Source organism: Antennarius striatus, chromosome 1, assembly GCF_040054535.1.
Source record: "Antennarius striatus isolate MH-2024 chromosome 1, ASM4005453v1, whole genome shotgun sequence".
Classification (NCBI taxonomy): Eukaryota; Metazoa; Chordata; class Actinopteri; order Lophiiformes; family Antennariidae; genus Antennarius; species Antennarius striatus.
The window spans coordinates 19,229,052-19,474,849 of NC_090776.1; the positions used below are offsets into that span (position 1 = coordinate 19,229,052).

At 44.0% G+C, this 245,798-nt stretch overlaps 4 protein-coding genes and 1 long non-coding RNA gene across 24 annotated transcripts; 1 reads left to right on the forward strand and 4 right to left on the reverse strand.

The window, feature by feature from the left end:
* Positions 1-33,490: 33,490 nt before the first annotated feature.
* LOC137594586 (uncharacterized) lies at positions 33,491-37,792 on the reverse strand. Its single transcript, XR_011035276.1, has 3 exons — positions 37,671-37,792; positions 35,253-35,385; positions 33,491-33,563 (listed from the first exon to the last, which is right to left on the reverse strand). It is a non-coding gene; the product is annotated as an uncharacterized lncRNA (long non-coding RNA).
* A 2,280-nt stretch (positions 37,793-40,072) lies between these two features.
* On the reverse strand, positions 40,073-157,780 carry sox6 (SRY-box transcription factor 6). 5 transcript variants are annotated; one of them, XM_068314272.1, is made up of 17 exons: positions 157,552-157,780; positions 141,114-141,175; positions 134,049-134,099; positions 117,828-118,068; positions 115,187-115,397; positions 100,083-100,172; positions 90,467-90,639; positions 88,764-88,832; positions 77,067-77,187; positions 73,229-73,308; positions 64,973-65,122; positions 62,347-62,527; positions 61,935-62,122; positions 52,681-52,786; positions 46,158-46,331; positions 45,576-45,792; positions 40,073-45,193 (listed from the first exon to the last, which is right to left on the reverse strand). In XM_068314272.1, exons 3-17 carry the CDS (start codon positions 134,081-134,083, stop codon positions 44,890-44,892), a joined length of 2,340 nt encoding a protein of 779 aa, XP_068170373.1. In that variant the 5' UTR covers positions 134,084-134,099; positions 141,114-141,175; positions 157,552-157,780; the 3' UTR covers positions 40,073-44,889. The 5 variants fall into 5 exon arrangements, with proteins under 5 accessions (XP_068170373.1, XP_068170370.1, XP_068170372.1 ...); XM_068314269.1 differs by having other exon boundaries at positions 46,158-46,391; XM_068314271.1 differs by having other exon boundaries at positions 77,067-77,190.
* A 12,296-nt stretch (positions 157,781-170,076) lies between these two features.
* plekha7b (pleckstrin homology domain containing, family A member 7b) lies at positions 170,077-212,099 on the reverse strand. Of its 14 annotated transcripts, none has more exons than XM_068322529.1 (28): positions 211,803-212,079; positions 211,622-211,698; positions 211,440-211,497; positions 193,882-193,965; positions 190,221-190,317; positions 189,527-189,631; positions 189,186-189,258; positions 188,947-189,047; positions 186,846-187,024; positions 185,303-185,704; positions 185,063-185,206; positions 184,669-184,885; positions 183,043-183,126; positions 181,467-181,619; positions 179,661-179,732; positions 177,636-177,716; positions 177,396-177,545; positions 177,218-177,319; positions 177,006-177,102; positions 176,751-176,887; positions 176,479-176,670; positions 176,284-176,398; positions 176,115-176,206; positions 175,776-176,036; positions 174,477-174,704; positions 173,109-173,242; positions 172,882-173,018; positions 170,077-170,577 (listed from the first exon to the last, which is right to left on the reverse strand). In XM_068322529.1, exons 1-28 carry the CDS (start codon positions 211,883-211,885, stop codon positions 170,555-170,557), a joined length of 3,678 nt encoding a protein of 1,225 aa, XP_068178630.1. In that variant the 5' UTR covers positions 211,886-212,079; the 3' UTR covers positions 170,077-170,554. The 14 variants fall into 14 exon arrangements, with proteins under 14 accessions (XP_068178630.1, XP_068178607.1, XP_068178689.1 ...); XM_068322506.1 differs by adding an exon at positions 192,356-192,378 and having other exon boundaries at positions 184,669-185,206; positions 211,803-211,866; XM_068322588.1 differs by having other exon boundaries at positions 181,467-181,520; positions 184,669-185,206; positions 186,846-186,964; positions 211,803-212,080.
* Positions 212,100-215,312: 3,213 nt separating this feature from the next.
* On the forward strand, positions 215,313-220,974 carry nucb2a (nucleobindin 2a). Its single transcript, XM_068342771.1, has 13 exons — positions 215,313-215,373; positions 215,684-215,824; positions 216,622-216,729; positions 216,814-216,946; positions 217,367-217,470; positions 217,707-217,892; positions 218,050-218,140; positions 218,226-218,284; positions 218,359-218,451; positions 218,538-218,627; positions 218,732-218,902; positions 218,986-219,046; positions 219,120-220,974. Exons 1-13 carry the CDS (start codon positions 215,350-215,352, stop codon positions 219,329-219,331), a joined length of 1,473 nt encoding a protein of 490 aa, XP_068198872.1. The 5' UTR covers positions 215,313-215,349; the 3' UTR covers positions 219,332-220,974.
* A 548-nt stretch (positions 220,975-221,522) lies between these two features.
* On the reverse strand, positions 221,523-227,610 carry caprin1a (cell cycle associated protein 1a). 3 transcript variants are annotated; one of them, XM_068342563.1, is made up of 17 exons: positions 227,461-227,610; positions 226,257-226,391; positions 225,902-225,964; positions 225,696-225,782; positions 224,850-225,091; positions 224,656-224,738; positions 224,394-224,552; positions 224,260-224,309; positions 224,084-224,167; positions 223,841-224,002; positions 223,499-223,607; positions 223,314-223,375; positions 223,034-223,165; positions 222,672-222,828; positions 222,402-222,590; positions 222,212-222,318; positions 221,523-222,104 (listed from the first exon to the last, which is right to left on the reverse strand). In XM_068342563.1, exons 2-17 carry the CDS (start codon positions 226,389-226,391, stop codon positions 222,000-222,002), a joined length of 1,926 nt encoding a protein of 641 aa, XP_068198664.1. In that variant the 5' UTR covers positions 227,461-227,610; the 3' UTR covers positions 221,523-221,999. The 3 variants fall into 3 exon arrangements, with proteins under 3 accessions (XP_068198664.1, XP_068198578.1, XP_068198746.1); XM_068342477.1 differs by having other exon boundaries at positions 224,260-224,312; XM_068342645.1 differs by having other exon boundaries at positions 221,523-222,108; positions 224,260-224,312.
* Between the last annotated feature and the right edge of the window lie 18,188 nt (positions 227,611-245,798).

Here is a 245,798-nt window from a genome sequence, read left to right on the forward strand (position 1 = left end):
AATGCAGCAGCACAGGAAGTGTGAGCGGAATGGTCCAGCTACAATATGCTTGAAAGATGAGGAACTCACCCTTTTCCCAGCCATTTACTGCAAACCTCTTCTACAAAGTGCTCCAAACAGAGCCATTACACGACTGAGGTGAAAATATTTGCTTTTATCACCCATCTATTTGAACACTGGCCACATCCTCCAGCCGGCAAAAATGCTGTGTGGGAGCAATCACAGTGGAACATTGCTCCACCATCATTTCCAAATAATTTACCAGCTGCAATTAGCTGACTCCAGTTGTCATCACAGCGCTTTGTGAACTCCTTAGGAGAGGAGTTGATGTATTAAGAGACAAAAAATACGTCTTCATTAAAGGGAAAAATGTACACGGAAGTACAGTGAATATACGCATCGCTGATGATTGCTCACACCAATTGGAAATAAAAATGACCCGGGCCTGACAAATTAGAAATAAACCTGTTTGACAGGCCTCGTTTGGTTAGAACAAATGTGAGACATGAAAAATTGTTTGACACACTTTCATGAAAGCAAGTGGCGACAACCCATCCTTTAGCATGTGGTAATGGCCTCTCGTTGTTAGATTCAATGGAAAAAGCCATTCATACTGTTATGTGATTGAAAAGAAAATTGAATCCTTTTGATGTTATAAATGTGTCTATTACCGCATTTGCACACAAAATTTCTATGGAAATTATAGAGAAAGGAGTGATTCTCTGGAGGAAATGTTTGGGGATGACATATTGAATTCTATTCCTGCCTGAATATCAATGTAGTGCATGGCTTCTAGAACAACTTCAAAACTATATGATTTTTCACTGGGCTGAAAGGCTAAAATTACTACACTATATACATGAAAAAGGTTAATGGCGACATATTTCTTATGGTCTAATGAACAGCCTCTTCAGTTTGCTGCTGAAGTTTGAGAAACTTTGTCTCTCTCTTACATGACGAGGTTTATACCTGCAAAAAAACAGGTTTGATGGGTCAACCTGACATTTGGTACCTGACAGCAGGAGAGTTTGTTCTTTCGTCTCATTGGTTAAATCAACAACCCAGAGTTTTTGATTTTTTTTGACAATATCAGACATGGAAAATGTGAAATGTAATGGTTTACATTAGCGTTTTATTTTCTTACAGGGAATGATTTACTAATTCGTATAGACATCTTAGCTTTTTTGTGAAATATTGACATGATCCTCCTTACAAAGCCAGTTTCTCTGCTTCTCACTTTTTATGTTTTCATTTTAAATTCTACACGTTTTGTTTTATATGCTAGTAGAATCCTCAGGTCCCATTAAGGGACACATGTTCTGTATGTTTTGTTTGCGAATAAAACATTGACACACATGGACTGTAATCGAAGACAATGATGCTTCTTTATGCGATTGAACGACAATCAATAAAGCTTTGAAGTATGTTTGCCGTCAGATGAAAGCAGTGCGGCTGGAGGAAGTTGTGTGGTTAATAGCAATAATTAATGATAAAGTCAATTATTAATTATTAAATCAATGCGGTTATTCATTAATAATAACGAGGGACCACCTAGAGGCCGGTAATTGTTCGCTCGCTGTATGTTTAGAGGCCGTCGTCTGACCTTATGGTGGAGGTCGTGAAAGCGGTCGCCAAAGTTGAAGCTTTAAATTCTCTTGATAGACGTTAGGAAAATATTGAGTCGGTGTTTAATTTGACATCAGACATTAGGGAACTATTTTTAAGGTCATTGATTTTTGTCTCAAGTGTGAATTTGGGGCCGTCAATAACTGGCAAACTTCGACCTCATTTCCTTTTGCGAGCGTTTTTAATCGTACGTGTGAAGTACTATATGTCACATTCTACTGACAAAGCACACGAGGAACTAAAAAGGCATCTGTATTCAGGGCAGCACCTGATAATTTAACCCGTCGTTGAACACAAGCTGCTTTCTGATCGCTACACCACAACATTATTCAATTGCCTTAATGAGTGCATTTAAAGACTTTTCAGCTATGCTCATATTTGATGTTTTCAGGCCTGTTGTAAAACATTTTGAAGTCCCAGCAAATGGTTGTAATAGCTTCCTTTCAAAACGGTGATAATGATTATGGATGTATTCAAATCAAATTAAATCTCAAAGACTGGGATGCAAGCCACTGTGACTAACTCAGGCGCATCAATCATGTTGCTGAAACTTACAGGAACACTGTCAATTCACTCAGAGGTACTTTTGATGTCAGACACAAAGGAATAATAATTGCTTTAATTCAAAGGTACACTTTATACTGACGATTTCAATCACATTTCAATCAAGGATCAAAAGGATATGTTTGCATTATGCTCTGAAGCAATCCAATCCTTGAGTTGAGGACAGATTTATTAAATAGAAAAGCAGATGGCAGTTTGTTTGTTTTTTCTGCATTCATTACATTAAAAAGATGCACAAAGTTTCCACCCCACAGGATATAAAACCAAATCATCCTGATTAAAAAAAGGAGAATGTTCTAAGAGAGGTAGGGAATATAGGCTCTGATTAATAAATTCAGATTGAAATTATGCACTAATTTGGGTCATTTACTAAAAGCATGATCAGAATTGATGCTAAAGGAAAAATCTTTCAAGGCTGGACAGAAGTAGTCTTTGCATCATCACCCCCCCCCTCCCCCCAGGGATTGTTGAAGTAGTGGAGCAGGGTGGTGGAGTTAGTTGTTAAGGTGATGGATGTGACCCGAGGACAACGGGATATTAATTTACATGTGATTAGCAAGACTGTGATTGAGTGGATACAGAAGTGGCGTGCGTTGGTGTGTTGTTGCCGTGTCATGAGGTTGTCATCCGGCGTGTGTGTGTGTGTGGATGTGCATATGTGTGTGTTTGAGTGTAAAACAAGCTCAGTGGCTGCAGGTGTGAAAGTAGCCCGGGCTGTGAACTCCACACACTCCCCTCATCCTCTCTCACTTCCGCTGCCACTCGTTTCTTTTTCTCTTTCTCTGATTTGGTTTTAACGCTGCTGCACTCGACTCATTTGCATCTGCTCCTGACACCCTTGTGACACACACACACACACACACACACACACACACACACACACACACACACACACACACACACACACACAAACTCTGAAACTATCGTCTTTTACAAATAGTCCCAACCTGCGATGCACAGAAGCCACGCGGTCACATCTAATTCAGGCCAAATTGTTTTTTATTCTCATTGTAATTTATCATTATTTAAATTGCGGTCTGAACCTTCATCATCATCCAGATAGGCGTATAACAACTTGTGAGCTTCCTTTGTGTCTAATCTAGTCCGCTGTGTGATTTTCATATGTTAGCTGGGGGGGTTAGGGAGTCCCAAACATATGTTTGTATTTATACCAATATGTTAACGGCGAGGATTCAAGCCTGGGTGCACAAAAGGAACTGATGATCAAATCTTTAATCCAATGAATTTATCCAAGCAGCAGAATGAGCCGAATCTATCAGGCAGCTCTGGTCATGGAGCAGTGATTCTGAGAGTGCTGCAATGAAGTTCAATTAAGACACAATATAATAATTAGAAAACAACTCCAGAGACGAGTCGGGGTTTAGTTCTCCCAGCATCATTCTTCTGAGAACTGTTAGTTATGCAGTAACCGTTGTTCTCTGAGTGAAGAGCTCCCATTGCCAAAGACAAACCCCCACCAAAGGTGGAGGATCCAATCTGTGCCCTCTGTCCAATCGAGAGACCCTCGAACGCATCACGACCGGACGCAAGACCAGCCTCCCTGAGGACCAATCAGGGACAAGAAGGTCATGATGACCACCATGCGTGGTGTTGCCTACAAGAAGAGCATCATCTGCATATTGGCGCCTATAAACAAGCTGTGATCTTAAAGTTCTTCATGCACTTAGAGCATTAATTAAACATTTTATATACGAGTCCCGAAATTCACAATTTAAGAAAAAAGTACAGAACATTTTTAAGCATTTAAAAGTCACAGGTCGCGCTAATTATGTCTTCTACTTAAAAATAAGCCTGACCCCGTACGGCTGGTACAATCACGCATTGATTTTCTAAAGAGAATGTGTTTAATAGATTTAGCTACAGTAGCAGGACCAGGTGGTCAATCATTGTCCCGTTCTCAAAGCCCCTGATGAGCTGCCGAGAAAGATGGCAGAAATAATATATTGTTCGTCATTGTTCTGCCTAATTACAGCGTGCCACAGACAAGAGGACATTTGCATTTTAAACAAGCACTTGTTCTGATTGAGGAACAATTGTTCCGTATTTTATTAAATGTGAGCCATTCATTACAGCGAGAGGAGACGTAACCTACAAAGCATCCAGCTCGGTTCAGACGCGTTCCACCGGCGCTTCAAAACACGCTTTAATATAAGGCTGTTTGTTTTCATTTCTTTTACACTTATGCATGCTTTAGTAATATTTCCCAATGATTAATTTAATCGTGCAGCCTTCTTTAAAGTCTCCTTTGCTATCCCCCCCATGCCCTGTTCAAGTAGGAATGAGAGAGCGTCTGATGAGGAGGGGAAGAGGAAGAACTAAAACAAGACGCTGGAATCAAATAAGCTTTAACGGTTTTTGACTGCTCTTGCTTTATTTTCTTGGAGTGGATTTGAAGCAGGGCTGGGCTTCTTCCTGAATATCTTACAGCCTCCTCGGTGTCTTTATCTACAGTTCCACTTATTTACAGATCACTGGAGGAACATCTGCTCCAACATTTGCCCCAAATCTAAGAAATGATGTTTTGCAATATACCATTTAATTTTTAATGCTGAAATTCAGTTTTCCTTCAAAACAGAAGAACTTTCATAGATAAGCTCCTTTTGATGACATCCAAAGAGCATCCAATAGCCTGGAAATATACAGAATTCAAGGGGTAAACAAAACTGTGCCAAACAAACAACTACAATAAGAGTAAACACTGCAAAAGTTGACAATATCACAGCAGCATAAAAGTATTTTATCTCCATTATAAACAAGTCAAAACGCAGTGAGTTGCAGTAAGTCATCTTCAGATGAGATGTTTCAGTTGTACACAAATAAACAAGTATATATCTCCAACGGTCCAATGCTGTCAGAAACAAGAAAAAAAGGACCATAAATTAAATATACATAAATTTCAACACATAGAAGTTAAACTCTGGCTTTGGGAATAAAGGGAGTAGTCTGGTTCAGATGAGTCGGAAGTAGATTCCCGCCATTGTTATCGATCGCTTTTGTTGCATCTGCATCTGTTCATCGCTACGGCGATGCCGCCTGGCCTAGCGCCAACACTCCCTACTTCGTCTACTGCCAAATAATGCTACACATATTTAATTTTCAATACGGAATAATAAGCCATCAACTTCATTATCACCATGGCGTTATCTTCCCAAACCTTCGCCGTTGAATTGAAGAATGGCTCGTGATGCCAACGTTAGCATACGACTCAATAGCAGACACGCGTTTTAAGCTTTTAGCTTTGTTAGCTCAAGCTAGAAGAAGCAAAAATGAAGCTGGGACTCTTTAGTCTTATTCATATTCTGTTTTGATATTTATATTAGAGATCTATTTCCTGGATTTGTTGTATAAAAGCCAATCAAAAAACTAACACAACAGAATGTTCCATAAATGTGTTGTAAATGAAGAATCATTTCAAACCAAACGTTTAACTGGACAAAAACAGACACTGAACTATAATTCACATGAAGTTAAACTAAAAACCAGTAAAATAAGCAGCAAACAAAACAAAACAACAAAATGAGCTAATTTTTGTTTTGTGAGTAAATAGCAGTAGTTTGTCATTTTTAATCCGCTTTCCGTGTCACAAATATAGGATTAATATCTTTTATTAATAGGCTAATTATATAAATACATGTTAAACAAAGATTAAGAATAAACATTCTCTTTTTTCTTTTAATTTGTCATAGTAAGTTTCCCATTAGCTGCTATGTACCCACGCGTTTAAACACTCAGGTGTTAGAACAAGCCTGTTTCTCAGACAGCTCAGCAGTCAGATCTCATGTTATTGTAGGTTTGAGTCCCACCCTGACCAAACAGTCAGACAGTGAATGGCGTCCTTAGAGGTGGTGGTGGTGGTGGGGGGGCGGCATGTATGGGACGGTTTGTTTTGGATGCAGGTCATGGAAATGATTGGTTAACAACACGCCGTCTGTGTGTTGTACCGTTTATTGTTGCTCCTGTTAAAGTAGCTGCACTCAGTTTGAACATAAAATAAAAAAGTTTGTCCATCCTACACTGGACTACACTTAATCCCGCTATCTTACATCTTTTATTGTTGTTGTTGTGGAACCTTGAAACTAATCTCTGCTGCTGATGAAAATGCTTTTGCTTGTAAATATATTTATACGTTGTTTTTTTTTATTCCAGCATTTCCACTGATAAATGTACAATTTGGAATGTCAGCAGACAGTGTGGTGATCTCTTGAGAAGCCAGAGAGCTACCGTCTGTGTCTGCTTTGTGAGACCCCAGCACTCCACCCCCCCCAGACCTCACCCCCCTACTGTACCTGCCCCTCTGGGCCCGTTAGCTTGTTTTATTTGGCAGCGCTGGTCCAGCGTATCCATCATAGCTAATGTCGCTCTCTGACTTCAGTTATGTAAATGGAAACTTCTTAAAATAAAGTCTAAAGCAAATAGGACTGTTTAATCAGAGGCTGGGTTAATTAAATTAATACAGTAAGGGCACCTTATCAAAACCTAAACACATAAAACATGTTTAATGAACGCTACTATTCCGCTCCCAGCTATCGACTCAGGTTTTATTTCTTTGGATTCCCATTGCGTGAGAAGTACCTGGTACCTCGCTCTGTTTTTTTTGGTTCCACCTCTGTTGCTGAGCATGCACTAAAGAGGTCAGACCTCTGATTGGTCAGAGGGAATCATCAATGTCCGGAATGGCAAAAATCAATGGCCGCCAGTGTCATTTTGACCCGATAATATCAAACTGACAACACAAGAACTAAAATGGGTGATGGGCAGCACCGGTCACCGATTTCACACCAAAAACAACCCGACTGTTAGTTCTTCCTTGTTTTTCCTTTCTGTTCGGCTCCATTTGAACATCCAAGAATCAGCTGCTGGCCTTTTAATGTCAACAGAGCAACGAGAGTCCAACAAAAAAAACCCAAGAATTCAGAGTTTCTCCAGAAAGTAGGATCAATACATTGTGAAGAAGTTGCTCCCACTAAGAGAAGAATATGTAAACTTTGTTTTACACCCGCTGTCTTTGGGAAAAACTTCAAATAGAGGATACATCAAACAGGAGCAGAACACTTTGATCTCACTTTGAATGCAAAGAAGTTATGTTGCATTAAAATTTAAGAACTGGACTTGAAAATAGAATACTGTAGAAAAACCTGTATAGTGAGGAGAACAGAGTATTGAGAGGGATATCATACAATACCTTTGGAAAAGCGAGCATCAATAAAGCTGTGCCCTGTGGTCCTGAGAGGTGAGAATCCAAAGTGTGATAAAGATTTACTTCACCATCAATACCGTTTGTACTTTGAAATGTGATAACAATGTCACCAGAATATTGATATCATATAAAAATGCATGGATCTCAATAGAAAGATGATTAATGAACAGAACAGGGTGACAACACATCCCCATATGGAATAGTCTGCGTTATCCAAAGAAATGCTGGCGTTGACTTTTGTGTTGCTGTCGTCACTGCCGACATGCTTTTATTTTGACGGGAATGTAAAGTCTGATTGTTACTGTGCTTAAACAACAGTTGAATTCATTGCTTAAAGTTAATTTCTTACCCAGATGAGGAATTTTTCATCGATTGATTTATTGCTCTGGGGTGGTACTGGTTCAGTTCACCCCTTTTCAAGTATAGAACACTGTTATGTTAACGGTTTAACTGGCATACAAGAGTAAGTTGAAGTTTTTAAAAACAAAAAACAAAACATTAATTCATAGTGTAGAAAGACAAACACTAAAATAAAATCGAACAAACAGCGGCGGACCCCTCAGATGAAAACGTGAACAGAGGCTCCATGTTGTTCTTTCTTACCTCTGCTGTTGGTGGCAGACGTCAGCTCGCATTGATTAACGGCCCTGGCAGGTGAGCGGGTTTAATTCATCACTGATTAAACAGCCGGGCCTGAACAGAACTGGGGTTCATGCAGTCAACACAAATGATCTTTATGCAAGTATATTTTATTACCTAACAAGGGTGACATGCCCCATCTGCAAACAAGTAAATCCAGTTCCTCGGTCTGTCAGAGTGATGTATACTGTATATATACTGCATGATCAGAATCATAATAAGGAAATTGGCAGCAAAGAGAAAAGTCTATATAATATAAGACCGGATTGTTTTATTTATGAAGCAACTGAGAAACAACACAAGACATTGTTTTAAGAAAGTCAAACAAAATGGTCTAAACCTGACTTTGTAAAATAAATACCTTACTTTTGACATTTTCCACGAAGCTTTTCTTCAGCGTAAAGTTCAAGTGAGTCAAACTGTAACAGCGTTTTATTCAGGAATTTTTAAAAAACTATTTAATTGGTATTAAATCATTTTTTTAAGGATATTTCTGAACAGGTGCAGCGTCAGACAAATTAGTCTTCTATCTTATGTGTCTGAGTTGAAAGGCGGGACAGGCAGGCTGAGCGAACCAAGTTTACATTTACAGCTGTTAACATATCTGAAAATTAAGTTTGGAGGTGGGTCTATATTTGGGGTGGGGATCTTTTCCATTAGGGGATGATTAAATAATGATAGGCTTGTGAATATTTACTGTGATTTTACAGTGAATCTAGCGTGTGACCCACTTTAGGCTTTCACTTCTGAAAAGGATGAACCCTTTGATAATTCTTTGACTGCAGACACTATTTGTCAGTTTTTGGGGAAATAAAATATGCCTCTCCCATGCTGTTTTCCCTCCTCCAAGCTTCATTCTGTTGAAGATGGGCTTATGTTGTGGCCGGAGACGGACAGACTGGGGGTGAAAGTGACTGAGTGACATGTCATATAATCTCTTGGACACATCCAGAGGACGTTATTCCAGGAGAGGATATGGGGGTGGGGGTTGCTTCATGAAACATTTATACGGGAAGAGTAGCCGGGACGGAGATGACAGGATGGAATGAAGGAAAAATAAGGATGGTGATTGTATGTACATCTGTCCATATTTCTGCTATCCCCTTTCCCCGGTTGGGGTAGAGACTCTACAGAAAACATTTTGCCACCACAAACCCAATTTGCATTGAAAATGTCAATGCTATAATCAGTGGATGAGTATAGACATCAACAGATGACACCAACATGACACAATATACTCACACAAAGCTTCTAACGCCCTTTGAGAGCTTAGAGCAGCTTTGAGCGCGATGAATCCGAACAAAACCCCCGAGGCTGAGCTCCAGGATAAAGCTCATAATCTGGTTGAGTGTTCCAGCAGTGGAACTCACCGAGCAGCGAATGCACCTCTGGACATACTGTGTTCTGCAGTTCCAGATCTTTAACTGTGTTATAATGTAGCTCCATTATCAAACACTGATTCTGTTTGTTTTATAGACACGCATGATGAATGGAAGTGGGTTAATTACCTTTTTGTAGTCAGCAAGTCTTCATTTCATGGTGATAATTGTTGGTACTTTTCCAGGATTTGCTCATAAATGACCGTTGGCATCAGAACAATATGGAGGTCTTTATATATCCATTGATAGTCTGACGCCTTCAAACTATGATGCTCTACTTACCTCTGAGATTTCATGTCTGGAGCCCCCCCTTGTGAACAAGTGTTGTATAGTGTGTGGGTGAAGAGGTCATCAGATCGGTCAAACATGCTAGAGACAACAGAATTTTGTTAATCAAGTGTTGCGTATGTACTGCTTCTATATTGATGGAAAAGGCCTTCATGGGTCCAGACGTTCTGCCCAAACCCAAAAAGCTAAGATCATAGACCATGACGAACCGAGACACCTGCATCTGGACAGGACACTCAGCCAGTTTCCAAATATCTTACAGCTGTTTGCCATTAAAAACTTCCAATTTGTCAAAATCGTAGTCTAAATCTTTTCCTTGTGCAAAGTTTGGCCTCTTCGCTGCTCCTGGCTATGATGGATTTAATTCATTCTTGCCGAGTACGTTAGTTTAGAGTTCCTCTATTGTTCTGAAGGATTGCTGCTACTCCATTGTAATAGTTGCTAACCTTAACATTGCTAATAAGCTTTTTTTCGTGAGTCTGACCTGTCCTATCCGACCCTTAACCTCCTGAACTTCTCTGGAAAGACTGATCAGCTTTGAATGACATCCCAGAGTTGTTTGGTCATTTAGTTTTATGTGACATCACAGCGTGTTGGTGTGACGTAATACCAACCAGAAAGACCGTGATATCCCTTCCAACATCCTGTCTTGAAGTCTTTTGAATTCGTATCACTTCTGAGATTTATCGCCAGACTGACGACCTTGTAAAAAACCTCGATGACAAAAGTTGAAAACCGGGTAATACATCTTTATTTCTGTTTTGTCAAAAGGCTTTTGCGCTCCAAATATAAGCCTCTCCTGGTCCGGATTTGGGTACGTGGGCCATAAATTGTTAACCCCTAGCCTAGTGGGAGCCTGGTGGAGTGGCCTCTCTCAGGAGAAGGAAAGCTGCTCCCGCCCAGACAAGGTCATGCTGGCCTCTTGTCATTATCCTCTGAACAGACGGGGGAAAAAGCATTCCTATCTAGCAGCCATTAGTGCCAGGCAGAGACCAATTACCAGCAGGCAAAGGGCAAGCAGACAGCCGACGTGAATGAAGTCAGACGGGTCAGAGTGGTCGTACGTAGCAAAGGTCAGTGTTGATATAATTTCAGACAAGTTAAAGTTGTAAAAACCTTGAGATAAATCCGCGAGTAAGAAGGGTTAAATTAGGTATACATTTCATGAATGTAATGAATGCGATCCATTAGAGCTCTGTACTCTCTAAGACCATTATTGTCATTACCTGCACTGTCTTTCTCTAATCTCTTTACCAAAATCATTTGAATTCTCGATTCATCACAGAGAAATTAGTCTTAGGTCAAAAGGGACTTTCTTTAGGATGATATTCTTCTGCAGAGCTAATCTGAAGTAAGCGTTTTAAATGTCTTAAGAATATCATTTACCTCGCACAAGTGATACCTCCACTGCAAACACATCTATATTAGGCCTTCCCCTGAGACCTGTGCAGAGCCTCAGTGCTGTATGCACTCTCTGTATGTAAGTCTCAGCCCTCTGAAGGCTTCCTGTGCCATGCAGAAGTGTACTTGTAGGTTTCTTTGAAAGATTAAATAAAAACATGTACTTCTTGACAAGCAGCACTTAAGGTCACTGAAGCAGCAAATGTAAGTTTCAAGGGTTTTCATACACAAGGATCATGTGTTTCCAGGCTATAGGCAGCTGCAGAAAAATGATCGCACTTATAGATACACCTCCTTTTCTTGCTGCAGCTATCCTGAAGTGTGGAAAGAAAGATGTAACCCATTCATATCCCACGGAAAATGTTTCACAACTCAGATCCTGTCGGCAGCAACAGTTGTGACGGATGGAGGCTTTAGTTTACTGGATGTCTCCTCAGTGCATCTTTTAAACAGTCATGTTTTGCCGGTGGTGTTTTTATAAGACAATGATAAGGGTCCAGATACAGAAAACATTCCTTGCCTAAAAAAAAACTTGTGCAAAGTTTTGTTTAATCTCAATCATTTTGAAAGTGCACATGTCCGACTCCCACGCTTCACCCAATGGATGAAGTTGTGCTCTTCATCATCCAGAACATCAACTCTGCCTGGACCAGCAACCATGTCAAGGAATAACAAATGTGCATCTCATAATTGGTTCGTTCTTTTGGATTACTTTTGCATTTTTCTCACGTTTAATCTCAGGTGCCATTCACGTCATGTTCAGATCCACACACTAACATTGTGTAAATGTGGAGTGATATACTGACAATAATAACACTTGTATTTCTGAAATACAGTAAGAAATGGTAAATTTACAGTGGCATGTTTGACATGTGGTTATTTTTAGCCTTTATTTTTGGTACACACAATACAGTATATAATGGTGATATTTCAATCGCCAGTCATCGCACCCTTCAAATCCCAGAGACTCATCAATGCTGTTTAACTTTATAGCTCATATAAAACAGTTTACAAAGTGTTTCACAGTAATGTGTGAACAATAAATCTGAGTTATTTAGTTTTCACACGGCAAGAACAGCAGTAAAATTGAAAAGTACAGTTGGTGTTGATGCCTGTTATTGTTTTTATTTGATCAGTAACGGCGACTCATTGATAAGGGCTTCATGTGTTATAAGAGCTATAAGAGATTTAATCTACCTAATTTATGATAAATAGCTCAAATAAATAAATGAATACTTAAATGGCACAAGAACAGTCGTTAAAATCACGATGAGTAAATGCCTTTAAATTTGCGTTACGTTTCCTTTTTCAAAAAAGGCAAATTTAACGAATCTTCTGAAAGGTGCTTCTGCATATTTAGTATTTTATACATCTGGCCGACCCGGTTTGATGTCAGAGCTTTAAAGATCCGGCTCTGAAAGTCAGATGGAAGGAGGAGAAGAAGGAGGTGAATTCCTTGAATATCGTCCTCACGCATTTGATAAAAATTTCAACCCCTCCTTAGTGTGAGATATGTAACGGGAAATTTTCACACACCTCCCACTCTCTGCACTTTTATGCCACACAGGGGTGATCAGCTGGAGGAAATCAAGCCCCTCTCTAAATTTCCTCTCAACTGATTAAGATAAACTGCTTTTCAGCCATGGTTACCCCCCAACCAATCAATTAAAGTAATCAATTAAAGGCCTGCCGGCTGAGCCTTTGGTAATTGAGGGTTGAATAAACACAGACTGCGGATACAGATGATAAAGCCGTAACAAAACCACGGGCATGAAAAGGGCTTGAAAAATGCAATGTGTGGGATTTTAGTGAGTCTCAATTGTAAGATATCCAAGGAAATCCATGTTATTTATTTCTTTTCGTACCCGCTGCAGTCCTGGCTGTTGATCTGGCGCTGCCAGAGATTCTGCCCTAGGACATTAAATATTGAATAAAATCATCAGCTAGGCCTTTCCAATTGGCCGTGGCTGCTATTTGAATAAAGTGCCAGTAGAATTCAAACATGGCTCTGCGTTCCAGCGCGTTCTCCAGTGAAGACACATCCTCAGAGGAGGGTGAAAGAGACTCTTTGGGCAGCCTTGGCCTTTCCACTGCTGGCTCCAGGTCCAGGAGGTGAGGCGGCCGTCGGCGCTCAGGGATCCCACAATCCGGCCGCCGAGGCCTCGCTGAGCCGCAGTCACTCTCTTATGCATCTTTTTCTGTCTTCTACTTTTAATTACACTTTGACACACAAACTTGGCATGGCTAAATAAAGAAATAATTTGGTGTGGAGCATTAATATCAATGAAAAAAGTGAAGGGAACTCTTTGAAACTTGATTAATTCTTCATTATATTTTTTTTGTCTGGAAGGAGCCGTTTGGTTTTTAATGTGTCTGCTTCTGATGTCATAGTGAAAATCTAAAATGTGTTTGTGAAGTTAGCTTTTAGTGACAACACGATTTAAAACCATAGATCTGGAAACGGGAGATTCTTCATCCTTATCCATGTTTTTTATCAAGTAATATAATTTCAAAAGAACTGAGACATTTTCTCTTTAAATTCAGTTTAAATTCCTGTATTTTAGGGAATCTTCTTGCAGTGTGATGGGATAGGGTCTATCCAGTCCTCATCAAAATATGCTGGATATAATGAAATTAATTTTCACACCTGCTCTTCAGGAGCCCTAAAAGTGTGCATCTCATTTATTTATTTTTCTGGGCACATTTGAGCTGATTTCTGTGTTGATCCGCATCAGTTTTCCAGCAGTGGAAGCATCTTTGTCTGTGGAAATTTCTAAGATAGTTTTGCGTTCCAAAGAAGACGATGATGGAGTTTAGCCCCCCCACCCCAAGCCCCCACTTCATTTGTCTGTTTCCATGGATCCAATCAAACTTGTTCCAAATAAAAAAAAGAACAAAATACAAAAACTGCCCAAACAGACAGAAGATTGTTCGATCCTCTTTCTTACAGTAATACTCTATGTATGGACTGTACTTGGAACGTGGGGGGGGGGGTGTGCTTGCTCAGGCTCATTATCTAACAGCCACATAACGTAATTTAACATTTCCTTTGTGTTCAGGGACACCGCAGCAATTAGCAAACAAGTGATGGCCCTGGGAGAGAGATAAGCCTCCAGGGCAACACTCAACAATTCTGTGGAATAGAAAGGCTATGAGAGTCTATTAGTAAACAGTTAGGAGAAGTCACGTCTCCACGGGTAATTATATTATGGCTTATTTACAGCAAATGCACTCCGTTTTAGTCTTCCTTTACGGTTTTCCACATTGCTCTTTGCGTATTTGCAGATTGACGTGTATCTACCGTCAGGAGCAGCTAAATAAAAGTTAGTTGATGCTGACGGTGAATAAACCCCCCCGAGCTCACACACATCTGAAAGGCTGGGGCCTTTTGAATGCCATGAATAATGAACTTCTGCATTCCAGAGAGCGTAATTGTACAATTGTGCGGTGGGGAGGGATGGCAACCGCTCTATTGAGGAGCCCACCTTCGAAGCCCGGAAGGCCGACGGACGCTTCCTGCTATCGACGTTCACCTTTCCATTCTCTTAACCCCACCTACCCACCTACAGCTGGATCCACACAAAGAATAGGCAGCACTGTCAGGCCTGCATCTCAACAGGGATTATACGGTATTGAAACCCCTTTGAAATAGTTTACTTCAGAATAAATACTTAATGCGGCGTTCTTTTTCCTGATGAAATAATTCATTGAACACACTAACATTTGTAATAGCTAACCAGCCCCTCACAACGGTGTTAGAGTAAGACTCAAGGTTGATCAATAGAGGCCTTAGGGGTTTTATTTTCTGTTCCTTGATCAAGGCTGTCAGATTAGTATAGGTACAGAGTAAATAGGACTGCTCCTTGAGCACAGGCGGCGGCTCGGCGGCGCAGGTTGGAGCATCGCTGCCTCATTAATATGATTAGGAAAACAGCCTTCGGGCAGTGAGGATGCAGAGCAGCCCACACCAAGGCGCCGTGGATACCGGTGCAGCAGCACAATGGCAACGTCAGTGTTATTCACGGCCCGTCTCCTTCAATCCAAACACTCCCACCTAATTCATAAATATTGCACTCCGAGAGACATTCCTGTCACCGTAACCCGACGGGATTCAATTCTTCAGTGGGCGTAATTGATGGATGTCTTCTGGTGTTTGTGGGAATTTAACAACTGCAAGAAGTTCAGGGTTTTTTAAGCTTTGAAAAACCAGCAAATTCGTAATTTAAAAAAAAAAAAATTGTCTTTCGTAGCTCACTCACCAACAGCCAGCCTGCTTCACAGGATCCATTAAAACCACACATGTTGTGAAGCCCGTGTCATAGCAGTTTGAGGGTGTGAGATGTGGAATTACACATCAGACAACGTTTTCTGAGACCGAGACTGTTTTCGGTTTGCTTCGTTAAGTCGTGGAAAATTAGCAGAATTTGTGTATCTTATTTTTAAGCCAAATGGGGTGAAATACGAGCGATGATATAATTGATTAGTGGGAGTAATGCTTCGTTTCATTCGGTTTTTGGAAATCACCCGACAAGGTTTTTGTTTTTTTTTACACTTCCTGTCATCTCTTGAGTAATTATCATTGGTCGGCGAGTCACAAACCGGCAGGGATAGTGACACTTCTATTCATCTTTCAGCTCCAATGACATCTCCCTCTCTCTCTGTCTCTCTCTCCCTCTCTGTCTCTCTCTCCCTCTCTCAGTCCAAGAAACAGGTTGTCACCTCTTCAATCTAACAGACAGAAAACACGCGTGTTATTGGTATGTGTTCCATATTCAGCAAAACAGGTAAAAGTGAAAATGGGCTTCGCTTCTCCACGTCATAAAGTCACATGTTGATGGCAGGAAATATGGACAGTCGTGTTATAATCAACATTTTAATAGTATTTGGTGAATAACTTTTGAATCACTGGCATTGAGTGAAGCATTAAGGTATTAATTTGCTTGTAGTACAGCAGGATCTGTTAGTGGTTGATACATTTTCTATTATTGTTTTGTATTTTAAAAAAATGAATTTGGAGAAAATTTTAAAATAATTGTAATCATATTTTAACACTTTTTTTTGTATAAGACAGGATTCGCAGTTTTAAATATCAGAATTCAACAGTTTTTTGTGTTTCAAGCACAGTTTGTGCTATAAATTATACATTTCAACTGATTAGCATGTGTGTGGATCAATCTGACACTAGAGATAAAGATAAAATCATCCTTTTTGTATAATAATGTCTCTTTTGTTTTACGTTTCTTTTGATTCCTAAATTTAAAGACATGTTTTTGTTTGATTCCGCCGGACTTCAAATTAAGATCTATTGTTTTTTGGAGCTGATTTTGTGTTATGTTTTGTCTAAGTGGTTCCTGTCTGATGGCCTCGAGGAGCAGATGAGATCTGGTTGCGTGGAAGTGTTTGAAATGGGGCCGTGGGTTTTTGTCTGCAGTACCGCATACGGCCAGTAGATGGTACTCTACAGCGGGACTAAGCAGGAAAGTGGTCGTGTGCACTGTAGGTGTGAAAAGGAATAGTGTCCTCTGAATTGAATGAACTATCCCAATGTCAGGAGATAAAGTGTGTTTCCTGTGGTGCGTGTGTGTGATTGTTAAAGAGTATACACAGATTATGGCCATGAGAAAGTTTTGCAAACATAAACACACATTTAATTTGAGAGTCTGTTTATGTGGAGGTAATTATTGATGTATCCAGCGTTGCGTGCAGCAGACGTGCGACACGTGGCCGCATCCCCTTCGCGGCCCGCAGCGGCGAGCGCGTTCGGTGGAGGTTACTTTGTCGGCTGATGGAAAAAGCAGATTATTCTTCTCAAAAAGAGGGCAACAATGCAGCCCGGTGCTTTGTATCCCCGCTTTCAAAGGCATTTGTTCTTTGATAAGATGCCGGAAACATTTAACGACAAGCTGGTGGGAACCTGCGGAAAAGAATACAAGTTCTATCAATTGTGTTTTCCTTATCCCCTGGTGGCGTTTGCAGGGTGTGGGAATAGGCAGCATTCTGGGCACTGCTGCTCCGAGATAGCATTCACAAATTGGAGCGCAAGAACAGGCGGCATTCAGCCGGGGGTTACCGGGGGCCTGTGCTGCAGGACCGTACACAGTGACGGACAATGTACAATATCTTTGGTGCGGACACAAAGAACCAGGAAAGATTTTATTTTGTGCATTGGCAGGTTTGTTTGCAGATTCTCTCTCGCTTTATCTTTTCTCGCTGCTCTTTTTATACCTGCCCTTCCCCTCCATTTGCAGAAATTTTATTTTGTGGGTATTATTTTAGGTTTTCTGACTAGTTAACTAATGACAGACTGGTAGTCTCGGCAACTGGCGCTGTCTCTTTCTCACCTCGTACAAACTTTTTGACTTCTTTCAGCTTCTGTCCCTGCGTTCAGTCGCTCTTTTCCAGAGCTTCCAATGAATTCACAAAAAAAGAAAAGTCTTTGCGATGTTTTGGTGCGACACGTCACCATAAACTGTTCTATTTAACTCAGATAGTAGAAGTAAAACCTGGCGGACGGTGTCGTAATTGTTTCCGGTTAGTCGCCGCCCTTTCTCCGAGCGGAGCGTCTCGGCTGATTTGCGATCCGATCGGTGGCGTAGCCTCATCACAGAAGCGTTTTTAATGGAAGACGGACCCACTGCTGCCTCCCACGGAGTCGCCACATTGCTTTGGATAAATTATTATTAGGATTTTAAGGGATAAATTGCCGTCCCACCTAATTAATCCGCCACATCACAGGGGGACGTGACGCCATGAACCCCACAGATCAAGGGCCACAGATCAAAGACGCCACCACTGTTAGAATCCAACACAGGCGAGGACACGCTTGTTTTTATATACAGATGGCCCCAAAGCTAATGACTAAAGAATGCAGTAATACATGCAATTATTTATTTATTTTTTATTGCTTATTGGCCAATTGATGCGACATTGTTGGTACACCAATAAGCATGTTTAATGGGCAGCGACCGTCTGTTTTAAGTCTCGCTCGGAAAAACATTTTGTCATTAGCGGATTTTAGGGTTTAAAGAGTCTGGCTGGAATCAAACTCCCATTTGTAGTTGAATGCTTCAGATTGGCTGTTGGTTGATTGTTTGGTCGTATGTGGAAGAGGATGATCACCTGTTATATCTACAGGAGACGGCCACATTATACCGCCATGTAAAGCAGGTTTAAACTAAGGTTTACCTAAACCTGGTTTAACTGAACCTGCTTTAGTTAACTAGTTAACTAAACCTGGTTCAGTTAAACCATGGATTAGTTAACTAAACCTGTTATAGTTAAACTAAACTTGGTTTAACTAAACTAGGTTCAACTAAACCAGGTTTAGTTAAAACAAGGTTTAAGTAAACCAGGTTTAAACTAAAGAGATTTTTTTCCAGATTTTTTCGCTTTCAGCAGCAGGATTGGACGATGTCCACTAGCTGCTACTTAATCCTGTACCGGCAGGTGAATAAAACAAGTCACAACCGACCTTCGGAGCAACACAACCGACCTTGTGAACTCGTTTTGACGCCTCGTTGTGGTTGATAATAATCTTTGTCCTGCCTCTTTGCTCAACATTAGAGGTGCGACTTTAAAGCCCATTTAACACGTCGGCTGTGTTTTAAAATCGCCTTCCAAGCTCGCCACACATCCTCTGTTTACTGATGGCTGATACACATGTGGTTTTTGCATATGCTCTCCTCTCCCACTTAAATCATCTGCGGTCCCCCGGCTTTTCTTTTGACATGTGCAGCGTTGACACTGCCGCTGCAGCTTAAATTTTTCAAGCAAAGAAAAGGCATTTGTATGAAATAATAATGACCGCTTCAGACATTTATATTTTCCGCATCTGACTGTCATCTGGCCTTTTCTTCTCTCTCTATTTCCACCGCCGCGTCCCAAAGCTCCTACACATGACTCCGTCATCGCTTTATTTTGCGGTTTGTTTGTCGCAGTGGCCGTTGTCGTTTCCAGGGTAAACATTTGGTGACTTGTTTTTTCTTTGACTTAATCCTGATCACCTCAGTTCTCATCACTCTCCCCTGATTCATAATCTCATTAACTGATCAAGCTTCCAGAGGCAAAGAGGTTTTGAGACTGACTTGAGATGATGGCCTTGTCCTCAATAATTTAAGACTAGTAATAAGTGCTTCATTGATATGCTATAACTTGTTGTTGTTTTAAAAAGAACAACTATCTCTGAAATAAATGCAGGGTTTAGTTTCATTCTTTCTACATGTGAAAACAATCCTCTCTGAGAACTGATTTTTCTCTGTCGTCACAACACGGCGCTTTCCTTCTGTTAACTCTCAACGCGCTACTCAAAACATTCTCCATAATTTATTGGCGGTGGCATTGTAGAATATTCCCTCTCATGACAGGCGGCATCAGCGTAAATGATGTACACATGTCTGGTGGCATGAAATCCTTTTCAGAGAGGCACTATTTGTTTTGTCACCGTTGCTTTGTGTTGGCAGGCCTCCAGTCTCAGCAGAGTGTGGATGTCACAAAGCATTAGGAAGTATGAGATTCAGGATGTTTCATTTAATCTCCTTGACTTCCCCAGTTAGCGGAGCAGCCGAGCTGCAGCTGAGGGAGTCCCGGCATCCTGTAGAACAAAGCTGTTTGCCTGAGGGGTCTCCCGAGCGAGTCTGGGAGGGTGTAGAACAATGAGGAACCAGTCAGCTGACAGACTACTGAGCTGCAGTCGCTTTGAACGACAATAGCGCCGGGCTGGGATTCTGTACAAACAGCATCAGGCGTCAGTGCCGCTCAGATCGCGCTGCAGTAGACTTATCACGTCGCGCGGTGACAATATTTTGTCACAATATGGCCAATCGCTGTCTGCGTTGTGATGGTGAAGCATTCCCCCACTCAACAAGTGAATCACAGACATCGGTCCGATCTTTCCTCGGCTCTGGAGCCCCCATTTACCTCCATGAAGCAATGATTCGCGTCACGTTTGATCCCCAGTCACCTTGTCTTCTATGGCAGCGGTGCCCAACCTGTTTAGTGCCACGGAGCAGTATATCATCAGTCAATATTTTTACGGACCAGCCGAATAAATGCAGCTTTCTTTTTCTTAGAAATCTTAGGTTTGTCGTCTGTCATTGGTTCTTTTACCCTGCACAAAGACACTTTCCAAAGACTTGTTTTTGGTTGGTTCTGCTAGCTTTGGAGTTTCAATTTAGGTGTTATGTATTCAGTGTTAGCGACCAGAGCGGCCCCTTTAAGAAGGTAGTCATGTGACCGAGGCAAGCATCTTCAAAAGCGTCAGGAGTGACTCGTAGACGGATGTGGAGGAAAGAACCTGGAAATTTGCCAAAGCAAAACATCGTTCACAATAATAAATAAAATGGAAATAATGTGATTTATGTTTTCTTTCTGCATGGCCCGGTACCTTTTGACCTACGGACTGGTACCAGTCCATTGTCCGGGGGTTTGGGAACGCTGCTCTATGGAGTTTATTTTGATTGACCTGATTCGGGCCTGATCCCAGTTCCTCTTTCTCACCCCTCGTTTTCTAGCTCATGTTTCGACTCGTTACCACACGTACTGGTTGAAATCTTGATCCAGGAAACAGGAAGCCACTCATCAAGTCATCAGTACATCAGCTCCATTCTGGTTCGTATAATTATGACAGACAGTTCTACAACAGTCTAGTCTGGGAGAGGATTTTGTTTCTGCTTGGAATCAGATCAGATTTCTGGTCAGACATCAGACCGCTACCCTAAAGAAACGGGACACAGAACCCGAAACAGGAGCATCTGTTTACCTAGAGTTTGGTCTCATGGCTACAAAGAATGGATTGGGATTGACTCAGATTCCAAAGGCAACCGTGTCACACCAGAATTGAGACCAACATGTCAGAATGAGCCAATGAACAGGGCCAGGCTTCATCGGGTCCCCAAATAAATCCACAGATATACGAAGAAAACAGCTATTAAACAGTTCAAGAAAGCCAAGTAGACTCACAGCGTCCCGGGGGTGATCCGGAGGCAGCGCCACCGCTCCTCATTCAGGTAAGGAGGTCCACTCCAGAGGGTCATATGACGCAGCCTTTGGCTTCTCTACCCGTCCTCCTGTGCATCTCTAGGGTGCATGAGACTCCTCGGCATCCACCTCTCTCATTAGCACATGCCAGGCTGCTAGTTGCTGCAGCTGAATCCAGGGCATGTCAGGAGTCATGTCTAGGAGCCACTTGAAATGACAAGATGAGAATGAGGGCCAGGGGCTGGCATATGGTGCTGATTAGCAGTCGAGTTTACAGGGGTTCTCCATCCTAGGAACATAATAAGACCTACTCCGAGCATCCTGCCCACTGAACATCATCTCACCCGCACCGATTCCCCCCAGTGCATACCCCCGATGACTCTGAAAAATAATTTATATTCCATTATTTTGAACTTCTGCAAACACGTAAGTTGCATCTTTTAAACTACGTCTCGCCGGGCTGATATAAACACGCGTCAGACGACTTTCCTGGTGAACGGGTCTTTTTGGAAATGATGAAAATGGAAAGCAAGTTCTCTGGCTAACCACCAGGGACCTTGTCAAATGTTGATGGATTTTGTGTGTGCATTGACAAGTGAAAACTAATATCTGGAAAATAAGAAATCACAAAACTATTCTACATATTAATGAGTGATTTCAAACAGTCCACGTCCGCGTTGGGTGCACCTCCCTGCCCGCCAGCCATGGAGCACAACTACCCTCTAACAAAACTTTCAGCGCCACAGTGGAAGCAGCAACATCTGGCCCCTCATGTAGGCGCTTATTAGGATCAAATTAAGTAGAAATGAATGGGATGATACATGACAGGGTGCAGATGTTCAAAGCCGTGGTGTGAAAATCCGAGGGCAGAAAACAGCTTAATGAATTCCGCGTCTTACAGCAGGGGTGAGGTTTTGGGTTCGCAGGTTTAAAAAAAAAAAAAAAAGGCTAATTAATTCTAAAGCACAGGCTGAAGGAATAAAAATGTGTTGCTTGTTGGGAATGAGCCTTGGAAAATAGACGGACAATGTTGGGTTTCACACTTCCTGGAGGAGTTTAAGTGTTACTAACGATCAGATGAGCATCAGAATCGAACGGGTTCACCTGCTTGCTCTACCTGAGCATTTTAGCATGTGGAAATATTAACGACAAGCATAGTGGGGTTACTTTAAATCAGTATTCAATACTAGATGGAAGCAAAAAAAGAGAATTAAACATGGAGAAATTAATTTCTCTCTTTTTACATTCGTGATGATGTTAAATCTTAATTTGAGAAGACAATAGAAGAAAAAAAATAACATCCAAAGTTCTGAATTACTGGTTTGAGAATTCTCGTTTTTAAAAGCAGGACTGTTTCATGTCACTTTCAAGTATTATTCCCTCAGTCCACAAAATCATAAACAGTATAATAACTTTGCGCCTCCTCTGCCAGGTAGACGGGCGCAGTCCCGCTTAGTGGCGCGTTTCTTTGCAGCCATATGTCTTGAACCGATCATAAATGATGTCATCGTACATTTAAATGTGAGTTTTTGACCTGCTGTTGTGGCCAAGCTACTCGATAGTTACCTCATTGTTGAATCACAATTCTCTTAATTATATCCTTGAGATCTATTTATTTTCCTTACGCGGCGGCGGGGGCTGCTTCTCCTCTAAATCACCGGGTCCCCCCTCCCTCGTTAATGTGTCCTCAGCTTTCTAACGGAGCTGCAGAGCTGCACAGGGCCAAGTCTAATTTACACATTTTCACAGGCGTAATGTTAAAGGATGCCCCCCCCCCGACACACACACACACACACACACACACACACACACACACACACACACACACACACACACACACACTGAATGCATCACTTTTTGATTTTGTGCATGTGTGGAGGAGGTTCAGTGCCTTTGGAGGAGGATAGTGATTTTTTTTACTGAATAACTTGGTGTTTATTTATTTATTTATTTATTTTTAACATTTCGCAGCAAATCAATGGAAAATTAATTAACTTGACAACTTAAAGAATTTTCATTGCGTTTTTTGTGCATTTTTCCCCCCAGAAAAAGTAAAGGAAATATAGAATGTGAAGCAGCTGTTTGGTTGAATCTAAATCACATTTAAAAAATGTTTTTTGGCATTCTTTGGAAAAAACAAACAGAATTGCAAGAAACAAACCGCTGTTCCTCTTCTGTAGATGATTTTATAATTCATCGCAATGCTCGTGCTATCACAACAAACCTGCATGTCTTCAACGAACGCTCTGCATATTGACCTTAGAATAAAAAAACTATCCGAGGCCTTTCTACCAGTGGCATCCAGAGGGAGCAGTTGAGTGTAAACTCCATTCAGAGGGCAGGTGAGTTATTTCTCTGGCCGTTTGGCAGCAGAGAACACCCTATAAAAAGCGCCGCCCCACTTCCCTCCACAGGAGACGAATCAAACGTTGTTCTGGAGCATAAACACACATATTTTGGTCATTTAAAGGTGAGAAAAAACAAATTGTCTCTTTATTTTTTTTAAATGTTCACCACTTTCCTGCGAGAGCTTGCATCGGGGAATGCAAAGATGCTTTGCACACACTAGCATACTGTATACTGCGCAGATAGATACACACTTTTCTGAGTTTGCACACTCAACCTTTCTGGGCTGGCACTTCCAACAGGAAACTGAGTGTCTGACTGACTGTATTATGTGACACCATGGAATGTTTCTCGGGAGCAGCAGCCTAGCAGCGCTGACCTACTCCCAAAAACAATACTTCTTTTTGTCCCACTTTTCTCTCAAAAACCTCAGAGCCGCTCTCAAACGCAGGTGTGGTGCACTGCAACATGCATGCAACAGGCATAATTAAAAGAAGTGAAGTCAGTGTTCCTGTGCACAAATCAGAGCACTCAAGGGAATTACACAATTCTCCTTGTGCAGGGATTTACAAGAACAGCATGCTGCAGTACGCGCCAGCTCTAGAGTTAATTGATTGAAAATAGAATTTGATTGGTAAACCAATAAAACTGGGGGGAGAAGAATACTGGAAAGGTTTAGGTATTTGTTTTTAGAGTGTGGGCAAGTGTGATAGAATTTTTGTTCCTATGAGAGTATTAAGTTTGTCTCCGTAACGCCGCCAACAGCTGGATTTGACCGCTCTAGGGACAGTGTAAAATGTTCATTATGAAGCGAACAATGTTTAACTTTGCTAACAGCATACTTTAGGGGATAAATATATTTAACCTAATTGTAGTTCTTCCTAATACAATATATTTCATTATACAAATGTCATTACTTACAAATCTGCCTCCTGTGAAGAGTGAATTCCTCGCGTTGTAGAGTATAAATCTATTGGATTCTAATGTCTCTGTGTGTGATCTTTTTCCAGCCCTAAAGTTGTTTTACTCTACTTCCCCCGGACTTTTAGTAAAGAGCTTTATATCAGAGGTCATTAAACGTGACACTCTGCCAAGTTGCTTGTGGGGTTTGAAGACCAATCTTGGTTTTTTTGGAAGCTTTGAATTGCATCAGTCGGTTCCAAAAGCTTGATTGTCAAGAGGACAGATGGAATAGTTGTTGGGAATCAGAAGCAAATAAAGGACATGTTCTTTTTAAAGTGAGCATCTTCTGTTCGTACTCAGAGAACTCATATCTGCATCAGTCGCTGCTTACAAATCCAAAGGAATGAAGTTTTAGCATCACATGCAAACAATATCGTCCTTCATCAATTCGGTGGAGTCGTTATGTCTTTAGGATTTGAATGAGCTTTTCTCCCTGCTGGTCGTGATGTGAGGGATTTGAGGCTTGTCGTGGCTTCGCCGGGGTTTCAGCCACGCAGCAGGAAGAAGATAAAAAGGGGAGCTTTGGAGGGAAAGAACTCACAGCGCATTAAAAACAAATCTACCGGGGGATCCAGCAGAAGCTTAAGTGAGCCAAGACGATTAAAGGGTCAGCGGTCGGAGACTGCAGGTTGAACGTACCTGGTGCAGCTAACCTTGATCCACTGGAGGGGTAGCCAAAACATATCTGTCAAAAACATCAGAAACATTCAGAGGAGAGGCAGTGAAGGTCAGTGTGAAGTTTCACAGCGATGACGGCTCGCTCAGCACATCCGACGGACGGGTTGGTCGGTCTTACTCTGCAGGTTTGTCCTGACTTCAAGGCATCTCTTAGTTTCACTGGTGTTGGAATGGTTCATTTGGCTTTTTAATCTGATTTAAAATGACCTGGAGTGCAAGTTTATGTAGGGTGTGTCCAACTTCCTGTTTGCTGGAACGTAAAGGGTTGGCGTTTTGGTCACGGAATCTCCTTCGTGGTGCAAATCAACGGCCGCTGCACCCAAACAGCCGAGCTGCTTTAACAGGTGTGACTTCTGTTTCATTGCAGCTGCTATATTGAGGAGATGCAGATGTTTGTGTATTAAACAGCTGATGACAGGATCATGAGGTGGCCTACCTTGAGGTGAGGTACTATCCTGCAAAGGAAATTGACCAGCGAGTCAAGCAGAGGCAGAACTAGGCACTGGAAATGTGGCCTTTGACTGCAGTAACCCTCGCCGTGGATAGAATAATAAATCAAAATAAATACATTACCTCTAGCGGTAACCCAGTTTTGTTTCCTGTCCCGCTCCTGCTGAGGTGGGATCGCCACCACCGACACGTCTCAGCTCCAAGTAGGTGGTTCCCTCCGGAGTGTTCGCCGACTCGCCAGCGCCGCAAATAAAGTTGTGGAGCAGGGTGTAACTTCTAAGAGTTCCAGACAAGAATTCTGACGTTAAAATGAACAGTTGACATTGTCTTAATCCCCTTTTTCTGTTCCAAACTGCTAAAGAACTTTTTATTTCCGTGAAGCACAAAGGGCCGGCGGGCTTGACTCAAGGTTTCGCCGAATTAACGAGGGCCTCTTTCTTTCCTCTGTCTGGCGTCATTGCTGCTGATGCTCGGTGGTTCCCCGGCCAAAAACCTCCTTTATCAAGCAGCCAGTTTAACAAGATAGCTCCTTTCATGCTTTGACTTCTCCTGTGGTAATGGATTTCCTCAATGAGTGCGTCTCTTTCTCCAGGTTTCACACTTTTCTCCCTGCACTGCTGGGCCTGGCTCCAGATCAGATCTCTCGGCGGTGATTTTTATTTGTTAAGGTAAGTGATCCATCGCTCAGGCCTGACCAGCATTACCCGAAATCTCTCACTTTGGCTGCCAGTACTGATATCGGACACTCTAATGCAAAGCGGAGGAGCTCGTCTTAATAGCCTGTCACTCCACGCTTGGCTTCCCAGACCCACGGAGGTAAGCCCACCTCTGAGCGTCGCCGTTTTTCCTGCTGCTGGTGGAGGATTATTAACAATACAGGAGAAAACCGATGACATTTAGCTCACATAAATAAAGACAGAAAGCTGAGAGAAGGAAGGACTTAGGCAGCATCTTGTATGCGTCATGTCTTCCAGGCTTTAAAAAAAACAAAACCTTGAAGGAACTTTTGAATAATAATAGAAAACTTTCCAAAAATAAAAAAGTTTGCAGCTTTTTCTTGTTGAAATCCATTTGCACTTTCCATCCAGTCGCTCTTTCAGTAAACTGAAGACTCTCTCTACTATTGTTGTTCATTTTCGGCCTTCACAAAAGTCAAACTGTGTGGTTTCTGAGTAATCCTTTCTCCTGTTAGGAAACTCAAACCTGAATTTGCGAAATCTGTGTGTATATTGTTGTTCAATTGGCCAGCGGCGTTGCTAATCCTGGGCTAAAGTGTGCATGCTGCTTGGGGGGGGGGTGTTTCTCCACAGGAATGAGTAAACTTAAATCATATTAAACACAGATGATCTGGTTCTTCCAGGCAGAGAGGCCTGCTTTATGATCTCAGAATAAACCGTATCCCTGCCGACCGCCCCGCGAGCCAGAGACCGTTTTTAAAAAGCGAACAAAGTGTGAAACAAAGGGGATTTGCATCCCCGCTGGAACACAGCTTCTATCTCCAGACGATGCTTTGAAAGTAAAACTGATTCTTTTTTAAAAAGCAAATTTCATCAGAATTTGATGATATTTCAGTCATCTTGTCTTTTTGGTTCTTTGTGACAAGTTGTGGAAACTAGACAAAGATAAAATTAACTACATTTCCAAATAGAACCCAACAAAAACACATCTATTATAACCCCTACAGCCATCTTTTAAAGTCTGACTCCTGCTTGTATCCACCTCCGTCCCTCATCTCTGTGGGTCTGGTGGAACAAAAGCTGGTGGTCTTTGCTGCTTCTTCTTTTCCTAAACACAGACTTTATGAGGTGCTAAATCTCCACCCTGATACCCAGAAAGCCAACATATGCTTCTGTGCAAAATAAACACACTTTTGTGTTGCGTTTCTTTAATTAACCGTCTGATTTTGCACCACAAGGAAGAATCCCGTCCTAAAACATCTTAATCGGAATCACTTTTTGATCTTTTAGTCACAGCAATTATCATACTACCCTTCTAAAAGTCAGTTCTTTTCCTTGCGGAGGAGAGGGCTAACAGCTACCATGTGCTCTCAAAATCTACATGTGAGGCCCTGGATGGGAGGGGAGGGAGTTGCAAGAAAACAGGCAATTCTTCCAGGGAACCATAGTAATATTTAAGACCACAACATTACATCCATAAGTGAAGGAGTCACTTCAAGTACCCGGGTTCTGGAAAAGTTGCATTACAGTTTAGCGGACTAGTTGAAAGCTTCTAAAACCAGAGCCTTAATATGAAACAGAAGGCAGGGTTTGATTTCGCTGCAGCGATTCCAGAACTGAACATGTGTCTCAACAAGGTGCCAAATTTCTGACAACTCAGATATTACAGACTTCAACACAGTTTTTCCCCTGAATTAACAACATAAATGGACTGCAATAACTCATTCAGCTCTTTTATTCCACAGCAGAGTAAGCAGTCAGATGACTTGTTTCAGACAGGGGGGGGGGGGCTTCAATATCTTTAGAACACAAAACCACAGTGGAAACAACTGCCAAATCCCCAAATTAAATATCAGACTTAAGTGCAGCTTAACCAATAAAGTGATAAATGAATGCCTTTCGATATAATCTCAATTCCCTTTATCTAATTTCATATGTCAAGAACAGTATGTTTGGGGACGCCAATAGCATAAATAAATGTGAAACTAGTCCTGTGTTCATTAAGAAATTGTCCAGGCTCCATTCAGTTGGCACCGTGTCTTCCTCAATCGTTTTTCCTCTTCTTCATCATCTCTTTCATCTTTTTTAACCTGTAGCTCAGTGTGTGTATATAATCTAAAGTTAGTGCTCTTTATTTTAGGAATAAACTCATGCTATTTGATGCTGTCTGTTTCAGACCTGCTGTATTTCAATTCTTTGCGATCACCGATGGGTCATTAAGGCCAAGTATTCTGGACGAGCCTCTGATCTTCCCTGGTGTTTAGGACTCGCTGACCGGCGCTGCTACATAATGAGACGCATTAGTGTCACAGTAGATATTTAAAAGGCAGGGCGAATCAAAAGGTTTCACCACCTCTGGGTGGGGGCTAATTGAGCTAGCCTGCGCTAGTGGGTAGCTCTGTGGGACTGGTCGACAAAGCCTCACTAATCACAGGACTGTAATTGATGCTAAGACTCCTTTCACTTCCATCGGTCGTGCCACGGGCATCGCTGAAATGCTAACAATGAAATTATTCACCAACTCCTCTCGTGTTGTAAAATTACACTGGTTCAAAGTATGTTGGATATGCCATCTAATTAGAATATTAAAGATAATTGATTCAGTTCTGAGACCTAAACTCTAATCAGCTGTTTGGGGAGCCAGCGGGGGATCCTCCATTGGCCTTGTTGTGCAGTAATGAAGATTATTCTCTTCTTCGCTGGATGAAATATATAAACGTCACAAAGAGTTTATTCACTTACTAAAATGATATTTTTTCTCCAGCGTAAAATAAAAAATTAATTCACTATAAAATTTAATGCAAATCTATAAAAACATGTCTTGGCAAGGAAGCTGGAATTGTTCCAGCTTTGTCAATCAGCCTGAGATGCTAACGTTAGCATATGCGGCTAACACCGTGGGGATGATAATAATAATAATTCTAAGGGTGACCTGAGGCTCTGGCAGAAGTTGGTGATTGTTCAGTGTCGGCTACATACGCTGCATCAGATATGAATTATTTAAGGACACTGAGCAAACAGGCGTGTTCGAGGCCGTGTGTGGCCACCCCCCAACCCCACGCCCCCCCATCGTGGACAACATATTGTGTGGAAGTCGATACGAATGTAAGGATGTGAAAGAATAAACATGAATGCAGACAGAGGGAATATTTAAGTGTGTATCTTAACTATGTCCGTCTTCCTGATCCGTACCAACTGTGTAGAGAGGAATCAGTTTTGCTGTTTAATAAATGCAAATATATACTGTATGTATGCATTAAAATGTGATGACTGTTGTAATACATGAAGAGAAACAAGTTGGGCGGTAAACGTCTGTGAGTGATCACATCTCCGATCAGAGCTGCTGCTGGACTCATTGATCCATGCAACTGTTTTATATTGTTCCAGTGAATTTAACGCGATATGTGATATGATTTGATGCGATTGTTGATATGTGCTTTTATTTATGAGGATGGATCTGAAGCTACTGGACTTGTGTTTCTGTTCCGAAGGCGGTTCACCTCTCGTCCAAGAGGCTCATTTATTTTATATCATTTATTCATCGTCCGTCAACGTTAATAACTCCAGCAATTATGACAACATAAAGCTTCTGATCTACTTTTGCCAAATAAAGCTGGCTTGATCGTAACTGAGAGAGACAAACGGTAACCGTAGGATACGCTACAGCCGTCAGGATGTACAGCATACGATGGGGTTGAAATGCTGGAGGAATTTCAAGAAGGACAAAAATGGATAGTGTGGATATTTCTCCACATCAATGCACATCATTTTAACATTCTTTACGTCCTACGTACCTGTTACTGTAGACATTTGGATTCCCTGTAATCTGAAGTCATCTGGATTAGTTTATATTTGGTGTCTGATCCACATAAAGAAGAACAAGGGTGTTCTTTGCTTTGAGTGTGCGTAAATGACATATCATGAATTTCTATTTAAATAAAATCAGTGTCAAGTCATTATCGACAGAGCGTTTGTAAATCACGCAGATTAATCGCTTTATTCTTAATGGTCAGTTTCTGCTCACGTGCAGCTGATTTTCAGTCTGACATCAGACTGGAAATCAGCTGGAAAACTGGAAATGCTGGGTTTGGAGGTTGGATGCCCTTAATATGAAAAATGTAGTACGTATTAGGTTTTGTGGAAGAGTTGATGGTGAACGGAATGGATGCCTTTAATTTGTCCGAAGTGGAGCTGAATTACAACGGATCATTTTAAAAGTGGGAAGATCTTAAAGGCTGGAATATATTCTCAAGTTTGGTATTGACGGATGGATACAACATCAGTGAGACCGGATCTCGTTCTTTACCACGTGTTGGCGGATGGATACAACATCAGTGAGACCGGATTTCGTTCTTTACCACGTGTTGGTGGATGGATACAACATCAGTGAGACCGGATCTCGTTCTTTACCACGTGTTGGCGGATGGATACAACATCAGTGAGACCGGATTTCGTAAGGTAATGGTAATGGTAATGGTAAGTCTTAAAGTTGTATCTCGAGTTACTATCGTATCTTATTTTGGAGGGACTAATCAGGACAGAGGAATCATGTGCGATGCGTCACTGGAGACCCAAACAATGGAAGGAGGTAAGGCCTACAAGCTTCACACATTAAGCAAAGGTCAAAGGAGGAGGGAGCTGGGATCCAGATCCAGGATGGATTCCAAATCCTTGAAGAAGAAGGGAGAGGAGCTAAATTGATAGCACTGAGGCTTCAAGGCTCCTGAACAAGGAGGGAGCTCCATCAAGGACCATCACATGGCTCCTGCCAGCATGAGGGGTGAGGGGTGAAGGAGAACACCCTGTGAGATCAACGTGGAGGACAAAGAATCAAAGCACACGTCTTGTCAGGATGAAAAACAGCTTTTACCTCAAGGGAGAAAACACAACAGTCATCACATGACGTTTAGCCAAAAATAAACCATTGGCTTGTGAGAGGAGGACAGCAGCAGGTGAGAAGAACCAAAAGTCCTGTTGGGTCAATACAGAGGAGCAAGATGAGGGTTGACCTGGATGGAGAACCCTTCATGGATTCAACCAGAGGACATGTTGGTGGCTTGAAGCAAAGAAGTAGTCTCGTGTCCAGCTGGTTTAGACTTTCCCTGAAAAACAGAGATGTCTTTCTATACCTTTCTGGACAATTACCACATTTTAAAAGTAAAAGTACTTTAAGACAGAACAAAGAGTTGCTGGTTGTCGAAATAATTCAGGGCCTCCTCTTGAGAATTACGGAAGTTTACACAGATGGCAGATAGATGTTGGATCGGGGTTTTGTGGGCTGCGTACAAAACATGATCAAGCCAACTTTAGTGCACTAATGAATGGATGTATGCTCGTGTAACAGTCATCAGTGTGAACATCTCCTTTGATGCCTCATCGAGAAAGCTCTTAAACAAAATGTTTGAAGTGTCTGCCTGTGTAATAATGATTTATAATTCTCTTGAACTAATGCAAAATTTGCTGGCGAAATTTTTTTTGAAATAAAAATAAATTGTGCCCGGAGGGTCGAGCCAACATTCAAAAGGAGATCACCCAAGAGCAGCAAATGATTTAATAAGCCACCAGCTCCACTTGTGCATGGAGACGAGCAGAATGGAGGATTTCAAAGTATTTCTAATTAACATCAGTTTATTACTGTGTCAATCTTTTCAGTTGGAGCATGAATGAGCATTAAGAACTGCTTTGCTTAAATATATAACATTACATTAAACTCTCTGGGTTTGATAGTAATGTCTTAACCCAACTTCCAGGTGGAGTAAAAAAAAATCTCTTTACACGTTTCTATCATCACCAGACAAAATCTGAATCTCATCGCGGTGAACCTTTTTAAGCTTTGTCGAAAAAAAAAATCATTAAAAATAGAAAACAAGTTCCAAGATCTTCCCATCGCCATTGCTCCTCCAGGAGCGTCTAAATGAATATTTAATATCGCTTGCATCTATATGATTGCATAGTAATTATCAGAAACCCAAATGCTTGACAAGCTTGGTGTAATATAATTTGTAATATTTTAAATTTGCAGGGGAGACAATGATGAATTCCTCAGATGCCCCGTTTTAATCTTGCGTTGGTTTTTCATCACCACCGCTGCGTCTGCAGAGACCAGAAATGCCCCCAAAAGAGGGGCAGCGGATCCTAAAGAATCACAAGGAAAAGCAGCAGCAATTAAAACGCTGTATTTTAACCTGACGACAAAAACCAGGCCGCTTTCTTCTGCACTATTTTATTCATTCCCTTCTGTTCTCTGAAGATTAAACATGTCAGCAAACTCCTGCAGAACGTTTGTGCTTCACACACCTCTACAACACACAAATACACTGGCAGACACACACAGGTGCACTGACACACACACAATTCCATTATAAAATAACCCAATGTGAGTTTTCTGATGCTGAACGCAGGTTATTAATCCATCAACATCACGAGGCTCCCGCGTCGGTCCCTGGTGTTCGGCTTCTTTCGTTCCAAAACGGTCATAAAAGTTTAAATTCCGCGTTCTCATTTCTCAGAGGACTTTTGGATTGTCTCGACAATCACACACCAGACAACAACAGCTGTGTGCAACACCCGGTCGATCTATCCGCCGATCCGAACCCTGATCATTAGCATATTGATCACTATTAATTGGTGATTATACCCTGTGAATTACAAACAGTCTTGCCTTAAAAACTGACAGTTTTATGTGAACAAACCAGATGAAAGATTTAACGCTTCACACATTTGTTTGTTTCTTTAGCGCCCCCCACCCCGCTTTCCATTTACTTCTTGAACGTCCCTTGGCGCACTTTCCTCTGAGTACAGTCATGTTTACAACAAAGAGACTTCCCCCTCTACACATTTACATAAATATATATCTGTACCAATCAGGAGGCAGGAACAAAGCGGCCTCTTCCGTAAGGTAGCAGCTTTTAATCCACGACTCCTTCTGCCTCTATGCATTCATGTTAAATTCATGCAATATACTGGATCAGCACTCTGTCTCTCTGAATGGGGAGGAAAGTGTCCTGATTGTGGTAATTATTTAACAATAGGGCACATTTTAAAGCCACACATGCAGTAAAGCCCCCCAATATGACCATACAGCACAAACCATTATCAGACTCAAGGCTCGGGGGCCAAATGTGGCCCTCCACGTGATTTTTTGTGCGAGAGCATAAAAGGTCAGAGTGTCTAAAAATAAATAGGTCAAAAGTGTGCTTTGAACAAAACTACATTTCCCACAATGCAGTAATTCAGCCCATTTAACTCCGACAAAAACGTTGTGAACAAAGTTAATGTCCTAACTTGTGTTTGATGATATTTTTCTTTATTGATTGATAGTTTGATCCTTGATTGATGGAGTTCTGTGGGTTTAGTAACCTGACAAATTAAAAGGATTTGTTAGAACAGACGAACAAACAAACATGTTTTTTTCTGTGTAACTGTTACTTATTTTACATTTATTTTATATTACAGTATTTTCCGCACTATAAGGCGCACCGGACTATAAGGCACACCCTCAATAATTTGCTTGTTTTATAATTTATTTCATATACATGGCGCACCGGATTATAAGGCGCACACAATAAAAAATAAATAAAACTTTGATAAACTGCAGCGGCTGTAGTTGCGCAATCCGTCCACTAGATAGAGCCGTGCTGCTCATGCAGTCATGATTGCATTCATGACTTCCTGTCTACCTTTGAATGGCCCCTATTGTTATGTCAATAAGCCATTCTGAGCCTCATCAAGGAAACCTGATCACTTGATCACTTTGCCATCTTAGAAAGAAGTCAACACGCATATTAAAAACCTGACATTAAAAACTGGTGAAATTCATTACGAGTGCAGTCAGTGCGAACAGAGCGGATTATTTCCTGATCTGAAGTTCGAATCAGATATTTAAGCTCCGACGTTCGTCTTCGTTTATTAATTAAATATTGTTTCGATAGATCGGTAGTCCAGTCGGAGGTGAGGTGCAGCTATTTGCTGCTGTGTTTCCTAAACAAATATTTAACTAGTTTTTAATGTCAGGCAGCTAATTTACTGGCAAATCTGTTGTGTTTTACTCCTAGAGCTGACTTTAACGTCGGTGTCTCACCGCCGTGAATCTCACAGCACGTCGCTGCAGACAGAAAACACAAGCCTGAATGCGCCCCTCCGCCTCCCCCCCAGAGCTATCAACTACATTTGTAAATCAGTTGCAGCACACCCGTTGGCACCTTTGTCTAGCAGTGACTCCACTCTTGAAATTCCAGAAAAGGCTGGAAGTTCAGCTTTGAGGGTCTTTCATTCACCTTTATGCCAGTTTCTCCGTGTGTTTCCACAGACTAACAGAATGGACCGTCACTAGATTCCAGATGACAGCACAATGATATTTTTTAGACCAATTAAGTTTAAAGTGGGTTATTTCCGACGCCAAATAGTTAGTAAATACTGAGATCAGTCAGTCAGTCAAACTTTATTAATAGAATTGTTGAAAGTTCCTTATGTTTTGCTACATAATCACCGGTGCTCCTACAGTCTGCTCTACCGTCTGAGAGCAGCTCAGTCAGAGCCGGGACTTCGGTGACGCCCCTTGACTACCGTTGTTAGGGGGCGTGGGCCCGAGTGCCCTGTGAGGGGGCTCCTCTGGTGGCGGAGTGCGGCATGACTGGCGGCCAGACTGCCGGCTTTTTTTCAGCGATCATGTTTTTAACTATGGGATTATGAGAAAATTTTAGGCTTTTAGGTGCGCCTTATAATGCGGAAAACACGGTACTTGTAGTTAGATTTAGTTACATTTATAAGTTACATCTGGCCCTTTGAGGACAGTCATTATGTTGAAAATAAGTTTGACACCCATTCTATACACGGTTGTGGTTTATTGAAGTTAATATCAAAGCTGAACAAGTTGCACACAGTTTTGTCGACAGAGACACAATAAATGCTGCATAATTTTCTGAAAAGTTTTATTTGACTTCAGGGAACAGAACCCTGATTGTCACGTAGATATTATTTCTATTCACAGTCAGGATACTGCAGGAAGTTTAAACCTACAATCTAAATCATTTCTTCGTTCCTTCTCACCTGCGCTACTCCGACATTCTGGCATTCAAAATTCAAATAAGAAATAAATGTTGAATCTTTTTCGCACAAAGGGAAGATTGAAGCGTCAGCCAGCGCCGCACTAGAAGTTCTTTTCATTCTCATTCACGACTGCCTTTAAAGAAAAAGAAAATGACAGTTAGTACATCAAATAGGACACACATGGAAAAATAATTTTGAGACTCACTTTTTAATATTTCAAGCAGAATATAATGTAAGCAAACATCCACACGGAGGAATATGCCCATTAACTTTATAAGTGTACTTGCAGATTCCAAGTAGGAATCCATAGATCATATTATGAGACAGCTGCAATACACAAATCATATTCATTGAATTACACAAATTACAGATGTAGCTCAAAACCTCTGAAACGTGATGATGAATCCCTTTTTTAACTTCCGGCTGATAGTTCGTCAGGCTGCACTGCGCCGCAAAAGTGTTGCGCTTGTGAAAAATGCATGAATTACTAATTAATGAGGCATTCTTGCAACATTTACATATTTATAAAGGTATGTAATTCACATATGCATGAGAGCACTGAGTAATAGCTTTGAGAGAATGCCGCGTATTCCGAGAAAGAAATCTTTTATGTTTGTTAAATTCTTTAAAAAAAAAAAAAAAAAAGCTAAGGGAGCAGAGGATTTTTATAAAAAAAAAAAAACGAAAAGAAAAATAAAACATGACACATTTATTCTTTCCTTTCCGTCCCCCGTCCCCCCCCCCTGTCAGAAATGCATTTGAATGCTTTGGAGGACAAATGCACTAAGGAGGTGCGGTGATGTGAAACATTATGCAAAATGACTTTTTCTGAAATACTGTCCCGTGTGGATTTTCAAAAGTTCATTTAGCAACCCAGTGTTGGAAACAACTGCTCAGTAAATCCAGTTGATTTGCATGGACAGAAATACATTTTAGCAAGGAGACGCAGCCCCCCCTCCCCTTCTCCTGTTCTCCTGTAAAACAATCCCTGTGATGTATCTCCCTCTCGGATTCGTTTTTCAAAATAAACCCGACGCTTAGAGGTCACATATTGTCTCCTCAGTTTTAAATTGTAATCTAAAATCTTTTGCTTTGTCAGTTTCCACATCCGTTATTTGCTTTTGTCGCTTTTTGCTTTTGCTTTTGGAGTCGAGCCATTTCGGCGAAGCAGATCCAAACCGCTTTGGCTAGAATTCCGGCCTGTCCCTCTTGTGAATGCGCCCCCTCTATTGTTTCAACCCCATCACAAAGGCTTTGTGAAAGCTGTCCCAAATATGGGTCAAAACAGCACAAATAACATTCGGATGGTTCCTAGGCTCTCCTAAAGAATGACAAGTCCAACAAAGCCACGTCGAGCTCCTCATCCTGTGCCATTGTCTTCCCGTACGAACTCTAAGCGGGGCCTTTCCAACCATTCCAGATTTTTTGTCAGGGCCGCTCGGACATTGCCCAGCTTTAGCAGCAGGCTTGGCCTCATCAGAATACCACGCAGAGTCTGATCCTTTATTCCACTACAAAAATTGGCCTCTGATTGCTTTGTACAAAATGTCTAACGAGAAAGAACATCGAGTCACAAGGAAGAATAGTCTCTCTGGCCAGAGGGGCCTCGTGAATTTCAAAATAAAACTTCTTGTCCAGCAGTGAATTGTTAAATCCACACAGCAACAAAGTCGTATTTTCCAAGGCCACAAATTCCAAGGTGAAAAACAATCTAGACGATTAACTTAAGGAGTAAAGAACAATGATTTTAGATATTGAAACCTTTAAAATCTAAATTCAGAAAGACCTCAAACAAGTCGTCATAAATAGAGGCTCACAAAAGATTAACGACAAACGAACCTTTTCAAAGCGCGCAACCGGAGAAAAGTAGGTTTGTGCAAGATGTGGGAAAGCCGACAACAAGGATGCTCAAGTTTGTGTTTAACCTTGCAGGACTTTTGGAAGGCACTCCTGAGCATCAGGCGCAGGGTTTTGGCAACCGCACAGGGAGCCTGGTGGGTCAGCGCTTCTCCGGGAGCTGCTACTCCACACTAATCTATTTTAAACCATCTGTGAAATTAGCAAGATTTCCTAAGTCCTTCACCTCGAAGGATTAAAGCATCGCAAAGGGGTCTGGGCTGTTCTTCCACGCTGTTCTTCTGTGCATGTTTGATGACTCCGGAGATCAATCCCAAATTCCTTCCTTTGACCTGAGCGATAGATCGGAATGAGGTGGAAAACGGCAAATAAGTTAAAGAAGAATGCATCTATTTATAACAAATTTAAAATAATTACCGCGGTGGAAAATCAGGAAATGACCGGACAGGTTTTTCCTGCATCTGCTAACCAGGGAGAGCCGAACCTAAGCTCGGAAGAACCTCTGCAGAGAAGCCATGAGTCAACTGTAATGAGAGAATCAGATAAATAACAGCTGCTCACGGTGAAGCGGTGCCGTCTGACGGATTTGTCCGGTCCGACGGGCTGCAGCATCTGACATTTCCAAATGAGTAAAATATTGTTCTGGGCTCTCCTCGCTGCTCCGCGTCCTGCCGGTGTTTAGTCATCGGAGTAGTGAAATAGCAGCCCCGCCGCTCGGCGACAGCATCGCTGTATTAATTATTATCCAATCTTCAAACATACACATCTTTGCACAACAGTGACAGTTAATCCAAACAGGCCACTCACAGACGGCGGCAGCGCTCCAAATAGTCCCCCCACCTCCCCTCTTTTCCTGGTCTTTTACCCCGACCTCTCATTGGGTTTGTAGTGCTAAAGCAGAACCCATCGCTAACAGCAGTTCAGCAGTGTTACAGCTTCATTCAGACAATACGTAGACGGATGCGCGGAGATTCTCCGTGCCATTAATTGTCTTGCAGGCTCGGAAAATCACTATCAGATTTACTGTGCAGAGGTGTGTGTCGGGTTTTCCATCCTCTGCTGGAGAATGCTTACACAGACATCCATGACGGGGCCTGCAGTTAAACCGGAGCTTTCATATGCTCCTGGGAAGGCAGCCTGCAGCCGGCGGTAAAACACCCCGAGATTGATGAGGGCGACCAATCGGCTTCCCCAAATGTTTAAAAAGATTTTACTTCTCACTGTCTATTGATTTTTTTCCTCTTTCTAGAGGTGTAAATACTGTAAATCAGTGAAGTGTGTGAAGATAACACTGTCAATGTTTTGTTGTTGTTGTTGTTTAAATGAAGCGAGTGTTGAACTCCAAATAATTATGAAGATAATGAGCAATAGATGGCAGACGTCCAGAGCAGGATGATGGACGTGGTCTGGGTGTACAGTTCTCAAGATGACCTCCGGCTTTGGCACGAAACAAACACACACACACACACACACACACGAAACCTTCCTGTCTGAATGTTTGCTCACAGGAGGTCAAGGAACCTCAACCCCAACACGTGCATTTTTCTTGTACTAAACCACAGAGATAGCCGACGAATAAAAACACAGTTTGGTTTAAATCTGATAAACTGGATGTTTATAAGAAGCCAGCATCAATTTTTTTTACTCTTACTTTTTTATTTTTGTGTGCCAGGGTATCAGTATTGTTACGTTTTTGTAAAGTGTTGACTGAATAAAAGATGTAATGAGGACGATAATAGGTTTAAATATTCTCTGTTCCTCTATGAGTATTGTTTCCTGTAAGGACCGGCTTGTCAAACAAATACTGTTGGCTAGTCATTTTGCACTTTTTGAATATTAATCGACAATAACCTCCACCAACCAACATGGTGGTTATAGCAGCTAACATTACCGCTAGGTGCGGCTGCGCTAAACAATAAAAACATGCAAAACATGCAAAGTAAGACAAAAAAAATAAAGGGACGGTCCCAAAAATGACCCTGGTGCCAGTTAAAGGTCGTTTACATTAAAACCACGTTGAGTCATTCAGAAGTAATAGTTATCATTAAGGAGTTAACTATCTTTTTGATTTAAACATCACTGCTGTGAATAAATCTGTAATTAATGTTTCCTGCAGGAAGTTTAAATCTGTTCTACATTCAGTCATCTCCAACATGGACTTGAATCTGACCACGAAGGCTTCGGCGGTGATGAGTCATCATCCTCACCTGCCGTAGCTATCGCGGCCTCCGCCATCTGCAAATTGAACTGTTCAAAACAAAACAGCGAGCACTTTGAACTCGGCTGACGACGACAGGTATAGTACTCGGTTTTTATCTGGTGACGAACGCCGCGATGCGTTCGGGTCCCGGTTTTTAGAAAAGAAAAGATTCATCTGCCAACTTCAAAGCTGCATTTCAAAGCAACAAGCGGCGGGAAACTTTACAGGAATGTAGCGGTGGTTTTTGACAAGTGTGTAAATGTCAGAAATACGATATTTGTCTTTAAAATTGTGGAAACTTCTCAACGGAAAAAGTTATGTTTCCAAAAAAATACAATAAATGGAGTTGCCACTACCCAGCATATCCCATCACGAGCAGGTTTAGAGCCTTATCACTCAGCGTTTTTTAACGAGTTATATCCCATTACTGGTACTTAAAACCCACTTGATGCAAGCCGAGACGTTAATGCTGCCGTTATTGCTAGCTAACGATAAAAATAGGTGCATTCAATGTCTGCTTAAATTTTCCAGCTTCACTTACCTGTAAATGCGAAGAACCTCCTGTAGAGTTCGTTCTAATTTTTTTTGTAATTGTACACAAAGGATAATGAAAATTTGATGGTGTAATATTTTTACGCAGTATTTTCATTGTGTGTTGTAATGGATACGCATCTTTAAATGAACTAAAACAAGCCGACACTGTTTGGAAAAAGCAGGAAATCATGGGACAAATGCTTCCACAATAAAAGTAATCGCTCAGATCTTAAAACAAAACGTCTTTTTAATTTGTGTCAACAGCAGTACAAAAGATGGAGTGATGGGAGAAGTTTTCTGTAACACAATATTTTGTCTCTCACAGAAAAGGAGGAAATTCTTGAGGTAAATGAGCTTAGACAGGCAGTTATTCATCCCACTGTTGTATCGTGACGATGGACTGAGACATACAGAAAATGGTGCTAAATTAAAAAGTTGGACTGAATTGATCCTGTGGGGGTAATTTACTCGCGTATGCACATTCCTACAGTGCTGGGGCGCACCTGAACGTGTCGCTGAGCGGTTTGTTTTTACTTGATATAGTGTATTAATACTACCAAAGCCGCGGAGATGGCTCTCCACACACACCACGGTAAAATTATTCACCTTAAGTTTACCTCACGTCAATACTGCACATGGAAACCAAAGACTTGCTGGTGTACACTTTGAAGCCGAGCAAAAACAAAACAGACATAAAAAATAAAAATAAAAATTTAGTAACATTTTTTTTTTCTTTTTAACAATAATAGCCCTAGCAAATAATTGATCTATTGTACTGTGTAAAGAAGAATGTGAACACAAATGTGATGGCAACATTTTTTTTTTAAGTTGAATTAAAAACTTTACATTGGACTGTACAAGATATTATGATAAACTATTTACATATTCAGACATAAACTTTTTTTAAGCAGCAACAGACACTATGTATTTCATTTTCTCTAATAACACCCAAACAAAACTTGCCGTGGGCCTAGGTACCTGCCAGGGGGGGGGGGCGAGGGGAAATATTTCTACGCAGAAAATTGTATCAGGCTGCCAGCAATTTCAAAATAATGGCTCCAGTGATAGAAGAGCCACACACAGTGTTGCTTGAGAGACGACTCTAAAAAGCAAAAAAGTACCAAAGACAACTTTAAATGTTGCCCCGAACGACAACTTTTACACTTCTGAACAGCAGCTAGCATGTCAGTCCAGCATGTCAGTGAATTGTGCTGATTAAATTAACACAGAGAACATTCCCACCATATACATCACAAAATTCAGACAAAAAAAAAAGAAAATAAAAGAAGAAGAAATTACAGTAAGTAATGTCGAGACAGCTTTGAAGGCTTTTGTCTATTTCATTGAAACCGTTTCCATGACAGAGAAAACATTTTGAGGGGAGGGGAAGGGGACTGGATAGTTGTGAACATTAAAAAATCGGCTACGCGCAAAAACATGAGAGAATTAACAAAGAAGAAGAAGAAGACGACGAACGCACAATGTTTGTGCATTTTTCCACATTTAAATAAATATTTTGCACGCTCCCACCCATCAGAAAAACAATCGTTCATGAAGACGTGAGCGTGCATGCAGGATTTCAGGACGTTGTCAGCTCCTCATGAGGAAGTTTTGCCAAATACTATGAGGGCTGTAGTAAAACACAAAACACAGATATAGAGCATACCATTTAGATTGTGTCATGATTGGCAAGATGATTCATTAACTATTATACATCAAGTGCTTGTTTGAACGAGTACCTTTATGGACAACTTCTCTACGCCGACAAGTCTGAGTAGAGCTTTTATTTGATTGGTTCTCTGAGTATGGGATGGAGAAGGGGAGGAGGGGTGGGATTATCCAAACATAAGCAAACAAGTTGCTTCTCTTTGTGTCGGATTAAATACTGCTCTCTTCCAATAAGCAGAAAAACTCTGCATCTACATGAGGTACAGTGACTTGTCAGGTTTTAAAAATATGAAACCACATACAAAAATAAAACAAGAAAAAAAAATCAAATAAAATAGACCAGCCAAATACATAACTTATACTTCACTAATGGACAAAAATATATTTCCTATGTTATATTTACAATAAAACCTAATGAGATGGTGAATTCATGGGAAAAAAAAGTTGTTGTTTTTTATCTCAAATTTGCGATTTTTTTCCCCCCATTTCTGATTGTTTGTTGCTGAGATTTTAGAGCCAGCAGTGGCTAATAAATACAATATGCTGATAGTCGACAGTTTCAAATACAATATACACCGAAGTCAGGTTTTTTTGAAGGCCAAACCAGCCTGCTGTTAAATGTTCTGCTCACATTTCTTGTGCTGAGTCTCTCCCCTAGGCAGCCCTCACGTTTAAAGAAAATATTCATTCATCTTACGTGTCCTTGCATAAATAAACAAAAAATAAGTAGACAAACAAAATGTCTAAAAATCTGGCAACTGTGAGAGCAAACCCACTTGAGTCCGACGGGGGAATTTTGTTCATTCGGGGTGTTTTTCCTCAAACAGCTTCACATTAATCAGAATTGATAAAAATACAATTTATATCCAGTGCTTGTAACACTTATGAAATATTGTCTCCTTGTGAGTTCTTGTCGTTTTTTCCGTTATTTTTTTCCATTTTTTTTTCTTTTGCTCTTTAAGCACAGTCAAGTTTCAGTTCGGTGAAGAGACCTTGTTGTTGTTGGGTTTTTTTTTAAACTACCAGCCCACCAGAGCAGTGTGGCGTGGTCAAGAAAATATTTACAGTCACATACAAATCAATCTGACCACCGGCAAACAGGAGCGAACAGCTTAAAAAGACCAAACGGGTTGACTTGAATGGAAATCCACTTGTTTTTTGTTGATGTCGTTGTTCATCCTTAAAATATCTTGTGCCTCAAAATTATACAAAAAGATGTGATGGGGAAAAAAAGAGCAATTATTGATGGGGTGATTAAAAAGTAGAAACAATAGAAGCCAGCGCTGAGAATAAGACCGTAAGTGTACAGTAGATATGAGTGCTTAAGATATAAAGAACCATCTGTACCAATAAGAGCTGGGAGGGAAATGCAGTGACCAGCAGTGGGTGGAATCTTAGCCACTTCAATCCAGAAACCAGCCATTCAGGCCTTTTCAACACAACTCTCTACTTTCTGAAACGGACAGGTTCAAGGGCATGGGAGGGGAAGTAGCTGGACTCATGCATTAATAATGCCTTGTTTCAGATGATACCCAATCGTCAGTCATTTTAATAATCCCCCACAGCTTGATGTACTTGTTCCATCTGCTCGCCAGCGCCCGGTGATTGGGACGGGGTGGGAGCACCGCGGAGGCCTCACCGCCGCTACTTTGATGGAGAGCACAATGACTCCCGCTCCCCATTTTTATTGTTTCCCTTTCCTTGCAAGTGTTTCCTCCTCATCCGAGCCAGATGGCGCCCCCTGGGTGCTGAGGTTGCCACAGGCAGGGGTCAGAGCAGGGCAGGGCAGGGCAGGGCAAGGAGGGGAGCCACTTAGACCTTCTGCCTTGTAAAGAGGATCTGAGTCCCAACATCAAGGCCTAGGGTGGAGGCTTTGTGCCCCTTGTGTCTGTTCTCACATGTTGCCCCAAGTGCATTCCAAAGCCGATGAGATTATTAAAACATAAGGCTCAAGGGTGACAGGATAAGATTTTGAGCAACAAAAATCCATTTTTAAGTTCCGCCTGTTGTGTTTCTATGACAAGGTAATTTAAAGATATTTTAGCCTCTCAATCCGGTTCATAATATCCTCACAAACCTCTTAAGACTACAGCAGTAATCACTCTTCCGTGCTCCGATTTAAGACTTCTTAGTGTCAATTTAAGATTTACAATGTCGAAAAAGAATTAGGATTGAAAAAAAAGGAGTTCTAAGACCTAAGACTTTAAACTTGCAGTCTGAATGAGGCCAAAGTGTTCAGCGGAGCATACTGCCACCACACATTGAACAACATCAATTTGAGATTGTAATGCCCCCAAAGCTGCCTTTTTGCCTGTGCTTCCAATCCCACAGATTGGAGGCCCTTGTCCCGTTAGCATTCTGGCGTTATTACAAGCACTGATTAAGAACTTGGTGAGTCAGACTGGGATGCTGGAAAAAGAGTTGAGGATACCACGGTGTGCAAGGAGAAGGGACGGTAAAGACTGACCGGTTTCACCGATGATCACTGCATTGGACTCCCTGGAGAATAGCTAGCATCTCAAGCTACCACCCAAAAATGTTCCACACTGTAACCTCCTGCAGAGCCCGCTGCGTCTGTGTTCCTGAGTTTCATGTGTGGATTCTGTCAGGGCGAATTAAAAAAGAATGGAATCATGAAGCCGTAGTACGAGATCAAGAGATTGTCCAAGACTCACAAAGTCTCTCCCAAAAGACTTAGATTTTTAAAATGACTTGAAATGTTTGGCACTTCTGCACTAAATGCATTCTGAATAATATTGATAACAAAAAAAACTCTAATAATAATACAAATAATAATAATATAATGTTATTTTCTTTTTGAGTAACTTGGAATTACTCCACTCTGTATGAATTTTAAGATATTTTGTACTGGTAATCATTGAATTTTAATTAAAAACATTCACAAGCTGTTGGCTGGCACACTATACCTGAGTGAGAATATTATTCCCATCTTGAACAGTTATGCAATATATCAAAATCACCTAATTGAAGATGAAAAACATGGCAAATGTCTAAGAATTATAGGTTAATATCAAATATTAAATTTCAAGTTCCATCTTCAGTTCTTGGCAATTACATATTTGTGTCAATGTCCATGATCAAATGAAAACAATAAACAATGTGATAAAAAAAAAATGAAATTACCACAACCAAACTGCTTCACACACGTTAAGAAACACTTAAGACCAAATAGCTTTTGATTCAGACGAAGCCACGTCGGCATGCTGGCTCCTATGTGATAAACTATTGTTAATCTGAACATTTTGAAAACCTTTGTGGTGTCGTTTTATTTTGCTCTTTCGCTCCCTTGGGTCAGCCCTCTGGCCACCGTCCTGCTTTGTCGTGGCGTCCACGTTGGCCTGTTGGACGGCGGAGGTCTCAGTTGGCGTTGACTGGCTCTTGCGTGTCATTTTCACTACTATAGTCTGATTTGGGCTCGTCCTCGAAATCCTCATACATGTCCATCTCGTCCTCGCCGTTGACCGGCTCACTGTTTCCCATGGCGTTGGGCTCTAGCTTCATGTTATAGGTGCTCTGAATGACAGGGATAGACGGCTCCGGACTCGCCGAGGCGCTCGAGCACTCCGACGTCATCTGAGGCGAGGGCGTGGTGGTCGCCATGGTGATGGCTCCGGGGTAGACCATACTGGCGCTGGTAGTTATAGGAAGCTGCGGCGGCTGTCTGGATGTAAGAAGCAAAAGAGGAAATAGAATTTGATGCAAACATTCCTTTAAAAGAGGAAAGAGAACAAGGTTGGAGTGTGTGTGCAGTTTCTTATCAAATTCTTGCAGTTTTTGAGATCTGGGAAAATAATTTGGGAAAAGACAAGTTCTCCTGACAGTCTGCGTTTAAAAGTGTTGAGAAACACTACCCAGTTTATTGGCGACATAAAACAAAAGTACACTTGAATGCTGCTGTCCTGGATAGTAGGTTCTAGAGTCACTGAAACTTATGGCTGACCTGGGAACACCTGGAAGAAGTTTCATCGACTGTAAACTTCTACTGCTACCCCCTACTTCAGGTGTGCATGTCAGGCTGGTTCGTTTATTGACTGGAAGCCTACCCAACAGTGAAGAACTGCCTCATCTCTTGTCTCCTTGAGCGCATCATCTGCTTGTACTCTCCAATGCGGAGCTTCTTCCCGTCGATTATGCAGGTCCTCTTGGGCCGGGGCTTGTACTTGTAGTTGGGATACTTCTCTAGGTGGAGTTTACTCAAGCGGGCCTGCTCCTCGTAGTACGGCTGCTTGTCCTGGTTGGACATGGACTTCCACCGGGAGCCTGCGGGAACATTCAGATTTAGTTTTAGCGCTGCAGCTCTGTGTCCTACAAGCTGCTGGGTGACAGCACTTTTAACAGCGTTGATGTATGGACTCCAACGCTGAACGGACAAGACCCATTTAGCCTCTGTCATTTTTCATGTCAAACGCTTGTGGGAGTGATGGGCTATAAATCCATCTGTGGGTGGGGGTGACCCAGAGCACAGTGGCTTATGAGGTAATCGACACTCCTCCTTTAGATAGTTGGGACCAGATCAGCTCTGCTTATTGGAGAGCAAATCAAACATTTACCTTTACAGACTAAAGTTAAACCATCTGAGAAGGACATTATTCAAATGAGTAGTATTTTAATTTGAAAGGGCTTACCCAAAATCTTGCTTATGTTGGAGTTGTGCATGTCAGGGAAAGCCTGGAGGATCTTACGTCGCTCGTCCTTCGCCCACACCATGAACGCGTTCATCGGCCGTTTAATGTGAGGCTCGTTGTTGTTCCTTCCCCGGGCTTCCCTGAAGACTCGTGCCTCCGTAGATCCAGCGCCTCCTGTTGGCCAACAATAATAGGGTTGGGGTTTATCTGCAGAGCCATTTATTTCCTTGAACCCTACAACAACCAGAGCAGCAACAGGAAGAGAGAGAGAGACAGCAAGGCAAGACATCGGTTAAATGACGAGCCACGTTCGGGACTCTCCTTCATCGACCGCCATCAGCGAAGTCTTCATCGTAAACCTCCTTTCAGGTGAGGTCCACAGATCTTTCTGAAAGGAGGGAACCTCACGGATGAGTGGACAACCAGACTTGACATATCTTATCGTTTATGTGCTGTAAAAGTAAATACATTGTCAGCTGGGGGGGGGGTGCTCTTAAACTTAAGTCCTGTTCTATCCAATGGAGAAGAAGACCTTGGATTTCAATGGCAGTTAAATATTTTTCCTGCAGGCGTTCACACGTTGCTGCTTGGCCACAAACATTTCAATCTGACATTCATGGTGTCCATAAAAAGAGCAAGAATGCCAACATAAATTACAAAAATGGGACTTGAGGCAGTCTCTTAAAATTATTCCTCTGCTTTACTCTTTTTCCTCTTCCTCTGTCTTACTTCCTCTACCACACACACACACACACACACACACACACACACTTTTGCAATTTCTGCAAAGTGCCGTTTCTCAATCAGGGCATTCACAATCAGCATAAGAGAGTTTCTCTCAGTATTAAACTGTACATCAGACTGATAATGATTTCTGTTTGCGTGCGCATTTGCTTCCTTTTATATGTGAGATGTGAAAGAATTAAATAAAAGCTGTATGAATATTTAAACAAACAAAAACATGTTGATAAACAAGGCTTGAAAAATAAGACAAAAAAAGCCTTCCATATGCTACGATACATCTTTAATGATCTCAAATCTGGAAAAGAAAGCTCGGGATGACTCATGCATATTTCATCATCCACATGTGAAGCCTTCTCATTAGACCGTTCCTCTAGCAGCCTTGGCACGCGTTACCTGGGGTTTGATTTCTTTTATTATTTCGGCTGATAAACAAAATCTAACTCTTAATGAGTGATGGGGAAAAAAAGTCCGCAAAATCTCACTCCGCTCCGATCGCCCAAAACGCTGCTGCATCGTTTGTGAAAAGTGACGAAGAGGTCGGCCCCTCGGAGCCCACATCCGATCACACACGTCGGGTGGAATCCAGACGGAGGTGTGCTGGAAGGTTGGGTTTTTTTTATATGTTGGTTGAGAATGTTTGAGGTCCAGCTGCCCTCCAGGAAACCCGTTTCTCCCGGCACAAAAGCCCCGCAAATCGATTTTCCCCGGCTCATGTTTAACGGTTAAACAGCCGTGTTTATTATCCTCGGAGGCTTTTCCTTCACGTGGGAGGCGATGGTGAGAAATGCGTGTGTGTGTGTGTGTGAATGCAAGTTAGAGTAGATTTGTCGGTTTCTTCTCCAACAAAAAAATTTCTAACTCACCTAGAAGTGTCCTCAATTTCCAGATATTTCCTTTTTAACATAGAATTAAATTACAGATTGTTTCTGTACCCGTTGGTACAGTTTAGAAGTGTTTCTAGTCATCCTCTCTCTTCCTGGAATGCTTCTCCCCCTCAAAGCCCTCCCCAAAGCCTTCACGGATTCAGAAATAATACACTACCTCCGCCGCTGCCGAGCCCCGTTCATTTCATTTAGCATGCACTCACTGTACAGGATGAATTGATTTCACTTTGTTGGTTTTGACAACCATGTTTATTGTGCAATGAAATGTGGTGTGGCGGAGGGTTGACAGTATCCATCAACGTGGGGCAATCTGCTGACTGCCGAGGCCAGATGAAGGTATTCATTAGCTCAGGAGCGCGGCGCTCATTCAGACACGACAGCCAGTGTCTGCGCCCCGGGATCGCCGGCGGTAATTTACGACGCCTCCCGTGCCATTACTCTATCACTGACACTGATTCAGCAATTTATATACTGGTGTGCATGCATACGGGCAGAGGTGAGCTTCTTACAGGGGGTGTGTGTGTGTGTAAAGTAGGGGGTGGAGGAGGGCAAAACAACTGCCTGCCATCAGCTAGTGCCACATCCATAGTTAGCCAGGAAAGCAGACACGTGACCCGGTTCACTGGAGGGAAACCAGGCGGCGTGTGCTGTTGTTTTTTTTTACTTGAAAAGTGTGTATTCCGGTGAAAGTGTTGCATCATCTACACCCATACGGGGGCGCCGTCCTGGATTTGTAAAAAAAAACAAAACACGCAAAGCGATGAAGTCATCGCTGACCCAGACGTCAAAGCGACGCTAGTCTTCGCCGTCCCGCAGCTGATGCGTGTAAAACCATGGAGGCTAAATTTGGCCTAACTGAGCCTCCGTAACGCGTTTGCCTTACCCAGTGTCTCGTGCGTTAGCAGCAGCGACGGCCTTGACCCCCCCCCCCCCTACAACCTGCGTGTTGCAGTCGTTTAATTGAAAATCACGCCGCCACTGTTCTGACATCGCAAATGAGCGCCGACGATTCCTTCTGCAGGAGGTGCAGGACATTTAGGTTTCAGTTAGTTAGGTGTGTGATTGTGTAAATAAACACAGATGTTTACCCATGACGGGGGGCAGGTCTCCGGGGGGGTGGGGGGTAGGAGCGAAACGGAGGGAGCGGCACTTAATAGAATTTATTGTGATTCATGAGGCCCGCGGCTCAAGTGTGACAGAGCGATATGAGAATCCCCTTTTAATTTGTCTCTCCTGGAAACACTGCAGATGAGCGGCATGAATTACGGTGAGAAAGAGGGATTGTGTGAGCGTAATGGGGGGAGGAAGGGAGCAAGGGGGGGGTGTGCAAAAAAAAAAAAGGGAAAGGGAGAGGATGAGGGAGAAGAATGCAGCGAGGCCTGAAAGCCGATCACACCTGTGAGCGGCAGGCTCAGACTCGATGCTGCACCGAGCCAGAGGGGTTACCCCTGTACCCCCCCCCCCCACCCTGTACCACCCCGCCCTCCTCCTTCATCATTGTTTTTCATGAAGACACCATAATGTCACCAAAGAATCCTCTGGAGAGGATGAGCTTCACTTAGCAGGCAACAATCACGTAAACCCGTCGAGCCCTCCCTGTTGGATCAAACCTAACACCTCTGACTGAAGGCATTTACTGCCGACAATGGAGCCCCTCCCTCAGTGCAGGATCAGGCTGGATGGATGTGCACAGACCGAACTAGCCCCAGCTCCTAGCACGCTAATTAAACCATTACAAATTACAAGATGTATCGGGCGTGTTCTGTGCTTTATTTACGCTTTAGCTGCCTCCTAGTGTGTGTGTGTGTGTGTGTGCATGTGTGTGCGTGTGTGTGTGGGGGGGGGGTGTACATGGGAACTCCAGAACAAATAACCAACCTGTCCCAACATGCATGTGCCTCTTTTGTGTCCTCCATCCTTTTCCGTGCATTCACATTTACAGCCTTTAAGTGGAGTCTGAAGTTTCCAGACAAAAGGAGATGCATGCACAAACGGAGGGTGGGTGGGGGGGACACTTCAGTCCACCCATTTACACATGGTGGGGGGGGGTCTAGATACTTCAAAACAGATCTGTCTGATTGATCGCGGTGACCTTTTCAGCCATTGTTGTGGTGACTTGACGAATCGTTACGTCTGAGCCTCCTCGTCTTCAGTAATACGAAAATCAAAAAAAAGAAGACGATGCTCGATTCCCACGCCCCCACCCCCCCGGCGGAGAAAATAACAACGAAATCCTCTGCAAACAATCAAATCCATAAGATTTAAGAAGCCGCTCATCCTAATCCATGAGGAGTTTGTTGCTGCGCTACTAAAGCGTCTTCCCCCTTTAATCCCCTCACATCACCACCATGAGTCTTTAGATTACAGGTAGTCCTCAGCATAAGAACGTTCAGAGATATGAACAAACACGGGCCGCTATTTCTGACTATTATCCTGCAGTTCCGCCTTCTGCCACATCCCCCGCTGAGGCAGTGTATAACAGTATTCATGGGAGACTTCCTTGAAGTGCTTTATTCTTCTTCTCCTCACAGACTTAACTCTAAATAACTTTAACCTGTATTTTACTTTATTATGTGTTGTTTCATCCTCATCATCAAGAAAAAAAAACAACATGCAAATGAGTTAGTGGTGGGATCCGTGCCGGTGGTTTGTGGTGTTGTAAAATGAAGGAAATACTATCTGTTTCCATTCCTTTCCTGCTTTTCCCCCCAGAGCTGTTAGGACTTTGGTTTCCTTACGCTCCACAAATATTAGCTCAAGCGAGCCAAAGCTTTCTGAGCGGCACGGCGACGACAGAAGCCCGCTGTAGACGCGACGCTCAGTGTGGCACCAAGGTGCTTTCATGCCTCGTCTGAGGGTCGGGGGCTTCACCTGGTGATTTTCCTTTTCACTGATCAACCAAAAAGAAAACATGCGTGTGTTTTTTGACGTTATAAACTTCTGTATTGTTTTCATTGATTTGGCAAATCACAAAATGTCAGGCAGTTTTGTTAAAAGCACATTTTTTCTTTATTTAAAAGACAAAATGTGGCAGATTTTAATTTAAGACATATGGCTTATGGGTCTAAAAATGTAGATTACTTTTAAACAACTGTAATATTTCATATTTTCATTCAAATCTGCAGTTTTAAATACTCCAGTACTTACTAGAGTTTCTGCAGTTATACCAGAGCAATAATCCTGCTCATGCTAATTTTTAAATTATATTTTTCATCAAATACTGGCTTAATTTTTTTTTTTTTTTCCAAGAGAGTAATTGCATCTCAAATTTTTTCTTCTACCAGATTTATCCTGTTTCTGTGACATTTGCAGCGCCATGGCTGCTAGCTAGCTAGCCTGCCTCTATAGCATGAGGTGTGCTGGGGAGGCGCCGCTTCGATTGGCTCGGGGGAGGATTTAAAAAGCAAGCATGTCCTCAGAAGAGTAAACACTTTGTGGTTCACATCATAAAACCCCGCTTCAGTCAATCCTACGTGTTTTCCTGTCGGTGAGGTCGAGGGAGATAGATATATTTTGGGCGAAAGGGAAGAAATGGTAGCTGTTGTGTTTTGAGTTATGTTTGCTGCCCCCGCTCCCAGAGTTTCCCCCCTGGGAAGAGGACCTCTCCTCTCTTCTAACCTCTCCTTGCTCCTAATCCACATCCCGCTGGGAGCGCCGTCTGGCGCGAGCCTTTCCCTCGGCCCCTCCGCGAGACTTAAAAGGACACAACTGCCCTGGTGCGCGCTTTGTTTCAATCCCCGGCTCCACAGTAGCCACAGAAGGAAGGTTCCCACCGGGAGGGTTAGCGCTGGAAAGCGCGTCTGTCCGAGGAGTCAGACGGATTGGGATGGGGTCTGCTGTCGTGGATCGCATGGGAAACATGTCACCAATGGGATGGGATGTGAAACGAGGCCTCCTTTAGGGTCGGTAAAGGCAGTTTCAAATGAAATCTGTAGCCTTTTCTTTCTAATCTGATGGGAAATGTGTCTAAGATACTATTTAAGGAATCCGGTGGGTTGCATTGTCCTGAGAAATATCTATCCTTCGGCCCCCGAAACTCGTCGGGGGCATCAAAGATGAGTCAGAACCATTTTCACCTTTGCTCTGGCTCTGAAGTGCCATGGAAACTGACTCAAATATTTATGTTGGACAAACATGGGCAGGCGGAGGTGCTCCTCGCTCCTGTGTTGGAACCAGCGCCACAAAGGCAGATGATGCGTTGTCACTCTGGTGCAACCCGAGTTTACACCCCCGTGCCCGGCCTCAAATGGGCACAACAGCTGCAAAAAAAAAACGGCTGGAGAAAAGCCAGCTTTGTCCTCAGGAACCCTCGCCCTCTGCTCACCTACCTGTGAAAACTTCAGCGCTCATTTCAAACGGCATTCATCCAGACATCCATACCTCCCTCACACACACACACACACACACACACACACACACACACACACACACACACACACACACACACACACACACACACACACACACGGACACACGCTTCTGCACATGTCCCGTCTAAACCGCCTCCCTAAAACACCCACAATACTTGAAGAGGGCTTCATAATGTAGAGACAATTTTTTTGCAGCACTGGATTCACAAGGTGCTCATGCATTCACGCATCAACTTGCATGGCTTCACCTCATTCCGGATTTTTAGTAGGCAGTCATGTGATACCGTACGCGCATTCTATTGGCTGACGGCAGCCGGAAGTGCGCTTCGTTCCGTGAGTCTCGGACTTCCGTGAGACACAAAAGTGCTTTAAACAGTCTATCAGAGTGTGGGGAAAAGGTAATACAGATAGAAGGTGGTTTAATATCAGTATGGGGAGGGTTCATAAACGGTTAAATTCCCATAGCTAAGATAAACAGATATAAATTGGAACGAGGGATCACTGTAAAGACAAACACATCTTTACCGTCTAGATCTTCCGGTCGGGTGAGGTCGATGACTCTGTGGCCGATCTTCCCTTCCTCGCCCAGCTTGCTGAGGTGATGTCCGATGCTTTCGAAGTGCGCCCTTTCCTAAAAGGGAAACACAAACGTTAACACTGTTTGAAAAAAAAAGAAAAAAAAAAAAGAAAACAGAATCTGAAATTTCAAAAAAAAAAGAAAAAAAAAGCTTCTGATAAATAGAGGTTTCTTTGGAGGGAGATGCTCTTTTGACACAAACTGGATGCAGCTTTTCTCTCATCTCTCTTTTCAGCCGCTGCTATAATGGATGACAGGAGGCTGGGAGACAGTGAGGGCCAGGGGTGCCGTAAATAGATTTACTGAAGGATACTTTGTGATCCTGAGCGCACAATGGGGCCGCGGCCCTCTTTACAGCGCTCAGATTTTCCTCTGTAATCTTCTCCTCACATCCTCCCTTCCATTCTGCAGCGCCCAGAGCTCACCGGCCATCATTTATTCAGGGTTCATGCTTTGGAGATCACACAGAGTTTTCCCGTTTGTCATGTCGCTTTGTGCCGGGATTAAACTCGGCATCGTGTTGTACTTGACGCACAATAAAACCCTGTCATTCAGCGCTACGTGACAATATTAAATGTCATGTCCATGTGCATTTACAGAATAAAATAACAGCTTTCGGGGGGCGCTGAATAGTGGCACATTACACTTAATGTATTATGCAAGGGGGAGAGTGCCGACTGCTGCTGGCTCCATTGTCGACTGACCTACTTCCTCAGTGAATACACAGGGCATTAGCAAAAGGCTGCCTCCTTCTCTTAAGACTCAACTAGGAGACGGACACTTTACCTCTGTGTGCATCATCTCCAGGTTTGTATGACACACACACACATGCACGCACGCACGCACACACACACATTTGTTTCACTTCAGGATGAGCATTCACGAAGCTCAGCCTCCGACCTCTGACCCCGTCCCTTTCTGAACTTGTCCATCACGCCACTCCCGACAGATCCTCAGGTAGAGTTCCCACACAATGCTCACAGCCACCCCCCCCCCCCCCCCCGCCACGCAAAAACAACACTAGCACACGCATTAATCTTTCAGCCCCTCCTTTGTGATGCATCGCACCGTTTTACCGCCTGTTTTCTCCGCAGGGAAGTTTTATTTTCCCGCTAACGGGACATGGTGCTAAAAAATTTAGCGGTGGTAACCGTTGTGAATGTTCTATTCATTCTGTCGTTACCTGACAGATGAAATCGCTCTGGCAGCTTTCAGCAATTATACATTTAGAATAAAAGTTATTAAAAAAAAAAAAAGAAATCTGTCATCGTTCTGTCTTCTTGAGGGTTTTAAAAAACATGACGGACGGAGACAGTTCAAGTCCATTTGGGGGAGGCCTTCTCAGTGTTTTGATTCACCCCCATCTTTATTTATTCAAGAAGTGTTTCTCAAAAGAAAAGACTGCAGGAGAGACGGGAAGAACGTCGCAATTTCACATCGTACTTGAAGGAGCGGTCATTATTTATGACCAGCTGAGTGATTCTGATATACAATTAAGCACTACCTGCTTATGGCCTGTGATTAGAGCCTGTCTGTCTGACGGCCCTTTGGTTACTTAAGTGTTTTCTAATTATGACATATGCGGCGGTCCCTGCTGGGCAAGATGATGCTTTGTGAAAAGAAGATGGAGTGCGGCGCCTTTCCCCGTGTCACATTATGTGTTAAGCAAGACGTGCGTGAGCGTGCACGCACCATATTCATCACCCGGCCGCATTATTGCTCTTAATGAAAGAAGCTAGCAGCCCGATGACAACGTGACTGATGTGCGATTAGCTGGATGAGCGCCGGCTCTGCTTCAGATGCTTCCTGGACAGTCCTCCAGGAAGACGCCGGCGCGCGGCGGTAATAAAGTAGTCGTCTCGTTCCTCCTCCGCGCTTCTTTGGTCCCCTCCTTATCAATCAAGTCCTTTTATAAACTCATGATCGTTAAGCATCATGTTGGGCTGACAAGGAGGAAGAACAGGAGCCATCCATCAATGAACTTCATTAATAACCTGCTCCGTGTTGAGCTTCTTCTCTTTTTTTTTTCTCCACTGCACAAAGTCGCACGATTTGTAAAAACCAGCGAGAAACGACAGCGAATGAAGCCGTCGGAGCGCAACGTAACTCCTCAGAGCGTTTTTGAGATAAATAAGAAGAATGCACGTTCAATACTTCCATGACAACATTATTAAATTGGAGGAGTTGCAGAAAGAACTACCCTAGTGTACGCTAGCCATGCTAATTAGCATCAAACTATCTGTGCAATGAGACGATTCAAATTTTCATAAATTGTTAAACATATTGAGCTTAATATACTTATTGGTTATAAGTTTGCAGATTTATGTGCGTGAATTAGAATTACAGTTGAAATTAAGGCAATAAATTATCTGCACAGCATCACTGGTTTTGTTTTAAAGCTGCGAGATATGCAGTGAACTAATGCGTCTTTACTGCCTACGCATCAAGTGCTGTGATAAATTAATGGCACTTTTATTATTTTATAGTGTCATTAAATTTTTACTGATCACTCTGACGTGAGGAAGTAGCAAAGGACACAGTAGAATTCCACTGGACGTCCTGCCAGGAAAAGAGGGGAGTATACAACCGATATAAAAAAAGAAGGTGTTTATAACGTTGGAGAGAACGATGGAGAAGAAACAGAGAAGGTCATGCAGCTGTGAGGAGGTAAAGATGAAGAGACAGGAAACAAAAGATGTAACAGTACATTATTCCACTCCTTCCCTGACCATGACCGCTGGCAAGCAACTGATCTCTCCCTCAAATGACTTCAGCATGCAGCTCTCCACCCCGCAACTAAAATTATAGCAACGCACTCCGAGCTGGAGTGGAAAACTGCCACCCACAATAATCTTATCTGCCCTGCCTGAGCAGCCTTTTGTCTTCAAAGTTCGGCGCAGATGTGTTACGTTCAGTTTGCACATGGCTGCCCAATAATGCGGTGAGTTACTGCGAGAGGAGGAAGAGGAGGAGGAGGAGGATAGCGCAACTTCTTGGGCGAGGTAACCCAAAAGAGACCTTGTCAGTGCTGTAAAGAGAGCTTTAATCGGGCCGGCCGCAGAACATGTGCCGGAGGCCTGCTGCTCTGGCCACAGGGTGTATTCTGGGTAGAGGCGGGTGGCGGACGGCCCTGTGCATTGTGCCTGCTCCTGCTCTATATTTAGGCGACGCACTGCCAATCCTAACACTTCTTCACTCCTTCCTTTGTAAATAACTTCAGGCTATAGCGAAAGCAGAGAGCGTTCAAATAGAGATAGAATGGAAAAAAAAGGTTCCTCTCTAAAGGTGCACCTGATTCTCTGGAGTTTGCATCAGCGAGGGTTTTCTCCGGATTCTTCCCACTACCGAAACCATGATGGAGTGGTGAACTGGTGTGACTTGATGGTAGGTGTGAACGTTGAACCCCGACTCAAGGTCAGCTGGTTTCTTGTTGTGTTTGATTTCAAACACAAAATGATCGTGTCAAAAGACGAATGAGGTCAACCAAATGACGCAAGCTTGTGTGTTCGCCAAATAGTCTTGACATCAGGATCGTGATTTTTTTAATCTTAATGTAATTTTGTAGGTGTAACTCATTACTCCTTCCAAAACAAAATAAACCAGACAGACTTAAAGCCAAACGAACATCTGACGACACGCTCGACTAGAACCGCTTTCACTTCCAAGATCTCTTCACTATCTGTCGAATCTCTGCCACGTTTTCCCCTCATGGTGGAAAGTATATGATTACATATGCTTAAAACTTTCTTTCATTGGAAAACTTTAACAGCTGCAGGACCCTAAAGAGCCACTTTACTTTCGATAATGTGCTGAAGCGGCTCTGGTTATATCACACACCTGGTATGTGCCAAGTCAAAGGCAGTGGCTGTCCGACCACAATGCGAGGCTTTGTGTATCGAGTGTCAGTCATCGCTGTGGTCTGCGGCCCTCGCAGTCTCCTCCCCGAGGGTCTCAGACTAAAACCCCCCCAACAATCTGCACCAGCCCCAACGGAGACAAAGGCTGCACTTTAACATGGCTGCAGCTCGCCGTCACATCTGTTTTGTATTTTTATTGTAACCCGCTTCGGTGTTATTTATAAGTCTGCAGCCTTCCAGTAGTTTTTGCTAGTTTTGAACCGTTTAAATGTTAAGTACATCCAGCCATGCGGTGAAGCCACAGTTCCTTTCATGCAGGCTGTTGCTGTCTTTTTAGCCGGAGCTCTCCCTTTACTGAGGCTAATACAGGCAGCAGCAGAATCAACAGTAGCAGCCACAAAAGGCTGGCATCTGTTGTATAGTAATCGTCCTCCGTGTCACACGGAGCCGAGATGGCCAGCTATTCCAGCTCGTGCTGCCAGGGCAGCGGCTCATTGGTTAAAAGCAGGAGGGAGAAAAGGCCTCCAATTAAATTATGGGGCTTAAACTATGAAGAGAAACGGTGAGGTAACTCCGCTCCGGGCCGTGTGCCAGTTTAATGGTTATTGTTTGTTTTTAATAAAATGAAGACATCATTCAAGATGTCTTATTTTGTTGTTGCTGCGGTTGTTGAGACAGGAAGTCACAAAACTTCCAACAGTTTGAAAACTGTCAGGTTGTATTGACATTAAACACCTCGATCATACAAGACTATTTCAAGGCGATCGAGATTCGTAACCATCTCAGCGCTCTTCTCTCCTACGTTGACTTTGTGAACTCTTGCAGGATCTTCTGGGGAATGTTGAGTCCAACTGAAATCCAGCATCTTATCCAAGTCACCAGGATGCAAACGGCAGAATGAGAAAGTCCAGCAACGCTAACCTCAACCTCATTCGGACAAAAAACCTTAAGGCCTGCAGGACGCCGCTGCCATTATGTGTCCACTGCAACAATAACAGCAGCTATAAATGGTCCTTTTGTGGAATATTCTTTCCACCCGTCCTTTGTTGTCTGCACCTTCTGGTTACTGTGGTACCACAGGTCTCCGCTACCGGGGCCAGTAGTATTCCTGCGCTGGGCCAGGAATCCCCCACGCTAAACAACAACCGGAGGAAATAATGGAGCCACCACACGCCAAACGACCCTCCCAAGATGCAGCGTTGATGTCTTTCTGGGAAGAGGCGAGACGGAGCAAAAAAAAAAAGACCTGACCTGGGAAAGGAGCCTGCGCTCAGACACATCCACAGGAACACATTATCCAGTCCGACTTTATTTTTTATTCTTTTGGCAAACACGAACAACTGGACAAAGCATTAATGTAAGCAATCTTCACAATAGCACTTGCTGGCTACAGTCAGTGTCTGGGAGCTGAGTATAATCTAATTTGGATGGGCAAACCCTTGTATGCCAAGGATTTACATTGCAGCCAAAACGCCTTGGTTTGCAATTTCCAAGACAGCAGTCGAAAAGGAGCAGAAAATTGCTTCCAGGGCTGCAGACCAGACAAGATTATATTCAAAGCCTTTGTGAGGGCTCTGCCTGAATAGAACCCTGGCATTACATACACACACATACACACACGCATGCGCATGTATGCATGCAGACACACACCCACAGGAGGGAGCGGTGTAACCACTATAACCAATAGGTTATGAGTCTGGATTTTGAGGAGCACCAGCGTAAGCTCCATTTGAATATTTACAGGATGAGCTTTGGGACACGGGAAATGGACAATTGTAGTCATCAATACTGAGGAAGAGAGGCAGCGAAGGGCAGTTCAATAGGTTAATACACTGGCCTTTCACCTTTTGATTCCAGTTACGGACATGTCAGCACAGGAATATATTTTATCTCGCACAACCTCCAGGAGGAATTGATGCATTAGTGCAAAAATCTGTTTTACTAACGAGAAGGAGCTCAAAGTCGAGATTGTGGTCAGGTGACGTCGGGCCGTCGCCCAAAAAGTGACAAGACTTGTGTATTTTACTCCTGCACCCATGATGTGTTTTTTCTGCTAATATGTGGATCCAAACTAGATGAAGGGAAATTTATACTACATTTTCAGTTCATGAAGCTAAATATACTCAACCTTTTATTTAATTTTTGAAAATCATTTGAGCTTTTTTATTTATGCTATGGCTTGTTAGGATTCTGCACAATTTTTACAAATACACTGATGATGATGTAGTTTTTTTCCAAAGTCAACATGCGTGCGATGTTTGTACTGTAAAAATATGGAATCTGAATGCCGATATTTATTTTCCTGTGACCCTGAAGAGAAGCTCTTCCAGATATAGCCGGAGTGCCCGACAGAGGGAAGGAATTCAAACAGTTAGAAATGGGATGCGGCGTATTTGACTGCAGGCACATCGGAGGTAAGAGCTTCCACTGGATGAAGAGGAGATGGTAAATAATGGAACAAAGTAATTGCCCTCTGCAGACAATAATACCTTTGGATAAATATTTCACAAAGGTAAATTGCAAGAGTGTTGTAAAAGGTTTTATTGTACTGATGGGTTATAGTGAAACAGACAAATAAAAAGACAGGAACGTCCACCCTGTAAACTATGAATATTTCACATGTCCTCGGGTGAGAGGCGTGCAGACTGTACAGGGAGCGTGGGACACGCTGTGTTCTCCCGGGTCACGGGCCACGGAGAGTCACCGAGATAAAGATTGGGGTGGGAGGCATTGTGCTGCTCAGACACACTTTGTATGAAAAGATGAATTGATCCATTTGTAAGCAGCACTTAGACCCACTCCTCTGCCCGGTCATCACGGTGGGATAAATCAATATTTAATATCCCCCTCTTACAGCCACACTGGATGATCTTAACCTCTCCTTAATCCCATTTATGTTACCTTTCTAGAGTCTTATTCATGTAAGCTCTCACTATGATAAACTTCCAAACAAGAGACTGGGAGGGGAGCTATTAAAGCGCCCGCCGTATTTATGTCAGGTGAGGCGCTTTGCTGAAATATTAATATTCTAAAACTGACCAAAGTGAAAGCTTTTATCCGGGGCATTCAAACCTTTCTAGTTCGTTAGCTTGTATCAGCAAAAGCCTCTCTCTCTCTCTCTCTCTCTCTCCCTCTCTCTCTCTCCCTCTCATTTCGCCGCTGAATTACAGCCCACTGTTCTTTATGACCGCCGAAGGATGAAGATGATGGGGCGATTCTTTTAGCTGACTTGATAAAGTGCGCCTCTCATTTCGCACCATCCTAATAGGGCGGGTGTCACCGTAACTAAGAGGCGACGATATCTCAGCGTGATTTGCGGGCGCCAGAGAGTCAAGCGCGAGCGCCGCTAAGGTGTCATTCAACAAGGCCATAAATGTAACGGCGAAAACAGGAGGATATTACCTGAGGTGATTCTTCCAATCGTCTACATTAATGGATCTTCGTAAGAAACTCACACAGGTGTGTGTTTGTTGCTCAACGACCGTTGAACTCTGGCTCCGGTTTTTATACTCCGTTTTAATCTATCCTGTTTTTTGTAATGTAATGATCCTATTAGAGTTTAAATTTACTCAATAGATTGTCAATTATATTAAATTTATTATTGGCTTGTGTACGGTAGGGTGTATGGAGGGGTAGTGGTCATCCAGCCCTCTAGAGGGCCGTCTAAACAAAGTGTTGACTCCAAGTGGATGGGTAACAGAACAATCCCAGAATTCTTTGCAAACACACAGAGTAAATGAAAAATGTCTGCAGTGCATTTAAAAAGAGGAGTGAATGTTGTATATCTTTGGATCTGGTTACACCTTGTAAAGCTACTATATTTTCAGCACTGTAAGGTGCACCGGATTATAAGACGCAGTTTTGTTTTTTTCAGTTTTTGAGAAAATTAAAGGGTTTTAGGTGCGTCTTATAGTGCGGAAAATACTGTATTTGGAATTGGGCCTGATTCTTTACATTCTCCTACCTCCTCCATCTCTCCTTCTGTTTCTGAGCCACACTCTTTCTGCTCAGGTACACACAAAAGGCAGATTAAAGCCGACGAGTGACGGAGTATTTCTAGAAGAAGATCCCTCTGGGAAAAAAAAAATAAAGAAAAAGACTAAAAGAAGAGCATTCTTCTTTGCTGAGATAACTGCTTTTGCATACTTCCACCAAAAATTCAGAGGAAACGAAACCGTATCCGAACAAAGGCCGTGTAGGGAGTCAGAAAAGGCGTTAAGCTCTGCTTGCTAAGGACAATGCCATTGTGTTGCTACCTGTTGAAAATAACTCTTCACAACCATTGTCAGATTACCACTCTCATGTCCTGACATATCAGGCCGCTCTTTGACCTGCCTGTGACTGGAAAAAAAAGGTGCTTCACATAACTCAGACATAAAAACCAGAAAACTGGAAATAAAAGTTTAAGAATTGACTGATTGTTGGGAATCTTTTTTGTTGGTCTTCGTCAGGCCTAACGAGAAGGGAGGCTGCACCACTGCTCCGTGGGCTGCACCACTTTATCTGCTCCTCCAGCAAGAGCATCGCTGATTGCCACTTCATAGACAGTGATCTCTTCCAAACACCAAATTAGAGGGAAATCAAAATAGATATTCAATGACTTTTTTACATATACATTGACCTAGTTGAGGCTGTTGGTTGAAAGTGTCAGGTGCTGAAATATTAATGAGCATCGCTCCCAGTTCCTGCCTTCTCCTCACAGCCAACTGGCAGCGTGGCATCAAGCTTGAAGAGAGGAGGACAGCTTTTTTCTCTCCTTGATTGACTCATCGATTGAAGATATTTTTAAAGGGATTCCCTGGGAGTGTGTGTGTGTGTGTGTGTGTGTGTGTGTGTGTGTGTGTGTGTGTGTGTGTGTGTGTGTGTGTGTGTGTGTGTGTGTGTGTGTTTGTGTGTGTGTGTGTGTGTTTGTGTGTGTGTGTGTGTGTGTGTGTGTGTGTGTGTGTGTGTGTGTGTGTGTGTGTGTGTGTGTGTGTGTGTGTGTGTGTGTGCTTGCACTCCTGGTACAAAGCGACCCCGTCCCACGTCGGGGGACGGAGAAGGGTTGCTTTAATTGGGCAGAGACTTCAGAGTGTTCTTAACCACACCGGCCGGTCGTGGCCCTCACACCACCATCAACGAGGCCATGCCCTCTCCAAACACACACACACGCAAACATATTCATGCTAATTAATAAACACATATGTGCTCTCTGATGGATGCCAGCTCTTATCAATATGACCACCCTGGATGTGTTTTAAAGAAAAACTAGTTTTTGGAATCAACGCTGCATCAAACGCATCTACTTTTCTGCAGGTAGCGCCAAAACACTTTTTTGGAACCGTCGGTAGGATGCAGATCCTCACCTTGTCAGCTCTGCAGTTGTTGAGGCCCGCCGACGTGAGTGCGGACAGCTTGGCCTCCATGCCCTGCTGGTGATGCTGCAGCTGCTCCCTCTGGATCTGCTCCCTCATCTTCCGCGCCTCCTGGATGGCTTTCATCACCGTGTCCTGGTCCCCAAACAACGCGGTCGAGTTTAGGCTGGACAGGATATCTGCAGGCAAGCATATAAGTGGAGTTCGGGCGGCGAGAATTAGTCGCTGCCAAAAAGGCGAAACCCTAAACCACTTAACACAACAACCCGACAGCAGCGTTTATTTTTGAGATATTGAGGACGAAGCCCTGCGTTGTGGTCTCCCCGGATGTGAGCGCTCGCTGTAAATGTGTGTTTTGAACAAACTAAATCTGTGTGGGATGTTTTTTTGCCGAGTGTCTTACCGAGAGACGAGCCACGGCCAAGGCCTCCTCCCAGCGGACTGGGGATCCCTCCCTTGCTGGGGAGACTGTTAGGGATGCTTCTGCTGCCAAGGAACAGGTTTTGTGTCGGGGATGTGGGGGATTTGACCAATTCTGTCGTCTTTGGCCGTGCCGACAGGTTGAGCGGCTGCGTTCCCTCTTCCTATGGCAGCAGAGGGAGGAGTGTGAGAGAAGACAGATGTGAATAGACGCCGCATCCCCCTCCCCACCCACCACCACCTTTCCCTCCACTGCTGCTATTAGGGGGAGGGGGGGAGCTCAGGATTCCAAGACAGCTCTCCCCTGTTCCCAGTTAATTATAGGATCCCTGCCTTGACCCACACCTCCTCCTTGGTTGCTCTCGCTCTTTGCTCTTTCTCCTCTCCATCCCTCCATCCCTCCTTCTCTAGGAGGTTCGCTACTGTGATCTTCTTCACAGTTGCCCGGTGCCTTTGTTCATACTAATTAAAGCAGATTCTGTCTCTCTGTACGTCTTCATCTGTTCTCCCTCTCCTCCTCCTCCTCCTGCTTCTCGCTCAGAGTCTACACTGCGGTTGAAAGAATAAATAATGACCAGATAACGGTGCTGCCAGTGATCAAAGACAGCTGTTCCATTCATCAGATGTTGATGCTCTATTATCTACTTCATTAATTTGTTTTCTAATTTCAATCCTCATTTGTGCATACTTGGTTTTTTATCACAGACTTTGATATCAGCAAGTCATTCCAAACTGAAATAAAGAATGAGTGAGATTTGAGGAATCACTGAATGTAGTTTTGACATGAGAAGAGAAAGCATGAATCTTACTGTTTTTGTTAAGCGTCGTTTGAGTCTTTTCAACAGACGTTTTTTAAGCATGTTTTAAATTTGAACGCAAACCTAAAAGTAAATGCATACAAATTAGTAAAAGTTGCATGATGCTAATCAATGAAAAGTCCAGGATGATTGTCCTAAAATCATGTTAAAAATTTAAAAAAAACTAAAAAAAACAGGTAAATAAAAGAATACAAAAGAATATGAAAGAATACTGTATATTGGATATTCATTCACTTTAACCCTTTAAAGCCAAATATTCACTATTCTTGACCTTTTAGGATTTTGAGACTTAATAATAGGTTTGATCATGTTTTCCTCGAAAAACCAGATGTATACAATCAGACGCATGCATCTGCATTTTGCATGAAAATTATTGCATGCAAATTCCAGATTAAGCAAAAATTATACAGATTAAAGTTCATATATATACAAATTTATGAAGGGTTTTTTGACAATTTTGCCAGAAATTTCCATCAAGACCTTATTTTCCATAAAATTAGATTTTTCTGGCAATTATTTAATAGTTCAGGTTTTAAGCGCTAAATACGAGCAAACATTCTCACCCCAGAATAGAATTGTAATTTAGAATAAACACCGCCGTTCATACAGCGGTCCTTTAAACCAGATTAGGGCATGCTGCCATTAACAGTGTTTTTCAAAGCAGAAGCCTCTCCTTGTCTAAACATATGGTCAGACCTACTGCCCCCAGGCCTTGTTACTGCTGTGCCAATAACAGTTTGTCATGCTGAAAGCAGATAAACAAAACTAAAGGCAATCTGATCCATTAGACTATTGACACAGATGGAAAGATGCCAGTCTGTGTCTGCTCTCCGTTAAAGCACCAAATGAAAAATGTCTACAGTTTCTTTAAAAAGAGGCGTAAATGTATGTTTTTGGATCTATTTACACCTTGCAAAGTTACTGTATTTTCCGCACTATAAGCTACACCGATTTATAAGATGCACCTTCAATAAATGGCGTATTCTAAAACCCTTTTTCACATATAAGGCGCACTGGATTATAAGGTGCTCTGTTGGTTTTTGAGAAAATTAAAGGCTTTTAGGTGCGCCTTTTAGTGTGGAAAATACGGTACTTTCTTTCATTGTCGGAGGTTCGTTTCAGTATTTAAAACCTTTTGACTGCAATTAGTGTTGCTTTAATAGCTGGCATCCGTCTATTTTTAAATCAGAGAGACCAAATTGTTGAGGCTGCTGAATGGCGATATCCCCGTAAATCCCAGGAGGCTGGAGAAACCTGAGGCGCTACATGAGACAGAGAGAGCCGGAGTGGCTTCCTACCATGTCCAGGCTTGATTTATGGTCCATCTCCATTGTGATATTATTAAGCTAAACTGCTCCAAACGGGCATATGTTTCTGATTTTGACGTGAGGGAGCAGGGATGATGTACTGTATGTGGCCTTTTGTCTGCATGGAGGTCTGGTGGAGTTGTGCCACACAACGCTCACATCCAGCTCTTGGTTTGTTAACAGGAAAATAAGTCGATTTTGCTTTTTACTTTGCTTTTTGTCATTGTTTGTGGAGCACTGTAGGAATGGATTTCATCTAGTTGAGTTATAGAAACGAAGAAAAGCACTTTTTATTGTAAAGGAAATCTGGCTTTGAGCCTCCATGGCCCTGTCCACAGAGTTCTGGTTCATAAAGACCCAAAGATTGATGACCTGTTAGAGGTGTGGCTGCCATTTGATTCAAACAACGCCGATCGGTTCGAGTCCAGCACCACTCACGGCCTGGGCTGGTGGGTGGGCAGGGTGCGGAAGGTAAAGGTTGTACCTTGACTTGAGTGACGGGGCTGGATGAACTCTTGTCGTTCTTCAGGGAGGAGGGGGAGATGGGCCCGCTGGTATTGATTGCCGGGGGAAGTAGAGGCAACTTGGCTCCGGGAGAAACCTGCATGCTGGCGAGCTGGGCGGCATACAGTTGCTGTAGGGAGGTGGAGAAACCCACAAGGCGTTAACGTTCAAATCCAGCAAACATTCAGAGTCTTATATTCTGTCTTTTCCTCCCCCCCCCTTCTTCTTCTTCTCTGTCTGCCTTCATCTCCCCTCACTCACTTTTACGTCTTTCCTCTCTTTCCACGGGGCTGGCAGAGAACCTTCATCAAAGGTCTTAACTGTATTTCAAAGGCTGAACCCAGAGAGAGACAGCAGTCTTAAAAACCACACAGAGATGGCTTTCATTCAAGATACTTGGAGCCCCTGTTTTCCACTCATCACAGAGAAAAGTTTGCCGCCTGGATGCGGGAGTGTTAGCAGAGGTCTCTCATTTCTCCAGATCTACAGAGCCTCTTATTGAAGTTGTCCCATTCCACAATGTCAGAAACTGGAGCTCTACTGGCCTGCCACCGCAGAATATGTTAAACACAAGCGTTATTAAGGCTTAGAAAGCTGCACAAAGAGCGCTGATGTAATCACCTTTATTTTCCTTGGCGTTAACTCAGTGAGATGTCCAACTGTTGGTGACATTACCACACAAGAGGGCGGTTCAAGTGACTGGCAAAGAACTCAACAACTGTTGAGAACTCAATTTAGATTTGTGCCACTGGGCTTTGGACGTGGAATATGCTAGAAGGCGTGATTAAAGACGTTGATTTCAGGGTCTGGAAATATTTTTCTACCCATGTCCATCTGTTGGTTGATTGGTTTGGATTGTGCAAAAAAAAACAAAAGTTGGATGGATTTCTATGAAACTAAGTGGGAAGACGGGTTATATTTTTGTGTAAATGAGACTAAAGTGAAACATCCTGCATCTTTTCTTATCAGTTTCTTCAATTTGAGTTCTGTCTTTTTAGCTTTTCTTTTATTTATGATGGCGTGAATCATAAAAACCACAGATTCACCAGTTGATGGCGATTCACTTATCTGACATTCAAAAGCTGCTATTATTCCACCTGGATGTGATACAGAGATCCATCCTTTGCGAGCTTTATTCTGAAGTTACAATTAAATGTCTTGACATTAAGATTTGTGCCTTTTTTCTACACTAAACCCCCAAACACAAACCTCCAGACTGACTTGATTAGATGATTGTTTTGTGCTTGTTTTCCTGAACCCGGCGCTTCACCGCTGTGACTTCTTTTTGCCTCGGGTCTCTATTGATTGGCCACCGGGTAAGTGATGAAATTGGCTTTTGTCTCCTGCTGCAAATGGCGGGGGTTTGTCAAATAGAGCTACTGTCTGAGAATTAGTGTTACTTCGTGTAGCTTTGCACCAGCCCGGTAGCGCCCCATGACTCCCCCCGCTGGCCTGTTCACCTCTTCGAATTGAGGCGATCCTTACCATTTGCTGTCGGGAAGAATCTAATTTCTCTTTCTCCGGGCCAATCAGCAAACCCCGTCTCATTTCCTGATTCCACTGGCCGCATACAGACATGCATTTGTGCAGAAAGGGGGAAAAAGCAACCCTGCCCCACCGGCCTCACCTTTGGCAGTGTAAATGCAGACCAAAGCCAAACAAAGCACTTTATGTCCACTGACGTATCTCCAGATATAAACACATACATGCTTCTGTAAGAAACTTTATCGCTGTCGCATAAGCGTCAACACAAAAGCTCCATTCTTTCGGGGGACCTGAGGATAACAACGGCACATGGGCAGCGGAAATGACAGACTGATTATGTTCCCACAATGATAGCACTGCCCCCACCTCCCTCACAAACAGCCTTTTGTCCCAACAGGAACGGACCCAACTCTATTTTCTTCTCATCTTAGCTAGACTTTGTTAATGTCAGGAGTAAAGGCTCTCTGTGTGTCTCGTGGGTGAGGGAGGGGGGGATTGAAGGAAAGGGGAGAAGAGGTTGGTGTAGGGGGGGTGTCTCCATTCATTGGCTGTCACTCTGGGCTAACACACAGGTCTTAGCGGAGGAACGGAAGCTAAGTCTGCCGTACTTATCAACAGGCGTGTTCTTGATCTGACAATTTTATCATCCTGGAAAAAACCCCCAGCACAATTAGACTCTGATTTGACTCGGGTGCCGTTGGGGTGCCCCTTTCTTTTCAGCACTGATTACGAGGTTAGTGCCATCAGGTAAGTGTACGTCTTTGGCTGAACAGATCGACACCCAACACGCAAAAACAACTTCATGAAACATCAACGGTTGTGATGATGCCAGTCTCCTGAACCAGAAGACATCTGTCTGCTTTCCACTAATGACCCTCCCACCTTCTTCATATCTGCTTTTGTCTCGGGAGGGGGTAAAAGATTACGTGACATACTCAAAGTTACTGGTCGCGCCTTGAAATACTGCAGGAAAGAATAACAGCTTTCTGTTTCTCTTCCTCTTCGCTCTCCTCTGTCTTAACAGTATTTGTTATAATTAGTTTAATTAGTCTGTTCCCATCCTCGCGCCTCCTTGTTCGCATCCGTAGGGCTTTTAAAAGGTTTTGCCTTCTTTGTAATAAACAGGAAAACATCTAAAGACAGAAGCAACACAAAACCTCAGGTCTTCCTCTTGACCCCCATCATTCCCCCCCGTTTCCCAGCGGATCCCAACAAGCATGGGTTCAAAGTGAGCGTGGCACGCTCAAGGTCAGCCTGTTAGCCTCTGGTAATTAAAAACAAGCCCTCTGGAGGCAGCAGAGGTTAAATGGGGAGGTTCACTTTTCCGCCTGCGACATTTAACTCAGATTACACACTCTGCTGATGATGTTAGGCGTCTCCCAAGTATGAAGATGGACAGCGCTCTGTTTATTTAGCGAAACAAAAAACCCGGAGACTGAGATGAGCTCCACGTGCGACGCGAACAATTTGGAGTAAATGCACATGACCTCAACTCGTGCATTTAAGTGCTGGAGGTTTTTTATTTTCCAAAGAGGCTGGTTTTATTACTACATCTGCAGATATTTTTCAGAATTCTTGCGATGCGCCGTCACGACCGTGGAAACAAAGATGAACAAATTACCCTAAAAACCACAATGGCGATTAAAATGCTCTCGGTTTCCGGTGATTGGGCTGGTATCTGATGCCTGTCATGCTCTTTTAAACCTCTCTCTTTGTGTTGGAGGGTATCTGTTTGTCTTTCTGTGTCATGATCTCCCCCGGCCCGGCCCGGCTGCTGAGCGCAGGGCTGGAGATGAGGGCATTAACCATGCTTCAGTGCACCAGACCATTTAAAAGGCAGCGCAGCGCCAGCCCTGTTTGCCACAAGGCTTGTACAGGCTCATTGCCCAGGGCGACCAGGCAGGCTGACCCAGCCGAGGCCCAGATGTCGGGAGCAGAGGAAAGCGTCCTGGTGCAGTGTGCCGATGCTTTTCAGTCTGGCCCAACATCTGTCTCATCTGCTGGCACCCGGGCTGCTCCGCTGCCGCCCAGCTCCTCACCGCTCTCTAACTTAACACTGTAGATATTAAAGTTCCCGATATGTGTTTTTTTTCTCTGGCACATGCAAACTCATGTGTGTTTGGGTGGAGGGGGCTCTCCAGACCCAGCCCCCCCCCCCCCCCCCCCCCCGAGCCAACCCTCCCATTCAGTGCAGCTCACTGCATTATCCACTCTATCTGTCCATCTGTCCCTCTGTTCACCGCTGCCTCCATCCAGCTGCTCACCTAGCCGTCCTATTAGCTGGCCTTCCGCACGCAGCAGCTAGCCTCGCCCGCTCTGCTCTGGGTTACCTTCAAAGACGAAGCTGCTCGTCTCATAAACACAGAAACAGATGCTCTCTGCAGAGTGTCTGTTCTCCCTTTACCCTCCTCCCTCCTTCTTTTCAAAGTCAAAAAGTGCTTTACTTGCTAACGACGAAGCCGTTTCTTCGTATTTGCGCCACACAGGCGTTCACATCCAAACAAAAAGATAACACGCAGGGTTTTTTTTTCTGCTGGAGATGTGCAACACTTTGTCTTATCACGCCAGGTCGTCTGAGCCTCTGAGTACTCCTTCAGATGTGGAGATCGGTTTCGGATTTGTCGCCGAGCATGCGGGTTTCTTTTCATCTCAACAATAAGAGCGTGAGCCGGAGCCTGGCCCGGGTTATTGTGGGCCTGAAGAGACGCTGTGGCAAATGTGGCGTACCGTGTGATCTTTGCATCAAGTGGTGAATAAAGCAGCTTGAAAATGTGAGGATAAGATTAGTCTGGAGAGATAAGAGCGAGAGTAACAACATATCTAATAATCGCAAGGAGAATAGGAGGCATTTAATAAAAATACACAAATTAAGAAACCAGTAGATGATTTATTTTTGTGTGTGGGAAAATGGAAACAAGAAAGAGTCTCAACCCTAACATTTGCTTCCACTGATAGAAAGCAGGACTTTCTCAGAGGTCCTCCTCCAGTCTAGTGGTACTATAACAAGGCTGGGTGATATATATTAAGTTCATATTGGCCTTAAGTAAAATGGTTTTTCACCTGGCCACTGATGCAAGCCGCGGCATGCCAACAACACATTAAGCGCCATCCGAAACAGAAAAAAAGAAAAATCTTTTGTGGAATTAAGAGATGTATTCCCCTCTTGTCTCTTCACTGGATGGAATATCGTGGGTGTCGGGACAGATTGCAGCGCACCCCGAGAACAATTTCCTCTGTTGGGTGAGAGGTGTCAGTTGTAATCAGGGAAGGACAAGCAGGATCGAGCCATTGTTTCCTGCCGGTGCCGGGCTCATCCCGGCCCTGTGTGGGCGCTAATGAAGAGGGGCATGTCGCGCCGGGATAGGTTTACCCGCTTTCCCTCCTGTGACTTGAGGATGAGAGCCAATCTGTCAGGGAAACATTGAGTGAAATTGCCCCATGGTACAGCAGCGCCTGGTGACAGCCCCTCGCATACTGGCAGCCTCCAGAGCGATGCTACCAGCCTGTATTGACAAGCAAATTACAGTCTCCAACACTGAAACGCATCCGCGAAGATTCATTTACATCCATCAGCTCTAAGCCTTTGTTACCGCCTCGGGTCTCTGTCGCTCGGATAGAAAGAGTGAGGACTGTGGGGGTGTTTTGAGGGGGGGGCAGACTGTTATGACAGAGGAGATGTGAGGAGGCTGCGTGGTCAGCATTAAGACTGACAGAAGGGCTTGCCTCTCTGACTGGATGGCTGATCGCATTACCCCTGCAGCATTGTGGGAATTAATTCTTCCAATAAGATCATTTTTTAAGGTTCATATCATGCAAAATCTAAACGGAGTAAATGGGTGAAAATTATACCTTGCCATGCGGCTGACAGGAATTGAGGTTCTAATTGGGGGGGCAGCTTATTCAGCCATACGTGTGAGAGGAGAAGGTGAAACTGAACAGAAAGTTTAAAGGCTTGTGGACTAAATGAATAAACTGAAAAAAGCTCAGGAATGAAGGGTTAAATGAGTTTATATGTAGACCTCGGATCCAAGAGACGCGATGTAAGTCGAAAAAAGACGTAAGTCCAATTAACTTGTGTCCAATCTAAACTGTAGATAACCATTCCCAGTTCTGTACTGAACTCTATTTATTAATGCATTTTAAGTAATATATGGTTAATACAAAACATGTAATTTAATTTTTTAAGATAGTACAAAGAAAACGTCGCCGTCTCGTCATCAACAGCTTCTGTTGCATTGTGGGTCACTGGGGTTGCTACAGGCTAATAATATGATATACTGTGATCCCTCGTTACTCGCGGTTAATGCGTTCCAGGACCTACACGCGAATAACGAATTCCGTGATACAGCAAAAAACTATTTATCTTATTTTTTACAGTATTTTAAACGTTTATGAACCCTCCCCATACTGATATTAAACCACCTTCTGTCTGTATTACCTTTGATAGACTGATAGACTGTTTGAAGCACCTTTGTGTCTCACAGAAGTGCGCTGGTTTCCGAGACTCACGGAATGTAGCGCACTTCCGGGTGCCGTCAGCCAATTAAATGTGTGTACGGAATCATGTGACTGCCTACTAAAAATTCACAATGAAGTGAGGTCGCACATGTTGATGCGCAAATGGGCGAGGGATGACTATGTTTGTTGTTTTTTTATTATACAGTAACATAATAATATGTATTTCTAAGGTATACCAGTGATTTTACAGAATTTGTGGCGGACAGATGTAAAATGTAGTAAAACGGCATCAACTTGATTTTTTTATTGTGTATTTTTGTTGGAAAGCAACGTAGACACAAAGCGACGCGAGAGGATGTTTACCTGCATATGTTTGTCTTTTTTTAACCCAAACCTTAAAAAAAGAGGTTTTTAAAGTTGCACCACAATAATACTGGACATAAGAATAAATATTTAGTTCAACTAATAACCACACAGGTTATTGGTTACCAGCTTGTTTGTTTGTGAGTCACTTCATTTGCTTCATTTGTACTTATGACCTCTTCCCCATTACACACACACACGCACACACACACACACACACACACACACACACACACACACACACACACTGAATCAATCCACTTTCCAATAGTTTCATTTTCGGTACAATTATTGCTCAAAGAGGCGAGGACACTTCCACCAACTTAATTCCACGTCTGGCCCGATGCTATGTTTTTAATCACAGCCGACTTGGCGGTGCTTTGTAGAGGAAGTGGTGGCAGTCACATGGTTTGTTGATCCCAGCTATGGAGAAAAGGGCATGTTTGACTTGCCTTGCTGTTTTAAGGGGAGTCTCTATGCAGGGTAAATAGCAGCCAGCAGGCAGAATATGTGACAGCCTGACAGACTTCAATTAATGGAAAATGCTCGTCTTTTTTGTTTACTGTGTTCAGTAAAGGTCAGCAGAGTCATGGTCTAGGAGGCTCTGTTTTGCCCCTTCCCAGGGTTACACACATAATCAGAATTAATCACCCCCACCACCACCACTTCATCTGACCTCCCACTAAAAACACCCACGTCTCTCATGGACACACATCTTAAAACACGAGTGGACTCTTTCCACGCCTTGCGTGTTCTTCCCAAGCATTGCTCCAACTTGCTGGGGCTTGTCGGCGCTGGGGGTGTGGGGGGGGGTTAAGACCAGCGCTGCATGTACAGTAACAGTCGCTCATGCTCCAGCTCCCCTTGTTTGATCTTGTCGTTGTGTTTTTCACTCTTTGGCATCACACGTTTGCAGCTTTCAGCGAGTCTCTGCTGTTGTTGCGAAGCCACCACAACCGCTTAACCACATGTTAGGAAAGATTCCTTTTAATCCTTTGTTTCCCCTCTTTTGTTTCCAAAGATCGGCACTGATTCCCGTCTCAAATAGACCCTGTAATTACCCCGGAACTGTAACTGATATTTAAAAAAGCAACTGATGCAACAGCAGGAGCGCAGACACACTTGTTGTTCGACTTCTGTTTGTGTGTTTCTATTATTTAAAGCAGGTTAAGAGTCAGCCAGGGATTCATTACGACCAATTTGGAGACAAAGATCGCACACGGGGAGGCCCGAGAGGCACGGCGATATAACAGTAGTGAGGACGGAACACAGATAATTATCTGTATTACACATTATCGCCTCGGGTTAATCCCTGACCTGAGTTCAGCTATGTGAGAAAAGTCCTGGAGGAGCCTGTAGGGCTTGGAGCCCATCCCAGCGTTTTCTGAGGCTCAGCCTGGCTTTGTGCAACAAATCATGAGTTTGCTTTTACAAACACAAAGACGTGCATTCCCAAGAAAATTCCAGGTGTTGCCACTTTTGTCTCGGTGAAAAGAATTGCGTTTCCGGTCTTCCTGGTGTGTTCCCAAGCCCATTGGAGTTGCGTTGCACTCGTTCCCCTTCTGGTTATTTGTTTTCTCTGACTCGCGTAAAAGAAACATTACGGAGGGAGATTCTTCGCTCACACAGTCAATTGTCTCCTGATAAATTCACTGGCAGACGATTAAAGCAAAGCCAAGTGATTCTCATTTCCTCTAATAACTATTATCTTCCTAACTCCTGTGTCTGCTGGAGCCGGTGGGGATAACTCCTCTATAAAACGGGATAAATTACATATGTAAGGTGATAAGCGTGCGTGAGCTGGAGGCTTTCAGGATTATTTAGTGTGCAGCTCATTACTTAGCGTACAGCTGCTTAGCCATCCCCCTTTTTTTTTTGCCCTGGGCTTGGCGGGTGTCCTTAGCATTCTTTGTCGTGGGACTGTACGTACCTGGAGCTGGAGGGGGCTGAGTCCCGATGCTGCTGCAGCTGCCATTGTGGATGGAATGAACTGCACGGGGTAGTTATCACCTGTCAGACAGAGAGAGAGAGACAACAATGCGCACAGGTTCAGACAATGAGTCAACCCACGGCGACCAGACAAGTGCCAACACGGATCCCCGAGCCTTGGGTCGCCACGGCGATGTGGCAAAGAAGTCTCGCCTCCAAGCCCAAACATCTGCATCAACAAAAGTTGAGGATTACAGTAATCCCTCACGTATTCGCGCTTCAAGATTTCAAGATGCACGGCTTCACTACATTACATTTTTTTAGTATGCAGTCACGCGATACCATACGCGCATCCTATTGGCTGACAGCATCCGGAAGTGCGCTGCGTTCCGAGACTCAGGAAACGCAGCGCACTTACGTGAAACACAAAAGTGTTTTAAACAGTCTATCACAGTGTTTTAAAGGTAATACAGATATGAGGTGATTTAATATCAGTATGGGGAGGGTTCAGAAACGTTTAAATTACCCTAAATAATAAAATAGCTTGTCGCTCTATCGCGGAATTTCGTTTTTTGCGGGTGGTTCCCAGAACGCATTAACCGAAAGGAACAAGGGATCACTGTAGTTTGAGAAAATACCATGACAACTACAATCCATGTTCGCCGAGAATAAACGATAAATAAGTCAGTGAACGTGACCCGCTGCCTCCCGTGCTCGTCGGTTAGTGATTATGTAAGGAGCGTGTTCTCTCAGGCAGCGCTACAGCTGCCGACTTGTCTGGCTTTTGTTCAGAAGTGCATTGTTTCTGAGTGATAGCTTTGGCAGGCGAGTGAAAGCACTTGTATGAGAACTGGTTGGAACAAGTGTGCAGTCACAATAACAAGGTTTAAAACACACACACACACACACACACACACACACATACACACATATTCTTATCTCACGTATCACAAACAAGGACGCATCGGTCTCCATATAGCAGCGCTATTCATTACCGCCCGCTATAAAAACGCCTGCTATGTGAGTGATATTACACTGGGGGGAGGGGGGGTGAGAGTTGTATGACGGAGCACCAGACCCCCCCCCCCATCTCATCCAGACAGACCAGACAGAACAGCCCCAGTGAGACGGACGGGGGGGGGGGGTGGTTTGAAGCATGTGTCTGGAGGAGGAGGCAGGAGGGGAGGCGGGATGCACAGTGGGAGCGGGGATGGGGGGTTGGAGGGGTAGTTGGCCTTCGCTCAGACCCCACTTCTGGCTGTCACTTCTCCTCACAAACATATGGAGCCATTAAGCCACAGACAAGGTAAATGTATATACCTTCTCTTTCACTTTGCCCCCGCCCGCTAGCCTCACTTTGCAATCTTGTGCAGAGCAGCACAATGTGATACAGGCCGCGGAAATTCAATCCCCATTTAGTAGCAAATAAAATCACACAGCAGAAGGGGTTTCAAATAGCGCTGCGCTGGACGAGTGGGGGGGGGTGCTGTGGTTATTTCTACACCTCCTCTTTTTGGCATCGCTTTCCTTCTGTCTGTGACGTACGATTGGAGAAGAAAAAATGGTTCCGTGTCTTCCGATGTCATGTGAAACCTGGGGAGGGCAAGGGAGGCCGCCACGACCTCCGAGGGGGTCTCTGAGGTCTGGGTGTCTCCAGTTCGGTTGGAGGCACCAGACGCCAGCAGGATGGGCGGCGGGCCAGGTTAGCGTCGCCATCGGAAGAGAATGATGTTTAAAACCTCGTCTTTTTCCAATTTTTTCAACTGGACGAGACTGCTCCCATGCCCAGAGAAGGGACGCTGGGTTTTTTAAAGAAGGAGGGGGTGGCAGATAGGCCAGACTCTATCTGGCCTATCTGCCACTCTCTCTCTTTCTCTTACCCTGTCCTTATCTTCCTTTTATTTCTTTTCCACCCAACAGGTCAAGGCGGATGGCGGCCCAAAAGAGTAGGTCCTCAATGAGGGAGTTTTCCCTCACCACTGTCGATTATGCTCTGGAGGGTTCAGTTAGGTTTTTGTGTCTGTTAAAGCACTTTGAAATGTCTGTTGCCACGATTAAGCACTATATAAATAAAATTTGATTGATTGGTTGGTGCATGTGACATCGGTGTTGTTCATGTGGGGGCCAAAATGTAAGTCATGGATCCACAGAAGGCCAACGGATGTGGGCGACCTTCACAAGTTTCAAACTCAATTTTGCTTTCTGCTTGCTTCAAAATGCGATTGTGTCACCGAAATGTGTCGAGATAAAAGGCACGTCTTCAATATCTTCTAAAACATAAAACCGTTAGCTTGATGTCTCTTCGGTGGAGGAGCCCCAAAGACCTCCTGAAGTCGTGGAAGTCCAGCTCGTGTCTATTTGTTTAAAAGATGAGCTGCTGCTCGTGCGGCTGTGCTTACCCACCATGCACCATCAGGCCATTGAGCACAGCCAGCACACGTTTGATGACTTACCATCGCCGCACCAGAATGACTCTCTTGCCATGTGAGCGCCACGGGGGCCCAGGGGTCATAAGCGGCGGTCCCTGAGAGTTGTCTCATCATGATAACATCAGATTAGTGTGTCTTAGTGTTGGGAGTGAATGCTTGGCCACTCACTCCACGGAGAAAGGGCATCGCAGCGTCCTGTATTCCCCCCAGGTGGTGGCGATAACATTGTCCTCCCTGGATTTAATGTGTATATTGTGTTTGACGGCCGAAATAATAGAGGTTGTGAAATACCTCTCCAACTACAAGAGTCATTTTCGGAGCCCCCTTTGCTATTTCTTGGCGAACTCATGAATTATGCAGGAGCCGCGCACACGGCGACCCCTGACCATGACTCCATAATAGCTCCTGTTATTTGAACTAAAACATTTTCTGTGTCGAACCAATTGCAGAAAGCACACTGGTAAAAGACTCCCCCTCAGGCACTTTGTTTAAGCTGTCATGGCTCCACAGTTCCAAAGCAGCTGACTTTCTTTTTCGTCCTGTGGTTTTATAGTTAATTCATTAACTGCACGACCACACCTTTTAATGTTCTGCTGAGAACCTGCTGACTTCTTGCCGTTTTGTCGCTCCGTTTTTCAGTTGTTTCTGGTGCTGTTTTTTGAATTATTTTTTGTCTGATTCATAAATCTTTTTGTCTTTGATAGAAATTTAAAGGAAAACACGCACAAACTCACTTTAATTTGAATAGTTAATAGAAATTTCTTGATCCTGGGAGCAAGTCGGTTGAGTTAGCTTCAAGTGGATGTTTTTGTTTTTCTTTATTTGAGCTTGCGCATCTTTAATTTTCACAAAGACACAAAGGCGTGTGAAGTTACCGCTCTGGCACGACATCAGTCGACATGTTGGAATGATTAGATTTATTTTTGAATGTCAAGGGCGGCCCTTTTCTTCTCAATTTAAAAGACAAAGGCAGAGAACAAGACAAGCTGTTACAGGCAGTGAAAACAGCCTCCATGTGCAGGAAAACCTGTTTATTACTCCCAACTATCCAACTATCTGCAGTGTAATTGTATTTTAATTACTGGATTTATAAAAGCAAACGTTTCATCCAATTGTGAGAGTTGCTTTTCTTCTTAAACCGATAGTTTGACTTTGTTATTTGATCTTCAACAGAAGATTCTTAGAAAAAAAATGACAGGCAGCTCACTCCTGAAAGATAATTCCATGTGGAAGACATGTTTACATTCCTTTGCTCCTCTACCCATTTCTATTGTTTCCCATGGACTAGAACATTCCCAGGCACTGGGTTCAGAGCCCGCCAGCATAAATAAGGCGTGTACCTGTTGATGTATGTCGTTGAAAACTTTAAAATCACTTTTTTTCTCCGTAAAACGACGTAAAAGAGCATACCTGGTTTATACGACATCCCCGGGGGGAAGAGGAAGCCTTGCTGGGCAGCGGCCGCCGCCGCTAGAGCGCGTTGGTCGTGTGGAAAGATGGGGATCATGACAGGAGACACGTGACCCTGTACCTGCTGAACAGACAGGAAGTGGAGATCAGAGAGAGGCCTAAGCATAGTCATGGTACACAGAAACACACGCCCGTTCTGGGGGGGTCGGGGGAGGCCAGATCACAGGTCTTTTTAACGCGTGCTGACAGGGGGCTCAGCGGCTGGGGCAGCCCCTCGTGTGCCCCCACCAGCTCTTAATCCGGACCGCCATTTCTCTGTGGTACATCAAAGGCCCCCGCGTGCGCACGCTGTTCCAGTATCGGATGCAGGCGGCGACGCGCGAGACGGCCAGAAAACGCTCAGCGATAGCCTCGATGCTGTTAGCATGTTAGCAAAGCGGGAGCTGAATGCGTCACACATGTGCGGGAATGGTTTCCTGTGTCTGCAAGGGACACATTGGATCAACGTTAATTATCAGACAAAACAGACAGTATCATCCACTCTATAAGGCCACACCTAAAAGCCTTTCATTTTCAGTGTTTCTTATATATGAAAAATGTTTTAGAAATAGGATGTTCAATGAAGGTACGCCTTATAATCAGATGTGTTTATATTTCGGGGCGCTTCATAATCAAGTGCACCTTGTATGTGAAAATTATTTTTGGAATAGGCCATTCATTGAAGGTGCGCCTTATAATCAAGTGCGCCTTATCGTGCGGAAAACTAATTTAGAGTAACGGTTGTAAAATAGTGGCTAGCTGACACGTAGCTGCAGAATTTCATTTTAATGCCGTCCTCCGTCTGATTCGCTTCACATATCAACCCAGTCTGCTTCTCACTCCGCTGCTACAAACATCCCAACAAACCTGTGTGTGTGTGAGTGTGTGTGTCAGGTGGGTGAGTATCTCGCGTCTCAAAAGTGACATGTGGGGGGGGGGCTTTGCACACATGTTGCAAGGCCTAGGCTGACTGTCATTCTCCGCTTCCTGAAACTCAATGATGGGTAGCAGCGCGGCTACCAGGGCCCTCAAGGGTTAAACCAGCACTGAGTCAGGCCACCTCAGGGGAACCTGCCTGGAAAATGGGTTAATAAAGGTCACCCTCCGCCCCCACCCAACCAAAATAAACACTTTGCTGAATGTTTCTCCATTCACCCCCTCCTTAAAATCAGCTCGCAATAAAAAACGGGGGCCTGGGTGCAATTACCGCTGCTGCATTGGGGCATGAAATCAACCTGCTCAGAGCAACGGCTTTTCCCCCAGGTTCTGGCTCAGGTCTGCTATGATCTCCACTGTCAATCCCCCACCCCCCTATACCCCACCCCCACCCCATGGACCCTTCATCGAAGTACTCACTCGCAGCTAGTACAGTAAACCCACTCAAAACCACGTTATTGATCTGTCCAGAGGTGCAGAGCTAAACTGAAAACTAAATAAATAGAAGGATTTTATGTCTACTGAGCTTTTGCAGAAGTGTAACTGCAGACAGTGCATTATGGGAGAATGGGAAAGTATGTGATTCTTCCAAAAGTAATCTTGTATAAAAAAGTGCTGCTGCTGGAGAAAGAGAAATGTCGACGGAGACGACGACAAATGACCTTAAATCAAACATGGCTTTGTGTTTGGAGGGTCCAGGCCCAATGGGTGAGAGATGAATCTTGGCCTTGCATGTATGGAGCATATGGGAAAACACAATAATTAATGTCACGACATGAGGTAGGGCCGGTGACAGGCGGAGTGGTGGTGGTGGGGGGGCACTGGGGAACACAGCGTTTCTCTGTCTGCATCAGGACTGTAAAACCAGATGGAGTGTGTGTGAATGTGTGTGTGACGAATGTTTATAGGTCGTAAAAGTCACACTTTAGAAAATAAAATAAAATTAGCGACTGTCAAATATTCCAGTCTTTGTCTCCAGGTGATGAAGTTTGACCTTTTGACCTTTTTTGACATCAGATGAAGGAAGAAAAAAGCCACAAAGAATCACATGGAAGAAAAAAAATCTCTGAAATATTCTCCAAATATTTTACGTAATTCCCTAATATAATACAAACGCGACTTTCATTTACATACCTGATTATTCAAGGTATATATATTTCAGATACTTGCACTTATTTTCCTCCTATACTAAACGTATAATGATATCTTTTTATCGCGGATATCAGCTTTTATTATTATCATTATTACATTAAAACACGGAGCGGAATATACAAGACGTACCGAGGCAAGACGGAGCATTGAGGGGGAAATAAATGCACTGAGCTTGAATGGCTGTGATTTCCATTAATGAGCTCTATACATTAATGTTTAAATCACAACGGCTAATGTCAAAGAGAGGTGAATCCAGCTTCAAGGTGGCATCAACTGGTGGAGGTTAGCCGAGCTGCCTCAAACGGCGCCGGGGCCTGATCATTTTGAAAAGCATTTCTAAAAAATTTGATTTTAATGGAAAAAAAGAAAGAAAGACAAACAAACCACAAGAGATATTTTTCAGAGTGCAAACCCTCCTCCCCCACCTCCACAAGAGTTACCCTCAAGTTTATCTATGTATGGGCTGAGTGCCCGGGGTAGTTCTTTGCCAAGACGATCTTGAGGAGTTGGAGAATGAAGTGGAGCAGATGTGAGCGGGGGCACTCGGGCAGCATCCTCCCTTCTCCTCGAAAATACGGCAGCATTGTTGTGCTGGCTCGGCTCTTCCTTTGTCTTAACGCTGCTAAGTACTGGATAATGTCATTTCACACCATCTGCCCCAAGGCTTCATTAAAGATACATGAATGGGTTATCTTATGAGGAACAGGTGCTATTGTTTGTCCCCCAAGACCCGGCACTAAGGATCTGACTCGGAATACTTGAAGAGGAGCATCTGTAGTGATCAGTCAGACAGACTTGGCTGAGGTTCCCGTCTCTGCCAGCAAGCACTCCAACAGAGGTTTCTGGGGGAACTCAGCCGCCTTGCAAATTGTATCATCAATTCAGATGACCTGATGAAGTCTGTATCAGGCCAGCGCGCAATCTGTTTCGCTCTCAAGGAGACGCTGGCGTTTGATAAATAGAAGCGACACGCCACTCGCCTGCAAAAAGGAAACATATACATACGTGGGTAATGCGGTTATTTTTAAATATTCGAGATTACGCATTAGTTTTTGTTCTGATTCGTAACAAATTGCGAAAAAACATCTTCAGTCAATGTGGTGTTTTTTGTTGTTTTTGTGCGTCCCTCCACCTCCAACGCTTCGGATCGCTGCAAATGGAGACGTACAGCGCATTTCAGCGCTTACTTGGACACCCGTCAACACCCATGTTCCTCACTGTCTGTTCTACCCGCCCTGAAGCCCCCCAGGAGGTCTGGAAACCCCCTCTGGAACCCCCACACACAGAGAAACACACACTTCCACCGAAAGGTTTGTGACGTGAAAGAAACAAAGATTTCCAACATAATAAATAAGAATTAACCGGATTAGAACAACAACAAAAAAAGGGGGGGGGGGCAAATACCTTATTCTTATAGCAAAAACTTCCACACATCTTTTCCATTATGAAGTTGTTTTCCCAGAAACATCAGTCCCCGTTTGGATTCATGATTATCGTTTTAATAAAATCACTTCAGCCGCTGTCAGACCTGCAGCTCTCGCTAACGTTTCCTCCTCAGGGTTGTGTAATTTCTCTCAGGGAGGATGAACTCCAGCTGTTTCCGTAAGACCTGATAGTTCACACCTCACCCCCCCTCACCCCAGTGCCCCCCACACCGTACGCCTGTGAAATCACCTTTTGTGATCAATTTAAAGAGCAAAAGATCTTGAGGAAGTTGGCGAGTGTGGCTCCATCCCGGCAGCAGCACATGTAGTAAAACTGACACCAAACAGCGGGAAATGTTTTAACACACGCCGCTGAGCCACAGCCCGCCAGCGCACGCTGTTTTGAGTCTAACTAGCAGGAAAATCACTCAGCGGAAGAACTTCTGGGCCGATGAAGCCTCGGCTACAGGTTCCCCCTTCATCTATGAAACCATGAACGTGTTACTCCTTTACTAAAGGTTGTGTGTCGTTTGGTTGTGCTCAAACATCCAGATGTAACTAATAAATGCAACTAAATGTAACTCAATAAAATGTAAAATAAATGTAACTACTCCTTACTGTCAAATAACTGAATTTATTACTTATTCAAGTTACAAACATTACAGTTACACATAAGGAAAAATTGTTTGTTTTTCTGTTATAAAATAAATCCTTTTGTCAGGTTATTAAACCCACAGAACTCCATCAATCAAGGATCAAACTGTCAATGAATAAAGAAAAATAACATCAAACACAAGTTTGTTCAAAATGTTTTTGTCAAAGTTGAAATGGGCTGAAATACTGCATTGTGGGAAATGTAGTAGAGCAGTTTGACCTATTTGTTTTTAGACACTCTGACCTTTTCTTGTGGGGTCACTGGGGTGTTGTTGGCCCTTGTGTGGGCCACACTTGGCCCCTGGGCCTTGAGTTTGACACATGAGCCTTAAAAGAATTTAATTTTAGGTGGGCGGAGCCTCTGGTGAGGTGAGAAAAAGATAGAGAGACTTGTACAACCACAGTAAGACTAACAGCGACTTTAATCAAAAAAGTGAATTTATAACTATTCCAATGCTCGACAGCAGAAACAGTTCAGACACACATATTGATCGAGCAGAGATGTGATAGTGTTTGGGTTCGTCTGGGTATTTGTAATCAGACAAATCGATTGATCCATGAGGACCAGCACCTGAATGAACGTCTGGATGTTGGAAAGCAAGAGGGCAAATATATAGGCGTTCAGGTCACATGTCATGGTCACGCCTCCGACTGTTCTCCTGACTTCCTGCCTGTTTCTGAAACCCACCAGCCGCCACTGTTTGCTGCTGCTTTGAGAGCCATTGGGGATAAAATACAGCGATCCCAGACGAGGAGCAAGGTCAGGCCATCCAGAGGGAACGAGCAGGAGATGATTCCTGTTCCACTAATTCCTTACACAGTCAAACAAGCCCTCTTGGACAACAGCCATTCCAATATGTCTATATTAAGTCGATGGGAAGCTTGAAAGAAGGGTAGTCCCACCCTCTGACCCGCCCAACACCCCCCACCTCAAATCCCTTCACTCCAGCCCGCGTCCCCATCAGTCCTCCTGGCTCCTTTAGAATTCATGCAGCCTGGTGGAATTTAAGGGGTTTTGTTTTTGTGAAGTCAGTGGAGGAAGTTTTGTTGTTTTTTCTTTGCATCATGCATGATTTTAAAATGCATTTGTAGGTTTACAGTGTTGTGTGCGTGCGACAAATTGTGCTAGCCTTGATTGAAAAGAAGGATTTTATCAAAAATAACAATCTTAGCTAGTCACCCAATAGCTGGTATTGCATCATAGAGGGACCCCAAAGCTTCTGGGGTCACAGAAAATAACAGAGTTTGTCTCATATCCTCACTTAATGAAAAGACAAACAAGATCAAGACTGCATTATGTGTAGGAGTTACTTACTTTACACGCCTGACCTATAGAAAACAAACCTAATTAGAAACAAATTCTATATCGTACAAAATAGTTCCTTTGTTGTGTGTGAACTTTCCTCCAACCCCCCAAAAACAAAAAACACTCTTTCTACAGGGGCAGGGGGCTGAAGGCTTTGCTTTTCCACCCCAACCCTAAGAAAACACTCGGCCCTTTCTCTGCGCCGGCCGCCTGCACACAGTGGAGCCCGTTGACGCCGCCGAAGATGGCGGCCCCCGAGAGCCAACGCAAAGACAAAACCGTTTGCATAGCGTTAGCAGAGAAAACACAGTCCCATGGAGGGAGAGGGGAGTAAAGCAGCATCACAGTGGAGGATGTGTTCTCCCTCCACTGGTATTTTCCCCAACAAGGGCTCAGGGTACGGAGGGGGGGGGGGCCTTCATGCAGGTGATTCCAACAACGGAATGGATTCATTCCCTGATTCGATGATCTCCGGTGACTCTCCCAACCCGTGCAAAGCTAGTTTGGATCACGGATTGAATGGATCCGTGATTGAACAGCCTGATTGAGAGGAAACCAACGCTTTTCATTGGTTGATCAGCTGAAAGTCAATAAAGGTGCTTTTTTGTTTCGTTTTGTTGTTTTTTAAATCTCGTGTTCTCTTAAATTACTCATTTTTTTATTTCAATTGTGTTGAAATGACCAAATCAGAATAAACTCTGGAATTTGTTTCGACCGTTTCATTTGCATACCGCCACCACCATCCCTCACACCTCTCCCTGCGTCATTAAGTTTTAACGGGGCTGTGATGGCTTCATTGTTTAAATTGCACACGACTTTGTTTAACGTCAGCATTTCTTCTGCTTCCTGACAAGAAGTCACATTTCATAAGTAATTAAATTGATCCCTCCCTCCCCCGCCGATAAGGTCCACTAAATGGAATTATTTGTATCCAAGTGTCAATATATTAAATCAAGGAGGGCTAATGAGTTGGGTCACCGCTTTCCTTTATCTTCGGTCTTGCATGTGCACATCTTCATCAGCTAACAGTCTCCTTAAATGGAGGATGAACATGTTGGACCGACTCTCCCTGGGCGAGAGCCAGGCTCGTCTGACTAGGCTGTTAATGCCTGCACATAATCCTACAAGCAGGCTAACACAAAGCTCTTCAACACAAGGGAAGGCGCTGGCGGCTCGGCATCTACACACACACACATACTCGTGCACATGACGCCCACACACACACAATCATTTTTCTGCTCTATTATTCTCTTATTATCATGCTAACAGTTCCAATCTAGATGTGCTAATTGGACGACTTACACATTCCCTTTAACAATGTCTATTTTGGTGCCTTTTTTTGCCAGTGCATTAATAAGAGTCTCACACTGAGAAAATCATTTATGCCGCGGAGACAACAAAAACATCTGAGAATACACAAATTAGCGCTATTATCTTTGTGCAATTACCATACAGCCCTGTGTTTATTTAAACTCGTCAGATTGATTTACAATATTTACCATTATGTTGTACTTTCGCAGCCTTTGTGTCTCTAAATTGCCAACCAAATGGAATTTGTGCAATAAATTACTCTGTCGGATTGGATACCAGGCATTTTCTTCTATAATAACAAATCAGCACAACTAAAAGCAGATTTATCATATAGACCAAACACCAATTTGATGGAATTTGTTTTTGTTTATGCTGGAAGAGGAGGTTTAAATAAGTGTATGTGCCGATCTAGACAATGGTTTGAAAGGGCTCAGCTGCAGAAGGAACAAGAAATGGCGACGCAGTTGCTGCCGCAGGGTCCGTATGCATCAAGCTGTTAGGATGCTGTTAATATAGTCTGATAGTTATTAGGTGAGAACTGCTTTATCTACTTAGTGATTTATGATGCAACAGGACCACCTCCCGTACAATAGAACAATGTCGCCAAAAACCCATGTGAAACAGTGGCTTTGATTGAAAAATTGTAGAATCTTGATAACAGCTGCTGGTCAGACTGGATCGGATTCATAACAGATGTTTCACATCTACTTTGACCAATCTTGACAACGTCTACTTATAAAATTCAGATGTGCCAACATAATTCTGATGTTTCCAGAGAATTCAAAAGTCATATTTGATGTAGGGACTGGAATAAACCCGGAAACACATCCTGGATCTCACGGCAGAGTCAGGATTGACACATCAATGCCACGGCAATGACAAACGACGATGTTAAAGACGTCGTGATATTGTCAGTGACTGTAACGTTTAACGTGTTTTGGATTAGCGGCGTCCCTCTGTTTCATCTGCGGCGCTCTGCTTTCTCCTGCCTGTTTGTGGAGATAAAATTCACCCTGACCTTTCCAGTCTATTATCTATTTATTTATTTATTTTCTATATTTATTCTCTTGATGTGTGTATCAATGTGTGGGTCCCTGTGTGCCGGCGTACAGCACACCGTCGCTCTCTGCATGCGTATGAGTATCTACAGGTCGCCATGTGGGGGTGGGGGGGTGTGATTCATCGCGATTTGAATGATAAACTGTTCGTAACCACCCACTAGGGAAGAAACGCATGACGAGCTCAAGGTAAAAGAACGAGCTGATGTTTGATATCAGGTATTCAAAGTAGCTCAAGCTAATTGTAGTTCAAACCAAATCCAATAGGGGGTGATGTTGTTAACTGACTCCCAGGAATTGCTGGATTGCCAGTAAGCGGCTGTTAGTAAAGATGAAACACAAAGCTATGCTAGTTCGTTAGCAGTGAAGTTAGCCGCTAACTCAGATTGCAATTCAATGCCAGTTAGCCAATTACAAGGTGAAAAGCTAATTAGCATAGCGTAAAACTAGCATGTCTAGATAGGTGATAGGTGTTGGATGACCCCGCCCACTTTATGTCATCAATGCAAGACTAAAAAACAAGTGTAGATTAAAAGCAACAACCCACACTGAACACCACGACGAGACATGGAGAGGAACATATCAGCTAAGCGTACTTGCTAACATCACCCGCCCGCCTGTCTCCATAGCGCCACAAACTGCAGTGATAGGGTTCTGTTCTATCGCTATCCTCCAGGACGTGCATGAATCGGGGTCGTCAGGGGGTAAGCAAAGGTTGCATACCTCTGGACGGTACTGAGTTACTACTTGAGTTTCACGTCTCGGTTTGGTTTTGATATACATCGTGTGAGAGAACACGTCAGCTGACAGAGACAAAGGTTAAGTGGTCCACATGAGTTTACAGCTGCTTGTCCGTCACCGACGGAGAAGTCGTGAAAAAGAAAGTAAAATAATGTTGGGACAGTTCTCAATACGTATATGTTTAACTGTCTTGGTGGTGTTTCAGATTCACGACTGAATCAACTCAAGAGTTAATCTTCAGGACTGAATTAGTGCTAAGACGATTCCAACGACAAGGATGAACTGAGAGAATACAAACAAGCCGAGGGAAAAGCACACAAAGCCTTGAGCTTTAACTTTTGATAAGCCCCCAATGCTGCAATCAAAACATCTGCTATCTTAAAACAAGTGACATTGTAATCCCGAAGGACAAAGACTTAATCTTTCTCCTTCCCTCGTAAGAACGATGAGAGAGGATAAAAAAAGAAAGATGGCTATTCAAAAGGAAAACTTGATTAAACTGCACGCTGCCTCGTTCCAAACCTCACGTACTAAACGTCTGCAACCACACACTCCTGATGAATTCCCTTCAGTCCACATGCAGAAGTGCTTTCAAAGCATACATGTCGTGTGGCGACAGCCGTCTCCGGTTGCAATCCCCACAGTTTTACTGTTGGAGCTGTTTGCAATGTCCACTGAGGTGATCAGTTACATCACCAATACCAGATTCTTTCTGTTTCCTCCCCGAAGCCAAAACAGAAGGACTTTGATGGCCGGTAGTGTCTCCAATAAAGTCTAGAGCTCTCCATGCTAATAGCAGAGTAACTTAATCCCCTAACACTGTTTATCACTTTGCAAAAAGTCTGTGACACACCGACTGGAAGCTTATTTACAGAACTAATTAAGCCAAAGCTGCTGTATATTAAAATGGCCGAGGCATTTGGAGGCAGCAGTAATAAAACACAAACGAACTCGCCCCTGGATCTCTGTTATCTGCTCCCTAACTCTAAAGCAGCAATGGGATCGGACCCAATCCCAACTCCTCTAAAACTAACCCCTTGTTTTTTTTCTTGACGCGCCCGTCAAAACACAGTAACGAGGGGGTAGCGGTTGAAATCGGTATCCAGGAAATGGGACGCCACTTGTCACGTCATCAGCAGATCGGTTACGTTCTGGTTCAGGATAATTATCTCAGACATTTCTACAACCGTCGGGTCACTCGCTCCCGCAGCAGTTTGGCAGCAGATTTCTTTCCTGCTGGGAATCGGATCAGATTCCTGATTTGGTCAAATGAAAGTATTCTGGTTCTAGCCAGGCCTGGTGCTGCTGCCGTTATTAAATAGTGACAGATCAAATCATCAAATTTCATTTATATAGCGCAAAATTGTAACAGAAGTCACCTCATGGCCCTTTACATATAGAGCTGGTCTAAACTAGTCCCCAAGCCTATTTAAAGAAACCCAACAGTAGCCAGGAAAAACTTCCTTTTAACAGGCAGAAACCTCGTCTAGACCCTAACTCCTGGAAAATGGTTGTCTGTCTTGACCAGTTGGGGTAAAAGAGAGAACAGGTCTGACATCTGACATGATCTTGCATGCTCATTTGATATATTTTATTTAATTACCAGAACAGTAGCAGTCTTTCATTAACTCCTGTCTACAAAGCATGCTGGGAATTTTCTTCTATCGCTCTGTTATCAGTCTTCATGTGAAAACACTTAAATTCTGTCCATCTGGAGGACTAGATCATCACCCCTCCATCCTCTACAGAAACCCTAACACCCTGCATGGGAATGCTTGGGGTGGGGTGGGGGGGGGCAAGGACAGAAAATGTTGAAGTTTTTTAAATTTTGATATTCAGAAGTTCTGTCTGTTGCAACCCATCTCTAAAAAATGTGCGTCAAGGAGGAATTTTCAAGGGTAATCTGTCTTCAACTTTGTAATGAAAGTGGGGGGGATGCATTAGGGCTGCCCCCCCCCCCCAGTCTCAACAAGCATAAGTAAAGGGCCCTCAATGATAACGAGCATCACTATGCTCTCACTACTGTATAAGGTACTTCATCCAAGAGTGTTTTCAAGACAGTGTCACGCTCTGTGTGGTTCTGGAGTGGAGTTTAGTATGCACCCCCCCCCAATAGACTGTCCACTGTTGAAGTGAAAGGTCCAAGTTAGCGGTTCCACCAGAACCTGCTAACAGCGCCACCTTTCACTCGCAAGGAGCTCCTGTGAGTCTGGCTGTTGTGAAACCAGGGTTTTTGTGCGTGACGGCGATTTAAAGGAGTTTGAGGAACAACCTGAGAGCAGTTGAAGAGCTGCGTGCAAGAAAAAACCAAAAAAATGAAAGGAAAGAATGGGGAGTTGTTAGTACGAAGAACAAGAGGAGGAGGAGGTGGACGGAGAAGGATTTGCCTGACACCAAACACACCCAGCAGGATAATCTTAGCCTCTCGCAGCCTTGACCGCCGCCTGCGACCGACCCTGGATTACCCCGTACTGTCCTTCCACGTCCGGTTACGTCCCTCCTGGGTGGTCTGGAGCTGCACTTCCGCATGGCATGACACACACAACACGCTAACATAGAAGAACACGTAGAAGGAGGAAGGTCGACGTCGTCACAATGCGAGTTGGAGTTGTTCCTGGTTAAAGCGTGCCACGTCAGCCGGCTGGGACCGGCATGTTTCTGAGGCATTTACCAGCGTCTTTCATGTCCCCCACCTCCGGGCTCTTCCCCATCAACAGGACTCATTAGCTCCTGCTAGACCCCCCACCCCTCCGCTTTTTTTTTGTTCATTAAGACGTGCTAATTATTCTTCTCCATATTTTAAAGCCCTGCCGATTACCAACAGGCAATTAACATTTGATGAGCGCGATGAATGATAGTGTGACACCAAAATTAAAGATAAAAAGGCAAGTCTACACACACACACACACACACACACACACACACGGACAGACGTAGTTTAAATGTTATTTAATTCGATGTCTGGTTTTTATCAGACTGTACCGTTAAGTCCAGGCAACAACACCGAAGAGGAGAAACGTAATAAAAGAAGAGGAAGTGCGAGGCGTTGGAGGTCCAGCAGGATGCATTCACTGACCTGGATCTGTTGCTGGAGGAAGTTGATTTTGTGCTGCTGCTGAAGGAGCTGCTGCTGTTGTTTTGCAATCTGGTGACAAAAAAGGAGGAGTTAAATATTAATAAATAGGCATAAAGAAAAAATAAACTATAAATGACAAAATATTTGAATATTTAACCTGTTGGACCCTAAAATAAAACTAAAATAATTCAATCTAGTGTCAGGAACGTTAGAGAATTCTCATCTGATTGTTTTCCTAAAATTAAATCTTCATAATAACTAAGCAATTTAACAGAAAAGTATGTCTATTTTGAACAAAATACTGGATTAAGAAGTGAGAAAACATCATTTTCTGCACAAAAAAGACATTTTTTAAGCAAACTGCTTGAAACGTGAGGCTCAGCTGCTGGGCTGCATGTCTGAATTCAGTCTGGGGGGAATCGTACGTGATTTAAAGGACGGGCAATGATATGACAATGGTGACAACTGGTGCGAGAGGTGATGGAGACCCCTCCAGCCGCCGGCTGACGTGCAGCAACGATCTTTTTCTTTCTCCACGCCCGCCCCGTTGAGCGTGACAACCTAGTTTTAAGTGTCGTTTAATTTTCATTTTTAAATATAATTACAAAGTGTTCGCTGTTAGATATCGGCCGTCTGCAAATGTGTCAGGATTAATTTGTGCCGGCTTCATCACGAGTGTCAACAGTTAATTACTGTGTTGTATCTTGATGGATTGATGACATTCCAGCTCTCAGCAGGCTCCCTTTACCCCCACACCCCCACTCACCCACAATCGCTCCTTCCATTTTATAAATATTCTTCCATTTTAAAATATGATTTAAAAAAAAATATCACTGCTCATTTACGCTGCAATGTCTACAAAGCTGACGGCGTTAAGGGTGGAGCATCATTGATTGAAAATGAAATCAATACTGTTAATGTATTATTAGTGTACTATGACCAAATGCATCACTTCAAGGTAGATGGTCTATCTCTTCATTTCCCACATGACAGTCTGAGAGTGTGCTGAGAAAACTCTGAGTGAACTCCTCGCTGATAATTGACTCATAGCCATTAGGGTGGCTGCTGATAATAAAAGTGTCGCCCGTGTGGATAGTTTGTGTCCTTATTTCTTCCCAGACATTAACACACTTCATGTCCTCTGTTAATTTGCTGATTTGTACAATATGGCTCATTGGCCTGATTTGCGCTGCAAATCTAATGCCAGGCTTGTTCTAATAGGAGTCGATTTATAAGATATAGAGGACTTCCATGTTTAATATAACGTTTAATTCACACATTTCCCTCGCATTTGTTAGCACAAGACATAATAACGTTTTTCCCACCACGCAGCATAAACGCAAGCAGGAGACCATGACAGAAATATCCCAGGCGATAAAAGGAATAACATCTCTTAAATTTAACATTTTGAAATTTGATTTCCTGGTCGTGGACTCGGTTTTTTATTGGCACATTTCAGGCATGAGACTTAATATGGAATGGAGAGTTTTTGAAAGGGGAAGCAGAGTAAACAAGATAAAAGAAGGGTAGGAAGTAGTAGAAGAGAAAGGAATGTCATAAGACTTAATAAAAAAAGACTTTTATGTGGGATGTGAACACAAAAAAGTGATAATACTTTCGAGTATCAGAATATTTCAGTCTGTGATGCTGTATCAAGTCTTGATTTTTAATAAATAACTAAAGGTCCCGGATCTGTCGTTTACCTGCTCCTGCTGCTGACGTGCTAATTCCATTTGCTGCCTCTGCTTCTCCATCTGCGAGGCGGCGAGCTTCTTCTGTTCGTCGTGGGCGGCCAGGAGCTGCTCGCGGAGGCTGATCAGCTGGCTGATCATGGTGGAGAGCTGGTGCTCCTTTTCCGCCAGGCTGTCCGGAGTACCTGGTGAGGAAAGAAAGAGAGAGAGATGGGGGGCGAGGTGTTAACATGGGGTGGAGAATAGAATAGAAAGCCTTTATTGTCACTATACATGGTATAATGAGAAGGGTAGATGCATCTACATGTATGTGTTGTAGAAACCTGAAAGAGAAACGAGTGTAGTTTTTCTTACGGCCATGACGAAATAACCGGGGTGAAGACTTAGGTTATTGCACTGCTAATTATAGGAAAGTGACCTTGCTGCACAAACCGGTCGTCATATTGAGCTACAGAATCTTAACATTTTGTAAGAGACGGCAAACCGACTACCAAGAGTTTTGGGCAGTGTTGAGGTCCTACAGTTGTCCATATAAAGACTCAAAGAGTCTTTTCATGATGTGGACGTTCTGGCGACGCATCGGTGGAGGACCTGTCAAAGAAGTGAAAATACGAATACGGCGTGACGATTAAAGCGTTGGGATAAGGGATCCGGTGTTTATTATCACCAACAGACTCCTTCTAGTTAAATCTCCGTAGAGCCGGTGATGGAGCGAGCTGCTCTGCTGCACTGCTTCCTCCCTCTGCCTAATCAATGCTAAGTGATCCTACCATTGACTTACACCGCCAACATAATTGCCAGTGAGAGGTGAGACAGTAACTCACTCTCCTCCTCACTGCACTCCGGTGTGACAAGCTGATCCGGGGAAGCAGGAGATGGGAAAACAGAGAAGAGCGGGAAGGGCAAAAACAGGCAGATCTAGAAAACAGTGGAGTGAAGTCTGGCCGGGGGCCAGCGGGAGCTGAATTCTTTCCTGGGTGTCTTCCTCTCATCTCCGGCTACATCTGTCTTGAGTTTCTCCCAGAGCTCCCAGGGGCCCTCTCCACTCAAACTATTTTAATTTGACTAAACACCTGATTTATTTTATCTCTCCGATGAGGAAAGTCGTTTGTCTTAATAGGGCTTGTCAACCTCCAGAACCCATTCAGGGCAATTTACTAGCCGGCTTGTCTGAACCTTGGTTCGCCCGTGCTGCTGGCTGCAATTCTCCATTTATCCTACGAAAGCACCTGAGAGCTGTGATTCATCGGGGCCGCATGCAGCTTCTCTCCGAGGCCTGAGCTGACTTTATTCACCCGGCCTCGCTTGTTGTGAGGCTCGCGTCTTTAGAATTCGGTACAATCAACAGCAGTTTTATTAACCTTTGCTGTGTAGGTGAACGGAGCTGCCTTTTACAGGTCACCGGCAAGATGCATTAGTCTTGGTGGTAGTAAATCGCCGTTATCAATACCGTGGAGAGCTGCTAAAGAAGGCAATAAAGGATGAAAGCAAATGAGACGGGAGCGAGAAAGGATGGAGGAAAAAGAAAATCATTCAGATGAAGATGAGGACCGTCGGGCCTCAGGGTCGACGCCGATGACCTTCAGTCAGAAACCAAACATCTGGACTCAATGACGTCCTCTCAGCCTGGCTAATTACACGTTTCTGATGATCGCTCACTAGCATAGAAGCCTCAACTCTCCAAAAAAAAAAGTAAAAATAAAGTAAAAAGGACACAAAATGACGCTTTTATTTTTTATTTTTGTCCACAAGTGCGAAGGATTTTGGTGCTGAGGCTCTGCCAAAGGCGTGGAGAGCTCAGGCACGAGAGGAGCCATTGTTTGAAAGTTTGGGAAGCCAAAACTGCCCTCTATAGTGCACTTTAGGCCTTACCTATTTGCTAATTTTAACCGTGATTATTCAATCTTTTGCAAAGTCTACGTGTAAACGTAACGTTCGGTATCCAGACTCCTAAATATGAAAACGTGGAGCGCGGCTCCATGGAAAATAGAGGCACATGTGTTTTTTGTTTGAGGAGTTAGTGTTAAAAATCTCTTTCTTCCTGCTTTAAATTATGGATCAGCTTTAAAATGCAGATAAAACTTTTATTGGTTGGCGCTGCAGAGGAGAGTCGCGGTCTGCGTCCGACCAGCCCGCTGACAAAAGAAGCCGTTTCCTGCATATTGCATGGCTTTTAACAGCGGTGGGGCCGGGGTCGGCCCGTTAACTTGTCTCCTCACATTGCGCTTCCGATGGCAGACAGACAGCCCGGAGATGCTTTGGCGCTACATAAACCCCAGCAGTCGGCCCAGACCTAACGTGTTGTGACATCCTCCTGGTAGACCATTGAAGCCCGGTAGGAGAACACCAGACCGAAACAGGAAGAGGATCCCAGGAGTGAGTGCTCATGCGGCACTTTTCTTTTTTTGGGTAGGTTTTTCTTTCCTACTCCCTCAGGCCACCATGTTAACTTCAGAAATTCTGGATTGACACATAAGAGGAGGGGTTGCTGTTCAGTCGCATCCCATTCAGTGTTCACCTTTTGAGACCCCCTCCGCCCCTGTCTCTTTTAAAACATCACAATATAGGGCAGAAAACATCAACAGGCGATTAAATGAATGGTAAGTGGAAAACAAGCAGAGCCACGGTTGCTCCAGGGAAGGACGGGGGTATTTGAGAATTGGGGTCTTTGGATAAAAGGCACTTTGTAGGGGTGAGATTTGTCCTGTCCAAAACCCGCATCTCCCTCTCTCTTGGCTCCGTCCTCCTCGCTCTAATCAAGCAGTCTCTAATTTGGGTTCCAAGTCCAGTACCGGGGAAAAAAGACGGAGGCTTGTTACTTTGAAGAGTCCCAAGTGAATAACACAGATAAAAGATTCAGGCACAAAAAAACAGAAGAAAAAAGCAAGAGAGACGAGGGTGAAAAGGGGGGAAAACCACAAGGCACCCTATTCTCTTCCCTTCGTTTGGTTACGACAGCTGAGACATTATGACCTGATCTGAATTGAATTCTGACTGGAATTTCCTTGTCTTTCTATCAGTCGGCTATTGTGGATGCCTCCGTATGCTTCAAGCCAATCCTGAGTAAATTAAGACCCGACTAAATGCTGCGATTGTACCGAGCTCAATCCGCTCGCAGACCGCACATAGCTCGAATGCCTGGCGGGCTGCAGCTCTTTCTCTCTCTGGAGTGTGTGTGGATGTAGACATGAGCATGTACACATGTGCATCGCCGCGCCGATCGATAGAAGGTGCATGACTCCGCACCCGGTCTGCGGTCACCTGACCCGGCGTCCAATCCTTCTGTGTAAAACACAGAGCGAGCTAGACGGCGGCTAATGGCGTCCATCGTTAGCGTGGGAAATAATAGGGTCAGACCGTAAAACGGCTTCAACAAAGGCACGAAATGCAAATTTGAATCAAACACTTTAATGAGTGCTATATGCGTACACTTGTTCAGCCCTACTGTAAGGTCATGTGCTTTCCATTAATACGGCGTTAACGCGCCTCTGCGCCCGAGACAATACGAGCAACAGCTGTTTCACCTGGCTTCCTGCCTCTGCTGTGATATAAGAGCTGTTAATCACGCCAATAAAACCCATTAACGAGTACCAGCAGCACCTCACATGATCCACCGGGTGGGTATAGAGATCAGAACGCACATGGATCACCTCACAGCAAGAAGGTCCTGGGTTCAAATCCACCTGAGGACCTGGAGTCTGTCTGTTTGGGTTTGTCCTGGCTTCAGATGTATATGTTTAGTTTAAAATGAGAGGATTCTCTCCTCCACATCTGACTAGGACTCACTCTTGACGCTTGTGGAGATGCTTACCTCGATCACATGACTGCCTTCTTAAGGGGGCCGCTAACACAGAATACATTACCGCTGAAAAGGAACTCCCAAGCTAGCGAAATGAACAGAAACAAACGTTAGCACGATGTTACGAGGATGCTGATAATAAAGTTGTTATTCACATTGGAGTCGCATTAATCAGTGTTTATGCTTGTGTTTAGTTGTAATTATCCACCACACCTTAAAGGTGTTAAGGCTGCTCTGTAAAAATATTTATATATTTCTGACGTTAAACCGATCCGTGACGCAATAAAGGTTGGGGACCAATGCACTCGAGGTAAATTGACCGTAAGTGAAATTGATTGTTTTTCTTTGTGGCCCTAGGTGTAGTCCAGGAGGTCAACCACCTCCTGGGGGGGGGGGGGGTAAACCCTCCCCAATACAACATAAGTAGCAACTGAAAATGAATGAAACAACTTCTTAAATGTGACCTGCTTCAGATTTTTGTACTTATAATTAGCACTTGCTATGCTAATGCCACATCTCCAGCTCCTCATTGTGCCTCCATACGTCCATCTGCGTTCGCACACATCTTTCAGTCCTAATCTTTAATTTTGAAAGGTCCCAGCAGACGACTTTCAACATAAATATTCTGATTGGCATGTGGAGAGTCTATTAATGAAAGCACCCTTCATCCACGCCGGTCTTGCCATACTCGCCGAACACTGATGGAGACTAATATTTTGATGATAGAGGAAGCTTCACTCTTCAGTATAATTATGCTAATGTGAAAGCTCCGGCACTTCACTCTCTATCCATGACACTGGACAAGGTACTTCATCAAAGCCAAGATAGCGGCTCGACCTGAACATGTCATTCGGGGGGGGGGGGATACCAGCAACCCTCAAATTCACACTGTAGACAAAAACACAACTCGACGCAGAAACTTTACTTCTGTTCTTTCAGCGTGAATATATTCTTCTTTTGCTCTGTAACAAAGTGCAACAGCAGAAATTCTCTCACTATGGAGGATCGGGTACCTAGGCAAGGCCGCATAAAGCGAAGACAAAGAAAACAATTTCCAATCGTTCTATTCATCTTGTGGCCTTTATGAGGATTAGTCTGACCCCTGAGCCCTGGGAATAAAAGCATATACAATTCTCAAGGCCTCTTTTATACAAAACTCTCGAAGTCTTCAAGACAGTGATGAAGGCAGAAGCCTGTTGTTGACGCAGCCTTGTAAATGAATCGGGAGCTGGATGGTATCTCTTTCTTTTCACCACACATTATTCATTGTCTGTCGCTTCTAGGCTGATAATTAAAGAAATGTACTTGATTCCATCGACTATGCAAAGGAAGCCTTTCAAAAACCCTGTCTTTCCATTGTCTTTGAAGGGTGAGTGTTAACTATGTGCTCTTGGTGTTTAATTCACATGACAAGTGACGGACTGAAAAGGCCAAGAAAGGTGGCTGAGACCAGTAAATGTAGTTGTAGAGTAGAAATACATGTGTGACAAAGAAACATTACATCCAACAAGAGAACATAAAGGTTTGTTTAAAGAGTCCACTGACAAAAGAGTGGCTTTACGGTAGTCTGAACAATTTAATGCATTCCTTTTCCACTTATAGGAGTAATTATAAAGCAGGTCTTCCGGTATGTAAGGACGAACCTTAACCTAATGTGTTTTACTATTATAATAAATATATACAGTGTCTATTCAGTGCCACAATGCAAATGAGAGAACCCTCTACCAGAAGCTGCTAATTGAATTTCCTTTCGAGATGTATTTTTAACAAATGTAAACTTATTCTGAAGTGTTAGAGAAAGAGACCGCGGTGAATAGACATTGTGAACTTTCTAGACGGTCAGTTTCTCGTTGTCTTGTCTCCATGCACCTGCTGGCGTGAAATATATAAGGAGACTTTCAAAAGGCATGAAATAAATAGTCATAATAAGCCTCTGAAAATACAGAGAACTTCTATTCACACACACATGCACACACACATGCCTCTTTTGCCAGGAGCTAAATTCCTCAATTCATTAGAGGAGAAAACACACAGTCCAACACTTTCATACATTCATCTGGCAAATGTGGCCTGAGGAATAATGATTTACTGTGGCTCATATTTCACCTGAGTGCACAGAGCAAACAGTTGACTGAAGTGTTGGGGAGAAAATGCTAACTGAGGCTTTTTTTTTTCTCGACTGAGGCAACTAGACAGATACAGTTTTGTGCTGTTTGTGCGAACGTTTTGGCATGTTGGGGTAAATAGTGTGTGCATAATATTTGTACACAGTACGCTGTAAAAATACACCAGATATTTGAAGTCTGCCTTGCGCCACATTCGTCTTGCTCGTTTCTGGTATCTTTGGGGAACTGCGTCCTCGAGCGTCGTTTCCGAACGCCGCCCATATCTTCGGCATCGAAACAGTAAACGCCGAAGAATTCTTAAAGAGAATAATCGTGTTGGGAAGCCGAGTGTGCGACTGAACAATTTGGGTTCTGTCTGTACACAGTGGACCCCTTTTCTAGGGGGGCCGGCGGCAGGTAGAGCCGGCGTTGAATCGGTCTCAGCTGCCGCCCTGCCCTGTGTTCTCCTGCTAAAGAGCTTCCACTTATCTGCCCGCCACAGAACTCCCTGTTTGCACCCGACCACTGTCATGTCGACAACGCTCTGAAATCGATTGTGACAGTGCAAGAGCCGCGCATTTTTCTGCCTCGGGATCCAAGCTGCCGTTTTCAGTGCCGTCGCATAATACTGAGCTTTATTCTTATGTGTGTGTCGATTATAAGTGTGTTTACACACACACACATACACACATACACACACATATATATTGTCAGAGAATGAATACACCTCGTGTTCAGATTTAGTAACTACATATTTTCCTTCAGTTTGGGTAAATGCTTGAGCCTTTTTGCGTTTTTACCCCAATGGGGCGCCGGGAATCCGCCGCTCAGCAGGAGGAACTTAAACGGTTGGAGGCTCAGAGCAGGCACACATAGGACGACCTTATGTGCCACAGTACACCGTGTTCTACGTTTGAATCCACAATATATACATACATGCACCCTTATACATGAAGTGCAATAATGTATGTAATGAAAAGTGCCACGAATGGGTGCTTTTCATCCAAAAAAAGAAAGCTCTTTGAGGTATATAATTGTAGACGTCTCCGTCTTGCACCTCGCCTCCTATTATCTGCTACCTTCTGTGGTTTGGAACCCTTCCAGTCGGCCTCCCTTTCTTGCTCTGTGGTTTTGTTCGGGAGATTTCATCTCCTCATCATTCCTCCAGATTGACAGCAAAGCTCAGGTATGAAAACAAACAGTTAGCTCTGGAATCGACTGCTGAAAAGAAATCCGCCGCTAATGCGTTCCTAGCGAAGCCTCCCCTTTGCCGCCATGCTAAGCCCCCGGCCGTCGGCGTTGGGGAAACCAGAGATTTGAAATCATTACCCTTCAATAGCAGCCGTTCTACGTGTCCGGATTTAGCACGCCACCTTTGCTAGATTTGTGGTGCTTGTTTTGTCTTTAGACCCGTCGCACCATCAGACGCACGTCATTAAGCCATAATTAGCAATGACTCGTATTTAAGCAGTAAATGGCGGGTTGAGTGAGCGGTCCTGGAAAAGCGTATCTCTGATGTTCTCAATTGTTTGCTTTGTTTGTTTACCCTGCGTACTCGTTCGCCTAGGCAGGATAACGTATCCGGGGCATGTCGGAGCACAACCACAGGAAAAGAATGCGTTTCTTTCACTGGTACAAGCCCTGGATCACATTTGATCACACCAACATTTTTTTTTCTATCACAGTGTGCCCTTGCACATTCGTGCATCAACCCTCGCAACGTCACCTCATTTTTGGTAGGCAGTCACATGATACTGTACGCGCATTCTATTGGCTGACAGCATCCGGAAGTGCGCTGCGTTCCATGAGTCTCGGTCTCTGTGAGACACAAAAGTGTTTTAAACAGTCTATCAGAGTGTTTTAAAGGTAATACAGATAGAAGGTGGTTTAATATCGGTATGGGGAGGGTTAATAAACATTTAAATTACCGTAAATAATAAGATAAATAGTTTGTCGCTCTATCACGGAATTCATTAATCGCGTGTGGTTCCTGGAACGCATAAACCGCAAGAAACGAGGGATTACTGTATTATTTTTATTTCCAGGAGTCTTATTCAACCACTTGTTTCTGCAATTACGTAACTACTTGTTCTTGAAGGTTTTGACATCCTGGAATAATGTCAAAGGATAGCCTACAAGTGTAATTGGTTCAGGAGCAGACAAGCAGCCGGGACATAATACACAAGGCCGCTCTGCAGGTAGGTTCTACAGTCTGTCACTGCAATTCAACCTTTAGTCTCTGCGTTCTTTTATTCATTAAATCCTACCAGCGTGTTCGCCTGTGGTACCAATTTTAACCTAACGGTTAATGGAACCTCTGGTTCACCACAACACTTAAGATCTTCATCATAAGGTGTTTTCTGCTCGGTACCTTTGTTTGTGTTTTAATTAGCCGAACCTTGTGCATCTCTAACCCTGAGCTTCTTTTTAATTGCCCATATTTACATCAGGCAGACATCAGACGCAGGGGGAGAGAGAGACTGAGAGAGAGAGAGAGACATTTGTAAGGGGGGAGCACAAAGCAGCCCTTTGAAAAGCCTAGTCATATGAAATGGCATGCTAATTAAAAATCTAAGGTTGCCACTGTGATAGGAGAAGCATTTATATTGCTAACTGTGGTATATAGACTCTCTCCATAACTCATCAGCAGACAGAGGCCGTAGTGTTTATTATCAGACTCCCTACCTGTTTACGGACCGCCATGTAACCTTCCCGTTCCCATTCATCAAACAGAAGAAATGCCCCTCCTGTAATTTAACAGACCGGCTTTCAAAAGGCTAAATCATTTTAAACATTTTCCCCTGGCCCACTTTGATCTGCAGCATAATAGGGCAGGTACAATGAGTCTAGTTTACCAAGCGCTGATTTATCCTTTGGTTCATTAAGGTTATTGCCAATTAATATGCTTACTAGGACATCCAACGCTTTTCCCCGCCCTTCCTCGGAATACGATAATTACATCTAAATAGCGGTTTTATTCGGGAACGCTGCCATCTTTCACCAAAACGGAGGGTTATGCAAATAATCGGAGGAACGGGGAACTGTTTCCATTCTGTCCAGGTGTTTTCCGGAGAATAAGAACAAGACATAACAAGTCGTGTGCAGATCGGCGTGCGAGAGCGGCGGAGCAGGGACAGCCTGATGCTATCAGCCGGCTGCTGCTGTATAAACACGGCGGCGCTCAGTAACAGTCAGTGCTAAGGACTGAGCGGCGGCCCGGCCCATCCTCGGCCGGCGCACCTTCGCCCCGACATAAACAGAGACTTCGGAGGAGTGTGCTCAGAACGCCCTGCTGAGGGGCGGAGTCCAGGCACTCCGTGGAAAAGGCAGGTTGGTGTGCTTCAGCACCGTCTCCCCCCGCATCTCAGCGGATGTTTACATCAAACACAATTCGAGGTCTGACCGGTACCGGAATGGGACGTCCAAAGGGACAACAACACCCATGAACTCCTGACGGGAACAGAGACTCTCAGGATGGGATCAGAACAGTCTGGAATCTTGAAGACAGCACTTTGGACAGAGTTGGACATTCCAACAAGAGATAAGAGAGGAGAGAAGAGAAGAAGGAGGGCAGCCAAAGGCTTTTGTTTTATTTCAGAGTCCCAGGCTGCTTGTGAGATCATGCAGCACGTACATAATGTACGTCTGGATGGGATTGGGGGGTTGGGGGGGCTTGTTAACGCAGCTTAAGTGGTATGAAGCTGACAGTCTGACGGAGTCCTACCTTTAACTTCTGCCAGCAGCTCGCTGGTGTTCAGCCTCTCCATCTTCTCCTTCCAGTCTTTAGACAGAAGTTTCTCCATGCATGATGAATCTGAGAAACAAAAAAGACACGATTTTACAAATTCGCAAGCACAATATCAGGTTTAAATTTGCATTTTTGTATCTGGTATAAATCTCTAAATCTATTTGCTTAAGTGAAAATGAAAGCGAGTCCCGTGTGGGCTGATGAATGGGTGTTTTATTTGATGGTCCTGCAGGGCGGACATTAAAAGAGGCTCAGCCCGGCGGTGGAGAGATGAGCTGAGGAGGGACGCAAGGCATTGTGGGGATACCATAAGGGCAGAGACGAACATTAAGACGGAGGCGAGGGGTGAGACTGGGTATGTCCGACCGTTCACACAGCTGCCAATGATGGAAACAATTAACATTTGTCCGGCGGACAATGAATCAGAGGAGGAATGGCTGCAATCTGCCATGCTGTCGCTGGGATAGCTGATAAAGAACACAACGGGCCGGCTGACCCGGGCCTCCGCCATCGCCGCGCTGCTTAGGGGTCAGACTGTTCCCATCAAACACCGGAGGAACCGCCTCCACCTTGAGCCACCGTCTCCACCAACCACCTCCAATGTGAACCTGAACCAGACATCCAGTGACTAGCCACCAGATGAGACAAGTAGCGCTGCTGATGTTCGGTTCTGGGATGATATTAATGAATGTATTGGATGGATTGGATTACATAACGCCTGAGGATGATGTCGTTTGTGAAACTACGCTTCTTTAGATTCGGAACAAAATAGAAAACCGACTATTACGACCCACTATTACGACCAAAACCCCGATCTGACACTTAATCGTTTCTCATTAACGTCCTGCCAACGATACGACACCTTCGCAATGAGAGAAGTGTTTGACAGGAGGTGTCCCCCTCCTTCCTGTTTGTGAATCCATGTGAACGTGAAGCAGGAACAAAGGAGGGAGGGCGCATTCTGGTCGCCTCGAGTTCGGTCTTTATCATCGCCGACATCAAACAAAGAGGATATTTACGCTTTTAAGAATGTAAACAAGTGTTGTTTCCATCCGTCCGTCTGGAATATCTCTCGTCCTACGCATCGGCAAACCAAACACTGCCCCCCCACCCAAAAAAACCTGACTTCAGTCAGAGGGAGTAACGGGGGAGTCGGTAGCTCTTGTGGCCCTTGTTTAAGGATGACTCTCGGACGGATCAAGCAGCGACCGTTTTGTTTGATTGTCCACTTCCTCCGGTGTCTGTGTGTGTGTGTGTCTGAAGGGGGGGGGGGGGGGGTCGGCGGGACATCTCCAGCTCAGGGTCATTATAACATTACTTCTACTTTATTGACTTTCCAATTCCCAGCTCACAGTTTGTCCCCTTGACCCCTCGGAGGGGGGAGACAGAAAAAAGGGCTTCTTGTGTTTGTGTGCGTTCACTCCCTCCATGGCACACAGATCACAGATCTGAAAACAGGGGTGAAGGGCAGAGCACCGCTCCCCCACCCACCCCCAACCTCCACCCCCTCCCGGGTGAGACGTCTTCCTCTCCCAGAGCAACAGACTCCCCTCCGAACACAAAGCTACGACAAACAGAACAACATCAGTGACATTTTCTCCCCTGAAGCAGACAAGGCTTCTTTTTTTAAGTGGTGTAAAGGGGAATTAAACAAACACACTGAACATATGTTAATATGCAAACATATGCTCCCTCTGTCTCTCTCTCACACACACACACACACACACACACACACACACACACACACACACACACACACACACACACACACACACACACAGGCAAACATACACACTTTAATCACAGATGCTGCTCCAGCACTTGATCATTAAGGAATGCACCAACTGTTGGAGATAATGTGGTGCCAGCTTCCATTCTACTCCAGTCCTCCCCTCCTTTTCCTCCCTCCCCCCCTCCCAGGAGAGCTGCCGCTCCCTCGCTTCTCCATCCCCTCCGCCGGGCCAGACACGACCTGCCAAGTCCTCCAACAGGAGAGACTACAGCTGGAATGCAACCGCTGTCCTCCCTGCCTTCCACCTGGGAGAGGTGAATAATGACCTGGATTAGTCTATAAAATAACTCTCAAACATCTCTCAGCGTTTCAGCGCCGCCAACAAAACAGGCAACCAAAAATGGATTTGGTGAAAGCAAAAGAAAGTTTTCACGCAGGCGTGCTTTGAGGGGGGAAAAAAAAAAAACGGCAAACGAGTGCGATGTCTGGATTTTTTCAAACTCCTCTTCGGGCCTATTTTTTAGAAGAATTTTGATTAATCGAAGGAATGCTTCAGTTTCTAAAATGCCTGTTTGTTTTTTTTGGGGGGGGTTTGTTCTGGAGATATAATAGATGCCAAAGGAAACACTGGTCAGTATCAACACAACAATTACTGTCAGGTTGTCAAAAAGTGTCCCCCGTTGTTATCAGCGCAAAAAAAACAAAACGATTTCCGATAAAGCAAAAAAAACCACAGTCGCTATAATTCAAGACGGTCGTCGTTCTTGGCGTACGGAGGCGTTTCTGCCCTTGTCCCTTCAAAGTAGGACATCACATACAAGGGAATAAGCTAAAACAAGAGAGAAGTCCAGTGAGTTTATTTTTATTTTCCTATGGGGGCTCTTAAATCTCCTGCACCCCACCCCCACCCCTTTCATTTCTTTCCCCTCTCCCTCTCGAGATAAAATGCTCTGTGGCTGGGGAGCAGGCCATTCAGCTGGGATGAGAATGGAATGAAAACAATAGCCCTTATCAGGCTCTTATTTACATGTTCCCAGCGTCCCACCAGTAGACAGCTTGGCTTGCCACCAAGCCCAGATCACCCCACTGGACACCGACCAACTTCCTCCAGCCTTCCTCCAGCCCCAACGATTCCAACGGTCCCATAGGACCCTCGCCTGGCACGGACCCCCTCCGCTCTGCAGCTAGCGCAGATAGCAACATACTCGTACAAAACTACTGGAGCGTCTGTCCAAGATGTGTTCCCGTCCAGAGAGGAATGGTCTCTGGACTGCTGAGCCCGTCTGGGTCTCATTGTGTCGTCTGGTGCTGTAAAGCTGGAACAACGCCCTGAACTTTTCCCTTTTTTTAAATTTTTACCCAGATTTATTTGAGGGTATCCAAAATGGCACTCAGGAGAAAGTGAACAGTCAGGGATTTAATTCTGACAAATGTTGCAGTGCGTTTATCTCCCGATCGGAGCTGTCATTCCACTTCCTGTGCAGGTATTATGTGTGTTTGAACATTAGGATTGAGACACCTCCAGCTTTTTCTTTTTTTACTTTATTAAAAACAAAGCTGATCATCCTCATAAATCTCAACAAAGGAATGTTTCTGGGTTGATGTGTGACATAAACAAAGCTTTCAGCACCTGGCAGTCAGCGCTGCCAGAAAATCATGTTCAGTATAAACACCAGCGGAGAGGCGGAGGCAGGTTACCTCCGTCTGTCCTGACACCCAACATTCACCAAGTCCCTAGGCAAGATTTCTTTGAGTTTATCCACTCAATTTGTCTCAAAAATATCAAATGCAATGTGTATTTACAGGATGTAAGAACATATAAGGCAGTTTACGCTAAAATATCCATGTTTCAATCTCTACAAGGTTTATCCACTAAATTTGTTGACTTATTATTGGCTCAAAGTTCAAAACCGGTTTTTTATGACATGCAGTCATTGGTATTTTATCTCCAGCTTCTCTATATGAGCCGTTCTCCCGGGAGAACAGACACTTGTGTCTGATTGTTGTGTTGAGAAGCAGTCGCTGGTGAAAAGAGGGGAATTAAATTAGCCATAAGTCATAGATAACAGAGCGAGATGCCTCCCCTTTAGCATGGGCCGAGTATATCAGTGGTTCCGGCCTCCAGGGGAAACACGTAATTACCAAATCAATGAGCGACTGGCGCTGACCATATAAATAATTTCCTCCTCTGGATGCAGAAGCCTGTGAAGCAAACAAACGCTGGAGGAAGCGCAGCGGAGAAACAAGCAGGTTAAAGGGTTTTAAGGTGCAACTGTGGTTGAACCAATCACCAGAGAGCTGAGGAGGGTGGATCCCATCCGTACAAGACCTGAGCAATGCTAACCAATCAATCCATCAATCGAGTTTTATTTATATAGCGCTTAATCATGGCAACAGACATTTCAAAGCGCTTTAACAGACAGAAAAACCCAACTGAACCCTCCAGAGCATAAGAGACAGCGACGGGGGAAAAATCCCTCGTTGAGGAAGAAACTCCGGGCAGGACCCAGACTCTTGGGCGGCCAACCGCCTTGACCGGTTGGGTGGAAAAGAAATACAAGGAAGATAAGGACAGGGTAAGAGAAAGAGAGACAGAGAGAGAGTGTCAGATAGGCCAGATAGAGTCAGTGTCTTTATGGTTATAGTAATGCTAATGCTAAATGCTAAAAAGACTGTGTTTAACTAGCGCCTTTCTACAAACCACCTGCTCATTTGGAGCGGTAACCAATCACAGCTGATGGAACAGATGTCAGGGCTGGGATTCCAACCACCAACCTTCCAATGCAGAACACCGTTCGACCTCCCAGTCGTGAGCAATCAGGAAATAGTTTCCAGGACGTGTCTGACGTCTCCATTTTAAAGACTTTTCCACGTATGATGCGTTTTTAATTCTACCTCGGCGTCAAACTGCGAGTCTCAGCCAGACAATGATAGGCTGACGTTAAATTTCCAAACCACTCGGCACCACACGGGAAACAAATCAAAAAGATGGTTCAAAAAAAAAAAAAAAAAAGCAAATAACTGTGACACACTCCAAGGAGTCCTTTGAATATCTTAATCACAGACACACTAAAAACAAGACCCCATCATCACACTAAATAAAACATAATAATTACAAGAGGCAGGCAGGGAAGTGAAATGAAGAGAGAAAACATGTTTTTGTCATTCAGCCGGTACTCCCTGAGACAACAGCTGTTGGATGCTGCAAATACCCCTGAAGTCTCCATAATCATGGCGTTATTGAAGTGAGGACAAAAAGGGCACTAATTGCACGGGAGCAATCGGAACGCAATAGGTTACACACCCGGGTGATGTCGCACAATGCAAACGCTAAAGAGGGAGACGTTTGTGGGTGGGGGTGGGAGTGGGGGTAAAAAGTGGCAGGGGGGGGGGTTGCTTTCTGAGGACAACAGTGCGTTGTCACTCATTTTCAGGCAATTACCTTTCTTCCCTGTCGACAGTTTTAATAACCTCCACAGTTTCCACAAGACTTTTTTTGGGGTGCAGTTAAATAATTCCAGCTTTTTTATATGTAATTGCTACGTGTGGCGTGCATAAATAAAAAAATCCCAGACGTGTCAGTGTATTGTGGAGCGCACCTTGTGGTAGGCCTTCTTCACCTGACACGTAATCATTATTCCACTTGGTGAACATCTCCATCCAAGCAGGTGCTGTGAGATCCTGGTAGGTAACCCCGCGCTTCATGGGAGGTTCTGACACCTGTCCTCCATCATCCCTTACTTTTCTACTCCACCTTCATCTCAGCATGGTTGTAACCATCTAGCAGGGGTGGCTAAATCAGAACTCTTTATGGTAATAAAAGTTCAAATGGTCTTTAAGTTTTTATCCGTGTTCAACAGATCGATTCTGTTGTTTACTTTTCCTTTCCTTGATATGTGGCTAAAGTTAGTGTTGCTTGAAGTAAACATGGCTCCTTGTTCCAGTAGGAATTCAGTGTTACCGTTAAATGTCAAGAGAGCTGACACACCTCGACACGACGGGTCAGAACTATTACAACCTGTGCAGATAGAAGATAGAAAAATTAGGACTTTTATAATTATTTTAGTTCGTCCTCAGGCAGCAAAACACACCAGGAAGTCCTCCTTTATCCCTTACCTTTATCTGCACCGAGCGGCGCGTTAATCCCACAGCGCTGACCCGGCCATTCCGAGACGACGTCTACACACACGGCTCTCTGACCTCTCTAAATAGGACACGTGTCTATCAAGCATATATGAATTAAGCGTCCCCAAGGGGCCTCACCTCCTGAGCTGAGCAGCATGTGACCTCTCCCAATCCATTTTACTGCGGCACTCTGTGGCAATCAGGCTTGAATTATTAAAGTGGGCAGTGAGCAATGATCAATTCATTGCGGCCCTCGCCCGGCGGTACTTCAGCAGGAATGACATTGAGAACACTTGAGTGTGCCTCCAGACAATGTGCATAAATGTGAAATATGTCAGACCCGATATGTCAATAATCATAACTGGACAGGCTGAGGCCATGTCCAGGCTCGTCTTACAGAAAAGCTGTTAGATAATGTGAGCCAGCTGTGTGATTCCTGACCAGTGTGAGAAGTTGAAGGGCGGGTGGATTGAGGAACGCGTCGCAAACTTAAAGCCTTAAATGTTGACGCTCTTATAAATATTACAGTCTCGTTGATTGAACGAAACTAGAGGAAACACTATCAGAGAGCTGTAAGCAGCGCAGAGGCCTCATCTGAATTATAGAAAATAATAGGCAGAGAAGTTCAAACCGAGGTGAAGATTTCAGGAAAATGTAAAAAAACCGAAGGTAACAGGAAGTAGGAAGGAAGGTGAGAAAAAAATAAAATCGGAAACTTTGCTAGGAGCAGATGAGGAGCCAAAATAAACCAGTACTCAGAGACCCCAAAACTGCCATCTCCCCTTAAGCTGGAGAGTGGCAGCTGGCAGAACAGCTGGTGAATAGGATTAATGTCAAAAGAATGAAATAAAACTCAACATATGTCCGAGCCTGAGGTGTTGGGACCGCGCGTGATTGTGCCCCCAATGGATGCCATGTGTGCATCTGGAAGGAGCGACGCGCTGCTGCTCACTCTCCACCCCACAAGGTCACTTCTAAGAACTAACACCGTTAAATGCTTTCATAGCAAAAAATGAACTTTTCATTCCTCTCTCTCTCCCTTTTTGCTTTAAAGCCTCCATTCAGCGCGACCATTAATACAATGCACCCTACGACTCATCAGGGGAACAAACAATTCACCAAATTCAATTAAGGAGGACTAAATAGAACATGTATGAAGAACGAGACAAGGTCAAAGCGAGCCGGAGGTTGTATTAAAATGGACAAGATGAAACACAATCAATTTATTTCACTCGTTATGGTGGTTCCTGCTCAAATGGTGTAATTTAATAACAATAATGATCAACTAAATAAAACTGTTCACAAAGGGTCGTGCCTTGAAATATCTCATGCAAGTGGGTAAATGATAAATGGGTATTGTCTATTTTTTAAACCAGACAAAAATATAGGAGGAAATCAAAATAACATGATTTAAGAGGATTTTTTTAAAAATGGAGGCGCTGCTGCTGCAACCTGGTGCAGACGAGTAGATCAGCGCTGGTGGAGATGAACATTATCTGTGGGGAGGAATATGTGGACTTAATTTCAATTTATAATTTCCATTTGATGTGGGTAATCATTAGGGTCCACACACCGTAATAAATTCTAATAATTTCACACAAAAATTAAATTACTGGGTACCTTGCAGTGGTGATATTTTTCAGGGGTACCCAGCAATTTAACTGTCAGCTATAAACTCGCCGGCTAATCAGCGCTGGAAAACATTCACATTTATTCATCTATGTTAAATGAATAGACGTGTGAAGAAAACATGGAGCACTGTGATCATGGCTGTTCAGTGCGATTTAGTAAATTAATGGGTGTCTGAGTCTACAAGGACAAAAAGAGACTAATAGGATCCACATGAATGTAATGCCATTTGCAGTGAAGCCATGTGTAAGGTGTAGACACTGAAACTTTATTTCATAATAAACGGTAGATGACAGCAATGCGTTTGGGAGATTGAACTATAAAACCACGTATTAAAGAAGTGCAAATTACCAGCGAACGGCGAGTAATTTACTGTACGGCTCGCTGTAAACGTGCCGGCGTGTGAACGGCATTATGTTTCTGTGACAAAACAACACAATTAAAACTGAGTGAGGTCAGAGTTACTCATTCTTAATTCATTTGAAAAAGTTCTGTCTGGACTAATTTTAGGTTTTCCAAGCCAGCGACCGTTTGTTTGTTCCGTGGGTTTTGTGGAAATAGACAAAACCCTCTTTACTGTCATAACAGGCGTCAATGGAGACAAAGCTCCACCCAGAATAAAGGGCGAGGAAGAGACAGAGAGAGGAAGATGAGGCGCGGAGTAGAGAAAGTAAACCACTAGCTTCCTGTTTCCAACGTGATGCGAATAACAAACAAACAAATTATCAATGCAGATTCGAAAAACAACATCGTCTTAATTCAGGGGTGTCAAACTTATTTTCACTGAGGGCCACATCAGCATAACGGCTGTAATCAGAGGGCCAGATGTAACTAATAAATGTAACTAAACGTAACTCAATGTAATGTAACATACATGTAATTACTCCTTAATGTTAAACAACTGAATTTATTACTTATTCAAGTTACAAACATTACAGTTAGACAGAAAAATATGTTTGTTTCTCTGTTATAACATAAATAATTTGTCAGGTTATTAAACCCACAGAACTCCATCAATCAAGGATCAAACTATCAATGAATAAAGAAAAATAACATCAAACACAAGTTAGGACATTAACTTTGTTCAAAATGTTTCTGTCAAAGGTAAAATGAGCTTCATTACTGCATTGTGGGAAATGTAGTTTTGGTCAAAGCACACTTTTGACTTATTTATTTTTTGACACTCTGACCTGTTATGCTCTGGCGGTCTACATTAAATGATTTGGAGGGACACATTTGGCCCCCGGGCCTTGAGTTTGACACGTGTGTCTTAATTGATTGACTGTGTTTAAACATTTCAAACTAATCCAGACTTGACAGTAAAAGACTCTCTGCAGAGAGATGACGCTTGTCTAATAATTGCGATCATTGGCTCAATAAAACACGTTTCCCTTTACGTCCTCTGACATCTCACGCGCCGCCGCCGAGCGTTACGTTATTGAACAGGGAAGAAAGAAAAAGTGTGGAGTGGGAGGAAACATCTGTTTCATCACTGCTGATTAAATAGTCTCTTTGTTCCAGATGAATCCGTCAAACTTTTTGAGACATTCGTGATGATTAACAATGAAAATGTTAGCGTGTTCGCCGCCGCGGTTGTCATGTTTGCTTGTCTCTCCGCTGAATGGCTGACGTATGTCTGGCTTGCAGAACGAGCCTGCAATGTGCTCTGAAATCATTAGCAGGCCGTGGAAGCCGCCTGCGCCCGGGGTGTGAGTTACGCTCACACTATTTTGATCCTCGGTCAGATGACACCGGCTCCTTTGTCGAATTATGTGTGGAGAATGCCTCGGCTAGGACAGCGATACCTAACGGGCACACAAGTATCCCAATGTAACCCTAATGCAGGCACTCACACACACACACACACACACATAGCTGGACACATGTGCCCTCCCTCTGCGCCCCATCCCATTGTGGAGTTTACCCCGTTCTCCGCCCCTCCTCCTTTCCTGACCCTCTTCGTGCTCCTTTTAGCTCCATTTCCCAATTCTTGGCTCAGCGTCACATCGTCGACATATATAGCAACGCGGGTGACGTCCGTCCTCTCGTGTTTCGGCGCTCCTGTGCCCATCGGAGGACCGTGGCGTCCCATAAAAAGGGACTCGTCTCGTTACGATTTCAAAGATGCACGACGCTACGCTATTGTTTCTTTTCTTTAACTCGTAAATATGAGTCGTTTGCGACTTCCCGGCGGCGGCGCCCGCGAGGCGTACCTACGTGCGGTTTGTGTGCGTGGAGACAAGCGGGCCTCTGTGCTGAACCTGGCTGTGATTTGTCTCCCAGAGACACCCGTTTCCTCCTATCAAGGGGTTCCTGTGCAGCCAGCAAGCTGGGATCACAATGGGGGTTTTGTGCTCCATGGGAGCAGGGGGGACACGCTCAACAGCTGAAACCCAGGAAGATGGCCCCTGGAATGCTCCACAGCAGTTGTTGCTGTTGACTAATGGGAATATGAGACCCGGGGAAGGTGATCCTGAATGTAAAGAATGGCACAGTGAAGAGGCAGCTGCTTGTTTTGTCATCCGAACGACCAAGACAGCAGAAAGGGTTCCCGTTTTGAAAGGGGCAACAAAATCTATATCTTAGCTTGTGTAAAGTGAGACCTCGCCCCCCGTCATCCCAGCGTTAAGGGGTGTGTCGGGGGCGGGGGGGGCTCTGTTTGGAACAGATAGTAAATACATAATTCAGCAGTGGACCCGGCTCTCCTCTTGCAGACACTCCATTTAGACCTGGGCTCTGGCAGAGGCAACCCTGTCACCAGAGAGTACAACAGGGTGAGGGAGGGGGGCAAAAGTCTAGGAGGGGAAAATGTTTATCTCAACCGGGTAAAGGTGGCGAAGTGATTGGATGAAACACGGACAAAGAGTGGGAGGAAAGAAGGAGCAAAAAGGAGGAAGAAGATGGGGAAGTGAGATTAGAGATTAGGGAGGAGAAAGTTCACATGTCAGGCTGGCCGGCCGCCGGCGTGTCGGCATACGGCCGAAAAATCTATTTAACGTCTGCTTCAGGGGGCAACAGGGGGGTTGATTGGCAGCGAGCGGAGAGCTGCTTTTGATGGGGTGTCCTAACAAGATGTTCCAGCTCAGCCCACAAAGATCTGCATCACCTATTCACACTAAAGTGACAGACCAGAGCCGTGCTCCGCTGAGCCGGCGCTCCACGCCACAGGCCAACACAGAACACACACACACACACACGTATGCATGCACACACACACACACACACTCACGGATGCAAACATGCAGCACCGCGCCGATCAAACAGATTGTTGGAATCAGGTTGATGGTGTAAAGAAAACGTTATTAAAGGATGCTGGTGGTTGGATGCTAGCCTGACGGTTGTCCTGATGGGACGGTCCCAGCATCGGAGCGTCCAGTTTGGATGGTAGCGTACAGCTATGTGAGGGGAACACCCCCCCCCCCCATCAGCAGCCGAGGCGACTGGAGATCCATCCTCATTGCTTATGCATGGAGTCAGAGGCTCACGCTCGCATCATTATAACAAAGATTCCTATTAATTAGGGGGGTAAAGCAAAAGCAGATGACACGGCAGCTGGGATGAGAGGGAGGGAGCTGGAAGAGGAGGGGAGAAAGTGCGTAGGGAGGGTGGGGGGAGAAGGTATGATGTGGGTTGTATTATTCACACACTCACACTGCTAACTTTTCCAAGCCACATTTAAATTACATGCATTTGTGGGGTTTTTTTGTTTTTTTTCTAACACTAACACCTGCAGCCAATTTCCAGCCAGCCTCCATTTGCAGCCAGCAGGGGCCGTGACACTGATGGAGGGGGGAGACAGTGTTACAACAGAGTCAAGAGTTCATCAGTGCTAATCAGACCAGAGGCTTAGAGCTGATCCCATTCTCTTCCTCCCATCCCTGAATCTCATTACGCGGCCCGTTGTAATGGAGGATAATGACCTGAGGCTACGCACACAGATCTGATCGCTCCCCGCACTCAACCTACAGCACCGTCATTATACGGCGATAATACACAAACTCGCCGGGGGGGTTACTCTTACAAAAGAGGAGAGAGAGGTGGTAAACGCCGGATGATGATGATGAAGCAGGAAGAAGGTACCGGCGCGGCGTTCGTGTCACCAGCGATTGTCTGGTTACCCTTTGCTGTAATAACAGATTCCTCAGCCTCCGCTAAAGATGCTCCTCGCCGAGGTTTAAAAAGGAGTCGCTGTTCGTCTGAACGGATGCGTGGCTCCATTTTGCTCAGGTAATTATCCGTGACTCCGTCAAAGGGCTCCAGGTGCTGAGGATTCTGCTCCACTACCTGCTGCATCCACTCAGCCTGCTCTGAAAAGCCGGATCATCACGGAAGGGCATCCTCTCATTATGCCTCCACTTCGTTCTTCATGTATTTGGCTTTTAGCAAGTCTGCTGGGGAGTTTTTTTTTTTAAATCAGGGCTGTTTTTGGTATTTATAAGGATACGTTATGACATGAAGTCTCTTTCCAACAACGGCGGATTGGTTTAGAAAAGATTGACTTAATTAATGAGACACTACCACTGGAACATATGCACGCCTTTTATTAACGTTTAATGTCTAATGCCTCTCATACTGGTTTAACTGGCAGGAAACCAGTACCAAGCCCAGGAAAACCCTTACAAACGAACTGGGGAAGCTTAAACCCGATCATCCGACCTTGCTTTGGGAACGATCATAAAGAGACGAAGGGAAAAAAAATAGTTCCGTGTTGACTTGCGTGATATTGATTCATACTTTAGTGTGTTATATAAAACCGTTCTGATTGCATGTGAATCAAACCAAGGTCACCTTGTGTTTTTATAATGATGGTTATTTTTCTTTTTACCCCCCCTAATAGTTTATACAGAAAATTTCAACTCTTGACAAGTGCTGTCTGGAGACCTATCCATAAATAATACATTTACAATACCTAGTAAATAAACATGGGGCACAATCGTTAGCCCCGCTGGCAACTGGGCCTAAGAGAGCTTTTACAGCAAAGGTGACTATTCAGCTAAATGCAGCGCTTGCTGCTTTCATTCATTAGCACAGTCACAAGCACTTAAAGCACTTTAAGGACCAGAAATGGAGAGGAAGGGTGGACGGATGGAGAGGGTGAAAGGGTACTAATATATAGAGATTGGACGAATGAAGGAGTGACACTTATGATACAGAGAACACCTCTATTGTTCACATGTTGGGAAGTAGTAGGTTAATAACGGAAAATTGCCCAATTTTTTCTACTTTTGGAAGGAGGCTTACAGTATCGATAATTTTGACCAATATATAAATGTTTCTACTTATTCCAACATAGTTTTTATGTGTTTGTAGTCGAACTTGTGAAAGACAGGGATACAAAAGAGGTGACACAATTGCAACAGCAAAGAATCACAAGATATAGCAATGATATATCTCATAAAATACTTCCTGGAGGAGTTCCACCAGAACCATCCCACCAACGCGTCATTTTTAGCAGAATTCCACATTCCAGATTGTTCTTTTCGTTGCTTGAGGCTCCCGTGTTCATCCCAGGACAATGAACTGTCTTAACCAGAGAGAGAACCAGAGAAGAATGGCAGCAGATGGTGATGAGTCTCTGAGGGGACTCTGATCCGACCAGCCAGGCACCAAAGCAGCAGAATTAGATCCAACAGTTGTCATGCTTAGATAAGCGATATATTTAGCTCGTTTGTTGCTCGTTCCACATTAGCAACATCATTAAGACAACAAATGTCTCCTCCGGCCTTCCTGCCTGTTATTTAACAGCTAATCCTGCCCGTTTTCGACTTCGGACAGCTTCCCCTTTTACGTAAACACGGATATTAGATCCTGATTTCTCAAAAATTTCCTGGAAGTTCTCCTCCCGGTGCCGTCTGAGAGTTCCTCTCCCTCCGTTTTACAGTAATCACTGATCATCACCAAAGAAGCCTCCACGAGGGCTCTCCAGAGACGAGGATCTCTCAGTTCCTGCGGCTTGGGGATGGCACGCCGAACTTTGTGAGGCCCTTGTCTTCTGCCATGTTCCCTGCTCAGAAACTAATTTCCTCCGACAAGGGAGTGTATTTCGGCGACAACGGCACAAAGTGCATGAGACAGACCTGGCCTCTATTATTAACAGGAGATTAAAACAGCTGTATGGCACTCCAAAGCAGCCTCTCCTCTCCGCGTTAACATACGGCCCTGGATTACAAGCTGCACTTGACCATTTAAATTACTGCAGCAACCAGCCTTCACCAGCTGGGGCTCATTAGCATAACACCCGCTAACGCTATAGAGAGCACTGGCCATCTTCTCCCGAAAAATCAACTCCAGGAAACGCAAATGAAATACATTCTCACCTCAACGCGGCGCAAAGACCGGACAGCAGAACCACGTCACTTTGATTTGAGCAACCACAATCCAGATGTTTAACCTTAAGGAACCACCAGTAGATGAAATTTGATGCATTTCTCTCTAAAAACTATGAAAATACATCTTTTTATTTCATTATAGTTTGGCACATTTTCTAAAATTGGTGGTTAATGAATAATAAGAAGAGGAGAAATGATTAGAAATCACATTTCATTGGCAGAAGTGGTGTGTTTTGTGTGTTTAGCCTTTCTCTGTTGGTCATTTCAATCCAATAATCCACACTTTTCATCCCCCTTAAATGAGTATTCTAAAATAAAAAATAAAAATACAGGTGCTGGGATGAATGAGGACTAATTGTTCGGTCTTTTATTATCCGAACGACGCCATAAATTATCCGCCGCCTTGTCGGGATGCGGCTCAATGATTATCTGGTGATCGGGATGCAACACTCTGATACAAAGATCACCAAACGAACACTTAAAAAAAGAAGTGGCAAATTACTTTTAGGCTAACAGAGGTCTAATTTATTCATCTGATGAAGTGCTTAAGCTAAGAGCTCCCCAGACACTAAATGAGACACATGCATTCCCGAGGGGGTTTAACATTTGATTGGGTGTAGTTATATTACTACAGCCCTAATTAAGAAGGGGGATGTGTTTCAGCAGCTCTTTCAAATATTTGTTTTTGCTCTATACTCTTGATAGACTGCAGGCTGTGAGCGGGAGAAACAGGAAGCAGATGTGTCGTCGACCAAAAAACGCATTTCGTTTTTTCCTCCGGGAAGCAAAAAATCAAAATTGAGAAATTGTAAATGCATGAGAATGATTTTTCTTATTTTTTTATATTGTTGTTGTTTATGGGTTGTGAACTTTGATGAATACTTGTGCCGAGTGAGAAATGTCCTGTGTAGTAAAATAAGAAGAAATAATGTTCCTGGCGTCGGGTCGGCACTCGCAGTTTTATAGTGGAGGAGTTTGCCTTGGCACGGAGGAGGACCACACTTATTCTGAGGTGCGCCGCCACACAGTCTTTGTCACATTGGATGAGGTTCAGAACAAACTGGAAACACTGGTAACGTCAGAGTTCCCCGGCCTGGAAGCGCGACACGCAAAGATACTAGAGAGGAGAGGAGGACGGTCGGGAAGGTAGAACCCAACAAAAAGCAAAAGGGAAAATGTGCTTCAGAGGAAAAAGTTATTTCTTGGTACACACACACACACACACACACACACACACACACACACACACACACACACGCACATACCGTCTTGCTCTGTCTTTGTCATCTCCTCCAGCTTTTTCTGCTTCAGTGTGTCCACTACATCTGCCAGGCTTCCTTTGCGGCGCTCCGGAGTTCCAAACGCTGAACCGCTCAGCAGGTCGCTTCGCTCCCGGGCCCCCTCCTCCGGCTTGTGTGGGGAAGTGGAATTGTTCCGGAAGGAGTACAGGGAACATACTTTATTGCTGTCAGATTCCTGCAAGACAAACAAAAGTCAAGAGGGCCGGGATGGGATTTGTATTAAATGAGGAACGTGTTTTCCTGCTTCGTCACAGCAATTCTTTTATTTTATTTTATTCCAACTCATCGATTCGGTGGCTTTTTTTGCGTCTTTTCTCTCCTACTCCAGTTGCACCACTAAATGAGACGCCACACGTGAAACGTGGAGATGAAACTAAGAAGTGAACTTTCATTGTGCGCGTCGTCTCTTCGCTTCGACGCGGAGAAAAACCTCCCAGCTGTAATTTCTCAAATTGCTTTTGACTGCGCGTTCGCGTGAGGGCGACTGCTGTGTAATTTGTTCATTTTCTAGTAGAGACCTATTCTCAGCTGAGTGCCTGAAGTCGTCGTAAATCTGCGTCCTGTCTGGAGCTGTTGTTGTTTCTCGGTCCCACCTGTGTATGGTTTAGTATTTAACTAAAGGTCCCGTGTCTGGATGAGCGTTCCCCGTGCACAAACACAGACGTTGAGGAAGTGGGGAGAAGAATGGGAAGATGGGTTTGAAAACTCCACACATGGGAGCGTGGAGCCGGCACCCGAGAACCCAGTCGTTAATTATGGCCTGTAGACGGGAGAAAGCAGAAGGTAGCTAAGCAGCCTCCGACTGGGGAACACTTATCTGGGGTTTAAGCTTTGGCCCCTCGTAGTGAGGAAAATCAACACGACACACGTCTGAAACCGACGTATTGTGGAAGAGAAAGCTTGAATCAAGTGATAACGGAGTGTTACGCTAAATTATAGAACAGGTCTGACAATCTGAAGTCAGAAAAGTCAGGAATGTGGTAAACAGGGGAGCGTCGACGGCGCTAAATTCTCATCCCCATGATGCGCGTCCCGCTCCGGTGTAGGGTGGTCCGGTACCAAGCGCCAGGGTGGCACGACCTCCCGGCCCGACTGCGCACCTCCCAACCCGGCGCTGGCTGATTATGCAGCGCGGCGGAGAGGTGGAGGGGGCTGGAGGGGAGTGAAGCAGCGCCGGGTTAATCAGCTGGCACCGGTTCAGGGCACAGCCCACAGACACACGGAGCAGCCGCCGAGTCAGGTAATCAGCAACACTCATTCCTTTCTCCTGATGCTGCCTTCCCCTTTTCTTCTCACTATCTCTGCCTCTCATCCTCCATTCTTACCTCCCCTCCCTCCCCCGTTCTGTTTCTGTTTGTTCTTCACTTCAGTTTTTGTTTTGTTTTTTTGTGTTACCTTCGATCCGAGCCACTCAACTCACAACTTTATTTCTATAATGCTGCTGCGGTAAACTCATCAATAAAACCTTGTTTTTGGTTTTTGTTTTAAATTCAACAAAGCGCAAGTCAAGATTATTAAAATGTCACAAAACGCTCTGATTTTTTTCTTCTTCTTTTTTTTCCTAGATGAAGGTTGCTGTTAATTTAACCTTTTTTTTGTCTTTATTTCCATCGAATCTTTATTTCCTGACATTTTAATAATTCACTTTGCAAACATTATTTTGCAGACATGTATTTCTCAAAGCGTCAGTAAGTTTAATTAAATATCCTCTGCGTGTGTTTTATGCTGTTTCTCCGTCTGTTTCTCACATCATCCGGTTGAAAACAACACCGTCCGTCATGAGCGGTCCCCACGTTGGCCATCCGTGTGTGTGTGTGTGCGTGTGTTCGTGTGTGCGAGTATGTGTGTGTGTGTGTGTGTGTGTGTGTGTGTGTGTGTGTGTGTGTGTTTTACAGCAACAAGGCGGACATTCTCCTCCGTTGGGTTTGATGTGGTTTCATTCGTGTTCTGTCAGGAAGAGCGAGAGGACCTCTGTTGAATCTAATTATAGCTGATGGTTTAGCGTTTGGCGAGCTGCCTATCTGAATATCCAAGAGGTTCCACAGCATCAGGGCGGGGCGGGGGGGGGGGTAGAATATCAGCTGAGCTTCTTCAGGAGGGAACGAAGTGTAAACGCTCGCTGGATGTCGGTTTCTGATAAAGAGGCGAGTCGTGGGTCACACTGTTTTCTCCAAAAAGGAACTTTTGCTTCGCCATTTCAGCTTCTCGGCCATAAATATTCAAAACCATCTCAAAACCACAAAGTCGAGTCAGAATGAAATGTTTTGGTTGAAAATATGAGGATTTCTGCAAACTGGAGCGAAAAGTTTTCCGAAGTCAATTCAACCCAGGGTTTAGAAAACGTGTCAAACTCGAGGCCGGGGGGCCAAATGTGGCCCGCCCCAATAAGTAATAAATTCAGTGCTATTTAACATTAAGGAGTAGTTACATTTAGTTACATTTATTAGTTACATCTGGCCCTTTGAGAACAGCCGTGATGCTGATGTGGCCCCCAGTGAAAATGACTTTTAACCCCCCCCCTCCCCCCTGGTTTAGACGACTCTAAAGCAGTGTCGACTCTGATCAGCTGTTTTTTACACGCGTGTTGGATGCTGACGTGTCTCACCATGCGCTGCTGGGCCGACACCAGGCTGTCCCAGTCGCTGTCCGGCGGGACGCTGCTGAGGGGCTGCATCTCGTCGGGGTGGGCTTTACTGTGGAGCAGACTGTGCAGGGGCAGCTGGGGGGCGCCGTTGTCGTCAGCGCTCTCCTCTTTCTCCCATGATAAATGCTCCTGACTCATGGCGTCGTCCCCGTCGACCACACAGGCGAAGTGGGACGTGGCTTGTTTGGAAGACATGACTCTACTGTGGGTGGGGGGGGGCGAAAGGAAGGAGGACAAACATTAGGACACACCGCGGATGGTGGACACCACTGAACTACTTCCTGTTTATTTGTTTTTATTTTTGTCCTTCAAGGATCTTTTTTTTTAACACGTGTCACTTTAAACCGGGGGTCTCCAGACTTTTTCCTATTACGGTTACATAATTTTTCCTTTCTGTGATGGGGGGGGGGGGCTGGGATCAGGTTGTAACAGAAAAACTGGATCGCAGGGATGCCTAAACGTAAACATTGTCTTCCAGAAAGTCACACATAACCAAATATTAATAAACCTTTCTGAGATCTTAACAAAAAAAAATTAAAGAAATAAATTATAACACTATTAATAAAATAAATAACACTATTTATGAAATAGATAATAACCAGGGTGTTTTTCTGGTACTGTTCAGGGGGCAATGCCAAATGTGGTGGCAGGCCGTAATTTGGGGACCACTGGTTTTTACACATGAAAAATCAGACCCAGAGTAAACCTTTTATTTGTCATTTGATGAACGATAAAATCATGAACATTTTGGTATGACTGTATGACCCCCCCCTCCCCATCGGGGGCCATCAAATCCTATATAAGCAGCTTAAAATCAAAAGCTAACAGTGAAGCCCTTAATTCACAAATCTGTTACACGCGTTCATGAATATTACAGTGAAGAGCTCACATCAAAGCCGCTTGATATATCAGGTGCAGAAGAAACTCATATTCATTCTAATTTATTTTCTAATTTATTTTTCTCTCCTTTTACAACCCAACTGGTTTTTTTTTGTTTTTTTTGGTGCAGAATTTATACAACGGATTCTGCTTTTTTTTCTCTTTCTCTCGCAATTAATGAGGCCGCACACTGTGTGCTAGAATGAATAAAATTAAACACTGTGCCGGCAAATGTAATTATGCATTTGGTTTTAAATTAAAAAGGGGACAATATGGCCTTCCTATCCATGTGAAGTGGGAACAAGGAGCTGGAGCTGAACTTCTTATCTGCTTTTCCCTCAGCTATTGTTCCGCGTATTTTTCCTAACTACATGATGTCCGTCGATGAGAACGACTTGATCGCCATCTTTTTTCTGGAAGGTGTGTGTGTGTGTGTGTGTGTGTGTGTGTGTGTGTGTGTGTGTGTGTGTGTGTGTGTGTGTGTGTGTGTGTGTGTGTGTGTGTGTGTGTGTGTGTGTGTGTGTGTGTGTGTGTGTGTGTGTGCGAGATAGAGAGGAAGAGGGAGGAAAACTGGGCGTGAAGACGAGATGTGACGAAATGCTCAGGGTTTTGTTTTTTTTTTGTAGTTTAGATGGCTGATCGTCGAGGCGGGTGTGACGAGCCGTCAGCTGGACGGGGAGGTGGGGCCGTCAAGGTGGAGGCAGGGGGCGGGGCTAGAAGTGTTCTGGTACTCTGACTTTTATTCTAAAAGTATGCCAAACACTGTGTTTTCTACAAGTATGACTTGATTTTGTTTCTAAAAAACAATGTGATGAAAACAGTAAGCCGACCAATCACTGAAGACCTGAGAGGTCGTATCAGACGTGACCCAGAATTTGATTCTTATCATCCAGAAAAGAGAACAGAATATTCTGAAAGATCCAGATTCTCGTCGGCTCGTTCTCACTTCCAATCTGAGAGGTCAGAGGTCAGCCTGGACATAAAAACAACGGCAGCTTCTATTAACTCACTGGCTGCCAGTGACGTCTATAGACATCAATTATGTTTTTCAGTGGGGAGGGGAGCTGGCTAAGCTTGTCAGTGAAAATCAGGCTTCTAATCATAGAATTTAGCATCAGGACGTCTGATCCGGTGACAGAACAGTGGATGGAGAATCAAGGGAAGCTTCTGATGGAACAAAGTTTGCGTATGTCAGTGTTCACCGCGTCGCTCTGAGCAAAGCATCTTGGGATCGGTCAAGAACGGAAAGAAAACACCGATAAATGTCAGCGGAAAGTTGGAAAGGAGATCAGCTGCTCCGAGGTGCCGGAAGCCAAAGGGTTAAACCCGTGTGTCCCAGCAGCTGTTCAAACAGGTAGATGGCGAGCCAGGGGGCCCTGTCCTCCTGACCGTTTGCCCCGCCCCCCTGTGCTGACCCCGGCCGTCGGTTTTAATCAGCCATAAACCCCCCCCCGTAATTCTATTAAATAGAAAGTGATCTCAAAATCGGCTGCTGGTAATTGAACATCAGAAGTCAGATCAAAGTTCAGCACTGACTAAGTGTGTGTGTGTGTGTGTGTGTGTGTGTGTGTGTGTGTGTGTGTGTGTGTGTGTGTGTGTGTGTGTGTGTGTGTGTGTGTGTGTGTGCACATCCACGCATTCGCATTTCTTATTCATGCAACCCAAAAACAGCGCAGCGAGCAGCTCGTCCTCAATGGAGTGTGAGAGTGAAACAAAGCGCTGCTTTTGTTTTACGCCGTAAATCAAGTGGTATTATTTTACCACTAAAATATTCAGTCTCTCAGGCACTTTTACGCCGGTCTCCAGCCATCAGTCAAACTGCTGAGGCGTGAGAGAGAGAGAAGCGATGGAGACTCCGTCCTCCTCTAACATGTGTCTACAGCAATCTGGTTAAAGAATGCAACAGATCTGCAGCGGCTCCATAACACTATTTGTCAGCAGGAGTTAATAATTTATTAGCGGTGCTGGGAGGGCTGCGCTCAGGCAGCTCAAGAGTGCAGAGAACCCCCCCCGCCCCCCCTTACCACCTCTGCCCCACCCCCACCTTCCACATGCCCCATTCTGGACTAACTCGTGTTATTGAAAGGGAGAAAAAAGGAGAGGTGGGGCAACTATCCTGTGGAAATATCCACGGGGCGACCGTTGGCTTTTATATTTGAAGTCCTGCAGTCTGACGGCGTTCGTGTGCAGAGCGTCGGACAAGATGAAGATCTTTGATGAGGAGGGTGTGTGTGTGTGTGTGTGTGTGTGTGTGTGTGTGTGTGTGTGTGTAGTTTATTTTTTGCACAAAAACATAATTTCTGACCTCCATTTTTATAGAATTAAAAAATTTTAAACAGAATAACGACTAAACAACGATGTGGAAAATAGTCCCAACCTGTCTTGATATACTAAAACGGGTATATATGTCGAACTGAAGAGGTCGCTCGTAAATCCTGGACGGGCCGCCCCCCCCTCATGGTTGATTACACAACATCAATGGACGCCGGACAAACCAGAGGAATCAATAAGCGCATGAAACGCTACCTTCCTCTGTAAAAAAAAGACCCCGCGACTTTGAAGACTCCAGGCGGAGACAAGAGAGGCCCGTCGGCCCAAGAACCCGTCTATTTATAGTCCGCAAAATTGCACACATTAGAGGGATTAGGATTCTCCAGCCGCGGGCTCATGTGGCCCCGGAATGCTTTGAGTCATGAATTGTTCCCGGCGATAATGTTTCATCCTCGTGCAAAACAACCTCCTCGTAATTGGTGAGTATTAGAGGAGCATCGTGTGCCGCTCGTCTTTGGGGTCTTGTGATGCGTCCTCCGTGATCTGATTTCGTCCCACGCAGAAAAAAAACCTCTGACCGACTTTCACCCGCTACGTCTGCACCGTCACTTCTCGTTTCTTACCACGTGTTGGCGGATGGATACAACATCAGTGAGACCGGATCTCGTTCTTTACCACGTGTTGGCGGATGGATACAACATCAGTGAGACCGGATCTCGTTCTTTACCACGTGTTGGCGGATGGATACAACATCAGTGAGACCGGATCTCGTTCTTTACCACGTGTTGGCGGATGGATACAACATCAGTGAGACCGGATCTCGTTCTTTACCAGGTGTTGGCGGATGGATACAACATCAGTGAGACCGGATCTCGTTCTTTACCAGGTGTTGGCGGATGGATACAACATCAGTGAGACCGGATCTCGTTCTCGTTGGTTGAGTAGAGACATAGCTCGTGTGTTCTCGTGACCTTTACTTTTCTTTTCATTCTTTGTCATTATTTACGTAACTTATATATAATTAATTATTCACAGGTAAAGTCAGCGTGTCTATTGGTTGATAAAAATGTATTGTTGTTGTTTTTTAATTTAGGGTGTTTGGGGATTTTTTTGCAAGGCTGGAATGATTTAAAAGGATTTCGTTTATTTTAAATGGGAAAAATTTGTTGGACTTCCTAGTTCAGACATGGAACAAATTAAACTCATATCTGTAGGTACTACTTTATATCCATCTGTCATGTTAGCATGTTAGCTGTCTGCTCAGCTAACCCTAACCCTGGAGCTCAAATTGGAATTATTTTAATATTTTCTTTAACAATGTCAATAAGCTGAATAATAAGGCATAAAATCAATAGAAGCCTTTTACAGTGAGGCATAACGGTAGCTAAAAAAAACAGTGCGGGGGCTTTAATCTGTGTGTGTGTGTGTGTGTGTGTGTGTGTGTGTGTGTGTGTGTGTGTGTGTGTGTGTGTGTGTGTGTGTGTGTGTCATGTGACAGATACAGAGAAAATGGCGAGTGTGTGTTTCCCTTCAGGGGTTCCTCCTGTTTTAACAGGTGTGGTGGTTGGGTTCCTCTGGGTTCCTCACCTGCCATAATGAGATATTACTACCTGACAGCTCCCAGCTGGAGGAGCATTGACACGGAATCCACCGTTTAGCACAATTAAATTATCACCCTCCTTTGTGATTGTGCCACGCTGCGTGGCAGCCAGGTTTTCGGATACACAATCAACCCGTAACACGGGATGCACGCGACACATGGTAGTCTATTTTTATACATGCGATGTGCACACGCACGCACACACACACACACACATTAAAAAAAAAAAATCAGACAAAGAAGCCTCTTCTTGACAATCGGTTTCAATCTATCCAACACAAATTGATTTAAATCTCTCAAAACCTCAGCTGGAAAAGTAATTATAGATAATGACCTTAAAATAAAGTAAATGGTTGGGAAAATACAGATTTTTCAACAAGGCGACCTGAACGCACAGCGACTGAAGAGTTGTCTAAATGAATTTGTTTAAATTGTTCCTCCATTATTGTTGACCTTCCCTTGCAAAAAGTCATCTCAATTATGCCGCCACTTCATCCTCTCCTCATCCTCTCTCCTGGCGCCGCCTCTATTAAAATCTGCCACAGTTACCACAACTAAAACCCACACTCAGCTGATAGCCACCGGGGCAAATGAAGCAAGCCTCCTGAAGTGCTCACTTTACATATTGAGCAGAGCATTGATAATTACTTTGCAGGGTAAATTATTTGCAATAATATGCTGCTGGAGGAACTGCCTTGTGTCTCACTTTAAACACTTTTGCAGCTGCCATGGCAGCGTGGTTGGTGTCCTTGCCCCCCCCCCCACCCATGCAAGGCGAAGGCAGATGCAGGTGTGAGAGTGCTCGAGTGTCCCTGTCTGTCTACTCAAGAAGGGTCGATGAGCACTCACGCACCCGACCCCTCGTGGCCCACACTTCCTCCTTCACCACCCCCCCTCCCCCCCAGTGCCATTGGCCGTCTTCCTGATCCCCGGACACGAGCTCGGAGCTGGACGACATAACAGCCTCTCAACCAGTTCACTGGTTCATGTGTGGGATCTGACAAATGAAGGATAAGTGTCCTGCAAAGAGCCACTGGCCTTTTTTAGAGTCTTCAAGGGGAAGAAAACCTCAGTCCTGAGTTGTTTTTAACCCCAACTCTTTCACTTTTTAATTGTTACTGGGGGTAGCGCTTGAAATCTTCAACCAGGAAACGGGACAGCGTCATCAGCATATCGCTAACGTTCGGGTTCAGATGTTTAAACAACAGTCGGGTTTCTCGCAGATGATTCCTGGTTTGCTCTCCTTGAAAACACAGAAGTACTACGTTTCCATACAAGCGTGTTGCTGCTCCCGTTATCAACTAGAGACACGTCTGACCTCGTGTTCAGGTCAGGACGGGATCGGGCCAAAGGCTCACTGGATATTACGAATCAAACACACCAGAAGACGCCAACAAAACTGTCCCCGCCCCCACTGAGAGAGGAGCAAAAACACTCAGACATGAAAAGCTGTTTGTTGTCCCATCCCGCTTTCTTCCTCTTTTTACTCAGGCCTGCTCGGGGATGGAGTTCCCAAAGAGTCTGCAGTTAAGCAAACCTCACAGCGAGTCAGCCGTTTGCTGAGCAACAGTGAAGCTTTGTGGCGTCCCTCACCGCCGACAGTAAGTTATGAGCCTTTTGTGCTCAGGAGAAGGAAAACAGAGATCGGAATTTGGCAGGAACATAATAATACAGAATTCTCCTGTTCGCGGAACCTGAAATTTTCATGGAAACAATCGAGCATTGTTGAGGGAAAGAAAAGCGAGGGTGACAGATGAAATATAGAGCGGGGCCCCCTTTTGGTTAAACAGTAAACAAAGCGCTATTCAGGCCAGGTCCATTCTGTCATTTATAAAGATAACTTCTCCTGTGGGCTGCAAAGTTTGCAGCACTTCAGCAAATCGGGTGTAACATCTCTCACAATCGCAAGACAAGTGAGTTGAGGAGCAGGAGAGAGGGTGGGAGGCAGGGTACGACAGAAATGATGGGGTGCATCCCAAACAACTGAAAGGATAGAAGAGAATAGTTTTTTTTAAAAAAGGTAGAAAATCCCGAGTCCAAAAAGTCGGCGACTGATTCTGAAGGAAACGTTTTGCAAGAAGAAAGAAATGCTTGAACATTTGTCACGGCGGTTTATGAAAGTGTAGCTGTGTGTGGAGGAGGGGTGTGATTGTGCTCCCTGACGGGGGGAACTGTGGGCCTCAGTCTTTGGTGTTGCCATCATGAGGTCATCATTGGCAACTTTTGTGCCCTGCAGAACTGCGGTCGATGCAACTGCTATTGGTTTGGACATCTGGAACGTTCACTCCATCACTGGCTGGTTTTGTCCTCTGAGGAAAAAAAGTTTCTCTAAAATAGAGAATTTGTTGAAATTCTCAACTCATAAATGGATTTCTGCACGGGGAAAAATTACCTTTAGTGCTGTTGTAATTAAACAGCTCCATTGTTCGTCAAGGGGTTGGGGGGGAACAGCTCATTAGCTGCAGTTAGACCCAATTCCAATTCATTTTTCCCCCTTTTCCTGCTATTCTTTTCCTCTTTCTGAATAAATTAATGGCATTGATTGAGAACGCTCGCACGAGGGATGAGGGAGAGAGGGGGCACAAATGTCTCCCCCCTGTGACAACTGGACTTCTTTTCCCTCTTTGGCTTCGGGCCCTTGTTTCTTTTAAGGGCTGTGAAAAGGAGGGCCGGAATACAAGTGGGGAGAGGGAGAGAGGAGCCACGTTTCATGTGACACGTCAATCAGAAAATCAAAACGGGGGTAGTTCATTTGCTCCGCCCAGATGAGGCCATCTAGCTGAGCCGTGATGAATGGGGGTCAGGCCAGCCACACCTCAAAGATTTATGATTAGGGCTTATTATGTTGGGAAACTGACATTGATTGCTGATTTAAAGCACCGAAACCAATTAATTTGCCAGTGCTGAATAGAAAGCATGGTCAACAGTGTGTGTCATTCTGACAGGTCGGATGGGGGGAAGCGGAAGACCAAACGAAACGGTTCCGGCTCGGTTTGGAGGTGGTTAAAAGCTACCGCCGGTGATTGACAGCCGGTGCGGAGAAAAACGAGAACCGAGAGCAAAAACCAGAAAGCCCCGACCACTGATCTGAGTAATTGCCCAAAAATTTGGTTCACAGAAGACATGTACAAGCTACTGTTTTAGCAATGCTAACATGGTGTCACCCGCGGGGGGAAAACTTCGTAAGTGAATGCGGAACTGACAGATGTGGATGGACAGAAAAATGTTCTGTATTTCCTCTCCGGGTAAGTAGGTGGTGGATTAGACGCCGAGTAAAACTCAATATTGCTGAGCCTGATGCTAACCGTGTGTCTGAACGCTCACATCTGTCTGCGTTTGTCCAGAGTGATGCAGGAAGATTCAGGCGTCTACCTAAACACCCATTTACCCCAAGAGAGTTGACAATTAGCGCCACATTCTGCTCCGCTGCGTGTTATTTCTGTGTGTGGTCGCCAGGGAAGCCGGTGTTTACCGATACCTTTTCCCTCAGAACACATCATCGCCGAGCCTCCGTATGAAATCATTAACCAAGTTGCCTTCTTTAAAATGCCACAAGTGTGCAGCGGGATTTGTGTGTGTGTGTTTGTGTGTGTGTTTGGCTGCGGGCCACAGGCCTATGGTTCCCAGGCAGCGTCTCTGTTGTGGTTCCCCGCCACCACACTCATTATGCTGAGCCTCCGCGCAGCACGGTGCGGGGCCGCGGCGCGCCTGGCCCTCGCCTCGCTGGGACAGTAGGAAATAATCTGGTCATCTCAAACTACTACTACATTTCAACTGGGGCCCCCGCTCGCACAAAGGGGCCCTTTGTCCTTTGAGAGCTTTATGACCGCTCTCTGGATCTCAATCGGAGAAGCGATCAAAAAGATATTAAACAAATACGGTTTTATGTGTGATGGCGTCATCTTTTTCGGTTAGCGCTGACCTGAATTTATGCTCCTTGATAGCAAATGATTCCTGCGGTGGCGTGCCAAGATGCTAAGAAACTCAAAATATGACGACTGGGGAAAATACCCAGGTCTGTTCAGATCTGTAGGTTTCATTTACACACAGATGATTAAACGCACACCGATACACACCATCAACAGCAATAAAATATCTGAAGACTTCAGCCTCAGACAGATTTCAATACGCAAAGTAAACAGAATGGAGAGTAAATAGGCAGTGAAGGCCAGACAAATATTTGATAAGCAGATAAGGACTGTAGGTGGGCTGTACAACACACACACACACACACACACACACACACACACACACACACACACACACACACCCTGTCTGTCTCAGCTGAGGGTACCAGATGTGTCTTTCACAGCCTGATGTGTGGTAACTAATCTGCAAACAATAGCTAGAACCTGACAAAGGTCGCTGCCCACTCTTCACAGTGAAGTCTAGTGCAATCCATCGGCCGCTGAGGTGAACCCTTCCTCTAATTCTACCGACCACTAAAGGTCTGTGAAATTAAAAACAAGTCATTGTGTGTTTCCGCCTGTGTCCGGGTCCATTAGCCAGCCAGCAGAAGCCTCTTTACAACACTTGATTAACCTTTTTGACCTTCTCCTAAGCTATCAGTGGGTGTAAACATATTCTATTCTATTAGCCTAATAACACACAAGGGTCTGGCTGGAGTGCGGCGAGATAGACGCCCTGTTTGCATCTGGGTTACATCAGACGGTTATGACGGAGGAAGAAAATCCAACAGTAATCACGCTTGCTGACGCAACGCCAGCGACCACAGGATGAGAGTCATTTCGTTTAGATGAGCGCCGCCTTTGTTTCTGTACGGTTTTAAAGCACCTTTTGATTTTGTGTTCATTTTAAAGGGGAAGTAATCGTTAATAAAATGTGCCGACGGAATTCGGATGAAGGTCCGCGTTGCTGTCGTCTCCCTGCAGAAAAAAGTCGAGGAGGATTTCGATAAATCTCTGATTTAAATATAATTTTCCTGGTTTTTCTGACGTTCCACAGGTCAGTTCTTGACTCATCTGAAAACGACATTCTCTCTTATTAAGAGTTTCAGCAGCTTTCTTTACAGACTCTACTCCCAACAGTCTTGAGTGTGCTGTTTCTGCACCATTGAATTCATGAAAGGGTGTTGAATGCACCCCCAAAGCCCTTGTGTGTGGATGTTAGACTGTTTACCCAAAGTGAACTAGTAAAAATTAAAAAAAAAAGCTTTTTCAGATGTTAAAAATCTGATTATTTTACACCAGCAAACTGACATAGAATGTACTAGAAATAAATCTTCAGCCAAACATACAGAACAAAGACGATCAGACAGAGTAATGGTCACACAGATGTGTATCTGTGCTCACTTTGTGTGTTTGTGTGTGTTGCCACGCAGCACCTTGACATCACACCCCCTCTATCTGTCTTCATTCCCAATAACTCCCACAGAAATAGATTATCTCATTCAAATGATGTCCATTACTTCAGCAGAAACATGCAGTGATTTCTAGGCTCCGCCTCCCTGGCTCCGCCCAGCATCAGCCTCGGGTATCGGCTATAAACGGCGGCGACATCACTGCAGCTCCGGCTAAAAATACAGGACCTGGTTTCTTCCGCTTCCCTGTATTCTCAATTGTGTGTGAAACTTTATCTGAGAAACCACATAAGGCTAGATTTATGTGGAAGGAAAAAAAGAGAGAGAATTCATTTTTGGACTTGTTGAAGAGCAAATTAACAGCTAAAAAAAAAAAAAAAGGCAGTACCAGACCCGTTTCTGGTGAGCTTGGAACCATTTTAGTCTTTATTTGTGAGCCAGGTTTGAAGAAAGCTCTTTAAAAGCGATCGAAAGTTCCAGGATTTCCCACGACTCCCTCGTATGGGTGTGCCTGTAAAGTGCTCCATTCTCATCTCTTGTCAGGGAATTGCATCATGGGAGAAGATGATGGCAGCAACACACTGTAATACGGGGGAAATACCTCATGTTGGCTGATTCACAAACACCCCGTGTTACAACTGACCGGCCGTTGTTGTCTGAGCCCAACATGGAGCTCTGCTTTACCCGATGCTAAGCATTACAGCCTGGCTGTTTTTAATTGAGTTTTTAGCACTCGCAACGTCTGCTATTATATCTGACTAATAGCGTACGGCGGTCCTCTCTCATTATCAGAGTGGGTCTTTATCAGAGACCCTCGCTGGATACAGTCAGAGATGATGCAATATGAACCGCACACCAAGAGTCAACAGTCATCTGCATATTCAATAACTTCCGTAATTATATGCGCAATTCATCAGATGGGATGTGATTGCAGGGGAAGTGGGATAGAGTGGAATAGAGAGGAGCAGAGAGGTCTGATTCCTGGAGGACTAAAGTCTAATCACAAAACTAACATGATAATTGAAATCCAAATTGAAAGGCTTAGCTCTCAGGGAGGGAATGTCAGACATGGAGTGCACCGGCGCCGGCGAGAGAAAAATAAGATTTAAACTGTGCATGTAGCACAACAATACACAGAAGAGAAAATAGGGCCGCTTCACACCAATAGTATAACAAGCTCTCTGGAATGTCTCTGGAATCCAGTTAGGAGGGAAAACTGGCTGGAAGTGGAGGAGCTTTGAGCGGCTTACCGGGAGGCTGTGTGGAACATTCCCCCCCCAAAAAAAAGATTTTGAAAAATGAAAAGATTTTTTAAACATTTCTGTCACTTTTATTCAGTCACGCCCCACAGATCCACACTCCTGGGCGACACAAGACATCCGCTTCCTTTAGATTCACACTAGTCCCTGACTAGTTTGTCAGTTCATATGCAGGAAGTTGATTGATTTCCTGCAGGGAAATAGATTTTATTGCATTTAGTGGTGTGTGTTAGCATGGATGCTAATTCTCAACACTCAAACAATAAAAAAAATGTGGAGTTGGAGAAATCCAAATTTCGCTCCCTTTGCAGGGGAAGCAGGCCTTCAATGGAGGCTCGTCTGATTGGCCTGCGAGAGCTCGGATGCCTATTGGCTAATTCAGAAAACACAACGGATGAAACGCCACTGGTCTAGTGGATGAGACGTTCGATGCACCAACAATTCATCACTGACAGGTTTTTGCAACTTTTAGGGTCACATTTTCCTTTCATTTATTGCGTTCATTTTTTGAAAATCTTGCAACTTATTTCTCTGACAAATTCAAACCAACAATTTAAATGATGGTTTACTATTTACTACCAACATGATGATTAAAAGACAGGGAAGTGTCTGTCTAGTTTTCCTCACACTGCAGTCTCATCCTGGAGACTTAATATTTCTCATTATCGCCATCAACCCTCCTTTCTTTAGTAAATTAGCCATTCATTACCTACATTTATTAATTTACATTAATTAAGCACAAAAATATCCTTTTATTGCTCGATTGGATCCAGATCCAATCATTTATCTAATCAAAAGCCCATGCTGTGTTTGGGGACTGCGTGGACATTAAAGCGTCCTCCATTTTACCTTTAAGCCGCCACCTTCGCTCTCACGCATCACGTTTTCCTCACATTGAACTCAAGCGTCAGGAAGAACTGCAGAAAAGTCCTCTGTCTCATTCTCCTCCCTCCCCGACCTCCGGATTCATATTCATCCCGCAATAACATTTAATTAGTAATGCCAAATTCATTAACCTGTACTGCTGTAGAGCTGGCCTCGGCCATAAATTAGCTTAATGTGAGTGGACATATTGCAGCTGTAATAAGAGACATAAAACTCAAAGAGAAACAGATAGTGTTCCTTCGTCATGGATCATTATAACTCAGCAGGGTTTTAGAGCTTTTTTAGAGCGACGGCTCTTTAGCGGCGCTAAACGGAACGCCCTTCAACCATTTTTTAATTTTAAATGCTCAAGGAATCTGTTTTAATTATGACTGAAATATAAATATCTTTATGCAAATGATAAACGGTATTTCCATTGGCGCTTATCGCCTCAAATCTTTAATTAGAATCCAAATAATATTGTTAAACAGAAATGAGAAGTCAGAAAAGGAGGTGACGGGAGGTGGAAAATTAACTTGTTTTTAAGATTTGCGTGAGAGTACACGGTGTTTCCAGCGCCGAGACAATCCTAACAGCTACTGACAGCTCCGTCTAATTGGTCCGACTCTTTGGCATCTTGTTTGTGTTTATTTAATCAGCTGTGGGAGTGTGTGCATCCTGACTGGGGGGCGTGTTACCCCCTTTATCACCAGGAGACATGTTGCTAACGGCCTTTAGGTCAAATTTTGTTTTAAAAAGAAATAATCAAAAGGACAATTTGGATCAGCAGCGTCGGAAGACGACGTTCCTCAGATGCCTTTACCGTCCTGGGTTTTTCCGATGACCTCACCTCACAACCCCCCCAACCCCACCAGTGGTCTATTAGTTCCATTGGGTTCTGTCCACTTCCTCACATTCTCTGTTCTGGAGCTGAGATGCTGGAGGAACTGGAGTTCATTGTCCCCTCACATATGGAAGTTGCAGTAACCACGGTAACAGCTCTAATCTTTTTTTCTCCACCTTTAACATGAGAACGAGGCGGGGGCTCCGGCTCTCTTTTGATCAGGTGTGATTCCGATCGTTGGCGTGACGATCTGATCGAAAACCCAACAAACGATCTCCTCCAATCGCAAAACCCGCTGAGAGAACAACAATCATGAGGCCATTATCGAAGATCGCTCCGACAAAACAGAGGACGTAATTGTTCTCATCCTCTCCATACAATCAACCAACCATTGTTGACTGGAGGACTCAGTGAGCAGAGATTGGGAGGCTTAATGATCGGTCTGCACCGCCATGAAGATCCTTCACAGAAGTATCTCCATAAACTGCTGATTTGCTTGTGTGGTCTCTGGATGACGACAAATGTCTAGGAAAAAAAATAAAAAGAAGCCCTCTCTGCTTTTTGTTACTGCCCCCCGTGCCCCCCCCCCCCCCCCGGATTTGCATTAGAGGAAAGCATTCATGTACTGAAAGGCTGGGAGTCACACAGGCTCTTGTGAAGGGGCCACATAGTCGCCGAGAGAATGGCTATTTATATAACCCTCCCTCCGGTCGCAGAAAAACTATGGCCGATGTCGGGCGGGAGATAATAAAAGGTACGTCTGTCACGTGAACAGATTGTGTTTCCTTCGTTCACATCAGCTGAGCTTCGGTCTAGGATGACTCAGACAATTGCGTAACCTCGCATCCTGCCGGCGATAAAAACGCCGAGGAGATTACAAGAAATAAAATGTCGTGTCACGAGTTCGACGTGCATCTGAACCTCGGTCGGCGAGAGCTGGGAGGGTTCGCACAAAAACGCTGCACCGATTAGCAGCGCGCCATTGTATAGGAGAGAGAGAGATGGAGCTGCAGGGCAGGAAAATGCTAAGTGGGGCCCTTAGCCTAGTCAACCTTCAGTGGGTTTCATTTATCTTCATCTTGTTAGACTAAATTAATTAACAATCTCAATGTTACACACTTTCTCCTTTCATTACATCAAATAATGGCAGAAATGTAGGGGGAGGTCCTGCCTACTGGGAGCAGCGAGAGACTGAAGACATCTCTGTCTCTCTCTCTGTCTCTCTCTCTCTCTCTCTCTCTCTCTCTCTCTCTAAAGGCAAAAACAAACACGTTTAACGTCTGAAATAAACCGATTTGAAATGAAAACACGTACTTTTTAACGCAACAGCCAACAGTCATCTTTTAAAGACACGTCGGATCAGAGACGGGTTCAGTTTTTCTCGAATGACATCAACAATAAGACGCCACTCCGGTGCCAACCGGGTTGTCCCGGTGCCGTTCGGATACATTTGTGGTTTTGCAACTCGGTTCTGAACATTAAGATTCATTTGACCCAATTCACTTGCTTCTAAACCAGGGCCTTAATCTGGACCTGATCGGCTCTCCAGCCGGTTCGTGATGTCCTTCTAGAGCTTCATTAGAACAGACTCTGACAGAAGGAAGTGGAATAACGCTGCAGTGATGCTTCTACCAGCGTTTTATCACAGCTAAACCAACAATAGGAAACCGTTGAGTCGAGGTCAAAGGCCGTATTTTTCTCCTGTAGACGAGTGAAGGTTTTGTTGAACTGGAGATGGGTGGCGTTACGCCGACTGCATCAGTGCATCCAAAATGTAAAATGTTGCACGCCTGAACAACAAATCAAACAAAATTTGATTATAGTAAAGGCTTTTAAACCTGCTGGTAAAACAACAATGTGACTATTTTATAGATTTTAGGGGTTACCGGCCTGTAGGGAGCGCTCTAACAGGAAGTGCGAAAGCGAAACAGGGATGGAAGAGCGAGGGAGACGCTACCCTGGTTTGATTGAGTTTTGAACAGACATTTTACACGTGACACACACCCCTTTAGATTGAAAACACGCAAAGAATCCATATGATGCAGATTTTAAGTTAAAGACAATCGATCTGGTTGTTGAAGTAGGAAACGGAGCTGGAAAACAGTGGTAAATAAAAATTTAAAAATCTTTCTGTACAAATGTTACAACACCTCGACGCCTGCAGCTTATATTCAGGTGTGCTCAATATTCTGGAATTTACAGTAATATTAATTAATAATAATTCTAATTTATAAAACCATGCTCTGAAATAAAAGAAATACTGATTACACCCATACAGGAATAAGTGTACATAATAAATACATGTTTGTGTGTCAGGAATAAAAAGCTGTGATTTTAACAGTACACTGTGTGTAAAATATTTTCCTATCGTATTCCTGAAGGACGTTGCGACTATAGCGACAGTAATGGCGTCAAATTGTCCTTTCTTTTTAAAATGCCCCCGACGGTTCTGAGAGAGAGAAGGAGAAAAAAAAATGCTGTTAATTTAATCAAATAAGTGACCTTTTGAAAAAGAAATCAAAGAGGATTCATTAGCTTTAGTAAAGTTTGGCTGACAGCAGCTTTGAAAGGCAGATGCTGCTGCTGTGGCTTCTAATGAGCCAACCCTAATTAGAGCAGCGCCGCAGCCGAGAGAAGGTGGTTGACTCGGAGAGGAGCCAGTGGTAAATACACTCTTATTTACCCGCTCCGTGTGTAATCATGGCACACATTTTTAATTAGAATCACAGGAAGGGTAAAGACAAAAATGTAAATCTTTATGGTGGGTTGAATACAAACAGTGAACATCACAGAGCCGATAAAGGGTGGCGTGGGTGGAGAGTGGGGGGGGGGGGGTCAGGTCAGACAAAAGCATGCAGTGTCAGATGGTGGAAAGGTGAGTGAGGGGTTCAGGGTCGTAAACACGTGGTCCTGAGGTGGTGGGTGTGTGCTTTCTGTCTGACGGGCGGGGGGGCTATCGGGGTGAGCATGCTAGCTACATCAACACAATCATCACACACAGCTGGGGATCCACATTTGACACACACATGTGCACACAGGACAAACGGCTAGAGCTAACAATATGTCAGAATTCTTAACCCCCACCCCCACCCCCACCCCAACCCGACCTGTGATCCTGGATGGCAACAACGGAAATGAAACTAACCTCAGTAAAAAGCTGCTACGAAGAAAGCCCTCCATGTCAGCGTGTGGGGTTCTGGCAGGGGAAAAAAAAAATCACAGAGAACCATTTTCACTATGAAACGAGTGATAATCAAGAAGAAGAACAAGGAAGGAAGGAGGGAAAGGAAGAAGGGAAGAAAGAAAAACACACAGAGCATACATCTTCCTCCTATAATAAGGCATGTCTTTAATTAAAGCAGAAATACGGCTGCGAAGCCGTCCTCTCTTTTTTATGAACTGGCATCATTAATTATACCTCTTTCCATTGAGGGAGTGGATTTGCATATAACATCGGTTTGCACCGAGCGCCTGATGATACGTTTGCATCAAATAAACTTTCCCCGCTGATCTCTACACGGCCTCGTTCGTACAGCACATGTATGTTCAGCGTCGCCCGCCGCAGCTCCCAGAGCAGCCAGCGGTGGTCCAGCTGCAGCCCATGTGTGGCGAGGGCGCTGTGGCTTCTGGGAGCCCGGTCGCGGCGGTTGGCGGGTTAGGGGGGAGGGGGGGGGGACCCGAGCTGGGGACTCACAGCGTCAATGCGGCAAAAGGATGTGGTCATGATGTCATCACTTGTAGGGTTCGTTCAGAAGCTTCAGCCGCAAAAATCCTGGCGACACATGGCTAAAAATGACCGACAGGAGCTTTCCATTAGCCGATTAGTTATTGTTCCCTTTGGTATTGGCTTTTATGGCTTTGAGATTGTTGGAGAATTTATTAGGGTTTCCAGTGCGTTGTGTAAAGTGGTAAAACCAGCAGCGATTCCAGATCACCGATTTGCGAGCGGGACTTTTCTTCTTTTTTTTTATTTCAGATATTTAAATGTCTCTGAAAAAAGAAAATCTGTATTACGACAAGAATACTTGCAAAAAAGTCTGAAAATCTGTTTTTTTTAATGCACAAATGGAAACAAAGCTACAGGAATAACACAAAACACAACGACAAATTTCACCCGATACACACCTAAGTTTTAGTGACATGAGTGTAATTTGGAGAACCCCCCCCCCCCACACACACACTCTTATTGCTGGGGAGACAAAGCCTCTGAGAGAATGGAAAGAATGAATCGAACCCAAGGACACTGTGCCTTTCAGTCTGGCCAGCACTTAGCGAGGCAGCCGATCCCCTAGACCCAAAGGGCTCAGCGAGACTTTTCTCACAATGAGGTGTCTGGGGAGGCGGGAGTGGCATAGCTCGGAGGTTCGGGGGGGGGGGGGGGCTGCAGCTCTGCTCTTTTCTCCACTCAGCTGGGCCCAGAGCACATAATACCATCACCACAGCACGGCGAGCCGGTGACAACGTGAGAAAACAACCGTCAAACAGTGCAGAGCAGATCAGGCGTGTCTCCTCACCTCTCTGAAGTGCAAAAAGCACACGAGCGCCGGAGTGGCTGCACAAAGACCAAAACAATTACCCCCAGATGGATGTAAAGTCGCTTGGAAATACCAGCGAAAAATATAGCGTGGATTTTAAATGATGAGAACCATCGTTTGGGAGTTGAAGAAGACAAATAGACTCTTTGATTCTGAGCAAATTCATCCCAAAGCAGCAGCAGGAGAGGAAAGGATTAGCTGTGCTCGGTTTCTGTCTTCGTCTTGGGTCTTACTCCATAACTCTTGTTCTTTTATTCGCTGTGTGTTTGTGTTTCCTCAGCTGTGCCTGCTGTCTGCAGGCCCATTGTGGTCAAACAACTTAACTTAGCCTATGGAAGCAAAGGTGCGGTTTGGATCCCGAGCCGCCCCAGCTCAGGAAAAAGTGACTGAGGCGCGTTGTATGTGTTCTAACAGGAGTATCTTTAAATCAAGGCTGAGCCACAATTCAAGGGCGGGTGTTCCTCGGTGAAGGAGACACTGGGTGGGGTTGGGGGGGGACAGTCGTCGCAAAATTGGCCCGGACCGGTCCGAGAAGCAGCGACAGCCCTTTCTGCCAAACGCTGCCTCTGCCTGACCACGTCTCTCACCATCTGCAACAAATGGGCTCCATTAAAGCAGCACCATATGGACAACAAGCTAGCTATTAACACGGCTTCAGCGCATCCCCGTAACCCAGCCCACATTTCAAACTTCCAGTCAAATTGACTGCTGATTTAACGCTCTGCCAGCAGCCGTGTGGGTCTTTGGCATGAAACGCACCGTCAGCCATCAGTCATTAACGGGCAGAGCAAAGCGCAGGCAGGACCGAGGAGCTGCTAGCTTTACGGCTCTGACAAGGAGAACGCCATCCCGGGTTAGTTAGTACACTTTAACCATAAACAGTGATCCAAGAACTCCAAGAGTCGAGCCGACCTGGACTCAGAACGCTCTGATTTACAGACTGGAAACACGTCGATGAAGCAGGTTTTGCCCACAGAGCTGCTGCCGTGGCAACGTGAGGGGTGGCCCATGCCTCAGTTCTTCCAACGGCGATGGGGAGCGCGTGGATCCAAGATGGCAGAGATCACCCTGGCACGGCCCTGTCGACGCCCCCTCTCCTCCATGAGTCACGGCCGGGGGGGGGGGGGTACGCCCACCATTCACAAAACAGAATTAGAGTGGAGAAACCATCCTCCTCTCCAACGCCGGAACGCGTAGAAAGACGTGGATTCACAGCAGTGAAGTCGTCGCAATTTGATTAATTATTGGACAGTTTTTCTCCATAATAATAAAATATCTGACTGTACAGAGGCGTCTATTCAACAAGCAGTTTATAAAGTCAATACCACACACAGGTTATTATTGTTATTATATTATTACTATTATTATTATTGTTGTTATTATTATTGTTATTATTATTATTATTATTATTATTATTATTATTATTATTATTATTATTATTATTATTATTATTATTATTATTATCATTATCATCATTATTGCAGCATTGCTAAGAGTTTATTTCAAAACATCTGCGTTGTTTTCGGCCTTTGATCGGTAAATATCAGGTCGTCCTTGACGAGATAAACTAAAGATGGTCTGATGACGACTTAATTAAATATCCCTTCAGTCGATGTGTGAAAAGGTGCTGCTGGTTAGTGTGTGTGTGTGTGTGTGTGTGTGTGTGTGTGTCTGTCTGTGTGTGTGTGTGTGTGTGTGTGTGTGTGTGTGTGTGTGTGTGTGTGTGTGTGTGTGTGTGTGTGTGTGTGTGTGTGTGTGTGTGTGTGTGTGTGTGTGTTGGGGGAGTTGGGGTGTTCAAGAAATCCCAGCAGACACCTTCATGCCAACTCAACACCAAGTCAAGTGAAATACGATGATACCTGGTCCAGCACATATGTCTACACACACACACACACACACACACACACACACACACACAACTACTGTTACCGTTACTAATGACAATATTGCTTCACCGACCCCCCCCCTTCCCACCCTCAACTTACAAGGCTGCACATAAACATAGGCTTGAACACACACACACACACACACACACACACACACACACACACACACACACACACACACACACACACACACCTCAGTCAGAGCTGCCAGATGAGTAGTGAATTAATTTGTGTGAGCCACTCCAACATAAAAAAGGTGTGTTGAAAGGTGTCTGCTCATGTTTCAAATTAAACGCGCTGCTGGTCAGCATTAGCACCTCGCCACCCGTCGGCAACTGACACTTAGAGGGCTGGGGGGGGGGGGAGCCCATCCGCCGTTCACACTGGAATAATTAGAACATGTCAGGAAGAATTAATTTCCTCATTTTTCAAAAGGATACACAGAAATTACCATGTTATTATATGACAGGGTCCCTGGGAGGGTTGGATTAAATTTGATTTCTTGCGCAGCCCACACAACAAATTAAAGTCATAAATAAGATGGAAAGAAGCGGGGCACAGAGCATATGTTTATGGCAATGAGTGAAGCCAAGGGACCAGAAACAACTATCTTCATTTCATTTTATTTAAATCAGGCCGACACTGTGTGTCTGAATGACAGCGGCTGCTAATGGGTGGAGATTAGATGCTCCTTGATATTAACACAGAGATCAAATAATTTCAGTTTAAAGGCAGTGGGATGAACGTGATGCTACATTCACCACCGGGACGCGTTTTTGGTCCAAAACCAGTCCAGACTCGAAAGCAGCAAGCAGAAAGTTAGGAGCTGACAGACGCACATAAATCCATTTTAGTTCACAAAAGTGTAAAATTCTTCAATAAATACAGATTATTTTGTTATTTTGATAATAAAAGTTCCTCCAAATAAATATTAAAGGACATTCAGATGAAATAATCAATGCAGGATGAGTTTATTCGCCCGACGCCGACACCTCCCGGCGTTTATTGTTAGCTTACCTTCACAATTAATTCTTCCTTTCCTGGGAAGAGTTTTTCAACTCATTCAAAACAGGCTGTCATTAAACTCTAGCGCTCCCTCGGGCACCACAAACTTTAAATAATTTGCAAATCAATTAACTGGCTACTCTCAACGCAACGGGGATTTCACACTCCGGGATCACGGTGCATTATCAGCTGGAGACGTTTCATGGCGTTTTGGGAGAAAAGTTCATGGTTGAAATCATTAATTACTTTAACCGGACTTTTAGTTATGCATTACTTTCCACAGCTGGGGTAGCAGGAAGATTAGTGACGTGTTGGTCGGTCCTACCGTATATACCTACTAGGTGAAAGTACAAAGAGCGTACCTGGAGAGGCACGACAGGAACCAAGTCCATAATAGGCTTCTGACAATCCATCAAAGCCTAAATGCTCATCAGAGTAATAATAATGATGAATGTGATAAGATATCAATCACAAACTAACAAGAGTACCAAAATAATTGGATCAAATTGTGAAAATTCATATTTTACTCAGGATTTGTCAAAGCGTGGTCGTTCTTGAGCAGCCGGCCTGCCGGTGCCGGGCTCAGGAGGACGGGTGTCGTTCAGGAGGGTGGGTCGTTATTCTTTACAGGTAATGACATGTGACACGATTAGTTTTCCAAAGGCGCGCTGGGATCCTCTGATGTATTTGTGGCTGATGAAATTAAAATCTGTGCAAAAGCCATCTTTTGTCAAGCGGTCTGTGTTGAGCAACATGTTGACCATAATCACTGCAGGGTCAGTGGACTGAAGAGGCTCATTTGACAAATAATAGATGAAGAAAACCCATTCAAAGGTTATTCATTTTCATTTTATCCTGAAGTGCTGTTTATTTAATTTCTGACAAAACGACCCCCTCCCCATCCTCCCCTCGAGTGGAATCTGTCCACGGTTCGCTCAGAGCTGAGAGACCATGTGGCTGCTGCTTATTAGATAAATTACACTAACAAATAATGTATATGGTCCATTCTGGTGGGCTAACCTATCCTCAGGTGTCTCCCAACGAGATTACGCGAACGTAATTAAACATGTTCTCTAAGTGCTCCAGACGCAGACTAAATCACTTCCTGTCATGTTTGGGGATTTATTGGGGCTTCAGGCCCAGTGATTTAGATTTTGGATGGCGTGAGGATCCACCTTCATGTCTCAGAGGGAGAGGGATGGAAAGAAATGCGTGTGTGTGTGTGTGTGTGTCGGTGTCGGTGTGTGTGTGTGTGTGTGTGTGTGTGTGTGTGTGTGTGTGTGTGTGTGTGTGTGTGTGTGTGTGTGTGTGTGTGTGTGTGTGTGTGTGTGTGTGTGAGGGATTCATGCTAAAATCATCACCGTGGAGGTGGTTTATGAAATACGTCGGCTGCAGCGTTTCACCACATACCAGCAGGGGGCAGTGGACACAGCTGGCAATACATGCAAGTCGATTGTTAATCCTGTCGGTTTTTTGTTTTTGTATCCGTTAAGGTCTTTATCTCTGTTGGCAGGAATTCCCAAAAACCCAACAACAAAATCTGGATCCAGATCGAAATGTTGGTTTGGATCAGTTGTGGGGCACCCGGTGGTGGTGAACGCCAATGATCCTGTAGAACCGTTTAGTCATTTCCCTCATTTTCAGGGTTGAGAATTCAAAATATCGTGACTTTTTCTTGTAGGTACATTATAACGAGATGGTTATGTGTTGAATTTTGTCGTCTAGATTTGGTTACTGGTTTTGTCGAAGCAGCTAAAGATGCTACGTGAGGATGAGTTAGAATTGATGCAGTGAAAACTAAGATTTTTCCAACTGATTTATAAAAAATGATGCTATAGGGTTTTATTTATATTACATTTTTTGTCACCATGGAGCTTTTTGATAGGTATGCATTGAATTTCATACATTCATCCCATAATTCCATGCTGTATTTATGTCCATATATTCTTGTCGCACACATAGATCGACCGTTTTATGAGTTCAAGTCATTCACAGAAAACTCAACCAACATTCTAGCGACGATAGAGCTTCAGATCTTGAGAGAGAGCATAGGGTTGTGGTTTCTTTTTCTTTTTTATGTCAGAAGACCTGAAACGGGAATGATCAAACAATGGAAAATGGTTCTGAGCTTTGAATCCACACACATCCACACCGGCTCTTATTGGAGAGCTGCTCCGACACATTAATATACCTCCCAGGATATCAAGTGACATTTAGAAGAAAGAATAATATCAGCTAAGTTCCTCTCCTTTGTTTGCTTAATATCTAAGATGCATTTTTTATTAAAGAAGCAGGTCCCGCTGCATAAATATTGTTCTAGTAATATTTGTGTTGACGCAGATATATCCAAAGTTTTCCCATTCTCTTTTTTTTTAAGGCAAATTCTGCATTTTAGAGCAAATTACTTCAAAATCTGTCACCTAAGCTTCCTTTAAAGAGACATATTTTAGTACATAAACAGATAAAATAGTTCTGAATTGTTCAGAAGGTTATGTGCAGTTCCCTGCATGGGAAAACAAGACTACGACTCACGAGGAGTTTGACACACGAGAAAAGCAAAAAAATGATCCTGAGTAACCAAAACATAAATTTAAATTGAAAACAAAATGCAAAAGAAAATAAGGCCTAAAAGGCCCTGGTAGAAACTTTGCGTGTATGTAAGCGTCTAATTGTGCATACAATGTGTGCCAATCGGATTGTCCACCTCATTTGACGCAGGTGTTCGTGTGGGTGAAAGGCAGCAGGGGTGAGACAGGAAAAGCTGCGAGGCAAATTAATACTTACAAAAACTGAAAGACTCTCTTCCAGCAATCACTGGTCAACTGATTTTGAAGTCATGTAAAAACCTGAAACACAGGAAGACAGAAGTTGTTATTTTAAGCTTGTCCTTATGGGTAATTCCACTAATAAACAGCGTCCTCAAAGACACTGCTCTACCTCACGTTCTTTCTTCCCGCTCATCCCTTTCTGATGAAGTATTTATGGGCTGCTGCTTCTCGGCGTGTCTCGTTCAAGTGCTACAATGCTACAGTTTTAAGTAAAATACCCAGGAAGTTTTGCAATTCTAACCGAATTCCATCCACAGCTGAGAGGTTATGACAACACACAGATTCAATGATCGGATCCAGCTTGAGTGATGAAAATGCTGTAAGCTCATTACTGTTCATTTTCTCACATTATCTTGTGTTTCACAATAAGCCAAGATCTCATTACCAGCTGATTTATACAATTAGTACGCCTCAGCACTGCCAATTAAACAGGGCCAAGGGTTTTTTAAGGTCACGCTTAAATGGTCTGTCACTAATTTGCGCTGCAGAACCTTAGTCTCAGACCGCCAGGGCCAGCAAGCCACCACCAGTAAGACAAGAAAAACCCAATGTCTCCCGCTACATTGTGGGTCTGAACCCGTTTGTGACAATGAGTGAAGCACCTCCGAGTTAATTAATGGGCACCAATGAAAAGAGAAAAAAATCCACAACACCCTCCAAAAAAATGCTGTAGTTCACATGCCGGGCCAGTAGTTGGCAGTGTTCCGATAGAAACACCACAGAATGAGTGTCTGCAAAGCTGCACTGGAGGATCATAAGGAAAGTGTTCCCTTTGCTCGTTTAAAGGATGGAGCAGGTTTAAAAACTTTGCGATCGTGTGACGTAAAGAGTCGTCTTTGAAGAGTCGTCTTTGGCTGCCCTGTCCAAAAAACGCGAAATAATAACTTTAATAAAAATATAATAAAAACCAAGTGTTTTTTTTGTTTTTCAAATGTGTCTATAAATAAAAAGACAAAATGCAACCAAAATTTTCCGTTTTAAGGTCAAATCACCAAACACAATCCTTCAGTAGTCACACACACACACACACACACACACACACACGTTATTATCTCACATCAGCTCCTGTTGAGTCGACTCAACCGCTGGATAAACATCACATTACACGGATTCTCATTCAATAATCCAGTCTTTGTCGAACACCTTTTCCTACAGGATGGATTTCTGTCGTGCCAAAATAAACCAGAGCTCCTATAAATACACATTAACAAACCCTTCAATTCACCAGCTCACGTTAATTGAGAACAATGGGACTAAATAAAACATGAGGGAAATGAATTCCTTATTCATCGGTTACTTAAGTTAATTATTTGTCTGAGAGGGAAGGGGGAAAAAAAACAAAAGAATTTATAATGGGGAATAACGAGCGAGCCCAAATGATATTCTAATGAAGGTGGTGTGGTAATCCCTGTGGTGTAATAAGAGTCGGTGTCAACGAGCCCATTGTAGCGGCGAGGAGCGGCGTTTTCCTGCAGCGTTTCGACCTACAGGCAGGAAACATAAAACAGGCGCTGCCCGTTCCTCATTAGAGGATCAGGGGACTTATTAAACCCAATTCCAGCCAACTCACAGCCAATTCAAATTATTAATTTATTGCATTTTTTTAAAAAATAAATTGTCAACACAGTGAACCAGTATGTTTGTTGTTAATTCTTCTTTGTGAGGGACAGTAAAGAGACGCCAAGAACATTTCAGGCTCCAGAGGCCACAGAGAGAGTTTCCTGTTAAAATAATTTCCCTTCACTGAAAATAGTGTTTTATAAGATCCAAAAAGACATATATGATAATTCTATTTCTTTATTTTTGCATCAATGCAGCAGGGATAGAAGCCACCTGTGGCTGTTCTATGAGAGTGGCCCTTTCTGTAGCTACAACTAACACACACACACACACACACACACACACACACACACACACACACACACACACACACACACACACCAAACATGTGTTCATGCTCAGAGTGGGCCACGCTTGATTTCATTCCCCCCTCACCATAACAGAGAGTTGTGTTTTCAAGCATCGTGCGGCAGCGGCTCATTATCAATAGACTGCATCACCACATGGTGGGGGGGGGGGGCATGTGTATGTGTGGGGGGTTTGCACTTCATGGCTGTTCCGACCAGCTTCAGGTCCGTGTTGTGTAGTTAAACAACTGGCTGGCGTGTGGAGATGCGTTTGGAGTCGGGGTAGTTGTGTGCAGACGCACCAGGCGAGCCAGAACTCGAACCAACTTCTGTTCAGAGTTCATCCAGAACTGCAACACGTTAAAAAAAAAAAAATCCTCCCAATCCCCCACTCCAAATCCTCCCTCTCTCCTGCGTCCAAACATGCTAAAGTTGCAATTCTGCAGAGGTAGTTATTTTGACAATGAAGCTAATCTATGCCATCAGCCGGCTGCTGCTCACCTGGATGCTGTGTGGTTATCTCTGCGGCAGCAGCCACATGAGCAGACAGTCCAGGACTACTACTGGTGGGGGGACGGGGGATGAGGCGAGGTGGGGTTGTAACACTGGTCCCCAGGGAAATAGGGAAACGGGAGGCAGGAGCGGTGGGGGTGGAAGCGCTTCAACATTCTGGCGCAGACATGTCTGATCAGTAATTGAACACGTGTGATTGTCTGTTAAATATCAGCTCCATAAAGTCGCTCCCCGCCGCCAAAGCCTCATCTGTGAAATATGAAACGACAGCTCCTGTAATCACCTTAGCAGGCGGCGCTGCTGGTCAGGAAGCCGCCGCCGCCGCCGCAACTGTCGTTCAGGTAAAACTTTCTGAGACCAACGGTGGCGGCTAATTTTTGCTACCGTTCAGATAAACTCTGCAGTCATCTGCAAAGAAAATAAAGCTGCGAGAGACAAACAACTGTTTCCTGATCTCTCTTTTCTCCTATTTCTCTCTCAAACTGCCATTTTCCAACAAAAGGGGGTTGAACCGCGGCTGACAAGAAGGTCACAAAATGTCTAGCAGCGACTCGAATATCACTCTAGGATATCCCTTTAACCGCTTTGGAAGAAAGAAGAAGAAGGGACCTGTGTTCTGGCCGAGGAGAAGAGGCTGCAGCCATTCTGTCAGGAGTTTGTGATACGGATCTGACTAAACACGACCTCGATGAAGGCATTATCTGTCGATTCCATCAAACAAGACTAAAATGAGTTAGTGAGCAGCTGGGTGGAGGTAGAGAGGGGCTATTAATTCTCTTTGAGCCCCTCCAGAAACACAAAACAGCAAACACACGAAGACGAGTCGTGTTTTCTCAACTCTCCCAAACACACTTCTTTTTGTCTGTCTCTGTCTCGGCGTAGGGTTTGTGTATTCGCCCATGCTGGGGGTATGAAAACAAGGCATTCCCTCTCTCCTAGGTAATGTGTTGATTTTCCCTCGACCCATCTTCTCGTTTATTGCACGGTGGCGTTTCCGCCCTCTTATCGCCTGGCTCTCACGGGGCACTTTAGCCCAACAAATCCTGTTCACCACATGCTGGTTTTAGAATCTGTGAAATGAGTGCTAGAGAAGCGTGGCCACAATGTCTGCCTGTGTTGCTACCGGACTCAAATGGACTTGGTGGGTTTTTTTTTTTTTGTCCAGGGAGATGCATAAATGGAAGTTTTTAACACCTCAAAGGAAGCCGGGCCTTTGTGGAGCGGCACTAGAGAAGCCTGCCGGTCTCCTGAGGAGGCAGACGCACTGAGTGCTGCAGGACAAAGAGCTGGAGGAGCCCGACCAGCAGGAGCATCACTCTGCAACGACACACATGTGCACGAGTGGCACACATACAAACGCACACATTGCCCAACAGACGTTACAAATACCTGTCGAGGCTCAAACGTCCCGGTCAGACCAATTAATCAGCAATAAATTCACGCCTGTTAGCCGCCGTTAGCACGGTGACACACGATGTCAGAACGCGCCGGGTGTCTACCGTATGAACACGTTTAATACCACAACAAAACAGCATTTATTTATTGATTCATTTCATCTCCAGTGTTTTGAAAATAATTCCCTGGCTTCCATTTACATTTTCCTTATTGAAATCCTCCTTTTTATTCCCCAGCTCAGCCCAACAGCTGGCATTTACAATCAGTCTTTATGCTGTTAAGATGCCTACAATAAGCATTTAGATGCAAATATGTCTGCCTTTTACAATGAAGTTGCAACTTCTGTCAGGAGCAACATAATCAACCTGCAATTGTCTCCGGGCTCCGAGTGGTTTCCAGTGACAAGGCCCGACTGCAACCATCTGTATTCAAATGATTCCCCCATTACGGGCACGCTTTAGCGCGGATATTTTCCAACAGTAGTGCACTGAAAATCAATCACATGGTGGATTAAACCAGAAAGGGAACAGCTGATCCATAAATGATCAGGTTACAATGAGGCATTGGCGTCCACAAATTATTCCGTGTTTACCTTGTTTTCGAGGAAAAAGCGGAGACGCGGCGTTTGGCGGTGGCCTTTTCCACGGGCAACACACGTTTCCTGATTTTGACAAGTACTTATTTTAGAAGAAAACTTGAATGTTAAGACATTTTTAAACAAGACGAAATCTGGACGTTCATCCACCAGCCTTCCAAAAATCATAATTTATCCTCTGATTTTATAACCCGATGCCAAACCCTGTCTTCTTCAACTTCCTCCTGTAACTGGAAAGTAAAAAACGCTCCAGTGTTATTCTTAATTTAATAAAAAGAAACAAAAACACACACAGGAAGTCATTTTGAAGCTAAGCCTGTGGTTTAAGTCTGTCGCCTTTTATCAATTAACACTATAACCCCTGTCTTTTCTTTTATTTGTACTTAAAGACATCGTTTTTCTTTCTTTTTTTTAAAAGCTCCCAATTAGTAGCAGCATTTGCAAATGCAAATGAGTCCATTTAGGGGGAGGGGAAACGATCAGTTTGAGAATATTTCTGCCTTCTTAATCTTCTTAAGAGGGAAATGATTTAAAAGGAGGACACAAATCTCCAGTGACATGGCAAGAACTGACCCCCCCCCACTCTCTCTCTCTTTCCTCTCTCGCTCTTTCTTTCCATTCTCCCTCATCATGCTCATGCCCCCCCACCTCTCCAGCCCTCCATGGCCATTTCTCTCCCACCCTAATCAGCCTCTCCCCCCTCGTTGGCTTGTAGAGGTGGAAGGGCCAGGGGTAAGAGACAAGGAGCAAAGAGGAGGGCTATTACTCGGCCTGCCCCCCAACTCGACTACCACCCCCCCCATCCCGAAAAGGAAACAAATGTAGTGTTTGAGCCACTGATCGCTGGTGTAATCGAGTTGAACGCTCCTTTTCTGGATTCAAAAGGAGCGTTGGAAACGAAAGGTCACATTACCTCCACAGTCAGGCAATAAATAAGTCAAACAAGGTAAGAGGTCGCTGCTCGCATGCGCTACAGGCAAATTTCATTAAGGGGAAAACAGGAGGCTCCTCCATCCCACACGGAACAAAAGCAGCGCCGGAGTGCAGAGAAGGAATGAAAATATATCCATCATCACTTCATCCGTCTCATCGTTTCAGAGAGTGTAGCTCCGCCGCGCTGCAGGAACACCCAATGCTTCAACAATCTCCTGAAGCCAAAATATCCACAGCAACTTTCACAAATAATCACATTTCAGGGGTAAAACCTGTGTGTAGGTAACATCTCTGGGACTTTAGCCTGCACGCATTTCAATGCGCAATTTTTTCCAATCATGTAAGGCATCCTATAGGTTCGACGGCAGCGACGCAAGGAAAAGAAAACGGGCGTGAATGAAGGAGAACGCAGCCGAGCGATGCACAAAACAAGGGAAGGAGCGAGGGAGAACACGCTACACCCAGCTCAACGCCAACAATATGGCCTTTGTGACATAACGTGCTCCTGGAAAGTAATCCCAAATTTACTGGTGCGCATATCCAGCAATAACAAGTGACATCACGGCCCTGCTCCATACATCCCATATTTCTGGGCACGTTTTATATTTAGTGGCAGAACGAGGGGGGGGGGGGGGGTAAGAAAAACATCGTCAAGCGGTTATTATATCCCCGTCACATCTTGGGAGCCCATTACAGCATGGCACAGGCAACGGTAAAACTGAGAAACTCGGCAGGTTAGGGAGGAATGAGTGGGTGTAGGGGGGGGGGGGGCGTTTAGACTCTCAGTACAAACCTACTGTTAACTCCTGGGGCTGGGGGGGTGAAGGTGGTTCAGGCTCACACTTTGCACCTACAGATTATGCCTATTTTAATCCTGGTAGTCATTTACTTTTTTTCCATTCCAGCGCCAGCTCCCGTGCGCCGCCGCCATCGCCCCGATCAGACGGCGCTCTTTCAGGGGGAAGAGCTCCCTGGTAAACGGTGTTGAAAGCTCAACAGGTGGGTCTCATGAAAGATCGCTGTGTCCCCCACCCCACCCCACCAACATGTGCTTTACATTATTCTACAAGAAGGTCTGACATCGCTCCAAGCAAAAGACAGAAGGCCGCGACCGCGCACCGCAAGCTAGCCGTGGAGCGTATCTAGCGTTACATAGGGTGTACGTTGCGACCTGTTTGAACGTTCCGTCGAGACGAAATGAAAACGTAAATAGATCGGATTGCGTGTCCAAACATGCCGTAAGTGCTACCAGGTTAAGTGTGATCCGTGCAATAAAAGAAAAACATGTAGAAGGATTTAAGTTAAACACGACAAGCAGACGTTGGGGTAAAACTAGCAGGCGGATTGCAGCGGAAACGTGAGTTTAGATGGACGCTAAATGAAACACATGAGGAAAAAACATCCACAGCTTTGCTATTTGAATATTAGAATGTTAAAAATTAAATTTTCAGACAGTGTGTGTGTGTGTGTGTGTGTGTGTGTGTGTGTGTGTGTGTGTGTGTGTGTGTGTGTGTGTGTGTGTGTGTGTGTGTGTGTGTGTGTGTGCAGGCTGCAGGTTTCTCCACCTCACCTCCTCCTCCTCGTTGTATCGGGCGGACAGAGGTCTGAAAGTAAAAATGTCGAAATTGGAAAAAATACTACCCTACTTTCCGTTGAATAGCTGAGAGATAAGCGCGCTTTAGTGATGAAGCCAGCGGAGTTTAAGCTTATTATGAATACCTCTCGGAGCGCGGAAGCGTGTACTGTAGAAATCAAAGGGGGTAATAGGCAGGTAAGCCTGTGTCATTTTAAGGAGGAAGTCAGATGTGAAATTGTAAAAATGCAAAAAAGGCCCTTTTTGACAATCTGCTGCCCTCCGAGTAGCCACCGTAAATGATTTCTAACGGCGGTGGCTATTGCGTATCTGAAGCCATCTGAATTTTCTTTGGCAAATAAAAAGAAAGTCGGGTGCTAATCTCTCCATTGATGCTAATAAGAGCGTTTATCTGTGTGATTAAACAGCAGCGACTCAAGTTCAGAAGAATGTGCGATTCTTCTTAAGCTTCCCAAAGTAGACTCGGATCCTCATGACATTCCTCACGGATTCAGGTTGATCTGGGCTGAAACTGTACAGGAGTTACCCCCCACCCCCACCCCCAATCCAAGGTCATCTTTAACTCTTCGGTGCCCATATTCTCACAAGACTGACGGTTGCTTATCAGTTGGAGATCGCCCAGTTCTACCTTCGCTGAGTATTCCAGGCTTCCACATCAGCTGCAGGTCTTTTAATCACAGACACTTCCTGCTTTAATCACAGGGCTCTAATGAGGTCCTAATAAACCGCTTTGCTGTCCTCTTGGAGTGCCTGCGTGTCACTCACACATCAAACCCAGGAATCCTCCATTGAGGGGGCCGTCGACCTCAAAGGAAGGCCCCTCCAGCAGCAGCGGCACCAGCGATACGGACACCCCCGGCACACCCTCTCTCCTAATTGATTTTATCGAAGGCTCTGCTTACATGTGACACTCGGCTGAGTCTGAAACCACGGCCAGTCAAAAGCACTGTCGTCGTGCCAACGCCGAAGCTCTGCTGGCGTCTCTGATGTCTGGTAATTGTTTAAACCTGAGTGGATATGGCACCGGGCCCCAATCCGCCCCCTTCTGCCAAAACGGGGGGAAGAAAAAAATATTCTTACTCGCACTTCTCTAGTCTAATTCAGTCCTGCACAAAAAGCCCCGACAATCCCATGTTAATGTTTGAGAACCCGTGTTGGGTAAGATGAGCGCCGGCCACAGGTTGATAATGATGACTGTTTAATTAGAAGCCTTTCTTTGGCCCGACCACAACCCCAAACTCCTCCACCCTGCAGATGGTAACCAATAAATTTAGCCTCGCTGAGGGTGGGGAGGAGCGTCGAACCGCCCCTGTTTACCCTCAACCCCACCCCTAACCAAAGACATAAAGGCTCTCATGGCGTAGTGTGTGCCTATATGGGACTCCATTAACGTCCTCTGCAGTCTGAGTTCATCTGCATTTAATTTAGTTATTCAAATGTTTTATCGAATAAATTACTCATTTCCTTTCATTTTCTATCAACTTAAAAACTTAACATTGATCATTTCAGCGAGGAATCATTTGTTCCCCCCACAACGCCGACTCCTCGCAGCTGTAGCGTAATTATATTTTTTTGTGGTTATGTTTAGGCAACTCCAAACACTTGGTTAGCGTCGGTCAGGAGGGGAAACACTGCGGTCGTGATAAGTACATCACGGTTATGGTTGGGGAACTAAAACACTTTGTTAATGTTGGCAGAAGCATCGCGAGTCATTGTAAATATTAAACTAGAACGACACCCGCTGGAGTCCACCAGTCCCCTCTAATCCAATCAGGACCAGTAAAAGACCGACTGACAGTCCTGCAGCCAGAATTAAATCTGTAGTTTGTTTATCAGGATAACACAAAAAATACCAAACAGGATTCTGTGGATCCTGGTGGGAGGGGGGGGGGTCTCGGCTCAGAATAGACCCCTTCAGAAAGACCCAAATAAACCCACCAGTAAAGTTATTGCATCTCTAATGGCCAAGCATGTAATAAGATCCAGATGACATGATGATGACATCATGATCGGTGAATTATTCCCTGAGAAATTTCAGAATCTCTTTTTTTTTTAATAACAATGTTAACAAAAATATCCTAAATCCACCCCTTTATTTAGATCCACACCAGGATTTAATGGTTCTGATCCGTCCGCCCACCAAGACTCATGGACATCCAAGTGTCAAGCTTTAATCAAACTACATTCATAGATAAACACCCTAAATATTCTTTTATTTCCTTACGTATCGAAGAAATTCGAGGGTTTTTTAACTACCTTGTAGTCAAATGGCGAATCAATCAATAACGTGGATAAGGATTTTTATTTTGGATCAAATCATACACGCTGAAATATTTCTTTTGGTCAAGGTCGGTGCGTTATTTGCCTGAAAAATTTGAACTTTTATTTAAACGTCTGATGTTAAAGAAAATATCTTGGACCTGCCCCTTTACCTGGACCCGCCCCTTATCTGGACCCGCCCCTTATCTGGACCCGCCCCTTATTTGGATCCACCCCTTATTTGGAGCCACTCTAACATTTAATGGGATCAGTTGGAAAATCACTCAAATTTGTGCAACCCTGCAGCTGACACGCAGACAGGACAGGTGGGAACACAAAGGTAAACTGTTATGTCGGTGGAGTTGGGTTTTTTTACTATTATGAACATTTTGGGCCTCACATCATGTCGTCCCCCCCCCTCCTCAGCCAAGTTCCTGTAGATTTTATGGACCGTCTTGTCTAGTGGAAAAAATAACGAGTGTTACTGTTCCTCAGACAGGACAGCCCCTCCCATCATGCTCCTGCCCCCCCCCACCCCCTCAGTCCACACCCACCTCCTGTCAATCACCCTCCCTCCCCAGCACAAGACTCCTCTCAGAGGTTTCTACACCCATCCTGCCAAGAAGAAACAACACTCACGACTGTGTGTGTGTGTGTGTGTGTGTGTGTGTGTGTGTGTGTGTGTGTGTGTGTGTGTGTGTGTGTGTGTGTGTGTGTGTGTGTGTGTGTGTGGCGGGTGGCGTGTGCCAGAGTGGCTATCCCCTCAGATTGTCAAAGAGGCTCATGGGAAATTTTCTGCAGGGACCAAACCGCAGGCTTTCTCTCTCATTTTAGCAGATTTCTCTTTTTCAGTCGGTTCTAAACGTGATTATTTCTCCTCCGGTTGGACGTTCTGAGCTTTCCTCACCACCGCTGCACTTTTGCACGTTTCAAACCGTGCAGCGAGTCAATCAGGAGTTTCTTAAATGCCGTTTTAGACCGGACAAAAATGTTTCCAGCGCCTTCGACGGGATGTCAATTCACGGATGCTCAAGGAACGAACAGATGGCTCTTAATTAAAAATGTTGGCTTTTTTGGTTGAAAGTTCATATTTTCCACATCCCACAGCTCTGTTCTGGTTCTGGTTGTGTTCTGGTCTGAGCAGTGATGGATGAAGCTGCTCCAGGAGCTCAAACCAGCAGAACCCAGAGAGGGGAATCATGGAAAAAAGAAAAGAAAAGGGGAAAAATCACACGGTGCTGCGATAATATCTCCACCCACTACGTGTAATAAATACTCCCATCCAGCCCCCAAAAAATCAACGCTGAAACTGAGGGTTAGGGTCAGACATAAAATAATGTTTTAGCTCAATCAGAGGGAGAGAGAGGATAACAACGACCGACAAGCCGGGCAGGAGAGAGAGGGAGAAGTTACGGTCGGGTCTGCTGAAGACATTTTCTCATAAAGAACACGAAGGGCGAAGCTTTCAAACGCGTCCAAGTCGGTGTAAGAAGAAATTATTCAGAGAGGAAACAAAAGATCTCGACACGCCGCGGTTAACTTTATCAGAAAATGTTCCCACCTATCCGCCCTCCCCCCTCCTGTCTTTGTCACTTTGATTTACTTCTGGCTTCACGCGTTCACATTTTCCAAAGGAAAAACCGGCAGGAATCTGTTTTCTGGACCGACATGTCGGCTCGTTTCCATAACTTCCTGGCCTGTTTCAGACGTGACAGGCGGCTGCTCCCTGATGCGAGCGCTGCGATATCTGAAGGCCTTGAAAATCATCGGCAGCAAGGAACCCTCCCGGTTTTATTTTGGGGTCTGTTTAAGTTGAAGCTGAACTGGAGGTTTCAAACGTTCCAGGTCTACCTTTAAGTTTGGGTTTCTGTTCCAACTCCTCCCTGGAAGAGCAGCGGCCGAACATCTGGTCCGGCCTTCTGCGCCGCGCATCCAAGCACCGTATTATGGTGAAATCACTCATCATGGCCGCGCTGCTCGGGTGCATGCTAAAGAAGACGGCGCGCTATCGTGTGCACGACCTGAAGGCGGTCGGACGAAATGACTCCCGGCGTCCCGGAGGCTCGACCGCAGGGCGACGGAGCCAGATTGGTGGAGCTTAACGCGGAGCATATTTCACATCTCACGTCAGCTCAAGCTGGCAGGTAGCGAGCTGGCTGTCAACCTCCACCAACTGGGTAATGTCTAATCATTTAGCCTCCACAGACGGTCACAGACGTGTGGAACTCCAAATAACTACTGCTCTCCGAGGCCACGGAGTCCATAAATCACGAGGGAACCGATCCCTCGTATTTCCAATCAGAAAGGATGAATCACTATCCGGGTGGCTCCGGAGCGGCCCTTAAATGTTGGGGTAAATGTTCAGGGATTTTCCTGTGGAATGGTCACATGTGATCAATGTATAGAAGTGATTGAGTCAAAGTCTCCTCCACTTCCCGTGTTTCACTCATGAGGATCAAACTCAGGCCTTCAGAGCTTCAGCAGGAGAACACAAACCGCTTCTGGTTCTCCGTCGTGTTTTTAATATATAATCCCCACGTCGAGCCACAAAGTCACATAAATATAGACGTTTAGACTGTATGACAAGTGTAGACACTGTAAACACACACACACACACACACACACACACACAGCTTTTGGAAGACTGCGTGGCTGCAGCCGGTAAAAGCTGCGACTGAGTCAAAGTGAAAAATATGAATTAATGTACGAATGTCTCAAGCTGCTAACAAAATGGTAGACACACACACACACACACACACACACACTTGTATTTTGCACTCTAACGTCTGCAGGAGGAACACGGACCGGCGTGAGTGTTTGTTTAAAATTCAGTTTCAACCGCCTGCACTCTTTTTACAAGCTGACAGTTCTCAGCCTTGTTCCATATGCTGTGTGTGTGTGTGTGTGTGTGTGTGTGTGTGTGTGTGTGCGCGTGTGTGTGCGTGCGTGTGTGTGTGCGCGCAGGGGCTCCAAAAATCCACCACATTTTAATTACTGCCCGGCTGCTCTGTGTGACTCTTTGATATGTAAATAAAGGCGAGCATCCTCGCACGGCCACCGTGCAAATCTTCATCCGATTCATAAAAGACAATGATCCCGACTAATTCTTCCACATGATTATTACGGTCTTAGCCCGGTGCCAGGAAATACACACAGCCACCCCCCACCCGCCACCACCCCCCAATTAATTCAACACAGTAATGTGTGATTTTTTTTTAAAAATCAACAGAGGCGACTCACCGTACCGAAGCTGCTGCAGTTTTGAAGTCAAAGTTAATTATGCACCGCTATGATATGGACTAAAAGAAAATGTCCAATTATTTTGAGAAAAACATTTTCGGTGCATGAATGAATGGTACATATCAAAATGAGCCACTTAGGTTACATGAGCAATTATGCAGTTCTAGTGAAGATACACACATTTAGACTTTTTTTTTTTAATCTGTAATCCTTTAATGTCGGCGATACGGTTCACTTCCAGCAGCCAGAGGGCAACTAGGAACAAACCTGACCCTGTCCTTGTGGATGTTGGGAAAGTGTTTGCACACACAGATGGACTTTTTTTTTCCTGAATAATGAAAAAATACTACAGTTTAATCTTTAATGATTTGAGGACACGTGTCAGAGGGAATCCAGGCTCCGCAAATTAAAAAAAAAAAAAAGCAGCAAGAAGATGAAATCGTTTTTTAACATGGAGGTGAAGCCGTGCCGACGACATGATTTCATCAGCATTTACTCCCCCCCCCCCCCCACGACAGATGACGACGACGGCAATGGATTGAGAAAACCTATGATTTCTTGCGCTCAAGAAGCCGTGAAGCCGCCGTCGTCCGGAGGAGAGCGAGCCCTGCATTTGCCACCCTTAACGCCGCGCGACGCCCGACAGCAACCGACCCGTGGAAAGAAACCGAGGCGTCGGATCACAAGAAAACAAGCGTTATTACGTGTTTCCATCAGCTGGGATCTTTGTCGGAAGATTCTGCGAACAGACAAGCAGATGTGGAAGCATCTGCTGCCGTCCCTCCTCCACGCTCGCCGGCCTGCTGTTGTTTACCTCCTCACACTTAGTTCACCATCAGGTATTCTCTCACCACCACAAAGAGAAGGTTCAGGCTGCACACACACACACACACACACACACACACACACACACATCTGCGATGTGATGCAGCCTCTTCAGATCTATCAATCGATAGCTGATATTGGAAACTTCTGGCCTCACACGACACACCGCTGCTATTTATAATCCCATCACGGAACTGTTTTTTCCTCCTCCTCTGCCTGTAAAACCATCTTATCGCTTCTAATCTCTCGCTGTTCTGCAGGAATTCTCACACACAAAAAGAAAAAGCAGGGCCGTGAATGAAACTTTCATTTTTAACGTCAACGTTTGGCGTGAAGAGAGACGGAATCTAAACGTTCAGCAGTGACACGATGGAAGCCTGACCTACTGAAGGAGGGGTTTTTTTTTTATAACTACAAAACATCAGCTGGTGAATTAAAAGGATCCCATTCTGGCTTGAGTAATAAATATGCACATAGAAAAGGTAAAGGTCTCCTTTTATTTTGACCTCCCTCCTCTCCTTCCTCTCCTGCTGACCTTTGATCCCACTAATTGCTGGCACAAGAGCTCAGTTTAAACAAATCCTCCACATGATGAGGACGGTTCAAAGTAGATCCACGCGTAAATTCAGGCGGTGCCACCGACTAGAAACACATTTTAGGGTGGGAGATATTTCTCTTCTACTCAGTTAAACGGATAAGAAAAAAAATCTCCATTGGAGAAACGCGGAGGATAAATCACATCGCGGTGAAGTCTCTCTTGCAACACGGGAGACATTGGACCCGGACAGAGTGCAGGATATGTTTAGACAAGCTTCTCCCTCCATGTAGAAAGAAAAGTCCGAAAATCTGTGAACCTGCTGACTGATCCGCGTCAGAGTCCTTATTAAAGTCCAGCTATTTAAGTCTTATATTTATTTTATTTTTTTTTAAAAATCACCCGGAAATTACTGTTTTAAAATAAAGAAACGTTGCAGCATCAAATATGAGAAAAAAATATGTTTTTTCTCCAGCGTCGAGACAAATTTAAAATAAAACGCACGAAAAAATATCCAAAATCTCGATGCCTGAATTCAAGTTTGTGCGTAAAAGTAGCCCCAAAGGATGCAGGTGATAAATGGAGATGCCGGAAGTGTGTGTGTGTGTGTGTGTGTGTGTGTGTGTGTGTGTGTGTGTGTGTGTGTGTGTGTGTGTGTGTGTGTGTGTGTGTGTGTGTGTGTGTGTGTGTGTGTGTGTGTGTGTGTGTGTGTGTGTGTGTGCGTGCGTGCGTGCGTGTGTGTGTGTGTGTGTCCCCACAAATAAAGGAGATGTTAAATCAGGGCTGAGTGTGTTTCTGTGGCATCTCTGTCCTCTTCCCTCTTTTCCTGCGCGCCACGCGGAGCCGCGTTGATCCGTGAGACACAAACTCCCGTGGACACAGAGCCGAGTGTCCCTGTATAGCAATCAGGACAATGTGCTGAATAGGCAGTCTAATTATAAATGTCCCATTTAGACTCCAATACCGCCTTACCTTATGAGGAAACCTGCGATCAGAGCTTCACTAAAGCGCAACAAAACTCCACACCTCAGGGAAACAGGGAAGGAACGCGTCACGGTGGAGTTTAAACGCTAAAAAAAACACGTGGTGTGTTTTTATTTTAAAAAAGCCACATGTGTGACACAGAACGCGGGTTCTAGGTGGAGAAAAAAGGAAAACTAATCAGCAGGAATTTTATAATTCAATTAAGAAACGCGTCCGGAAGATGTGATTTATTAAATGTTGGGACAGACGCCTCACATTTCTTCTTCTTCTATTTAAACACAGGCAGTGTGTCTCACTTTGTAAAACGTGGAGTCATTTCCGCTCAAGGAAAGTTATTTCACTGAATCTTACATTTGTGAAAAATCTAAAAAAATATTTTAGAATCAGCTCAGGAGATGATTAAAAAAAATTAGAGTGAAATTCTTCAAATTAAAGTTAAGCTTGTGTGATTTTCTCAAATATCCAAACAACTGTTGTTTTTTTTAGAACGTGTGATTTATTTATTTTTTTAATCTTGGAGAAACAAGTGGAATAAAATAAAACTAGAGAACAATTAGTCCTCATTAGGATCGTGTTCTCTAAAGAAGACAAACTCCGTCCGTTCAGTCCGGGTTCACATTTTTCTGCCTGAGTAGAAAACTGTCTGTTCGAGTCCATCTTTTTATAAAAGCACAAGGCTGGCGATTGTTTGAATTTTATTTATTGCTTATGCATTCTTTTAAGGTCGATTCCCCTGACCTCCCGGGAAAGTTAAGGGAGAAGAGCAGAATTCCCAGGCTGCTGCTGCTGCTGCTGCTGCTGCTTTTTACGCGTCAAGACTCAGACAAAAAAAAAAAGAAAAAGAAAAAGAAAAACCCTGCGTGTGAAAGACGTTTGGAATAAAGACATGAAGGTATGAAGAGACGCGGGAGGAAGCTTCGGATGAACTTGTCCACCTCTCGACCGGAGAAGGACGCGCGTCTCCGTCAGTGGAGAGTACCGCTCCGTGGACGCAGGAGAAACTGCCGCCAGCGCAGGAAACTTGCGCGACAAGTAAAAACAAACACAAAGATGATGCCAACCTCTAAATATTTAGGTTTTAATAAGCTGGGCCGTTTGGTCGGGAGGTTTGGGGAAACGTTTTTCGGTCCCTGTCCCGGTTTGAGTCAGCGCAGCCTGAGTCCAAGTGCTCGGCTTCGCACCGCTGGAATAAACAAAGACAGAAAAATATGATTCCAAAACTTTAAACAACCATCAAAACCTTCTTTCCGCCACAGTTCACCTCGTAGGTTTACTGTTTTATTTCTTTTTACGCGATTTGCCGGTTCTCCGGTGAAACCGAGCGCCACCCCGACCCACCGCCAGCGCCGCGCCGCTCGTTCTGTCCGCTCGTTCGGCTGGAAGGGACGAATCAAACCGACGCAACCACTAAAAGTTTGACATTCAGTTTAGAAAGAAGAATCCGCGAACTCGCCTGACATTTAAACAAACACAACTTTCCAAAATCATTTTGACACAAAAACCCAAAGCAATGAAGAAACGCGCGCTGGAACGTTTCTCTGACAGCCGCGCTCCACTTTCAGAATAACATCCAGAATAAAACACAAAGTGGAACAAACACGGAGCTGGTTTTACCTTAATGATCCGCCGTGGAGCTGAAGGTTCTGCGTCCTGTGCGTAAAGACTAGGCTGCGCTGGACTTCGGAGGAAACGATCTCTGAACTATCTGTTGAGCGAAAACTTGCTTGTGTTCGCGTTGGGCCATAGGAGGGGATCCCGTTCACTGTCCGGGAAGTTCAGCTGTTCCAAACTACCAGCACCTTTTGTTGTTTGCCTATCTGTTCTTTCTCTCTCTCTCTTTCTCGCTCTGTCTCTCCCCTTTCTCTCTCCCTCTCTTCTCTTCTCCCTCCTTCTCTCTCTCTCTCTCTCTCTCTCTCTCTCTCTCTCTCTCTCTCTCTCTCTCTCTCTCTCTCTCTCTCTTTCGCGCACAGACAAGAGGAGACGATGGTAGAGCTGCTGTCAATCTTGGCAATCAATGCGCGCAGCCATGTCGCAAGTATTCAAAGCATTTCCCGTCGCGCAACATCAGAAAGTGAATGGCCAGGGCATTGATCTGAGGGAGGCAAGGAGGCAGGACTCCCCCCTCCTCCCCCCTCCTCCCCTCTCCTCCCAGACGAGTGATGCGCGGGTGAGAGAGAGAGAGAGAGAGAGAGAGAGAGAGAGTGTTGGGGGTGGGGGGTAAGAGGAGGGGGTAAAAGTGGAGACAGGGAGGAAGGTTGTAACTGCCCGCAGTTTAGTCAGTTTAATAAGCTTTACTTAAATGAACATCACTTACAGGCGCAGCGGCTGCAAAGTTGAATATGACCCCCCCCCCCCCCACACACACACACACACACACACACACACGCCACACCACCACCACCACCACCACCTTAAATCATCATCTTTGAATCGCTTTTATTTTATTTTGCTAGAAAACAAACGAGGATTTCTCCAAACGCGTCTGAAAATCTGTCCAAGAAAATTCCGTCAAACCGGTGACGGAGGGAACGCTTCAGAGTCCTCCAGCCTCCACCACAATTATTTAAAGTCAACTGAAACACACTCAACCGCGTCAACATTTTTAATCATCATAAAAGAATTAAACTCGGTAGATTAACAACATGAAATAATCCGTTTTCTCTTCGGATACTAGAAAATTTCACCGACACTGAAGTCCCGTTAAGAGAAAATAATAGTTTATCCTTTAGAAATATTTACATTCTTCACGTCTTTTATTTTCTCCTCTGTTTGTTATGACGTTTAAAAAAATAATTTATCACTTTTCTGTCAGACAATTTAAACCAGAATACTCATTTTGAGTGTAATAATAATTCGTGTGTAATTATTTGAAATTTTAGATTTAATGATAATTTTTTTTTAAATTCATCATCTCTCAGAGACGGAAATATTAGTATTTTTTCATTTAAATAAAAATTATTGAGAGTTTTAAGAAAAGAAAAACGACCTGAAATCGTTATTTTTTGCTGCAGCAGCACCGAAGCATCCTCCTGTCCCCACACACCGAACCCTTTATCCCAATTCATTTTTTTTAAAAACACTCAAATTTATTGGAAAACATCTGAAATGAACACAGAGGAGCCGCAGATTGAGTTTGTGCTTTAAAATTATCATCTGATCCTGGATTAGGCCTGCGCGTCAGGCGCGCAAAAACAGTCCAGAATGGGACCGTGCGTAAATCACACGGAGGTCCAAACAGAACCCTGAGGACGCTAAAGTTCTGATAAATCAGATCGAAGCACAGAAAGGAAATACCGACAGCAGTCCAACACCGCAACATCCCCCCCCCCACCCCCGAGGGAACGGACCCGCGAAGTGTCGCAACAAACGTGGATCACAAAATACGGAAATAATAAAGTTACTTACAAATAAAGGAGACAGCAGGAGGAGATGATTGTTAACTGTATGGAGCTAAAAGAAGAGCGAGGGGAAGCGGAGTGATGGTGTGGGGGGTTGGGGGTGGGGGGGGGGTCATCCACGACATGACATCAGCTCAGACTCCTGCGCGCAGGAAAAAAAACGCGTCGCATCTCCATCCGCTGCTCTGACGCGCATTTATTTCCTTTTCTTTTCTTTTTTTTTTGTAAAACTTTATCATCTGTTTTATTTTTCTCTCTTTTGTTTCTTCCTGCTGATATTTGTTTGAAGAAAAATCAGACTTACCTTCTTGGCAGAAACTTTTTCTCTACTCTCCAATTTGCGCCTCCTCAACCCACCGACACCCGCCGCTCGTTTTTACCGCAACACTTTATAACCCGGTGAGATTAGAGATAATCCCGCACCAACCGGCCGCTCGCTGCGCCCGTTCAGACCCACGCCGGACGGTTCTGCGTGACATCGGAGCGGACTTTCCGGTCCTGAAACTGGAGTTTCACGTGTCTAATGCGCCACCTTGTGGAGACCACAGGAATGACACGCGGGTTTCGCCCCCTCCACAGAAAGCAAAGCAAATGACAGAATTTAGGCCTCAACGTTTAAACTGTAAATCAGGATGAATCTGAATACAGATGTAAAATATAATAAATTATTTATTTGCTCATAAGCAGTAAAAAAAAAATCCTTCAAATGCTGAATTTGCTGTTTTTGTGCTGCGTTGTTTAAAATTATTCTAATTTGCATCACAAGAGAAAAGTGATGCAAAAAAAAAGACTTATTGTATTTTCTTAATGTGGTATTTATTACCATGATTTAATCTGGGAGGGGGGGTGACAGATGCTTATTTATGGATGCAGCTGAGCAGGTGTCAGCGGGTGCTGGATAGTTCACCATAACACAAATATAGACTAGTGTTCCTGTCGAGGTGGCTGTAATGGCTTCCTCTTTATAGCTCAGACGATGAAGGCTGCACAAGGAGCATAAGAAAGCCCAACTTGTTGGGGGGTAAGGCGAACACATTTGCATACCCTGTGAGTCTTTTGATGCATCTTGAAATTCAAGTCTAGCCCATAAATATTTGAAAAGGAGAGTGCATGAAAATCAACATTTTTGTTACATTAAATTAACATGTGTTCTTCTCCTGTTCTGCATGGTTAATTAGAGCGCGCCATTCAGTCAGTGTGGGGGTGGAGGTGCTGGTTGGGGGGGGTGTTCTGTGATTACAGTGCATCCAGAGCAGGTTCCAACGGTGTGCAGCTGATTCATGCTCAGAAATACGCTGATTAGTCGTCTGTGAGTCACAATTACCTGCTTTTTAAAAGAAGGTGTTAAAGTTCTGCTTTAAGCTTCACATCTAAACACAGACGCCTCTATTCAGGGTTTATAAAAGTTTATTACACATTTATTACACATTAAAATGAGGCTAAAAGCCCAAAATGACGTTTTTCAAGCAACTGAATCCCTTCTTATGAAGGTGTCAGAAGAACCATCTATGATTACAAGAAGAAGTGCAAAACTTAAATCTGAACAAATAAAGTTTAGCTTTTCTCGAGGTTTGAGCACAAAACCTGACTCTATATAAAATCTCCGGCGCCATGGAGACGAGGCTGTCATCGATGCTCCAGATAAAATGGACACACATCGTCGAATCCAAAGCAACTCGGTCATTATCAGAGTTATGTCATTAACTCCAACACGATTTGCATACATGTAAATCTCCTCTCTCTCTGCATTTGACTTGCAAAGTGGGAAGCTCTGTTCTCATTAGTTGACCCAAATCTTTTACTTGTAACTCTGGACTTCATCAAAGTTTAGTCAGGATCTAATATTTCCTTTCAAGTTAACTGAAAACCACTGATAAATCATGTTGGAATAAGGAGTGCTACATGCCATTTCTAATTATATACTGATCAGGGACGGCGTCACGAAGCCCGAGCCAACAGCAAACATCAACCCTGTGCTCTTATTTATGCGCCGCATTTAACCAACCGGCTGTTGTTGGAGGCTCTGGTTTTTAATGCACCAAACAATTTAGTAAATTAATGCCTAACGTGACTCGTGGATTCATTTTAAACCAGGATGGCGTTACTTTTTCATTGGAGTCATTAATTGTAGAATATTTCACTTAGATGTGCTGGATTAGAGAGGAGGCCCGGGGGCATTGGGTTCATTTGCAAAGCAATTGCTTTTATGTGCAAAAAAAAGAAGAAGCCCATTTTGCTGAAGGTCAGGGGTCTCCAAACTTTTTTCCTGTAAGGGCCACATAGCTTTCCCCCTCTCAGTTTGAAACAGAAATTGCAGGGGTGCCTAAATTTACACATTTATTGTCTGAAATTTTTTTAGACAGACCAACCAACAAAAAAAAAAGCACATTACCAAATATTAATAACCCTTTAATAACAGAAAAAAGTCATTAAATAAATAGTAACTATTAATGAAATACAGAACACAATTTATGAAATGGATAATAAACAAACATCCCTCTCTGGGATCTTCACAGAAAAAAAAACCTTGAACATTCTGACCAGCTGACCGACCGACCGAAAATAAAACCATTGGGGTTAAAGGTAGACTAGGATTAGTAACCCCAATCCTATACATTAGGGTTATGTTTAGAAGGTTAGGGTTAAGAATAGTTTAGGGTTAGGCTTTGGGTTAGGGTTACGTTTGGGGTTATAATTAGTGTTATGGTTAGAAGATTAGGGTTAGGTTTAGGGAAGGGTTAGGGTGAGGGTTGGGATTAGGATTAGGTTTACGGTTAGAGTAAGGGGTAGGGTAGGGTAGGGGGCATGGTTAGGATTATGGTAGAAGGTTAGGATTAGGATGAGTTAACCTTTTTTAGACCGACAGATTGACCAAAAAAAAAATTTTTTTAGACCAACTGACCAACCAAAAAACACCCAATTTTTTAGACCAACGGACCGACAAAAAACATTTTTTTATACTGACCGATCGACCAAGGGAAAGAGGGGGCTAGGGTTAGGGAAATCAGGTGTTAGGGTTAGGGCAGGGGTCATCAAATGGCAGACCGTGGTCCGGGTCCGGACCACGTGATGTCTCTGTCTGGACCCATGACCACTCTGATAAATTCACAAGAGTAGATTTTCTTGGTGGATTTTTACTGACGTTTGTGGATACAGACGGCGGGCGCTGCTCCTCCAGTTCATACGGTAATAGCTCCACTCAGTTCAGCCAATCAGATCGTTTATTTACCGGCTCTGTCGGCGCATCTGGAAGTGAAACAGCTCGCTACCGCTACCGCTATGAGTTTACCGCTACAGCGGAGCACAGAGGAAGGGAGACGGAATACAGAATGCCTCTAAACGAAGGGAGGTTAATGAGGAAAAGCGCTGGTTAACAATGAATGGACAGAGAAATTTATGCAACCAGAAAATCAGAAATATTAACATCTTGATGCAGCTATTCAGAGAGCACCATGCATCTATGTGGACATTGATGACTTGTAGTTTTTGTGTGTGTGTGTGTGTGTCAGGTTCCTTCACAAAGATAAGGAGCTCTTTGCTGAGTGTAACACCACTATGAAACACACACAAGGGGAGAGGACATACATGCAGCAATAAAAGAGATGCTGACAAAGTCCACTGGTTTCTTTCACCACAGATGACAGAGACCACCACAAGGTGTGCACAGGCACATCTTGTGCACAAGGTTACTTGTGTACAAGTAAATTACTGGCAGGCAACATTTCCCTTTCTCTCATGAAGAAAGTTCTGTTTGCATTTTTCCCCTGGAAGAGCCAGTTTTTATTCATGCTTTCTGAACATGTTAATGTTTTATACTTGAAGTTAAGGCCTTCAGTTGTTTAGGCTGGGATGTCTTTAATTTATGAGAAAGAGGATTATTCAGCTCTTTTTGCGCTTTATTTTTTTAATTCTGAGGTTTGTGTGTTCTTCAGTCTAACATAAAGGCTTAAAATGTATTTGCCTGGGTCTACTTTTATTTATGGTGAGGTCAAAGAGCTAGCTGTGCACTCAGTTAAACATATCCTGCATTGAAAATTGATAATAAATGATAATGCGGACATAGGGACTGGCTATAAGACACAAACTGGACTTGGGTTCGAACCTTTTACTAAGAAGAAATTTTTATAACTGCTCCCTACTTTTAATGGAATACCCCTGGGTTAGGGGGCTAGGTTAGGCTAAGGGTTAAGGTTAGTTTCTTAGTTTTCCCAGTTATGGGTAAATAAAGTATATCTATCTATTAGGGGGTTAGGGTTCATATCTATCTATTAGGGGGTTAGAGCGGACGCCTTGAAACCAGAAATTGTCCAGACATCGGTGGTTCGATTCCTGCTCCCACCAGACATCTTCGGAGTGTGAATTGACAGTGGGAGGTGTCAGCTCACACTCACGAGGCGCCACACCCAAAAGTCGCGACCCGTCCCTCCACCTCTCCTGTACTGATTGTTATTAATTGCATGCCTACAGGCCCCTAGTGTGTGTTGTGCCTGTTCAGGGGCCTGCATACGATGTTTGTGTGTGCTCTGACTAACACACACACACACACACACACACACACACACACACACACACACACACACACACACACACACACACACACACATATATATATATATATAAATATATATATATATATATATATATATATATATATATATATATAGGTTACTTGTGTACATATATATATATATACATATATATATGTGTGTGTGTGTATATATGTATATATATATATATATATATATATATATATATATATATATATATATATATATATATATATATATATATATGTATATATATATATATATATATATATATATATATATAAAAACTGGAGTGGATTTTCCCCATTGTGTGGATGAATAAAGTATCTTTAATCTTTAGGGGTTAGGGTTAGGGATCTTTACAGAAATATAGGCCTTAGACCAACCAACCGACCAACCGCCCAAAAAAATATGTTTTAGACCGACTGACCACCAAAAAATTTTTTAGAACGACCGACAAAAACAAATGTTTTAGACCGACGACCAAAAAAACATTTTTTTAAACTGCCTGAGCGACCAAAAATTTTTTCTTTCAACTGACCCACCAACAAAAAAAATCATTTTTTTAGGCCAAACGACCGACCAAAAATGTTTTTGTAGACCGATGACTAAAAAAAAAATTTTTTTTAGACCGACAACCAAAAGAAAATTATTTTACACCGACCGAGAGACAATACAGTGATACATCTACTTACGAATGTCTCTACTTATGAAATTTTCTATTTACAAAATTTCTCAGCAGGAAAATATTGCCTCTACTTACGAAAGAAATTTCTACCTACGTAATGTAAAAACACAGTATCGACTGATACTCGAATCTCCCACAGGTTCCTGAACGCAACATTGTCATAGCTGCTCTGCCATTGGCTATTACCTATTACGTATCTTCCTGGCTTCCCATTGGCTAAGAGGGATGCCACTCCACCTCTGTGTGGAGTTAGATCGGTGGTTATGGAGTGTCTTCGGCATTCGGCACTCGACCTGTAAGTGTTCTGATAGTTTTGCGCAAATATAATAACTTTTTGAGTACTTATTCGCTACGGATGCCAAGAAAGTGACGGAGAAAAGAGGAAAAGAAAAGACGAAGAAAAGAGTTTTTTTTTCCGTACAAACAAAGCAAGAGATAATAGAAAAACACGAAAAAGCGATGCGTTTGGTTGATCTTGCCAAAGAATATGGCCGTTATGCATCTACAATCGACACTTTATTAAAACAAAAGGAAGTTTAAGGAGTTTAAGGCATCTCGTGGGTGGTTGGAGAAGTTCAAAAGGAGGACTGGAATTCATTCTGTTGTTCGGCATCGTGAGACAGGAGCGCATGAACCAAAGAGGGCAAAAAACAATGAGGACAGCAGATAAAAGGTAAATGACCATCATTATTATTCTTTACTCTATTCTTTGTTTTTTACGTTATGCACAACTCGCATTTATTATGTAATAATCTAATCGTAACATGTATTTGTGACATGCTTTGATGCATTTTTATGCTTTATAATTGTCGGAATTCGTGGGGGCTTGGAATGGATTAGGGCATTTGCATGGAAAACGCGTCTCTACTTACGTAATTTTCTACTTACGTAATTTCTTCCGGAACCAATTAATTTAGTAAGTAGAGGTACCACTGTATGTCCAATTTTTTAGACCAACCAAACAACTGAAAAACATTTTTTAGACCGACCAACAGACTAGTCAAAAAAACATTGTTTTAAACCAATTTACCAGTCATCTTCAGATTACCACCGCTATATCCGCCGCAGCAGGTCATGGGGAGCCGGAGCCTATCTCGGCGGCATAGGGCGTGAGGCGGGGGACAGTCCGGGCACGATGCCAGTCCACACAAAAAAATTCAACCATGCACACACACTCATTCCTACGGGCAATTTGGAATGGCCAATCAACCTGAAGCGCATGCTTTTGGAGGCGGGAGGAAGCCGGAGAACCCAGAGAGAACCCACGCAGACACGGGGAGAGCATGCAAACTCCGCACAGAGCAGGACTCGAACCGGGGTCTGCCGCGTTGTGAGGCGGCAGCGCTAACCACTCCGCTACCGTGCCGCCCACCAATTAAACCAATTTTTTTTTTTTAAATTTACTGACCAACCAACAACAACAAAAAATTTTTAGACCGACAACCCAAAGAAAATTTTTTTAGGCTGAACGACTGACCAAAGAGAAACCATTTTTTTAGACCAACCGACCGAAAAAAAAAAAAATTTTTGACCGACAGATCGATCAAAAAACACCCAGTTTTTAAGACCAACAGACAAAAAAAACTAAAAATTTTTGCCAACCAACCAAAAAAATTTTTTTAGACAATCGACCAATCGACAAAATAAAATTGTTTACCAACCGACCCACTTAAAAAAAATGTTTAGACCGATGACCAAAATAAAAATTTTTAAACCAACCAACTAAAAAAAACAAACATTTTTTTGACCGACCAACCAGTCAAAAAACACCATTATTTTAGATCAACCGACCTACCAGAAAAATTTTTCTTTCACCGACCAACCGAAATAAAACATTGTTTTACCAGCAGACCAACAAAAAAAATGTTTTAGACTGACCAAGATAAAATTCTTCTTTAACTGACCAAACAACCAAAACAATGGTTGGTTGGTCAGTCGGTTAGTCTAAAAAATTTTTTTTGTCAATCAGTGTAAAAAAAATTTGTTTTTGGTCGATTGTCTAAAAAACCTACAAAAAAAAAAATTTATTTGGTTGGTCAGTCAGCCTAAAAAATTTTTGTTTTCCGGTCAGTCGTTCAAAGAAAATTGTTTTTGGTCGTTCAGTTGGTTTAAAAAAATTTTTTTTGGTCAGTCGGTCAGTCTAAAATAACGTGGTTATTTGACTGGTCGGTCTGATGGTCGGTCTAAAAAAATGTTTGTCGTTTTTCAATCAGTCGGTTTAAAAAAATGCTGTTTTGGTCATCGGTCTAAAAATTTTTTTTTTCAGTAGGTCGATTGTCTCAACAAATACATATTATATAATTTATTTTTTTTGAGCGGTCGTCCGGTCAGTCGGTCTAAAAAAATGGGTTTTTTTAGGTAGGCAGCTTGGTCTAAAAAAATGTTTTTGTTTATGTCTGTTGGTCTGAAAAAATGGGGTACTTTTGGTCTGTCTGTCGATCAAAAAAATTATTTTTTTTGGTCGGTCTAAAAACATTTTTTTGGTCAGTTGGTCAGTTGAAAAAATATTTTTGGGTCGTCAGTGTAAAACAAATTTTTTTTTGTCGGTCGGTCGGTCAAAAGATTTTTTTATTTCTGTTGGTCGGTCGTTCGGTCAAATAAAATTTTTCTTTAGACCGACCAATAAAAAAACATTTGTTTAGATTGACCGACCAAACAACATTTTTGTTAGACCGGCTTGTCAAAAATTTTTTTATTTAAACCCCCATTAATTTGTAGACTGACCGACCGGTTAAAAAAAAATTTCTTTCGACCAACCAACTTTTATTTTAGACTGACTGACCGGCCTGCATCTGGCTGGTGAAGGTCAGGTTCAATGTGAGTCACAGCCGGTCTCAAACGCTGCAGATGTTCATCTGTCAGTCTCCATCTCACTGTAGTTTTCAGCAGTTTCATGTATGAAAAGGTTTGCAAATGTAATTGCTGCCAAAAAGTGTAGACATCACAGGTACATGTTTTTTATGTCATTTTCTGAGAGCGGCATGGAAGTGAATGAGACTGTCGGGCTTGAATTCATCTTTCAGAACATGATTCTGTAACTCAGCTGACTCAAACTGATCAGGAGGCTTCATCGACGTTGGAAACAAAGGGGTTCTGGAAAAGACGGATTTCTTTTGCATTAGCATGTAGTTCACAGAATTGCACACGGAACTCTGCCTTAGCATTTCCAGAGCCTCCACACAGCTTCCAGCTGGAACAGGACCGCTGGGTTATCCACATCCGGCCCCCGGGTCCTAGTTTGGGGACCACTGCTGTAGGTACTGTAAAAGCCTCCCGTTCAAGTGAAATGAGATGAATTCATTGTTTAATGCATCGCAGCAGCTCCTCCACACAAGCTGAATCATTCATGCTGAAGGAGTAATGTTATCTTCCTGTTTAATCTATTAAGACAATAAACGCACCAGTCAATATTTAATATGTTCACGTTGCTGTTATCTCCCAGATGACATCACAGCCGTGAAAATAATTGCTTAGAAATAAAACATTACACAAAAGACATTGTGTAAAAGTCTGCAAACAGCCTGACTTTAATCCAGCCGGGCTTTTATTCTTTTTATAGTGTGTGTGCATGTTGGGGGGGAATATTCAGTGAATCCTAACTCTTTAATTATTCAACAAATCACTATTCCATTTCTTACATATTAAAAATGCACTGTGCGTGTGTGTGTGTGTGTGTGTGTGTGTGTGTGTGTGTGTGTATCTTAGAAATGATAAAACAGCATAAAATACTCTTTTGAACCACCTATTGAATCGGCTTCCTCGCTTTTGTGTTTGTATAATCGCACTACTGTACAATCCGGATCGCTGCAGCGGCACAGAGGAGGCACCGCCTGTGTTCCCCCCCTCAGACGCTCCTGTAAAGCAGCAGTAATATTTATGTTCTGTATAGCTGGGAGTCGGGGTGGGGGGGGTGGGTGTCCCTCTCAGGGGAGAACGTTATAAATGCAGTGTGAAGAGACGGAAACAATATGGACTTGATTCTTCATCCGTTCAAACCAGACAGAAGGTTAAGGGGTCAAGGGTCAGGGTCTCAACCCCATCCATGTTATAGATGCTTTTGTGATTTCAAGCTTCACACACTTCACCGTCTCTGATTGGCTCCTGAAAATCCCCATCAGAGAACGGAGAAACATGAAATATGAAGGCAGTGAGTGTTTAGGAAAGGATTAATGCAGGACGCCTTGATTGCATTTAACAGAACAGGACCCGATTAGCATAAGAGGCTCTTTCATTCCGTTTGAAGTCCAGATGATGGAATAACAAATGGATGTGAACCAGCAGCCAAATGTCAATACATGGAAACGCCACAGCCCTCAGCGGAGGATCTGGGGCCAAAGTTTCTGCAGGAGGAGGGGAAACATCCCGTTTTATTGCTAAATAAGCAGAATAGAGGATGTAATGGGTCTCCTAGCCACCAGGGCAAGCAGGCTTAGGGGGGGGCGGGGGGGCCCACACCCCCACACCCCCTGGATGAGGATGAGGCTGCTCGGGGAGCTGCATCCGCCTCTCTCCCAGGTTGCTTTTTTAAGAAGCAACAACACGATGCAGACGAACCGACGCGTCGCCGGGGAGGCAAACAAATGATTGTGACGGCAGCCAATTAAAAGGCTTCGATTAAAAGTGTTCCGTCAGCAAAAATAAGGATGACTGGTGAAGGAAGAGTTGGCCGACGACGGCCTCTTTGTGTTCCGGATTTTAAAAATTCCCCCACAATATTCTTTTCTTTTTGATTCCGCTTTTCTCTGAGGTCTCTTTTACAATTGCAGCCGAGACACAGTTCATGATTTAAAGATACGAGTTCCGCACTTCAGAACCGGCGGTTATTAGTTTCCACCTTCCTGGTTGAAAATGCACTGAATTAAAAATGCCTTTTGAGATGGAGCGCTTTGAACTTAAGAAACATTTGGAGGAGCTTCTCTTTATTTGTATGGAAAGTTCAGCTCCTTTGAGCTCGTCATAGTTTGATTCCCTCTCCAAATAATAGAATGACTTTTCATGGGGGGGGGGGGGATCGATGCCGAGGTTCAAACGGAATCTCCCGGCTATGATGAAGCACATTTTGTACTTTTCTATTGTACATGTTTAGAATGAAGATGGTTAATAAATGGTTTGCTGGGATTTAAAACATAACAAAGAATTTTATTTTTTTTTAAATTTGAGTAAAAGTTGCTGCTTTTTATTTAATTTCTCCATCAGGGGAAAGACAAACCAAATCTTTGCATTTAAAATCGTGGATTCGTTTGACGACGGGGTTTTGATGGGGTTTTGATGTTTTTCTGTTAAAATAGTTTTTATTTTATTTGACAGGAGCAACAAGTGAATTCATGTTGACCTCCCTCAAAAACAAATGAATTAGATGTTAAGACTTATTTATTTTCTCTGACTACTTGTCGGGTTCAAGGGGGTGGAGCCTACAGGAGGCAGGAGGCGGGGTTTTAAATCCTTCCAAAAATTCATAATAAGCATAATAATAAAATAAATACATGACAAGAAGCAGATATTATCTTTAACATCTTTATTATCCACATTTTTATAAATCCCCGTTGTGCGACCGTCAGTCACACGAAAAATACGTGAAAGGTTATTGTCATCCGGATGGAAGCAAAAGTAAAATCTGGGCTAACTAAACTGGGACTGGCAGTGCTGAAGGGACACGCAGATTATGTTTCCAGTGATTTGGTGTAAGAATAAACACAAAAACACTACAATTATGATATATTCAGTACCTAAGTAAAAATAAGAGCAGTCGCACGTGGAAAGATGATCGTTAACGGGTCAAAGTGCAATCCCGTGTACAAAATACCTTCCTCCTGAGAGGAACGTTTGAATGCAACTTCCTGTCGCTTCCAGAAGAAAAAAACAAATGGATGAACGGTTCTGACGCTGATGTTCGGTGTTAAAGGTCCGGTTTGTTCTCCCCGGGGAGCAGCACCAGCAGCATCAGCAGCACCAGCAACACCAGCAGCACCAGCAGCACCAGCAGCCTAGTGTCCGAAAAGCGCTTGAGCTGCGACAGAAGAGAGACACACCATCAGCCGATTGATCGCAAATACATCAGAGATCAATTTGATTGATAAAATTTCTTCTTATGGCGTACAGAATATAAAGTAAATAAAGATAAAACTGGAATTTAGAACTATTATTGCAAAAAAAAGATGTGTGTTTGTGTGTGTGTGTGTGTGTGTGTGTGTGTGTGTGTGTGTGTGTGTGTGTGTGTGTGTGTGTGTGTGTGTGTGTGTTTGATTGTGTTAAGCACATGTTTATATTGGAGGACTAATAACTAATCTAAAGAAATAAACGTGTATTTTTGTAACCGGTCTACACCGGTAACGGTTCTCTCCCGGTAACGGTAACGTCTGATGGGTTTTTTTCCCCTGACTCTGGCTGTGAGGCTGCTGATGGGAGCTAATTGCTACTGTGGGTTACAGCTGCACCGCCTGTTGAACTGTCAAAGTGTTAAATCAGAAGGTGATTCTTTTGTTAATTATACACAATGCTACAAACAGACCCTCCTCCCCTCACACACACACACACACACACACACACACACACACACACACACACACACACACACACACACACACACACACACACACACACACACACACATAAATATTTTGGCAGCGGCACAAAAGGAGGAAAAAAAAACAACAAATTTACACACAATTATCACAGTGGGACGATCAGACTGCCTGCAGATGTTTGGATTGTAATGGAGGGGGGTGGGGCTTCCCCCACCCACATAGGAAGCGTTTCCTACAATCAGACCAGAGCGCGGCCCCCCCACTCAGAGCGTTGTGACACGCAACAGGCCTTACGTGGTTTCTGGGGTCACACAAACGTGTAGTGAATCCCATTAGTGAGTGGAGAAGGAGGCGCCAGAGAGACGGGAGGAAGAGGAGGAGGCGGCGGAGGAGGAGGAGGAGGAGGAAGAGGAGGTGGAGGAGGGGGGGTGGGGGTGTTAGCCTCTGTCGGAACTACAGAGGAGAGAACAGAAGGAAGAAAACAACACGGGTGGTTAGTGGAGGGTGGTGGAGAAACCAGTAAGGTAGAACCTGGAGATACGAGAGTTTAGAGACACGAGACATTCGTGTTTATTTTTGACATACGAGTCAAAATCTGAGATACGAGTCGTGATTCAGGACAACACCGCTGGATGGCGGATTGATACATCAGTGAGACCGGATCGCGTTCATTCTTTATCATTGTTTACATAACTTCTTCATAATTAATTATACACAGGTAAAGTCTGTGTGTCTATTGTTTGATAAAAATATGTTGTTGTTTTTTATAATTTAGTGGGTTTTTGTTGCTTTTTTAATAATTTTAGTTATTTTAAATGACGTAAATTTGTTTGACTTTGGAGCTCAGTCATGGAACGGATCAAACTCGTGTCTCGAGGTTCTACTGAATCTAGAATCATTACCAATAATAATTTGAGCTAAAGAAAAGAGAAATGAACGCCTTCATTTGAAGAAGTTAAACTTCTCAGTGTACTGATTAAAATTAACGGCATTATTGTTTCATCATCTGAGAGGATCAGATTTGGTTTCTCAGCGACAGAAGAAACCCTCCCATCACATATGTCCCATTGATCATTTCAGTTCTGCATATCCAACCTGTCCTGCATCACACTGTGAAACAGAAACTGCTCTTTTCAATCTGGGGGGGGTTTGAAATGGGACCAGAATAACTTCCTTTAACACCAAAGGGTTGATCCGCTGACGAGACGCCACTGGTTATAATCTCTGACATCTCGCCGTGTGGAAATAATGTTATAATTGTTGACTTTGCCTCGCTGTGCTTAATAAGCTTCCTGCATGCTGACAGCTTGAGTGTGTGTGTGTGTGTGTGTGTGTGTGTGTGTGTGTGTGTGTGTGTGTGTGTGTGTGTGTGTGTGTGTGTGTGTGTGTGTGTGTGTGTGTGTGTGTGTGTGACGACCTGCTGCCGTGGAAACGAACTGTCTGCTCTGGAGGATGAAGGAAGATGAAACGTGAGCGAAGCGTCTTTTATGCGGCTTCAGAGAGCCGTTCAAACGGCGGCGGCGTGCGAGGAGAGTTTGACTGGGTCATTGATCAGCACACAAAGTGTCCTCATCAAGCGATCCCCCCCAACCCACCCTTACCCCCCCACCCCACGTCTGAAGGATCTTCATGGTTGTAATTAGAAGCTATCTGCACTCCTAAGGAGGAGTAATGTTCACTTATTAGCAGAGGAACGGCCCCATCGCTTCACCTCAGGTCCCCCCTCATCTCCACCCCCCCACTACCGACCTGTTTGTTCCTCTGCATTCTGACACCCCTCCACCGACCTGCCACCAGTTTGCTCTTGAGCGACGCCTCCGAGGCAAGGGTGTAGGACATGGTGATGATCCTCTCCTGCTCCTGCAGAGCCGAGCCCCCGCTCTCCGGTCTGTCTGGGGGGGGCGCAGGAGCCAGCTTCTGAACGCTGTCCCAACACAGGAAGTAAATGAATAAATGGCAGCACACGATGCAGCGATGCTTCAGTCTACAGGGAGGGATCAGCGACGTTCCTCACCTGGACTTGGTCAGGATGCTCTTGATGCGCTCCACCTTACGATGACGATCCTCCACCTCCTGCAGGCTGAGAGGCTCCTCAGGTTCAGAGTCCACATAACGCTCTGGGATCAGCACCTTCTGAGGCTTAGAGAGCTGCAGAGCATCACCATCATCATAAACATCATCATCACTATCACCATCATAAACACCATCATCATCATCATCATCACCACCTTTATCACCATCATCACCATCATTACCATCATCACCATCATCATCATGACCATCATCATGAACATCAGCATCATCATCATCTTCATCATCATTTCATCATTATCACCATCATCATCACTATCACCATCATCATTATCACCATCATTATCACCATCACAATCATCATCATCACCATCATCATCATCACTATCACCATCATTATCACCATCATCATCATCACCATCATCATCACCATCATTCTCACCATCATCATCACCATCATTATCATCATCACTATCATCATCACCACCTTTATCACCATCATTATCACCATCATCATCATCATTATCACCATCATCATCAACCCCATCATTATCATCACCACCATCATCACCACCATCATCATCATAACCATCATTATCACCATCATCATCATTATCACCATCATCATCACCATCATTATCATCATCACCATCATCATTATCACCATCATCATTATCATCACCATCACCATCATCATCATCATCACCATCATTATCGTCATCATTATCATCATCACCATCATTATCATCATCACCATCGTTATCATAGTCATATCATCATCACCACCTTTATCGCCATCATCATCATCATCATCATAATCATCATTATCATCATCATCACCATCGTTATCATCGTCACATCATCATCACCACCTTTATCGCCATCATCATCATAATCATCATTATCATCATCATCGCCATCATCATCACCATCATTATCATCATCACCATCATTATCATCACCATCATCATCCTCACCATCATCATTACCATCATTATCATCATCACCATTATCATCATCATAACCATCATTATCACCATCATCATCATCATTGTTATCACCATCATTATCATCACCATCATTATCATCATCATTGTCATCACCATCATCATCACCATCATCATTATCATCACCATCATTATCATCATCACCATTATCATCATCATAACCATCATCATCACCATTATCATCATCATAACCATCATCATCACCATCATCATCATCATTATTATCACCATCATCATCACCATCATCATTATCATCACCATCATTATCAACATCACCATCACCATCGTTATCATCATCATAGTCGTCATCATCATCACCATCACCATATTCATCTTCATCCCACCTCCCTGTTCAGGTCCAGGTCGTATTCCAGCGGCTCCAGGTCGTCCTCGTGGGTGGGAGGGGTTGTCGCCGTGGAACAGAAGGTCAGCCATTCGTCGGAGTGGGAGCGGGGTCTCTCCCTGTGCTCGGGGGGTCTCTCCTCCCCCTGGACGCTCCTGACGCTCTGTGACTCCTCCCCCTGGACCGCCCTCTCCAGCAGCTGCAGGTCGAAGTCCTGCTCCCGCCTCCACTGGAGCACACGGAGAGAGATCAGATTACCAGACGCCAACGAGAGGATTCCGGTGTGTGTGTGTGTGTGTGTTTGTGTGTGTGTTTTTGTGTGTGTGTGTGTTTGTGTGTGTGTGTGTGTTTGTGTGTGTGTGTGTGCAGGTGTGACAGGGAAAAGGGAGCATGCATCGATCTATCAGATACACATGCATGAGTGTGTGACACTGACAGCGTGCAGCAGAGGAGGTGAAAACACACACACACACACACACACACACACACACACACTCCAAAAATAAAACAAAGCACATGGCGATTACTTCATCAGAAAATAACGTTTATTTATTAGCAAACATTGACATCGTCGCTAACAGTTAGCAAACCGCTGAGGAAACGCTGACTTCATCAGCTCGACCTGATTGGCTGATGTCACCCCGCCAAAATAAAAGTCTGGGATAACGGTAACCAGGGGCAGCACGTTAACACACAGGTCGCCTTCATTCACTGGACCCAGCAGGGATTAGTCTGAGATTAGCCACCAATGTTTGGTCAGTAGGAAACAGGAAGGCACTACTTCACACACACACGCACACACGAACGCACACGCACACACACACGCACACACGCACACACACACACACACACACACAGGAAGCCATCAACGGATAGAAAAGCGTGGTAAAGCGACTATGAGAGGAAACATCAGTGAGGAGAGGTGAGGATGAAAGGATGAGGAATGTTGGGATTAAATGTGATGGACTGAACGTCTGTGCAGAGGTCATCAGAGCTAATCTAACAGCCAGATTAGATAAATTTTACAGATTTAATCAGAAATAAACCCCCGGTCGGTGTGAGGGTGATTAGTCCCACACATTCTGAACATTTTCCGACACGTTTGTGTTTAAAAGACGACTCTCATCCACTCGTCCCGGGCGTCACTGGCGTCGACCGGTTAGATTCTAGATCCCATTTAGTCGCTACAGTTTCAGTCCTGACGTTCTTCACTCGTCGTGACAACTAAGACATGTGTGGTCGTCACGCGCGGTCGTCATGCATGGTCGTCATGCGTGACGGAGTAATTCTAGCGACATACTGATCCCAGGTCTGCTGACAGCGGGCGCAGGGAGGAGGAAGAGGAGGATGAGGAGGCGGCGCGTGATGAAGGGGAGGCGTGGCGGTCGCCGTGGCGATCGCCGTGGCTCAGGGTGCGCTTCCTCTGGCGGATGAGGGCCTTCTGGTGCCTCTTCATCCTCTCCAGCTGCTCATCGGCGCTCATCCTCCCCCTCTGATGCTGATGATGCTGCGGCTCCGCGTCCCCGGAGTACAGACGCTCCAAGGCACTTTTGGGTCTCTCCTGAGAGGAACGGGGGGGGGAGACGAGTTCAGCAGGGGGGGGGGGGCAGGAAGTAGATGGACGGAGGGATGGCCTCACCTTGGCTCCGCCTGCCGGCGTCCCCCTCCGGAGCGTCACGTAGGAGGAGATGCTGGAGGATTGGTGGAGGCAGAGCGACGCGCCGGACGCGCCTGAAGGGGAAGACGACGTTTAGACCAAATAAAATTAATAAAATAAGAACGATAAATAAGCGTCATAAACCCCTCGCCTCTGCTGGGGAGCGTCTGGTAGCCGTCCCGCCCCGCCGCCGCCACGCCCACGAAGTTGGAGCAGTCCCCGTCTCCCACGAGCTCCGGGTCGCTCAGGAAGGGCCTGATCTCCGCCTGGAGACACCAACAGATGGGGAACGCTGAGTCAGCGCTGCCGGGTGGGCGTGGCCCGGTCGGGTGGGCGTGGCCCGTACCTTACTGTCCCCGTTAGAGCCCTGGACCACCTCCCGGTCCCTCTTGCGCTCGTCCGACTGACGTTTGAGGCCTCGCACCGACGTGTGCCTGATGACCGACGCCTCCCGGGGCAGGGGGGGCACGGCGGGGGGGGGCTCGTCGGGGCTGTAGAGCTGAGGTAGAGGAGGTCTGGGGGGCACGTCATCCTCACCCTGCACGCACCAGGGTCCACGTATGAGTTCAGCTTGCAAACACACACGTGCAATACCGCTGGGGGGGGGGGGTTACTCACCCATTTGAACCCACTGGCGACGGTGGCGGAGTGGCGCAGCAGCTGGCTGGGGCTGGAGCAGAGGGTGGGGGTGTGGCCCCCGGGGCTGAGGTGGGGGCTCCCGGACACCGAAGGCACTGAGGGCACAAACGTCCTCTCTAGGGGGGTTTACACACACACACACACACACACACACACACACACATATACACACAGGTGGGGAAAAAGCGTGGGGACGCTCCACACAGTGACGCCAGCAGGGGGCGCCGGCCTCACCTGGGGGGGTGAACTGGTAGCCGTCTTTGCCGGCGCTGAGCCCCGACAGGACGTCGTCGATCCTCCACAGCTCCTTCCTGATCTGGAGCTTCTCTGGCTGGAAGCAGAAAACATCGTCTGAGAGTCAAACGTGTGTGTGTGTGTGTGTGTGTGTGTGTGTGTGTGTGTGTGTGTGTGTGTGTGTGTGTGTGTGTGTGTGTGTGAAAACACACCTGGGAGAGGTCGCCACGGGTCATCTGGCCCTGCAGGGCCGACTTCAGCCAGTCTACGTCTCTCTCCAGCCGGACGTAGTCACTCCAGGCGTTTTCCATCTCCTGGGAAACCAAAGCGTCTCACATCTCATCAATTTTTAGGGTTTTTAGTTGTTTTTTTTATTTGTTTCCGTCTTACTGTGGACACTTGTGAGATTTCCGCCCTGATGTGCACCACGTCCTCCTGCAGCAGGCGCTGCTGGTAGGCGATCTTCTCTGCGTGGGCCGGCTGATCTCGGTAATGCTCCATCTGCTGGTGCGACACGTCCAGCACCGTATCCAGCTTGTCCTGAGAACACGACGGGAAAAATACGGTTAAAAAAATAAAAATAAAGACAGGAAGCAGCAGAGGGTGACGTCAGGAGGAGAAACGCCACACCTTGTCCTCCTTCAGCGTCCGGATGGTGGCCTCCAGCTCCTGCAGGATCTTGTCTTGTTCACACAGACGACTGAGTTTCACCTGAAGGGAGAAGAAAGGAAGGAATGATTCCTGTTTATCTGTATTACATATTGATTATTGACATTAGCCTCCGCCGTCTGTAAATATGTCAATACGCTTCATCTGTGCCAAAAAAAAAAATTTTTAAAAAGCCCAGAGGAATTGCTCTCGTCGGCGCGGCGGAGGAATATCAAAAAGCCTCGCGCCGCCTGGTTGGTGGGCGCGATCTGGTGAACCCCATTATGAGTAATCAGAATCAAAAATCCATATTTTCAAATTCACTTTTTGGAGAAAAGCGTGTTTATCCAGAGCGACAGATTTGTTTTCCCAGAAATGGGTTATGTGTGTGTGTGTGTGTGTGTGTGTGAAAACAGCGTCAGATCGCCTCGTTCTTCCTCACACACACACTGTCTTTTTTTTCCCCCTCATCCTCAGATCTATTTATCATTCTGTTCAATTAATAATTAAGCTGTTTTTATTTCCCGCCACCGTATATTGTTGTTTTTAATTGCATGAAATATTCATTATTCAGACAAATTTAATTTTTTTTTAATTTTTAATTTTATATACTGGTTTGATCCCCGAAGGGAAATTAAGAACGCACACTCTAGCTACTGATTACAAACGCATGCATACATATTTGTGAGTACAGGCCCCTGTATCACACACACACACAAGGGGGCCTGTAGGCATGCAGGGGAGGTAGAGTGGCAGGCAGCTCCTTCTTGGTGCGCCTCAAAATGAGCAATTTGTAAAGGGGACGGCACCTTGCTCAAGGGTGCCTCGGCAGTGCTCCGGAGGTGAGCTGACACCTCCCACTGTCAGCTCACCTCCGGGTATTTTTGGGGGGGCGGGAGCGAGAATCGAACCGCCGATCTTAAATCATAGGACGACCCGCTCTACCGCCCGCTTTACCACTGAGCCACTGCCGCCCCCAATTTACTTGCAATTTCTTATAAATTGTTAAAGTGGAACAATGCTAATGATGAAAAGCCAGGACATCCATGTTATTTACCTCCGTTCAGCAGAAAACAAAGAGGGAGAAAAAGCAAATGGGGGGAAATCAAACTGAAAAATTTAACAGCCCCACATCTAAAAACTCCCATTACATGTATTTTTCTCTTTAAATTGCAGGGAGGAAAATAAAAGCGCTGGTCGATGCTGTGAATCCGTCACTGGTTGGGTGTCCCCCCCCCAGTGCTGCAGCACATGCGTGCCTTTCCACACGCAGCCTCTGTTTACCACAACTTAAGACAAACAACTCGCCAAAAAAAACCCATAACGCGTAAAGTAAACAGCTGCTTCTCTGCAGATGACTTTAAGAAATCAGAAAAGATCTGAAGGACCAGAAAATGTGTGACAAGGAGACGGATGCTCCTGAAAAAAAGTGATGTAAAAAGTTCCACTGGGGCTTAAAATGTCAAACCAATTATGAGACGCACACCTTTAAGGCAAAGGGTCAGATGTAACTTATAAATGTAACTAAATGTAATGCAAAATAAATGTAACTAGTCATTAATGTTAAATAAATGTAAGTAAATGTATTACTTTTTTTAAGTTACAAACATTACATTTGAACAGACAAAATATGTTTGCTTATTGCTCTGCAAAAATCCTTTTATAACTTTTTTTGTCAATGTTAAAATGGGATTAGTTACTGCATTGTGGAAAACTTAGTTTTTGATCAAAGCATTATTATTATTATTATTATTATTATTATTATTATTATTATCATCATCATCTCATTAATCATTATTATTATAATTATTGTTACTATTATTAGTTTCATTATTTGTTGACACTCTGACCTTTTTTGCTCTTGAGGGCCAAATAAAATCAGGAGGTGGGCCACATTTGGCCCCCCGGGCCGTGAGTTTGACACACGTGTTTTAGAGCATCTACACACAAACCAACAGATAAACGCGCCTCATCCTTTAAATCCCGATCACGTGACGACACACTTACATCGGCATCGCTCTCTGCTATTTTCACCGGCCTTGATGGTCTTTCTGTTTTCAAACTTTCGAGTCCAGTGACCTGAAATTCCCAACCGTCACAAATACAGTAAGATGCTTAAAGTCACATTTTGAACGACCGTCTTCTCAAACGTTTCTGCATACACTGAGACGACCGGACAAATCAAGCTGGAATGACGTCGATAAAACAAACAATAACTGAAAAAAACACTAAAAAAGTGTTTCCAAAAATGCATAATACAAAAATGTTTCTGCATTCTTACCCACAAAAATCCCCAACGTTGCTCTTTGGTGGTGGATTATTACCCAAAGGATCGCATGTTTCTGCTAGATTTGGTTCATATCAACTTGATTTAAGCTTTCATTTCAGCATCACCGTGGTAACAGCTGGAGGTAAATACCTGAAAAGGTGTGTGTCGCTGCTGCAGCCACGGCAACAGTAAACCTGTCTTTAAAGAACACTTTTAAGTTCTACAGGGAATACTGACTTTGTCGTGTCAGGAGCTGTTTATTCCTACTTTATATAGGGACCCTGAACGTATCGTGTGAGCTTTAATGTTTTTCACACCGAACCTCCTCTCGTGGGAATTGTTCCGTCTCTGGTTTTGTGGCGGTCGTTGGTGTTTTTTGTTATCATTTTCTCTGTTGCCGTCGGTAACACGACAGCCAACCGTCAGTCTGACGGCAGGGGGGTGGGGGTGGTTCAAGCTTCGATGTGGGGAGGAAAATAAAGGGAGGGACGGCGTGGGCGGAATAATCGTATTCATCAGGATCACCACAACCGACCAGCGGAAAGAGATGCTGTGTGAGAGAAATTTACAGCTCTGAGAACAGTTTGCTTTGTTAAGAAGTCTGGGAAAAAAGTGTTCACAAGACTGCACAATAAACTAGAGGTGTCAGGTTTAATCCAGATTAATTTTAGTCGTAACTTCAAGTCTGCTGCTTTATTTCTTTGGTTTAGTCTGAAAAAGTAAGAATAAACCTTTATAAAATCTATTAATTTTAATTTTTTAAAAATTTTATATACTGATTATGATCCCCGTGGGGAAATTAGGAGCACACTTTAGTTAGTTTTTAAATCATATCGGGATTTATTATTATTATCTATAATTGTTATCGTGATAAAATCAGCAAATTGTTGCACGAAAATGTCTTTTAAGGCTGCGGCGAACACACACATCCTCATGTCGTCAGCATGTTACCATGGTAACCACGTGTATCTTAAAGAGCATCATCGGGTCTAACGCTCAGGCAGGCAAACTGAAAGGGAAGGAAACGCTGGATGCATTCAGAAATGCCGCACAGCATGCTGGGAAGCCCTGTGGCAGAGCGACTTCCTCTCATGGCATGGCATTCCTTTTCTGAATGTCATCCCACTTTTTATTTTATATGCACACCATCCTTACGTTCCAACAGCCCCCCAGAGTCGGAGCGGCGTTTTCGAACGCGCTGCGAACTGAAACGATCAAGGGGTCGATACTTTGGATCTGTTTTTGGAACAGGAAGTGGAGAGGCGTTACTGACCCTCAGATGACCCTCAGTCATTCCTAAACAAGACGGAGCTTTAAGGTTGACGCGTCGTGGTGTCAAACATACAAATAAAGACAGAAAGAACATCACGGGTTCCTCTTGCTGTCATTCATGCTGAAACATTTGTTGGTTTAAACAGACAATTAAAGCAAAAGATCCAAAAATGGACGTTTCACATCAGACATGGATGAAAGGAAAGACAGGAGGGAACAGGTGGGGGGTGAAGGAGGTGAAGGAGGTGAAGGAGGTTTGGTTCGGGGCCCACCTTCAGATCCAGATACTCCAGGTCCTTCTTCAGCTGCGTGTAAGTATCATCAGCCTTTAAATGAGCAGCGGAGAGACAAATCATTGGAGATGAAGCTGCAAACAATAACGGACGACCAGATGTGTCCTCAGGCCTTGATGTCGCGTTCAGGGTCTGCTGGGAGAACTTTAATTAACCCCATCTTAATCACAGTTTGCTGCTACCGCTGTGGTTTTTATCCACAGTGAATCGAAGCCAGGCTGTCGTAAAGTCATCGTGTCATTTTCTAACTGGTTTGACTCCAGTTTGACCTCATGCACGACTGGGGGAGAGCTCGTCTGCTGAGCTGCATGCGGTCCAGTTAGAATCTACGGCGAGGAACCGCTGCAGGTTAAAATAAGAGTAAAAGCATGGAGAGGAGAGTAGAACACATTATGAGACAAACCAGATGTATAAAAAAAAGCAGCTCATGCTCAGATGCGACACATCGACCAATGGGAGACGAGCTCATGTGGACGAGCGTCACAGACGATGAATCACGACGGGTTCCACGCCAACACGCAAGGATGAATGAAAGGGAAGTGATGGCCGGGGGTGGGGGGGCGGACGGGGACCACAATGCACTGGGGCCCTGACCTGCACGCCGGGACCCAGGAGGTCGCTGTGGCGGCGCTGCTGCAGGTCAGCGAGGGCGTCGCCGGGGCCGATCTGAGCCTGGTGCCGCCGGAGCTGAATGAGGAGGAGGGTCAGCTCCTCAGGCTGCAGCCACGGCCAGGGGGGGAGAGGGCAGGTCAGCGAGGTGGGGGGCAGAATGCTAATAATAACTAGGTAAATATATATACATAATCCAGATAGATGCATCAGAATGGATGCGCTTCTATGAAGAAATATCGATAAAGAAACTTTAAAAGAAGCTGGTGGTCCGGTTTTGTTAAAAAAAAAAAAGTTACATTTTCAAATTTTAAATGTTTAAAATTACAAAAATTTCCTCTGCAATAAATTGAAGTTGTACATCTACAGATTTATCCTTTTTTTAACATAGGCCTGGAAATCCCCAAATTCAACCTGTAACCATGGCAATAACAACAAAAAAAATTCTTTACAGTAGAACTTCAACATTTGAGTATTTTGAGACACGAGTCGTCGTTTCCATCAACATTTTTGTTCGACATACGAGTAAAACCTGAGATACAAGTCGTGTTTCAGGACGCCACTGCTAGTTGGTGAATGGATACATCAACTGAGACCGGATCTCGTTCTTTACCACGCGTTGGCGGATGGATACGACATCAGTGAGACCGGATCTCGTTCTTTACCACGCGTTGGTGGATGGATACAACATCAGTGAGACCGGATCTCGTTCTTGTTGGTGTGTTTTCTTGACTTTTGCGTTTCTTTTCATATTTTATCTTTTTTTTTAACGTAACTTAATTTTTAAATATTAATAAGCCTCATTTCAGTTCTCATTTGTTGCATTTGCTGAAAAAAAAAAAAAAATTCCGATCAGGAAACGACAGACGGACCCATTCCTACATCCTCCTCATTCTCACTTTGCTGTTCCAAACCCTCCCTGACCCTTGAACCGACAGACTGATACCGTTTTCCCGTGCAGGCTGGGGGCGCTGACGGTGTGTGTGATGTAGCCCACGGCTGGCGTGGATCTCCTCTCATGTTGGGACGTCTGTGGAGAAACAGAATTCATCCTGTTACCGATGGAGTGGAATCAAACGGATCCTCCGTGTCGCCGCGAATCAAAGTTAAACCTTTTGCCTCCAAGTCTGAAAACAAACTTGACAGCGCAGCAGATTTATTTCTCATCCGTCCTTTTCTCCCTTTCATCACCCCGACTCTTATTTTGAAACAAGGTACGCCTGGAGTTTTCATCGCCACTGGGTTCGGGAAAATTTGACGTTTTTGCTTAACACACAGAATTAAGGAAAACCAGGCCCACCACCCAACCTTAAAAGGACACAAACAACAAGAGATTTAATTAACTACACATAAATTATACCAAATCTGCTTTCTTAAAATAACATTTGTTTGCTACCAGCAAGAGCAGCTCTGTGAGCCGTTCCCTCTGAGATTCCCATGCCACTATTTTTTTTGCTGTATAATAGGTTTTTTATTTAAATGCGAGATCAGAAGAAAGAGACCGCTGCTGATGTTTGAGATCGAGTGGAGATGTTTATGGGATGCTGAGGTGCCCGAGGCTAATTAGATTAGCCGCTAATAAAACGCACTCCTTAATGATATTCCACAGCGGTACACACTCTGTTACCTAAACACACTCCAGGTCTCTCATAGATTAAACTGAACTCAAAAAACTGTTATTTGCCCCAAAAGAACTTCCTGTAATTGTGTGGCGTTCAATGTCGTCGTTATAATTAGCGTCCTGACACTCGGATGAGTGATGGGGAGGAAGCGGCGCATCTGCAGCGCTGTGTTTACGTGTCGGCGGGTCAGCGGGTCTCTCCGGAGGGTTGTGGGTTTATAAATGTGGCGCCGGGTTAGAGGGTGTCCCCCTCACATGCGGAGGGCGTGGACGCGAGGATCGGCCGCCGAAGTGTCCTGTGGTGGCAGCGATGGTGATGTCATGATCGCAGGTGTGTGTGTGTGTGTGTGTATGTGTGTGTGTGTGTGTGTGTATGTTGATCGATGATGTCAGCTTTAAATAAAACATTAAATAAAGACGCCTCTCACTTCAAAGCGACCACGAATGAAAACATTTCCTATAGTAGCTTGGTGGCGACGGCCTGCTGACCACCGACTAATTATCAATCTATTAGTTTCCATTCATGTATCATTAATTCTGTGGACATAATCGTGGGGAATCCAGGGATTTCTCCTTCAGTCACTGTTTTTTAGAAATTAGCATAAAAAGACATTTTTATTGTTTGTTTATTTGTTTGTTTGTTCGTAATAAAATGGTCGCATTGGGGAGCCTGAGATTGAAGGATGATTTTATACTTTAAGGACTTGATTGGAAAAGGATTAAAATTCCTTCATTCATTCATTTTAATGCTTATCTTGTGTAGGATGGCAGGGGGCGGAGCCTATCACTGTTGACGGGGTACACCCTGGATGAGTCGCCAGTTTATCACAAAGAAAGACTCATCACACTCATGTCCACCAGCGACTTTCTGTTGCGTGTGTTTGGTGATGGTGAGCTAAGAACCGCCCCTTAGGGGGCGTGTCAAATCAGCAATGAGAGGAGGCGTCTCACCTGTGTCAGCTGGGCGCACACGTGACCCGGGGAGCCGGATCCGGTGCTGTTGCCGGGCGGCGCCTCACCGGGTGCCGCCTCGTCGGGCGGTTTGACGCTGCGTCGGTCGGACGGCGTGTGTGGCCGGCGGGGGGGGGACGAGGGTTTGAACACGGACGGCGGCACCTCGCACGGGGACGGGGGCACGGAGACGGAACGCGGCATCTCCACAGTAACCCTGAAGGAGGAGGAGGAGTCCGTGAAGCCTGGGGGGGCGTAGACGGTGGCGGTCGGGCTGCCGTGGCGAAACCGCTGGCGCTGCTGCCACTCATACAGCCGCCACACTGTCCCCTCCCTGCTGGCCAGGCGCTCGTCCGTCGACATGCGGAAGTGGCTGAGGCGGTCGTGGGCGTACTTGTAGTCGCTGGGGAGGCGGCACGCCGCTGGGGGTGGGCTGCTGCCACACGGGAGGAGTGGTGACTTTGGTAACGACTGGTAGGTGACGTCTGACGCGGCGGCTTTGGGTTTCAAGGGAGGGGTCCGTCCAGCAGGGGGCGCGCTGAAACAGAAAAGCATTAAATACTCAGACTGGCCACTAGAGGGCAGCATTTAATCAAATATTCACAGATTTTGGCGGTGCCGCCCTCAAACTGACCTTCTGGGCGTGTCCCCTTTGTGAACTTTGACCCACTGCTCCACCTGAGCCAGCGTGGTCTTCCTCTGCGAGTGTTTCTCCGTGTCGGCCCGTGAAGCGAGGCCTCGCTGATAGACCACGTTCCCGTTCTGCTCCGGCGGTAGGGTCACCTGGATCACCGTCTGCTGCCCGTTCCTGTAGGGGGCGCTGGCGGCTGAGTCTGACGATCGCCGCTCCGCTCGCCCATCGGCGTTCGGCCGGCTGGGTCGCCCCTGGACCTCCAAACCGAACCGGGGGTCGTCGCCAAGAGGCGGTGGGACGCCGTTATCGGTGGGGTCCTCTCTGTGGCCTTCTGAGGGAGGGGGTGTCTGGTTGTGGACGTGGTTGGAGAGAGGGACCGGCTGCTTTGGCTTCTCCAGCTGTCTGTGAAAAGACCAGATGATTATATAAACACCCCCTAACTCGAACACCCCCCCCCCCAAAGTCTGAACCTAGAGTCGCGCCTGACTAAAGAATCTATCAAACAATCATCTACGCCACATGTGTCAAACTCAAGGCTCGGGGGCCAAATGTGGGCCGCCACATTGTTTTATGTGGACCTCGAGAGCATGACAGTTCAGATTATCTAAAAATAAATAGGACAAAAGTGTGCTTTGACCAAAACTACATTTCCCAGAATGCAGTAATTAACCTATTTAATTAAGTTACGACTTAAGGATTTATGTTATAATAGAGAAACATATTTTTTTCTGTGTAACTGTAACGTTTGTAACTAGAATAAGTAACTAAGTAAATTGTAACTAGAATCAGAGTTATTTAATATTAAAGTAGTTTCATATATTATACATTACATTTATTAGTTACATCTGGCCCTTTGAGGACAGCCATTATGCTGATGTGTAAATGATTTTGACACCCCTGATGTGCCTCCGTGGGGCATTTATCCCTGAAATTGGGATCACAGAAAGTGTAATGACTCCCTGTGGCCTTCAGGTGGCACCAGAGCCCAGATCATTCAAACCAAACCATCAAACCCGGATCGTCTCCAACATCCAGGAATCTGTTCACACTGCAGTCCAACCTGAACCGGTTCTGTTTCGTCTCAGATCTGATGTTGTTGCTTTGACTGTTTGAATTTGAACGGATCTGCTGAATCAGCAGAAAATGTGAACGGCACAAGAGCCAAACATTTTAAAAAAAGAGTAGTGGTGCACTAGTTTGACTCTTGGATCGTTTGCTTTGACCTTAGAGGTGATTTTAGTCCACAGATGACAGTTAAAGACAAAATGGAGAATTCGGATTCAACTGTTCACATTAGCAGGAATCAGATCCACTTTGGATTTAGAATCATCTGCGAATGAAAAGCTCAGATTCAGTGTGAATCCCATTCACACTGGGTTAAACAGAGATCCAGATCACTTCTGAGGACAAAAAAAAAACAGATTTGGATCACATCAGTCTACAGTGTGAACGCAGGCTTAATGCAGCTTGAAATGCATTTAACACACACACACACACACACACACACACACACACACACACACACACACACACACACACTAACCTCTTTACGGTGTGACTCTGCTGCATCAGCGCCGCCTGGTTCATGGCCCGGATCCAGCCGTTCATGTCCTCCTGTGTGTCGGCGCTGAAGAAATACGTCCGCATCCCGTAGTGTTCCGCCTGCGAGCCAATCACAGAGTTCTTATTGTAAATGTAGGAGCGCATTCCCGTGTGGCTCGCCTGTCGAAGACACGGACACAGAGAGGCGGCAGGCGTGAGGGTTTCTCAGCGAATCAGTGCAGAACTTTTCATTAAAATCCTCAAAAGTTACAAGCGAAATCACATCTGTGTTTCAACACAGAAGAGCCAACACTTCAGGTCAGGACAGCAGTCTTCCTTCACCTCAAGGAAGAGGGACACTCATTTCAGGACACAGATGTTCAGATCTCGGACAGGGAAGATAAATGGTTTGAGAGTGAAAGAGGCCATCCACGTCAAAGTGGAGAAGCCATCTCTGAACAGGGGGGGGTCTGCGACAGCACCTTTCTCCCTTTTACAACCATGTCCTTTCAAAACTCCCAAAAAGATTGTCCTATGCAGTTTGACCCAGGCATACAAAGGTGAACCTCAAATCTCAGCGACCCCCTTTGACACCCCCACCAAAAATCATTGAGGAGCCAGACGGGTGTCAACGACAGTCGTTGGAATGTGAATAGCACTGACCACACCCCACAGGGGTTATAAACTGGGACATGATCAGCCACCCTCTGAACTGAAGAAGTCTCTTGGATGAGAGACGAAACGTCTTCAAGAACTTTCTTAACGTCCAGTGGATTGAATTAAACAGCTTGTGGATAACCATGACCTGGATGATTGAGAACCTACACAGACATCAAGCGAAATCACACGCTGTTTCATCCTTAATGAGTGTTTTTCTGTTAAATCCCGTCAGGTCTGGATGTGATGTAACGATATGATAAGGAATAAACCCACAAACACATAATCCCTAAAGGAATCCTGGTCTACAGAAACAGCTTTGGTTTGAATCTTCTCAAACGGCGGTTCAAAATGAAGCGTTTTTGTTCGGTACGACGGTAATACATCAGGGGGTCGGGGTTGCTAACGACACCCAAAACACCCAAAAAGATGCAAGGACATCAGAAATGACGCCTTGTGGCCTCACAGCTCCAGTGATGATGATGATGATGATGATGATGATGATGACGGTGATGATGATGATGAGAGAAGACCTGCAGACGGGTCCAAACATTCAGTTTCCTCCAATGCAAAAACTGCAGGAGTATAAACATGTCGATGTCCCAATACTAAAGGCCTGTTGAGCCGAGTGTTTGTTGACTTTAATGAGCCCCCCCCCCCTTCAATGAGCTCCTGCACTGACCATAAATGACTGCAATCGTTGCGGTGAGGGATGCGGCTGTGATGCTCACTCAGCATCCAGATGCGCCTGGTGTGAACGTCCACTGATGACACTCAAATCAGACACCTATTCATGCAAGACAGGAGGTTCGTGCGAGTCGGGGTCGCTGCTGCCGACCCCCCCACCCTCCCACACACGCACCTTTTAAGCATTATAAGTGAGCAGCAGGGAATAGAGATCTCAGGTACATGCGAGCCGGGGCGTCACACGTGTTCTCTAACATGTGGTGGGAGGAGACGGCCGAACCAGAGTGAATGCATAATTAATATTCCCAGCGGCGCAATTATCATACAAATTGCATTGTGGGTGATATGACCTTAAAAAGACACGCCAGAGACAAAGGAGCTACACGGAGCTGAAGGGATTGCAGCAGAACGCCTCGGAGCTGCAGTGGTGCAGCAAACCAACGGGAGCTGCTGCTGCTGGGAGCTGGGGGGGGGGGGGTTGAGCATGGAGGGGGGGTGATGTTGGAACAAAAAGGTATTATTCCTCTTTCTGTCCTGTCAGGATTCACAAATAAAAGATGTTTAACCAGAAATTTATATCTAATGATCAATCGATAAGTAAATCTGGTGAAGGAAAAATAAAGATGTGATGAAGGCCCACGTGTGTTCCAAAAGTGATGGGTGGTGAACATTATGTAACACTTCCTGTGTTTAGTCTGTGTGGTGTGTAACTTCATGTGTGTGTGGTGTGTATCGATCCTTTTATTGATTACGGTTACCTTGAAGGCAAACTTGCGGTTGATGTGGTCGTCGGGCTCGACAGCTGCGATGACGTAACTAGGCAACGGGATGCTGCCGAGCACCGACTCCTCCCGGCTGTCTGCAGAGCAAAACATGCAACACGGGACGGTCAGAGGCGTGTGAAGGAACACAAACTAGCCCCGCCTCCAATGCAACGTTCAGGCGCAGCTGATTTATGATCGACGTCGTTCAGGTGTGTGTGTGTTCAGAGACTCACCTTTGTAGTAGAACAAGCAGTAGTCCGACAACACAAACCACTTCCTCTTCCATAACCGCATCCCGGAGCTGTCCTGAAGGGAAAGAACCACAACGGTGACTCTGCATCTCGTTCTTTACCGCATATTGACGGATGGATACAACATCAGTGAGACCGGATCTCGTTCTTTACCACATGTTGGCGGATGGATACAACATCAGTGAGACCAGATCTCGTTCTTTACCACGTGTTGGCGGGTGGATACAACATCAGTGAGACCGGATCTTGAACACAATACCTGAGAGGTGGGGTCTTTCTTCCAGACCCCCTATAAGGTCATGGGGGGCGGAGCCTCGACTCACCTGTTTATAGAGCCAGCCTCTCACCACCACCGGGACGTTGAGGTTTCTTTTAATGGCGTGATCCCTTTTTCCAAAGCTGTGAACTTTTCCTGTGCCTCTGGAATTCTGGGAAACAGAAGAAAGCGTAAGGATGGATTAAAATTAAATTTAGTTACCTGGAAAAAACAAAGATAGATCCCCACCCCCACCCCAAAAATGAAAACAGGAAATGCAGACGGTACATTCCTGAGGATACCTGCATCATTTCATTTGCAGGAATATTTTTAGATAACTCCACTGTCATAGAAAATGTAATTAAATCACGCCAGAACCAGGATATGATGGATAGTCTGCTTTGAGAACATTGTGGAATAATCACAATGCTTAATTCCAAACCGCAACTGGAACACGAGCTAAATAAAAGAGACATAATGAAAACTGCGCCCGCGGGACGTCCGCGTTTTATCACGTCTTCAATCGCCGGCTGAGGTCATCAATCAGAAAGAGATAACATCATCCCAGCTGATTAAAGCAATTCATCAGCCCGAGCAGAAATGGTCGTCACGGGAGCCGTAAACTCCCCGAAAAACAAATGTTTGGTCGACGGCATCCAAAAAACAACAAGAGAAACCACGGAGGAGCAGATTGAGGATAGATCTACACTCTGAGCATCGTTTGAGCGGATTATAACTTAAACATCAACTCAAGCACTCACCTTTGACCCCGTTGCCAGGGTCACGGTCTTGGAGGACTCTGCGACCATGCTGGGGGATCTCTGATTGGCTGCTGACTTGGACATAGGCGATTCCGTCCTATAGGCGAGAGGTAGTGAAGAAGGTCAGCATTCCAGAACCAACGGACGATATTCCCCCTCTCGGACAAACTCGAGCCACTCAGGGAGGGGGGCGGGGGCGGCTTTTGCTGAGCTTTCAAATATAAAGGATATGACCGCTTCCTGGCGCCGCCTCGCGACCCATCACAGCCAATGGGCTGACGAGTGAGAATTCGAAGATACACACCCCAAATTATACAAACCGAGATAACCCAACGCCAAAAAAAATATGATATCACATTCGCTGATGACATCACCGTATTTCTTTGAATCTGGACACTACGGTTACATAGAAAATGTGAAAATGCTAAAACTAAAAACCAGTCTGGTTTCAAATTCGCTAAACTTTTGTGCATTTTATAATTAGCAGGCACCCTTCCAGGCCTCCAAGAATCCTCTTCCTGTCAGGAAACAACCAACCCCCCCCCGACCTGTGTGTGACAGTAACTGCAGCTGTAACCCTGCTGTTGTTTCCTGTTTCGTTGGGCTGCGTAACGCTAAAGCAGAGAGGTTAGAAAGTCGTGTCAGAGACGAAAGCGAAGGAAGACAAACGCCGATGGAACGAGGGGGGGGCGGACCTCAGCTGGACAGAGAGTTTGGAATGCGGCCAAACCTTTCTACAGGACGTCTCTGTCGAATCAAGGAGACTCTGGGGTTTTATGTGAAGCGTTCACACTGTTTACCACCACTGTCACCACGATGGTTCCCCTGGAGATTTGTGGTGGAGTGTGTTCAAGAGCAGCGATTCATCACCTGGTGTATGGGAGGGGAAAAGGCCGCCGGAGCGCCATCTCTCACTTCCTGTTTTGCCCTGATGGAAATGAGGGTGTGTCTGACAGTCTTGAGGAGCCTCGAGGAATTGATCACCGCCCGATAATCCATAAAAAGGTCAAAGGCTTCAGGCCGGTGGGGGGCAAGAGGCAGGTCGACCTCTTGAAGGGGAAGAGTGTTTTCCTGCCTGGGCTTCAGTCCAGGGAACACGCTGAGCTTCTCTGGTCTGGAAACGGAGTCAGTGATTCATCGGAGAACCTGACTTCCTGTTCTGATATCAGAGTCTCTACGATCGTCATGACGATGAACAGATTCACACAATAGTGGTGAGGTCACACTTGTGTCGAGGAGGAGAAGTAAACGGACCTTGAACAAGCGTCGAACTACATTAGTGTAGCGTTTCAGAGCGAGGAACTGAACAGGATTGTGGGTAAGGGACAGCAGAGGGATTAGTGTTGAGATGCTTCAGCAAACCTTGTTTAATTAGAGGACAGTTTGACGAGTCTGACTATATCTCTGCTTCAGGAGGATTTCTACTCTATATTAGTTATACTCTACTCTATATTAGTTATACTCTATTCCATATTAGTTATACTCTATTCTATATTAGTTATACTCTATTCTATATTAGTTATACTCTACTCTATATTAGTTATACTCTATTCTATATTAGTTATACTCTATTCTATATTAGTTATACTCTACTCTATATTAGTTATACTCTACTCTATATTAGTTATACTCTACTCTATATTAGTTATACTCTACTCTATATTAGTTATACTCTACTCTATATTAGTTATACTTTACTCTATATTAGTTATACTCTACTCTATATTAGTTATACTCTACTCTATATTAGTTATACTCTACTCTATATTAGTTATACTCTACTCTATATTAGTTATACTCTACTCTATATTAGTTATACTCTACTCTATATTAGTTATACTCTACTCTATATTAGTTATACTTTACTCTATATTAGTTATACTCTACTCTATATTAGTTATACTCTACTCTATATTAGTTATACTCTACTCTATATTGGTTATACTCTACTCTTTATTAGTTATACTCTACTCTATATTAGTTATACTCTACTCTATATTAGTTATACTCTACTCTATATTAGTTATACTCTACTCTATATTAGTTATACTCTACTCTGTTAGTTATACTCTACTCTATGTCCTCTGGTATCAGTTTACATCAGTATAACCCTGAGTAGACACCTGCTGCCTCACCTCTGGACCTTCAGCACAGCTGTGGTGGCATTATGGGATGGAATTCACAGAGATATTATGGGATGAGATTCACACAATGGAGCAGAGATGAACCAACCAGCAGAGAAACACCAGTGAGGGTGAGTCCAAGTCTCTAGGCCCAGGTGGGACGTGTCTAAACCCAGGTGGGACGTGTCTAAACCAAGGTGGGATGTGTCTAAGCCCAGGTGGGATGTGTCTAAACCCAGGTGGGACGTGTCTAAGCCCAGGTGGGACATGTCTAAACCCAGTTGGGATGCATCTAAACCAAGGTGGGACATGTCTAAACCCAGGTGGGACGTGTCTAAACCCAGGTGGGATGTGTCTAAATGCAGGTGGAAAGTGTCTAAATCCAGATGGGACGTGTCTAAACCCAGGTGGGACGTGTCTAAACCTAGGTGGGACTGGTGTAAGCCAAGGTGGGACATCTCTAGGCCCAGGTGGGACGTGTGTAAACCCAGGTGGGATGTGTGTAAACCCAGGTGGGACATGTCTAAACACAGGTGGGACATTCGTAAGCCCAGGTGGGACGTGTCTAAACCTAGGTGGAACAGGTCTAAGCCAAGGTGGGACGCCTCTAAGCCAGGTGTGACGTGTCTAAACCCAGGTGGGACGTGTGTATAATCAGGTGGGATGTGTCTAAACCCAGGTGGGACGTGTGTATACCCAGGTGGGACGTGTGTAAACCCTGGTGGGATGTGTCTAAATCCAGGTTGGACGTGTCTAAACCTAGGTGGGACAGGTCGAAGCCCAGGTGGGACGTGTCTAAATCCATGTGGGACGTGTCTGAACCCAGGTGGGACATGTCTAAACCTAGGTGGGATATGTCTAAGCTCAGGTGGGACGTCTCTAAGCCCATGTAGGACGTGTGTAAACCCAGGTGGGATGTGTCTAAACCCAGGTGGGACGTGTGTAAACCCAGGTGGGACGTGTCTAAACCTAGATGGGACAGGTCGAAGCCCAGGTGGGACGCATCTAGGCCCAGGTGGGAAGTGTCTAAACCCATTTAATTCTTTCCTCCGTTGCTCATCTTCCAGTTATATCTTGATTGAAATTTTTAAAATGTCCACTTTTTTTTTTACTTCTACTTAATAGAGTAAAATATTTCCACGCAGCAGGAACAGCATCAGGCTCCTTCAGCTGACGGACGAAGCTAATTCCTGTCTGTGATGTGAACGGGGGAACCAGATGTCACCACCTTCACGTTCACCTCCACAAAGTCATTTATACTGAAGAGTGTCTGCAGCCCCCCCGCTGCTGGGGCAGCTCTGAGTTTAATCATCTGATCCTCCTGCGGTCTCAGCCCCCATGTTCTGCAGCTCCTTTTGTTTGCTCTGCCCCACACCACCACCACCCCCACCCATCATGATATGCTTTATCAGAGAAGGCAACAGCCTAGAGTCTATTTCAGTACTCCCATCATGTGACCTTCAAGTGACCCCCCTGGTGCATTAAAGCAGGCATCCGCATCCCTGACAGGACCAAACACACAGAACACACTCCCTCACCTGCCTTGCAGCGTGTACTCGGTGTTTTCGGGGGAAATCTGTCCAGTCACCGGGTGCCGAAAGGAAGTCGCCCTGAGGTTGTGGCTGCAGAGGGGGGGGGGGGGGCAAAATCAGCAAGGGTTAATAATTGTATTTCTGCCTGATCGTGCTTTTCTACTTCTATCCAGATGCAGGAAAAAAAAAAACTTCATCTGACAAACAGGATGTATGGTAGCGCTGGAGCTAGGTCGCTAACGCAGCGCGTGTTGTTTTACACAAAGTGTGCAGCTCAGCATTCCCTCTCCAGCCGTATTGATTCCGGTTAGATGGGACCATTCATTGCTTTAAGCAGGGAATGAACGCATGTTACTGTCACAAGGCACAAAAGGAAGGATTGCAAAGGGGTCCAGCTGCTGGAAAGAGGGATGAAATATTCCTGTCTGTTGTTTATCGATGTTTAACGACAGCATTTGGGCTCATTTTTACAAAGAAACACAACAAAACGTCTCATCTGGAGCTATAGATGCTCTTTTCTGTAAATAAACAAATAAACAAAGAAGTAAATAAATAAATAATAAAAAATATAGTTAAATAAAAATTCTACGACTACAAATGCTCTTTTCTGTAAATAAATAAAAAATTTAATTATGAATAAATAAACAAATAAATGAATAAATAATACCAATATCAATAAATAAATAAATAAATAGAAAATCTGCAGCTACAGACGCTCTTTTTTGTACATAAATAAATAGAAATAAATAAACAAATTCAAATTCTACAGCTCCAGATGCTCTTTTCCGACGCGTCTTCGTGATCGACAAACGGATTAATGAGACTGATCGACTTCTTTCTCATGTTGCACTGAGGTAAAAAGATAATTAATCCTGTGATGTATTTACCCCCCTGCCCGACCCCCTCATCCCAGCATTCCAGCAGCTTAAGCCTCAGTCAATCACTCATTGTGTTCAGTTTTCCATTTCCTTATCTCTCCTGCTATTTATAGGAGATCCCAACGGGCTTCAAGGTGGACGTTTGAGTCTCTGAAATCCTCAACCTGCGACCTTGAGACGCGTCCAGCTTTCTGATCCTGAGCTGTCAGAGAGTTTTTCTGTTTTCACTTGAATGCACAAGAATGTAGGGCTTTAATATTGAAATATAGTCTATGCATAACTGTAACATTAGGATTTCAATCCTGGCGTTTGTCCGCATCACAGTTTATTCCCCTTAATCCTTTAGTTTCCTATCTCACTGCAGTAAATTAAACAAAAACACACACCTTTGTTCAACAGAGGACACACACAATAAATACGTTATCGATAAATAATCAATGTATATCCATCAGTAAGACTCAATACTCTGCAGGAGAGTTAAAAAACTTCTGCAAAGTTAGCCAACGACACAGAAAGTGTTGGATCATCACGCAATAAAAGGGGGAGGGGGGTGAAATGGGGGGGGGGCAGATTTATGAGGTGACATTTCAGAAAAGTTCAGAGGGTGTGTTGAACAGCGATAATACTGCACTCACACACACACACACACACACACACACACACACACACACACACTGATGATTTGCTGAGCTGCACTGCACCAGCCCCCCCTGTTCATTAGGAACCTGCTTCTTTCAGCCTCTTGTTTCAGCTGCATTACTTCTGAACAATTTGTTACGGTATGTACAACATCCCCCTCCCACACACACACACACACACACACACACACACACACACACACACACACACACACACACACACACACACCCCTTTCCCATCATTCTGCAAACACCACAACACACCGGGTCTATTTGGCCCGTGCAGCAGCGACTAGAATTTAACGTCAAACATTCAAGAATCACTGACTGTACAACATCTTTTAATCTTTTAATCATAACACTGTGAGATTAGACTGATTTAAAAACTTTGTTCCCTCCATCGACGCCTTGAAAGAAGGAATCCACTGTAACTCCCCTCCAAATGCTTTTTACAAAAACTTCACACACAACTTTAATCACGTCTGTGGAATCACAGCGGCGTCTGTCCACAACACGGGAGTGTATTCCTGGTGAATATGTGCTCATGCTGTCGTCCCGGGGCCCCAGAAGCCCCGAGCGTTCCTGCCTCCATCGGGGCAGATAAAGACCAGGAAAGAATGACCGACATCTGTGCTGTCAGGAGGCAATTCGGAAACAAACACGAGAGTCAGAAGGGTCGGACTCGGACGGGACAAACCTCCAGCGCGGGGCTTGATTTACAAAAGCTTCTCGTACAAAAATGTGCAGGAACAGCAAACCTGCAGCTCAAAAACACAAACCAACACACACACACCTCAACACACACACATACACACACACAGGATACGAGACTCACACTCCCACCACACCATCGGAGCGCTACGCTTGTCGCTAACATCTCACCTGAGGTGAGGGAGGGAATCATCCTGGATTGGTGCGCCGCTGCAGGTCACGGAGATCCTCCAGATATAATGATCAGGATGGGATGGGATGGGGGGCTCTATCAGGCAGCTGGCATCCGCAGAAAAGTCACGAGCCAGCAGGATGACAGCAGGAGGGGGGAGCTCTTCATCGCTTTCTGCTCAGCGAGGCTTTCGTCCCCCCCACCACCACCACCAACACGGTGGAGCTGCAGCTCCCTCCCACCAGGGGAATACCTCCAGTGCTTATCAGATCCTCCTCCCTGCGCGTTTCTGCTTCACTCCCCCTCGTTCCCAGAATTCTCCACGCCACCGTGCAGAAAGTGAGTTATAAAGCGGTTTGACAGTAACGTGACCTCTGACCTTTGCTAAAACAGAATGCAAACTAATCCAGGGGGAAGAGCAGGAGGTACCAGCTACTGGTAGTTACTGATTCACTTCCTGTTGTGTGTCTTTATTCACAGGCGTGTTGATTGGATGACATGCCTCCAATTTAAATCCTCACCGAACAAGGAGGCAGACAAAAACAAGAGCTCTTCAGTCGGGAAAATATTCCTCAGTCGAGTCTGAGCATAAATTGTAGGCTGGATAATAAACATCGCAACATTTTTACATGATTTTATGTAAAATAAAGATTCAGGTCCGTTGGGATGAACATTCAGACAATAACGGACTGATGGAGCAGCTGAAAGTCATTGGGCAACACCCTGGATGAGTCGCCAGCTCCTCGTGATCGTGAGGAATAAATCCCATACAAGCTTACGAAAAATAAATTAATGTTGTGCAACCAGGAAACACACAACAACCGTTCCTGTTGAATCTGCTGAATCCCAGACTAATTCCATCATCGGTAATGACCGCTAATATTCGCCGTTAGCGTGCAGACAAGGCGCCACCGGTCAGGACATGACATCACATGACATCAGAGCGAGATCACGCACATCCTGGAGAAGCGAGCAGAGAACGAATTAACCCCGAACGGCGCCGCTTTGTGTTCAGGCAGCCGTTAAGGAGATAAGCGTTCTGCAGTAGGATGTGAGATGTTTCCTGACCTCTAGGAGTCTCACAGCGGAACCCTGGTGAGACAGGGGGGTTTGGCTGAGATTGTAAGAGTCTCATTATTAAAATTCAACAAATTCTGACACAGCAGATTTAAACGAAGCTACGATGGACCTTCAGGCCATGCTGCTCCAAAACACCAGGGAGGAGAGCTCGTTATATCGCAGCGAACGCAAGAAAGAGTCAGGCCAGAAATCCAGACAGAGGATGATGAAATTTCCGAGGAGCTTTGCAAAAAAGGATCGGTTGGGTTTGTTTTGTCTGTTAAAGAAAAAACCTGACAGATTTCCTTGAAACTTTGCAGCAGCGTTCTGCAAAAGAACCCGTTTGATTTTAAAAAAGAATCCAGAAAACTTTCTTTAATGGAGACCGATTAGAATGGCTACACACATTACCTAATCGGGTCACAAAAAGGTCGTCTTATAAGAGTGTGAAAAAAAATGTAATACAGAAATATATTTTTCTTTCAATGCATCAGATCTATTCCATTACTTCAGACTGATCCGTAGATGTAAAGTTGAAAGAAAATTATTGGCAAAATTTCATATACAGTGGTACCTCTACTTACGAAATTAATTGGTTCCGGAAGAAATTACGTAAGTAGAAAATTTCGTAAGTAGATATGCGTTTTCCATGCAAATATCTTAATCCGTTCCAAGCCCACAAAAATTCAGACATAAATGTTTTATAAAGCATAAAAATGCATCAAACCATGTCACAAAAACATGTTATGATTAGATTATTACACAATAAATGAGAGTTGTGCATAATGTAAAAAACAGAGAGTAGAGTCAAGAATAAAAATGATTGTCATTTACCTTTTAACTGCTGTCCTCATTGTTTTTTGCCCTCTTTGGTTCATGCGCTCCTATCTCACGATGCCGAACAACAGAGTGAATTCCAGTCCTCCTTTTGAACTTCTCCAACCACCCACGCAATGCCTTAAACTCCTTAAACTTCCTTTTGCTTTAATAACGTGGCGATTGTAGATGCATTACGGCGATATTCTTTGGCGAGATCAACCAAACGCATCCCTTTTTCATGCTTTTCAATTATCTCTTGCTTTGTTTGTACGGACAAAACAACTCTATTCTTCTTCTTTTCTTTTCCTCTTTCCTCCATCACTTTCTTGGGGTCCATAGTGAATACGTACTCAAAAAGTTCATATATTTACATAAAACTATCAGAACACCTCATGGGTCGAGGGCCAAATGACGAGGACCCTGCATAAACACCAATCTAGCTACACACAGAGGTCCCTCTTAGCCAATGGGATGCCAGGATGCTAGCTAATAGCCAATGGCAGAGCAGCTATAAGAATGTTGCGTTCAGGAACCTGTGGGAGCTGCGAGTTTCAACCCATACTGTATTTTTACCTTTCGTAATTCAAAATTTCTTTCATAACTAGAGGCAATATTTTCCTGTTGAACCATACTGTGTGATTATCGTATGGTTAAAGGATGGTGAAGAACAAGATGGTGTGCTGTTTTGTGTACCAGTCTTGCTAGTGCTGATGCAAAAGAGGCGCACGGTGGACGTCGTTTTTCATAGTTGTCCAATGGAGTAGAAACGTAAAAGCCAACGTTCCTTACTCCTCCATCTGAAATCATCAAGATGTTTTTGGTGGTCCTGTTTCTGCAGGATGTGGATGCTCTCAGGTAAATAAATGTAGTACCAATCAATGGGAGCGCTCCATCACCCAACAGAAAGCTGGGACCCAGGTTTGGTGATCAGTCCAGGAAAAGTCGCCTGGGTTTGAAGAAGATCGACACGCTGATGGAACCCAACAGGAATGCTTCTCCCGCTGACATAAAGGAACGAGCAGGCAGAAAGGAAGACATCCCGACTCATTCCACCGTGTCTTCTCTGCAGAAGATTTCCAAAATATAATTAGGACATGTAATCTGATGCTGCAATCTTATTTACTAAGTCAGTAATACGGACTGAGGCGCAGTCCTCATTTGGCCCTTTAATGAGGCACAAATCATTTTAACGTCATTTAAAATGATTTAAGGAGCATATTTAAACTGGCAAAGCAGATAAAAGCGACTTCTCCAGCCAGGGTACAGAGTGTCCACCCGACACACAAAGCCAAGAGTAGAAAATCACTCAGAGAGAGAGTCAGGAAAATCCGAGGAATGTTCAGACTGGACGATTGAGACAGGGAGAAAGACGAGAGAAAGTGCAGCTTCCTGCAGAAAAGACAAGCAAGAATGATTCGCTGCTGAGAGAGGTTTAATCTGGAGCTTTATCTCATTAAACTACGGCTAGAATTCACTCAAGAATAATAATAATAATAATAATAATAATAATAATAATAATAATAATAATAATAATAATAATAATAATAATAATATAGGTTACAATCTCACCGATATCTAAAAATAGTCCAAATGAAACATCTGCATCATGATTCAGCCAAAATTAGGCAAAGTCTGCACTACACAGCATCCTACACACACACACACACACACACACACACACACACACACACACACACACACACACACACACACACACACACACACACACACACACACACACACACACACACACACACACACACACACACACACAGATTGCATATGTTCTCCATGGGATTATCGGTCTGATCTCTGATCCCAGTAATCCTCTAACATCAAAAATAAATCACAAATCAGAAAAAAAACCACTGAAATTGTTGCAGACAGACACACACACACACACACACACACACACACACCCACACACACACACACACACACACACTCCTGCTGTAGGCTTGGCTGCACAGTAACAATGCAGTCCTTAATGAAGCTCCAAATAAGGTAATGGTGGGAGGTGTGCGGGCAGGTGGGAGGGTAACTAAAGTGAGGGGGAGGTAACCCCCCCATCCTGGCCGGGCGACTGGATGGGTTTGATGGCTTCCCTGGCATCCCATTTGTGAGTCTAATGCCCCAATAGGGCGGGAAGGCTGCAGGCCATTCGGCTAATGGGGGGGGGGGGGCAGGAAGGCGGAGCGGCTCAGTTCAGCTCCTTCATTTTTATTTCTAACCAGCTCTGGAGGAAACGACGCCGTGGGATCAACGGGTCTGAAAAGATCAGCTCCAGGCAAAGGGTTTCCTTTCTAAAATAGAATGAATAAATAAAAACCGACATGTCAATCCAGCTTTACCACGACGGACATCTGATCCGTTAATAAAGACAAAACAGACACAGGCCTGAAGAAACCAATAATGTAAAATTATGTAATAAAAGTCCTGAAGTGATAACGGGATAACTTTTGGCTAATAATGTAATAAATAGGTGTTAGGGTTATGATAACAGGTTAGGGATTAGGATTAGGTTTTAGGATTAGAGTTAGAGGTTAGTGTTTAGGGTTAGGGTTACAGGTCAGGGGTTAGAATTAGTAATAGATTGTGTTATTGGCCAAAAGTTATCACATTATAAATTCAAGTTTTCTATTACGTTGTTGGTTGTTATTACATTATTGGCTTTTATCATATTAGTGGTTATCATTATGTTATTGGTTGTTATTACATTATTGGTAGTTATATGTTATTGGCTGTTATTACATTACTAGTTGTTATTATATTATTGGTTTTTATTGCTTTATTGATTGTTATAACATTATTGGTTATTATTACCTTATTGGTTGTCATTACATTACTGGCTGTTATTACGCTACTGGTTATTATTATATTATTGGCAGTTCTTACATTATTGGTTGTTATTACTGGTTGTTATTACATTATTGTTATTATTACATCATTGGTTATTACTACGTTATTGGTTGTTATTACTTTACTGGTTGATATTACATTATTGGTTGTTATTATGTAACTGGCTGTTATTACATTATTAGTTGTTATTACATAATTGGCTGTAACAAGATGTAGTTGAATTTTGCTGCATCCTTATGGATTAAGATTATCTAAACCTGGATAATCCTTCTTTTCCAGTATCATTCCATGAAAGCCGTTCCCGTAGCAACCGGACTGGGCTGGACCTCCTGCTGTGAAACATGTCTCATTCCTTCACACAATCCTGTCAGAGGTATTATTACCCCAGCCCATCCCTAAATACCCTTCGTCTTCCTCCAACCCTCGACACTGACACACAACATACACCTGCTAAACGTCAAACACACACACACACACACACACACACACACACCAGTACAACACGTCCTCTGGGGAGTTGCGTCACAGCGACGCCCGAGAGACGACAACGATTAACGGCTCCGCTGCAAATAGATTTTTTTGTTCAGTCAGTTTTTCTTTACGCGCAGGATGAACAGGAAGTCACCTGGAGTGTGTCGCCACCTGTCTCCTCTGAGTCATGTGTTTATTTAACTTTGAACCGCATCATCATGGAGGTGAACTGTGATTTCTGTTCACCAGCACGACTGAAAATGACAGACGGTTATTTGAATGTAGCACAGATTCCATCATTCAGTCGTGACGATCCGTCGCTGCCCGACTTCCTGTTTTGGGTGTAAAACAAGCCTGAATCTGGTTCTTTTTTTCTCGGGGAAATTCAACAGATGGATCAAATTAATTAGTTGAGGTTCCACTTGGCTGGCGGAGGGTAAGTGAATCTAGAGGCTATTTTTAGATATCTGGATCCTGAGAGTGTCAGGAGAGCAGGTTTGGACTTAGGAAGCTGATTAAGTCAGGAATGGAGGAAGGTAGGCCACATCTGGTGCTCACGCCTGAGCGCTGGCCGGCAGAGCCTCCCTAGAGACATTCATACCACTCACAGAGACTGATATAAATCACAATTCCAGGAATTTAAAAGGTTATGGACTGAGAAGCACTCCCTGTTTGGAATGCCTCGACTTTAGAGGCATCGCTAACAACGAGACCGGTTTCCAAGGATATACCTCTGTTTTCAGCCGAGCCAACGAATGAAGCGTCGTTTGGTTTCAGCCCGGGACCGAGGGGAGAAAGCAGAATCGAGGGCTGAACTGGGTGTAACCAGGGGTGGAATCACCATTACTGGAACCATCAGACATTTCCCAACAACATGAGTAGAACCAGACCGGCGCTGAAAGTAGCCGTTGCATGATGCATCAGGAGGAGACCACCGTGGAAGCTGATTGGCCAGGAGTATGAAGTAATAAGGCCGTGTAAAAATAATGGCGATCCGAAGCTGACCCCAGTTGTCAGCGTTATGCAGATGAGCCTCTGCTGTTCGGTAGTTGGACTACCAGGACCACGAGAGGTGGAGCTGATGACGGGTCTCACGTGAGGGATGATAAACAAGTCAAACCACGTGTTCTGATCTAGAAACGGTTTCTGTGTCGCGACCTGAAAGCATCACGTCCTTAAAACTGGAGGTTATCAGTTTGTACACGGATTTTCTGCTAACAGATAACGCCCCAGACGCATGATGGGGCCGCGCAGCGCTGACAGGTGAAACAGCCGTATCCATGTTATCGTGACAGTTTGGCTGCCGGGCTGCGACCAGTCACGTGATACCGTACGTGCATTCTATTGGCTGACGGCATCCGGAAGTGCGCTACGTTCCGTGAGTCTCTGACTTCCGTGAGACACAAAAGTGCTTTAAACAGTCTATCAGAGTGTTTTAAAGGTAATACAGATAGAAGGTGGTTTAACATCAGTATGGGGGGGTTCAGAAACGTTTACATTACCTTAAATAATAAGATAAATAGCTTGTCTTTCTATTGCGGAACTCGTTAATCACGTGTGGTTCCTGGAACGCAGTAACCACGAGGAACAAGGGATCACTGTACATTCCTTTGTGAAGACTGTATCTGGTTTTCCGGGGGGGGGGGGGCTGCATCAATTCTGCATTACGGTCTGAACTATAGAGGCATCCTGCATTAAGCGTGTTTATAGAGGAGCATCATCACCAGCGTGAGGGATCACAGTTCTGCTGACATCGACACAGCAGTCAGTGACCTGGATGGTGAGGCACTGCAGTGAGCATCTCCACCCCCCCCACCACCCCAACCCAACCCCACAGAAGTGGGAATGCATTCATTTAGCCGCAAAAGAGGAGACTTTCCATCATGAAAAAACTCCACGAACAACTCCGTCTCCTGCAGACACGCCTCCCTAGCAACTATGTTAGCAACGCCATTCCATGTTCTCTGATGTGTCTGATGGGACAGGGGCGGGGAGGCTCACATGTGCCCCCCCCCCCCCCACACACACACACACACACAAGCTTCCTGGTTGTGTGAGGTCGCCTGTGAGACACAAATGATGATGATGATGATCCCTGTCACGCACTGAGGCGTCCAGTCATTAGAAACTTCCTTTTTCTCATTGGACCTAAAACATACATATGACCAATGAACTGTCACGATGTGATTGGTGTGTTTTAAACCCAACCCCCCACCCCCCAGAACCACACACAATTAAACCACAGGTATGTAGCATCATTGATAACTCCTCCAATCCGTGTCCTTTCGGTGCATTGGATGTGATTTCGCTCTGGGACTGATGCGTTCCTGCCGGCGGAGCGTTTTCCCTGAACCGGACCCCGTCTCTGCTCCATCCTCTCTGCAGTCATGCAGGCAGAATGCAGAGCAAAGCAGGAGGAGGGAGAGCTGGGAGGAAGGAGGAGGAAGAGGAAGCCAAAGCCAGCTACAACTTAAACATCCCACATCGTGTCACCGTAGAGAATGAAAGATCTTTTTATATTCTACAGCCCGTTTTGTACCAACTACAAACCCATCATCATAATAAAACATCTCTTCTTAACAACCTGCAATCCCACGTCTCCTTGGATACGGTATTATTTTACCCCACACACCAGGAGGCCACCCCAGAGATTACACCGACAGTATCTGCAGGTATTAGCCTGGTCCCACGGGTGTTAATCCATCTCCGCTCACCTTAGCATCTCATTAGCATAACACAACAGTCACGGCACGTGCACTGCAAGTTAAGACCTCCACATCGGACCGATTGTTCGATCGCGCGTTTGACTTCTGCTGCAGCAGCTCATTGTTCTGCATGGAGGAAACCTCAACATGCATGTTTTTAGCTGCACATTTCTTGGTCAGACCCTGCAGATGTGTCACAAAATATGAAAGCAGGACAAACGTGTAACAGAAACAGAGCAGGAATCCAATCCTGATGACAAGTCCACGCTTTCACAAACAGAAAGCAGGATCCTGAGAGTTCAGCCCGACTGACTATAAATAATAACACAACACCAGATCAAGTGAACAGCTACGACTGCAATGGACAAACAGTCTGAGTACTGAGTTTACTCTTAAATAATGCTCCTATAATAAAGATATGTGGAAAAAAGCATTTACAGCAGAATTTGTGGGGTTTTTGTTAAAATTTCATCATTCTAACACCTTATGTCTTATAATAAAAACACCTTTGATTCATCCTCCTCCTGTTCTTCTACTCATATTCCAAGCCATCCCATCCGTCTTGATGCTTATCTACTTACCGATGCAAAAGTTTTAGATGTCCAAGTCGGTCCAGATGCTGAGGGGAACGGTGGACAGATGTCTCCTCTGTGAGATCTGTGCTTGGTGGGGATGGACAGCTTCGCCTGATAAGGAGCAGAACTGCTGCTTCAGCCCTCTCTCCTCGCCTCTCAGCACCGAAATCCACTTAAGACTTTCCATGGAGTAATAAAACCATAACCTCTTTGTCCGGTCCCGACAAGGGAGATGGAGACGGAGGGAAGGGGAAGGGCCAGCTCTGCCGGAGCGGCATTAACTGTACTGTGCTGTCCGGTCATGTAAACTGCTGACCTCGGCGTCTGACGAACCATCGGATCGTATCCCAGCCTGGCCGGGGGGGGGGGCAGAATGAACCCGAGAAGCCGGCTCAATAATCCACAGACAGACGCACAGATAAGAGCAGGGGGCTGGACCAGGGGGGGTCAGGATCAATAGGTGTAATGGACAGCCTGGTCAACAGTTATGCTTCACTCTGTCACCTAGAATGGAATGCTCCCCAATCGTAACGCAGGGTGGGGACGGCGTGTACATACAGAGGAGGTGCAGAAACAGTTAAAGTTAAACAGTCTGTTTTCATTCATTTATAGTTATTTGTTTCTAACTTAATCCTGAGTTAAACCAGTTTTAGTGACTCAATACAAAATAGACTCAAACTCAACAGTAGCCTCTAGTGGCAACTGGCACAACTGCATCCTCTGACAGTCCTCGTTCCACTGCGAAAACGTAACTTTCTCACACGATCAAAACTTTATCAACAGCTTGAAAACTGATCACATCTGAAACCAGACGGCATCCAAACAACAAAAACTCCCCCACAGAACCTCATCCTCCCCATTATCGTGGATTATTACACCTAGAAGGAATTATATCTTAATATTTTAACCCCCATAACGTGACTCAACAGTGAATTTCAACGGGAATTATACATGAAATCAGAATTTAAAAAAAATCTTATAAGAATTAAGAACTTAAATCTTCTGTCTTGGATCCAGATGATTATCAAAAAACTATCATCAAAAATCCACTCTTGACTTTTTGAGCTATCCTTCAACAAGTTAATTATCAAATCAAACAGATATAAAAGAGGAAAACTTAGAACCGATGTGCTCCTGAATAATGAATTAGCCTTAAACCGATCAGACGTCAGCCTGACAGCTGTGTTCGATAAACGCTGCAGCGAGAGGAACTGTCTTCACCACAGCGGTAACACTTTCCATTCATCTTTTCCACACTCAATATTCCGTTAATGGGAACGGCGATAATCAATCAGGTCATCTGCAATGAGAAATATCTTCCAGCGCTCACACACTCCACCTGCAGAAGAACATAAACTTATTGAAGCGTTGAGTCATTCAGACAATAGATGATACACCTAAAGGAAAATGTACCGAGTGAACCATCATGAAGCGACCCCCCACCCCCGTGGATATAAATTCTATGATCTGGTGATAAACGTCAAATTCATGAGCTGGAATAAAAGTTTTACGATTATCTGTCAATCAGGATGTGACATCATTTCCTGTTCTCTCAGACACCAACCTGATCGATCAATCAATCGATTGATTGGGCTGAGATTAGAACATCTACCCCAACAATGTGAAGTGGTTTTATAAAAGGAGGATAAAAGTTTTTCAGATCCAGTCCCCGGAGACGTTCGGATCGCTTCTGCTCCGTCTGGAGGGAGGAGATCTGACTCTGCAGTGGCTCCAGCTTCTAACAGAATGCGGCAGAAAAACTGTCATCTGAATTCAATCAAGGGGGGGTGGAAGAGGGGGTGGAGGGGGGGGTGGAAACGACTCGTGTGCAGTGGAAGTAGCCTCAGTAGCCACATCTGTTTCCTGCTTGCCCCCTCCACCGGCCGAGGGGCAGATGCGAGAGCAGGTCCCCATCTTGGCAGGAGGAGGTCATTGGGAGGGGGTCACCTAAACGGGAGGGGGTCACCATCCACTGAACATTCAGGGAGTTACAGATTGGAGACCCCAGACTCTCAATCTGCTGTTTCATCGCTCTGTTCCAGCAGCGCCGTGGGTTTAGTTCGACATCAGCCGGGACATGATGTGAACAACCCGGCTCCTTGTATCAAAAGACACCGCCTTAAGGAAAAGCTGGAGAAAGACAGACATACGGGTTCGCTAGCTGGAGACGAGGACAGGTAAACGGGGATTATCGTGCGTTAGCACGTCGCTCCTCTCTGGATTAAAGAACAACGCTTCAAAGAGAGAATGTGTGTCTGCAGGAGGAAGGAAACCAGGACTCTGTTTTTACGATGATGCAGATGCCCTACATCTCCTCCACGTCCTCCTGATCTTGGAATGCAGTTAAAATATTCTGTTTTTTATTAATTCTGTGCTAAAAATTCATCGAATTCACGAGTTAAGGTACAGATAAAGACTTAACAAGACAGTCAGAGACTGCAACATTCCTGCGACATCCCTGAATTCAAAATTTTACCCTGACCTATTTTCATAATGGTCGCAGCAATGAATTCTATATTGTACTATCGAGTATTAGGCTTTTTATTATATATTTGTAAGTTGACCAGTATACTGTAGCAGACAGACTCAGGACAACCTACAATATTGTTGTGAGCATTAATTTTTATTTTATTTTTTTTACAAATGTAAATGTTTTTAATCCTTTTTACAAATTTTTTTTTTTAAATAATTTTTTACAATATTTATACTTTTATTACCTTAAAAAAGGTGTTTAAAAAGTGCAAATTTGACCTTGACCTAGTTTTCAAGGTCAAGGTTATGATCTAATTTTCATCCTTTGCCTCCCTTTTGTTTCGTCTTTCTATCTTATCCGGTTCCTGAATGTACAAAAGTTGAAATTTGACCTTGACCCAGTTTTCTCAAAATCAAAAAAGTCATCGTCTCATTTTCATTCCCTTTACCGCCCGAGTAATGTGCTTTTTGTTTCATCTTTCTATCTGCAACGGTTGTGAAGATATTTGGTGGATGAATGGACGAACACACGAACACTGACAATTACAATCCATCACCGCTTTGAAGCGGGATGTCAAAAGCGGGATAAACGTGATGACGCCGGACCTTATCACATAATAACGACCCCCTCTCTTCATTTCATCCAGACAGGAATGGGCTCATCCATCTGGTCGTCTCCCATCGAACACGACTGTAATGATTTCTATTTTCTGATGAAGGTCATCGTCTCCACAAAACAGCTGCAGGGAAAACGCTTACCTGTGTATATGAGCCGTATAAAAAGACCCTATCGATATAAAATCACCTGACGGTGACGAGTGTCCAGGAAAATGTCATCACATGAAATGAATCACAGCAGGGGAGGAGTCCATGTCTCTTTTACATGTTTATTACACGTATACATTTAAACTGTGGAGGTTTGAAGACCACGTCATGTTTTGAAGTACGGATTTGCTGTATTTGCAGAAAAAAAAACATAATTAAACCCGCATTAAGATAAGGGTCTGTAGAGATATTAGACTTTTTTTAATCCTCTAATGAAACTCCTTGCTTACAAACTCTTAAACCAACTCACAGATAATTAACGCGCTCTCTCGATTAAAGATAATCGACTGATTATCAAATACAAGCCAAACGTCAAGAAAAAAAGTCTGTAAACGGGGCGTGGAAAATCCTACAGCGAACAATGTGAACTGTGTCTTCACTTGGGGGGGGGGTCGCTTTCCCCTCAGGGAGATATAGGGTTGCATAGTTCCCAGGTACCAGTGAAGTGGTGGCGAGTGCACCAACCTGAGATTAGATCCATTAGGATTCAGTTTGGGATTAAAGATCCATGAATGTCAGAAATTAATCCTGAGACACTTAAACTATCTGTTATTGGTCGATAATGAATTCATGGACTATAAATACGGCCAATCATAAAAAGCACATCCTCCTTGTGCTCCAATAGAGTAGGTTTTGAAATCTTGTGTGACAGCCAGGACCTGTTTGGGTTGGATTGACCCGTCCCAAATCTACACGGTTCAGTAAATCGATTAATTAGGGTTGAGAGTATTATCATTACTTATCTGAAGGTGACTTTTATGAGGAATCATTAAATCATTTGACCCATAACATTTCAAAGAGCTGGGAGGGAACTCAGTAGAACAGATTCTCCCTGAGGTACACCCTGATCCATATTCCAAATATTGATCCAAACAACCGTCGAGCTACATCAGGAAGGGACCAAATCCACAATAATCTGAATCATAACATTAATAATCTGCCTTTTAATCTGGATCCGCTCCAGATTTAAGTTTTCATCCAATCTGCTTCACTGACCACCATAGAAAACCCAAAGAGACATCGTCTGTTTCCTTCTATCAAAGACTTCTTCACAGTCTTACATTAATTATCAGCAACCAGCACTTAAAAAGCGTCTTAAACTTGTTTTTGATGGATGAGTAAATTATTCAACCACTTGTTGCAGCTCTGGATGAATTATTGAAGGTAACGGACGCTCAAACTGTTGGAGGATCCACATAAATCAGTGCAAACAATTGTGCAGGTCGGCCTACAGGGGGTGGGAATAAACCAGGGTTCCGCCACAGAGGCAGCGTCGGAACAATCCTCCCTTTGTACCTCGGCTCGGCCGAATTCCTGCATCAACACACCAGCGAACCTGCTGACCGTTGTCACGGCAGCAGCGTGTGAACTTCAGGCCAGCCTGGGTTTGTTTGTGCTTCCTGGACACAGATGAGAGGAGATGGACGGCAGAACTCTGGCCGTCCTCCTGGAGCCTGATGTTTACCTCGAAACCAAATGAAGGTTTGTTGAGGAAAGAAAATAAACTCTCCTGAACTATTAACTGTCCCTGAAGTATTCACAGGAATTTTAAAACACTGAGACGCAGCCAGTTATGATTCAAAAAACAATTGTAATCATTTTAATGGAGGTGAACGACAGCCACGGCTCACATTACTTCACCATTTATCTGGCGGGAGCTGGAGCAATCTTCACCATCTTTGTTGGGGGGGTTGAGTTATGCCAGTAAACTTTAATCATAAAATATCTTGGGCAAAATCTGTGAAGATATTCCTGAAGAGAACGTTGTTTTTTCTACCAAACTGAAGCGTTTTGTAAGAGTAGAGTAGAAATGAATCAAACAGGAAGCGCTCAAAGAGGAAAGATGGACTTCACGGCGATGCTTCCTATAATTAACCCCCCGACACAAGAGACCAGAACAGAAACCTGTCGTCCAGGTGCACCATAAATCAAACGCACCACCAGAGACGCACCTCAGGATGATTAAACGATCACATTAACTTTAATCCCACCCCAACATTGGATTGATCTACCAATCATTTACGTCTAAGGAACTATCCGATAGTAGGGATAGACTGGTTTAAGGGTTAAAATGAAGACAAAGGAGTCCAGAAGAACAGGAAATAAATTAGTCTGGAACACAAAGAATCAAGAGGCAGAATCCTTTCACCGGCCGGCGGCGCAGCAAGTCAACCACGAGGCGACCGACCGTCACGCTGTTGTGTTTTTCTGGCTTCTTGTACAGGAAAGGAACGTGAACCGGGGGGGAACATTAGGGCAGCCTTTATTCTGAGCATAATTCAAGAGTCGTCAGCAACACTCAGGCGACCTGAGAGAGTTTGACGAGGGTTTTTATAAAGACGATGACGAATGGAGGGATGGACACCCCTTAGTCTAACGTTTAGAATTGGATCTTTAATCGCCCACGTCCAGAACGCTACAAGCCTCAGGTTCCCCATCAAGACTTTCACCTCACCCGGTGTGACCCCCATAAAATGACTCTAATGACTCCAAGGATTAGGGGGGGTAACCCTAATTCTAACCATTCCCAAAAGCTGTAAACCCAGTTCACGATCGTTTTCAACAATCCTACCAACAAACCAACAAACAAGCCAACCAAACCCTGATGAAGCATTACCTCCTGTCTGACGTAAATCCTCCAAATGCTGCCCTGAGGGGGGGGTAAAACTTCATTATAAAGCCCTTCTGTTTGGAACAAATGGAGCAAACCAAACGGGCCGTGACACGACTCCAGAACCTTAAATAAGCTGTGGTGGGAGAACTGGGACGCTTCACGGCCAAACCAGTGCAAACCAAGGATTTTAAGAAGCTTCAGCAGGATTTATCAGTCGGTTCTGATCAAAGTCTGCAAATTAGAATATCATGCACATTAATCCTGAGTCATCAACACACACACACACACACATGAGGGGCGTGTTGGTGCGGTAACGATTAGTCGGCACCTAAAAAATGCTGATGCGTGAAGGACGGGGGCATCTGGGCAACTTCAGTGTTGGTCAGTGACTTTGTAAATCCTTCAATAATGTGATCATAGCATACATCTCTGTCATCACATGGACACACCCCTCACACACACACACACACACACACACACACACACACACAGAGAGACACACCTATGTAATGTGGAGAGTAGAGGTCCTGCATGGAAGATGTGAGGAGAATTTTAATGCCCCCCTCCGTCCTGTGCCACTCTCCACTCCCCACGCAGCCATCCATCCATCCATCCATCCATCCATCCATCCATCCATATGATGTGAGTCCATATGATGGTGCGTTCAAGGCACGCGGGACGTCAGCGAACGATAACGGATTGATTTAGAGGCTAACTCAAAAACATCAAGTAGAAACAGCTGACGGTGACGGAATGCGGCACTCACTTGATGAAGTAACTGGCCCCTTCGTCCGTGAAGCCCTCTTCCCATCCTCTTGGTAAATCTGTGAGGAAGTAGAAAATACAAGACAGTGAACGCACCACCACGGGCATATCGAGAGCATATTGCGGTAAAAATAAATAAAAAAATAAAGTACAGTAATAAAAAACGATAACGTCCGCCGGTACCTGAACGTATCATGTGTCCCGAGTTAACGGGCTCACCGGAGCGCGGATGGAGCCAAGTTGTGCTGCGACTTTTATCACTGGAGGGAAAACACCTGTTACTGGTCGGTAATGAACCTCATCTGCCGCTTTATGGGGCATTTACCGTCACAATTAAATAGAAATAAATAACAGCCGCGCTCACTTGATGAAGAAGACGCGTCCGTCCCCGCAGACCCCGTAGGACCAGAGCTCCGGGAGGCTGTCCCGTCCGAGCGGCGCCGCCATGATCCCCCCCCGTCCCCCTCTGCTCCCTCTCCGCACACTTTTCCCGGCAGCCCGGATGGAGGTCCCCCCGCTAGGGCTGCATGGTTTTAAAGGGGACGAACACAGAACCGAGTCGAACCGCTCCCACCAATCCGCTTCATAACGGGTTCGGAGCCGAACAGGACCGGGAAGCGGGTCCCGCGTCTGACCGGAGGGGACAAGTCCGACCGAGGGGCGTTAATTAGACCCGATGCGAAGACTCGCAGGCACGGAGCCCGACCGTGACCGGGACGTTTCGGGACGGTTGTGCTCTGTGATGTTGTAAGTAGTAGAGAAAAAAAACATGAATAAATTATAATATGATTCTACTATAATATTATATTATAAAATTATAATATTATTTTACACATGCAGCAAGATTTAAATCCTCCCTATAATGTGATTGGATGGTGTGTTGTGTGTAAATAAAAAAATAATAAGTTGCCATTTATGAAAAGGTCAACGTCAGCCAACACACACACACACACACACACACACACACACACACACACACACACACACACACACACACCTCGGGACAACCAGGTGAATTCTGCTACTGCAGCTCAGGTGAGATCTTACCTGGAGGTTTGATGAATCAGATATTAAATTATGATGACACAGAATAGGGGGGTCAGGGTATATTGTGACCCAGTTACGCCTGTGTGCATTCTGAACACATCATGTCATCGTGTGGGAATGAATGAATGAATGTTCTTGTGTGAATTGTCCGGGAAGCTTTATGAATCCTTTGCTGCATCACGCTTTGAGGACATGGAGCCTCCCTGACCTTGGAACAACATAATAATGCTCTGCATCAAAAAAATAAAAAAAACAAGACCTGCCCATCTTACCAATGCTGCCCATAAACCCCAACGGGTCTGGTGAGGGCAGGTGACATCCAAGGTCACGGCCGTGTTGATACTGAAGTTATTTCACTGAACAATCAAGACGGGAGCAGCCAAGTCTGACTTTATCACACCAAGCTGTCTTATGTAAATACAGCATTATTGATATGATGGTATCCATGTAACTGTGGGTGTCAGTCAAGGAAAAGGTCAAACCACTTAAGCATGACCTGCAGAAACACCTGATTATCTGGTGTTTACCATGACATGTAAATTACAGTAATCAGTCATCCTGTCCTCTGTGAGTGGATAATCATTCTGTAAGTCTACTGGTCGACAGGGAGCAGCTAACATTAGAAATTACATTTTTTATTTGTCTGCAGAAACATCATTAAAACTCCAAGATTCTTCAGACGCGAGTGAAAGTTTTAATTCCCTCCAGAAAAAACAAAAAAGTGCAGCTGCTGAAAAATGGATTTAGTTCTAATGTGTCGTCAAAGTCAGATGTTCTGATGCAGGGAAAACATATTTAAAAATAGGCGACCAGTTAGACATGTCATTTTCACACTTAAAAACATAGCAAATTTATATATTTTAAAAGCATAGTTTTATTCAAACTACATAGTATTGAACACACTATGTTTGAAACATTTGTAAATCCTCCCTGTATTATAGATATTACAGTAGTTGAACTTGGTGTAATTTTTAGGCACCAAAAAGCTGTATTCCACAGCCGCCCCAGCTCAGTGTAATATAGGGTAGACCCCAGAATAAACATCTGGTTTCCCTGCTATTATATGACCTTGTCATGAATTATCATCATTCCCACTAAACACATACATCCACTTATAGCAACATGGTCATTTACACCCAAATGCACACATAGTTAATGCGCAGTTTGCTGCAGCTCTGCAGTACGGTCTGCTGCTGCTGATTCCTGCCTCTTGGCTGCCAGAGGCTCCCAATGCAGCAAGGTGACTCAATGCTATTGTCCTCCCCTCAGAGAGGCTCCTCCTGCTGAATCACAGCTCTCTCTCTCTCACTCACACACACACACACACACACACACACACACACACACACACACACACACACACACACAAAAGACCAGCATTGGAAATTACAATTTATTTCTCCTGAATGTAATTCAAATCGACCAAATTAATAACGGTGTGGAATGAAATTCTATAATATATTTTTTCACTATTCAATGCATCGGTGACGAAAATGAACTCCCTCTATGTCATAGCATTCGTTCATTTTCTGAGGCAGTGATTAATTAACTCACACCTCATTGAAATATTCCAGCTCTACCCACAGAGCAGGGGTCATACATTTAGTCATTAGTCAACTCAAAGTAACATGTTCATTTAGTTGTCTTTCTGTACCTGCGTCGACTTTCAAATATCCCTTCTTTAATTATATTGTTAAAGCTCTTTTTAACAATATAATTCCAAGTTATCCAATCTGGTTCAAGTATTCAAATATGACCGCTCATTATCTCCAATGTCTTCCAAAACATTTCACCTGTTAAGTCAACTGGAAACATGTCCTACAGTACAGTACATATACAGTATGTCATCCAAAGTGTTTTACAGTGTCGTTTTCACTGATGGGGGAACTTATATCGTCCCAATGGCATATTGTATTACACCTACACGACCTCTCAAGCCACAACCAATCAAATATTGATTCAATTACTAATCCATGACAATAAAGTTTGAAATAGTTTTACAAGTAATGCAGTTTAAGCTTGCAATTAATTTGCGCCACCTAGTGTCTGAAAAGGGAACTGCAGTGACATTCGGTAAATGACTTCGAAAACAATCACATCATCGATTCAAAGAATTTTTATCTTATGAGATATTACACATCTTCTCTTTTATAGTTAACAATACCAAGCGAATTTGAAGCTAATTCTATATTATTCCAATAAAATATCATAAGTTGTTATCAGTAAAGTTAAAATGCGGCCCACCTTAAACCTGATGATACATAAACACACCAGAAGTAATAAAGATGCATCATAATTTTAAAACGTTTCACTGGTTATACTTAAAGATATTAACCTCTACACATGGAGCAATTTGATTATGACGTTAATTAGTTTTTTAATGATTGTAGCAGCCTGACCGATATTAATAGAGTATTGTCTGTTTACTGATGCAGCAAAATAAACTTTAAAAAATTATTTGTAAATTCTATTGTATCTTTCTTTTTCACATTTGGATTAATGAAGCAGATACATGTGCAATGTTATTGTTAAAACGCACTGGAGAGGGTGCTTGATAATAACTGTGATAGTAAATCGTATTTTTTAAATTGTGAAAATAATTTTGCATGAAAATGAGCGGAAATTACACTAGAAAACATAAAATGTAATAAAACACAACTACCGCCATCACTCCCGTATCGTGCGTCGCCGCTCGCTCGTTCGTCATCATCTCGCCACGTACGATTCACCTCAACCTAACTTGCTATGTTATTGGACGGACAGCCAAATTGACCAATGGCATGAGTTGTGATCACGTCTACAACCTACCGCTGCTGAGCTGCTCACGACTGACAAGTTCAGCTGAACGGAGGAAAGCAGAAGTGATGAGGTCCGGGATTCACAATAAAGTGAGTAAACAATGGATTCCAGTATTTATGGAGGTGTTTCACCCACCGGTGAACGTCATCAACACGTAACAGTTGCCGTACCGCTCGCACCGACAGGAGACACGACTACCTAACAGTGCTTGGCTCCCATTAGCGGAACCTATTCGGTGGCTAATACTAATGCTAACACCGCAGCTTCCTGTGGAGATTATTCGCCGTCAGCGCAGGCTGGGGGGGGGGGGTTGTTGGAGCGACACCCCACGATCCCTGCGCACACACCGCTGCAGCTGATGTTAAATACCTACCGACATGAATTATCCTGATGTTTCAGATGTGCTGGAGCCGGGCGCTTTTCACCGCGGGGGTGCTGCTGCTGGTCCAGCTGCTGTGTGTGGAGGCAGTCCCCATCAGTATGGATAAGACCAAAGTGAAGGAGCCCGAGAAGTCCCCCGAAGAGCCTCCAGCTAGTGTGGTAATAAGACAGGAGATCCATGGACAGTCGGGTTTTTAAGCACAAAAGGAGCTTGAAGTAAAAACAAGACTCACAGATTTATGTCACAACCTGTGACGAGCATTTTAGTGTTTCATTTTATATAATCTATAAATCTTAATGGACAGAAAGCAATCGAAATCTATTTGAGTCCTTATGGTTATCAATGATGTTGGTGACGTGAGCTGTTTCACCAGGAGCAAAACCAATTGATCTTGTTTAAATCAGAGATGTCCAGATGTCTATATTTAAATCACCTCGCTTACACATTCTGCTCAAAAGTTATGACCCCAAAAATCCAATTTTTATCTATTGTAACAGGACAAAAGCAGCAGATGTTGTAGCGTCTGAAGCACTCAGATTGTAGTCAACTACGATCGCCTCAGGGGAAGGGCGTGTTCATGTTAAACGTTGAAATATTAGCTTTGCAGAGCTTAAACAAATACCACACGGATCCCATTTTGGAGTAAGAATGCAAACACCTGCAGTTTTATGAGGAAATGATTTGAGTGTTAACCACGAAGCAGCTGCAGCATATGGCGATTTCCACAAGGCACTAATACAGTTTAGAGACATTCATGGTAAAAGCTGTTCTCTCTGCGTCAAACATCTGGGCAAAGATCTGTTAAATTGGTCAGCAGACGCACTTAATCTGTTCTCAGTGCATCAGCTCCTTCACAGTGTCCATTATAATGTACTTAAACATTACGCGGTGACGTATCTGTGCCGTATTACCTGCGGTTTTAATAATCTGACATGTGATTCATTGCGTTCCACAGGACACCGGGCTTCACTACGACCGCTACCTCAGGGAAGTCATCGATTTTCTGGAGAAAGACCAGCATTTCAGAGAAAAGCTCCACAACACAGACATGGAAGACATCAAGGTGAGCTCCTTTCCCTTTTCTTTAGTCTTCCCAGTATTGTGGAAATGTGATTTATGTAAATGAAATGTTTTATTTATTATACAGCAAGGGAAGCTGGCCAAAGAGCTGGACTTCGTCAGCCATCATGTCAGAACTAAACTGGACGAGTTGAAGAGGCAGGAGGTGAATCGACTCCGCACGCTGATTAAGGCCAAGCAGGACCTCGAAGGAGGGAATGGTGTGTTGTATTTTGTTAGATTTTTATTTAAAGTAAGATGTTTAAGTGAGTAATGTTAAATATATTCACTACAAAAAATATCAAAGTAGAACAAATGAACAAACGTTCACAAAGTTGAGTGTGAAGGAAAAAACTGATAGAGATTAATCCAAGATATCATTGGGAAAATCAAAGGCTGCTCTTTGCCCCAGATGTTGTCAGAAACGGATTTTAATGCTCCTTTAAAATTAAGAGATTTTTTCCATTGTATTTTAAAGTAAAAGGAGATACAATCACTGAAGTTTGGATTAGATGATTCCTTTTCATCGCTAATAGTAGTTTTTCCGCTGCTTTTATGTTCATAATATTATATTTAACCTTCACACAGTGCATTAGATTCTCTCTGTAAAGAAAGTGTCGTGTTTTTATCTGCCTGCACAGACATAGCGGTGGACCATCAGGCTCTGCTGAAACAGTTCGAGTACCTGAACCACATGAACCCACACACGTTTGAGGTGGACGACCTGGACCGGCTCATTAGATCGGTAAATCTCCTGATTATTGACACCAAGACTAGAGGGGGGGTGTATATAAATGTGATGTTGTCACAGCAGTTTGGTTGTTTCGGATGTCGGAGCATCCAGTCAGCACAATACAGACCACCAGGTTCAAATCATTGTTTATAATTATTAGATAAAATGATTTCTTTGCATTAAATGAAACTTTTGCAATAAACTAAGTGGATTTTCAATTTGGGTAATTTGTTTCCCTCTCCATCAAGGCCACTAAAGATCTGGAGAACTACGACAAAGAGCAGCACGATGAGTTCAAAAGGTACGAAATGATGAAAGAGCATGACAGACGTGAACACCTGAAAACCCTGGACGAGGAAGAGAGGAAGAAAGAGGAGGAGCACTATGAGGAGATGAGGAAGAAGCACGCCGACCATCCGAAAGTCAACCACCCGGTGAGCCTGAAGGCTTTAAGTTGTCTTTCTACTAATGACAACACTTTTTGGAAACGTTCCCTCGTGACTATGGGTAGTCACAACTACCCATAGAAATGTGGGAATGTGTTAATTTATCCCGCTGTAACTGAACTGAAATTCCTCTTACCTGCTGCAGGGCAGTCAGAATCAGCTGAAGGAGGTGTGGGAGGAAGCAGACGGCTTGGACCCTGAAGATTTTGATCCCAAGACCTTCTTCAGTCTTCACGGTAAGACCTCTTATGATCCATTCATCCCATCCCAGACAGCTGTGTGCTTCCTCACCTCAGTCTTCTTCGTTTCTCTTTAATGCAGACACTAATGGAGATGGCTATTTCGATGAGCAGGAACTAGAGGCGTTGTTCACCAAAGAGGTAAAGCCATACCACCTGAAAACATTTGTGCATCTCTGACTGGAGTCTCTAACTGTTCACTCCTGCGATTTTAGCTGGAGAAAATCTACGACCCCACAAATGAAGAGGACGATATGATAGAGATGGAGGAAGAGCGGCTACGTATGAGAGAGCACGTCATGAACGAGGTAAGGTTACACAGAGCCTTCCATCACATACAGAAGTTTTTTTTATTTTTTTTTAATAAAGGTCTTTGCTGCTGTTTTCCTCCCAGGTGGATTCTGATAAAGACAGGCTGGTCTCTCTGGATGAGTTCCTGGTTGCTACGAAAAAGAAAGAATTCTTGGAGCCGGATAGCTGGGAGGCAAGAGTCAATATATATTTCTGCTTTTAAAATTAATTAATATAAGCCTCAAAACAATTTGTAATAAGTAGGACTGTAATAAAGTGTTGCGTCCACTTCCTCAGACCCTGGAGCAGAACCAGGCTTACACAGATGAGGAGATGAGGGAGTTCGAGGAGCATCTTGCTCAGCAGGAGCAGGACCTCAACCTGAGGGCCTTTGACCTCCAGAAACAGAGAGACGACCTGGAGAAGCAACAGGAGCAGCTGAACGCGCAGAAAATCGAGCTCCAGCAGGTACGGAGGTCCACCGTCGTTTGAGATGCTTCAGTTGTGGACAGAGAAGTGAGAACAGCTTAAACAAACTCGTCCTTTTGCAGGCGGTGGAGCACATGGAACGGCTGAAATCACAGAAAGTAGAACCCCCCCCAGACGTTCTAGGTGAGTTTGGATCACACCATTGTCTTTCAAAGTTGTTTTATTTCTTGTATTAAAATGATTCTCTTTGCTGCAGTGGAAGGAAACGCCATCCCAGAGACGCACCAACTCAACCAGGAAATGCATCGTGAACAAGGTCTTCAGTCACAAGCGCATCAACCAGCTCTTCAAGATACACTTCAAGAACACCACCAACAGCTAAATCAAGTTCCAGTCCAACATGAGGTCCCCCAAACACACCAGGAGATGCCACCAGGAATACAAGACGGCGCACAAGGCCAGCTATAAGGACGCTGTCAGAGCTCGGACCTCTAATCAGACACTCCAGTGTGCAGAGGAGCAGAATATTAGGCCTCCTGAACAAGCACGTTTTACTGGTTGGGAGGACACTTCAGATTAAGGAACGCAGCACAAAAGGAACCCCCTACTGAATGACACCAGTGTTAAGAAATGTACTATTTGTTTTACACGACAGTTTCAGCCAACCAAGGATGTGCATCTTAAAATGTGCATGCTTACTTTTTTTTTTTTACACAACCACTCGGTAAAAGCTCATGAACATTGGTTGTCGTTTTCTCTTAATTATGTTTAAAACATTGTCCCTGCACCTCGCCCCTCCTCCATATTTGGTTGAAAATCCTTTCTGTAGTTTTTGCACAAATAGAAAAACGGGTGAAGAAATGGTCGCTTTGGTAGAGAAGTTGGTTGATTTTACAAACCATAGTTTTGAGGAGCCGTGAAGTCCTGAGGAGGATGGAGCGAAGAAGATTGGTCAAAGCCACCAAACCGAATAATGAAAAAGGAAAAAGCCCGGACCAGTTTCTGGCTGCAGCATCAGGAACCAGATCTGAAAGTTCTGGCATCAGGCTGAACATCCCTCACAGACCCATCCATCTAGGTTTTAAAGTATTTCCTGTTGAAGAATCTAAAAACAACTTCATTAGTTTGAGCGCCTCGGTCATCATGATTTCATTCTTTTAACTTTGACTTGGGAACTCAAACTAACCCAAAACCTTTTTATAAAAAGCTGTTTATGCCGGTAACTTGTGGTAAAATGTTTGTCGCTGGATTGAACCGACATTTAGAAACTGAGTGCAATAGATATTTGTGAGCTCATCTAACACTGAGCCATTCTAACCAGCGTACAGGATTCTGATACCCATTCAGGGATGCAGTCAGATGTCGATCTGGAGCCACGCAGGCCTTCGTCTCCAGCTGGCGAGTCAGCACATCGTCTGACACAGATGCCACCATGTGGCCGGCCGCTTGGGAAGCTTAATTCATTAAAAAAAATAAATCATTGAGACGTTTGCTTGAATCTGGTTGCTGTCAAGTCCTAAAAACAGATTAGAAGATCCTCATTTCTCATCACATGGTTATTGTCGTATAAAGTACAGTATTTTCTGCACTACAAGGCGCACTGGACTATAAGGCGCACCTTCAATGACCTATTCTAAAACATTTTTCATATATAAGGCGCACTGGATTATAAGGCACACTGTTGGTTTTTGAGAAAATTTAAAGGCTCTTAGGTGCGCCTTATGGTGCGGAAAATACTGTATGTGGTCTCTGAACGACGCATCTTCTCTGATACTCTTAACAGTATTGTGGACATGTTCCATTTGAGTCTACTCTGCATGTGCAAATGTGTCTAGCATATTAATTTATGAGTCGATCAGAATCGATCATGAATTTATTTGAATAATTAGATGTAAAGGTCATCTGGTGTCTTTACTCCATTAGCTGCATCAAAGTTTCTCATTCAGACTACTGCTGGGCTTTTATGTTTTGAGGTCTTTTAATTTACACATTTGACCTTATAAAAAGGGGCAATCTGGAATTGACCAGACCGAGTCTGATATTACCACTGTGTCGATATTGTCTGCTGAAGTCTTAAGTGTGGTATAATTAAACCTCTGGATTTACATTCAGCTCATGTGTTGTATTTGGCTCTAGGTGTGTAATCCCTGGTATAATCCATGTGATATTGGGGTTCGTTCTACTTGGTAAAATGGGTGCTGGCTCTCTGTACCCGTAGCTTCATTTGCAAGTCGTAAGATCAGTTTAATTTAATGGTATGGTATACATTCTGCCTGTTTCATTTGGTGTTTCTTTGATAATTTGCACAAAAGGACATTTGTTTTTGGCTTGCTGACTGATGCTGTTCACCTCATTTCAAGACAATAAAGCGGTTCGGACTTTTCAGCTTTGCGTAACTTTTTGTGATTACTGGAAATACCCGAACCCAAAAAAAGCACAAAGCAAACAGTCTGCAGCACAAACGAATCTCTGGGGGGAGAACAGGCCGAATCCAAACACATCTTTGTGTTGTGAGCGCCAAAATCTACACAGTGAGACCACCACTCTTTCCAAACCCCTCCCACCCAACAAAAACGTGAAAAGCATCCGTTTATGGAACAGAATCTAGAGCCTCAAAAGGAAACTCTCGCAATAAAGCAGTTAATCCTTGAGCGGAGGGTAGTAGAACACAATTTTATTGAAACAGTCTCAACCAATAACATCAGCATACAAACAGGTGATGGTGCAAGAGGTGAGATATGGGTACAAATAAAAAAGTTAAATGCGATAATGATCGAGAGGAAAAAGTGTCTGACAGCACAGGAAAAAGGAGGAATATCGTTCTCACGGAATCCGATCGACAGCGGGTATTTTTTGCATTTGTTTTGTACAAAAAATAAATTAATGAAATCTTTCAAGTTTACAGGAATATCTATTGTTTTATATCACACAGACGTGCTGATAAACCTACGTGTGGTGAAGTTCAGCATTTTGTGTTAAAACGTTAAGAGGATCTAGACAGACCGAAGCCGGCGCGCTCTGAGCAGCAAGCCGGGAGTTAAAATAATAAGATTACCGATGAGAAAGAAGATATTGTTATAAAAGTGAGTCGGATGGGGAGGGAGGGGGGAAAACATTCAAAAATCCTGAATGTTAATCATAGTGTGACGAGATGGTCTTTAGGATCGCATTGCTTGAGCGTTTCCTCGAGACAGACCTCGAGGTCCAGGGACGGCCCCCCTCTTGTAGCTCTGCTGATATCCTTCCTTGAAGAAGTGAAATAAATATTTACTTACCGTGTGATCTTTAAAAACATAAAAATAAAAGTACAGAAAGACACGTTCGGACAGTGACGGATGTGAGTCTTACCCGTTGATAGGCGTTACTGGAATAGTCTCGAGATGTGTTAAACTGGGTTTGGCCATAGCCGCTGCTGGGGGTGTTTGAAAACGGGGGTCGATACCCTTCGTATCCCCCTGATGACCAAAGACATCACAATCAACCAATTGTGTCGTTAAACAATGGTGACGCCGCGGAACGAGAGGCGGGAAACTCCTACCTCGAAATCCATTTGAGGAGCCCCGGTATCCGTTCATTACGGTGCGAGAGTTCCTGGGCCCCCCCCTGGAAAGAGCCCTGCTGTTGTAGAAGGACTGCCCCGACTGCCCGAAGCCTGCACCTGACGGCGGCTCCTCGTGGCCCCCTGCTGATGGCATCGCCTGGTCCTGGGGCTGAAATCCACTCACAACTGCAGAGAAATGAAGAATTAGTCCATCACCCCCCCTTGGTTCTGTTGAGTCAGCAGCTTTTCCACGCCCACCGCCCCCACCTGACTGTAACGTCTCCTGTGGGATGTCAGGCTGGTCCACGGTGCCGTCCGACGGGCTGAAGCCCGGTCCGTAGCCCCCAGGGAACGGAGGCGGTGGCTTCAGGGGGTCCGTTTGTCCATCGGTGGACGGGGGTACGGGTGCGTTCAAGTTAAACACCTGGGGGGGAAGGTCACAACAAGGTCACGCATCCGTCCCAACAAACATCTACAGGTGTTGAAGAAGAGGGAATTACTGTGGCGCGTGTTTGCATCACTCAAAGAACGATCAGAATAACCAATCAATCGATTACCCCCCCCTAAATAAACACACGGTCACTGCTGATTGGTTAACTGGTTAAACTGGTCCCGGGTGGGATGAGTACCGTTTGCACGGACTGGAATGGGGCAGCGTTGACATTGATGCCACCGGTGTGGGAGGGTTTGGAGACGGGTGAGAAGGCGGGGGACAGGGAACACGGGGCAGGGGAAGGCTCGGACGAGAGAGACATCAAGGCCTGGGGAGGGAGAAGGGGGGGACGCAGAAGGAGGAGAAACAAAAGGTGATTTTTGGATTTCCATTTCCACCTTTGACTCCATTCTACCTTATTATTTTCACACGGACATAACGGACGCCCGAACTGGGGGCGTGTCCTCTCCCCTCACCTGTGTGGACTCCTGTCGGCCAGACACGCCACCGGATTGGGGAAGTCTGGACTCGGACAGGGCTGTTTGGGGAAGAGAACACCAGAGTGAGTGAGTGAGGGGCGTGTCGGACGCGTCTAACAGGTGGATTCGACTCTCAGGATGTCCACAGGTTCTGACCCACCTGTTCAGATCCTGCTGCTTACCTGAGGGGCAGCCCAGCTGCTGCAGGTCCACCGTCTGGCCGGGCTTCATGGGCTGGGCAGACACGATAGCCGGGTCCAGAACCTGGCCATCAAAGTCCAGCATGGAATCCTGGGAGAATCAGACAGGCATGACTTTTTCCTCTGAGCTCATCCTGAGCAGCTTCTTTTATTTTCGGGTCAATTTAGTTTTAACAAATGCCCCATAAATACTGTTTTTAACCGTCTTACGAGATACTGTGTTCAAACTGTTTTCTTTGCACCTGCTGCAGGAATATAGCGCTGCAGGAATCGGTAAAGAACACATTCACTTTCCATCTCCAGGCCGGATGCGGCAGCTTTTACCTGCATGAAGTTGTACGTCCCCTGCATCTGGGCCATGAGGTCCTGAACAGCCTGTTTTCTCACAACCGGGTCGCTGGCTGGGGAGGCAGCGACGTGGCTCATGGGAGCAACCGGTTCCGTATCGAGGTGGGCCGGGGGCGGGTTCTGCAGGGAATTCACCATCTATTCCACACAGAGCGCAAGAATACAGAAAGTTGAGACGAACGCACGGCAAAATCAAAGACCAACAGGGTAACGGTCTACCTGAGCCTCCACGGTCCAGTCCTCGCCCTGCTCTTTGTCTGTGCAGCCGTACGTCGTCTCTGGAATGAACTGTCTGTTTATGAACTGCAACCCAAGAAAAACAAGCATGAATTACTCACCCCCCCCCAGATACGGGTGCGTGACTAAAGATTATGCAACTCCAGGAGAAATATCACCTCTGTGGTTTCCACTTTAACCGCTTCTGCGTATTTTTCAGCAGCTGATCCTTCTGGATGAAAGGAAAATATATTAAACAGAATAAAGACATAACACACACACACAGACACACACACACACACACGTTACTCACCAGGCTCTGATGGTTGCATCCCAGCCTTGGCCTCGGCCACCACAGCCTGCTCCTCCGGTTTCTCCTCCTCCTCCTCACACGTCCCATTCTGGTGAGTCTGCGCTCTGTCCAAGTAGCCGCTCAGCAGGACTTTGTCCAGCAGGTCCTTCAGTGACTTGTCTGGAACGACGGCGGGGTCAGAAAACCAGGCTTAACGACACGCATACAGACGATGTAATCACCTGTGTCAGCGGTGGGGATCACCAGCTGTGGAAATACTTACATGTGCTACCTGCAACAGCTTTGTCTCTACCCTCAAGCAGCTCCCACCAGTGTAGTGATGCCTCTTCATACTGAGCAGTCAATCTTTAAATTGCACAACAGGTAAAGTTTACTGTTTGGTAGAAAACTATTGGCCCTCCATTTTAATATACGGTATAGAAACTCTACAAACGCTTCAAACGGGGTCGCTCGCACCTGATGTCATTGTTCCTTTCTGGTCCCACCAGCTTGTAAAACTCATCCAGGGACGACAGTTCAGCTTCAGTCAGCAACGAGGAACCAGAGGCATCGAGGCGCTTGAGCTCCTGTCGGACGCCATCGTCTCCCAACTGGTCCAGTAGAAACTGAAGCTCCAGAACGGTCTTCAGCCTCCGCTGCTCCACCTCCTCCCGCTGCAGCTGCTCCCGTCTCGCAGACTTCTTCACCGCCTTTTGAACCTGAACACACACACACTAACGTCTTTCAGGCGTCCTGTAAGAAATGCTAAGATCATCAACACTTGTGTGACGAATCATACTGTTAGCAAAGGAATGGGAAACCGTAAAAACTTTGATCCACATTGCTGAAGTTACAGCGATATGGATCTCAGTTATAACAGGTTAAGAAACATAAAAATACAGGAAATTATTCCTGGTTGGAGCCGTTAAATGTTAATGATTTAACAATTAAATGATATGAGCTCAAAATAAAAAAAAAGGAGAAATTGTGTTAGGTTAATTCAGAAGCTGAGGGTAAACCAAATAGCTAGTTTTAATTTATTTGAAGTACAGCTGAAGGAGTCATTTGTCAGTTGTTAAATGTTTAAATCTCCACTGATATAAATGGATGAAAAAGAATTCACCAATTACGAATTCACCAATTAGTAAACGCCTCAGAGGTGTATTTAGCTCACAACATCAGCTGAGTGTAGATTCATTTGCTGCGTCATAATTGAAGTTAGAATCTGTCAGTGCTTATATTTGAATACAGACGGCTACGCTATGCTTCCAGCATTCACACCAAAATTACAAGTTAAGAAAACAATCATCGCTCAGGACTCACCTCTTGGCCCAACGCCAGGAAGCTCTTCTGCAATTCTCGAGCAAACTCAAGGTTGTTGATGATCTCTTGATACTTTGACAAGGCTTCCTTCAGGCGTTTCATGGGAGAACAAGAAGGTACAATTGTATATCACTGTGTTTGAATTTATTGTAGCAACTCCAATTAAAAAAAAATAATCAGAAGCTACAACTTCTGCTCCTTTTTACCAGCTGATCCTGATTCAGTCGTTCTCCTTTATTTTTCTTTTCCTGGTAGTCATCCAGTTTGGACTGGAGAAACAGACAATGTGAAATTTAAGAGGCTCAAATAAAAGAAACAAAAATACTTCAAATTAGATATTTGAGTTCAGGGACCATTTATTTACTGTACTTGAGCCCACATACCACTGTTGTATAGCAGAAGAATTAGTTCAGTCCTTTAAGAGATCCAGCTTATTTTCTCTTTGGTATATTATTATTCACTAATCACATTCACTCAACCAAAGCGTACAAATCTCACAGCTTTCTTTGGGTTATGACAGATTATAATATGATATTAGGATTTTTATTCCACTAAAATTACCTTTTTCTTTTCCATGTTGCGAACCTTCTTGTCCATCACGCCAAGTATCTGCTTCATCGTCTCAAAGTGACTGCCATTCCCCAGGTCTGGAAAGGCAGACTGGACAGCACTGTTACCAACCGTCACTGAAGGCATCTGCAGGACAACATATGAGACAGAACGCTGTAGCGAACGTACGGGCATGTGTTCCATGTAGGAGGATAAAAAGTCTCAAAAATAACTGCAGCGCAGGGAATGTTATGTTATAAGTAGTGCTGCTCTTATGATTACTAAATTCCAGGTGTTTGACCTCGTGGGAGGTCATCAACACCTCCAGAGAATGACGTCACCTTGAATCTATCAGAGGTGAATCGACAATAGATTATTCATGTTTTCTCATCCATAATAAACAACAACAGGGTGATTATTTTCATCATGGGATTCCAGCCTTTTATTGATATTATCGATAGGTCTAAAATACGAACTCTTATCAGATTTTCTTATTAGATTTTCTTGACATTAAAAACAGAAGTTCGATTAATTCTGTCTGGAGACAAGAACGTGTTGAAGACATCAATTAGCATTTGTTTTCGTTTGGGGAATAAAATAATTATGACTACAACAATAAATAGCGGTTAAGTTGCTAGTATTAACTAACATTAAACTAGCTGGTTAACTGAAGACAGAGACATAAAGTAGATTAGATCCTGAGTGAGGAAGTTAGCGCACATTAAAATGTCGGTTGTCTGTTCCACGTCAAAAACCTTATCGTCCACATACTTGCTAATCTTCCTGACAGATGTTAGCAACACGTAACTAAGACTAACCTGGTCTCAGATAATGTTAAACTTTTACATTTTTGTCCTATTTACAAGTTAGCCTTTCCCTGACGAGAGGTAAACAACGTCCGCTAGCTAGCATCGGTCTACTCGTTTAATAAACCTGGAACACTTGTCATCTCCTTGTTCTATTGTTAGCTGAGAAGCTAACGTGTCCGTGAACGTTACACGGCAAATACATAAAATTGATCCGATTTCATTTAAATAGTAAATAGACCAATACCTGAGGTGGAAATATCTATATAAATTACTCTTTTCTACAGCGTTTATAAAGAGAAATCCCGCTGCGACGACGCGTTGCAGACAGTCGTCTCGAGTAAAAAACGACCAAAGAGGATTTATTTTAACAAATAAAGACATTTTTCGGTGATGACATGGATTTCTACCTTTATACTCTTGTCTTCGAAGAGATTCCCTTTGTGCAATTTGACGGTAACTTTCTGACCGGCACAATTTGTAAGATATGTGACCGTATCTTTTAGTTTCAGTTCTATTTCTTCTAGAAGGATGCTCAGGTTCACACCATCCAATAGCTGACTAGCTGCTGCTGAGCTAACGGTGGCGGCTATAAGGACCCCTGGCTGACCACAAGAATGCCTGACAGTAAAACATGTTGTAGTACTGTTCGTATCTCATTTAATACGGTATACTCTACTAATTACGCAGTAATTGTAATAATTATGGGATTCTATTTTTGTTTAAATGTTATTTTCAATTCATGCATAAAAATGGTGTGATATATTAAATTATTTTGCAATTGGACAAATTTAGAAACAGTGACATTCAAATGAAAACCCTGTCATAAATGTGTATGTGTGTCTATTTGTTTGTTTGTTTGTTTATTACGTAGGCTTGTCTATTTAGTCAGTTACAGGTAAATTCTTTACAGATAATGTTCACTGAACAGGACTTCAGTGTATATTATCTGTAAATAGCTCAGACCAAATGAGATAATTCAAATACTGGTAAAAGCCTCCCCCCATAATAACTACAAGGCTAAATATTTCATTTATTTATTTATTTTTTTCAAATTAATTCTGCCCACATATTGGAATAATCCTATAAATGCTAAATACCCCCGATTAAACTAAAAGTGTGATCTAGTGTGTACTATCAATTTCCCTCCTGGTATTAGTAGTATAATACAGTATAATACAGTATAATACAAGTATAATACATTTACATTATATTTACATGATCAGCTAACACCTAAATCCCAGAATGACACAGGGCATGCAAATGTCAGCTTTCAGAATTTTATTGTTTGTGGATTATTTTGCGCCATGATGAACTTATTTCTTAAACATGCGTGACTGTAAATGTAACACACGCTGTAATTACTGAGTTTGAAGGGGGAAGTCTCCTTGTAATTGCACAAAATGAACAAAAGATGGCGCAAGTGTTCAATTTTACTGGTCAGGTGCAGGAAAACCACCTTAAGCGAGATGTTGTGTTCAGTACTACGATATTCTCTCGTGTTTATTCCCTGTTGTGTTACTAAAATTGTTTAAATAGTTGTTCTTGGTTTTTGTAGCTTGTCCTTTGGTGAAAATGGACACAAAAGTATGATAAACTGAAATGAAAAAATGGAAGCAACTACTGGATAAAGTTCTACATTTAACTTTAAATTGTTTTAATATTTTAACCTGGTTTTAATCCATTAGGATTCGGGTTCCTTTCTGATGGCAGGTACATTATGTCTAAGTGAGCTCCTGGTGTATGGATTTCTGTATGTCTCTGATCTGGCTGCCAAATAATGGCCCTGCATCCATCATCCATGCATCCATCATCCATGCATCCATCATAGCATCTTCGCTGCAGCATATTTGACTCAATTAAATATGTGCAGAGGATTTATTGTTTGAAAATCCACCAGAGCCCCATAAAATCTTTGGCCTATGACCACTAGGTAAGTACAGGAATTCATCTGCAGCCCTTCTTTCTTTTATTTCTACTGTCTTTTTCAAGTCATTTATCTTTGTCCGTGACCTTCTTCACCATCACTCATCTTAACTATGACAGTATCTCAAAAGAGTTTTTAGTTTTTTTTGATGAGTCACCAAAAATGCAGAGGTGAACTGGTTTGCTTCCAGACCTTTTTCCACTCACAGTCTCTGTCTTCAGTTAGACAACATTAATAATTCATAGGCCACATGTGTTACAGAGGTATTACAAGCATCACCAAAACACCTCCATTACTGCTTTACAGCTGGGTAATTATTCATCACACTGCAGTTTGAAGCTCCTGCTTTTTAAGTTATTTATTTATTTATTTATTTATTTATTTGTTGTAATAAGGTTGAGAAGTTTACAACACAGAACTCTGGTACAATCATTTATCAAGAGTCTCCAGTCAAGCCATTCCAGTAGACGATGAGCAGCGTTTATTTTTAGTTATATGTCATTTACTTTTAAGAGAAATGTATTTTTTAAAAATTGTTCCATAAATCTTAAGCATTTATTAATATTATATATAATATATAGTTTAAAAGAAATATTACATTTAATGTCAAGTAATATTTCAGTGAATAAGTTGATTATTTCCATATCTACAGCAATAGAATAAAGTCACTTATGGAACTCTTGTGTTTTTTCTGCTCGCATTTGCTGTTCCCAAGTTTAGGTTTCTTTTCGTTGCCAGTTGTTGATCTGAATCCGAACGCCACAAGAAAGACATGAGGATTTGATATTAATGGGAGCCTATTCAGAATTGATGATGTTGAGCTTAACTTCAAACACATGATTTGTGTATTTTATAGTTCAAGAACAGTTTGTGTAATTTATTTTCTTTTGCTATCTGTGAAGGCAAAAGTGTGTGTTTGATTAAAAAAAAGAAAGAACCAGAATAATAACAGCTTTAGTTTAGTGTGAAATGAAAGCAGTTATAAGAGAAAGTTTATGGGATTAATAAGACAGTTTATCAGTAGTCATGACCCGGATTAAATAGATTTTATTAAATGAATGGAAAGTATTTCTGTATTGTTCAACAAATTTGATTTGATCTAACATGAATAAAAACTCACATAAAACAAAATGTATGAGTTCCACTTTTTCACCATTAATGTTTACTCTTCTTTTGGTAGGAGATATCTTTTTCATGCATCGTTGCTTATTGACAGACGAAAAGGGAATAAAGTGTTTATTTAAAAGAATTCTTTGAATGACAGTGACCTGGTTTCATCTCCACATTTTAATGTTGAAACTTCTCCGACGCATAAGGAGAAGAAGTCTGTCTGTGTCGGTGGATGTTGAGCTGTCACTCTGAAGAATTCGCTGCGTGGTAAGATGGAGGGAAGGTAAGACATGACCTTTGACTTCCTGTTCTTGATTGCGTGACTAGTGTCGGCTCCCGAAGCCCAAACTTTAGGACCGGGTCAGCGCTAGCCTGGTCTGCTGTGTGATGGGAATCCAGCACACAAACAGATTTTATCTGGCAGCATGAAACCAGAGCAGACCTGGCACTTCTGTCCTGCAGAGTCTGGCCCAGGAGGCATCGCAGGAAATCAGATTGGGGATGAAACTCCAGCTGAGGCTCACAGACTTAGGAGGACTTCTAGAACTATATTTAGAAAAACATCTGTCAGTCATGCTCAGTTAGAAGAGCGCTCGTGTTTCAGGTACATAATTTGCAGAAAATGTCAGAACTTTCACCGCTTTATCAATCATCGGCTAATTGTTTGATTTCTTTTAGCATTTCTGCAGAGAAAAAAAAACCTGACGAAACAAAATGCATGTTCAAGTCAAGATTTTTTATAGAAGGGAAACATTAAAGGTCGGCAAAGGAAGGAAAATCTTTTCCAAGATCTACTGTGGCATTCACTAAATGACTGCAAGATGTGAAATCAGTTGAAAAAAAGAATTTTTTTGAGTAAAGATGAAGTTTATTGAGCTACAGGCCCAGTGTCGAGAAAGTTTGGACGCTGGAAGTCGTAAAGAAAACTAAATTAGCATGTGCTAATTCGCTAAATGTTTCTGACACAAGTAAAAAACAATACAAAAACAACAAATTCAATTTTTTGCTTCGTCAACTCCGTTGATTTTTGTGCTTATTCTGAATTTGATGGATCAACAAAAGACCCAGAATGTTGTTTGTGAAAAAAGGTAAATTGCTAACAGGCCTTATCATGGTGATTGGGTATGAAATGAGCATCCTTGAAAAGTTCAGTCCTCGTATGAGGTTAGTTTTGTGAAACACGAATGTAGTTTTCAAACACACACATTCCGTGTTTATTTGTTCTTCAGCTCATCCCAACGTTTCTCAAAAAATCAGCGTTGTAAACACAAATGTATGGCAAGAACAACATGGAATCAAAACCGTTCACGTCAAAACGACAGGATGCTAAATCGTGCATCATTCTTTTCTAAATTTCGATACGTCTCGCCGTGGAGAAGATGGAACGTGTCATGTTTACCCCGTGTTTAGATTCAAATCAATTTGGATGGAAATGGAAACCTAAACTGGGCGCCAAAACAACCAGCCGCTGTCGGTATACGTGTGTTTCAAATTGTGAAAGAAAACTTTTCGACTTCCACTCTTTTTTTTTCCCGGCTGAAAATCTATCCGAGCTATTGCAAAACAAGACAAAACGATGTGGAGATAATAATGTGGCGCTTTGTCCAAAAACGTTCAACATCCTTGGACGCGGGCCGACAGAGGAGATGGTATCAAACCCAACGACCGGCGAAGGCCGCAAAAATGTCTGATCGCCTCTGACATTAGCTGAAATGACACAGTTTGTGCTGCAACGGTAGAAATTCTGTCTATTAAATATCAAGTATTGGACTAGAACTTAACTTAAACCCTTCCAGCCCTGACCCATTTTGGTCGTTTTTTGGTACCTTTGATATGTATGTATATACCACATTAAAAATGATTTAACATACCCATGCTTGGTATGTATATCTTTAGTATAACTTCAGCTATATGAAGAGATGGTTTTTATTTCCCTATAACTTATTATATTGACATATTGAGGCAAAATAGACACGCAGTCAAATTCGGAAATGGAAAAAAAAATATTTTATTGCACATAAAAACCAAAAACATGCTCATCGAATTGATTTTGAGCTCCTGAAAGGTTGCCATAGGCTTCTAATATAATTATTTACAGTTTGTGTCACTTATGCCAGTCTTCAAAGGAGTTTTATGGGCCAAAATAGACACACAGTCAAATTGGAAAATGGAAAAAAAATGTCACTTGTGCCACTCTTGAAAGGAGTTTTTCAAAATAAGACACAGTGCAACGTGAAATGCACAAATCGTGAGGCATGTTTGCGTCACATTTTCCATTGTCAGTCGGCTCCAAATAAAAACCGAAAGACAGTTTCACATCTATACTGTCAACGTAAACATGTGTACAGCAATGCACGTGACAGACTTAATTTGTTACGAATGTTTCAAAAACATCATGTGATCTGATCACAGGGGCACGATCATAGGGCTGTAAGGGTTAAGGTCAAGAAGGGTGAAAGCTCTCACTGATAGAGCTTCAATAGCAGCTTGAATCTCATGTCTGTATGAATAAAATGTTCTGTACACAAAAGACCGGCCTGGAAAACGCAAATGAGAAACGTGATCCACATGCCGGGTCCGCCGAGCCGAGCCTAAACAAACACGTGGAGACCTGGACAATGACAAACGCACGTCTGTGTTCACATGATCGTGCACAGAGCTCTGATACACGCGTGATTGTTTCCTCAATGCGTTCATGCAAACATCGGGACACACAGGCGGCTGATGTCTGGTTTTCATCGCTGACAAAAGTCTCCGTCATCACACCCAACATGTCCCAGAATTCCCTGTGTTTCTGGTGAGAGCGTATCTGGACCCTGTCAGCGTTCCCACACCCCCACCCCTGAAGACCTCAATTATAAATGCTGGCTTAATTTGATCAGCTCTGATTGGTGTTTCAGATGACGGGAATAACATTTGGCGGCGTGTTTGCAGTCTCCGCCCGTCTCCTGCCGTCACTGAAGTTGCTGATTCTGTCCAAACGGGCATCACGGCGGCGGGGGAGGGCTGACGTGGCAGGTGCTCTGGGATTAATCTGGGGTTAGACTCTGGATTGAGCCTGAAGAGCTGCTAAGGAAAGGCAGGTTTTTGACATTAGACACCAGGCGTCTGTCACAGCATGTGGGTCTGGACAGGCCTCCACAAAAACACGCAAAGAGTGGTCCGTGTAGAGAGAACACGCCAGTGACCAGCGCTGACACGTGTTTTTACAGCATTCAAGTAGATAAAATGTACATTCTTATATTTGCACGACAGAGTTGTCGCCTCTCCCATCTTGACGCCGTCAATGCTTGAATGTTGAAATTTCACCAAGGCGTAGGAGACATGTGTGTAAAGCGTTATGCACAATTTATTTTTATTCCTCCAAGTTTCCAAAGACTCTTGAAGGTCTAAATCTAAAATAACACATTTTATATGTGCAGAGATCAGACACAGATTATGGTTTTATGTCCTAGACGTTTGTTCACCTTTTGCATCAACGGCTGCACCTCAAATGATTCACGTTATAAAAGGCTTGATAATTCAGACAAAGTGGAATAATTTCATATATTTACTTAACTTTTCAGTTTTTCTTTCTGGTACAGATCGCAGACGGGTAACATAAATCCTTTCAAAACACATTTTTTCTGGCTTTAATGATTGCGCTGAGACAGATTGCAGCATATGTGACCGACATCTGAGGCACAAGTGTTCATTATGTTGTTAAAGCTGCACATCAAGCAGCTGGTGTGACCGTGCATTCATTGTGAGGCGGACTGTCGTTGCATCAGGTACAGCAAAGCAGGCCGGAGGAGATTGAACTTGGCCGTTCGCCCATCTTGGACAATTTTATGAAATTGGTTTAGTAATCTGAGGCAAAAGTTTTCAAAAGGGCGCCTGATGTTATTCCTGACGCAGACGTGAACATGTTTACACTGGATGGAGTTCAAATTTGGCTTTTCTTTTTCACGGATGAGCTCAAGTGGAAGTTCTGAACTGTGATATTTAATGATGTTAAGAGGTTATTCTTTCCCACAGCAAATAACGGAGGAAATGGTTTGTCACACTGTCCAATACCAGAGCGATGTGTCAGTGAGAAAAGCTAGTAATTTACAGCTCCGTCGCCGCCGCTTCCCTCCCATGGCCATCGAACAGCTGAGCTGCAGCAGCAACTTTATGTATCTTTAGTCAAACACACATCTGTTTGGCTTGTTTTCTGTCAAAAATAAAGCTAAATTTAATCCCCGTTGTTGCTCTTTCTTCCACGTGTTAGAAACTGGCCTGCAGTGAGGCTTGGATGTGGTTCATAAATCCTTGCGTGCCCATGCCGCCTTGTGGTTCTTCTCTATCACTTCTGCTCAGGAGGTCATGTGACCCCTGCGGTTTGTTCCTTTGTCTGTTTTTCAGCAGGATGGTGCAAATATTAACAGATCATATCCTAAAGGTGACTGGATTTCGAAGTTTTCATCACTTCGGGTTTTACCTTAAGAACTTGACGTCTTCGGTAAAAGTATCGTCTATTTATGTGAAGGTTGTTGGTTCGTACCCTTGAGCGAAATCCTGAACCCTATTGCTCCTCTAGGACGGGTCAAATTCAGAGAACCCAAAAAAGTCAGAGAACAAAAAAAAAAAAACATGTCTGTCAAAATCGAGGACAAACTTTCCTCCATAAATTCTTCTGAAAGTTTGTTCAGTCCTGAAGTTTATTTTCTGGATTTTATAATCTGGAAACGAACTCTGGCCGTCACTCATGTCGATATAGATGTAGTATTTTGTAAATATATCAAATCCTCTTTGTTCTCATCTAGTTTATATCATCAAACAATTAAATGGGGGGGGGTCAGGGGGGTCGGGGGGTCCATGTATAGCTAACAACAGCACAGCGGTTCTGCCTTTAAACGCGTTGAAACGACCACAGGAGGAACTTCAGAGAATGCAGATTCGCCTGTCAGTGAAATAAGGTCAAGCTGTGCAGATCTGTAGCAGGGCTCCCCCCCATCCCCCCAAAGTCCCCCCCATCGCCAACCCCCATCAGCGAAGAGAGGCGACCATGAACAGCATAAATACAGCACTTCCTCCTCCTCCTCCTCATGGTTTTCATTCGATGCTGCGTTCTCCACACATCTCCTCCCCGAATCAAACCAGAGAAACAAAAAAACACGCAAAGACGTCCGACCACACTCCCAATTAGACGGGACAGCGTGTCTGCCGATGGGCAGGGCCTTCAAAACCCAGAATGAACTCATTTGATGTTTGCTTTGCGAACGCGTCTTGAGAAAAAAAAAGGAAATAAATTCATAATTACGACAATCGTGCCGCGGCGTGCTTCGAGACAAAGCACGCCGTAATGACGCCCACCTTACAAACGCAATCAAGAGTTCAGAGTCCTCCAGCGATTTCTCTTCTCTCTCTCTTTGTTGATCGGATCGTCTTAAGCGCTTCGTTCGCTGCTTGTTCCACAAAACAAACAAAGGCGAGCAGAGCCGGAGCCGTGATTAAAGAAATCAACAAATCCTCCACAGGACATGAGCGCATGTGGGCCTCCGGGACAGATCCAGTTCTCTGGAAAGGGTGAGTCAAGGAGGTGAAAGGACGAAGGGTGAGCGCCAGGGCCGTGCAGAGAAGGAGGTGTGGACGGAGCCGATCGTGGGCTCGACACTTCTATTTTCTTTTCTTTACGAAAACCAATCGAAAATATTTGTTTCGTTTTACCTGAGTCAGGTGGAACACCCATCTTGTTGTCCTGTTTTTGTTTTTGTTTGTCAACTTCCTGCCATAAAAGGGTCTAAACAGATTTCATCTCGACTTTGTGGAGGAATGGCGCCCCAAGGCTTTAATTAGGGTTAGAAACCAATCTGGATCTGGATGTGGATCTGAGGTTTTGTTTTGTTTTTGTTTTTCCTGTTTTTGGTTTTGTTTGTTGTCAGATTCGGGATATTGATATTTTCATAAGTTACTCAACATTTTTTTTTCATAGTTTTTTTTTTAAATTAATCATGATTAATTAAATCATGAATCAGTTATTGTGAATAACTCACCACAAAAAACATTGTTGTCATTGGAAACATCCAATGCTACGCTGCTACAGGCTACATGTACTGGATCATCGGTTTGTGGAAGAGACCCCTAGTGGCAGGAATGAGCATGTGCATTTAACACACTAATCTAATCGATTATCTGAAATGGGATTGAATCTTGCCTTATCCTATCAAAAATAATTCAGTTATTAAAAAGCATCCTTTCATTTTGTTCATATTTTCCGCAACAATCATAATTTCCAAAAGGAAACAAACAATAAATAAAATGACATACAGTCGAGCATTTATGTCACCAATATTCCCTCTAATCAAAAGAATAGATTATCTCACAACCTTAAGGGAGGTATTCAGATTGATGACGTCATCTGGGGTGAAAGTTCATCTAGTCATTTATGAGTACTGTAATTGAACAAAATCAAGATTTTGTAATGTTAAAATAATGTTTAACCAAACTCATCCATTCCTCTTCTTTTTGTTGTTCCGCTTATTGCGGGTCATGGGGGTTGCTAGAGCCTATCCCAGCTGACTTTTGGGGAAGAGGCGGGAGACACTCCAATCACAACGCCAGTGTGTTGCGGAACTTAACCAAACTCGCCCCAAATAAAACTTTTTTCTTTGCTGAGTGCCAAACCCATCAAGTCATTTTTGTGAAATAGCGCTAATAAACAAACAAATAAAGACACAACACAACCTGGAGCCAATAAACTACAGACGTTGGGAACAAAAAGCTAAAACAGGATATATTTTGCTGCACAGGTTCAAAACTGGCAAAGAACAACATGGAACAGGCAAACATGTGCAGATGTTTCTCTCTTTGGGTTTATTTGGCTGGACAGGTGAGTGATGCAGAATGCCACGAACCGGCTCGCCTGCTTACGTCTCAGGGTAATTGTCCTGCCCACATGTAACCTGGTTCAGATCAGGTTTGACAACAGTGTGCCCAGCAGACTTACAAAAGCTCTCCCCGCGTTCGTGCGAAACACTTTGGAGTCTGTTTAGCGTTTCCCTGCGGACTCGAATGTGTTTAACCGTACAGATGGCCCTGGCTTTGAGGCTGGGTGGGGTGGGTGAAGATGAAGATGGCAGGATATCCATGGCAAAAACCACTGGAGGGATCTGTGATGTTGTCGAGGTTAACATATGACCAACTGACACATGTGATGACAGGTGTATTCAAATTGAGTCAAATCAAACAAAAAGTGCCACGATTGACTGAAACTTGCCCAATGAAACGAGTGACGCCCATCCACATCAGTACGGATCTGTTTCAGCATAATCAAAGGACAATTCCTCCTGCGAGGGTGGTCTGAGAAAGTCGATAAATCAACGCCGCGTTGGGGGGGAAATAGAATAATGGTTAATTATAGTTATTCCCTTTGATGTATTGTGGGAGCTGTATATCGAATGCCTTCACCGGGAGTCCTTGAGATCGCTCCATGTGTGAAGAAGAAGAACATAAACTCCTCATTTTCAGAATCACGTTAACACCAGAGAAGAACTGGAAAATGTCTGTTTTGAAGAATAAATCCAGGACTTATCTTATGAGTGAATCAAAAGCATGTTTTGAACATTATGTCGGCAATTATTGTCTGTGGACTGTGGTGCTATGCAGCTATTCAAAACCAGACACTCTCTGTACCCCTTCTTTTTGTCTGGGCTTAGCTTTTAATGTAGCTGCAATCAACCACAACAAGATTTTTGAGGCCCAGCGCTCATCCCTCAGAGATCCCACCAAAACGTGAGTAGTATTGGAATTCCGGAGCGCCATGCCAACCGTGAAGCCTCCCCTGCTTCTCCCAAGAAACAGCACAGAGGGGCAATTTTCCTCTGGCTGAACTTTCCAAAGCCGCCTCACCTGGAACCAATCTGTAACACAATCGAAGGGTCCTAACTTGAAAGCCTGTTCCTTCCCTTTGATAGTCTCTTCTTGGTAGCCTAGGCCGTGCTGGAAACAGGCCTTTCGTAATCTGCAGATGCAAAAGAGCCAGGGATTGAGATGAGTCTCCACCCGTCAAAGTGTATTATGCAAATAATCAAGAAACAAAGCTCAGATGCTCTATGCTTTCTTGGGGTTTTTTTTTCTGGAATTAAGCTGAGATTGGCCTTGCTTTGGAAATTTTAGGTCTTGTTCACTCTTTCCCTCAGGATCACACTTTGTTATATTTTCCTTGAACTGCTGGTAGAGCAGCTTCAGTGTGGATCCAAGTTGGGGATTCTTTTCACCAAACCTTCTAACGATAGATGAGTCTCCAACCTAACCCAAGACATTTCCTACCTACAGTAGCCTTAAAGTGATCTCTACTGGATTCTACAAAAAACAGTGATGTCACGCTTCTTGGGAAACATAGTCTTGAAGGTCCCATGATAAAACTACACCAAACCCTTGCTGGGTTAGTTTGTAGGTGAACCGCAATATCAACTAACTCTCGTGTAAGTCAGTACAGACAGACGCATTAGAATCCGTTCCTCTTCCTCGGACACTGGGGTTATTTTTGAGCCCCCTAATGGGTTATTTACTCACATGTGATTGTAATTGAGTGATTATCCGCAATTGAATCAGCATCGCAGGAGCCGGGTGAGCTGGTGTAAATCAGGAAACGAAAAGGACATTTGTTCAAGCCATCCGCTCACAGCCGCTAACTCCAGCCGTCAGTCACAACCTAACGGCCATGCTGCCAACGGTTTGCCCTTTGCTCTTGACCCAGAGTGAAGTCCGGCCTGGCTGTACACCCCTTTGTTCGTCGTACATAATGAACCTACTCTCTCCTACTTATACGCTCCGTAGTCTTCAATAAAATTTCTTGTTTTGTCTCACAACCAAAGATCTAGAATCAACAAAAAATGTTTTTTCTTTTAAGCTATTGGTTATCGCAGTTATTTGCAGGAAGTTTGTTGCTATACAGTCGAGAATGCCAGCGATGGCTGAAATAGTGAGCCAGCAATGGTTTGTGTCCGGTGCACAGTGTGAAAGGTCATTTAAATGTAGTCCTGCTGAAGGTTGGGGTCTTTAACCCTTTAAAGCACATGTGTCAAACTCAAGGCACGGGGGCCAAATGTGGCCCTCCACATCATTTTATGTGTCCCACTAGAGCATAAAAGGACAGTGTCTAATAAAACATAGGTCAAAAGTGTGCTTTGACCAAAAACTACATTTCCCACAATGCAGTAATTAAGCCCATTTTAACTTTGACAAAAACAAAGTTAATGTTAATGTCAAAGTTAACAATGTTAATTTCCTAACTTATGTTTGATGTTATTTTTCTTTATTCATTGATAGTTTGATCCTTGATTGATGGAGTTCTGTGGGTGTAATAACCTGACAAATTAAAAGGATTAATGTTAAAACAGAAAATCAAACAAACATGTTTTTTTCTGTCTAACTGTAATGTTTGTAAATTGAATAAGTGATAAATTCAGTTATTTAAATTTTTACATTTGTTTCTACAAGACATGACGTCTCTTTGAACGAAGTATTGTTTTATCTTTGCGCAATAGATTTTTGTATTTATTTTATTTATATTTATTTCAGTTGAATGGACTCAGGGAAAATTGCAGATAAGAGCCATGAGAAAGAATACAACTGATTTGATTTTTTATTTTACTATTTGAAAGCAGTTATTGGTAGGACCTTAGAGCAACACAATAATTTTTTTAAATTCTTAATTTTTTTTACACAGTAATGCATTATTATTGTGCATGCACAACAATAATATTGTGCATGTACAATAATGCATTTTCAGTTTATAATGCATGTAATTTTGTTCACGCATTTATCTTGATATTAAGGAACATATTTTGTTTTTGAAGGAAATTGACTTTTTTTGTTTTTTGCCTGTGTTTCCCCTTGAAGTTACTGACAGAGCCATCACAAAATTTGCTTTATTTATTTAATCATTAAATAATCTGCACTGTGTTCAATAGGCTATGTTCATTTCAATATGTTGTAATAAACATTGAACCAGTTCGGCCCTTGGCTTGTAGCAAATTTGCTTTTTTGGCCCTCCACAAGGCTAAAGAATGATTTAAAGCAATCCTGGATCTCCATCCTGACCTGGATCGAATCAACTTTAGTAATATAATCCATCAAAAATGACAACTATCGCCGTCCTTCACCGACATCGGTTTGTTGGTTCTGCCATGGTTGACGTGCAACATGTTGGACGTCAGTTCAACTGTGGATCGTGGTTGAGACATGAATAAAATTATCTTTTTTGGGGGTTATAAAGTAAAATCTGAGACGTTTGGGACGTTAAAAAAAGGAGCGCAACGAATTTCTCACGTTCAGAGTGATAGTGTGACGTGGATCTATCTCATCGGGACGGATCGATGTTTCAGGAGAAGAAAGAGAAAACCAAACCGGTTGCGCCAGATCTTCAATCAGATTCCAGCAGAAGCCCCGCCCCCTCCAGCTGACCCGCTGGTGGGTGATTGGTCTGTGATCTCCTGCTCCAACTTTGATCCTGACAGTATTTGGATTAGACGAGTCAGGATCATCCACAAACTGGGTCAGGAGCTGGACGGGTGTGGGGGGTCACAGGACACCCCCCTGTGTTTATTTTGGTGGGCAGATAGGAGTCTCGCAGCAAGGTGCACGCTGTCATCGCCGCGACCTTTGACCCCAGGCTGCCAAACTTCACCAGGACCCCAGAGGGGAGGAGCACAGAGGCATGTAGGATGCTCTCTCGAGAGTTCAAAGGTCAGGCCTGTCGCTGAACATGTGCACAGATGTTAAGAAACACTTTTTGGACTCATTGGGGTCGATTGAAGGCCTTCAACCAGTCCAACGTTTATTTTCCAGAGACCGAGACGCTGAGCAGCGCAACGGCATCGATGGCCGACGTGACCTTTTTATAAAGCAAAGGTCAACAGCAAGAGAAAACAGAGAGCTCACTCACTGGTAGGATGTTCTGGAATGTCCTGGAAGAAGAAGAAGAAGAAAAAAGGCCTTTCAAGCAGGAGCTTAATGAGAGTCATGTTTTTTATTTAATTTGAGAGCACGCTCACACAGACAGAGATGTCTCGTTCTTCAGATGCTCATTTATTCACTTAAAGAATTATACAAGAACAATTCATCTCTATTTCTGCCACACATAATCCATCTCTTTACTCAGAAGTCCATCCTGAGGCTTTTCCTCCCAATCATTTACTTCCCAACAAGAAGAAATGACAAAATATTTAATTAAAATTTTGTGTTATTATACGGTATATTAAACTATAAATACTAGAGCTTAGCGAGGACTTGAGCTCTGTTGTGTTTGCTTCTCATGAACACATAAATAAAACGTGAAACACTTTATTAAATACATGTATTGATTTAGTGTGTTTACACATCATGTGCTGCAACAAAATATTAAAGCTCTTTCAGTTTTGCTAAATTAGATTTTAATAAAATCCACAAGTGACTGTATGATTATATTTCACATGCACGGCATCAATTCACGTTAAAAAGACTCACACAATTATTTTGTATTTATTTGTGTTTTATTTTCTGTGGCTGTTTATTCTCTAATTAAGTGAAATACTTCGAGGAAAAGTTCTCAATTTTATTCAAACACGCAAAATTTTGGAAGAATTTAGTCAAACATCCCAAAATAAACAATGTTTGTTTTATAATAATTTGATTAGACAACAAAGTTAATTTTCTTTCTAAAATAAAATCTGTGGAATGTCACGAAAAAAGGAAACAATTCTTTATTGTTCTTTATCAAAAACATGTCTGTGATGAGTTGGACATGGGAGTTTTGGAAATTGATTTTTTTTCCTGTTATTTTGCTTTCCTGTTATTCTGAAACTATTTCTCTCGAATCAGCAACAAATTGCAATTGAAGGCTGAATCTAAATGATGCTTAGCTGTGGATTAATTCAAAATAAGTTGTTTATTTTTATCTGTTTTAGCATTTATTCTAATTGAAGTTCAGTATGTATAAGACTGGCCTTCCTGTAGGTTATGTGGTCCAGCCCCTCTCTCAAGATACAGACGCTAACGACAAGGGCCCGTTCATCTTTCAGGTGACCAAGTGATTCCAATTTAAGCTGTGTTGGTTATTTACTGAGGCCGGGGTCATAGAGGTCAAACATGAGGGAGGCTGACTCCGATCATCCAAATAGGGAGCCGAACCGCGGATCCCACCGAGCGGAGTTCACTAAAACATGGCCGTTTTTTTGTTTTTTGTTTTTTCACTGAATGATTAAATTAGCCTGTTTCCATTTTTACAGAATGCTCGTGTTCATGTTTTCTAATTGAATTCCATCTGCAGCGCAGCCACAACTGGGAATAACAACATCCACGGCGGACGAAAGGCCTCGTCCTGCCAAAACGCTCTGGAGGAAAAAAGAGTTCTTGATCAGACCAAATTGAGGCGGAGCAAAAAAAAAAAAGCAAGACAAATCAATTTGTTTTAGCGGAATATGACTTCCGCTAACTGAAAGCGAGAGGTGACTCTATACGGCCTGAGAGGGCAGCTCATGGAGAAGATAAATGAGGGGGACCGAAGCGCCTGGAGGAGAAAAGAAACATAGACCAAGTCACGGAGACACGGATGCCGTTTCGTCATTATGCTAACTAACATGCGTGTCTTAAATAGTGTTTAAGATGAACAAAACACACATTGTGGTGCTGTGGTAAACTGCTGGCAATGCCGTCGACGATGATTGTGCATTTCCGGCTGTGACATCATCACATCGATCTCAATCAGACAATCTGTCAGGAATCCGTTTCCTAAAGCTTCAGCTAAAAGTTTAATCTTCAGCTTTCATAGGCAGTTTTAGGTTTAAAAGTGAGACAAGCTTTTCCCCTTTAATGCCTGAAACATGAAATAAATACAAAAAAAATTTAATTTTAGGAAATTAAGATCCAATTTGTCAAAAAAAATTCAGAAAAAATTGTATATATGAGCTTTAAGTTGTATAATTATGGCTAAATCCATAATTCTTTTGCATGGAAAATGAAGATGCATGTGCCGTATTGTAAGCATCAGGTTTTTCAGGAAAAAATGTGAAATTTATGATGTAGAAGTATAAAAATCCTGAATGTCCAAGAATATTGAATATAATGTTTGGCTTTAAAGCAGGGCTTATTCCCACTGAGGGTCACACCAACATCATGGCTGTCCTCAAAGGGCCAGATGTAACTAATAAATGTAACTCAATGTAATGTAACATACATGTAACTACTCCTTGATGTTAACTGAATTTAAAACTGAAAATACGTCACTGCTGTGTGAGGCTCACTTGTCTGAGGCTGGGCCTGCTATTTGATGGTGTCTCATCTTTCGTACAAGTTCATCAATGTTCGGGGTCAGGGGTCATTCAGAGGTCAGGGGTCATTCAGCGTCAGGCTCTGAGCTGAGGAAACCCTCAGGATGAAGTGAAGGTATTTATCAGTCAGACGCTCCTGTGTGACGTTTTGTTCAGCTCCATCAGAGAGAACTGTTCACACAGGTCTGTGTTATGACACATACAGAGCTAAATCCAACCTCTGCTCTGACTGCTGATTAACAATGAAACCAAAGCCCTGTTGCTGCGCTGCAGTTACTGCCGCTGCCACTGCATTGTGGGAAATGTAGTTTTGGTGATTGCAAAACACCAGCGGGCCAATGTGGCCTGCGGGCCGGTTCTAATAGTAATTAAAAATCATCCGGCGGGCCACATATAATTAATCACGAGCCAGATCTGGCCCGCGGGCCGTGCCTTTGACGTATGTGCTCTAGAAGCTAAACTCTGGTAACCAGCCTCAAGCAGTTTGGGGTACGAAAACCAAAAAAGATGACAGCATCAAGCGGCACTTCAGCATCTGGTCGTCCACAAACAGACGACGGCAGGGAGGGAGACAACAAATTGCTGGACATTAGTGTAATTTATTCAGAATTCAGTGGTGTTCAGATTGCAGCCTGCAACCTATTTGCACAGCATTATCTCTCAGAAGTGGTTGGAGTGGGTGAAGCGCCAATTTGCCAGTTTCATACTGGTGCACATTAGGATCACATGTCTGCTTGTTGTTTCACTTTTTACACCCTTCAGGTGTCTGACTTCACTTTTACCAGCTTGTCTTAGATGAAAATATATTTTCTTTCTTTCTTTCTGACTAAAATATGCCTTGAATTTATCCTTCAATGAAAATCTGTTCCTGTTGTCCAATTTGGATGAATGGAAATGATGGGAAAATTATTGGTTGTTTTCGGAGTAAACGATAGTAATATTCTGTGATCACATTTGTTGTCATCAGCCTCACCTGTTCTCATTTTGTTTTTAATCCTGCAGTCCTTCCTGCCCACGGTTTCCAGAAGCCGTAAAGCCGAGTAGCTGTGGGGGCTAAATTATAGGTTGTACAATTGGGGGGCATTTACTTTAAAGACCAGTGGCTTATTGCTAAACGGTTAAGAATAGTACCATTATTGATGGTTAGTCTTGAGTTTGGAGGTTTGTTTTCAACATGTATGCATACAGGCATATTTACACACACACATACAAATATATATATATATATATATATATATATATATATATATATATATATATATATATATATATATATATACTCATATATACGTATATACACATATATACTCATATATATATATATATATACAGACAGAGTACATGTGTGTGAATGAGAGGGACCCAAGTGGACGAGTGAGGTTACAGGGAGAAGAGATCAAGAAGGTGGAGGATTTTAAGTACTTAGGGTCAACAGTCTAGAGCAATGGAGAGTGTGGAAAAGAGGTGAAGAAGCGTGTACAGGCAGGATGGTACAGGTGGAGGAAAGTGCCAGGTGTGATGTGTGATAGAAGAGTGTCAGCTAAAATGAAAGGAAAGGTGTACAAAACTGTGGTGAGACCAGCGATGTTGTTTGGTCTAGAGACAGTGTCACTGAGGAAAAGACAGGAGACAGAGCTGGAGGTAGCAGAGATGAAGATGCTGAGGTTCTCTCTGGGAGTGACCAGGAAGGATAGGATCAGGAATGAGTACATCAGAGGGACAGCACATGTTAGAGGTTTTGGAGATAAAGTCAGAGAGGCCAGACTGAGATGGTTTGGACATGTCCAGAGGAGAGATAGTGAATATATTGGTAAAACGATGCTGAGTTTTGAACTGCCAGGCAGGAGGCCTAGAGGAAGACCAAAGAGGAGGTTTATGGATGTAGTGAACTGATTCAACTGATTCGCTGTGGCGATCCCTGAAGGGAAAAGCCGAAAGGATATATATATATATATATATACACACACACACACACACACACACACACACACTATATATACACTATATATACACACACACATATACATGCATGCATGCACGTACTGTACATGTCCCCTCAAGAAGCAGCTGTTTAAAGCTCCTCTGCAGGAAGTTCTGCAGATGTTTCTCTGAGCAGTGGAGGAAACAGAACAGATGATTTTCCTATCTTTACCTCAGAGGACGCTTTTATTAAATTCAACTTACGTTAAACCTCTGGGACCTTTCTGACGTTCTTCCCTCTCTTTCTTCATTTAATTTGATCAGAAAATCTTGTGATGTCACCTGCCCCCCCCCCCTCCATCCCCTTACTTCGACTCATGTGAAAACAATTTCTGCAGCACACAAAAGTCTCCTGCAGCTCTTCAAACAGACGGGGGCTGATCTCATTCTCTCAGCCTGGATGTGTGAAGCTGCAGGTGTGTTTCATAGGGGGGGGGGGGTCAGATAGAGGGAGGAG

Excerpts from the sequence above, each read along its gene's own strand:
- sox6 (XM_068314268.1), bottom strand. The coding sequence starts at position 134,083 with ATGGAGGGCTTTCTTCGTAGCAGCTTTTTACTGAG. Across the intron at positions 118,069-134,048 it reads CGTAGCAGCTTTTTACTGAG|TAGAGTCATGTCTTCCAAAC; the intron begins GTTAGTTTCATT and ends CCCCACCCACAG. Across the intron at positions 45,793-46,157 it reads CAACATAAGCAAGATTTTGG|GCTCCCGGTGGAAGTCCATG; the intron begins GTAAGCCCTTTC and ends ATGTTCCCGCAG.
- plekha7b (XM_068322580.1), bottom strand. The coding sequence starts at position 211,885 with ATGGCGGCGCCGCTCGGACGGGACAGCCTCCCGGAGCTCTGGTCCTAC. Across the intron at positions 193,966-211,439 it reads GGGGCCAGTTACTTCATCAA|CCACAACCTCAGGGCGACTT; the intron begins GTGAGTGCCGCA and ends CCCCCTCTGCAG. Across the intron at positions 176,037-176,114 it reads CGCCGGCAGGCGGAGCCAAG|GAGAGACCCAAAAGTGCCTT; the intron begins GTGAGGCCATCC and ends CGTTCCTCTCAG.
- nucb2a (XM_068342771.1), top strand. The coding sequence starts at position 215,350 with ATGAGGTCCGGGATTCACAATAAA. Across the intron at positions 217,471-217,706 it reads TGGACCGGCTCATTAGATCG|GCCACTAAAGATCTGGAGAA; the intron begins GTAAATCTCCTG and ends CTCTCCATCAAG. Across the intron at positions 219,047-219,119 it reads ACCCCCCCCAGACGTTCTAG|TGGAAGGAAACGCCATCCCA; the intron begins GTGAGTTTGGAT and ends TCTTTGCTGCAG.
- caprin1a (XM_068342477.1), bottom strand. The coding sequence starts at position 226,391 with ATGCCTTCAGTGACGGTTGGTAACAGTGCTGTCCAGTCTGCCTTTCCA. Across the intron at positions 224,168-224,259 it reads TTAAAGTGGAAACCACAGAG|TTCATAAACAGACAGTTCAT; the intron begins GTGATATTTCTC and ends CTTGGGTTGCAG. Across the intron at positions 224,003-224,083 it reads ACTGGACCGTGGAGGCTCAG|ATGGTGAATTCCCTGCAGAA; the intron begins GTAGACCGTTAC and ends TGTGTGGAATAG.